The sequence below is a fragment of the Girardinichthys multiradiatus genome, chromosome 19 (assembly GCF_021462225.1).
Source record: "Girardinichthys multiradiatus isolate DD_20200921_A chromosome 19, DD_fGirMul_XY1, whole genome shotgun sequence".
NCBI lineage: Eukaryota > Metazoa > Chordata > Actinopteri > Cyprinodontiformes > Goodeidae > Girardinichthys > Girardinichthys multiradiatus.
The window spans coordinates 24,148,148-24,414,581 of NC_061811.1; the positions used below are offsets into that span (position 1 = coordinate 24,148,148).

Here is a 266,434-nt window from a genome sequence, read left to right on the forward strand (position 1 = left end):
CCAAGCCCGAACGAGAGACGCGAGACCATCCCCCAGTGGGCCCACCACCTGCAGGGGGAACCGTGAGGGACCGGTGCAAAGAGGATTGGGCGGCGGACGAAGGTGGAGACCTCAGCGGCCCGATCCCCAGATGCTTAGGCTGGCTCTAGGGACGTGGAATGTCACCTCGCTGGGGGGGAAGGAGCCTGAGCTTGTGCGGGAGGTCGAGAGATATCGACTAGAAATAGTCGGGCTCTCCTCCATGCACAGTGTGGGCTCTGGAACCCATCTCCTCGAGAGGGGTTGGACTCTCTTCTACTCTGGAGTGGCCCGCGGGGAGAGGCAGCAGGCTGGGGTGGGTTTGCTTGTCGCCCCCCAGCTCAGCCGTCTCGTGTTGGGGTTTACCCCAGTGGATGAGAGGGTCATATCCCTGCGCCTTCGGGTTGGGGAGAGGTCTCTGACTATCATTTCAGCCTACGGGCCGAGTGATAGTGCGGAGTACCCGTCCTTCTTGGCGTCCCTGTCGGGGGTTCTGGATAGTGCCCCTCCTGGGGACTCCATTATTCTGCTGGGGGACTTCAACGCCCACGTGGGAAACGACAGTGACACCTGGAGAGGCGTGATCGGGAGGAATGGCCTCCCCAATCTGAATCCGAGTGGGGTTTTGTTATTGGACTTCTGTGCTAGTCTCGGATTGTCCATAATGAACACCATGTTCAAACATAAGGGCGTCCATCAGTGCACTAGGCACCAGGATACCCTAGGCAGGAGGTCAATGATCGACTTTGTTGTCGTATCATCTGACCTTCGGCTGCATGTTTTGGACACTCTGGTGAAGAGAGGGGCTGAGCTGTCCACTGATCACCACCCTTTGGTGAGTTGGATCCACTGGGGGAGGAGAAAGCCGGACAGACTTGGCAGGCCCAAGCGCATAGTGAAGGTCTGCTGGGAACGTCTGGCGGAGCCCTTGGCCAGGGATGTATTCAACTCCCACCTCCGGGAGAGCTTTGACCAGATTCCGAGGGATGTTGGAGACATAGAGTCTGACTGGACCATGTTCTCCACATCTATTGTCAATGCTGCCGCCCGTAGCTGCGGCCATAAGGTCTGCGGTGCCTGTTGCGGCGGCAATCCCCGAACTAGGTGGTGGATGCCGGCAGCAAGGGATGCTGTCAAGCTGAAGAAGGAGTCCTATCGGCTGTGGTTGGCTTGTGGGACTCCTGAAGCGGCTGACGGGTACCGTGGGGCCAAGCATGCCGTGGCCCGGGCGGTGGCAGAGGCAAAAACTCGGACCTGGGAGGAGTTCGGTGAGGCCATGGAGAAGGACTACCGGTTGGCCCCGAAGCGATTCTGGCAAACCGTCCGGCGCCTCAGGAGGGGGAAGCAGTGCTTCGCTAACACTGTTTACAGTGGGGGCGGGAAGCTGCTGACCTCGACTGGGGACATTATCGGGCGGTGGAAGGAGTACTTCGAGGATCTCCTCAATCCTGCCAGCACGCATTCCCTGGTGGAACCAGAGGCTGGGGACTCGGAATTGGGCTCTTTCATCACCCAGGCTGAAGTCACCGAGGTGGTTAAAAAGCTCCGCGGTGGCAAGGCTTCGGGGTTGGATGAGATCCGCCCTGAGTACCTCAAGTCTTTGGATGTTGTGGGGCTGTCATGGTTGACACGCCTCATCAACATTGCGTGGCGGACGGGGACAGTGCCTTTGGATTGGCAGACTGGGGTGGTGGTCCCCCTACATAAGAAGGGTGACCGGAGGGTGTGTTCCAACTACAGGGGGATCACACTCCTCAGCCTCCCTGGTAAGGCCTATGCCAGTGTATTGGAGAGGAGAGTCCGGCCAATAGTCGAACCCCGCCTTCAGGAAGAGCAGTGTGGTTTTCGTCCCGGCTGTGGGACACTGGACCAGCTCTATACCCTTTACAGGGTACTCGAGGGTTCATGGGAGTTTGCCCAACCGGTCCACATGTGTTTTGTGGACCTGGAGAAAGCATTCGACTGTGTCCCTCGTGATGCCCTGTGGGGGGTGCTCCAGGAGTATGGAATCGGGGGCCCTTTACTAGGGGCTATCCGATCTCTGTACAAGCGGAGCAGGAGTTTGGTTCGCATTGCCGGCTCTAAGTCGGACCTGTTCCCGGTGCATGTTGGACTCCGGCAGGGCTGCCCTTTGTCACCGGTCCTGTTCATAACTTTTATGGACAGGATTTCTAGGCGCAGCCAAGGGCCGGAGGGGGTCTGGTTTGGGGACCAGAGGATTGCGTCTCTTCTTTTTGCAGATGACGTGGTCCTGCTGGCCCCCATCTAGCCAAGACCTACAGCATGCACTGGGGTGGTTTACAGCCGAGTGTGAAGCGGATGAAGATCAGCTCCTCCAAGTCCGAGGCCATGGTTCTCGACCGGAAAAGGGTGGCTTATCCTCTTCAAGTTGGAGGGGAGTTCCTGCCTCAAGTGGAGGAGTTTAAGTATCTCGGGGTCTTGTTCACGAGTGAGGGAAGAATGGAGCAGGAGATCGACAGACGGATCGGTGCGGCTGCCACAGTAATGGGGGCGTTGTGCTAGTCCGTTGTGGTGAAGAGAGAGCTGAGCCGAAAAGCGAAGCTCTCGATTTACCAGTCGGTGTATGTTTCTACCCTCACCTATGGCCATGGACTTTGGGTCATGACCGAAAGAACGAGATCCCGGATACAAGCGGCTGAAATGAGCTTCCTCCGTAGGGTGGCCGGGCACTCCCTTAGAGATAGGGTGAGGAGCTCGGCCATCTGGGGGGGGCTGGGAGTAGAGCCGCTGCTCCTCCACATCGAGAGGAGCCAGTTGAGGTGGCTCGGGCATCTATACCGGATGCCTCCTGGACGTCTTCCTCGGGAGGTGTTCCAGGCACGTCCCACCGGGAGGAGGCCCAGGGGACGGCCCAGGACACGCTGGAGGGACTATGTCTCTTGGCTGGCCTGGGAACGCCTTGGGCTCCCCCCGGAAGAGCTGGAGGAGGTGTCTGGGGAGAGGGACGTCTGGGCGTCTCTGCTGAGGCTGCTGCCCCCGCAACCCGGTCCTGGATAAAGCAGAAGATGACGAGTACGAGTACAAAATTGATATCATCATAGTAATATTCATTGGTATTGTATCACAATGCCACTCTTTCCAAATATCATGCTGCCTTATGCGAAAGCAAGGGGACAGCAAAGTAACCTTTCCTTTAGTAGGCTGAACTGCAGTGCACAGCAATAGGTCAGGGAGGGGAAGTGCTGCATTACTCTATGCTCCATAAAGATGGAGAAAACTTGTCACTCTAGCATGTTCTTTGATGCCACATTAAAAGAACTTTATACGTCAGTGACAGGAAAACTGTGACTGGTAACTAGCGCATGTCTACGGTATACACAGGTTCCAACTTTGTTTTTCTTTGGCTACATCGGTTTTAACAGCTGGGATTTAATAAATACGTTAACATATTACAGACTGTCTTAAACTGGTTTACCTAACTCAGAGAAAAGTAGTTTAGTTAAAATGCAATCTTGATACATAATAAAGATGTAACCCTATGAAAATTTTGCATCATATTTATATCTAACTTAACTTCAACATACATGTTCACATTATTATTATTTTTAATAGTAGTAGTAGTGGTTGTGATATGTTTCAGAAGTTCACTCTCTCACAAACACATTCAGAATATCTTATATATTGTGTATATCTGTCAGGCATAAATTACAGTGTTTAAAGCCAAATGCAATTAAACACAACACAATTAAATGTGTTATTTAAAGTTCAAAACACTGTTTACATTCTTAAGGCTCCTATTGTTAAGGTTTGTCAATCTGACCCTATAAAGTCAGATTGACTTTAACTTAGTATTAATGAGTTATGATTCAAGCGGTCTTGCCAAGCATAAGCAAGCTCTCTGATACAATGGCGTTAGTCCAATGAAATCAGACTAGCTGGTAAGAAGTTAAACAGCCATACCAGGCCATTCCGAAGGCCCAAACATCCAGCTAAAAGTTTACCTGCATTGCATTTGCCATTTAGCAGCTAATTGCTGCTGGAGGAGAGGCCTGCTCTTGTTTCTTTCTGCATAAAATGGGATTTAAAAAAAAAAAGCTTAAAAAAGCCTTCCTTGCACATTTATGAAGTCCGTAGTACAGCTACATTTAACAGTTTATGCTCTTTGGTTGTTGAAACTTTCCTAATTTCACTGCCTTCTAATTGCATCTGAGACGATGCATTCAATGGACAATCAGGAAACTGGAAGCTTTTAATAGCATGGCAACTGAATACGGTTTTAATGTTAATTTTATTTTGAAAACTTTAATATTAACTAAAATTGAAAGTAATTTTTACCAAGCTAATCACTAAAACCAGTAACCATTTTACTCCTGCAATATAGCAGTTGATTTATGAAGCTGAGGGTAAAGGAACAAAACAAAACAGATGTGTCTGAGCGAGAGCATAGAAGTACAATGCATAGAATGTGCCCTGTAGATGATCCCACAATTCTAATCCTTCACGGTCCAATATCGTCATGTAACCCACCTCTATTTGTTGTTTTTAATGTTCAGAATAAAAGCCATCCATCCATTCGAAACACATAACAAGCACATCTCTTTTATTTGATATTTGACATGAATCTCATGTTTCTTTATCTGTGTGTGCTTAATAGCTGATCAGGTTTTGTTTCACACTTGGTTGGAAGGTGTGTTTTACAGCTATTGGCAGGCTGCAGTGATCCATGGCTCTCATTCCCTTTATTTGTCTGTATATTTACAAAGATTCAAGAGAACTACAGAACCCAAATGTGAGACATTTCAGAGCTGGAAATTCTTTGATCGATCCATAAAAATGTTCAGTGAGTCCGTGTTCACATCCACTTTTAAATGTACCAGCCTCATAGAACAGGAGATTTCTCCCCAGCGAGGCACTGGGAGTTATACCTGACCACTCTGGGAAATTCAGCTGTCCTTGGCATACTTTCTTCCTGGATCTGTGACACTGTTGGATGGACATGGCATATTTAGGGCTGCCAGAGTCACTGATTTCTATTTTAGGATGAATTTGTTTAAAAAGAAGTGAGGTTAACAGTTTTATTGACCGTCTGCTCTTGTTAGATTGGTTTACATGAGTGTTTTTTTTTCTTTTTGGCAAATTTGATTTATATAGTATAGTACCTTTTACATTGTTTATTGATTATGTTTTTAAGTGTGTTTAAGTTTTGTTTTTATCGTTTAGCAAGAGTCACTGTTTTCTTTAGGACTTGTAACTAAGTTGACCTAATAATTTAGATGTTTTCAGCTCATTGACTAGTACTAACCAATGTTCAGGTTTTTCAGTTAAGGCTATAAACCTAATAAAGCATTATATTTCTTATGAGTAGCAATGATAAAGCAAAATGAACAAACCAGTTCCACACAACCTTTTGTTTAATAAGAAATCTACACACTTGAAATACACAAGCATCAAAAACTTTAACTGTATGATGTACATATTTCTTCCGATATTTAATTTTATTATCTGACATGTGCTGTACATGACAAAGTTAATTTTCTTTACTTTTTTTAAAGCTTAGACCAGTTTTTCCTGCTTTACAGCATTACACATAACACAAAAAAAATATTTTCTGTTAAGACATTTTCATAAAAGAACAAAAAGTGCTGTACATGTTCTGATAGAAGTAATAATTTTGAATCCAAAAGAAAATGAAGAGATTACAGAATCAAATGGGATCATCAAATAATATGTCCTTAACCTCTGCGGTTTTCACTAAAATCCCATAGATATGCTTTAAATAACATGCTGTATTCTGTTGCCTTTAGAAACCAAAGTGAGAGTTTTTAGCTTTGATGCATTAAGTGAACTGATAGAAAATCAGAATTTTCAGCACATTCAGTGTAGCTCAAGGAAAAACTGGCCTATTGATTGTTTCTTTGCTAAAAATAGTTTTATTTTAAGCCCACACAGCCTTTTACTTAGCACTGCACACAGACCGCTGTGGTTTATGAGAGTCACAAATCCTTGTCAACACTTTATTTCAGCTTTAGCCACTGGGTGATCTTATAAACCTAATCTCGTCTAAAAGTGCCAGTCTGCAGAGCGCCACCGCAAACAATGAAAGATCCAGTGATAAAACCCGAGCCGGCTGAGCATCTCAGCTTAACTGACTCTGTGCTGATGAGGTCTGGTAATGAGCCCAAATTCAGCTTCCTGTTGTGCTCTGGATTTGGGTCCAAAGACAATACAAAAACGATAATGTTGAGCATCATTTAATGTCTAGCCCTTGTAACACATTCCATTAGAAGACTAATCAGAGTCCAATGATGAGGAAGTTTAAGTAACTTTGTTTAAATAGGGTTCCTATCTGGGTGCAGATTAATATACACAGAAATGCATTCCCAAAATCTGTCTGTGCTACATTAATTTACCTCCTTTTTTTCCACTTGTTAAAAAACAATAAAGAATTTTAGCAAGCCTGGTGACTAAGATTTATTTTCCTTACAAGCTCAGCAATCCTTTCTTGGGCATTTTTTGGTGGGCGTCTGGCTGTAAGAGAACACAAAAATGGTTAGTTGTTACATAATTGCTTAGTTGTACATTTGTTCGTGACTGTTTTTGTTGTAAAGAAGGTTAGCAGAGGGTCGATTTTAAAAACATAATTTAGGATTGAGCAACATAAATAATGGCTTGGTGCATGGCTAAAATGCTGTGACTGATTATGCTTTTTAGGTTTCTGTTATATGCTGCCAAACCCTTCGGGGAAAAAACCCCCCCAAAAAAACCAGTAACATCACTAAAAAATATTTCAAATGAATAAAATTAGCTGTATTTTCTGCCCATCGACAAAATGAAACGGAAACAGTTTTTACATTTAAACAATCTCACTTTTAACATCACAACCTAATTCAGTTGCATCGTTTGCAGCTCTCACTTTTCGTTTCTATGTTCTATAAAGGGTCAGAAGGCCATAAATTAGGTTGATGTTCACAGTTGAGCTGCAAGCCGACAAAACCCACAGCATGGCTGAAGATGTTTGTTCCTCTCACAGCCTCAGCTCCATGTTTCTAAAGTATGGCTGAGACTCATCAGTTATAAGCTGCAGAATTGTTACACCCACAGTTTGTCTGCTTGCAAGGCAGGGTTCTGTGCTTCTGCTTGAAGTGTATTTTCTCATTTGGTGAAGTATGACTCCATTGTGGCCTCGTTCTCAAGAGGTTTCTGATGCTGCCTCTGCTGTTTCCTAAGAGCAGACACATAATAGAAGTTGTCAGTGTCTCTGACAGTTTTGTTCTGCCTCTGCAGTGCGGGGATGTCGTCCGGGGAAGATAGTCCAGATGACCGAGGCAGAGGTTCGTGGTCTTTGCATCAAATCCAGGGAGATCTTCCTCAGCCAGCCAATTCTGCTGGAGCTCGAGGCTCCTCTGAAGATTTGTGGTGAGTGGTTTCTGTTTCTCTTTTAATTTTTTAATCAAATTTCCTAGCCATCATGTTCTTAATGTTTCTTATTTGCTTGCTAGTTGATATTGGTCTTGTGCCTGTGTTTCTTTTGTATCCCCCAAGCATTTTCATAATTGTATTGCAACAAGAGCAGATATTTTTTCCATTTACAAGCATTATTCCATCAGTTTACCCATTCGCACAGCTATAACCAATTACCAACTCCTGTGAATTCAGTTATTTTTATCCATTATTGTGAATGTAAAATACCAATGTGACAAGTTCAAGAGATTTAAAGGTTTTTATTTGCAGCACCCTACAGTACCCTAAATGCCATTAACTGAATTTAGAAAACCCATTCTGACACTGATGTGGTGGATGCACTGCAATGGCAGAGTGCAATCCAGAAAGCCTGGTCTGCACAGCCTAGAGCAGCAATGTATTTCTTTGAAGCACCTCAGAATTTTCTTATGTAACCAGGCTACATAACAGTGCTACAGCGTGTATGTATGTATGCGTGTATGTATATATATATATATATATATATATATATAAAAAACACTGCTCAAAAAAATAAAGGGAACACTTAAACAACACAATATAGCTCCAAGTAAATCAAACGTCTGTGAAATCAAACTGTCCACTGCCAGAGCCCTGCAAAATGACCCCCAGCAGGCCACAAATGTGCATGTGTCTGCACAAACGGTTTGAAACCGACTCCATGAGGATGGTATGAGAGCCCGACGTCCACAAATGGGTGTCTCGCTCATGTCTCGCTCCATCCACCAACGTCACGTTGCACCACAGACTGTCCAGGAGTTGGTGGATGCTTTAGTCCAGGTCTGGGAGGAGATCCCTCAGAAGACCATCCACCGTCTCATCAGGAGCATGTCCAGGCATTGTAGGGAGGTCATACAGGCACGTGGAGGCCACACACAATACTGAGCCTCATTTTGACTTGTTTTAAGGACATTACATCAAAGTTGGATCAGCCTGTAGTGTGTTTTTCCACTTTAATTTTGTGTGTGACTCCAAATCCAGGCCTCCATTGGTTAATAAATTGGATTTCCATTGATGATTTTTGTGTGATTTTGTTGTCAGTACATTCAACTTTGTATAGAACAAAGTATTCAATGAGAATATTTCATTTATTCAGATCTAGGATGTGTTATTTGAGTTTCCCTTTATTTTTTTTGAGCAGTGTGTTTATATACAGGGGTTGGACAATGAAACTGAAACACCTGGTTTTAGACCACAATAATTTATTAGTATGGAGTAGGGCCTCCTTTTGCAGCCAATACAGCGTCAATTCGTCTTGGGAATGACATATACAAGTCCTGCACAGTGGTCAGAGGGATTTTAAGCCATTCTTCTTGGAGGATAGTGGCCAGGTCACTACGTGATACTGGTGGAGGAAAACGTTTCCTGACTCTCTCCTCCAAAACACCCAAAAGTGGCTCAATAATATTTAGATCTGGTGACTGTGCAGGCCATGGGAGATGTTCAACTTCACTTTCATGTTCATCAAACCAATCTTTCACCAGTCTTGCTGTGTGTATTGGTGCATTGTCATCCTGATACATGGCACCGCCTTCAGGATACAATGTTTGAACCATTGGATGCACATGGTCCTCAAGAATGGTTCGGTAGTCCTTGGCAGTGACGCGTCCATCTAGCACAAGTATTGGGCCGAGGGAATGCCATGATATGGCAGCCCAAACCATCACTGATCCACCCCCATGCTTCACTCTGGGCATGCAACAGTCTGGGCGGTACGCTTCTTTGGGGCTTCTCCACACCGTAACTCTCCCGGATGTGTGGAAAACAATAAAGGTGGACTCATCAGAGAACAATACATGTTTCACATTGTCCACAGTCCAAGATTTGCGCTCCTTGCACCATTGAAACCGACATTTGGCATTGGCATGAGTGACCAAAGGTTTGGCTATAGCATCCCGGCCGTGTATATTGACCCTGTGGAGCTCCCGACGGACAGTTCTGGTGGAAACAGGAGAGTTGAGGCGCACATTTAATTCTGCCGTGATTTGGGCAGCCGTGGTTTTATGTTTTTTGGATACAATCCGGGTTAGCACCCGAACATCCCTTTCAGACAGCTTCCTCTTGCATCCACAGTTAATCCTGTTGGATGTGGTTCGTCTTTCTTGGTGGTATGCTGACATTACCCTGGATACCGTGGCTCTTGATACATCACAAAGACTTGCTGTCTTGGTCACAGATGCGCCAGCAAGACGTGCACCAACAATTTGTCCTCTTTTGAACTCTGGTATGTCACCCATAATGTTGTGTGCATTTCAATATTTTGAGCAAAACTGTGCTCTTACCCTGCTAATTGAACCTTCACACTCTGCTCTTACTGGTGCAATGTGCAATCAATGAAGACTGGCTACCAGGCTGGTCCAATTTAGCCATGAAACCTCCCACACTAAAATGACAGGTGTTTCAGTTTCATTGTCCAACCCCTATAGATGCATGTATGTATATATGTATGTATATGTAAAGAGAGAGAGAGAGATTGATATATATATAGACATATAAATAGTGTATGTATTTAGATTTTGGAGGATATTCTCTCTGGTTAGTCTCCGTATTTCATGTGTTTCTCAGTATCATTGGCTGTTCAGATGTGTGTGAGTTAGTGTTGTGCTTCTTAGATAGAAATGAGGCATTTAATAATAGAAAAACGGCAAAGAAACAAGAGGCTTAGGTTGTGTTCACCTCCTAGGAAGCACAATAACATAGTGTGGCCATAAAACATCTGGTGCCAGCTGCTGCTTTGGTGCATAAAATACCAATGTGCACTTTGAAATCAAAAATAAATGTATGCCTACCAGTTTCATGAGCTGAAATAAAATACATGTTTCTGTTTCAGTTTCTTGTCTTTCATTTTAATTTATATTTGGTGTTATCTTGTAATGAAGCACTTCCACAAAAAGACTGGCACAGAAATTCAGTTTCCTTCTTTGTCACAGTAAAACCAGTTATTGTTGTCCTCTTGTGGTCTAGACCTTCAGTCATCTGTGTCTGTACCACTTAGCCAAAATTAGAGCGACTCTTAAGTTGGCGCAAGAGGATATAAACAGAAGCAGTTCTTGGCCGAGTGATTTAATGAGCGTCCCCTGCAGAGACTCGGTGCTTTGCTGGGAGCATCTACAGCTCATCTGGATTTCATGAAGGTCAAAGATGGGAGCCTTTAGTCCTAAATCCTGTGCGAACAGTTAAAATTAAAGCAAGTTTGTATGTAAGTGCATGTGAATTGTGTGCTTCATTTTTGTAAACAGCCTTAACTATGATGGATCTTTGTCTCGGTTGCCCCTTTCCCACAGGTGGATCTGGTGGTTGTTGTCATGTTTTTTTGTTGCTTGAATTTTGACCCTTCTTTTCTTTGCAGAATTGTTCTAATTAAGCCACCTTGGAGGGGGTTTCAAGCTTGACTGGCCTGTTTAGGCTACAGCATCTGAATTGTATTGAATTCTGAACTTTGACTTGGCCGTTCGAGAACCTTCTTTTGTGCCATTTAGAGATTGACTTGTTGGGGTGGTCAGATCATTGTCACGTCATCTAATAGAAAGCAGAATTCATGGTTTCATAAATTACAGCAAGTCGTCCACTTCCTGTAGCAGCAAAGGGTCCCCATACCATCATACCACCACCACTATGTATCGCTGCTGGTATGATGTTCTTCTTTCTGAAATGCTGTTAGTTTTACATCATAAAACTATTGGTCTCACAATGGAGAAATGACCTAGTTACAGCAGCTCTTGGTAACACACACGTAGGGTGCAGATTGTTTGGAAAATGTGAAATCAAAGAACAGGGTAAATGTACAAAACGAGTAGTAATAATGGAATAAAATAGAATAAAACAATATAAAATAACTTACTGTATGTAAAATAAATAAATTGTGGAGGTGATCATCAAGATTTTTATGGCAACGGTAGTTGAGCTTTTTTATTCTTTTAATCAGAAGTGTTTTTGTCTTGTAACTCCACTGTTGATGTCTTTTTCCCAGTCTTTTTCTTATTGTTGAATCATGAACATGGACCTTAAAATGTAAGCAAGACCTGCAGTGCTTTAGATGTTGTGGGTTCATTTGTGGCCTACAGGATGTCTCATTGATTCACTCTTTGGTGTAATTTTGTCAGGCTGGCCTTTCTTGGGAAGGTTTACCACCGTTCCATGTTTTTTCCATTTGTGGATATTTGTTCTCACTGGGGTTTGCTGGAATCCCAAAGTCTTAAAAATGTCTTTTTAACCCTTTTCACCCTGATACATATCGGTGACTTTTTTGTAACAGTGACTTTTGTAACTTTTCCATATTGGGTCAGGATGGTTGAAATAGCCTTTCTCCCCTTAAATAAAATCATCTGAAAACTGTGTTTTGTATTTACTCAAATGATCTTTCTCTGGTATAAAAATGTGTTTCATCTGAAACATCTAGGTGTGATAGAAAAGCCATAAACAAAACTCATACTTTTTCACAGCATTGTATGTGTATCTAGAAATATTTTAATTTTTAAAACGGCTCTGCTTAAAGAGAAACTGTTGCATGTGAGTCTATTGAACTTAGATTCAGTTTTAATAACTACTGTTTCTTTGTTACCTGTTACTTGTTTTTAGATCTTTACATTTTTTTTAAACAGTATTTCCTGTCCCTTAAATTAACCATATTCCAGTAATAAACATCACAGCTGAACACTTTGCATCTCACCTATTTAGGTGACATCCATGGGCAGTACACCGATCTGCTGAGGCTGTTTGAGTATGGTGGCTTCCCTCCAGAAGCAAACTATCTCTTCCTGGGTGATTATGTGGACAGAGGGAAGCAGTCCCTGGAAACCATCTGTCTTTTGCTGGCCTACAAGATCAAATACCCAGAGAACTTTTTCCTGCTCAGAGGAAACCACGAGTGTGCTTCCATTAATCGTATCTATGGGTTCTATGACGAATGTAAGTGATTGTATACTCGGGTACAAACAGCTCTGACGTGCAGAAAACATTTTGTTTCTAAAATGTGCGTCCATGCATTTGCAGGCAAGCGCAGGTTCAACATTAAGTTGTGGAAGACCTTCACAGACTGCTTTAACTGCCTCCCCATTGCTGCTATAATTGATGAGAAGATCTTCTGCTGCCATGGAGGTGAGGAGCTACAGTTGGCTCTTGTCCTGAAGCAAAAGTACAGATTCTGCAGACTTTAAAAATATTTATTGTCTCCAATCAAAAGCTGATATTTATTTTCTATCTCAGGGCTTTCACCTGATTTGCAGTCAATGGAGCAGATCCGTAGGATCATGAGGCCAACAGACGTGCCAGATACAGGTACTGGTTCTGTCTGCACAGACTTCATCCTTGGATCTATACCATCCACATTACCTCTGGATCTATGCTCAGAAAGTTTTGTTTGTGTTCAAATGTTTAAAAAGCAGCCTGTCTTTCCTAGAAGTAATGTCTTTTTATATGTCCTGTGTTCAATCAGCAAACTCCTCTGTTTCTCTTTCTCTTTCAGCCCTTTTCTGCTTTGTGTGTATTTACCTCTTTCGATCTTGATGTGCTTGTGTCAGGCCTTCTGTGCGACCTGTTGTGGTCGGATCCGGATAAGGACGTGCAAGGCTGGGGAGAAAATGATCGTGGAGTCTCCTTCACCTTCGGAGCTGATGTGGTCAGCAAGTTCCTGAACCGCCATGACCTGGACCTCATCTGCAGAGCCCACCAGGTAATTAGGGAGGGAATCTAAAAATAGCTTTGTGTCCCCTGGTTTCCTACGTCCATTTTTCCTCTTCTTCCCCATGCATCAAACACAGAAACACCCTGTAATGATTATCTTGTTGTGTTTGCTTGATTGATGTGCTACAGTGCTTTGCAAACTCATCCTCTAATTGTTTCCTAGCTGTGTCACATTCCGTCAGTTTTATTGGGATTGTATGCGATGGACCAATACAAAGTAGTACATAACTGAGAAGTGGAAGAAAAGGAATGAAGATTCTTTTTTTTTTTTTTACAAATAAAAGTCTGAAAAGTGTGGTGTACATTTATATTCAGTTGCCCGAAAAACAACTTTGTAGAACCATCTTTCACTGCAGCAAGTCTTTTGGGGACGTACCCCACTGAAATGTTTTCCCATAGTTCTCAAAATAGCTATAGCTCAGTCAGAAGCGTCTTTGAACATCAGTTTTAAAGTCTTGCTGCACATTCTCAACTGAATTTAGTTCTGGACTTTGACTGGGCCACTCTATCACATGGAATTGCTGGGATGTAAACCCTTCCCTTTTACCTCTGGCTGTATGTTTAGGGTCATTGTCCTGCTGGACCTCAACCACAGTTCCAAGTATTTACAGCCTCCAACAGGTTTTCTTCCAGGATTGTTCTGTATTCACCTCCATCCATCAAATCTGACCAGCTTCCCTGTCCAGGCTGAAGAAAAGCATCCCCACAGCATGATTCTGCCACCAGCATGTTTCACGGTTAGGATGTGTGAGTTCAGGGTGATGTGCGTTCTTAGTTTTCTGCCACACATAGCACTTTGCAAACAGTTGTCCATTCAATAGAATCTCCCACCTGAGTTGTGGATCTCTGAAGCTCCGGCAGAATTATCATGGGCCTCCTGGCTGCTACTCTGATTAATGCTCTTTTTCTCCAGCGTCTCAGATTAGGTGGACAGCCATATCTTTGAAGGTTTGAAGTTGAGCTGTTTTCTGCTGATGAATACAGTCGTACTCTGTGAGTTGTTGGGATGTTTAATAATCTAACCCTGCTTTAATCTTCTCCACAACTTCAACCCTGGACAGTCTGCTGTATTCCTTGTGCTTAATGATGCTGATTGTTTAAAAATGTTCTCTAGCAAACTTAAAACCTTCATGGAACAGCTGGATTTAAAGAGATTAAATTGCACACAGATTAACTATATATATTAGTTAAGTGACTTTTGAAGGTAATTGGTTTCTCTGTTTCCATCCACTTCATAATTATGCTCTGCTTTGTTTAGGTATCTAGTGAATTATGCATCTGTACCTTGACAAAATGTGAAAACAATACAAAATGCTACATTTTAAGCGCTATGCATAGTGTCGATGTTTAGAAGGTTTTATGTTTACCGATAAGGTTTAGTGTGCTCTACCCTGGTAGCACAGTTGGTTTCTGAGAGTAGCTGAAGATCTGTTTGTTGGTATTAATCACTGTGGGAGCTTGAATGACACCACGTGTCTTAAAACAGGTTGTGGAGGATGGCTACGAGTTCTTTGCCAAACGCCAACTGGTCACACTTTTCTCTGCTCCAAACTACTGCGGGGAGTTTGATAATGCAGGCGGCATGATGAGTGTGGATGAGTCCCTCATGTGCTCCTTCCAGGTAGTCAACAAGCAAACGGAGTTGTACTGTGTTTATCCCGTACTGATAACATTTTCACAGAAATAATCACTTAAATGTCTACTCTCTGTTTCCTAAAGATCCTAAAGCCTTCAGAGAAGAAGGCCAAGTACCAGTATGGTGGAGTAAATTCTGGTCGGCCTGTGACCCCACCCCGCACCACCCAAGCTCCCAAAAAGAGGTGAACACCCAACTGTAGCTTTCCCCATTCCTTGTCATTTTGTCCATTCCAGATCTGACGTTATGGCAACCCCACACCAACCCTTAAAGAGAGACGATCTGGGGCTTATCTGATAGTCCAAATCTTCCTCCTCCTCCTCCACTCAGCCAGCCTCTCGTCAGCACCACTGACAGCTCTTTTCTTAATGTGTGTATGTGTATATAAATTTGCTGTGATTTCTCTGTTGGGTTTATGCTTTAAGTTTGGATTTTTCTTTTGATATTTTTGAAAAATTTACCTTTTTGGTGGTTTTAATTCTAACACTGTTTGAGGTTTTCTGAGGTTCTCTGCTGTGTTAGGAAGTGCTTTGTTTTTCTGTCAAAGAACAATGTGACCAAGTTACAAGAAACCTTTTGGTCTTCATAGAAAACAAATGAAGATTTAACTTAATTTTGCTTTGACCTTAAGACCAGCAAAAAATATCCTCTTGCGTTTTAATTCGGACTGTTGATACACTGCAGCACCAAACCAACAGATGCAAGTCTTATTTCAACTTATCACAGCATGTGTAGTACTCTTAGTGGTTCTTGTGCACATGTACTTTTTATTTATTTATTTTTTTTACCATGAATAAAGAGCACCTTCATATTCGTTGAACAGACCAGCTTGAATGAACAAATTAGGCTCTTCTGATTATGGACATCCCCTACGCTAACAAAATGTCTTCTCGGCGTGGGTTTTGTCCACTCCGTTTTGTCTCCCTGTACCTCGACTCTACTCCTTCACAGAAAAAAACTGCTGCTTTCTCACACTAAGCTGGTATTGACCCTTTTCTGTCATTTTTTTCCTCATTTCCCCCTCTAATCTTCTCATTTTGTGGTGAGAGCAAGAGATCTGATGAGTCTCATCAGAACAAGTTATGAATGTCAGTGGGGTTGGCACGTATTGTTTTAAAGGTAATGATAAATAACAAAATCTCAGAAACCACTCATAATAGTTTGCTTAATACCAGCTTTCTTCTCCTCACCCATTCAGTTGAGGTACAAGGTGTGAAAACGAACAGAGCTGGGAGGGGGCTAGTAGTTTTAGCTTTGCTGTGTGATTGTGTTGCCACCTGGTGTGTAAATACGACACTACGGTGCAAAAACAGTGTAAGCCTCATGTATTACAGTAAGTCTCTAAATAGATGGGAAAGCGTTTTTCATGACATTGCCAGTATAAAATATGGTATTGCTTACTGTTCTGCACTACCACAGTTATACTAACCAGCTAAAGGTTGGTTGGAGTCTGCTCATAAGATGCTTTTGCATTTGAAAACGGAACAGTTGCTTCTCTTTTCATTTTCTTAATTAGTTTTGTTGTATTTTTATGTTTGTTTTTTCATTATTAATTACTTTCAGTTGGCTTAATTTATTTCCTTGGTGTTACCAAAAGCTGTTTTGCAGTTTGTAAAAGTTTATTTGAAAGTGAATACATTCAATAAAATTGATGAAAGGTAAAGTTACTTGTCTTTTTTTAAAAATCTTTTTTAAAAAGTGCCTCAACTAATAGAAGTTATCACTATCAACTGCACCATGACATTACACCTAGAAGTCTCTATGATAATTGTGCAAATTAAAAAAGAGATATATTTTAACCATTTCTAAAATTTAGCAAACTCTATGTAGGACTCCATGTGAGAGCTCATGTAGACCTAACTGATGCCTCTATAGGTTAATTCATGTCTGTAACCGCTTTAGCAGTGCAACATTATTTACACCCGTTCGCTACGGTCCGTTAGGCGTATTCAAGGTTTGCTCTGTTTACAGAAGGACTTATTTTCTTGTTTCCCTGAGGGCATTCCCTCTTTTGTTCGAAAAGCCATTTCAGTTCTGAACATGGACTTCCGTGTTGTGATATTTATAACTCAGGAAAACACAGTCATTGACAAACATTTCTGTGCACTCCGATCAATTTAAAAATAAAAGCAGAAACGGAACAAGATGCTGTAGTGACAATTCTTTTGCAGGATTTTTTTAGGTGTGTCAGTAAGTGTGGCACTAGTAATATTTGTCAAAAGCCGTTATATTTTTTGCTTGGATGTTTTGCAACCCTAGAATAAATATACTCAAACATTTTTTGCCATATTATATTACTGAATACGAGATTGCTTTATTTTAAGGTTTTTCACACATCTTTACAGAGGTAACTAATAGTTGTGGAGGGCACAACTATTAGTAATAGCAGGAAAGCAGTGATTACCATAAATGAAATCATTATATTAGTGTCCTCACGGTGGGAAACAAGGCATCTCTGAATCTGGTGGGTTTCATAAAGAATTTGCAAGGTTGGGTCAAAACTTTTGTCTGCTTTTTGCTCCAGTGATATATCCCTGTACCTTTAAAGAAAACTGGAATTTAAATACAGTATTACAGAGCAGACAGTGGTATCTAGTTTTAGTAGTAGTGACAATAATATGTAGTATAGTATAAATAGGACGTAGAGCATTTGCTAGTTAAATTCACAATTTACAGATTGATATGCAATCTGTTTGTAGACATTTTTTCATATGAAGCTGTCTATATATAGCAGTTATGAACTTCTTTTGAGGTTTCTACATTCTGAGTATGGTTTGTTGCTACGAATGTATTTAAATGTTACAGCAAAGCTCAGTTGCACGTTATTTATATATTTTTCCGTGACAGATTTGTGATGTGTTACAACTTCCAGCCTAAAGGGGGCGGTATATGCCTCTCCAGCAAGGATGACGCAGCCCCAGCCATTACAACATTCTATAAACATGGATGGGTCACAGTAAATGGTTACGGTGCTGGTGGAGCGTTTGTAGATCTGTAAAACTTCCCAGGACAAGTGCTGAACCAGAAGTGCTAGCTCCGTGCACCGTCCTCTGCATCATATTTGGCGGAAATAACTCATTAAGACTCGCACACTCTGACAGTAGGTTTGTTTGCATTCTAAACAATTGATTTTCTGTAGTTTATTGTGGGCTACAGCGAGTGTTTTAGTTGTTTTTGTTTAATAAAGCTAACATGCCTGCTATGTCATGTTTAGCTGCTGTTGACAAGTCTGAAGTTCAGTACAGTTTACATAGACTTTGGCCGAAAATATGTGATAGTAATAAAGGCCATTCTTTAGCTGCTAATTAAACTGCCAATTTACTCTGACATGTTAGACAGCTGGTAGTTTAATGTTTCGTATTTTATGTACCCTGCGGAGTTGATCCAAGTAGACACAGAAAACGGTTATTTCAGTCGATTTATTTTGTTTTGCAAAAATAACTGCATTGTCATCGCAGAGAGAATGATCCTGTCTATGTGTGTTGCTCATTTGTAGCGGAGTCGTTTCACAGAAAATGCGAAATCTGAGTCACAAAGCTGCTAAAATTAGAGAGGCACCGATCAGGAATATAAAATATGTTCAGGTTCTTTTCAAACTGACGTGCGATTTGCGAATATTCAGGTATGGTTAAAGAACTGAGGACATTTAGTACTGTCTTGAAAATAAAATATTTAAAATAAAATGAAATGGTAATTTTTCAAACGCAGCTCAAAGTTACAGTGCTGTCTCGGAATAACTAAAAATTATTATTAATAGACATAATAAACATAATGAACCCCTACTAAAGATATATAGAAGAAACCTATATAATTTAAAAATAAATAAAGTGGTGTCCTACTCTTTAATTGAGAGGAAAAAGCTCTGGTTTTCCTTTAAGCTTTCAAATATTGATTCACTTTTTGTGACTAAACATGAGCCGTAAGCAGCATTTAAATGATTATTTATATTTAGACCAGAGGCTGGTTCTGTGTCACAGAGAGCGGTCCGTGTTACACACCTTTGCAGCTAAACAGGATTTTACTATTACCTTTAAAACAAATATAAAATGATTACAGAGTTGACGTAAACTGAAAAACTGTACAGTAAATGCTAAAGACGGTAAACTGTCTTTAGCATCTTATTATAGATTTAATGTGGTTAGTCTGTTTAGCATCACCAGCAGCAGTCTTTCTATGAATTCTCTACAGAACATACACCATAGGTGTCCACAGTGTGGCCAAGGGGCCACTTTGTGGCCCTCGACCGCAGTTCCAGAATGGTACAAATTTGGCCCTCCTGATGCAGGTGGAAACTTTTTAGCATGAGATCTTCAGTGACATATTTGCATCTTCTTAAATGGGAATTGTTAGGTACAATCCAAAGTATTTCTCTATTATTAGTCGTGTTTTTTTTTTTTTTTTTGCTTTTATTTCAACATCATGAAAGCAGGGCGACAAACATCCAGCATTTTATTTCTACTGTAAAACAAACTTGGGTACACCCATGCATTAAACTGGGCTACATATAGCAAGGGTTTTCAAAGAAAGCGCTTGCTGGAACCTCAAAACATCTAGCCCAACAAAACAGCAAACATTTGATCTAAAGAGTTTTCTTTTACCAAGGCAAACGTCTGAGACTCTTTTACCACCCTACAATAATTTATTGTTTCCCACTTTTTTCTACTTTTCATTAAAATATTGCAAGTTTAATTTATTTCTGAGCAGGTAAACTGTAATTATTTAGAAATGTTTAATTAGGAAAACAATTATGGCCCCCTAAATATTTTTAATGTAATTTTCGCCCTTTAGTGCAAAAGGCTTGGAGACCACTGATGTAAACCCTTATTCTACCTGTGAGATTACCAAAAGCCTGCCAACATTTTCTTATCCAGCATGTACTATGTTGCAGATGAAATTTGACTTTTCTAAAAGGATAAAAGACACCCAGTTTGCTGTGAGACTTTCTCTTCTCAGTTGTCTGTGGAAGTTGCAGCCTTAATGGAAAACGGTCCTGCCTCTGTAGAAAATATAGTTTCCTTTTAAAAAGCTTCTTAGACCTTTTTGTTTTTCGTCTGATTTCACTTTTAAACACCTCACCAATTCTAAAACTTGCTGAGGCTTCTTTCCTCAGTGCCAGTGTCCACACTGAAGAGTGTCGTCAGTGAAACCTTGTTTGGTGTGTTCACCGATCAGGAAAAGACCAGACTTTCATTTTCCATCAAGTCAATCATAATTTATAGCCTGTCAAACATAAAAATCATCCGATTCTGGCAATCAACAAATTTCTCGGTGCATCTCAACCTAAAATGTTTTGATGAAACCCCAAAAATCACTTTAATCAATGTATAATTTATTTTACATAAAGAACTAATGAGGTATTTTTTGTCATTAATGCCTATGATCATGACCTATTATAGTAGAACTAGAAAGAAAAACATAACTTTTTTTTTATTCATGTTGAATCTCTCTACTTTTTCGTTAAAAGCTTCTAAAACCAGATTTTTAAAAAAATTAAAAGCTTTATAATTGATTCTAATATCTCATCTGTTTCATACATAAAATCTAAATAACCAAAATATGTTGAAGCAGTCATGTTTCTTGTTTCCCCAAACAACCAGGCTGAACAACAACCCTCCGTCTGACCTTCAGTGGCACCCTGTCCACCATCAGCCCCTCGCTGCCGTTTCAACAATGAACTATGGGAAGCTCCCAACAGTGAGTGAAGAATGGCCAGGTTTAGGCTCAAATCCTGCATCGGCTTTATCGCTTTGCCTTTGCTCGTACTCATCATAACGCTGGTATTAAAGGCTTTCTTCCCAGAGGACTCTCCTTCTCAACGTTCTGGGGAGGTTAAAGTAAATCTTAGACCGACTGCTTCTCAGAACCAGTGGGGCTACAACAAAAAATCTGAACAGACCAAAATGAATGACCATGCTCAGTCGGACACAGAAGCAGAGCTGGAAAGCATACTGAGGAAGTTTCCTCCTCCCAACTACTATCTCCATGCTTTCTACTATGTATGGTATGGAAACCCTAGGTTTGATGGGAAATACATCCACTGGGACCATCCACAGCTGCCACATTGGGATGCAAAGGTGGCTCAGGAATATCCACAAGGAAGGCACAAACCCCCTGACGACATTGGGGCCAACTATTACCCCTCCTTAGGGCCGTACAGTTCCAGGGACCCCTCTGTTTTAGAGGCACATATGCAGCAGCTGCGTACAGCAGCCATTGGTAAGACAAATGTGATTCTTAGCTTTCAGATCAAGGGTTATCTGTGATTAAAAGTCATATTTTTGCAATAAAACATTTTAGATTTGATGTAATAAACAGGGATGTCCCCAGTGACATTAGGTTAAACTAGACAATCTTTGAATTCTGCAGACTGTGCACTTGAGATTCTTTACATGTAACGGCTATTAGGTTAAGATAAAATGTTTAAAATAAAATATCTAAGAATATTTTAGTGCACTCTGGGTCAATGACATCTGCTTCCAACCAGAAAGATATTCCTTTGGTTGAATTTAAAAGGATTTCTCATTCAAATAGTAAACATGATTTAAAAAAAATGGTAGAATCTTTTTTTTAATGTACAGGTCCTTCTCAAAATATTAGCATATTGTGATAAAGTTAATTATTTTCCATAATGTCATGATGAAAATTTAACATTCATATATTTTAGATTCATTGCACACTAACTGAAATATTTCAGGTCTTTTATTGTCTTAATACGGATGATTTTGGCATACAGCTCATGAAAACCCAAAATTCCTATCTCACAAAATTAGCATATCATTAAAAGGGTCTCTAAACAAGCTATGAACCTAATCATCTGAATCAACGAGTTAACTCTAAACACCTGCAAAAGATTCCTGAGGCCTTTGAAACTCCCAGCCTGGTTCATCACTCAAAACCCCAATCATGGGTAAGACTGCCGACCTGACTGCTGTCCAGAAGGCCACTATTGACACCCTCAAGCAAGAGGGTAAGACACAGAAAGACATTTCTGAATGAATAGGCTGTTCCCAGAGTGCTGTATCAAGGCACCTCAGTGGGAAGTCTGTGGGAAGGAAAAAGTGTGGCAGAAAACGCTGCACAACGAGAAGAGGTGACCGGACCCTGAGGAAGATTGTGGAGAAGGGCCGATTCCAGACCTTGGGGGACCTGCGGAAGCAGTGGACTGAGTCTGGAGTAGAAACATCCAGAGCCACCGTGCACAGGCGTGTGCAGGAAATGGGCTACAGGTGCCGCATTCACCAGGTCAAGCCACTTTTGAACCAGAAACAGCGGCAGAAGCGCCTGACCTGGGCTACAGAGAAGCAGCACTGGACTGTTGCTCAGTGGTCTAAAGTACTTTTTTCGGATGAAAGCAAATTCTGCATGTCATTCGGAAATCAAGGTGACAGAGTCTGGAGGAAGACTGGGGAGAAGGAAATGCCAAAATGCCAGAAGTCCAGTGTCAAGTACCCACAGTCAGTGATGGTCTGGGGTGCCGTGTCAGCTGCTGGTGTTGGTCCACTGTGTTTTATCAAGGGCAGGGTCAATGCAGCTAGCTATCAGGAGATTTTGGAGCACTTCATGCTTCCATCTGCTGAAAAGCTTTATGGAGATGAAGATTTCATTTTTCAGCACGACCTGGCACCTGCTCACAGTGCCAAAACCACTGGTAAATGGATTACTGACCATGGTATCACTGTGCTCAATTGGCCTGCCAACTCTCCTGACCTGAACCCCATAGAGAATCTGTGGGATATTGTGAAGAGAACGTTGAGAGACTCAAGACCCAACACTCTGGATGAGCTAAAGGCCGCTATCGAAGCATCCTGGGCCTCCATAAGACCTCAGCAGTGCCACAGGCTGATTGCCTCCATGCCACGCCGCATTGAAGCAGTCATTTCTGCAAAAGGATTCCCGACCAAGTATTGAGCGCATAACTGTACATGATTATTTGAAGGTTGACGTTTTTTGTATTAAAAACACTTTTCTTTTATTGGTCGAATGAAATATTCTACTTTTGTGAGATAGGAATTTTAGGTTTTCATGAGCTGTATGCCAAAATCATCCGTATTAAAACAATAAAAGACCTGAAATATTTCAGTTAGTGTGCAATGAATCTAAAATATATGAATGTTAAATTTTCATCATGACATTATGGAAAATAATGAACTTCATCATAATATGCTAATATTTTGAGAAGGACCTGTATATCTAAATGCAGAAGTGGCAAAAACATTTTCTTGTGTGTTCTTCTGAAAGCTGAGACAGAAAGAAATGGAGTGAGAAATGAGATGGACACCATAATGCACAGACGAGACGTTGCGCCCAGTCGGACTAACCAAGCCTAAATTAAGCTGGTTAAAATTCAGTTGTGTTGTTTTTTTTCACCAAAATCATTTATGAGTCTTTCAGTAAGAACGTTTTTCAAATTCGGCCTGGAACGCCCAAGAGAGTAACTGCCGAACCTTCTAACACCAAGTGCCTGCCTGGAGAGAAAACCTACAACATCAGAACGGTCAGACCATGATGGCCTTTTTCTGGTGAATTTTTCACACATTTTTCCAGCTTTCCCCAAATTTATGTCAGATATTTATCACACCAGATTATGTGGGTTTGTGGAGATCTTTTGAAAGAGCTAAATCCCAACCAAGCTGCTGCTCTTTTACATTGAAAAGAGTGAATTGGGGTGGTTTGAGGAGCTGATCAGGATGCCTTTGATGTGGTTTTTTTATGTACACATCCCACTGAGAGGAGAACCCAGGAGAGACCCAGAACTCTCTGGCCTGGGAACATTTTTGGATCTCCTAGAATGAGCTGTTCAAATTTTGATCTCAGATAATCGGAAGTCGACAAAAAAAGGATCACTGAAAAACCGGACTAATGGGAAGTAAAATATAAAGGAATAAGCCAAGGCTTTTGCACAGTTCCTAACACTTCAATCTGTTTTAAGGGTTTATGAATAATAAAGGAAAGTTGCCTTTTGCCTCAGAGGTCATGAAACCTATTTGATGTGTCTTCATCATCAGGCGTCATCGCCGTTTCCTGGTATCCTCCTTCCACGAAGGATGACAATGGTGAGCAAATTGATGACATAATGCCTTCATTGTTGGCGGTGGCACATAAATACCACATTAAGGTGTGTATGACAACTCTTTGTGTTTTTGGGGACCTTATCTGATCTTGTTAATGTGGAAAATGGAAAAAATAATGTTGGTTTGCAGGTTGCTTTTCATATTGAGCCCTACAAAGGAAGAGATGAATTCAACATGTTTACCAATGTCAAATACATCATTGAGAAGTAAGTGCTACTGAAGAATAGCTGTTCTTACAGCCATCTCTTACTTTCAGTGATAAATGTCTCTATTTGCCATTGATTGGATATCTCTTCTCCTTAGATATGGAGAGCATCCGGCATTTTTCAGGTACCGGACAAACGCTGGCAAACTACTTCCACTCTTTTATGTTTATGACTCATACTTGATGAACTCAGAGCAATGGGCTAAGCTGCTGAAACACACAGACAGCAGCAGCATCAGGGACACCCCATATGACGGCATCTTTATCGCCCTGCTGGTTGAAGAGAAACATAAGAGAGAGATCCTGACTGCAGGGTTTGATGGCTTCTACACCTACTTCGCTACCAATGGTTTCACGTATGGCTCCACTCAGCGCAACTGGGTCTCTATCAAAGCTTTCTGTGATGATAATGACCTTATATTCATTCCAAGCGTTGGCCCAGGATACATTGACACAAGCGTGCGACCCTGGAATTTTAAGAACACTAGAAACCGCATCAATGGCAAATACTACGAAACCTCGCTGAGCGCCGCGTTGGAGTCCAGACCTGATTTTATCTCCATTACATCTTTTAATGAGTGGCACGAGGGGACTCAGATTGAGACAGCAGTTCCAAAAACGGGTCAAAGTGTGTACCTGGACTATCTGCCCAATAAGCCCACCATCTACCTGGAAATAACTCGTAAATGGGCAGCAATATTCGGTGGAGAACGACGAAGATGGCAGGACTGATTGTAGAAAATATGTATTAGTTATGATGTATTCTACTGAAAAACTAATTTCATTGTCAGAATGGGCAACATTTTGCAAATGACTAATTGTATGAGAAAGTTTTAAAATATTTTACAGCCATAGTGCAGATGACGGTTCCATCGTTATCTTAGTTTTGGCTCCAGTCATGTATGTTTTTATTTGTTGGCACTTGAAGGAACTGCATTATTTTCTGTTTACACTCTTTGACTCATAAATAGTCAAACCGAGATTATTTCTGTTCTCTCTTTTTTTCATCTTTCTCTGATTCTTGAATTTTATAGTTAATTATTAGGAATCAATTATGCCCAGATAATTAATTTAATACTTCAAAGACATCCCAGTTTACATGTTAAAATGAGCCTTACCGATGCAAACGGTAAGGAAACAGAGTGGCTCTTTAGGTCTGTAAACACACTATGAATGGAGAGAGAATGGTCAATATGTTTCTTTCACCTTATGTGTGGTGTCTCACTGTGCATGAATCACGTGAATAAACTGATCACATACTGATGTGTGGAATGTTGTCATCACCTACCAACATCTCGCATTCAGGCATATTACACATTTTTGTCAGTGTTAAATTTTTTTGTATGGGAATTACAGCCAGCTTTTATGTAATCATTCTGTTTGGAACAGGTTCAACACTAATTAAATGGCACACAATTTCACACTCCTGCGTGGTTTGTGACCCTTTTATCCGAGATGACAAGTTCAGTAGGTAAAAAAAAAAAAACAATCTGAAGGAGAATCTGGTTGTTTTATTTTGTACTTGGTTGGTGTTTTAAATATACCACTGGAATAGGTGCTGGTTAAAAAGGTCACAGCAGATCTGTCAAAAAGATAACAGGAGTCTTCCAATAAACAGGTTTTACTTTAAGCTAATGTCTCCTCACCTCAAGTTTTTCCTAGAATCTGCTGTAACCAATGTGGTGGCTATAGTCCCAAGTGCTGTAATGACCAATTGCACCACTTAGGCTTGATCTTCATCAGTGACTGTATTTCCTCTCTGGGTTCTTGTGTTTCTAACTTCCAATATTCCTTCTTTGCTGCTGCCCTCCTTTCAGCTTTGTTAGCCATCACTTGTTTGACGGTCTGGATCTGGAACCCCCATTCTCCACCAATCTTCATGGTCACCATATTTTAGGTTTTAAAGAATAATTTGAAAAAGAAAAATTACCCATGGAGTGACAGTTGTGTAGACAAAATGCCTTGTTGATGTCAGAGAAGACTAGGCAACAGTCTTTCAAATAACCACTTGTAACAAACAAGGTATGCAGAATACCATTTCTGAATGCCCAGCATGTTCCATCTTGAAGCACATGGATTACAGGAGCAGAAGATAACGCTCGTGTCAGCTAAGCACAGGAGACTGAGGCTACAATTCACAGAGGTTAACTAAATCTGGACAGTAACAGATTGCCATATCCAATGGTTCTTGACTTCAGCCCTGATGTCCAATCAAATAGTTAGAATGTGGCATAAATCAATATTTTTGGCAACTAAAGGTCTACTTTTACATGTACATGATCTTTGATGACCTCCTCTTCTTAATCTGTAAGGTCCAATTTGTTGATAGCAACTTTTAACTATTCTGTAAACATTTTCCACAACATTTAGGAGTGTGTTCATAGCTGGATAAGAAAGCCAGAATTGCAACCTCTGCTCTAATTTATCCCAGAGGTGTTCAAGAAGGTTGATGTCAGAACCCAAGTTTCTCCACACCAAACCTTATGCACCTGCAGCCATGGAAGTGATTGCAATACTGGAATTCATTAGTTTATGGCGTGACCCAATTCTTTAGGCAATATATTGTACTCCAATAACACTTTCAGCCCCTTGGTAGCAACGGAACATCGTTTAAACACCACGTTGTACCTCATGGTTGTAGCTGATGGCTATTTCTGTCAGAATAATGCAGCAAGTCACATAGCTCAAGTAATCTCAAACTGGTTTCTTGAACTTGACAGTTCCATGAACGCCAGTGACCTCCCGAGTCATTAGATCTCAGTCTAATAGTGCACAAGAAGGTCCAACCTTTTACAAACATAAACTGTGGATCAGTTTATGTAGTCCATTTCACGTTCTGTTACATTTTCAGACCATGGTTTTGTGTGTCGTTCAAAAATTGCCCACACTTTTTCCAAGTCATAAGAAAGGAATGCGTGATCCAGAAAGAATGTCTTTCATGAGATTCACAGCAGAGGTTTCTATGGGTTGTTCAGATGTAGCTCTTTTCAGTTTTACATTCTTAGTGGACTGCACAATTATTTTACCCACAATGGACTCTTTTGTAATGTGTTCTGTGCATGCATGGGTTTCATTTTCATCTTTAGGCCCATCCTCAACAGCACATAAGTTTTCATTTTTGTTTAAAAATGATTCTTCTTTTCAATGTTAAGGGATAGGGGATCTTTTGTGATTGTAGCCAAAGGGACTAATGTTAACCTATTCACACCAGAACAATTGCCTCTAGGTTATTTAGGGATAACTGGATTCCAACTGGAAATCACAGATTCATCCAAAGTTTCACCAATCTCCACTCACTCACCACAAAAGGAATGAAAGACCGATTTCTTACCCAGTGTCTAAAGGGAGGTTGGGACGAGCTAACACATTTGGAGCGTGATTCTGTTAAAGTGCTTTTTAAGCCTCTGCACTTTCAATTTGGATAATTTATTTTTTAACCAGTGTCTCACAAGCAGTACACTAATCTAATGAGAAAGGCTGTTGTAAATGATTATTTAACTAACTTTTCTAAGCTTTAACAGGAAAAAACAAGTTTGTTAGTATCTTTGTATTTTAATTTACCCTCTTTGGTTAGAGGTGCATTGGCCTTGTTTAATCTGTCAGGCATTAAATTATATATCTGGTTAAAATTGACAAGAATTTCACGATCAGTTAGGATAGTGGTTCAAGTTCATTAAACCTCACAGTATATTATTATTATGCACTACTTTGGATTGGTCTGCCATTCCAAAGTAGTGGAAGTGTGGAATAAATATGTGGTTTCAAAGAAAGTTTTACAAACAAGTCTGAAAGTATTGTTACCTTTGATTAGGCCATTATAACACATGCATATGCTTGATTTAAGCCTTGAGAGTATGGTTAACAGTGACCTGCTGGAAGGTGAAACTCCACCACAGCCAGAAACATTTGCATTCTCTTAACAGGTTTTCTTACTGTACTGATCCGTCTTCTCATCAACCTGACCAGATTAATCTCACCCTGCTTTGACGTTCTCCACAAATTTAACCCTGATCTGTCTGGTGCATGATGTTTATTCACTCATGTTCTCTAACAAAGCTCTAAGGCCTTCACAGAGCTATTATTTATAATGTGGTTAAACCACATGCAGGGGGACTGTTTATTATGCTCTACTTTGACCTAGTATATCAGTGTTATCAATTATATTCTGTGGATGTATCGGGAAAGATGTGAACACATTCAAATGGCATGAAAACATTTGCAAAATACTGTATATTAAACATTATATGCAGTGTTACTAACTAGACGACTTCTAAATGCAATTAGTTGCACGTCGTTTATGTATCAGCAGGATGGCTGAAATAATATTAAAAAAAAAACATGCCACACTTTCACATTTTTAAAATGTAAAGTTGTGCACCATTTGCACTACTTTGTGTTGGTATATTGCGTAAAATCCCAATGAAACACACAAAAAGTCGTGGAAGAAGTCAAAATGGGGGGGGGGTTGGGGAAACACGATTCAGTGTTTATAAAATGCAAATAATGAATAGTTTTTAAAATACACCACCGCTGCATGCCAACACAGCAGCGACAGCAGCACCATCTCCGCCTCAGCCTGCCGCTGCACTGACGGTAAACAGAGCAAGGTAGCGCATGGTTACGCCAGCAGGGAATTATTCCACATCCCTGAGCATATATGGCGTCCTCTCACACCGAGCCGTGAATTTAATGTGCAGCAAATCGGAGTAGCCCCCCCCCCCCCCGCGCTCTCCCCGGTTCTTGTTGAATTGAAGAATTTAACTCGCAGCCATCATCTCCTTTCGGTGTGCGGCAGAGGCGACGATGCGGGTACCAAGCATCGTTAGAGTAGCCTCATAGGTACGATCTTCGTTTTTTTTTTTTTTTTCCAAATCAAGAAGACGAATGCGGGTTCATCCCAAACCGCTGATGCAAACACCACAGCGGACTAGCTGCTTTTTTTTTATTCCAAGCGCATCCGCAGCTTCTCTGCGTGGTGCAAGGTGTCTTTGAAAGGGAGACGGACCTCTAGGAGAAATCAGAGGGAAGCTCTGCCTCACGCAAGTCGAAATGGTGAGTAGCATAGAAATCGTATGGGTGTTCTTGTCTGTTTTTTCTGGTATCCTATTATGTTTTAACGGCTAATTAGCAGTGATTTCTGCAGAAAATAATGACAGAGACATCAAAGAGATCGTCGCGTCTTATTCAATGCCTTCATTTTTTAATATTTAATTCACCAGACAATTCCGATCGTGTGCGTCCAACCCTCCTAATGAATGGGACTTCTGTTTTCTTGGCTGTGTTTTGCGGCTCCAGACATTTTCAGCCTCATTCACCATCACTCAGGCTTTTATTCTGGCGTTTGGGAGTCAATTAACGGCGCTGTCAGTCGGTGGATAGCACATCCCGGTGATTTTCCGCTATTTGTGAACTTTACACAGTCAACCATTTTAAACAGTGTCTCGAAAGCATCACGTTTTAAAATGACCTTCACTGCTCGGTGGCTGGATATTTATTCTCATCAGGGAGGGAATCTGCACGGTCAGGCTGTACATGAGGCATCCTGCAAGGATGCTCGTAAATCTGACACCAAGACCTGGCCTGTGTTTTGACGTACATGAAAGCATCTCTTTGGGTTTTTAGTTAACCTTTTATGAAGACTATATGTTGGATTTGAAGCACTTATGTAGCCATAATACGGAGGCAGTTGGAAAGAAGTGAAGGGGGTTGGGTTGATGTTTTGTCCAGAATGTGAAGGGAGACCTCAACAGTTTTTGGTGCAGGCATGTACTACAATACACTGAGTTCTTAAACAGTTTTAATATCAAGCATGCTGCACCTAAACATCATATCCAACATGACATAGAGGAAAATTATGCATTTAAATTGTTCTTTTTTTCAGGGATGACTCATAATAAAGCAAGAGTTAGGTGCACAAGTTTGAATTCATTGTGGATTTTCTGTAATCCTCCCAGCGTCACAATTATATACAAATGGCACAAAAACACCCCCAGTAATATTAGGATAAATTTTCCTTCGCACGTTGCAAAGAAACCAAGCACCTTTGGTCACAAGCAACAAGCTTCTGGTAAGATCTTGACTGTGTATTTGACCACTCTTTTCGGCATAGTTGGTAGAGATCATTTAAATTGTTTATATTTTATATGATATTATATCTTATAAGTATTTTTTATTATTTTGTTTAAAAATTTCCATGTTGAAAAGTAATTACACCGTTCTCAATATTCACAGAACTGTATTAGTTTTCCAGCTATCAAAGAGTCCTTATGATTGCTGACCAGTTCCTTGCATATTCCCACTGGTATTTTGATGATTTATTGTTGGTAATGAACTCCAAGTCTTGGTTGGAAGGCCTCCTTGCCATCACCCTAATTTTTAGTTCCGTTCAAAGATCCTCTGTCAGATTTAAGTACGGACTCTGGGCCACTTGAAAATGTAATATTAAATCCAGTAAGAAGAAACTAAAATTAAAAGATAACTTTAAACCTTATTCTGCCCACAGTTTTTGTACATCTCTGTCGTGCTACTTAGCATATACAATGCTAATGGTATTGTCATGATATGACATCCTTGGACTTGGTTTGTGTTTTGTGTTAACTTTTGTTTAGTTCTGTTTCCCTGTGTTGTTAATCAGTTCCACCTGTCCCCTCTGCCTCCCTGCCAGCTTGTCACACCTGTTCTTAGTTCCTGCGATTACCTGCCTTTGTTTTCTCCTTGTATATTAGTTGGTCTGTGTTCTTTGTTCCCCCGCTGGTTCCTCCGTCACTATTCTTCATTCACTTCCCCTGTTTATGTTCAGTTTTGCTACATTAGAGAACTATGTACTCATGTAAGTTTTTGGCTCAACTCATGTTTGTACTTGCTGGATTAGGTTACATTTTGGAGACCTTTAATTAAAGAGAAGTCTTCCTCTCATCATGCGGCTGCCAAGCTCTTATCTGCACTTTGGTCCGATCCAAACCAAGAACGTGATAAGTATCTTATTTGTGTGAACTAAAGTCATTAACAGGACCCACTGACATTAATAATATTATACAGCATCATTATACCATTTTACCATTTTTACTTTATCCTGTGAATGAGGTCCAGTGAAGTCTAATTGGGTTGTTGTATAGTTCAAAGTGGCGTTCTGTGAATATCAATGAGCCTACTTCTAGTCTTCTCTCCAACCCAAGAAACTGGGTTATAGTTACAGTTAGTTTAAACTACTCTGAATTTGAGTTAAAGAAGTTACTATTTTGGTTTTGTTTTTAAAAGTGATCATCAGTACAATGCCTGAACAAATCAACCCTGTCCTTGTCAGGGTTCTAAAGAAAGTATACAGAAGAGTTAGAATCAATGTGGAAACTGGTAGCACTTATAAACATATGAAACAGAGGAGATATTCATTGAAAACCAAAGACAAATTCTGAACTATAAAGACACGAAACTATACACTGTTCAGAACGTGCCAAATGCTGTAAAGCTGAAGAAGTAGGTCTGCATTTCATAGGAGAGCATAATGACCTAAAACACAATCTATTGACTTTTTATGGCAAAGAAACACTATTTTTTAAAGTATTGAAGATAGTTCTCCTTCCTGAGGGAAATCATGGAAACATAAATAAAAGATATATATTTTTTAACTTGCTTGAAAGAAAGCTAAAGGTGCACACTCTGGTTGCAACTTCATATTTTAATGACTGAAAATATGTACATTTTTCATAATCTTACACAAATATTTAGAAAAAAACCTGAAAAGCCAAAAAACCCATTTTGCACAACCACCCACTACAGGCAGGTAGAAAGGTACAGTTGAAACCAGGCACTATCATGCACTGTGTAAAAAGACACATACATTATTTTTTATCACTGTCTGACAATAATCAGATTAAACCATTCCTACTTTAGGTCAGTTAAAATCACCAAAATTATTTAAATTTAATATAAGTCAGAGTAATGAGAAGATTTTTTAGATTAGATATTAGATATCGGGAAGGAAATTTTGGACCTCCACAAGTCTGGTTCATCCTGGGGTACAAATTTCAGCTGCCTTAAGGTGCCACATTCCTCTCTTCAAACTGTTGAACAGAAAGATAAACAGCATGGGAATGTCCAACCATCATTCTGTTTAGAAGGGAACGGGTTCTGTTTACCAGAGACGTCTTGGTTCAAAATGTTCCTATTAACCCAAGTACAAAAAAAAATCTTAATGTTAATTGGTTGGGTGAAGCTGGTAAGACAGTCCTATTCTCCACACTTAAACAGGATGAGAATCAACAGGTTCTGAAAGGCGCCTCAACTAGGGAAAAGCCAAATGCATATGCATTTAGTGACAAAGACCTTCATTTTTGGAGCCATGCTCTATAGCCTGATGAAACTGAAATTGAAGTGCTTGGTAAAAACTACAATGGTTACATTTGGAAGAAAAAAAACATCATCTCAACTGTGACCAATGGTGATGGCAGCATCATCATGTGTGGGATTTTTTACTCTATGAGGGACTGGTGCACTTCAATAATTAGATTATTTTGAAAACAGAATATGATGTGGAAATATTAAAGCAACATGTCAAGGCGTCAGCCAGGAAGTTGAAGCTTGATCACAAATGGGTCTTCCAAATGGACACTGAACCCTGGCATACAATCAGATTAGTTACAAATTGCCAGTGTTTTGGAGTGGGCCCCGGGTGTGTTCACACCAGCCTTTTTGATCCGCTGTGTTTGGACTAGATTTCGCCCCCCCCATATTCGCAGGTGTGAATACACTCAAGCGACCCATGGTGCAGATTAATAAACCAGACCAAGACCTACTTTTCGAGGTGGTCTTGGCCTTGGCCTTCAAATGGACTCTGGTGCTATTTGCTTCTGGTGTGATTATGACCACGCCTCAATCCGACCCAACTACAGAAAACATACGTCTCTTTGAACTTAACAAGCCACCATGGCCAGTAGCAAAACTGAACATTGTACTGAAATCACACCTGATCAGCCTCCTGTTGCTTAGCAATGTAATTTTAGAGACATGTATGTGAACTCCTTATTTGCAAGAAAATAATAAGAAAATTGTTAATCCAATTCAATTCAAAAATACTTTATTAATCCCAAATGGAAATTAAATGTTGTAGCTCATTATGTAGGTTTCTACAAAGAGCCGTTGTAGATGCTGATGGCTGTGGGCAGGAAGGATCTCCTGTAGCGGTCTATCTTACAGCATATCTGAAGAAGCCTCTGACTGAAGACACTCTGTTGTTTTTCAGACAGTCTCATGAAGAGGATGCTCAGGGTACTCCATAATGTTCTTCATTTTATGAAGAATCCTTCTTTGCACATTGATCTCCAGAGGTTCCAGAGGAGTCCCCAGAACAGAGCCAGCCTTCTTTATCAGCTTGTTGAGCTTTTTTAAGTCCCTGGCTCTGATGCTGCTTCCCCAGCAGATAATGGCAGAAGAGATCACATTTTCCACAACAGACTTATAGAAGATATGCAGCATCTTGCTGCAAACACCAAAGGACCTAAGATTCCTCAAGAAGGACAGTGTGCTCTGTCCCTTCTTGTAGACAGCTTCACAGTTGCATCTCTACTTCAGTCTGTTGTCCAGGTGAACACCGAGATATTTATACTCCTCCACCACCTCCACCTCTTCTCCCATGATGCAAATAGTTTTTGACTTATTCCTGATTCTCTTAAAATTTACAATCGTCTCGTTTGTTTTAGTCACGTTCAAGATGAGGTGATTGTTTCCACACCATGCCACAAAGCGGTCCACCACCTTCCTGTACTCATCTTCTTGTCCATCTATGATCCACCCAACGACTGCAGAATCATGAGAGTATTTTTGCAGATGACAGGAGTCTGTCTTGTACTGGAAGTCTGAGGTGTACAGAGTGAAAAGGAATGGTGAGAGTACAGTCCCCTGTGGTGCTCCTGTGCTACTGACTACCTGGTTAGACTCACAACCCTTCAGTCTCACAAACTGTGGTCTGTTTGTCAGGTTGTCTTTAATCCAGGAGATTGTTGTGGCCTCCATCTGAGTCTTCTGAAGTTCCTGACAAAGCAAATCAGGTTGAATTGTAGTAAATGCACTGGAGAAATCAAAGAACATGATCCTCACAGTGCTTTGTCCAGATGACAGTGGATTTGTTAGAGCAGGTGTATGATGGCATCTTCAACTCCAACTCCACAGTGACAGGAGGTGCTACACAACACTGGAACCTTCTCCAGGGTCAGGCTAAGATTGAAGAGGTGCTGTAGAATCCCACAGAGCTGCTCTGCACAGGCCTTCAGGAATCTGGGGCTGAAACTATCTGGATGTTGGGACCCCAGCCATGGGTACAAAATGAAAGGCCAGTATGAACTTTTCTGGAACTTTCAAAAGTTTAATGGAACTTTCTGGTTTAATGAAGGTGATTTGGTAGTTACTAATTGCTGATTTTCTGGCATGGGGTCACAAGCTGTCGGTGTTCATGGTGCCGGTGTGTGAAACGAAAAATACACAAATTAAGAGAAACAAGATGACAATGTCCTTTCACCTATCTGTATTAATTACATAATCCACACAGTTTAAAAAGCAGAAACAAGTAAAAGTCTAATTATTAATATTATTATTAATGAAGTAATTTAACAAATGAGAAGGATTAGATTTCCATTTTTCCTTTCCACCACATTCCAGCGATGTGGGATGTGTGTTTGCTGCTTTCTGCAATGAGCTTTTTTAATTACAATTTGCTGGGCTTTTTCCCCATATGCCTTGCAATAATGTCATGATTTGTGGGTGTTTTTGGGTTCTTCGTCTTATTATTATTATTACTCTTGATAGGTTTTGAATCATGCTTCTGTTATTTTCCTGGTCATGCTTTAGTTTTTGTCTTCTAGTTCATGTTTTGTCAAGTTAAGTTTTTTGGATCTGGTTATGCTTTAGTTTCATGGTTTACTAGTTGTGTTTAAGTTTGTATTCAAGAGTCTCTGTTTTGCTCCAGCCACATTTTGTTCTCTCCTGTCTTCAATCATCTTCATTCGGTTTACCTGCACCTAGCATTTAGTCTCCTTGTTTCACCTGGTTCTTGCTCCATATATACACATCTGTTCTGTTCATTTCTCGTAGAAACATTTTGGATCATTCATCCCTATTCATGTCATGTCCTTTACTCATGCCAAGCCTGTCTTGCCAGCCTGCCCGTGTCTGTTTTGGCACTGAAGTAAGTTTTGTTTATTAAACCTTTACTTACCGTCATGCTGCCTGCTCGTCTGCATTCCGGGGTCCTTCGCTACACAAACCATGACAGATAAATGTTTTTCTTCCCCCAACCCTTCTTCATCTGGTTAATGGCATGCAAACTCTCCATCAATATTGGTAGACACCTTACAATGATTCGTTTAAACAGGATAAATTTAAGTGATTCATTCATAAAATTCTCTAGTGAAGAAAAACACAAAGAAAACAAAACATATTGTAGTTGCAATGGTAATACATACATACTGTTGTTCAAGGACATCAATGCATTGTTGAACAAAACGGTTTCTTTTTCTAGAAATCTTTGCTTTCCCCCGGTGATCTTTTTCGTTAAATTGTTTCTGTTAATAAATTCTTACATTTTAGGGAGAAGTTGTTGAGAACTGATTCTATATGTCTACAGAGTTTGCTCTTTTAAGAATGCCGGTGATCGATTCAGTGACGTGCGATGGGGTTCATGACCGGTGAGGCTCAGACTCCTCTGGAGTTGGATGTACAAATATATGAACCCAAAACAGTGGCTTATATTTCAATATTTTTCTTCTCCTCTCTGATATCTTCGGTTTTGACTATACATACAGTTTAGGAAAGTCCTTTTCCATTGTTGCAAAGTAATCTTCCATTTTGTCTTACCAAATTTAAAAAGATGTATGGTTATAGGTCTGGTCGATGAAAACACCCTCTGCATAGCTGAAGAGTACGTAGTGACGTGCTGTTCGCTGTCTGCGCCTATGGGCTCAGCACTGTCCCCTAACAGTGCAGCATCATACTTTTTGCCTCACCCTGTCCATTTTCACTGCACATTCATTATACAAGTCCTTCTCAAAATATTATCATATTGTGATAAAGTTCATTATTTTCCATAATGTAACGATGAAAATTTAACATTCATATATTTTAGATTCATTGCACACTAACTGAAATATTTCAGGTCTTTTATTGTCTTAATACGGATGATTTTGGCATACAGCTCATGAAAACCCAAAATTCCTATCTCACAAAATTAGCATATTTCATCCGACCAATAAAAGAAAAGTGTTTTTAATACAAAAAACGTCAACCTTCAAATAATCATGTACAGTTATGCACTCAATACTTGGTCGGGAATCCTTTGGCAGAAATGACTGCTTCAATGCGGTGTGGCATGGAGGCAATCAGCCTGTGGCACTGCTGAGGTCTTATGGAGGCCCAGGATGCTTCGATAGCGGCCTTTAGCTCATCCAGAGTGTTGGGTCTTGAGTCTCTCAACGTTCTCTTCACAATATCCCACAGATTCTCTATGGGGTTCAGGTCAGGAGAGTTGGCAGGCCAATTGAGCACAGTGATATCATGGTCAGTAAACCATTTACCAGTGGTTTTGGCACTGTGAGCAGGTGCCAGGTCGTGCTGAAAAATGAAATCTTCATCTCCATAAAGCTTTTCAGCAGATGGAAGCATGAAGTGCTCCAAAATCTCCTGATAGCTAGCTGCATTGACCCTGCCCTTGATAAAACACAGTGGACCAACACCAGCAGCTGACACGGCACCCCAGACCATCACTGACTGTGGGTACTTGACACTGGACTTCTGGCATTTTGGCATTTCCTTCTCCCCAGTCTTCCTCCAGACTCTGTCACCTTGATTTCCGAATGACATGCAGAATTTGCTTTCATCCGAAAAAAGTACTTTGGACCACTGAGCAACAGTCCAGTGCTGCTTCTCTGTAGCCCAGGTCAGGCGCTTCTGCCACTGTTTCTGGTTCAAAAGTGGCTTGACCTGGGGAATGCGGCACCTGTAGCCCATTTCCTGCACACGCCTGTGCACGGTGGCTCTGGATGTTTCTACTCCAGACTCAGTCCACTGCTTCCGCAAGTCCCCCAAGGTCTGGAATCGGCCCTTCTCCACAATCTTCCTCAGGGTCCTGTCACCTCTTCTCGTTGTGCAGCGTTTTCTGCCACACTTTTTCCTTCCCACAGACTTCCCACTGAGGTGCCTTGATACAGGACTCTGGGAACAGCCTATTCGTTCAGAAATGTCTTTCTGTGTCTTACCCTCTTGCTTGAGGGTGTCAATAGTGGCCTTCTGGACAGCAGTCAGGTCGGCAGTCTTACCCATGATTGGGGTTTTGAGTGATGAACCAGGCTGGGAGTTTCAAAGGCCTCAGGAAACTTTTGCAGGTGTTTAGAGTTAACTCGTTAATTCAGATGATTAGGTTCATAGCTCGTTTAGAGACCCTTTTAATGATATGCTAATTTTGTGAGATAGGAATTTTGGGTTTTCATGAGCTGTATGCCACAATCATCCGTATTAAGGCAATAAAAGACCTGAAATATTTCAGTTAGTGTGCAATGAATCTAAAATATATGAATGTTAAATTTTCATCATGACATTATGGAAAATAATTAACTTTATCACAATATGCTAATATTTTGAGAAGGACCTGTATATTAGACAGACTCTGAAACGTCAGCATATTTAGTACATGTGTAATCCAGCATGTATATTGGCGATATAAAGAAAGACAGCAGTGGGCCAACTGCCTACATAAGCCAGTGTGTGTGACAGTGCCATCGGTGGTAAGGCACAGCTATTCACTGCCTCACATTGATTTTCTCACATGTATTTGAATCGACAATGCATAAATGCAGCGATTTTGACCATAGAAATGTTGACATCATACAGAAAAAATGTATAGAACAGTCAAGTGGACAAATTGATTTTCTCTTATCATTCGTAGTATTTTATTTCACATGATGACAGGAGAGGCTGTGCTTTACCTGCCTCCCCTGACTGCACGTCACTGGCTCAAATACCACCGCCATATTGGGCGGTGGTATTTGGTAATATACAGGACAGTATTGTCCTGTATATTCACAGGACAAAACTGGAAAGACTGATATTTATTTAATTAAACATTAAATTCTTCAACTTTAAATATTGCACAGAATAAAATAAAATGTCTAATTTTCTTGGACATTTAAATTATAGTGCAATAAAACAATGAGAGACATTAGATGTCCTATTTTGTTGAAGTTTAGCAAGAACCAGCGTTGGTCCTCCTGAGAGTCCCATGTTCTGGGAAGGCCAATGGATGTCTGTGGCTCAGATCTCCTCCATGTCTGTTCCAGGTCCAGGGGGGCAAGTCTGTGGCTCTTCACACTTGCTATTGCATATTTTTATAGAGAAAACTTATATACACAAGCGTGCTTATGGGACATTCACAACATTTATTTATTTAATGATGATTTTATTGTATTAATTTTGTCCAGTTTGACCCTCCATTCTTGATGCCTGTATAGGAGGTCATGTCAGAATTTGAATCAGGTGTTCTGGAGCAGACACACATCTAAAACTTGTAGGGAAGGGGTCCCTGAGGACCAGGGCTGTGAACCATTGAGGTACAGTTTCTAAATTGTGAAGGTAATGCCTTTTTACACTTTTGTTCACCAAGTACAGTTCTCTTGCTAGGTGCATTTTTCTTTTTTTTAAGCAGCTTGAAACATAAAAGTAATGTCATTGTTCAAAGGAAACAGTCACTTAATAAATTAGTAAAATACAACTATGTACATTTTGTTTATTCAGCTAAGATAGGCATGGTCTGTTTCCTTGTTTGATATTTTATTATTTCTTCATTATTATTCTTTTTACTTTAACTGGCCTTTACTACAGCTAAAAACAGGGACCTAACCGGTCTTTCAAAGAAATTACCAAAAGACTAAATGAAGAAAACAAAAATGGGAGAGTCACAGGAGTGGGAGTCGTTCTAAATGGGAGCAGGATGGGAGTGGGAGTCAATTTACCAGGAGTGGGACGGGACAGGATTTTTTTCGTTATGCTGGCCTGGGATTGGGATGGGACAAGACATTTTTCTGTGGGAGCGGGATGGGACAGGAGAGAAAATCCACTCCCGTGTCACCCTCTATTCCGCACCCCGTGATCTGAGGCCCCGCCCCCCAAGCCAAAACAGGGCCAGAAGTTTGAAGCCGAAAAAGAAATCTGCAGGTTTGAAAAAAAAACTTGAATCTGAAAAGTAGTTTTGAACTTTTTTTTTTTCCAGTTTCACATCTTTTTTTTCAGTTGCAAAACTTTTTTTTCCAGTTTTCACATTTTTTGGTGAGGTTCAAAATAATTTTTCAGGTTAATTGTTTTTCTTTTGAACAAACTTATTTTTCAGGTTCAGATTTTTTTCATTTGAACAAACTTTATGGCCCCAATTTAGCTCCATAGTGGTGCTAAGATTGGTTTCAAACTTCGAAAATATCAACAATTATGTATGGCTACTCAGCTTTACTGAGAAACTGGAAATAAATTGACTTTGAGAAACAACCAACATGCCCTTGATTGATCTCTATGAAAGTAAAAGAGCTGCAAAACTTTATAGAGTGGAAACAATGAGTATACATCAGAAGAGAAAAAACACTTACAGTATCTGAGAACATTCATGTTTGATTACAGTCAAAGCACTTATTATAACTGGCCAATAATACAATACAGTTCTTTAGGACAACTTGTTTTTAAAGATCATTATTTTATTGGTGTTCTGGGTAAACCAAATACTTAATCTTGTACAAATTAAACTCTGTTTCTTATATTCTTCAGAGATATTCTTTACTTACTTATGAAAACAAACTTTATTTTAAAATGTAAGTTGTTCCTATCTGCCATTACATTACAACAAATATATTCTCCACTATTGTCTCAATTTCTGCCTCTCAAATAAACAAAACTACATATTCTCTTTTTCCACATTGATATTTTTACCAACATGTTACAACTGAAATAAAGGATGAAATTCATTTATACTGGATCAAATTAAGCTGTCCTTAAGTTTCAGTTTATGCTTTTTTGTATTTTGTTTCAAGATTTACAGACATTTTAGTGAGCATTATGACTATTTCATTTGCAGTCTAAGTTTATATAGTTTATATATTTCATCAAGGTATATATAAAATATATAAGGTATAGCTATAGACCAAACAGTTTTGTTTGGTCTATAGCTAGATGAAATACAGTATATAGATCTAAACCAGGGCCACAAATAGAAGTATCATTGCTTCATGTATAAATAGGATATGTGTAGAACACTGTTGTTACAATTATGTCTGTTTCTCACTAGATAAAATGTTTTTTCTGGTAAAATGTCTGCTCTGTGATGGACTGGTGACCTGTCCAGGGTGTACCCTGCCTATTGCCCCATGATAGACCCATGACCTTGCAAGGATAAGCGGGTACAGACAATGGATGGTGAAGTCTCCCCACCCTGACAGTGAGCTGAATTCAATGACCCATAATGATAGGAAATGTCTTTCTGTTTTTCTGTGTGGAGTTGAGATGTTGCTCCAAGCATCCATATGAAGCATTCTTCCTCTCACCTGTCAAAATAGGGTGAGATCTTTCCATGTAATTCATGCAACATTCATTAACTGCTCACAGTTAAATCAATAACAATTACAATAAATATCCTTTTGTGTAATCCATGCAACAATTCTTAAAATACACAGTTGAAGCAGTAGAGAGTGAAAACAAGCATATTCTCATATTTTGGGACTGAGAGACTGGAGAGGCCTGTGTGGAGTCATATTAACTGTCTTATCTTTTGCAAAAGTATGAACAACAAGTGTAACCGAGGAAATGATGTATGATGATTTTCCATTTTTTACAAGTAGTAAATTAAATGAGTAATCTTTGATTATCAAGTTATTGATTGAAATTTGATTGAAACATTAAGATTTAAAATTCTCAATCAGCTATATATCAGAATCAGCTTTATTGCCAAGTTCGTACATACAAACAAGGAATTTGACTCCGGTACACTTTGCTCTCTGGTTTTTGTTTTTTTGCATTAAAGAATATACATATATACAATATACAAATATACACATATACAGGTCCTTCTCAAAATATTAGCATATTGTGATAAAGTTAATTATTTTCCATAATGTAATGATGAAAATTTAACATTCATATATTTCAGATTCATTGCACTCTAACTGAAATATTTCAGGTCTTTTATTGTCTTAATACGGATGATTTTGGCATACAGCTCATGAAAACCCAAAATTCCTATCTCACAAAATTAGCATATCATTAAAAGGGTCTCTAAACGAGCTATGAACCTAATCATCTGAATCAGCGAGTTAACTCTAAACACCTGCAAAAGATTCCTGAGGCCTTTAAAACTCCCAGCCTGGTTCATCACTCAAAACTCCAATCATGGGTAAGACTGCCGACCTGACTGCTGTCCAGAAGGCCACTATTGACACCCTCAAGCAAGAGGGTAAGACACAGAAAGACATTTCTGAACAAATAGGCTGTTCCCAGAGTGCTGTATCAAGGCACCTCAGTGGGAAGTCTGTGGGAAGGAAAAAGTGTGGCAGAAAACGCTGCACAACGAGAAGAGGTGACCGGACCCTGAGGAAGATTGTGGAGAAGGGCCGATTCCAGACCTTGGGGGACCTGCGGAAGCAGTGGACTGAGTCTGGAGTAGAAACATCCAGAGCCACCGTGCACAGGCGTGTGCAGGAAATGGGCTACAGGTGCCGCATTCCCCAGGTCAAGCCACTTTTGAACCAGAAACAGCGGCAGAAGCGCCTGACCTGGGCTACATAGAAGCAGCACTGGACTGTTGCTCAGTGGTCCAAAGTACTTTTTTCGGATGAAAGCAAATTCTGCATGTCATTCGGAAATCAAGGTGACAGAGTCTGGAGGAAGACTGGGGAGAAGGAAATGCCAAAATGCCAGAAGTCCAGTGTCAAGTACCCACAGTCAGTGATGGTCTGGGGTGCCGTGTCAGCTGCTGGTGTTGGTCCACTGTGTTTTATCAAGGGCAGGGTCAATGCAGCTAGCTATCAGGAGATTTTGGAGCACTTCATGCTTCCATCTGCTGAAAAGCTTTATGGAGATGAAGATTTCATTTTTCAGCAAGACCTGGCACCTGCCCACAGACAATAAAAGACCTGAAATATTTCAGTTAGTGTGCAATGAATCTAAAATATATGAATGTTAAATTTTCATCATTACATTATGGAAAATAATGAACTTTATCACAATATGCTAATATTTTGAGAAGGACCTGTATAAATAAAAAGAGATATAATGTTGATCAGTTGTGATGTATGAATAAAAAGAATGAAGTGATGGTTTTATAGCTGTGTCTAAAAGTAAATGCACAAAGCTGAGAATGGAATGTGTAATGTGTAAAGTTTAAGACTGAGCAGATAGGGAGAGAACTGTAGGATGACTGGGAGTGACAAGAGCCGGCTGTGGGCTGAGGACGAATCTTTTGAAGACCAACAAGCAATGCAAGAAATGGAAAACGAGACTACAGCCAGCTGCGTGGCTACTACTGGTATCTTCAAACAGCACCAGAAAGTCACGGTGACCATGACTTAAGTATTGAGCAATAACGTATTGGGCAATAGCATGTTGCCCAATAACGGAGAAGCCTAACAAAGGGCTGCCCAGTAAGAGCCTCTGCACTATAAAAGCAAGGCCAAAAAAGGGAACTGTGACTGTTTCCTTGCAGAAGACCAGCAAACAAAATCAAATGGAGAAAGACGATGAAGCAGAGGACCAGAGACACAGCCCAGCTGTGTGAGGTTCAGGACGGAGGACCCAGAATTTCAGCCAGAAACAGAATAAAAGTTAAAAGATTTATTCAGGAGCAGCGCACAGATACTCAGGACTCCACCACCCGGGATCACTTAACAGAGTCCGTGTAGGGCGGAGGAATCAGAATAGGCTCCTTTGCGGGGTGCGGTCCTGGCGATCTCCGGACCAGGGGGGTCGGTGCAGAACACGCCGCAGACAGAAGTCGGATTGCCGATAGGGGGAAAGATCCAAGGCTCGGTGGTCAAGGGGGGGCAGTAACTGGGTGAAACCAGGGAGGCAGACTCAGGCAGACAAATCCAAGGGTGAGGCAGGAGGTTTTGGTCGAGAGGCAGAAACAAGGTCGTGATCCAGAGGCGAGAGACATCCAATGAGGGTCAGGCAAGACAGGGAAATCCAAGATGCAAAAAGTGGTCAAAAAACGTGGTCAGGCAGGAAGGAATGCTGGACATCTACTAACTGGTAGATTTTCGAAAATCTGGCACTGTCTGCCAGTCTGAGGGCTGAATATAACTGCAGAAAAACAGGTGCATGGCATGACTGATTGCACTCCAGCGCAACAGCAGACTGTGAAGCAGATTAGCCGATTACATGAAGACAGAGCAGGCAGACGGGCCAGAATCATAACAAGCTGATCGACTGCATTAAAAAGAGGATCAACTTGTGTGCCCTGGAAGGACTGTGCCTCGTAATTAAGAATCTGATTTCATCTACAGCCTTTTTATCCAGACAACAGAAGTGAACTTGATCGGTGAACAACTGGTTGCTCTAAGGTTCAGAATGTGGTAATTATGAATCTGAATATATTATTTAATATTTAATTATAATACTTTAATATTTTATTAAGTGATATTTCGGTCTGCTGTGAATACCAGCCGAATAAGGCGGTGGTATTAGGACAAAATTGAAAGGGATGAGCCAAGTTCTGACATTATTGAACAGCAAAACTCTGCACACATATGGAATGAATTCACACAATTTCTTAAAATACAAGAATTTATTTTTAAAAAGTTGGTCAACTCAAAGTCAAACATATTTCAATCAACAAACTCATTACCATGCTAAAAGTATCTGGAAACTGGAATTGAAGTAAAGTTAGTCTTGGAACTAACTTAGGCAATAATTGGCATACCTTTAGACAACCATTCACAATGCAAGATCAGATAAAATATTATTTTAATAAAATAATATTTTAAAGAATGATTTGCTGAATAAAACCAACCTTCTGGATGACCAATTCTCAATGGTGTTTAATTAGCTGCCATTATTTATTAAAGTAATATTTAAAGAAATATTATTTTGAATAAGAACCAAATCTTTGGGAAATTGGCTTACTTGTGTTACTTAGTTATCAAGTTTAGTAAAATAATATTTAGGAAAATATTATTTTACTGGATTGAAAACTAACAACCTTTTTGGGTAAATGATCTCAGCAGGCAAGCACGTGTTGTTAGCTGTTAGCGGTTGAAGCTAACAAAATAAGCTTATAGCTTATCATCAGAATCAAACACATACCATTAAAATACCATTAATAAAAGGGTTAAAATGCATAAGCGTGGACGGCGCTTTATGGCCGATCTTCTGTGTTTAAAATCACCCTTTAAATAAAGTTTGTCTTAACTTAAAAAAAAAAAAGAAACACAAACACGGAACACACAAACTGAGCACATGTGCTTACAGCTAATCTGCTAGCACTAAGATGGCTGAGTTTCAACACAAACAGAACCAAACGTCATAAAATGAAAAATGTTGAGATTATTTCATTCTAAATTCCTTCTCGCTGCCCAAACCTAACCTCTTACGTGGACCGTGCTGAGGAAAAGTTGTCCAGGGCGACGAATTTTGAAGAAAGCTTCCACAGTGAACAAAGGGTTTTAACTGCAGCTAACGTCCGTAGCTGTGGGGTGGGGCGGCTCGCTCTGCCGGCCGGCCAAACTGCACGTTACTGCTGTAACCACGGTGATGCGGTCCCGTTGTCCTTCCTTCAGACCGGGAAAACTGCTCCACTCGGCGTTGTAGAGACAGGGTCTCTGCTGGGAACTCTCTATAACACAGTTTGCTTCTGTAGACCTCAGAGAGAAAGTCAAGCAACCCTTGTACCTTAATTAATCCCGTTCATGAATGAATACCAGATACAGAAACAGCAGTTTATTCCTACTTAACTTAGTGCATATGATTGCAGGATTGTATAACACTCTTGGATCCAGTTTGAAGAGTTATGTCTGTTTGACAGCAAAGAGACTTTAGCGCGCTATGTCCCTCCGTCCAGTTCCTCTGGGGACCCGTGTGGATGAGGTCAGCTTGTTGCAAAAGCGGTGATTTTATTTGGACAGTGATGTCAGAGGAATTCCGCTGTTACCCCTTTCCTGGCTGTGCTGGAAGTAGGTTAATGCGGTTCATTTTGAAAGATCCAGAAAAGTTCATACTGGCCTTTCATTTTGTAACCATGACTAGGGTCCCAACAAGTAAACCTGCTTAGTAAGACCTTTCAGGTTTATGGAAGTCCAGACCCTTTGGATGGAGAGCTGGATTGAGGAATCCCCTCAGAAATAGGGAAGTAGGAGGGAGGGGTTTGCACATCGGACAATGAAACACCTTATAACTGTTTGGATAGGCATTGCCCAACTAGGTCCCCTTGCCCCTTCCCCTTTCAACCACCAGCAACTAATTCAAGAGCCAAAACAGTTACACTTTTTACATGCTGCAATTTTTGCAATCTAACCATTGCATTTGAGTCCTGGACATTAAAATCAACATTTGTGAGAAAAGATAGCTTTTCATACAGAACTGCATTTAGGAGTCTTGTTAGAGGATGTGTGAAAATGCTTTGAATGTCTTTCTGTTAAATTACAGATAAGGTGTGTTGAGCAAAACAACATTTTATAGAAGTGAATTATAGTAGAATAAAAAGTAATAAGTATAATGCCAAACCATACATCCAGTGTTTTTATACCTGATTATAGTTTTGTTATTTTAGGAAAAGACTAAGCAAATGAAAAAAATGTGCAAATTTTAAAACCCTTTTTAGATGTAGATGAAGTTTCTTTTGTACTGAAAAAACAACAACAAAAAAACATCCCCCCAGAAACTAAATGACTTTATATCTTACATGATCTCCTTTTGTTTTCTCTGTTTCAAGGTGGTGGACAAACATTGGCTGAAGCGTGGTCCCAATCAGGTAGTTCCTCTATTCCTATAGTGTCGGGTATGAACGGTGATGAGGATGTTCACAAATAGATTCAGACAGGCTGAGCATTGTCCTCCAAGCAGTCTCCAACAGACAGAACTTTACAGTAGCTGGAGAAAGATCTTTATTTCAGATGCGACTCTGAGAATCAGCCGTCATCTTCTTCTTCTGCCATCAAACGTAAGACAGAAGGTAAGACATTTACACAATCATCCTCTGCAGACCTGTACATTTATGTAGATCACAGCCAGACTGTGGAATGGATGCCTCTTCAATTCAGAGCTTTGCAGGAGTTGTCAGACTGACTGTCTCCACTATTTATGCAATTTATAGTTGCAAGTGTGAAGAAATTGCTTCTACAATTGGTTAACTAAAATAGGTTAAAATAATATCTTTGTCTTATAGGCTTTTTTATTGTGGTAACACTCAAAAGTAACTTGTTACATTTTAAGCAAGAAGTTCATTCAAAGTCAGTGTTTTACAACACTTACAGGTCCTTCTCAAAATATTAGCATATTATGATAAAGTTCATTATTTTCCATAATGTAATGATGAAAATTTAACATTCATATATTTTAGATTCATTGCACACTAACTGAAATGTTTCAGGTCTTTTATTGTCTTAATACAGATGATTTTGGCATACAGTTCATGAAAACCCAAAATTCCTATCTCACAAAATTAGCATATTTCATCCGACCAATAAAAGAAAAGTGTTTTTAATACAAAAAACGTCAACCTTCAAATAATCATGTATAGTTATGCACTCAATACTTGGTCGGGAATCCTTTTGCAGAAATGACTGCTTCAATGCGGTGTGGCATGGAGGCAATCAGCCTGTGGCACTGCTGAGGTCTTATGGAGGCCCAGGATGCTTCGATAGCGGCCTTTAGCTCATCCAGAGTGTTGGGTCTTGAGTCTCTCAACGTTCTCTTCACAATATCCCACAGATTCTCTATGGGGTTCAGGTCAGGAGAGTTGGCAGGCCAATTGAGCACAGTGATACCATGGTCAGTAAACCATTTACCAGTGGTTTTGGCACTGTGAGCAGGTGCCAGGTTGTGCTAAAAAATGAAATCTTCATCTCCATAAAGCTTTTCAGCAGATGGAAGCATGAAGTGCTCCAAAATCTCCTGATAGCTAGCTGCATTGACCCTGCGCTTGATAAAACACAGTGGACCAACACCAGCAGCTGACACGGCACCCCAGACCATCACTGACTGTGGGTACTTGACACTGGACGTCTGGCATTTTGGCATTTCCTTCTCCCCAGTCTTCCTCCAGACTCTGGCACCTTGATTTCTGAATGACATGCAGAATTTGCTTTCATCTGAAAAAAGTACTTTGGACCACTGAGTAACAGTCCAGTGCTGCTTCTCTGTAGCCCAGGTCAGGCGCTTCTGCCGCTGTTTCTGGTTCAAAAGTGGCTTGACCTGGGGAATGCGGCACTTGTAGCCCATTTCCTGCACACGCCTGTGCACAGTGGCTCTGGATGTTTCTACTCCAGACTCAGTCCACTGCTTCCGCAGGTCCCCCAGGTCTGGAATCGGCCCTTCTCCACAATCTTCCTCAGGGTCCGGTCACCTCTTCTCGTTGTGCAGCGTTTTCTGCCACACTTTTTCCTTCCCACAGACTTCCCACTGAGGTGCCTTGATACAGCACTCTGGGAACAGCCTATTCGTTCAGAAATGTCTTTCTGTGTCTTACCCTCTTGCTTGAGGGTGTCAATAGTGGCCTTCTGGACAGCAGTCAGGTCGGCAGTCTTACCCATGATTGGGGTTTTGAGTGATGAACCAGGCTGGGAGTTTTAAAGGCCTCAGGAATCTTTTGCAGGTGTTTAGAGTTAACTCGTTGATTCAGATGATTAGGTTCATAGCTCGTTTAGAGACCCTTTTAATGATATGCTAATTTTGTGAGATAGGAATTTTGGGTTTTCATGAGCTATATGCCAAAATCATCCGTATTAAGACAATAAAAGACCTGAAATATTTCAGTTAGTGTGCAATGAATCTAAAATATATGAATGTTACATTTCCATCATTACATTATGGAAAATAATGAACTTTATCACAATATGCTAATATTTTGAGAAGGACTTGTAGATGTACCAAAAGATAGTGAAAAGTAGGACCACAACATTGTTATGTTAAGTACTGTCAAAATAAGGTGAGATCGTTCCATGTAATCCATGGAACATTCATTAACTGCTACAGTTAAATCCATAAAAACTACAATAAATATCCTTTTGTGTAATCCATGCAATAATTATTAAAATACACAGTTGAAGCATTAGAGAGTGAAACAAGCATGTTCTCATATTCTAGAGCTGACAGCCTGGAGGCCTGTGTGGAGCCACATATTTCCTGCCATACAGGTCCTTCTCAAAATATTAGCATATTGTGATAAAGTTCCTTATTTTCCATAATGTAACGATGAAAATTTAACATTCATATATTTTAGATTCATTGCACACTAACTGAAATATTTCAGGTATTTTATTGCCTTAATACGGATGATTTTGGCATACAGCTCATGAAAACCCAAAATTCCTATTTCACAAAATTAGCATATCATTAAAAGGGTCTCTAAACGAGCTATGAACCTAATCATCTGAATCAACGAGTTAACTCTAAACACCTGCAAAAGATTCCTGAGGCCTTTAAAACTCCCAGCCTGGTTCATCACTCAAAACCCCAATCATGGGTAAGACTGCCGACCTGACTGCTGTCCAGAAGGCCACTATTGACACCCTCTTGCTTGAGGGTGTCACCTGCTCACAGTGCCAAAACCACTGGTAAATGGTTTACTGACCATGGTATCACTGTGCTCAATTGGCCTGCCAACTCTCCTGACCTGAACCCCATAGAGAATCTGTGGGATATTGTGAAGAGAACGTTGAGAGACTCAAGACCCAACACTCTGGATGAGCTAAAGGCTGCTATCGAAGCATCCTGGGCCTCCATAAGACCTCAGCAGTGCCACAGGCTGATTGCCTCCATGCCACGCTGCATTGAAGCAGTCATTTTTGCAAAAGGATTCCCGACCAAGTATTGAGTGCATAACTGTACATGATTATTTGAAGGTTGACGTTTTTTGTATTAAAAACACTTTTCTTTTATTGGTCGGATGAAATATGCTAATTTTGTGAGATAGGAATTTTGGGTTTTCATGAGCTGTATGCCAAAATTATCCGTTTTAAGACAATAAAAGACCTGAAGTATTTCAGTTAGTGTGCAATGAATCTAAAATATATGAATGTTAAATTTTCATCATTACATTATGGAAAATAATGAACTTTATCACAATATGCTAATATTTTGAGAAGGACCTGTATATTATCTGTCTTATGTTTTGCAAAAATATAAAGAAAGAAATAATGTTTTGTGGTGTATGAATAAAAAGGATGAAGTTTAAGTAATGATTTTAAACTGTAAATGAAGAAAACGCTGTAACCAAACGTTTGAGCAGCACCAATGTAACAATTAAAGCCTCTGTTTAAGAGGAAGTGAGAAAGGGATGTACAGGTCCTTCTCAAAATATTAGCATATTGTGATAAAGTTCATCATTTTCCATAATGTAATGATGAAAATTTAACATTCATATATTTTAGATTCATTGCACACTAACTGAAATATTTCAGGTCTTTTATTGTCTTAATACGGATGATTGTGGCATACAGCTCATGAAAACCCAAAATTCCTATCTCACAAAATTAGCATATTTCATCCGACCAAAAAAAGAAAAGTGTTTTTAATACAAAAAACGTCAACCTTCAAATAATCATGTATAGTTATGCACTCAATACTTGGTCGGGAATCCTTTTGCAGAAATGACTGCTTCAATGCAGCGTGGCATGGAGGCAATCAGCCTGTGGCACTGCTGAGGTCTTATGGAGGCCCAGGATGCTTCGATAGCGGCCTTTAGCTCATCCAGAGTGTTGGGTCTTGAGTCTCTCAACGTTCTCTTCACAATATCCCACAGATTCTCTATGGGGTTCAGGTCAGGAGAGTTGGCAGTCCAATTGAGCACAGTGATACCATGGTCAGTAAACCATTTACCAGTGGTTTTGGCACTGTGAGCAGGTGCCAGGTCGTGCTGAAAAATGAAATCTTCATTTTCATAAAGCTTTTCAGCAGATGGAAGCATGAAGTGCTCCAAAATCTCCTGATAGCTAGCTGCATTGACCCTGCCCTTGATAAAACACAGTGGACCAACACCAGCAGCTGACACGGCACCCCAGACCATCACTGACTGTGGGTACTTGACACTGGACTTCTGGCATTTTGGCATTTCCTTCTCCCCAGTCTTCCTCCAGACTCTGGCACCTTGATTTCCGAATGACATGCAGAATTTGCTTTCATCCGAAAAACAGTCCAGTGCTGCTTCTCTGTAGTCCAGGTCAGGCGCTTCTGCCGCTGTTTCTGGTTCAAAAGTGGCTTGACCTGGGGAATGCGGCACCTGTAGCCCATTTCCTGCACACGCCTGTGCACGGTGGCTCTGGATGTTTCTACTCCAGACTCAGTCCACTGCTTCCGCAGGTCCCCTAAGGTCTGGAATCGGCCCTTCTCCACAATCTTCCTCGGGGTCCGGTCACCTCTTCTCGTTGTGCAGCGTTTTCTGCCACACTTTTTCCTTCCCACAGACTTCCCACTGAGGTGCCTTGATACAGCACTCTGGGAACAGCCTATTCGTTCAGAAATATCTTTCTGTGTCTTACCCTCTTGCTTGAGGGTGTCAATAGTGGCCTTCTGGACAGCAGTCAGGTCGGCAGTCTTACCCATGATTGGGGTTTTGAGTGATGAACCAGGCTGGGAGGTTTAAAGGCCTCAGGAATCTTTTGCAGGTGTTTAGAGTTAACTCGTTGATTCAGATGATTAGGTTCATAGCTCGTTTAGAGACCCTTTTAATGATATGCTAATTTTGTGAGATAGGAATTTTGGGTTTTCATGAGCTGTATGCCAAAATCATCTGTATTAAGACAATAAAAGACCTGAAATATTTCAGTTAGTGTGCAATGAATCTAAAATATATGAATGTTAAATTTTCATCATGACATTATGGAAAATAATTAACTTTATCACAATATGCTAATATTTTGAGAAGGACCTGTAGGGTTGTTTGGTTTTTGGTTTCGGGTTTCTTATGTTTTTCACAATTAAGGTTTTGACTCGTTCTTTTGTTATTATTCTTCTTAGATTTTGAATCATGCTTCTGTTATTTTCCTGGTCATGCTTTAGTTTTGTCATCTTGTTCATGTTTTGTCAAGTTTGGTTTTTGGATCTGGTTATGCTTTAGCTTCATGTTTTTCTAGTTTGTTTATTAGAGTCTCTGTTTTTGCCGCAGCCACGTTTTGTTCTGTCTGTCAATTAAGTTTATTCGGCTCACCTGTCCAAGTTAATCTGTCCCCTTGCTCCACCTGGTTTTCACTGGATATATTCACACCTGCTCTGTTTGTCTTCGTGGAAACATCTCTCATGCTCATGTCTTGCTCTCATGCTCATGTCTAGTTCTCTAACCAAGTCTTGTCTTTTTTTTGATCATGCCATGCCTGTCTTGCCTGCCCGTTTGTTTTGTTCCTGCCTCCTGCTGAGTGTGAGTTTTTGTAATTAAACCTTTTCTTCACTTACCATCACGCTGCCTGCTCGTCTGCATTCTGGTGTCCAATTCCAAGTAAACCGTGACAGAACCGTGACAGTATCTGATGGAATAACAAGTATCTAGCTTTTTATCATTTGTTTTAGTATCAATATAGTTTGTCCTTATTGAATCTATTCATATTTTTATGTATACCAGATTCCAACATGATAAGGTATGAGAATGCTGTGTATATAAACTGTAAAATTTAAGTTGTGTAAATAAACCAAAGGGCTTATTGTAGCTGCTGAGAGAGAGCATGCTTAGCTTTATAAGAGGATTTGCCTGAATAGATATATATATTGCAACCAAAAGCCTTTAAAAGGAGTTACACTAATCAGAACCTGATCTATGCTGCATTTGGAAGACATTTATATATTAAAATTGCATTAAAAAGAATTGTGATGTATATGATAATGCATATAAAATGAGAATGAAAGCATTCATTTTAATTGTTGGTTTTGCACCTTTGTCTGCTCCTACTGCCACATTAGGGATCATGTTGGTTTGTTGAGGTTCTGTAACCTGGAAACCTGGAGTACTTCCTGCTTTCCTTAGCCTTAAAGCGGACTGTTAAAAATTTTTTAACTGGGGATTCTGTGAAGTTGTGAGCAGTCAGTTTATTACATGCAGTAAATATTTTTCCTATGTCTTCATTTGCATGACACTTAGATTCGGTTTTGAGCTTCATGGGTGGTCAAAGTACAGTCAAGACCAAAGTGGCTTTTACAACAAATAAAATAGCATAAAGGTCCTAGCACTCAATGGGAAGGCTATTTTAGAAACCTTCAAACTGCTGTCACGTTTGAATGAGAGAGTTAATTACATAGAGGTCTTTGGGTATCTACACTAAACACTGTTGTAGGCCAATGTGAGTAACAATGACATTACCAAATGATACTGCAAATGTTTACTACCAGAGAAACTGTTACACACTCTTTTGGCAGGTCAAGTTAATATTTACACACCCTTTGTATTTCATAAGACCATAGTGCTTAATTAGATGGCAACTGGACATTCTCTCTTGTTTGTTGAAGACCTTGTATCTCTTATCCAAAAGGCTTTTCAACTCTAAACATGGGTTGGAGGTGTCATAGCTTACAAGTTGTAGTCCGAGCAATACCCTAACCGCTGTTAAGGTCGCATGACACTCGCTCAAACATCCATTTGGTTACTCAGGTCAGATGCGCTTCATGCATGTATGAAGTTAGTAGTGTCTGTACAACTGACCTCTGTAAATAGCTGAGTAAGTAACATGGTAATGGTTTAAGCATTTAATAAATTGTGTTCATATAAAAAGCTATAAGATTTATGGTATTGGAGTTGTTTTAAAGGAAAAATAAATTAGCTTTTTCTTGTCCCAGGTCAGAAGCACCTGAGAAACCAAATGTTCTTTATGGACATAAAGAAGCTTCTGGCATAATTCTGGCTGGATATTACTTCATTTAAATTGGCTTTTAAGTGTTCTTGATACCAGTACTGAACCATGGCTGAGTGGCCAAGGCCATCTTACCTAGTCCTTAAGGTCTGAGGGCCAGAGCTATTAGATTTGCTCAGCTGCAATAGTTGAAAAAATATAAAATATTTAAATTTTTTTGATAAATCCTTAGACCGTTTAACAAACTATAACACTCAGGAGCTGTAATACAAAACAAATAACAATACCCAAACACATAAAATAAATACACAAAAAAGGCACAATGAAAAAAATAGCCAGAGAAAAACATATCTGCAGAAACATTGTGAGTTGTAAAGGTGTATTGATAACTCATTTGATGACAGATTAAACTGATAATCAAAATGTTGCCTGGGTTTTGTGTCGACAGGAAATATCCTGTCCTGTCAGTTTACCCTTGAACTGATGAAGGTTTTCCTTAGCCTCTCAGTGGTCCATCGGACTCACAGCTGTTCCCTCACAGAGTATGTAACAGAGACTGCTCTCTGTGATTACCAGGCAAAAAGCAACGTGTAGGTCCAGGATTTTTCATGGTGATAAGATGACTCGAATACACTTTTAAAATCAGTAGAACTTTCATCTTTCAAGGTCTACTCAATACTAAAAATCTCAAAATCAAAGCTTATCAGCTCAGGCTGAGCCCATCATCTAGCAGTGTCATGTAGAATAGCTAAAACAATGTCTCAAAAGACTATCATCTCCACTCCAAATTCAGCTCTGTGGTGGATATCCTTTAACCTAGATAATTCTCCCTTTGCACTAAGAGTTATTATTAAGAATAGCATGGTAAGATGACCAGCTAAAACATCCCCCTTACTGTAGCTATGGTCTCTGAACATGTCAGCTAAGATGTTCTTGGCTCCTTAAAGACTCAGTTAAAATAACATAGGCCCCCTTTCCAGTAGTACCATCCCTGGCATGGCTCGATATAGTTTTTAGCCTCACAGCATGATTCTGCCACCACCATGCCATACATCACAGCTTCAAATCCTCTAAACATTCTTCTTCAAGTTTTGTCTGCATGGGCTTATCCATTTAGACAGATGTAAGTTTCAGCCAAGCTTATTGTTGCTAATTTTGGAGCTGGGGCTTATTTCTCAGTTGGCACCCTCTCAGTCCATGTCAGTGTTAAACTTGCTTTACTGTGGACAGTGGCACTGGTGTTTCAGGATCTTCCAGTTTAGAACTGGTTTAGCTCTGTTGTTTCTGAACACCTTGACCATTTTTTATACCTTGGAGTGATATTGTGTTTCAGAGGGTTTAAAAAATTGGACAGATCCAGGTGTTCCAAAAACGCAGTGTTTCCAAACACACATTAAAACAGGCTTTGCAATGGATAAAGCAGGCTCTCTGTGTGTTGATTACATTCACTCTATAGACATGAGAGTTTTATCCCCTCTCATTGTTTAATCAATTTTTCTCATTGTTTTTTTACATGCTCACTCACAGGAGGCAGCAAGACGACCTGCTGATTCAAGATCAGCCAAACCTCATTATAGGACCTGTTTTATTCTCCCAAAGAGCATAAAAGCATCTCTAACTGCAGACCATCAGATTTGTTAAAAGAGCACATATTCATAAAGGACTTTGTGTGGATCTCAGCATGCTGCCAACAGGTTTGTAAAGCAAAGTGAAGCATCCCTGTTCAGTGTTAATCTAAAGTATTTACTATGTTGTTCTTATCAGGGTACACATTCATGTCAGTTTTCTTCCAGTAGAGACAGTGAGAATTAATGATCTTGAATGAACCAGACAAATAAAAAAAAATAACAATAATGTGAGACATCTTGATAATCCTGAAATCAGATTCTTTTGATTGTGTTTTTTTTTTGTTTTCTGTGCCCCTTCTCAGGACAGAGCATGTCATCTGGAACATTTCACAAAATCCTCCGACCGCTTCTGTTCAGCATTTTTATTCTTGGATGTTTTGTAACTGTCTTTTTGATGTATTTTAAGCCATCCACCAGCTGGTTAAATGGTCCATTAGAGTCATCTGATTCCACAAACCATATCAAGCATGTCTTTGCAAAGAGTGACAAAAACGTGACCACCGTTCTTGTCTGGCTGTGGCCCTTTGGACAAACCTATGAAATGAACATCTGCAGCTCCACCTTTAACATCGAGGGCTGCTTCATCACAGCGGACAAAAACTTCTACAACAAATCAGATGGGATTGTCATCCATCACAGAGACATTGCTGGGGACCTGTCCAACTTACCGACATCACAGCGGCCCCCGTTCCAGAAATGGATTTGGATGAACTTGGAGTCGCCTTCGCATTCAGCCCAGTTGGCTGGGATTAATAATTTGTTCAATCTGACTCTCAATTACCGTCAGGATTCTGACATCCAAGTGCCTTATGGGTCTATTGTAGCAGCAGAGACTGTGGAGGACTTTGTACCACCAAGCAAAAATAAACTGGTCTGCTGGATTGTCAGCAACTGGAATCCTGAGCACGTGAGGGTAAAATATTACAATGAGTTGTACAAACACATTGAGGTTCATGCATATGGACATGCATTTGGGGAGTATATTGCTGACAAAGATTACATCCCTACTATGGCCAGCTGTAAGTTCTATTTGTCCTTTGAGAACTCAATCCACAAGGACTACATCACTGAAAAACTGTACATCCCCCTCTCTATAGGTACGGTGCCAGTGGTTCTTGGCACAAGCAGGCAGAACTACGAGAACTTTGTTCAAGGAGACGCTTTTATCCATGTGGATGATTTCAACTCGCCCAAAGACCTGGCCGAGTACCTGCTTCTTCTGGACAAGAACCAAGAACTGTACCTCGAATATTTTAAGTGGAGACGGCACTTTAAAGTAAACAGAGCCCATTTCTGGGCAGAGCACACATGCCAGGCTTGTGATTACCTAAGACGGCACAAAGAATACAGGGCATTCAATAACCTTAACAAGTGGTACTGGGGGTGATAATGCTTAGATGGACTATGCAGCACTCATCACCCCTTAATAAGGTGGCAACCAGCACACAGACAAAGTAGTTACTTGTTGAGACAAACATTAAGGTGAACATTTAGATGTAATATTTAATTGAAGCATTGCAGAAAAGACATCTCATTTGTGATAGTGAAGAAGTCACCTATGCAGAGCACTGAAGTCAAATGTGAAGGTAGTTTAACACTGTCAAGCATCATTTTGAAAATCTGTAGCTGTCTTTAAACATATTTTTGTAAGTTTACATTTGCACTGCGAATCCAACAGGAGCTTCTCTACATTTTGTAAAGAAATATTGATGATCATTGTAATTATTACTGACTGAGGGCATATTAAAAAGAGCTGTGTCTCTTTAGTTGGTACCTAAAAAAACTGTATTTTCCAAGTCTTGACAAGTATGAATAAAGAAAATAGGAGCATGGAGTATCTTTCCTTCCTCTATTTTATCCCTTTTATTCTTTCTCTCTTAAATCCCTTGTTTCATTCCCTCCATTTCTCTCATTTGCTTCAGTCTTTTTTTTTCTACCTGTTTTTTTAGGTCCTATCCTTCCTTCCTCCCTCTTGCCCTTCCTTCTATCATTCCTACATTATGCCCTTTCTCCTTTCCTTCTGTTATTCCATTCTTTCATCCCTTGTGTCCTACCCTTCCTTCCATCCAGAGTAGCAAACCGTGGCTCATCTACCAAGGCCCTCTGACCATCTCCTCTTATATGTAATTCCAAATACTCAAAGGCAAAGAAAACTGAACATTAATGAAACCACTGCACTCAGGAATCATTTTGTCCCAAACAAAATAGTAAATAATTTCCCAAGAATGAATGGTAACGTTAATGAATGAGCATATTAATTACTTTCCAAAACAAATGTGACATAAACTCCTAGACAGCTTTGCAGAGGCCAGCTTATAAATGGCATGATGGCTGAGTTAATCATCGAACTGATGATGTCATGACATGTCTTCATTTTGTGTATTTAAAATATTTTTGTCACATCACTGTATTCCTGTACTTATGAGTATCTCCGTTAGCCTCTCTGTCATCCAGTTTTGTCACAGCTAGTGTAAATCCAGCTGTTCCCTGTAAGAACCAGGCCAACAGCAGCACATAACTCCAGGAATACTAATGCCGTTGACTTAAGCAAATTTTTTTAATAAGAAAAGAAAATCTTTAACCTGATCAGAACTCCTCCAAACCAATTAGTGTGTAATGCCAAAAGGCAAGCCTAATCTGTTGTCCAGCTTTACCGAATGATCTGAAAAAGCCTGCGAAAAGCCTAAAGTCTCTGAACCAAATTCAGTTAGAGGTTGGATCTTCTTTTTACTGATATAAACTAAGTTTTGAATTAAAAGTTGGTGTTAAAAATGGCACAGTAAGCTGATCAGCTGCAACATCCTCCTTACTGTAGCTACCAGTCACTCTGTCCCAAAGAGGTCTCCATTGACTCTATGATAAAAAACATAGGGACTCAGCTGTGATTGAAGGTCCCTAGACTGGGCAGAACTTGTTTTATCATTCATTATTGCAAAGCTCACCAACTTGGAAAAATTATATGATGGGTTGACTTTGCTGTGATTCGTGACAGCTCACAGATGACTAGTATTGGAATGGCCCTCTGAATTTGAAGAGGGTCCACCGATCACACAGCTGGTAAAGCCCTTTTTGCCTCTTTTCTATTCACGGTTCCAGCATGGCATGATTCCTCTTCGCCCGATCCCGCTCTGCAAAAAAGATTTTGTGTTTCCATTGACTCAATGACGGCGGGAGTTATGGCTTGAAGCTTGCACCTCCGCTGTCAATGTCGTGCGCTGTGCTGCTATTAACCCTTACTGTTTTATGGTACTGTGTGAGCCTACCAAACATAGATAAGTTTCAAGTTCAAACATGCAAAGTTATATAAACGCAGTTTGCACATCACAGTTGCACATCATCTGCTAACGGTGATTTCAAACCACCGCCACAGCTTTCAGTTTGACCTGCTCCAGCCATTGGGGTCCTTGATATTTTTGTAGTGGCTCTTCAGTTTTTTAAACTTTGCTGGGCATTGTAGTGTGCTGTAAAATCCATGGCTTGTCATTTTCTCTGCTACCTCTGCAAACACTTTCTCATGCCGCCTAAATAGACCACAGCCATGTCTAATCGGTGAACAGCAGTAAGTTCAAATCACATTTTGGACCCTGCTCTGCCCTGATGAGACCTGCTCATAAGCAGGTACCAAGAAAGCCAGTATTGGGCTGGAAAAGCCAATAATGGTTGCAAAACGAGCTGAGTGGCCAATGTAGATCCCATGGAAAAAGGGCCTTTTATCTACCTAGCAACAGAACTGGAGGAATTCTGAATTTTGGCTACTTTCAAATAAGCCTGCAAATAACAACACCTTACTAGCAGTTCCTTTCAGCTGCTGTTTCTTTTGAAAGTATTCAAATTACAAATACAGGTCCTTCTCAAAATATTAGCATATTGTGATAAAGTTCATTATTTTCCATAATATCATGATGAAAATTTAACATTCATATATTTTAGATTCATTGCACACTAATTGAAATATTTCAGGTCTTTTATTGTCTTAATACGGATGATTGTGGCATACAGCTCATGAAAACCCCAAATTCCTATCTCACAAAATTAGCATATCATTAAAAGGGTCTCTAAACGAGCTATGAACCTAATCATCTGAATCAACGAGTTAACTCTAAACACCTGCAAAAGATTCCTGAGGCCTTTAAAACTCCCAGCCTGGTTCATCACTCAAAACCCCAATCATGGGTAAGACTGCCGACCTGACTGCTGTCCAGAAGGCCACTATTGACACCCTCAAGCAAGAGGGTAAGACACAGAAAGAAATTTCTGAACGAATAGGCTGTTCCCAGAGTGCTGTATCAAGGCACCTCAGTGGGAAGTCTGTGGGAAGGAAAAAGTGTGGCAGAAAACGCTGCACAACGAGAAGAGGTGACCGGACCCTGAGGAAGATTGTGGAGAAGGGCCGATTCCAGACCTTGGGGGACCTACGGAAGCAGTGGACCGAGTCTGGAGTAGAAACATCCAGAGCCAGGTGCCGCATTCCCCAGGTCAAGCCACTTTTGAACCAGAAACAGCGGCAGAAGCGCCTGACCTGGGCTACATAGAAGCAGCACTGGACTGTTGCTCAGTGGTCCAAAGTACTTTTTTCGGATGAAAGCAAATTCTGCATGTCATTCGGAAATCAAGGTGCCAGAGTCTGGAGGAAGACTGGGGAGAAGGAAATGCCAAAATGCCAGAAGTCCAGTGTCAAGTACCCACAGTCAGTGGTGGTCTGGGGTGCCGTGTCAGCTGCTGGTGTTGGTCCACTGTGTTTTATCAAGGGCAGGGTCAATGCAGCTAGCTATCAGGAGATTTTGGAGCACTTCATGCTTCCATCTGCTGAAAAGCTTTATGGAGATGAAGATTTCATTTTTCAGCACGACCTGGCACCTGCTCACAGTGCCAAAACCACTGGTAAATGGTTTACTGACCATGGTATCACTGTGCTCAATTGGCCTGCCAACCCTCCTGACCTGAACCCCATAGAGAATCTGTGGGATATTGTGAAGAGAACGTTGAGAGACTCAAGACCCAACACTCTGGATGAGCTAAAGGCCGCTATCGAAGCATCCTGGGCCTCCATAAGACCTCAGTGCCACAGGCTGATTGCCTCCATGCCACGCCGCATTGAAGCAGTCATTTCTGCAAAAGGATTCCCGACCAAGTATTGAGTGCATAACTGTACATGATTATTTGAAGGTTGATGTTTTTTGTATTAAAAACACTTTTCTTTTATTGGTCGGATGAAATATGCTAATTTTGTGAGATAGGAATTTTGTGTTTTCATGAGCTGTATGCCAAAATCATCCGTATTAAGACAATAAAAGACCTGAAATATTTCAGTTAGTGTGCAATGAATCTAACATATATGAATGTTAAATTTTCATCATGACATTATGGAAAATAATTAACTTTATCACAATATGCTAATATTTTGAGAAGGACCTGTATATGAATGTACAATTTTGTTTCTCGTTATTATGTCCAATAAAATTATATTTGTTTATCATTTTATAATTTAAAAGGTCCTAATAGTTTGCCTCTTGAAATGGGATCTAGTGTGGATTATGATGCACCTGCTCTGCAATCATAGACCAGGTGCATTATAATGTGGTTCACAAACCACCTGAAATGGGTGGTTTGTGAACCATAAAAGCATAAAATCAAAACATGACTGAGTAATTGCATGATTATGTTTCTGGGCGCCTCAGTGATCTCAGAGTATTACCTCGAATATTTATTCAGAGATAAAGTTAAATAGAAGTTTCTGAGCAAAAGCAAAAGAGTGTGGAAATATGTCCGAATCCAATTTTTTTCTAATTGTTCTGAATTAAATATATTTATTAAATCATTCATATTTCTTTCCATGACTCATCAGGGTGTCAGCAGTTAAATACAGAAGGTTTTGTTATTTTTTCTTACCCCTGTTGTTTGCAGCACTATAAAACAATTAAGAACTTGCCATCACATTGATAAAATTGCATTACTTTTAAATCTCCTGCAAAACTGCTAATTGGATTTCAACAACACTCATTATATAAACATTGTGGGTTTTTTTAACCATGAACAAAATCATGTAAACATTTTATGCAAGATGAACCGGCAGCTTTTTTTGTGTCAAAGCCTAAAATATATTTTTGGTCAGAAATTAAGCTTCTTTACCGTCACTGGGGCCAGCATGTAAAGTGTGACGAGCTCAGTTTTCTACTACAATCTGGTCCCTAAAATCCACAATAAAACATGTGCATAAACGTAATAAACTGAGGCTTCAGCGTAATAAAACCAGGCTGTTAAATGAGAATATCAGTCTGATGAAGCTCTAATGGCTTTAAGGAAGGCATAACATAGTGTGTTGTATATATTTTTAAAGTTCAAATGTCTTTATAAGAGTGGTCTGAAGCTGAATGAAATTCTACTGTATCTTTGTGGGTGATGTTTTGAGAAATTACTAGACTTTAAATTTAAGTAAAACATGAGAAACACTTGAATTGAATACACAGATCAGATACAACGCTTGTGGTGTCAGGGGAATGGGGGCATGAGGTATTTCTACATTCAAATGTCTTTGTATCAGGTGGCAATCCTGCTGGCATGACCTTACTGAGAAAGGTGTGTCAAAATGCAGCACAAATATAGCACTTTTATTTATGTGAAGTTGTGGAACTCACTGTGCTTATGGGTTGTCTTAAATTGAGCTTTTTGAGTTTAGAAACAAGACCTTGGCCTGTCCAACAGAACTTTTGTTTACAGTTTGAAAATGTAGTTTTTTGCCCTTTATGAAAAAGGAGCTTTGTTGTCCACAATGGTCGGTAATTTTGAAGAAAAGGGGATTCTGTTGTGAATGTTGTCTGTCTTATTCTTTTCATCATTTCAGACACAATGAGCTAAAAGTTCTCTGTTCAGGATCAGAAGGTAAATCAAGATTTATCTGGTTAATTTGCAGATGCAGAGTTGGTGGGTCCAAAAACATCTTGTACAATGATTGGGATTAATTTTTTGTGTGGTTTCTCCTGAAAATATTACAATTCTGCTGTTTAACTGAGACATTCAGTTAGTCAGAACAAGTTTTTTGCCAAATTGTTGTATTTTGCCAAACTGTAGATGTCTAATAGTATAATGGAGAGAATAAAGATATGGGTAAATGAACAAACTTGAGTGGTGTGACCTAAGGTTATTTTGGAACAAGCACTTGTTTAAGCATGTATACTGTACCTGTCATGGTTTTTACTGCCGACTTAACCCACATGCAGAGACACTCAGAAAACAAGACCAGTTTAGTTGAAGTTTATTGAAAACACAGTCAGGCACTAATGAAAAGCGGTGAACCTAATCCCCATCACTGTGTGAGACAATAGGGGAAACGGTTAAAGACTGAACCTCAGAATGTGGCCTAAAGGTTAACGTTTCTTACTGGTGGGGGGGGGGAGCGTGGAACCCGCCAGGGAGAGGCACAGAGTCAGGAGAGGAGCACAGTCTGCCAGGTTCAGTCCTAGTCCAGGAAGGAGTCCACACAACAAACAGAGGTCTGGATCAGATCAGCCAGAGATCACACCTGGAACAGGTAACAGGAGGAAGTTAGTGTTTCAAGTTCAGAGAAAAGTCTTTCAATAATTTTTCACAAAAAAAAAACTTGCAAAAAACAGGTTTCAGAGCTGGCCGGAAGATTACCATGGAGGGCAAAGCACTCAGGCAGTGAAGTGCTGGCAATCCATCCTCTTTATGCTTCCCAGCTGATGAACCAACGAGTTACAGCTGTAGTCTCCGGCAATCTCCTGCTTGCGGCACCTAGTGTTGGAAAAGTGTTAATAGCAGGCAGCAGATGACTCCAGATCCTGACAGTACCTGATGATTTGAAGTATATTAAGCTAAAGCTGAGACCAAATATTTACATACACTATAAAATAAGACACATAAACTGCCTGACATTACACCAAACTAGACTTGTCCCGTTTTAGGACATTCAAAATTAATTATATTTAGTTAATGCCAAAAAAGTTTGAAATATTTTTAGTTTATTTAAAACAATTTCTTCAACTTCGGAAAAAACTACACATGCTTTTGTTTTTACTATTTGGTCAATTTATCTGTATAACTTTTGGGTCGAATGTTTTGGGTATCTTTCCACAAGCTTCTAGGTTTGTTAGAATTTTGGCCCATACCTGCAGACAGAACTATTGTAACCCTATTAGGTTTATAGGATGCCATGCTCACACAGGTTTTCAGCTCACAAATGTTCTATAGGACTGAGATCAGCGGTTTGTCCTGTTGTGACTATGAATCTGAATATATTATTTAATATTTAATATTGATACTTTAATATTTTATCAAATAATGTTTCGGCCTGTTAAGGGTTGTCCTGTGAATACCAGCCCAGTAAGGAGGTGGTATCAGGACAAAATTGAAAGGTGTGAGCCAAGCTCTGACATTATTGAGCAGCAGAATTCTGCTCACACATAGAATGAATTCACACAATTTCTTAAGATACAAGAATTTATTAACTGAAATAAGTCAACTCAAAGTCAAACATATTTCAATCAACAAACTCTTGACTATGCTAAAACAATTCAACTAACTACGAAGCAGAATTAAAGAATAAGGAAGCCTAATGGGCTATATACAATATAAACAAGTTGATTAAAGATGCAAGATGCAACATTATCGTGCAATGTTTATGTTTGAGAACCAAGGATTATCTTGAAGAACCTGGAAGTGAAGTTAAGTTAGTCTTAGAACTAACTTAATCAATAATCAGCATACCTTTAGACAACCATTCACAATGCAAGATCAGATAAAATATTATTTTTAATAAAATAATGTTTTAAATAATAATCTGCTGAATAAAACCAAACTTCTGGATGACTAATTCTCAACAGTGTCTCATTAGCTCCATTTATTTATTAAATTAATATTAAAAAAAAAATTGGTAAAATATTCAAGGAAGTATTTTGGAGAAGAGCCAAATCTTTCTGAAGAAATGGGGCTTAATTGTGTTAAATAAAGTTTGTCTTAACTTTAAAAACACACAAACACAGAACACAAAACTGAGCAGGTGTGCTGCAGATAGTCTGCTAGCACTAAGATAGCAAAGTCTCACAAACAAAACTAAACTTCATAAAATGAAAAATGTTTAGATCATTTCATTCTAAATCTCTCTGCCCAAACCCTAACCTCGTATGAACCGTTCTGAGGAGTTGTCCGGGCGACGACGAAGTTTGAAGAAAGCTCTGTGAACCTCCAGAGCTGTGGCTGAGCAGCTCGCTCTGTCCCTTGACCACACTGCACGTTAACTGCCGTAACCACAGTGATGCGGTTCCATTGTCCTCCTTTCAGATCGGGAACCTGCTCCACTCGGCGTCGTAGAGACGACGTCTCTGCAGGGAACTCTGGGAACAGTTTGCTGTCTCTAGATCTCAGAGAGAAAGTCAAGCGACGCTTGTACCTTAATCACCCGCTCATGAATGAATACCGGATACACAGACAGTAATTCATTCGTACTTAGCTTTGTGCATATGATCCCGTGATCTTATGACACCCTTGGATCCAGTTTGAAGAGTTTATGTCTGATTGCCAGAAACGCTGTTCTCTGTCCAGGCCCCAGGGTGACCCGCGTAGAAGAGGTCGCTTCTTTGGGAAGGTGGGTGTTTTATACGACCAGTGGCATCATGGGAAGTCCGCTGTTACCCCCAATTCCCAAGTTGTGCTGGAAGTAGGTTAAATGCAAATTATTTTGAAAGTTCCAGAAAAGTTTGTACTGCATCTTTCATGTTATAACCATGGCTGTGGGTCCCAACATCCCCCCTTTAGTTCCGAAGAATGAGATGAAGTCCACATTCTTTGGGGCTAACCATCAGTCCTCAGCCATGTGAAAAGAGTCACTGGTTTCTGTCACGGAGTGACATTTTGGACTTTGTTTTATGGTTTCTTGTGATGGTTTATTTTGTCTAGATGTTTCTATTAAGAGGGCTGCACGGTGGCGCAGTTGGTAGCACTGTTGCCTTGCAGCAAGAAGGTCCTGGGTTTGATTCCCAGCTAGGGGTCTTTCTGCATGGAGTTTGCATGTTCTCCCTGTGCATGCGTGGGTTCTCACCGGGTACTCCGGCTTCCTCCCACAGTCAAAAGACATGCCTGTTAGGTTAATTGGTCTCTCTAAATTGCCCTTAGGTGTATGAATGAGTGTGTGCATGGTTGTTTGTGTGTGTTGCCCTGCGATGGACTGGCGACCTGTCCAGGGTGTACCCCGCCTCTCGCCCATAGACTGCTGGAGATAGGCACCAGCTCCCCCACAACCCATTATGGAATAAGCGGTAGAAAATGACTGACTGACTGTTTCTATTAAGTTTGTTTTGCTCCCTCTACTGCCTCCTGGTGTTTTGTTGTTCTCCTCCCTCATTAAGTTATTTTATGGTTGTTTTCTTATTACTTGGTATGGTTTATTATTATTATTATTGTAATTATTATAGTTATTGGTCTATTTGTTCCTTTGCACTCTTTTTGTTTACTAGTTTATTTTCTGTTTCCTTTCCAGTTAATTCAGTCAGTGTGGCTAGGTGTGTTTACTTTTGTATTCAGGTTTTCTTTATGGGTTCTTTGTTTGTTCTTAGATTGTTATTGTTGTTCCTATGTTCCCTCTAGTTTCTCTGTTTACTTTAGTCATGATTATTCTAGTTTTCTTATTCCCCATTTGATTATTTATCTTTGTCTATAGGTTTGCTTGGTCTGTATTTCTGTTTATTATTTATTAGTTACTTTGCCCATCCTCAGCCTTTGTATTTATTTCACCTGTTCCTTCTGCTTCCCTGCCTCCTTGTGGCACCTGTTCCCTGTTCCGTTGATTATCTGCCTTTGTTATCTCACAGTATATAAGTTGGTTTTGTGTCTTTGTTCGTTGCTGGTTCCTTGTGTTTGTCATACTTCGTTCTCGCCCATGTTCCTGCTACGTCTTGCCTTGTTACCTGCAGTGATTTTGTGAGTTTTTTGTAATTGGACTCTGGTTCAGTCCTGCAGTGTTTTTTTGCTACGATTTTTGAATCTTGTAAATAAACCGATGAATCATAAAGATGATCCAGCCGAGCTCTTGTCTGCAATTTGGTCCGATCCAAAACCACACCGTGACAGTTTCCTGTAGGTAGGCAGAGTTCAACAGTTCATTTTTGGTTCAGAGGTTAGTGTTTGGTCAGGAGTGAGGCAGGTTTGGGCTGAGACTAACACTAATAAAATGTAAAAAAAAAAATATATATATAAAATCCTGTAAAAATGTTCACACCATAATAATACTGCTTTTAAAACCTTAATTTCTCAAGTTCAAAACCATAAGAAAGAAAAAGATTAAAACAGAATACACGGAAAAGATTACCATATTCATACCTTGTTTGATAGATTTACATTGTTGATTCTGGACTGCAACGGCTTGCTGTGTCTTTTAGGAACACCGTTACCTCAGTTATAACGCACCTGCAGATCTTCTCAAACTCATCCTTTGTGATGACATCTTTGGAGTGGCTCCACTCTTTACCACCAAACTTACAGTTTGATGTTGCACTGTGAAAAGGTGTTTGTCTTTTAACTGGCTGCTTGTCTTTTGGCTGACGCCAGTTATCACACCCCTGGTTCTGTTGCATCACTCAGGGACTGACTTTGTGCTTCTTCTTAGGCCTGCTCTCATTTTGAATGTTTAACACTCTAACTTTGCCTTTTCCTGCTCTGTCTGAACGGACACGTGTTTCCCACACACACTGTGCATATCTACGAGTCTCCTACATGGAGAGATTCTCTGTAATGCAATGCATGGTCACTTCAAGAGCCTGACAGAGAGCTGGATAGCTGTCACTAATTTTGGGAGCTGCTTAAAACGGACACCATGCTCCCAAGGTGGACCATGTCCATCTGAGAAGTCATGCTGGTTAGGTTCATGAAATGGTGGAAGATCATGATCTAACCTCTGGGGAAAGAAACAAGTTTTCTCATGATTTAAATGAGAGCGTTCTAATGAATGGACTCGTCCAAGTGGTGGTGGGTCAGGTTGGATTGAATCACCTGAGTACCATGTGCGTCTCTCCTGGCCCCTAGGGGTCGACACAGAGTCAGAAGGGAGAGGGTTGCCGATCAGGCTGGAAGGGTGCTCCTCCCACCCAATTGGACCACTTGTGCATGCTGAGTCCAGCACTCGGTCATCTTGGTGGTTGTTCACTGCAATGGGATTTGACAGGACACCACTGGAGACCATCTGACTTCCAACACTTCTGTTAAGGTCTGTGGAAGTAAGTTGAACACTTTGATAAAGTTTAGGAAGGGGAGACTCTGACCTAGGTGCTAGATGCCTGCTGTCTGAGTCTGCCCCCTGCTGTGGCTGCTGAGTGAAAATGCAAATCAAGTACCTGAGAGGTGGGGGTCTGCCCCCCTTTTTGGGATGAAGCTTTCTTGAAATCATCTGACTTTAGGTCCTTTAACTGTGCTTCAGCTTTCTTGGTCCTCTCCACAGCTTTTGAGAGCTCAAGCTTTGCAGCATTCTCTCTTTCAAGGGCCATCTGGTGGGCAGTCTGTAACTGAAAGTACCTTTTAACTTCCAGGTGTGATTTCTGCTGATACAACAAGGTAAGCTGACAAAGAACATCTGAAATCAGAATCTCTCTAGTTGGATTTTCAATTAGGTCAAGTAATTTTTGAATCTTTATATCACATGCAGCAAGGTCAAACTGATTTAAAGCATCTTGCTCATCTGTAGACAAACGGATGAGATCAGCAACAACAGTCTTCTGCATCTCCATGTTTGCTGAATTCATAATGGAGTTTGATTTCATCATTCTGGCAGACACTACAAAACAACAACAAAGTTATGAGAAATTGCTAAAAGCAACACATCTAACAAATGTATGTCCAGCTATATATGTATCTTTAACTATACAGATATTGGAAACATTTGTATGATTGTAAAATGGGTGCACCAGTTGATCATTCAACCTGTGACTTATGACAACACTATGCTCGAGGTGTTACAATGCTACTCCTTTCTCTAAGGATATTTTGTGATTTTAGTGTTAATTTTTTTTTCACCTTTCTTGGGAGAACTAATGATTAGACACTATTTTTAATCTTTAAGGGAATTTTGTTTAAAAATGCAAAGGAAAAAAGAAAATTGCTACACTTCCTAAGGGTAATAATTGCAATTTGGCTTCTGATACATTTTTATGGCAGGGTGGATTAGATTACATTTGGGATTTAATCTGGCAATAAATCCTTTCTTTCAAAGATAAAACAAATTGTAAAGTTCCTGAATGGATACATGCATCAAAATTAGGTCAGATACTATTTTGAAAGTTCCAGAAAAGCTTGTACTGCATCTTTCATGTTGTAACCATGGCTGTGGGTCCCAACAGTCCTTAATATTGCCTTGCATCTCATTAAGCCACTTTGTAACTAAGTTGGTTATTGCCCCTTTGGTGCACCCATTTGTCCCCAAGCCTTAACTTCCTGGATATATGTAAAGGTTATTTTCACATAATCCCCTTTGCTCAGGGTACCATCTATTTTGTGAAGTGCACCAGTTCCATCAGCAAGACACCTGCACAGCAGAATCCTGATCCCCCAACACTTGAGATGGTGTTTTGAGGTTTGCAAGCTTTTCTATGGATATGTGGGTGCAGACTAAGACCTTTCGCACATACAACAATAAATCATGGTTGTCTTCGTATTTGAGGAAGCTGCATCGGACTAAAATAAAGGGCTTTCAGCAGTGGGGACCGGGCCCTCTATAAGCAGACCAGAAACAAACTGACAAAGGAGATCAAGGCAGCTAAAACAAAGCTACAATGAGAAGCTAAAAAGCAGCCTTCAGCTAACGACCCAGCAGCAGTTTGGAGAAGTGTGAAGACTGTTCCTAGTTACAGAATCTGCCCCCCTCACACTGTGAACCCCCCCCCCCCCCACCCTATATTTGTGTACTGGCTGGAGGTGGCCCTGTGGTGGGGGCTGGGGGGCTCAAAGGGTTAAGATCAGAATCCTCTCAGAATTAGGAAGTAGGAGGGAGGAGTTTAGCTCATCGGATAACTGTATCTGATGTTTCTTGTCTGTAAAGGAATGGTTGGAGAGCAATCAAATTTAGAGGGGATAGGAAGGGCCTACTTATTGTCTCTCTTACATAGGGGGCTACATTTTCCAGAAAGAGCAACACATCATCAGCATATAAACATATTTTATGAATTCTCTTAGCATCTTCCAAAAGGTTTAGGAGTATGTTTATAGTAAATGAGAAAACCAGAAGTGGAACCTCTGTTCTAATTCATCATCAACAGTGATGGTTGAGGGGTTGAGAAGGTTGAGTTCAGGGCTATGTGCAGGACAGTCAAGCAACACCAAACTTTATACACCTACAGCCATGGAAGTAATTGTAACATCTGTTGTAACACCACAACATTCTGAAGGGAGGGAGTAATTTGGGTGACTTGAAGTTGGTCCCTCAATTTAATGAGGAGGATGAGATTTTGTTCTCTTCGTTTGAGCATTTAGCAGAAACTCGTGGTTGGTCAGATTCCACACGTATACTTTTGTTACAATGTGTTTTGACAGGTAAGGCACAACATGCCTTTTCTGCTTTGAATGCTGCTGATGGGGTGGTGTACGATACGGTTAGGTCTGCTGCCCTTAAAGCCTATGAACTTGTACCTGAGGCATATTGACAGTGTTTTGTGGTTGGAAGCATGGAGATAAGTCTCATTCGGAGTTTATGTGGGATCACCACACCCATATTGACAGCTAGTGCATCGCGGCTTACATTGGTGAGCGTAGCGTCAAGCCTATCGCTGATGATTACTATTTGACCCATTCATCTGGCAGTTGTTTTGTTTAATCTGATCCACGTGCAGCCTGTAAAAGACCACCAGAGTTTGAAGTGGTCTGTTTTCACATTAGTTTGACAAAATCTGTTAATACTGTCATAAACATGTGCATTGGAAAAACTGACTGTTATGCACTGAAATCTCGTCCTAAGCAGAGTACTGGTAGTGCTAAGTCTATTTTATGCCTGTGACTTTACCTTTGTTCCTGTGGAGAGGTCAGCCCTTTTGATTGGATCACTTTTAGTGTTGCTGGCTGTGTAGGATCAGTAACTTTGAGTATGGTATTGGACCATGCTGATGGTGATTATTTTGTGTTTATTTTCTGATCATACCCTAACATTCCTCATTAGCCTGAGGTCCCCCAACCAATGACTGATGCGCTGGGCACTCCTTCAAGACTATAGTTTTGAAATCTGACACATCAACAGCTGCAACAACGTAGTGATGGATGCGTTGTCCCGAGCTCACAAAATTTCAGGTGATGTACTGCTAGTTCAAGGAATTAAAAATTTATGTTAGCCTTAAAATGTACTTTTTTCGCTTACTCTTTGTAAATATTATTTGCAGTATTCTGTTTGGGTTTGTCGAAGTTCCCCTGTGGGACTCTTTTTTGTGAGAGGTGGGGTGTGTTATGGCCTTAGGCCTCATGGGCTGGGTAATGAGTGTTGTGGTGTGCCTTTTGTTCCTCCTCTAAGCAGTTACTGTGGATTCAGAGCACAGCTTATATAAGCTCTCTGTTTTCTCCTTCTGGGAGAGAGAGGAAGGGGTTTCTCTCTGGTCTTCTCCATGCTCCATGACGCAGGTGCGTGGGTTGCTTGGCTGCTGGGCCGCGTCTCATCCCCATTATGTACACTTAAGTTTGTCCTTATATTTAAATAAATGTTAATTTTGTGCACTTTTACCTGTGGCATGGTCTCTTGTTTTTGTTATGGCCCTGAGCCATATCAATTCATTGATTTGGTGGTGTGAACCAATTTGTTTAGCAATATAGTGTGTATAGTACACTGCTCAAAAAAATAAAGGGAACACTCAAATAACACATCCTAGATCTGAATGAATGAAATATTCTCATTGAATACTTTGTTCTGTAAAAAGTTGAATGTGCTGATAACAAAATCACACAAAAATCATCAATTGAAATCAAATTTATTAACCACTGGAGGCCTGGATTTGGAGTCACACACAAAATTAAAGTGGAAAAACACACTACAGGCTGATCCAACTTTGATGTAATGTCCTTAAAACAAGTCAAAATGAGGCTCAGTATTGTGTGTGGCCTCCACGTGCCCGTATGACCTCCCTACAACACCTGGGCATGCTCCTGATGAGACGGTGGATGGTCTCCTGAGGGATCTCCTCCCAGACCTGGACTAAAGCATATGAACAAAATGAATGAATGAATGAATGAATGAATGAATGAATGAATGAATGAATGAATGAATACTGATTTTTAATAGTCCCAGCCTGGTCAGGATGTATATTATGAGTTATCATTTCAAGCTTTGTGGCCAACATCTTGCAAATGATTTTAGAATCTGCATTTATAAGTGATATTGGATGGTAGCTGGATGGAAGCATTGGGCGTTTATCTGGCTTGAGGATACGATTTATGTTAGCCCAATTCATGTTTGGAGAGAGGATCGAAGCTCCTGAATTTGGAAGGTGGGTGCCAGAAGTGCTCAGAACTCTTTGTAGAGTACTGCATGTCCCGGAGCTTTGCAATTAGCCATACCTTTAACTGCTTCATGGAGTTCACTTGCTGGTAAATTAAAATCTTTTTCTGTTCCTCATTTTATTCATCGTCTATGTCAGAGTTGGAAGGATCGATATTATTTGATAGATATTTGTAAAAATGTCTAAACATTATGCTAATTTCATTCAGATCATTAGTTGGCATACCGTTACTGTCAGTTAATTTTGAAATTGTTACCTTTTTTCTATTCTTTTTCAATTGACTTGCAAGAAGTTTGCTGGATTTATTGCTATGATCCAAGTTCTACAGCTGCAATCTGTCTTTGGAATTTTATTCTTGCCTCTATTATTTTATTAAGTTCTAATTTTTGTTTTCTTATTTAATTTATACACATTTTCTTCTTGGGATGTAGCTTGTCAACTGTAAATACAGCGTGAGGTCCTTCAGCTATGTGCTTCTTACTCACAGGAAAAAGAACGTGCAGACGGTCCAGAATCTCCTTTCGAAACTGAAAAGCTGTAGTTTATACCATACAGTTCCCTACCGCAGCTTTTATCCTGTTTCTGTATGAAATGTTCGAACTTTGCTACAGTGGGTCTCGGCCGGCGGCTGTCGAACCGCCTTGCTCTCTGATGATGTATTTTGTGATTGTCTTTAGGCCGTCACTCAGGATCTTGAGCTGCCGATGGAGGAAATCATGCACAGTGGCCTCTGGATCTTCTTCTGTGCACTCAGTAATGCTATTATCCTACATGCTCCTTCCCTGGACACTCAGAAAGGTTTCCTTCACCTTCCTGTTGTCACTAGAGAGCTGGATTATCCCTTCGGTGAGTTACAGTACACTTTCCTTCGATGTCTGGTTGCCACCAGCTCCTGGCTGTACTCAAACGATTCCATCAGGGCCTGGAATTCCTTGTGCAGAACGTCTACCAGGGCCAGTCTGGCATCGAGGCTGGTAAACGTCTGGTCGATAGAGTCTAGAATATCTGTGAATCTTTTATCTGGTGAGGTGGTGGTACTGGTGGAAGATTCAGGCCGTCTCAGACACTTGGATGCAGAAGTGGCCGCCAGTGGCTTCTGAGGTTTTCCCATTATGACTCGTAATGTAGCTTTGCAGGCTGTCAAAAGTTTCCTGTAATAGATGGTGATGAAAAATACACAAAGGTTAATAATTTAAATTTCATTTGACATTTGGCTGGTTTTATAGGCTCGTTTTTACCTTAGCTGGAAAGGTGTTTCTCAGTGCATTGCCATATTGTATACTTAAGCGCCTGTCTCAAATGACCTCACCACATCCTGTCCTTCCTGTTTCTCATTCTCTCCTGATTGCCCTCACCTCATCTGTAATTAATGAACCAAATGTCAGAGTTGGAAAAAATACAGAAAAGACAACAGGTTGCATAACTCCCCTACAAGAGTTTAGGTTATCGAATAAAAAGTTGCACTGTACTGTGGATTACAGAAAGCTTCTCTGGTGGAGATCTGAACCTGTGTAAATCTTTCTGTGTGGAGTTTACATGTCCTGAAGCCTTCACATGAAGCATTCTTCCTCTCACCTAATGATTGCTTGGATAGGCTTTGCCCAACCAGTCCCCCCCGCTGCCCCTTTTCCTTTCAGCCCCAGGGAACAAACTGCAAAACAGTTGCAGTGTTTACAGGCTGAAATTTGTGCAATCTAACCATTGAGTTTTTGTCCTGGAGATCAAAACCAAATTTGAAAGAAGATAGTCATGAATGCAAAACTGAAGTTAGGTGTCTTGCTATAGAGGATGTGTGAGGATGCTGTGAATGCCTTTCTTTTTAATTGGAGGTAAAGTTTGTTGTTTTATATGTGAATTTTAATAGATTAAAAAGTAATAATGCCAAAAAAAAAAATGCAACGTTTTTATATCTACTAATAGTTATGTTCATGTTAGAACAAGCTAGTGATAAGGAAATGATTCATAAGCAAATGAAACAAATATGCAGACATCAAACCCTTTTAAGATGCCGTTTCATTTGTAATGAAAAAAAAAACAAAAAAAAAAACTTCCCTCCAGAAACTGCATGACTTTATACTGTATCTGATGTGATCTCATTTTGCATTCCGTTTCAAAGTGGTGGAGAAACACCCGCTGAAGGGTGGTTCCTATCAGGTAGCTCCGCCCCTCTATTCCAATAGTCTTGGGTGTGGACGATGATGAGGATGTTCTCAAAAAGATTCAGATAGACCGTACATCGTCCTCCACACTGTCTCCAACAGATGAAACTGTCCTGCAGCTAAAAAATAATCACTGTTTCAGACGTGACTCTGAGAAGCCACCCTTATCTTCCTCACCTGCTATTGAAAGTAAGACAGAAGGTGAGACATCTACGCAATCGTCCTTTGTAGACCTGTACTTTACTGTAAAACACAGCAAGACTGTAAGCGATGGTTTTTCCATTTCTGAGCTTTGCAGGAGTTGTCAGACTGACCGTTTCCACCATTTGAACTATTAATAATTGCAAAGATGCAGATGTTGCTTCTGAAATTATCTCTGTAGTTTGTTTTGCACATTAAAGCTACAGAGCTAATTTTAATTAAATAATTTTAGAAGCAACGTCTGCATCTTTGCAACTGGATGACAATATTTAGATCTGAATAGGCTTAAGTGGGTTTATCAGTGCTAGATTATTAGGATGCTTCAAATCAAATTGTTCATGTGAAAACTTTCAACCTAAATATGGCAATGAAGCCATATTTAAAACAATATCATTGTCTTACAGGTTGTTTGTTTTTATTGTGGTAACACTCAAAACTAATTTGCTTTACTTCATTTTAGGCAAGAAATCTATTGGAGTCAGTGTTTTACATAACTTAGATCTACCAAAGATAGGGAAAATTTGGACCACAGCATTTGCTCGGGGATTAAGATTGTATTTCACTGCAGTTGAACCAGTTGGGCAGTGCGTTTGTGTCATTTTACAATGAGGAAAAGGTTTTGGGTGAATACCATAGACGTACAAACTGTACAGACAGGAGACCATTTAATGAACACCCTATCATTTCTGGGAACTCAACCTGTGGGAAAGGGTAAGCACGGTGTCTTTGATTTCCCAGGTTGAACACATCAGAATAAAAAGTTCACATGGTCCTCCCAACATGAATGATCTCATCTTATTACTTTCATTAACCGTTAGATGCATGAGTGGGTCACAAATGACCCGGCGAGGTTGTTTTCCTTCAATATCTTTTTAACATAAAGTTGATATAATTTATAATTCAACTATTGATATAATGCTGTTTAAAATTTCAGCTTACCTCTCATTTTACTAAATATCACTACCCAGTGGCCTGCACAGACATTTTGGGGGGCAGGTGCTCAAGTGGAAAAAAAGGGCACCTTGTGCGGCACATGGAGCTGTCGGTTGCCTTTGTAGTGTGAGATTTATTACAGGCATAACATGAACATAATTTATATGTATATAGCTCTGCCCCTCTATTCCAATATTCTTGGGTGTGGACGATGATGAGGATGAATAAAGTTTTTGAATTTAATGGGACTGAGGAATGACAATGACTGTGATATTTCAGTTCCAATGCTGCCATGATCCAAAGCTCTCAAGAAAATTTTATGATATCCATAACCAAAATTCAACAACTGGAACCACTAAGATCTATTGAATAATTATCGGTTTTTGAGGGCAGCCCGTAGGCACTGAAGCAGCTGGTATTATTGCTGATCTACATATGCCCCTTTCTACTGGCTCGATTTAGCTGGCGTGGCTCTGCACCACTCGGTTTCGCTCTACTTGGTAACTGTTGTGTTTCCACTGACCCGCCAACGACTGGAGCTATAGTGGCTGAAGCCCCGCCTCCAGCCATGAGTGTAGAGCGCTGTGCTGCTATTAACGTTACTGTGTTACATTGTCACATTGAAGTAATCTGCATGTAATGATAAAAAAATAAATAGAAAATAAAAACATAAATAAACTAAATACTGATAACGTTTGTATTAATATACATGCAACAATGTCTTATGTGTTTTTTATGTCTAAAATGATCCACTAGGATAATTATTTGGACCACAGCCCAGCCAGAACTTAAAATAAGGCTCAGGGGTTCTGATGTGATGGGGGTGTGCCAGGAGAAGCAGAGAGGAGAAGGACTCTTGTGTGGACTTATAAAGCTCCAATGTTTGCCTGAAGAAGGTACAATTTTGGGCTTTATGAGGAGGTTTTTGTTTCAGCCATGGCAATAATGAGGACAAGGACTTAAAAGCGCAAAACGGCAGACTTATGACCTGTGAAGTTAGTTTAAGATTGGATATTACGTATTCGTGCTCCACAGATTCAGTGGGCTCATCCTCCTGTTTGGTCCATTGCAAGCAGTCTGATTACGGGCAGCTACTGCCTGCACCCTCCTCCTGCAGATGTTGGTTCATACATGAAGCAAATTGGCTGAAAAGGCATCAGGGAGGCGGGTTTTCACCACACAGACTAAACCAACAGCAAGAGAGAAACATGACGATGGAGGGAAGTTTTGTTAATTCAAAGAAAGTGTTCAAAAGTTGGAAGTATTGGCAATATTTCACGTTCGCTGAACTTAAGGGCAAAAATGTGCATGTGATTTGCAAGTTATGTCCAGGAACAAATAAATTATCCACATCCTGCAACTCCAACCTTATGAAGCACCTCACATCGTCTCACCCTTCCGCTAACAACCTGAGCCAGCGCGAACACGGACAATCCTACACTGTGCAAACAGAAAGGGGTTAATTTTTCTGGTCAGCAGCTTGTGACATAATTTTATATTCTGAAACCTAACCGAATAGTGGCGCCTCGCTGGTGGGTTTCAGTCCCAGACCTGGCAACCTTTACCAAATCTTTCTTCTCTCTCTGCCCTCTTTCCTGTTTGCCTACTGTTAAAAAGTTAAGGCCTCTAGTCCCAAAAAAATATCTTTAAAAAAGTAACTGAATAGTTACTTCACCTACTAACTAGTTACTTTGATAGTGCAGTAACTGAGTTACTAACTCAATTACTTTTTGGATGAAGTAACTATAACTAGTTACTTTTTTAAAGTAACATTCCCAACAGTGGTCATGAAAATAAAGGAAACTATTAAATGAAAAAGTGTGTCTAAAACTTTTGGCCGATAGTGTATTTTGTTAAGGTTTAGACCAAGCTTGGTTTAAAACAATTTAGATTTAGAATTCAAAATTTGTAACGTCTGCAAAAGTCTGTAAATCATGTAAAATGTCAGAAAACATAAACTGAAAGATTAATGAATTTCACTCATTTTTCAGTTCAGATACTGTGAAAATAATATCAATGTGCACAAGGAAAATTAAATTTTACTTTAAACGTCTAAATAAAAAAAAACAAGGATGGAAATAATGGACCTTTTTACATCCAATGATTTAGCATCTTCTGAAAACACCTTAAGAAGCAAATTACTCTTCTGAATTATGGGGTAAGAACGTTGTCAAAAACAATGTGTATGTAAAGACGGAAATGTGTGCATATTAGTCAATAGTTGTGCATAAGTAAAATCCAAAGGAGGTATTCTATATTTTCTCTATAAGAATACTAAATAAAATGTAACAGTTTCAAGAAATTACAAGCACAAAGTTCAAGTTTACAGTTGTGGTTTATTCTTTATGAATACAATATGCTATAACAGTTTGTGAATACGATTTCTTTTCTTTGAGAATACGAATTTACATCAGCGACTTGGTGTCACGTGATCTCAGGCTGGTTAGTGGAGCACAGAGTTAGTCGATTCGCATGCGCTGTCACAGTCCTCATCGCCAGTAGACGTAGTGCCGGGATTGGATGACGGAAAAAGGTAATGGGAGATAATTAAGTCTAAAAGGAATATTAGGAACAGAGGGGAATCACCTTTAAATTTCACTTCAGTAAGCTTTGAGGGACATTGATTTATTCCCTGCTCTCTCTGTGTGGGACTAAAGTTGATCATTACAATACCTGGGCTCTGGTTTTGGATTATTTTATGCTTAGCTGCTCTTGTACAATGTTAATAAATCAGCCAGAACAAGACACGTCTTTACAAGGTTTTTGTTAGCACTTGAGAGTTCCCAGAAAGCTTTGAGCATGCACAAAACCTTGTAAGGAGGTTTCTGGTCGTTTATTATCGTGACTGCAACATGTTGGGGTCCTCAGTTAGACATAGGTGAGTTTGGTGGCAGCAGAGACACTATATCTATTCATAGTAGGGCTGTTAAAGGAAAAAAAAAAAACATTTAGCTGTAGCAAACAAAGTACACTCTTGAAGTCAATAAATACACTCACTTGTCATAGTGCTCCCCACTGTGACAAGCACCCACACCTCCAAATTGCACCAAAGCTAAATCTTTACCTAATATGATTGCCTTATAGAGGTATGTCATGTACTGCCAAAAACAGGCTAGTTTGTAAAGAGCTGTGTGGGGGAAGTTGTTTTTCAATGATTTAGCTTCATTTTACTTTAACACACCTGATGATAAAAATCTCCAGTGCTGTTTTTGTTTTTATTTTACTTCTTTCCTTCTTCAGACTGCACATTAGGATCCACTGAGCAAAATACCCGATTTCACACCCCCTTATTTAGACAAGAGTCAGTTACCTCTATTTGCATCCATGATTTTGACCTATATATTTTGTCCAAGCCAAACTGCCTGGTCTTAAAGAGCTTAGACTTTAAGTAAAAAAAAGCCTGCAATTGTCCCAAAATCATGTGAAATGTCAGAATGAAATATAAACTAAAGAGAGCTTCATTTGATTCAGTTTGAATGAATTTCATGCATTTTTAGTTCTAATACTTTGGAAATAATAAAATTTTTATTTAAGAAAAAATAAATTGAGAAAATATGGGCGATATACAACATCATACTTAAAAACTAGTGTTGTTCTAGTGGATGTATTGTTAACATCTGAGGTGTACAGAACAACAGACTGTCTCCATATTACCAGAGATGAAATACAGTTTGTTTCCAATGACAAAAGCACCAGCAACACCTCTGTGCCTCATGTTGTGCAATCAGGATGCTTAAATTATTTCAGTTCAATTCAATTCAAAAATACTTTATTAATCCCAAAGGGAAATTAAATACTGTAGCTAATTTTATGCAGGTTTCTTCAAAGAGCTGTTGTAGATGCTGATGGCTGTGGGCAGGAAGGGCCTCCTATAGTGGTCTGTCTTACAGCAGATCTGAAGAAGCCTCTGACTGAAGACACTAATTTTCTGAAGAATCCCTTTTTGCAGAATGATCTCCTAAGGTTCCAGAGCAGTGTCTAGAACAAAGCCAGCCTTCTATATTAGCTTGTTGAGCTTCTTTAAGTCCCTGGCTCTAATGCTGCTACCCCAACAGATGATTGCAGAAGAGATTAAACTTTCCACAGCAGACTTATAGAAGATATGCAGCATCTTGCTGGAAGCACTGAAGGATCTAAGCTTTCTCAAGAAGTACAGTCTGCTCTGTCCCTTCTTGTAGACAGCTTCAGATGTATCTCCACTTCAGTCTGTTGTCCAGGTGATACTCCTCCACCACCTCCATTTCTTCTCCCATGATGGAAATCGTGTTTAACTTATTCCTGTTTCTCTGAAAATCTACAATCATCTTTTTGTTTTATTCACGTTTAAGATGAGATGAATGTTTCCACACCATGCCACAAAGCGGTCCACCAGCTCCCTGTACTCAGCTTCTTGTCCATCTCTGATCCACCCCACGACTGCAGAATCATCCAGTATTTCTGCTGATGACAGGAGTCTGTCTTGTACTGAACGTCTGAGGTGTACAGAGTGAAAAGGAATGGTGAGAGTTCAGTCTCCCTGTGGTGCTCCTGTGCTGCTGTCTACCTGGTTAGACTCACAACCCTTCAGTCTCACAAACTGTGGTCTGTTTGTCAAGTAGTCTTTGATCCAGGAGATTGTTGAGGCATCCACTTGAGTCTTCTGAAGTTCCTGACAAAGTAAATCAGGTTGAATTGTGTTAAATGTTCTGAAGAAATCAAAGAACATGATCCTCAGTGCTGCTGGTCTATAGTCATTGAGGACTGATGGGCAGGGACGTGCACAGATAGACACGAGGTGGTGTATATCTGTGAAACGTATGTTTCAAATTTGACTCAGGAAGTTCAGGTTAAAGGCTGGTTGTGAATCAGTAATCTAACTTTAAATCAATCTATGATAATTTTGTTGCCTTATTAATCTTAAACAAATTTCACAGGCAATAAGTCTGCAGTTTTGCGCTTTTAAGTCCTTGTCCTCATTATTGCCATGGCTGAAACAAAAACCTCCTCATAAAGCCCAAAATTGTACCTTCTTCAGGCAAACATTGGCGCTTTATAAGTCCACACAAGAGTCCTTCTCCTCTCTGCTTCTCCTGGCACACCCCCATCACATCAGAACCCCTGAGCCTTATTTTAAGTTCTGGCTGGGCTGTGGTCCAGATAATTATCCTAGTGGATCATTTTAGACATAAAAAACACATAAGACATTGTTGCATGTATATTAATACAAACGTTATCAGTATTTAGTTTATTTATGTTTTTATTTTCTATTTATTTTTATATCATTACATGCAGTTTACTTCAATGTGACAATGTAACACAGTAACGTTAATAGCAGCACAGCGCTCTACACTCATGGCTGGAGGCGGGGCTTCAGCCACTATAGCTTCAGCCGTTGGCGGGTCAGTGGAAACACAACAGTTACCAACTAGAGCGAAACCGAGTGGTGCAGAGCCACGCCAGCTAAATCGAGCCAGTAGAAAGGGGCATATGTAGATCAGCAATAATACCAGCTGCTTCAGTGCCTACGGGCTGCCCTCAAAAACCGATAATTATTCAATAGATCTTAGTGGTTCCAGTTGTTGAATTTTGGTTATGGATATCATAAAATTTTCTTGAGAGCTTTGGATCATGGCAGCATTGGAACTGAAATATCACAGTCATTGTCATTCCTCAGTCCCATTAAATTCAAAAACTTTATTCATCCTCATCATCGTCCACACCCAAGACTATTGGAATAGAGGGGCAGAGCTATATACATATAAATTATGTTCATGTTATGCCTGTAATAAATCTCACACTACAAAGGCAACCGACAGCTCCATGTGCCGCACAAGGTGCCCTTTTTTTCCATTTGAGCACCTGCCCCCCAAAATGTCTGTGCACGCCACTGCTGATGGGTGAGTTTTCGTTGGTACTGGAACAAGACAGGAGGTCTTCCACAACACTGGAACCTTCTTCTGGGCCAGGCTAAGGTTGAAGAGGTGCTGTAGAATTCCACAGAGATGCTCTGCACCTGCCTTCAGGCCTCCAGTTGTCTCTTGACCTGACTTCTTGAGACACATACAGGTCCTTCTCAAAATATTAGCATATTGTGATAAAGTTCATTACTTTCCATAATGTCATGATGAAAATTTAACATTCATATATTTTAGATTCATTGCACACTAATTGAAATATTTTAGGTCTTTTATTGTCTTAATACGGATGATTGTGGCATACAGCTCATGAAAACCCAAAATTCCTATCTCACAAAATTAGCATATTTCATCCGACCAATAAAAGAAAAGTGTTTTTAATACAAAAAACGTCAACCTTCAAATAATCATGTACAGTTATGCACTCAATACTTGGTTGGGAATCCTTTTGCAGAAATGACTGCTTCAATGCGGCGTGGCATGGAGGCAATCAGCCTGTGGCACTGCTGAGGTCTTATGGAGGCCCAGGATGCTTCGATAGCGGCCTTTAGCTCATCCAGAGTGTTGGGTCTTGAGTCTCTCAACGTTCTCTTCACAATATCCCACAGATTCTCTATGGAGTTCAGGTCAGGAGAGTTGGCAGGCCAATTGAGCACAGTGATACCATGGTCAGTAAACCATTTACCAGTGGTTTTGGCACTGTGAGCAGGTGCCAGGTCGTGCTGAAAAATGAAATCTTCATCTCCATAAAGCTTTTCAGCAGATGGAAGCATGAAGTGCTCCAAAATCTCCTGATAGCTAGCTGCATTGACCCTGCCCTTGATAAAACACAGTGGACCAACACCAGCAGCTGACACGGCACCCCAAACCATCACTGACTGTGGGTACTTGACACTGGACTTCTGGCATTTTGGCATTTCCTTCTCCCCAGTCTTCCTCCAGACTCTGGCACCTTGATTTCCGAATGACATGCAGAATTTGCTTTCATCCGAAAAAAGTACTTTGGACCACTGAGCAACAGTCCAGTGCTTCTTCTCTGTAGCCCAGGTCAGGCGCTTCTGCCGCTGTTTCTGGTTCAAAAGTGGCTTGAGCTGGGGAATGCGGCACATTTCCTGCACACGCCTGTGCATGGTGGCTCTGGATGTTTCTACTCCAGACTCAGTCCACTGCTTCCGCAGGTCCCCCAAAGTCTGGAATCGGCCCTTCTCCACAATCTTCCTCAGGGTCCGGTCACCTCTTCTCGTTGTGCAGCGTTTTCTGCCACACTTTTTCCTTCCCACAGACTTCCCACTGAGGTGCCTTGATACAGCACTCTGGGAACAGCCTATTCGTTCAGAAATGTCTTTCTGTGTCTTACCCTCTTGCTTGAGGGTGTCAATAGTGGCCTTCTGGACAGCAGTCAGGTCGGCAGTCTTACCCATGATTGGAGTTTTGAGTGATGAACCAGGCTGGGAGTTTTAAAGGCCTCAGGAATCTTTTGCAGGTGTTTAGAGTTAACTCGTTGATTCAGATGATTAGGTTCATAGCTCGTTTAGAGACCCTTTTAATGATATGCTAATTTTGTGAGATAGGAATTTTGGGTTTTCATGAGCTGTATCCCAAAATCATCCGTATTAAGACAATAAAAGACCTGAAATATTTCAGTTAGTGTGCAATGAATCTAAAATATATGAATGTTAAATTTTCATCATGACATTATGGAAAATAATTAACTTTATCACAATATGCAAATGTTTTGAGAAGGACCTGTAGGTGGAAGGGGGAAGCAAAGAGAGCATCAGCATCTTCTGATTTGGTTGAAGGCAAACATGTGGAAGCAGAAGGGTCTGTGTCTGAGGTGGCAGATAATACATTTGCGGTGTGACAGGAACGATGTGGGTCAGCATCTTCTGATATGGTTGAATGTAAACATGTAGAAGCAGAAGGGTCCATGGCTGAGGTGGAAGACAAAACATTTGAGATGTTACTAGACATCTTTGTGTCCTGTGGGTCAAAGGAGGGTGGAATGTCTGTTTGGCTGTGAGCACGAGAGGAGGATGCTGAGCTTGTTTCTGAACTGAACTTATTGAAGAATGTGTTTAGTTCATAGGCTCTGTCAAGACATCCATCGGTCTGATCGTCCTTCTGCCTGAACTTTGTGATCTTTATCCCTGACCACACATCTCTGATATTGTTTTGCTGGAGCTTGCTCTCCAGTGTCTTGTTGTACACCTCCTTGCTGTATTTTAAAGGTATGTGTTTGTTTCTGGTGCTAAGCTATCCGCTTCTTTGTTAGCTCAACTGCTAACCGGTAAGAACACGTGCTTGCTACTAACATCATTTACTAGATTTGATAAGTAAACAAAATTAAGCCCCATTTCTCCAGAAAGATTTGGCTCTTTTCCAAAATACTCCCTTAATAATATTTCTTTAAATATTATTTAAATAAATAAAAGCAGCTAATTAAATTTATTAAAATAATATTTTATCTGATCTTGCATTGTGAATGGTTGTCTAAACGTTTGCTGATTATTGCTTAAGTTGGGTCCAAGACTAACTTAACTTCACTTCCAGATTCTTCAAGATAATCCTTGGTTCTCAAACATAAACATTGCATGGTAATGTTGCATCACTCCTTTGGTCATGGTTTTCAATCATCTTTAATCAACTTGTTTATATTGTACATAGCCCATTAGTCTTCCTTATTCTTTCATTCTGCTTGGTAGTTTAGTTGGATTATTTTAGCATAGTAAAGAGTTTGTTGATTGAAATATGTTTGACTTTGAGTTGACTTATTTTTGTTAATAAATTCTTGTATTTTAAGAAATTGTGTGAATTCATTCCATATATGTGCAGAGTTTATGCTGTTCAATAATGTCAGAGCTCGTCTCACACCTTTCTATTTTGTCCTAATATCATCGCCTTACTGGGCTGGTATTCACGGGACAACCCTTAACAGACCGAAATATTATTTGATAAAATATTAATATAAAATAATATTCTCAGATTCATAATTCTAACAGCTACAACACACACAGTAATATTACCGCCCCGGTCATAGAGGGCGCTACAGCCCCACCGGTTTCTCAGCAACTTCCACACTCACGTGATGTAACTTCCCCGAACCCAGAAAAATATTCTGGGGAGACGGGAGATTGCAGGGATCGCTTGAAAACAAGTGCACATTTCAGGAGGAAATCCTTGCAGTCTTTCCCACATGACGATGTTAGGATTTGCTATATTTTGGGGTTATTAACGGGTAAATCTTTCAGATGGGCTGAAGCACGCTTTAATGACTGCAGGAATTTCGGTTGCACATTTTCTGAGTTTGAGAAGGAATTTAGGCAGGTTTTCTCTGGTGAAGTAGACCAGACTGCTACAGCCCGTAAATTATGGTCTTTAAAACAAAGGAATCAGCCTGTTTCTGAGTTTTCTATTGATTTCCGAACCCCAGCAGCAGCTTTAGGATGGGAAGATTGCGCTCTCAGAGCTGCCTTTTTTTCAGGCTTTAGATGAACCTCTAAAGGACAAATTAGCTTTAAAAGATGAACCCAAGACTCTGAATGAGTTGATCAACTTAGCAACTAGGCTAGATAATTGGTTAAGAGAGAGAAAGAGATCCCGACTAGATCGTAGCATTGCCAGGACTCAACCCCCCAGCCAGGTTTCTTTAGCTGTTCGTCCCTCCTCCGTAGCACAGACCTCTGAGCCTGAACCCATGCAGGTTGGGCGAACTCGTAGACAGACGCTGTCAGACCAACTGGTGCTTTTACTGTGGCTCCCCCGAGCATTTCCTAGCCGACTGCCCTATATGCTCCACAGGACCAAAAGATTGGGTCCGTCACTAATAGAGGGGGAACTGGCGGACCATTTAAATGACTCTTTTGCCCCCAGACTTAGTTTGCCAGCCTCTTTAATATTCAACCGTCATGTACAGAACCTCTCCGCCCTAATCAATTTGGGGAGTGAACAGAACCTTATTGATCAAAGACTGGTAAATGAGGCGCAGATTGAGACTGAGCTTCTTCCCTCACCACAGTTAGTTTCAGCCTTGGATGGGCAAAGATTACAACGTCTTACCCATTGAACCAAACCACTGACTTTAGTATTGTCTGGTAATCATAGGGAGGAAATATTTTTTTTGTGTTTCCTATTGCTTTGAACTCCATAGTTTTAGGCTTCCCATGGCTTCAGAAACACAACCCCCATATTAAGTCGAGTCGAGTCATGGTCCACTAGATGCCTTTCCTCATGCCTTCAGTCAGCCGTTGCCCCACTCCCTACTGACATTGCCTCTGCTGAGAGTGAAGATACCGATCTTTTGTGCGTCCCCACTGATTACCATGACCTAAAGCTAGTCTTTAGTAATGTTAAGGTTGTAACACTGCCCCTGCATAGACCTTATGACTGCACCATAGATTTACTTCCTGGCGCTCCCCTACCAGCCAGTAGGCTGTACAACATATCTGGACCCGAACGGAAAGCTATGGAGAACTATATTAATGAATCTTTGGTTGCCGGCATAATTCACCCCTCATCATCTCCACTCGGAGCAGGGTTTTTCTTTGTAGGTAAAAAGGATGGATCCCTCCGCCCATGTATAGACTACAGAGGACTAAATCTGATTACAGTTAAGAATAAATACCCACTCCCATTCCTTACTTCGGCCTTTGAGCCTGTTCACGGTGCTACAATCTTTTCTAAATTAGATCTGAGAAACGCCTCTCATTTAGTCATGATCCGCCAGGGGGACCAGTGGAAGACTGCATTTAAGACTCCATTGGAACATTTTGAATACCTGGTAATGCCTTTTGGCATCACCGGATGCACCGGCAGTTTTTCAGTTGCTCGTCAGTGACGTTCTCAGGGACTTTTTGAATGTCTTTGTTTTTGTTTATCTTGATGATATTTTGATTTATTGAAAGGACATTGAGGGGCACTGCCGTCATGTTCGCTTAGTCCTTCAAAGACTGTTAGAGAACCGGCTGTTTGTGAAGGCTGAGAAGTGTGACTTTCATAAGACATCAGTCACATTTTTGGGTTTTATTCTAGAGGGTGGACAGGTTCACTCGGACCCAGAGAAGATCAAGGCAGTCCTCGAGTGGCCTGTTCCGGACTCCCGCAAGCAGCTACAGCGTTTTTTAGGTTTTGCAAACTTTTATCGCAGGTTCATCAAGAACTTTAGTCAGACTGCCGCCCCGCTCACTGCCTTGACCTCCATGAACACTGTGTTCTCCTGGACACCAGAGGCAGATAAGGCTTTCCTTGCTCTGAAGGAAAGGTTCTCACAGACTCCCATTTTGATTCACCCAGATTCCTCCCAGCAGTTCATTTTGGAAGTTGACGCCTCTGAAACAGGTGTAGGAGCGGTTCTTTCTCAGCAGTCCCCTGTGGATGTGAGACTTCATCCATGTGCCTTTTCCTCTCGACGACTTAGTAACACTGAACAGAACTATGATGTGGGGGACAGAGAGTTGTTAGCCATTAAACTGGCCTTAGAAGAATGGCGACATTGGCTTGAGGGTGCTAAACACCCCGTTTTAGTGTGGAAAGACCACAAGAATTTGGCCTGTTTGCAGTCAGCTAAGAGACTGAACCCGCGCCAATCACGTTGGTCACTTTTTTTTTCCCATTTCAATCTTTCAATTTCCTATAGGCCTGGTTCGAAGAATATCAAGCCTGATGCTCTGTGCCAACTGTACTCCCCAGATAACTCTGAGAAAGAAGCTGTACCAATCATTCCCCCTCATTGGACTTTTGGGGCTTTGGTTAGGGAGATCGAAGGCCTTGTTAATCAGGCCAAGCGGCTCGAACCAGACCCAGGCACGGGTCCCCCCAATAGGGCTTTTGTTCCTACATCTGTCAGGTTTCGGCTAATCCGTTGGTTTCACACAGCCAGGTTTTCTGGCCACCCAGGTTTTCTGGCCACCCAGATGGCCACCAGAATCTAGAAGATTCTGGTGGCCATCTATTCATAAAGATGGGAATACGTACAAGCATGCTCAGTCTGTGCTAGGCAGAAACTAGGCAACCAGCCACCTTCTGGCCTACTCCAACCACTCAGCATTCCCAAGCGCCCCTGGTCACATATCGCCTTTGATTTTGTAACTGGTTTGCCCATTTCTAAAGGGATGACGACCATCCTTACTATTGTAGACCGCTTTTCTAAGTCCTGTCACCTCATTCCCTTAAAGAAGCTCCCATCAGCGTTTCAGACAGCTCAGCTGCTAGTACAGCATGTTTTTTGCCTTCATGACATTCCTCAGGACATATTGTCAGATCGAGGGCCTCAGTTTGTATCTCGTGTATGGAAACAGTTTTGTTTGGCTCTTGGTGCCAAGACCTCCCTGACCTCTGGTTACCACACCCAATCTAATGGACAGACTGAACACCTGAACCAGCAAATTGAGTCCATTCTCAGGTGCTTGACTGCTACAAATCCTCTGGACTGGAGCATTTACCTTCCTTGGGTAGAATATGCCATAAATTCACATGTTTCATCAGCTACGGGCCTCTCAACATTTGAGGCCTCTATCGGCTACCAACTACCATTATTCCCAGCAGACGAAAAGGACATAGCAATTACCTCCATTCGCCACCACTTTCGCCATTGTAAACGGGTCTGATGTACTGCTTCCCAAGCTCTCCTCTGCACTGCTGACCAGAACAAGAAGTATGTGGACCGCAGAAGGCGGCCGGCTCCTGTGTACTGTCCTGGCCAGAAGGTCTGGTTGTCCTCTTGGGACATACCCCTAAAGGCTATGTCTAAGAAACTGTCTCCCTGTTTCATTGGCTCCTATGTAATTGAGTCCATCATCAGTCCTTCTGACCTTCATTTCCGTTTGCATCTAGTCTACGTGTTCACCCCATATTTCATGTTTCTCAGGTAAAGGCCCTTCATTTTTGTGCTTCTTGCCCTCCTGCCGAGACCCCTACACCCACCCTGGACCGACTGAGGCACCCTGTCTGGACGGTCCGACGGATCGTGAACTCCCGTCGGCGGGGTCGCAGATGGCAGTACCTCGTTGACTGGGAGGGATATGGCCTGGAGGACCGTTCCTGGGTGCCCCGGTCTTTTATTTGTGATCCTTCTTTGATCACGGACTATGTCTCCTCCCGTCCTTCCACGTCGGGTGGCGGCCATTGAGGTGGGGATGATGTCAGGAGCTGAGTACTATGTTTGCTTTCTGTGCTGTTCACTGTGCTTAGCCCCTAGATGGCACTGGAGACCATGAGGAGAGGTGACAGGTGTTCCTTATTTCCCTGATCATCCCTGGGGGTATTTGAGAAGGAGGCTGCCAGCAACTCACTGCCACAGTGTTGCCCTCAGTGGTATAAGCTCAAGCCACACGAATCTTTTGCTTTGTGCTAAGCTCTAAGTAACCTTCCTCTGTGCTCCTTGGAGGTTGTTTTACCTGAACCTGGCTTCGCCCTCAGCATTGTTTGCTGTTTTTGGATTTCCGACTTCTGGAGAAAGGTCTCCAACTTTGTGGACTAAGATCTAAGTTTCCTGTTTACTTCGGCTGACAACAACTGGCTGGCAGCTTCCTGACTCGACCATTCCTCGGACCTCCTCAAGCAAACCCTGTCCACCCTCCACCAACTGCAGTACCACCACCATAACCACAGTGCCAAACCCTTTGTGTCAAGGACCTACCTGCTCCGGTCTCACCTGTGCGCAGCGTCGTTGTCTCTCCCCCCCTCCTGGCAGATCATTCCTCATTCCTAGTAAGATAGATTTATTATTTAGAAATGTGCACTTAAAGATTCATTCTCTTACTTACCTGCTTTACTTCCTTTACAGTTGACACCCCGGTTCCGGTTTTCTCGCTCTTCCTCGTTTCCTGTAAATAAATCTTTGCCATAACTTCTCTGTCTCCTGAATGCTTAAAGCATGTGGGTCAAACCAGCTGGTTAAATGGTCAGAGACTAAAATACACCCTTCAATCAAACTTTTTGACAGGTGACCTTTGACCTTAAGGGGGGTCATGGGGGATTGAGAACAGGTGGTGTGAGGGTGTGTCCGAGTGGCGTAACCGTGGATGCTGATTGGTTGTTGTCATTAGAGGCGAAACCTTAAATGAACCAATAATAATACAGGGGTGTGTTTAAGGGTGTTACGGGGAAGTCCTTAAATGAACCAATTACAACCCAGGGGTGTGTATGTTATAAATAGAACAAGACAAATATGGTATTATCAGAAACTGTATGGCATCAGCACCAATTAAAAATAGAGGGGTGTGTTTGTAAGCCTCGTTAAACCTTGAATAACCCAATGAAAACAATGGGGCATGCTTTAGTGTTTACTTTAAATACAGGGATAAAACTCTGCACTTTACATGCAGCATTTGTTGGAAAAGAACACCCGTTCAGCAATGGCTAGAGTTAAGAGAGTTAATTGTCAAGCGGAGGAGAAACACAACGCGTGCCAAGATGATGATGAACAAGCAACTGCATCATCTATATTATCTACTTCCTCATCTGAGATACCTATCGGAATTCCCGTCATAACATACTCTACCGATGATGAGGAACCAACATCAACTTCAACAACCACGGTTGAAAATCAGACCTCGGGTCGGCCAAGAGGTCTGTCAGTTCTGTGCGAAACCCCAGTCACCGTCTACCAGCATTCATCCCGTGAATTGAATGCTCCTAAGAAATCAACATACTACATCTGCAGGGTACAAAGACCCCCGTTCAACACTCTGCAGAAAGAATGGTCTTTGGAGCCATATGGCCTGATTGGACGCTGGGGTTATATTTTCATGTATGAAATAGGAGAGCTTTGCCTGTATCAATTGGATCAAGATGAGGTATTTAATGGATCACTGGCTCTGTGTACTCTCACCCACAGCGACTGGGCTGTGTTAAGGCTTGCAATCCCGCACCTTAATGATAGCCCTGAAACAGTCTCAAAGCAGGAGAGGGAGGAAGAAGAAGAAGAAAATGAACTGTCTCCTCAACCTTCAAAACGGGCGAGAATGTTTCATATACCATCCAATGTTGAAATAGCTGAGAGAGAACCTCTCTTTAGCACAGTGTGGGGGTCAAAAACCACAGCAAATGGTCGCTGGTCTTTTCGGGCAAGCAGACGCAGGGACAACCGGACGAACCCCTCAGATCTGTTTGTGTTGGAGGCTTTCAATCAGGACTGTGGCATATTCAAGACAATGCTGGCTCTGCCGTTTGAAGCTTGGGCAGAGAAGATGAGTGAAATTGGACAGCGTCTTTCCGACCTTTTCCACAACTCAAGCAGTTGGACCGATGTCATGTCAGTGAAAAAAACGCTGACGTTTCCTGTTTTACGTCTAGAACAAACCCTCTTCTGAGGACCCGCCCCCTTCCTATGATATATATACGGGGGGATAACAGCGAGCTCACAGACACTGAGAATTGAATCCTGAGAATGAGTGAGCCAACACCATACAGGGATCTCTACAACCACCGAGCAGAGATCCACTTCTCTCCTGAGCATGATGAAAGCTTCAACATTGGACCATATCATCCGCCTTTCCCGGACCTCTTCTCACCATCCACCTCAACGTCCTCATTCTCAGAGACCCACTTCAGTCCTGCATCACCTACAGGATACAACATGAAAATGTATCAACCGCTTTCTCCAGACCTCTACTCACCATCGCCGCTATTCATGGCTGAGTCTGTAGACGCGAATGTCCTGCCTGAAGACATGAAGGTGGTCGTGGAGGATGAGGTAGCTACCAGCTACTTACCCTCTACCGAAGCCCCTACACAAACCCTGGAACCGATGGAGGACCCTCAGCCTTCAGCAGAGGATGAGAGTAACCAGGGGGACGAAATTGATGGTTGGTGCTCAACCACCCTCATCAATACGGTGAAAACAGCGATACTTCATTTATTCAACATAACCTCTTTGAACTATCTCAGAGAAACCTGCTATGGGTGCATAACGAACCACCCGAGCCAGCGTCAGCACCAATGCCTGGAGGTATTGGGGGAGGATTATTACCAAGTCAACTTTCAACGCATCGTACGACGACTCGTAACCCCCAAACTTGTTCCTGCTATTCAGAATCTTCTGGTACTTCGAAGCATACAAGCGGATGACTTCAGAGTGAAAACGATTGCAGAGATGGTTTTATATGAACTGAAATCGGTACAAGGCATCCACAGTGCAATAGCGCACGTTTATGATCGCATGGTCGAAGAGAAAAACCTCAAACGGATCTCACATGTTTGATGACTTGTTGTATCATTTTTAGTATTCCAGTACTTTAATTAATTTGCATTATATGATTTTTTCTTCTTTTTTTCTTTTTACTATTAAATACAATTAAAGTAGGAACATATTAACCTTTTCCAAAAGTGTTGTTTAAAAGCTAGTAGTGTTTGAATTCATCTGCATTATCTGATTCTTCTTCTTTTTTTTTTACTATTAAATAAAAAAATAAAAAAAGGGATAAATCTACCCTCCGGTGTGTTTTTTTCCTCATTATTTAACAAGTAATCGTCAGAGTGAGCATAAGGCAGAGATGGCAGGAAGACGGTTGATGAAGAAAGTTTATTATAGCCCTTCAAATCCGGGAAGTTTTGGGGGTGTAGATAGGCTGAGGAGGGTTATGCAAGATGAAACGGGAAAGAAGGTTGCGGTTGAAAAAGCTAGATTTTTTATCAGGAGAAGATACCTATACTCTACATAAACTTGCAAGAATAAAGTTCCTGAGAAACAGAGTTTTTGTCACCAGACCTTTGAGGCAGTTCCAGGCTGATCTCTGTGACATGCAAGCTCTGGCCAAGGAAAATGATGGTTATAATTATTTATTAACCGTCATTGACATCTTTTCAAAAATGGCGTATGTACAAGTTTTGAAGAGGAAAACAGCCGCTGAGGTGGTAAAGGCATTTGAATCAGTTTTTAAAGAAAGTCAGATCCCCAAAAAACTTCAGACTGATGCCGGTAAAGAATTTTTTAACAAGAAATTTAAGGTTTTAATGGAGAAACACGGTATTGAACATTTCGCGACAGCGAGTGAAGCAAAAGCTTCAGTGGTCGAGAGATTTAACCGCACATTAAAAACAAGGATGTGGAGATATTTTACAGCTAACAACACCCGGCGGTACGTCGATGTACTGCAAAACCTAGCTAGAAGCTACAACCATACCTACCTCTCCAGCATTAAAATGAGCCCTATGGAAGTGACCCCAGAAAATGCCTTTCAAGTGTTTCAGAATCTGTATGATGTCAAGTCCAACAGATATTGCAAGGACTCAGTGACAACGTTTAAACAAGGGGATCTTGTCAGAATATCCAAGGTCCGTGGAGTGTTTGACAAAAAATACGAACAGAGTTTTACGGATGAAGTGTTTACAGTGTATGAGCGGATACCCCGATCTCCTCCTGTATACAAACTCAAAGATTTGGATGAAGAACCTATCAAGGGTTCCTTTTACACAGAGGAACTTCAAAAAGTAAAAATATTTAACGACAAGATCTATCAAGTGGAAAAAATATTAAAACGACGTACGGTCAAGGGTGTCAAACAGGTTTTTGTAAGCTGGAAAAACTGGCCTGAGAAATTCAACAGTTGGATCAGGTTTGATGAACTTGGAAACGTATAAAAAGGTTTGCACTAAACCTCACAGTTGACACAGCATCATGAACCGCCAGGTAGAGGATGATGGCTTTTACGTTACTCTTCCATCTAATGCTAGCATGGAAGTGTTTAAAAATAATACCAGTTCGAGTTTCCGTGTAAATTCAGCTCAACATATTGATTTAGAAGGCCAATGGATGGTGGCTTTAGCAGAGATTTCATATCCTCATACATGGCATAATTTACCGGATTATGATGCCTACTTTGAATGGAGGAAGGTTGGTGATGTGGAGATCAATACGCAAAGGATCAGAAGTGGCTACTATAACAGCGTTATTCAACTCGAGACAGAGATGGAAATGTTTTTCAAAAAAATGAACTCGGGTATCCGCATTAAATTCAGCAAAGTTCAAAAGAGATTTGCATTTCAAGCAAGCAGTCCGTATGAAATACGCTTCTTCAGTACTCTAGCTTATATGCTGGGTGTGAAACCAGGGGAATGGATTCATGTATCTGAACCAAAACTGGCTCCTTTTCTGGCGGATATAAAGGCTGATTTCTATCACCTATACTGCTACAGCGACGTGGTCAGCCCGCAAATAGTAGGCATATTATTACATAACAAATCATCAGAGTGCATGCTGGCAGAGCTGGACTTATTTTCTGCCCCAATGACGCAGCTATCGATCGAAGATAAAATTTACACCGAGATCCAGCCTTTATCAGCAATCACCGATGGAGGCCCGATCAAGTTTTTCATTCCGGGAGATGGAGAAAAGTATCTGGATCTCAACGATACAATGTTGCATCTCAGAGTGAAAATTACTAATGAGGATGGAACAAACCTGCCGGATGATGCACCTGTAGGGCTCATCAACTACCCGTTAAACACCATCTGCAGTCAGTGTGACGTCACTCTCGGAGATCGATTGATTTCACAATCCAGCACTACACATTCCATATAGAGCCATGATTGAGACATTGTTAAACTTTGCTGAGGATTCTTTAAAAAGCCAGTTTAGTTCTGGTCTTTTTTATAAAGACACTGCAGGGGCTCTGAACTCTATTGTTACAACTAACGGCCCTAACCAAGGTCTTAACAACAGAGCAGGCTTTACGGAAAATTCCAGGGAGGTACATCTCCTAGGCCCCTGCATGCAGACATATTTTTCTGTGAAAGACTTCTTTTAAACTCTGTTGACCTCAAAATTAAACTTACAAGAGCCAACGATGCCTTTTGTCTCTTGGCCGCAAGAAACTCTACTTTCAAACTCAGGATATTAGGAGCATCTCTTTTCATCAAAAAAGTTACTGTCTCTCCAGCTGTACGACTGGGTCACACTACAGCTTTAATGAAAGCAAATGCTCTCTATCCACTTTCATGTGTGAATGTAAAAACATATTCCATCCCTGAAAATTCAAGGGTGTGCAACCAAGATAATCTTTTCTTAGGTATCTTTCCCAAGTATGTGGTGATTGCATTACTGGATCATGACGCTTTTACAGGAACACACAATCTCAATCCGTTTGACTTTAATAATTTTGATATGGAATATTTGTGTAAGGATGGCAGACAAATTCCAGCTAAAGCCTTCCAGCCCAATTTTAACCAAGGTAATTCAGTGAGAGAGTATTACAACTTGTTTACGGCTACAGGACGACATCTAAAAGATCTTCCGCTGAGTAAAACACGTCAGGAATTTAATCAAGGATACTCTCTATTCGCATTTAATCTTAACCCGGGCGAGGACACAGATGCTCTATCTCCAGTTTCCAGTGGGAATTTAAGATTGGAAATGCGTTTCAGAAACCCGTTGCCTCATACCACCACGCTGATCATCTACGCTTGTTATGACTCTATTTTAGAGATTGATTCAAAAAGGCGTGTGCTGGTGGATTATTATTAATCTAATCAGACATGAACAATCATGAAATTGAGGATCTACTACATCATCTGCTGGGAGATTTATTTTGCGGTGCGTGGCCGTGCGACCAGCTGCCGCTGCTAGCTGACAAATTCCCAGGGCCGGCCTACTTTATTGTGAACACACATCCTTCACACATGCTGGGAGAACACTGGTTAGCTCTGACTTTGGATGAGAATGGTCAATCCAGCTTTTTTGAATCTTATGGATTCTCTCCGGATTTCGAGTTCTACCCGTCAAGCATCGTAACATTTTTAGAAGACAGATCCTCAAAAATATTGTATCATAATAATCAGCTTCAAAACACTCTGTCCACTGTGTGCGGTCACCATTGCATTTTTTATCTATGTCATAGAGCGTGCGGATTATCACTGCAGCAAGTGTTGTCAAAATACACCGGAGATGTGATTAAGAATGATTTAATGGTATCTAACTTTGTGAATAAATATCAGAAATGTGTCGTTAATCAAAGTTGTACATTTTATACTCACGGAACATGCTCTTTGGAGATGTTTCTGGATTGTTATGGAATTTAAATTGTAATTTTTTTTTCATTGTTTGTTTTTTCTTATGATTTAATATTTGTGTAATGACATCATATGTTGTGGACTGCACGGTGGCACAGTTGGTAGCACTGTTGCCTTGCAGCAAGAAGGTCCTGGGTTCAATTCCTGGCCAGGGGTCTTTCTGCATGGAGTTTGCATGTTCTCCCCGTGCATGTGTGGGTTCTCACCGGGTACTCCGGCTTCCTCTCACAGTCCAAAGACATGCCTGTTAGGTTACTTGGTTTCTCTAAATTGCCCTTAGGTGTATGAATGAGTGTGTGCATGGTTGTTTGTGTGCTGCCCTGCTATGGACTGGCGACCTGTCCAGGGTGTACCCCGCCTCTTGCCCATAGACTGCTGGAGATAGGCACCAGCTCCCCCGTGACCCATTATGGAATAAGCGGTAGAAAATGACTGACTGACATCATATGTTAGTGTGTGAAGTAGAGAATGAAGCTAGACTTGAAAATATAATCAATAAATATTTTATTGAATAAAAGAAATAGGCTACATGTTTCATTTTCTTATAACGGTTTATGGTGAAAATGTAATCCATCGGGGTGGTAGTGTCGTCTTACGATGAGACTTTTTTTTACCTCCCATCAGCATTTTTATCTTCCAGCTTGGATCTCGACCAATGGGGAGAATGAGTTATCTGCCTTCTTCTTCTTGTTCTTCTCTGCTTAACGCTGGGTGGTGTACCCCCATTTTCAATAGATGTACCCTCTGTTTTGAACCGTCTATATTCATCACGAGCATAAGGGTTAATGACTGAAGATATGGGGATGTTTACCTCTGACAAGGTATGTAGAAAGTCAGACCATCCTCTGGGTAGCGGTGCTCCAGATTTTTTAAACGGTAGCATGAGATTTTTCAACAAGTAATCATATGGGAACCCTTTACAACATTTCCTTTAAATACAAATTCACCTCGCGAAGTCCAACTCTCACTTCTTTCGGATAATTTCATCAAAATGTACTCAGCATTTTTACGGTTATGCTTCGGTAGGCTTTTCAGTACTTCCGTAACAACCTGATCCTTAGGGACCTCGTCCTGCCCCGGGCCTTGTTTTTCTTGGGACCGCTCATGTTTAGGAACCTCTGTGTCACGCTGCAGCGTCAAACTCACCCGCTGTTCTTCTTTCACACCTTGCTTGAGTAGAGTCGGATACCTCTGCAAAAGCGCATCATATTTCTTGATTTTTTCATAAGAAGTCAAACCGGGCTCGTTTATTATCGCTCTCATTTCTGCATCCAAATTCTCCTCCGCCGTCTGTCTGATGGACGTGTCTGATTGGGTCAGACGCCTGAACTGATGAGGGGAAATGAGAAGCATCTTCTGCGATGTTCTGAGAGACATTATCTCCTGATTATACCACCCACTAGATCACCGATCAAGGGAGCAAGAGCCGTTAAGATGGGGAGAATAAAACCACCTCCTTGACTCTTGAGTGCTAACTACTTCCGCTTGAGACCGGTGTTTTTATCACCCAACAATCTGATGATTTTTCTTTGTTTCTTCAATTGTCGGTGTTGAGAGTGCGATAGTTTAATGTTACCTTTTAAAATATTCAGAGCAATCTCACACAGAGCCTGAAGAAAGTCGGGTGAGCAGTGTGCGAGAATATCCTTGCGTTTCTGTGGACTGGCTTGGTACTAAGCTCTGAATAATGGGGCATTCCTTTTTATATGTGCAGACATGATGACTTACTTTGTTTTGGGTACGTACACAGCAGGCCACTGGTAAGGAAGTATGCCCATTCTCAGTCTGAAATGTTCTGGGCAGGTAGGCGTAAAATCGATGATTAAATATCCATGAGCTTCTCTCGTCGCATCTTCAAAACTCTCCAAGAAGAGACCCTTTTGAGATGGAAACATTTGGTGGGCCAGTATATTCAACTGCAGTTTATCTCTCGGGTTTTTAAACAACACCATATAATTAGTGTTCTGGCTGATGGTGCGACTGTACTTTCCCCGATTAAATACATTCTGAGTCAACATCATGACGCTCATATTACGATGGTGACGAAACTGGGTAAAGACCTTCATCACATTTTCATCATCTGAGGCTTGAGCAATAACATCGTCTAGAATAATCAGATGATTCTGATCAGGAGGAAACAGGTTTTCATCTTCAAAAGAATGAGGCAATCCTTCCACAAAGGTAATATTTTTATTCATCTTCTGCAATTCAGCATACATGGGTTGAAAAGAAGTGTAATTCCATACAATATTTTCAGGTGCAACATCCATGATATGATTACAATTTTGCAAAATACTTTTTACAATGAAAGTTTTCCTGCAGCCGCTGGGTCCAACAATCAAACATGAGAAAGGTGCTCGAAATCTAGGATCAAAATCAATCTCCTGTAAATCCATGGAACTTTTTTTTTTTTTATTATTATTATTATTTTCCTTCTTCTTCTTAAGCTCTAATAACCAAACGACATCTCTTATCATACACCAACCGAAACCTTTTAACAAATGTAGCATTTCTTAAGAGGAATCTCTTTTTATCCCTCCTGATCGTGTGTTGAGGAATTTCAATGACACCCTCACTTGACCCCTGTAAGTAGCCCTCGACCAGCCCTTTGATGCTGTCCAAATTGACCCTCTCGCTGCATTCATGCGTCTGAGTGATACCTTTAGCACGTATCACTACTTTTTTACGGTATGCATAACTCTTGGGTTCTGTTGATGCAAACTCCGAAATGCTGTCACCATCTAACTCGTCAGTAAGATCACCCAGATAATTTCCAAGCTCCAAAGGAGTTTCTCCACTTTTTGTCACATAAATCAAACTGTCCCTGTCAATATAAATCAATCTGTCCTGTAACTTCTCCATGCTGCTGAGAAGTTTTAAACGCGCATAAGCGGTGGTGAATGCTGCAATAAACACATTGTTTGCCTTGCTTGGAGGAGAGATGACACGTTTGCTGAAATTCCACTGCACTACGCACATTTCAGGGTTGAAAAAATGAGAGTAGTTAACTCTATATTTACCCGAGAACATGAAGCTGAAAAATTCATCAGGGTTAGTGATGACTGTGGTTTGAGACAGATCACTTCTTTGTGCAAATTTCCCCCAAAAACTGTTTAAACACAGTTTTGCCACCTGCCTTTTGGCAGGGTTCACCTCAATTTTCTCAGGGTTTAATTGGATACCCGGATGGAGTTTGTAGTCTCTTACATACTTTGACCTGCTCTCCTGATCCACTGCTTCAGATGGGTAGCCTGAAGCCTCCTGCTTACCTTTCAGGAAGGTGTTGATATACCCTTTGAAGATTGTGTCACTGCTCTTTTCAAAATGCCACACCTCTGTGATTTTAGCAAGGCGATAACCACACTGCAACGCTTTACAAAACTCTACACTAACCCACACACCTGTCAGAGCTCTGTCCTCATCATTATGCATGCAGGGACCTGACTGATTATTTATTTCAGCGCATGTGTGGCAGAGAGTGAACACAAGTTTACCTTGGGAAGTTCTGTAAGGTAAAACAGGGAACAAGAGGCCACGTGGGGGGTAGACCACAGCTTTGATTATCCCGAAGTAGCTGCTGGGGTCATCAAAATCTTTGCATATGATGGTGGGGTGTCCGAGGGGAAAAACGCAGTTGGCGTTTACATAAGGGTACAGAGATGTGTAATCCACATAGTGTACAGTTTCACCTGGCCCCGCTGTGTACCTTAACCTCATAGGGCAGGTGCGTCCACCATACAGAGCATCCCAGGGTGATAACGGTTCGGGTGCGTTAACTTTCTCAAGAAAGCTGATCACCCCCGGGTGGGCTTTTTTCATTTCAGTCCACTCATACTCCCAGATGACCTCGAGATGAAGGCAATACACAGTTTGGAGTACCTTGCTTCTCTCAACAGTGGCTGCATAAAACTGTTCAAATGCTACCCCTCTCAAAGGACACTTGTCATGAGGCATGTAACACTTTTTACAGCCGTGGAAAAAACATCCGTAAAATTCAAACACAACTTTGACACCGTTAATCTCTGCATACCCATCCACAGAATATAGATCAATTTTCTTTTCACCCCTAAAGCATGCTCGATAAATATGGTTCTGCTGTCTGCAATCCTGCCGAGCCATTGAATGGATACGCTGGAGAACGTTTTGCTGCTACGTCTGTAATCCAGAGGTGATGGAATGGCCAAGGTTTTTGGAGGAAGGAAATTGGTTACAAAAACCTTCATGCACACAGATGCTATCGTGATGCATTTAAACGGATCCACACTTGTCTCCTTAAAGAACTCGTCTCTGAATTTTAAGCAGCCTTGAGAAAGAATTTCAACATCATTTTTACAATAACGAATAGCTTCTTTCTCAAAGTCAAAGACCTCTTTGCTCGCTTCTCTGTACCAGCTGTTAAACACCTGTTGTTCTTGAAGACTCATGCGTTCTACAGCGTAGCAGGATGGAGCAGGGTATGACCCCACGTACCGGAGGCGCTCTTCGCTCTTTGAGTGCATCTCAAGGGTATTGTGAAAGTGCCACCAAATTTCCCACAGCTATTCAAAACTGTTTAGTTAATTTTGACCCTCCAAATGGAATCCAATTATTTGTGTATGTAGATGACATGTTGCTCGCTTCCACAATTGAAGATCTATGTAGAACCGATACTTTAACACTACTGGCTTTTCTTGCAGGACAAGGTCATAAGGTAAATAAAAATAAACTACAGTTGTGGAAAGGACAAGTGAAATACCTAGGTCATCAATTCTGAGGTGAGGGCAGAATTGTAACTGCTGATATAAATAATCATAATATGAGCTATAACAACATTTAATTTCCCTTTGGGATTAATAAAGTATTTTTGAATTGAATTGAATTGAATTGAAAACAAGCTATTCTGCAAGCTCCTAAACCTGTAACTAAAAAACAAATGATATCCTTTTTAGGACTGTGTAATTACCGCTGTTCTTGGGTACCAATGACGAAATAGTTGAGCCGTTTACAAAAATGATCTATTCTGAACCCATGACAGCCTCTGATAAAATGAGCTGGACAGATGAGGGGGGAATAGCAATCTGCAAAAATAAAACAAACATTACGTTCAACATCTATTCCAGCACACCCAAACTATAAAACCATTTATTCAAACAGTAGATTGTAGGACTGGTTACATGACGTCTTTGTTGCTACAAAAACATGGTGACAAAAACAGACCAGTAGCTTAAATCCATATTTCAATGGGCTGAAAATGTGGGCTATGGGCACAGCAATGTCTCAACAGGAGGAATGTTTGGCCTAGTAAACAAACAATTCTCTACATATGGATTTAATACTTATTAAACATTTTTTTGTGCATCTTGTCTGAAACATAACCCCCAAGGAAATCCGCGTCCCAGAGCAGGAAAGTTTCCCCACTCGCCTTATCCATTCCATACCATCCACGTGGACTTTACTGAACTAAATAGGGTTGGACAGTATAAATACTGCCTAGTAATAATAGATGCATTTTCAAAATGGGTGGAAATCTTCCCCTGCAAGGGACCAGAAGCTATAACGGTGACAAAATTGCTATATAAATACATAATACCCACATTTGGAATTCCAAGAAGGATTTATAGTGATAATGGAACACATTTTGTTTAAAAAGTGATAAAAGAAATTTGGGTTGAATGTTTAGACATAGTAAAACTTAATATAGGAATAACCCCATCAGCTCAGCGTGGACTAACACCTTTTGAAATAATACATGGCAGACCTTATGTTTCTGACGCCCTATAGGTTCCTGGTGACGTGAAAGAAGGTGACTGGGTGCTGATTAATACCATTAAGAAGAAAATGTGGTCTGATCCAAAGTGGGAGGGTCCATTCCAAGTGTTATTGACAACTCCCATTGCTGTGAAAATCCAAGAAAGGGCTACCTGGATACACAAAGCACACTGTAAAAAGGTGAACCTGTCAGTCTTTCCACCCACTGGCTAGGAGGTGATCAAGTCTGACAACAAGGGGGTTGACGCCATCTAGAGGAGGCTTCATCTCAACGCCAGTGAAGAAACCAACGATCCTTTCTAGCCCTTAGAGGAGAGAGAGAGACTGACAGGTGAATCTAAAGGAAAGATGTTGAAACATTTAGTGTTGTGTGTGCCTAATTGTGTAAATAATATGCCAGACATTTCCACAATCTCATGATCTTCAGAAATTAAAGAGGTGGATAAAATCACGATTTCCATGGAATGTTTACACAAGAGATAAGTTACTTACATGAGACTAACAGCTATGCAAAATTGTGACCAAGTCCAGGAACATCTCTGGTTGTTATGTATGCACTGAATTTCCAATTTCTTCCAGCCAACCCAGATCAACAGCTAGACCAGTGCCAACACAGGAGGACGAGTGTTTCTTAAGTCAGAATGGTGGTGAGAATGGTGGCCTACAAACCTAGCCCAGTTATACCAGCTCTGTCAGGAAGAATGGGCAGAGATTACAGCAACTAATGGGAGGAACTTGCTCCAGGATACCCAAAACATCATCAAGTCAGTTTGAAAGGTAATTTTACGAAATACTGGGGAAATTTGCTTAAATGTCTGACTTTTAAGAAAGTTTAAAAAGATCTAAACCATCTCTCACTTTTGTTGAAATGGTATTTCGCAAACAAATAATTTAGGTAATTCTAACTAACCTACAACAAGAAATGTTTAGTATGATTTGATGTCAAGCAGTGGATAAAAAGGTCAAGTATCTTTTTTTACTATATATGTAGATATCTGGTTTCAGTTTTAGGTTAACAAATCATCAGGTGTACATGCTTCAGCCTGTTTTTGATCTAAAAGATCCATGAGCCTCACTCATTTATGTTTGTTCATTTACCCACATCTTTATTTTGTCTATTATACTATCAGGCATCAACAGTTAGAACACGGTGGCAAAATACAATGATTTGGAAAAAACATGTTCTAACTGAACACTAACTGAATGTCTCAGTAAAACGGCAGAATTTTAACATTTTCAGGAGAAACCACATACCATACCCACTTTGTTTGTAGAGGGCTTTGAAACAGCCACTGCTGAAACAAAGTGCTGCATATAACTACAATAAAAATACATTAAAAGAAAAGGCATATATTAATGTAACCTTACGATAATGAAAGATTAAACACAATAAAACCAATTAAAACAAAGTCATCCTAACAGTCAAAACTAAGTCTCGCTAAAGTTGAAAGCCAAATATAAATGGGTTAGGACGAGTTTTAAAGGTAGACAGTAAAGGAGCCATTCTAATGCGTAGGGGTAGGTTATTCCACATATGAGGAGCAGCAATAGAGAAGACTGTCCCCTCTGATCTTCCTTCTAGACCTTGGTATCAGCAAGAGCTGCTGTTCAGCCGACCTGAGGGACGAAGAAGGTAAGTAGGGATGAAGAATCTCAGAGAGGAACATGGTAGCAAACTTATTCAAATATTTAAAGAGTAGCTTAACTCAAAATCAGCTTTTTTACAGATAAACTGTATAAATTTGACTTCAATGGTTCTCTCATTATGTTCTGTGCAAATTTTGACATTGTCATGTAAACGTGTTTAATTCTGCAATTTTTGATGAGGGAGGAGCTGGAATTGCAAACATTGATCAACAGCGTTTTTCAAGTTAGCATTTTATTACCTATTAGTTAGCCTAGCATTGTAATTTAGGTACCTCGGTTATTTAGTTATGTCATATTCCATAGTAATCAGATTTTGTGCTGTTGTTTTGTAAATGTATAGATTAGGTGGGATCGCTGAGTCAACACCTTGAGCCAGCAGTTCAAACTAATAAGGCAGAGGCCGGCTGGGCTCCATAAAGCCTTTCTTTACCTCAGGTGACAAGGGGTGAAAAATTCTCCACCTCAAAAAAATTGACTGTGGCGAAATGACCAGCGTCGGTCTAGTCACTCACAAAAAAAAAGAGACAAACAACATTCCCCAAAAATAATTTTTCTTCATCAAGTTATCTAACACACTGAACAACAAAGCTTTGTTTCGTACAGCAGAAAAACTGTAAACAGACGTTTCTAACTGAGGCCTGTGCTTCATTCTGTCACAGCTCTCTCAGTAAGGTTATGCCAGCAGGAATGTAATCTGATACAAAAACATTTAAATCTAAAAATACCACACACAACCATCCCCTGGAACTACAAGCATTTCTCAGTTTTACTTCAATTTACATTTCTCATAGCATCACCCACAAAAATAAATTAGAATTGCATTTACCTTCACACCATTATTATAAAGTGGGCTGGTAATCTCTGTTAACAGGCTTGTTGTATCCATACATTTATGCACGTTTCATTATGAATATCAGGGAACAGACTCTGGTAGAAAACTGACCACATTACACTTTGCACGTTGGCTTCAGAAATAGTAAAGAAGTATAACTTCTGACCAAAAATAACACCTGCCCATTTATCTTGCACACATTTACATTGTTTTCCTCAGAATTTCCATAAAAAAATAATAATTATATAAAAAGCTTTAGCTTTAATTTTTTCGCAAACCAACCAAAACACTTCTGCACTTCCTAATGAGTCACATAGAGAAAAAAAAACCACTTACTTCTATTCACATTTGATTTTGCTTAAAATGTTTTTTTTTTTTAATTGTCTGGCTAAATATTTGAGGTAATATTCTTAGAATATAGGGGAGCACAGATACATATAAAAATATAATTACTCAGATCAGATGTCCTTTTTTTGCACTCTGTCATCTTTCTTTAAAAGAAGGTCACCTATTTTAGATGGTTTATTGCACAATGAGGTACACCTGCTCTGTAAATGCACAGAAGATGTGTCACATTACATCGTCCTTCATTTTGCATCTAATTCCCCGGTGTGAACCATGAGGGGCTTCAAGACTTTCTATAAGCACCTAATAAATTTATGGAAGTAGGGAATGGCACAAAGAAAGACATGTCAACTCCTCAACTGGAAGAGTAGTTATCTTGCAGTCAGAAAATGCTGGGTTTGATTCCACTTTCCTCCTATCACAGTTTGATGTACCCCTGGGCTAGGCACCCAACCCTAATTGCCTACTGATCTGCTTATTGGTGTTTGAATGTGTGTTGAATGTGTCCCTGCCTTTGTGAGAGAAAGTCGTTGAATGTGGCTTTGTTGTAAAGAGCTTTGAGTGATCCGTATGAATACAAAAGTGCTATATAAATTCAGTCCAATTACTAGTCACCAGCTACAGGAAGGAATCCTACAACAGGGTGGAAGGAGGGGAAACAGGTAGAACACAAGGAAAAAATGAAACCACAAGGAGGCAAAGAAGTGAGGATACAAGAAAAAAAGGAAGGACATGACAGGAAGGAAGCGAGGACTTTATGAAGGAAATAATTAATGAAGGAAGGACATATTAAAGTGAAAAGGAAAAAAAGGACAGAAAAAGTAGGGGCACTTGGAAGAAGGCAATGGCCTGAAGGAGGAAGAACGGAAAGACCATGCAGGAAGGAAATTTAGGACATAAGATAGAAATAAAGGACATAATGACAGAAGGGAAGAAAGGAAGGAATGAAGGATGGAAGGACAAATGACCAGGAGTAAAGTCTGGAAACGCATTTTTTATGGCCTACTCCTGTTTCCATACGTGTCCAAACCTGGATGATACAGAAATCACATGTCTCCCTCTCCTTACACTGTAGGGCCCTTGTAAATAATCCAATTCACAACATTGTTAGATGGGACCTGCCTCCCCAGAGACGACTGTTTCTCAGAAGGAAGAGTAGTCGTCTTGCAATCAGAAGGTTGTGGGTTTAATTCCAGGTTTCTCCTGCCATGTGTCAATGCCCTGAGTAGCCGACCTATTGGTGTATGAATGTGTGAGCGTTAGTGAGTGTGATTGGGTGAATGTGACTGAAGTGTAAATTGCTTTCTGTGGTCTGTATGACTGGAACATACAGTTTGGTTAAACTACCTTCACATTTGACTTCAGTGGGTTACTTCTTCACTATCACAAATAAGATGTTTTATCTTCAACCCTTCAATTAAATATTACATACAAATTTTCATCTTATTGATTGTCTTAACGAGTAACAGGTAAATAAGTTTTCTATGTGTCCTGAGTACCACTTTATTTAGAGGTGATTAGTGCTAATAGCCCGTCTGGGGACTATCAGCCCCAGTACCACTTGTTAAGGTTATTGAATGCCCTGTATTCTTTGTGCCGGTTCAGATAATCACAAGCCTGGCATGTGTGCTGTGCCCAGAAATGGGCTGTGTTTACTTTAAAGTTCTGTTTCCATTTAAAATATTGGAGGTACAATTCTTCATTCTTATCCAGAAGAAGTAGGTACTCAGCCAGCTCTTTGGGCGAGTTGAAATCATCCACATGGATAAAAGCGTCTCCTTGAAGAAAGTTCTCATAGTTCTGCCTGCTTGTGCCAAGAACCACTGGCACCGTGCCTACAGAGAGGGGGATGTACAGTTTTTCAGTGATGTAGTCCTTGTGGACTGAGTTCTCAAAGGATAAATAGAACTTACAGCTGGCCATAGTAGGGATGTAATCTTTGTCAGCAATGTACTTCCCAAATGCACGTCCATATGCATGAACTTCAATTTGCTTTTGCAACTCATTGTAATATTTGGACCGCACGTGCTCAGGATTCCAGTTGCTGACAATCCAGCAGACCACTTTATTTTTGCTTGGTGGTACAAAGTCCTCCACAGTCTCTGCTGCTACAATAGACCCATAAGGCACTTGGATGTCAGAATCCTGACGGTAATTGAGAGTCAGGTTGAACAAATTATTAATCCCAGCCAACTGGGCTGAATGCGAAGGCGACTCCAAGTTCATCCAAATCCATTTCTGGAATGGGGGCCGCTGCGATTTTGGCAAGTTGGACAGGTCCCCAGCAATGTCTCTGTGATGGATGACGACCCCATCCGATTTGTTGTAGAACTTTCTGTCCCCTGTGATGAAGCAGCCCTCGATGTTAAAGGTGGAGCTGCAGATGTTAGCTTCATAGGTTTGTCCAAAGGGCCACAGCCAGACAAGAACAGTGATCAAGTTTTTGTCCCTTTTTGTGGTAAAGACATTTTTGGTATGGTTTGTGGAATCAGATGACTCTAATGGACCATTTAACCAGCTGGTGGATGGCTTAAAATACATGAAAAAGACAGTTACAAAACATCCGATAATAAAAATACTGAACAGAAGCGGTCGGAGGATTTTGTGAAAAGTTCCAGATGACATGCTCTGTCCTGAGAAGGGGCACAGAAAACAAAAAAAAACACAATCAAAAGAAAGACATTTCAACATTTTTCACCTAATCGTGCTTACTATAGCAGATTGTTGAAGGTCATTTATGCCAACTGAAAAACAGCTCTCTTGAATGTGTACCCAGCTAAGCACAACAACAGAAATACTGGGAAACAATTCTGAACAGTGGTGCTTTCTCAATCACTTTGCTTTACAGACCTGTTGGCTGCATGCTGACATCCACACAAAGCCCTTTATTAATCTGTCCTACAAGAACAAATCTGCTGGTCAGCTCTTGTAGATGCTTCCTTGCTATTAAATGCAGTATAACAGGTACTTGATGATCCAATGAGGTATGGTTTGGTTGATCTTGAATTAACAGGACTTCCTAAGAATGGCTCCTTCCATTTGATCATGGAACAAAGACAAGAAAAAATAAGTTAAGGAATGAGAGGAAACACATTAAAGACTAAGCATTTCTGAAGATTTTATATAAAAAGATGCAGAGATACAGTTCTGGTCAGAACTTCACATACACTCATCATGGACTTGAAGGTAATGTAAATCTGAGCTGTTAATTTTGAATTTAATTATCTTTTTTCATGCTTGAACATAAAATTAAACTTATATAAAAGACTGAACTGGCAAAGTCTGAAATTATTTAGGATTTTCTGTAGTCTACACAATGTCAACATTAGACATAAAGGCTCGGCTATGATACACTAATATTTGGATTAATGTCCCCTAACAAGTTGCAGAAAAACTATGTACTTCTTGTAGTTGTCAGTTAGGTTCTTTAATATTTCTTGCTGGAGATTTGAGCACTTTTCCCACCAGAAATGGTAGACTTCATTTAAAACAGTTAGTTTTCTTACATGGACTGTTTTTTTTAACATAGTACACCAGTTTTTAATTGATAGGAAAGTTCCAGCTGGCAAGCACAGTTTGTGTCTCCTCCTATTTGAAAATAGCCTTAGACCACATCAGAAGGTATAGGTCTGAGTTTCCTCAGGAGCCGCAGTGAATATTTAAACATTTAAATGAACAAGGTTTTAGTTGTTAACTGGGACTTTGTCTGTACTTATCAAGTAACTACTCCACATTGCCGCTGTTGAGGTTAAAATAAGGTAAACATATTTTTAAAAATTATGTCATGATTCGTATGTGTTTGAGCTTTGGATTTTTGTCGAAATCTGTGTCTTACCTTGTTTATATTTTCAGTGTTACTATTTTACTTCATTCCATTGTTCACTTTTTCCTTAGTTTATTCTGTACCTAAAATATTCTGTGTTAGATTTCCTTCCTGTGTTTTCCTCTGTCTAATCCTGCTCATTGCTCTTCTCTCCCTCAGTTCCCTTAGCTGTTACTTATTCTCACCTGATTGCCCTAACCTACAGTGCCTTGCGAAAGTATTCGGCCCCCTTGAAATTTTCAACGTTTTGCCACATTTCAGGCTTCAAACATAAAGATATAAAATTCAAATTTTTTGTGAAGAATCTACAACAAGTGGGACACAATCGTGAAGTGGAATGAAATTTATTGGATGTATCAAACTTTTTTAACAAATAAAAAACTGAAAAGTGGGGCATGCAATATTTGGCCCCCTTGCGATAATACTTTGTAGCGCCACCCTTTGCTGCAATTACAGCTGCAAGTCGCTTGGGGTATGTCTCTATCAGTTTTGCACATCGAGAGACTGAAATTCTTGCCCATTCTTCCTTGCAAAACAGCTCAAGCTCAGTGAGGTTGGATGGAGAGCGTTCATGAACAGCAGTTTTCAGCTCTTTCCACAGATTCTCGATTGGATTCAGCTCTGGACTTTGACTTGGCCATTCCAACACCTGGATACGTTTATTTGTGAACCATTCCATTGTAGATTTGGCTTTATGTTTTAGATCATTGTCTTGTTGGAAGATAAATCTCCGTCCCAGTCTCAGGTCTCTTGCAGACTCCGACAGGTTTTCTTCCAGAATGGTCCTGTATTTGGGCCCATCCATCTTCCCATCAATTTTGACCATCTTCCTTGTCCCTGCTGATGAAAAGCAGACCCAAACCATGATGGTGCCACCACCATGTTTGACAGTGGGGATGGTGTGTTCAGGGTGATGAGCTGTGTTGCTTTTATGCCAAACATATCGTTTTGCATTGTGGCCAAACAGTTAGATTTTGGTTTCATCTGACCAGAGCACTTTCTTCCACATGTTTGGTGTGTCTCCCAGGTGGCTTGTGGCAAACTTTAAACAAGACTTTTTATGGGTAAATGGCTTTCTTCTTGCCACTCTTCCATAAAGGCCAGATTTGTGCAGTGTACGACTGATTGTTGTCCTATGGACAGACTCTCCCACCTCAGCTGTAGATCTCTGCAGTTCATCCAGAGTGATCATGGACCTCTTGGCTGCATCTCTGATCAATCTTCTCCTTGTTTGAGATGAAAGTTTAGAGGGAAGGCCAGGTCTTTGTAGATTTGCAGTGGTCTGATACTCCTTCCATTTCAATATGATTGCTTGCACAGTGCTCCTTGGGCTGTTTAAAGCTTGGGAAATCTTTTTGTATCCAAATCCGACTTTAAATGTCTCCACAACAGTATCTCGGACCTGCCTGGTGTGTTCCTTGGTCTTCATGATGCTCTCTGCGCTTTGAACAGAACCATTAGACTATCACAGAGCAGGTGCATTTACATGGAGACTTGATTGACACACAGGTGGATTCTATTTATCATCATCAGTCATTTGGGACAACATTGGATCATTCAGAGATCCTCACTGAACCTCTGGAGTGACTTTGCTGCACTGAAAGTAAAGTGACCGAATAATATTGCACGCCCCACTTTTCAGTTTTTTATTTGTTAAAAAAGTTTGACACATCCGATAAATTTCATTCCACTTCACGATTGTGTCCCACTTGTTGATTCTTCAAAAAAAAATTATTTTATATCTTTATGTTTGAAGCCTGAAATGTGGCAAAAGGTTGAAAAGTTCAAGGGGGCTGAATACTTTCGCAAGGCACTGTACGTGTCAGGTTAGACTGGAGTTTGATAGGACCAAAGTGCAAGAGAGCTAGAGCCGCATGATGAGTAGTAGAGCTTCTTTAATAATGATAATGAACTGAAAAACTTACAAAAACAGCAGGGCATGGAACTAATACAGTAAAGAGAAACAACCCTACGCAAAACTAAAGACAAAGATAAAATAACCCAAAGAAGCATAAGAAATCTAGAATAGCCAAGAACTAAAGGTATCTGAGAAAACTAGAGAAAACCCTGATTACAAAGTAAACAAACCTAAACCAACCCTAAAAGGAACAAACTGAGAATGGAACAGAGGAAACGAGGACTGGAATAAAAGTAAACAATAATAAGGCTAACCTATAAAAGGAGGGACTAGAAAATAACGATAAACAAAGCTAAGAGGGATAAAGAATGTCAGAGGAACACACACTGGGAGGGAGAAGGAAACCAGAACAGTCAGGAAAGCAAAAACAATAACCAAACATGAATACAAACCAAAAACGAGAAATATCTAGCTAAGGTAAACAAAACACAAAACCACAAACAAAGACCAAAATGTCACACCACAACAGCAGGTGTGAGAAAGAGAAAAATGGCAACTGAAGGAGGGTGGCTTATAGACTCTAATGAGCAGTGGGTCCAGGGAGGTAATATGAAATATCTAAGTAGAAATATATACTAACTCATTTAACACAGGAATTCAAGAAAGTAATCTAAACTCTGGGAGCCTTGGAACCACGGTGAAGCTCGGGAATCTTGCAACAACAGTGGAGCTTGGGAGTCTTGGAACCATAGAGAAGCTTTAGGGAGCACTGGAAGGATCCTTGGCGAAGACCTAAAGAGCAGTGCAGGAAGCTCTGGAACTCTCAGCAAGGATCTGAAGAGCGGTGCAGGAACCGCTGCAAAACTCGGCGAGGAAGAGTGGTGCAGGACCTCTCGGAGAAAGCGCCAGCTAAACCCTTGACATGGCTCTAAGACTGGGAACCTTGGAGGAGGCATGGGGAGCGCTGGAGGAGCCCATGATGGAGCCCAGAAAATCTGCCTTGGAACTCACAGAACTTAGAAACAGGAGGTGGTTCGGCCTCAAAGCCATCACGGAACTAAGGAACAGGCCAAAGGTGGCCAAAGGTGTGGCCTGGAATCTGATTTGCCACCCCAGCCAGAGCTGTCAATCATTTTATATATAATTTGCAGAGGTTGCAGCGTTGCCAAATTAGCACTTTTGCCATTAGATTTAGACCTTTTTCAAAGCCCCTAATTGACTTTTATTCAAATAAAGCTGATGCCCCCACAGACAAACAACATCCCCCACATTTTTGAAAAGCTTGCAACACCACTGTGAGTGGTTCTCACAGCACAGTGTCACAACTGGCAATGTTTTTGTTCATTCTGATGGTATTATAACTTTTTAAAAAGTTTTTTTAGTAACAAAAACATTACAGAACAAATCATATACTGTATACAGAAAAAAATAATAATTTGGCGCAATAATCAAAAACAACTACTGAGTCAAAATTAAATTGGTGCTGTAGGGTTGAAGCTTTTTAATGGGAGATATAATTTTGGCAGCTTTTAGATGATCTATTTTTTTAACCTTTTATTAAAAAATAGAAACATAACATAACAAACAAAGAATGAAAATAGTGTTAATATATAACGGCTTACACTTTAGCTCTTAGACTACAGTTTCAGGGTGCCACCCTAAAAATGCCACCCTAAAATCTGTGCTCCTACTTGCCCCCCCAAGAAAAAAATGTAGACACACCCCTGGAGCTAAGGAGTCGGTAAGACCCTCAGAGGCAGGAGCTAAGGTGTTGAGAAGACCGTCAGTAGAAGAATCTGAGGCATCGAGCTGACCCTCAGTGGAAGGACCTGAAGCGTCAAGCTGACCCTTAGTGGAAGGAGCAGAAATGAATGATGGTAGAAGTGATGATGATGATGACTGGACCAGGAGTATAGATGGCAGAGCTGAGGATGATGGAGTCAGATGTGTAGGTGGCAATAAAGAGGATGACAGTGGTGCCAGAGCTGTATTTAGAGAACATGCAAACTCCATGCAGAAAGACCCCCGGCTGGGAGTCAAACCCAGGACCTACTTGCTGCAAGCGCACAGTTGAACTTGTGCAGTTCAACAGACATCGCAGCTCTAATGTCACCCGGGATTATAAAACCCGTGGCAAAAAAACTTTCGTTGCCATTTCCAGAGTGTCTCACGGTACGACGCAATTGAGGCGCATATCTAGAGAGATAAAAGCTCGCAGGCAAACTTTTTCTCCACAGGGCCATTCCTGGAAGAGCTTGAAAGCTGGAATCTGTCTGATACAATAAGGTCAGAAGATTCATATACCAATCGAAGACCACGCCAACACCCGGCACAGGTGAAAAACCCACAGAGGTTTTATTTCCAAGGAGATGAGTTTTGTCCTTGTTGATTCAGTCGACTAAATGGTCCTTCACATTTCCCCTCCTGGAAGGATGAGAAGTTTACCGTTTTCTTTTGTCTTGAGTTGATCACTGTTAGGGTTTGTTTATCACTCTTGTCTGCTCTAAGTGCCTTTCCCTCCTTGCATGTCACAGGAAGGGAGACGGGGACAAGAGTGAGTTATGCTTTTATGCTTTTATTAGCAGCATCTGGGGGCTATTCGTACCAGGTCCCCACTTCCCACTTCCTCTGTTTGTTTATAATCAAGACAAATGAACCCTAACCTTTCTGACCCCACACACACACACACACACATACACACACACAAACACACACACACACACACACACATACACATACCCTGAATGTTTGTTGAACTGTGTGTGAACCAGCATGTATAAATAAAGAGAGAGGGTTGCTAAAACTTTGTAGTCTGTACTGCAGAGCTACCCTTGCCGCAAGTAAAAACTGACTCTGTGTCGTTCCTTGCATCTGAGTTGACTAAATAATACCTAACATTAACGGACGCGGTTGTTGGTGCCACACGGGCTGGTCTGAGTATTTCATAAACTGCTGATCTACTGGGATATTCACGCACTACCATCTCTAGGGTTTACAGAGAATGGTCTGAAAAAGAGAAAATATCCAGTGAGCGGCAGTTCTGTGGGCGCAAATGCCTTGTTGATGCCAGAGGTCAGAGGAGAATGGCCAGACTGGTTCAAGCTGATAGAAAGGCAACAGTAACTCAAATAACCACTTGTTACAACCAAGGCATGCGGAAGAGCATCTCTGAAAGCACAATACATCGAACCTTGAGGTGGATGGGCTACAGCAGCAGAAGACCACACTGGGTGCCAATCCTGTCAGCTAAGAACAGGAAACTGAGTTTACAATTCGCAGAGATTCACCAAAATTTGTACAATAGAAGACTCGAAAAACATTGCCTGGTCTGATGAGTCTCAATTTCTGCTGCGACATTCAGATGGTAGGGTCAGAATTTGGTATCAACAACATGAAAGCATGGATCCATCCTGCCTTGTATCAATGGTTCAGGCTGGTGGTGGTGGTGTAACGGTGTGGGGAATATTTTCTTGACACACTTTGGGCCCCTTTAGTACCAATTGAACATTGTGTCAACGCCACACCCTACCTGAGTATTGTTGGTGACCATGTCCATCCCTTTATGACCACAGTGTACCCACCATCTGATGGTTACTTCCAGCAGGATAACGCGTCATGTTATAAAACACGAATCATCTAAGACTGGTTTCCTGAACATGACAATGAGTTCACTGGACTCCAATGGCCACCACAGTCACATGATCTCCATCCAATAGAGCCCCTTTGGGATGTTGTGGAATGGGAAATTCGCATCTTGGATGTGCAGCCGACAAATCTGTGGCATCTTTGTGATGCTATCATGTCAATATGGACCAAACACTCTGAGGAATGTGTTGGAGTCACCCATTTTGGTCGCACATTTTGACATGCGCACATGCGACATCACAGCTCTGATGTCACCGGGATTATAAATCCGTCGAAACAGAGTTTCGGGGCCATTTCACGCTTGTCTCACAGGACGACGGGAGGCGCATATCTGGAGGCGCATATCTGGAGAGACAAAAGCTCGCAGGCGAACCTTTGCTCCACAAGGCCATTCCTGGAAGAGCTTGAAAGCTGGAAATCTGTCTGATACATGAAGGTCAGCAGATTCATACACTGATCGAAGACCACACCGACACCTGGCGCAGGTGAAAAGCCCACAGAGGTTTTATTTCCAAGGAGATGAGTTTCCTTCTTGTTGATTCAGTCGACTAACGGTTCTTCATATTTTCCCCTCCTACACTGATGAGAAGTTTACAGTTTTATTTTTTTTTCTTGAGGTGATCACGGACGTGTGATCACCCTTTCATTTCAGACCTGATCCATCCTCAACCAGAGAAGAAAAGGAATCAACGTCAAAGTAATTTAGTTATTTTTATATTAAACCAGATAGGTGCATTTAGAGGTCTGGGCAGGATGAGGCATAGTGAAGGTGATTTAGATTCACCAGTAGTTAATCTAAGGTATTAACGTTTTGCATGCAATACTGATTGAAGTGTTTTATGCTGAGTGGCATTTTGATTTGCTGTGCAAGCGCTGCTGAATCGTGCATGTTCATGTTTTGTCCGGCTGATCCCGAATCAGCCAGGAGTTAGAAGTTGGACTTTTAAAAGTTTTTCATTCAAAGCAACTGCGGTGTGTACTTTGTGGTCTGACCATTATTTTTTTTCCAGTTTTATTGCTGGAGTTCCCACCTCAGAGTTTTATGACTCTTTGTTCAAGATTTGGGGCGTTTAGCTGCTAGTGGCTAAGCTGATTGCTGCAATCTTGACATCAGCACACCAGTGGGACTTCTCTTTCCAGTCAGTCAGTCATTTTCTACCACTTATTCCATAGTGGGTCGCAGGGGAGCTGGTGCCTATCTCCAGCAGTCTATGGGCAAGAGGCAGGGTACACCCTGGACAGGTTGCCAGTCCATCACAGGGCAACACACAAACAACCATACACACACTCATACACCTAAGGGCAATTTAGAGGGACCAATTAACCTAACAGGCATGTCTTTGGACTGTGGGAGGAAGCCAGAGTACCCAGTGAGAACCCACACATGCACAGGGAGAACATGCAAACTCCATGCAGAAAGACCCCTGGCCAGGAATCGAACCCAGGACCTTCTTGCTGCAAGGCAACAGTGCTACCAACTGCGCCACCATGCAGCCACTTCTCTTTCCATTTAACCCAAATTGCACATTTTGTCCATAAAACTGCTGGTTTGATCTTCATAGACACTAAATGCACATATATTTTTATTTTATTATTATTGTTAGGTAGTCATTTTTATTCCCTTTGTGTAGAATAGTGTTAGTTAGGTGAAGGTTTTTGAACCAGAATAATGGTATATCAGAATCAGTGGCTGATGCTGGTCTTTCAAGGAGGGGAAGCTCAATTTTAAGATCACTGATTTGCTCATTTCGCTGTCAATCAAAAAGGATTACGCCTCAGACAGATCATCCAATTATCATGCAGAAGCTGAGTGTCCGGGCCAGCCGAGGCCAGCCCACTGCCCCATAGACCCCCAGAGACGCTGAGCATCTGATGGGCGGGCCAAAGCCCAGCATTTATCTAATGACTTGTCTCACTTTCCTGCAGCCGAGGCAGCCCCATAGACTTCAAGAGACGCTGAGCGTCCAATGGGCGGGACAAAGCCCAGCATTTTTGCTTCGCTATTGAACTCACTGTTTAAAGCATTGTGGAGCTGCAGGAATGAGTGAGAGGAAAGCCACATTGTTTCCAGTGATAAGAAGCTGATTCTGAACAAAAGTGGAGCACGTTGTAGCGCATATTTAGTCAATGACATGTACACACAACAGTATACAGGGGTTGGACAATGAAACTGAAACACCTGGTTTTAGACCACAATAATTTATTAGTATGGTGTAGGGCCTCCTTTTGCGGCCAATACAGCATCAGTTCAAGTCTTGGGAATGACATATACACGTCCTGCACAGTGGTCAGAGGGATTTTAAGCCATTCTTCTTGCAGGATAGTGGCCAGGTCACTACGTGATACTGGTGGAGGAAAACGTTTCCTGACTCGCTCCTCCAAAACACCCCAAAGTGGCTCAATAATAATTAGATCTGCCTGTTTTATGTTTTTGGATACAATCCGGGTTAGCACCCGAACATCCCTTTCAGACAGCTTCTTCTTGCGTCCACAGTTAATCCTGTTGGATGTGTTTCGTCCTTCTTGGTGGTATGCTGACATTAACCTGGATACCGTGGCTCTTGATACATCACTTGCTGTCTTGGTCACAGATGCGCCAGCAAGACGTGCACCAACAATTTGTCCTCTTTTGAACTCTGGTATATCACCCATAATGTTATGTGCATTTCAATATTTTGAGCAAAACTGTGCTCTTACCCTGCTAATTGAACCTTCACACTCTGCTTTTACTAGTGCAATGAAGACTGGCTACCAGGCTGGTCCAATTTAGCCATGAAACCTCCCACACTAAAATGACAGGTGTTTCAGTTTCATTGTCCAACCCCTGTATATTTGATCACTTATTTTTTGACATTTTAGGGGAAGCTGAGCTTCCCTTGCAGTCTTAGTGCAATCGCCACTGATCAGAATTATTTAGCTTCAATAAATCTTCATATATATTGTTAGGATTATGATTATTGATTAATTAATATTCATCAAGAATTATAATTAAAAATCATAATTTGAGAAAATCAATTTCTTAACCAAAAATCCTCATTTATGAATCGAATCCAGAGATGTCTTCTGGTGTTGTAATTGTTGCTCAACGCCTTTGACAATTACAACCGTTAACTACTCAGTAATAATTAATAACTGTTACTAGATGTCACTGTTTAATCAACCGTTTCGAAACGTGGGGAACTTTAACCTTATTTTGACTGACAAATCACTCTTGCACAAAATAAACACAAACGACTTCTCTTTATCTACGTGGATATTTATTAAATCAACAGCCTGATCCACCTCGCTATTCTGATTCAATAATCTTCACCTAATCAAACATGCAAAGTTCTACACAGAAGGGTAAAATATCTAACCAAACAAAATGAAACAAAACAGCAGTGGGTGTGTATGGAATCAACCAGCAGTTATGGCAAAAGTGATAATCTGACAAAGGAATATGGTGTTGAACTGAGTTTTGGGAGCGTAGCCTCCCCCGATGTGTAGCTTAGTTACGGTGAGTCATAAAACCTTCCCCACTGCTGGGGATGTTCAAGAACACAAAGGGTTATAAAACGTTTGGCGGCAACTCATAAAACCCGAAATTGGAGACAAAGATAATGGTGAATTTCACTATGAGGTTATTATAGCAGTCAGTCTTACGGCGCACCTACGCTCAGGTGTTCGCACGGTAAAAACACAACTTGAGAAGCGTGGCGGCTTCAGAGTCCAACCGCAAGTTTCAAAACTATGGCATGCACATACAATTCAGAACACATCAGATTATAAGTGGCAAATCTAATCGCACTAAAATCCTATCTCTACCCTGCCCAGACTACTTTACTAGAAATAAAATAATAAACAGAACGGAGTTACTTGGTGGAGTCTTCCTTCTGGGGCAGCGAGTGAGGAAAAGGGGGAGGGAATTACTGTGCGTCTGCACTTAAACTCCAAGAAGAGCGTTAATCTCCGTCCTCTGGCCTCCTTTGGCAAAAGGGGAAAATATGATCTGACCGTCAGCAGTTGACTGGACGGATCGGTGCGACTGCCACAGAATGGGGGCACTGTGCCAGTCCGTTGTGGTGAAGAGAGAGCTGAGCCAAAAAGAGAAGCTCTCGATTTACCGGTCGGTCTACGTTCCTACCCTCACCTATGGCCACAAACCTTGGGTCATGACCGAAAGAACGAGATCCCGGATACAAGCGGCTGAAATGAGCTTCCACCGTAGGGTGGCCGGGCACTCCCTTAGAGATAGGGTGAGGAGCTCGGCCATCCGGGAGGGCTCGGAGTAGAGCCGCTGCTCCTCGACATCGAGAGGAGCCGGTTGAGGTGGCTCGGGCATCTATACCGGATGCCTCCTGGACGCCTTCCTAGGGAGGTGTTCCAGGAACGTCCCACCGGGAGGTGGCCCAGGGGATGGCCCAGGACACGCTGGAGGGACTATGTCTCTCGGCTGGCCTGGGAACTGTAATGGAAAGTCTTTTATTAAGTGTTCCAAAGTGTATGACCTTTAGGTTACCTCACACCTCAGAACATCTGTGTTAGAAGAGGAAGCTGTAAAAGCCATTATCAGAAGTTTAGTGGTTAAGACCCATCATTTAGGGTGATGCCTTTAAAAGAGCAGTTAGGTCTGTTCCTAGATAACTTTGTCACCTCTGAACCCAAGGAGGGTCTGGGCCATAAAACACAGACTCTTTGAAGTTGAGATAACACTGTTATGTTTGGTATAAATACCGTGTGTAACTGTTGATCGGGGCTCTGCTTAACTGACTTGCTCAGTGACAGAGTCATTCAAACGCTGAATGCCTTTGAATAAAACTTATAAAGACAAAGTCCGGATTTTCTCTTCTTGTGAGTCATCTTCTCTCCACTTGTTAAGAAAATTCCACAACCATTTTGGCGTCACGAACAGGATTTAACATGCCAGAGGAGACTACAGGATGGGACACGGACACCTGGCCAGCCTGAGAGTTGTTCTCAGTCCACTTCCATATTACGGAGGGGAGTCCGGGTGCCCGCCTGCGGCTTCTGGCCGATTGGATCCGAACTATTTGTCTTCAAATATATCTGGGTGAGAAGTTGCTCTGTATGATATAATGTATATTATTATTTTTATTACACATTAACCATCATCTCCTAACTAATTAATTAGGTTCTGGAGTTGCGAGAGGGAGGACATCAGCTGAAGGCGAGGTCACCCTGTAAGGATACAGGGAGGTTCTTACTGGTAACAAAAGGATAAAGCAAAACACAGGGTTTTGCGGGTGGTTTTTAGCAATTTTCAGACGGCAGACGTGCTGCTGAATGGGTAAAAAGGAAAAAAAAAATGGTTCTGGAACCTTGAGGCATCAGGGGTCTCTCCTTCTTCATACTCTGTGATTTATAAAATAATGAACGGAAAAAGTGGGGATGATTGTGTTAAATGTGCTTTAATTTGGAAGATAACATTGGTTTTTCACAGTGTGGAAGTTTGAGTGTAAATAAGTTAAAAAAAAAGTTAAAACTTTCCTGAAGGAAGTTTTGTTTGTCTTAAATATTGCGATCAGTCGGAAAAGAAGATAAAAGTGAAAAGGGACATTAGAGAGTCGAAAATAAAGTTGTTTTAGAAAGGAGTATAATGCATGTTATGGTGGACAACTGACTGACTGACTGATAATATTTATTTGTGCAAAATCTGAACCTACACTAAAATTTTTCTTCTGACTCTCTCACACACATATACACACATATATGGGATTTGAGTTCAACATCTGCGTTTTTGAGTCTGGATTTTAGAAACCTGCCCTTCTCCATGGCTACTACACCAGAGACGCTTCTTCAGCACGGCCTGAAAGAGAGAGATCTGCCTTCCTGCCTGCCTGCTTGTTGCAAATCGCTGTGTGAGTTTCCACCAAAACGAAACTCAGAAGAAGTCTGGCCCCACTGAGATGGACATCGATCCATGCTGTTTGCCAGAGCCAGAAGAGCGATACACTGGATTTATATTGAAAGCATCTTATGCGGGCAGAAGAGAAACAAGCCAGAGCAAAGTTTCTTCTTTCTCCCTCCTGGAGAAGTTAAAGTGGACAAAGAATGATTGAATGTCTCACCAACAAACCTGGGAAGAGCCTGGTTTTTTTTTTTGACTGATAGACAGCTCTGTGCCATGACAGTCTGACTCGATTTAGAAACTGATGGGGGTAACATACAAACACACACATATTTGCATAAATCTTTTCCTATTTTCTGCAACGAAGAACGCTTATTAACCGCTGCTCATGTGACGCTTGCTTGACGTTGACAGATATGGCGGGTTAAAATATTATTTTAGGGTTAGAAAAGTATCTTCAAAAGGGTGATAACTTAGCTCATTTGATACTTCCCAGTTAATTCTTTTAGAAAAACAAGTTATCTTTTGTCGTGCAATATTCAGGGTCAATTATTCTAGTTATTAAAAGTTATTAAAAGCAGAGGAAGTTACAACATCTCCAAAACTCAGCAGTAACAATGTGTTTCTATGTTATTCTCAGGACAGATCTGATGAAGGAGTATTTTTAAAACCCATTGCAAGCGTAACACCTGATGGGTCTCCTTCAGGCATTATTTTCTGTTGTCAGAGTTTGTATCCCATAAATCTAATGGTTAGAGACCTCATTAAAACAGGCTTAGTTTTACTGCAGATGGTCTTCATACAGTCCCTGACACAGTACTTACAGTTTGGTGCAGTTTTCGTCCGCAAGTGCTAACTGACGCTTATGGAAAGTACAAATTCATTGATTTTCACAGCAGCTGCTGGGAAGAGGTTATATTAGGTTTTTTTCTTCCCTCTTCTGATTCATGCAGCGTGTTTATTTACACTGTACCTTATTTCAGATCCTGACAAAAACTATGAAAGGCTTGGTTCTGCAGGTTCTCTTTTCTCCCTTTGAAGAAGGAAAGAGAAACCTGATCAGTTCTGTGTTGCATAGGAATCTTAAAACACTTGTTGTTTTCTAAGATATCACCAGCTAAAACTTTTGAGAGTAATTGGTTTTGTTAAACACATTTTCCTTGGTAAAACAAACCTTTAAAATGAGAATGGGAAAAATTGGGTTATTTTTGTAGGTAAGAAAGATTCTGATTGGACAGTGGTACCACACAAAAATTAAACTAATCTCATGTTTCCTAAAAGACTGCATAGAAAAGGCCTTCAGAACCGTGGAGTTATTTTCCATCACAGTACCAAGTTTTTTAAGCATGCTTTTTCTTTATTTTAAAACAGATTACTGTATTTTTGTTTGTTTTGTTTTGTTTTTGGCTTTTTAGCATAATGTTAACACTGTTTAAGAGACAATAGAATCAAAATGCTTGTAGTGATTGTTGCCTTAAAAACATGTTTTTTTGTATAATAATTAAGGATGTAGCATGACTTTTAGATTTATGTGTTTTACTATTAAAAGGTTAATGAAATAGTTTAAACTAGTTTGAAGAATTAGTTTTGCATGCAGAATCATTGGGGATTTATTAGATTGAAAGTTTCCCTGGTGCCATTAAACTAGCTGACAGTTCAAGACATGCCAAAAGTAAGGAATATATTTTTGATAAAGAATCTGAGTCACGACTTTATACTTGGTGAGAATTATTTATTAGATTCGAATTTGTAGGGTTTATGCATCTGAATTACATTAGATGTCCATTAATCTAATACTCATATTTGTACAAGAAAAATTAGGATGATATGTGACTAATTTCTAAGTGAGACATTGATGAACTGAATAACTAAAGTTTGTGTTTTGTTGTTAATGGAACTGAATTGCAGTTAAAAACATCTGGATTTTCTTTATGTTGCTTTCGTTAAATTCATAGAGACACATAGTTATGTCAGAATTCATCTCTTTGGTTCTAGGTTATGTGATCTTGGTTACTAGAACATTTGTGTTCAAACTTTTTGCTGGATTGTCACATGGGTTCGACCCTGCGCCAGAAGAGGGGAATGTCTGAATAAAGTAACATGGGGTTCCAAAAGTTTTAGCACTCATGGAAAAAAAAAGGGTAGCTCATACCTCCAGTGAGGACTTAGTGACAATGCGAAAGAGACGTACTTTGTTTATATAAATGGTGCATAGCTCCCTAAGACCACATTCTGAAAATCTCTTTGAAAGTATGCTGTTGATTCTTTTGTGAAATTTTACATCTCCACCGATTAGACCATTTTTGAACTTCTCTTTGGGTATTCTGAAACTATGAAATATTGACCTGTAATCAGGCCTTCCTCAAACATCATGTCACATTTTTTATATTCAGAATATTTAGCTGATGGTCACTGCTAGTATATCAGGTGAAGTCAGAAGATCAATTCTTTTGATTTTGTTGGATGTTTTGATGAAGTTCATGTAATTAAGCACTTAGGTTTGAGAATGGGACTTTGAATTGAAAATTAGCCAAGTGTTGTGAATGCCCTGTTCTCACTTATATAAGATTGAGACAAAGAACACAGGCAAATCTCAGTCCTTTTGAAGTGCTGTGTGGCAGGTCTCCTAATTTGGACATGGGGATATTGCCAAGATAATTTTCTTCCACATCTTTGGGTGAAGATAGGATGTTGTTTTACTGTCAAAACCTGTCCACTGTGTTTTCTCAAGTTTCACAGACGGTGAAGGCTGCATTACCAGAAACAGCCACTTCCACCCTCCAGTCCTTTATTCCTGGCGACTGGATTCTGCTCAGAGAATTTAGGAGAGAACACAGGAAGTCCATGCGCTGGAATGGCCCATATCAGATCCTACTAGACACCCAGGAAAGCTGCAGGAAAGCTCCAGCTCCTCCAGCTTCATCTGGCTTCCAGGACACAAGTCATCTTCCAACTGGATCATCCACGACCTGAAAGGTGTGAGGACAGCGGACCACCACAAGACAAAGAACTGTAAGCTGATCACTGGCAAGTGATTGAAGAGGTGGTTGAAGAACACTGTTCTTACAAGACTATGGAAGCCTAACTTCCAGCAGGTTAGAGTTCCTGTTTCTAAACATATTTCTAGAGGAGCTTCCTACGACCGCCCACCTGTACCAGACTGGTAACAGGGCAGCTTGAAGCCTCTCAGAAGAGGCAGCAGGATTTTTGTTTTTTTGTTTTTTAAGTTGTGTTTATCATTTATTTTCTTTGGAAAAAACTGTTTGCTTTCAGTACCAAAAGAAAGGACATTCCACTTCAAGGTCACGATGCAGCTATATGGAAGATGGTCTGTTCTGATGCTAATGATTGGTATTGCAAGTCTTTTATTACTCTTGTGTTTATTTTGGAAAAGGTACAGCAAAGATAATGTAAGGCTAAGGAATTATGCTAATAATACTCATCAGCGGATTCGAAGAGAGATTCATCACTTTTCTGACTACTATGATCATACTGATAATGTCTGGTGGCAACGGATGCATCAAACTGTGAGGAAGATAAAAAATGACAGTTGCTATGTTTGTTGTTTGATTCCACGTGCTATTAATGATCAACCATGTTTAGTACCTGTTCCTATTGATACTACTTCCTTTCCAGATAGGCAACATAACCAGCTGGTGGAGGTCATTTTTCCTTGGTGAGGAATTACAGGTCCTTCTCAAAATATTAGCATATTGTGATTAAGTTCATTATTTTCCATTATGTAATGATGAAAATTTAACATTCATATATTTTAGATTCATTGCACACTAACTGAAATATTTCAGGTCTTTTATTGTCTTAATACGGATGATTGTGGCATACAGCTCATGAAAACCCAAAATTCCTATCTCACAAAATTAGCATATTTCATCCGACCAATAAAAGAAAAGTGTTTTTAATACAAAAAACGTCAACCTTCAAATAATCATGTACAGTTATGCACTCAATACTTGGTCGGGAATCCTTTGGAAGAAATGACTGCTTCAATGCAGCGTGGCATGGAGGCAATCAGCCTGTGGCACTGCTGAGGTCTTATGGAGGCCCAGGATGCTTCGATAGCGGCCTTTAGCTCATCCAGAGTGTTGGGTCTTGAGTCTCTCAATGTTCTCTTCACAATATCCCACAGATTCTCTATGGGGTTCAGGTCAGGAGAGTTGGCAGGCCAATTGAGCACAGTGATACCATGGTCAGTAAACCTGACACTGGACTTCTGGCATTTTGGCATTTCCTTCTCCCCAGTCTTCTTCCAGACTCTGGCACCTTGATTTCCGAATGACATGCAGAATTTGCTTTCATCTGAAAAAAGTACTTCGGCCCACTGAGCAACAGTCCAGTGCTGCTTCTCTGTAGCCCAGGTCAGGCGCTTCTGCCGCTGTTTCTGGTTCAAAAGTGGCTTGACCTGGGGAATGCGGCACTTGTAGCCCATTTCCTGCACACGCCTGTGCACGGTGGCTCTGGATGTTTCTACTCCAGAATCAGTCCACTGCTTCCGCAGGTCCCCCAAGGTCTGGAAACGGCCCTTCTCCACAATCTTCCTCAGGGTCCGGTCACCTCTTCTCGTTGTGCAGCGTTTTCTGCCACACTTTTTCCTTCCCACAGACTTCCCACTGAGGTGCCTTGATACAGCACTCTGGGAACAGCCTATTCGTTCAGAAATTTCTTTCTGTGTCTTACCCTCTTGCTTGAGGGTGTCAATAGTGGCCTTCTGGACAGCAGTCAGGTCGGCAGTCTTACCCATGATTGGGGTTTTGAGTGATGAACCAGGCTGGGAGTTTTAAAGGCCTCAGGAATCTTTTGCAGGTGTTTAGAGTTAACTCGTTGATTCAGATGATTAGGTTCATAGCTCGTTTAGAGACCCTTTTAATGATATGCTAATTTTGTGAGATAGGAATTTTGGGTTTTCATGAGCTGTATGCCAAAATCATCTGTATTAAGACAATAAAAGACCTGAAATATTTCAGTTAGTGTGCAATGAATCTAAAATATATGAATGTTACATTTTCATCATTACATTATGGAAAATAATGAACTTTATCACAATATGCTAATATTTTGAGAAGGACCTGTATATTGTAAGGCAAAGCAGAAATGTTAGTAGATTTTCTGGTGAGCCTAATTTAATATGTGCTACAACAGGAATTCTTTATAGAATTATAGTTATGAGTCAACTTCTATCCACTTTGATAAGAAAATTCCACTACACCATTTAACTACTTCCGTATGCTTTCAGGTAGAAACACCATTCAACTTTTAAAATGCTTTCACAGCCTTCTGCTATTATTGTATAATTCAACTTTTTGATATCTTTTACAGTTTTTTTGCAATTTTGATTCAAACTTTATTACAATTTTTTCAGATTTTCAGTTTTATAATGTAATCCAATGACGGAATGTTCGTGTCGCTAGACGGTATACTGTAGATAGTTAAAACACTACAACACCTAGACACTTCAAACCTGGAGTAGATTATTCTAAACTGATGGCAGAATAATTAAAACCGAGTTTGTGATTTGGGAAACCTTTCTCTGATTTGTGAAATGTCAATAAAGGGCGATTTCAGCATTATTCCAGTACCTATATCACACTAGAACTGGTCCAGCTCCAAAACTAGAACACCTAGACACTTCAAACCTGGACTAGATTATTCTATTGTACTGGCTAAATAATTAGAGCAGAATGAAAAGAGAAGTCAAAATAGGCAAATGTGTGTTGTAGTTTTTGAGCTGGACCAGTTCTAGTGTGATCTAAATGCCAAAAAAGTGCTGAAATCACCCTTTATTGGAGTTTCACAAATCAGAGGTTTCACAAATATCATATACCATTTGAATATCCAAAGTACCTTAAACGTGAAAAGAAGTTTCAAAAGTTTGGTTAAAATCACCCTGGAAGCTGGGTTGTAACAAAAGCTGTTAATTTGAACAACTTGGTATAGCCGACCTCCCCTAACAATGTTTGTCAACAGAAGCTTCAACTGACTTTAACAGACTTGTCATTGAATTCTATGTAAAGGTAATTTACAGCACTGCATTAGAATCTTTCCACACCAAATTTGACAGTACCAACAAATATTTCACTGTTAGTCGCTTTAGTTGGGCGACTATTATAATTTGTGTTGCTGATATTGAGTAGAAGACATTGACAGTTCCAGCTGCCTAGACTTGTTGTTATTATTTAAATTTATTTATTTACCAGGACAGTGCATATTTACAGCAGTACACCTATAACATGCCAGAATTTGCTGTAGTCCTGTAGGCCAGTTGTACAGTGGCACCCTAGAAAAGGAATAGCATTGTCCCGCTTTCCCCTCACTCTCTGTGGAGACATACTGCCCTGCTGTCATGCCATCTGCACCCACAGTGGCCAGTGATATACACTCACCTGCCACTTTATTAGGTACATCTTGCTAGTACCGTGTTGGACCCCCTTTTGCCCTCAGAACTGCATTGATCCTTCATGGCATAGATTCAACAAAGTACTGGAAACATTCCTCAGAGAGTTTGGTCCATATTGACATGATAGCATCACACAGATGCTGCAGATTTGTCGGCTGCGGATCCATGATGCGAATCTCCCGTTCACAACATCCCAAAGGTGCTCTATTGGATGGAGATCTGGTGATTGTGGAGGCCATTTGAGTACAGTGAACTCATTGTCATGTTCGAGAAACCAGTCTGTGATGATTCAGGCTTTATGACATGGCGCGTTATCATGCTGGAAGTAACCATCAGAAGGTGGGTACACTGTGGTCATAAAGGGATGGACATGGTCAGCAACAATATTCAGGAAGGCTGTGGCGCTGACACGATGCTCAATTGGTACTAAGGGGCCCAAAGTGTCCCAAGAAAATATCCCCCACACCATTTCACCACCACCACCAGCCTGAACCGTTGATACAAGGCAGGATGGATCCATGCTTTCATGTTGTTGACGCCAAATTCTGACCCTACCATCTGAATGTCGCAGCAGAAATCGAGACTCATCAGACCAGGCAATGTTTTTCCAATCTTCTATTGTCCAATTTTGGTGAGCCTGTGCGAATTGTAGCCTCAGTTTCCTGTTCTTAGCTGACAGGAGTGGCACCCGGTGTGGTCTTCTGCTGCTGTAGCCCATCCGCCTCAGGGTTTGATGTGTTGTGTGTTCAGAGATGCTCTCCTGCATGCCTTGGTTGTAACAAGTGGTTATTTGAGTTACTGTTGCCTTTCTATCAGCTCGAACCAGTCTGGCCATTCTCCTCTGACCTCTGGCATCAACAAGGCATTTGCGTCCACAGAACCGACGCTCACTGGATATTTTCTCTTTTTCACACCATTCTCTGTAAACCCTAGAAATGGTTGTGCGTGAAAATCCCAGTTTCTGAAATACTCAGACCAGCCCGTCTGGCACCAACAACCATGCCACGTTCACAGTCACTTAAATCACCTTTCTTCCCCATTCTGATGCTCGGTTTGAACTGCAGCAGATCGTCTTTATCATGTCTACATGCCTAAATGCATTGAGTTGCTGCCATGTGATTGGCTGATTAGAAATTTGCATTTACGAGCAGTTGGACAGGTGTACCTAATAAAGTGGCCGGCGAGTGTAGAGCTAAATCAGTTACAGCTTATATTGACATTGAAAAAGATAATGAAAAAAATACCCTAGAGGAAATCAGTAAAACCTGAAGAAGCCTTCGGTTTACCCCGCCCCTGACACCAAAACAGTGCCAGCTTGCAGTGACATCGTAGCTTAAAGAACTCTGCAGCTACACTGAAAACTTCTCCCATTGAAGAAAATAAATCTGCAGCATAAAAAGAGAGAATCAGCTTAAGATTATCAGTGTCACTGTTTCTTTAATAGTAACATTTTATTTCAATGACTGTTTGCTTTTTAAATGTCTGATTTTACAATGCCAAATCTCTTTTTCAGTGTCAATGTAAGCTGTCACTGATTTAGCTCCATACTCTGAGTGGCTACAAGCCAGCCTAATTTACCTTTCCTTCTGCCTCTCATCCCGGTTGCAGAGAGACTGCCGTTGCTTCTCTTGGCCTGGGACTCAAACGTATAACCCCCAGCCCCAAAGTCATAAAAACTAATGACCCTCGAGCTGAAAGCTGCATGGTCAGCTCTCTGCCTGATATGAGAAATGTAATGTATATGTATGTTTTTGTTGTGAAGCTAATGGCTAGCCTTAAATTTAAAATTAATACAGCGTCCAGATTTGAAAAAGCAGCATGAAACTGAATAATACATCCATCTTTAGTAACAAATTTGTTTAACTTGTGTGTTGTTTTTTGTTACTAGCCATTAGCTCTGACATAAAATTCTTGCCTTATAGAACACAGATGTTTCTTCCACTCGGTGTCAATATAGATTTAAATTGAATCTTTACCCATCAAAATGTTTTTGACGGGTAAAATCTCTCAGCCCTAATATATTATCTGCTGTTTAATTGAACAGTAAGATATTCTAATTACAGGCTTATTTGAGTCATATTTAGTCTTGAGACATCAATCTTTTGTGTTTTGTTTCACTACAAGACAAATTAGCTGTTTTTTTTTTTTTTTGAGTGATGACAGATGGTCCAATATAATGTACACCTGTCGCCCACACAATCATCAGATAATATATTATTTTCAAATGTGGCCCTACATTTTTACTTAAAATATGAATGATTCATTTCAAATTATTTGAAATTAAATTTAACTTTAAAAAGTCTTTATTTTCTCATTCCTCAGAAGCTGCCCATCAGTTTGACCGGAAATTGTCAGACTTCACCTATGGGGATGTTGTGAAGAGATGGCTCCGGTATGCACCAGAATGAAAAGATGGCATAAAAAGGAAAGTGAGAAATGAAAATTAATAACTGACAGCCTCTTACTTGAATCTTTGCATCCATTTGCATCATAAACTCAATGTGAAATTTCTTTACAGCGGATATTCTGCTGTCAACCTTAGCCGCTTTCTGCCAGCTTTCAACAGGAGTTTAGCATTTCTGATTTCTTCTAATTCATTAAATTTCAGAGATTTTCTGCAGTCAATTTCAGCTTGTTTCTGCCAGCTTTCAGCTAAAAAATTCAGCTGACAGCATTCACACTGCATTTTCGCAGGAAATGCAAATTTTTCTAGTTCCTTGTTTAAAGCCAGAGCAGTGACCGGACAGGATACACATTGCAGCCAAATGTTCAAACGTCTTACAATGATTTACTTCGAGCCTTGCCACTCTGTGGCACCCTGGCGAATAGCCCCCAGATGCTGCTCATAAAATAATAAAAGCATAAAAGCATAACTCATTCTTGTGACCATCTCCCTTCCTGTAACATGTAAGGAAGGAAAAGCACTTACATGAGTGATAAACAATACAAAAGATATAAAAACCCTAACAACAGGTGTGAAGGGAACCTAAAACTTTATTCGAATTCGGTCACACAAGATATTAATCCCAAACACAGGAGCCAAACAGATGCTGTAATGATCAAGTTCAACCACAGACAGTGAGAACAGTGGAGACAGACCAACCCTTGCAGACCTCACTGCCCTAAAGATATAAGCTGAAACATAAGATGTTTAATTTGCTTTCATGAGCTACTGAATAATAAGATGTAGCTGTTTTTTAACAACTACTTTTACATTTTGTGTTAGTTTTGGTCATATCTCAACACAGTGTAAAATGTAATTTGTTTTTGTTCATCTGAATACATAAGTTTAAGGCTTGGTGAGGAACAGCAAAAAATTCAAAGGCAGTGTACTTATGTTTTTCCCAGAAATACATTTTGTGTGCTTTGTACACATTGTTCTCTTCTGGCATTTATCCAAAACACATTAAATTAACACAAGACCCACAGTTTCTGTCCAACTGGTTTAACTGAACTTCTGTAGCATTTGATCTAAATTACTGAAGAAATGCTGTGCATCAGGTTTTTATTAACCTTGGTACACATCAGTTTTGTAATTTACTGACTTCTGATTTAGACACCTATATGCTGAGATATATATATATATATTTTTCTTTTTTTTTTTTTGCCAAAATGAAGTAAACCCAACTACTTGTTAGTGTTATAACAACAAAAGGCAGAATTATGTGCAATGTTAGATTGCTTAACTGATTAACTGATAAACACACCTAAGACAGTTCACACCTAGATATTGACATCAATCAAGTAATTTCAGTTAATAGTAAAATTATTACAGAAAAACATGATCATCTACAGCACAGTTTTGCAATGTTTTAGTAAGAAAGGAATCAAGATATTGGTTTGCAGAAGAGGTTTGTGGAGCTGCCTCTTTTAGTCTTACCTTCAATGGCAGATTTGGAAAATGAAGGCAGCTTCTAAGACGGCCGCCTGAAAATATGATAATTCTTCAGCTGGTGTAAAGCTTCGTCTATTGGACACTACATGAAGGAACAATGCTCTTTCTGTTTGTTTGTTTGTTTTTAGGAACATTCACATCACTGTCCACGCCCAAGACTAAAGGTACGAAGGGGTGGAGCTGCCTGATAGGAAGCTACCTCCAACGAATAATATTATACACCAGTAAACAGAGAATACGTAACTGAACAATGCCACATTCAAAAGTCCTGTGGCCATAACTCACTACTATAAAAAGTTTGGGTTTTTTTCAACAAATAACTTTGTTCTCTCTCTTTCCTCCTCTCAGTTGAGGTAAAGTTCAGCTTGCATCTAATGCATGTTGAAACAAGACACCTATTCCCAGTGTTCCATGAATGACTATCTTTCCTCACAGATATTGGTTTTGCCCTTTAGGGCAAAAACAGGTTTGACTGTACAAACCTGCAGCGTTTGAGTTTTTCTTTGGCTGGGAGAAAAAGGCACCCATAACCCATAAATGTACAAATACATCAGAGAAGAGATTTGTTAATGAATTGAAACTTGGCTTAAATACAAGCCACTTCTCAAGTCACAAAAGTCAGTCTACAGTTCAAGCCTGTGTTAAACAGCTGAAAGACAGATGTGTATTCGACACAATTGTGTGTCTTCGGTTATTTGGGTTTCACTGTTTCATGACAGTATCTGTGAAGTGATTGAAACATTCAATACATTTTCTGTAAACATTTGCCGTTTTTTTTTTATGATTTCCAAATTTAGAGCATGGGTCAAATTATTTGTAAAGGCAAGGGAGAGTAAGACCGGCCTAATTAAGACCATTAAACGTTATTTCTAAATGAATAATCTGAAACCAATTCTGATCATTGAGAATCTCCGTGTATCTGTTATCTTCGTATGATTAAATGAAATATCACCTTCAATTTTTCATGTAAATAAAGTATTAGATTTGGTTAAATTGTTGGCTCATTTCTAGGGAATAGAGGAAATATTTATTATTATCACTTCCTAATTATAATGTGGTTTTTGTTAATTAAAAATCAGGAATTATGTATTAGCACTTCTTGCTTTGTCCTTTTTTATTGTGCTTTTTGAAGGTGGAGGACTGGGTTGGTCTGTTATTTTTTATGTTGAGCTTTTGTTTTGCTTTATAATTGCTCCATGTACTAATGATTCTTTAAAACACCTTAACGACTTTAAAGAAGCTCCAGGCTTTGGTTGAGGAACTTCTTTACTCGAGCTTGGGTTGAACATCAACAGCAAAAGTCAAACAGGTTTTTTCTAATCTGAGCTCCCTTATATGCTAACCTTATTATCTAGCTAAATATTTGAAGTAATATTTTAGGATTACAGAGAATCACACATATATATGGATATAATTACTCAGTTGTCCTTATTTTGCACTCTGTCATCTTTCTTTAGAACAAGGTCACACATTCTAAATGGTTAATAGACAACAATGAGTGACACTTGCTTTGTAAGTGCACAGAAGGTGCGCCATATTACATCATCCTTTACATTGCATCTAATTCCCAGGTAAGCAATGAGGGGCTTCTAGACCCTCGATAAGGGCCTAATAAATTTACAGTAATTATTAGAAATAAAATTTTAAAAACATTTCAATAAATCTAATATTTATCCAAAATAAACTCTTCTATTATATAAGAGAAATATTTGCTTTATACATATATTCAGAAGAAACACTAGCCCAAACGAGTTGCACGGTATGTGTTAATTTACAGTTTTATTTAAAAGCAGCCAGAATTCAGAATTTATCCAGCTCTGTTGCTAGGTAGACAAAGACTATGGGTGTGTCCCAATTCAGGGGCTGGATCCTTCGAAGGCCGTATTTGTAGGCCGATTGCGTCACAGCGCGGCGACGAAGACTGTCCCAATTCATAAATCCTTCCAAGACTCCTTCAAATACGGCCGACAATTGTGTCCTTCTTTTGCCCGATTTGAAGGATGGGTCGTGAGTATCCTTTGCGGTCCATCATTTCCCATCATTCATTGCGGGTCGAAGCTGATTGGTCAAGCAGGGTCAGCCATGGCGGACCACAGCGGCAAAAGCTGTGAGTAAAGTTTGAAAAATTAGACTTTTTGTGACACAAATTAACTTCTACAATGTTTTTAGTGTGGGAATATAACTATGTAGACGTGAAATATCTGCTTGATTTATCAAGACATCGCTTAATTTCAAACGTGGTCTGACGTGTTCGGAGTTTTCCGCTCCCGCCATAGTAACTGCCGGCTTGCCTCGCCAGCCTTCCCGGCGGTGAGGCTAGACCATCCCAATCCGCAGCTGCTCATTTCCGGCCTCCGTGGTTTTGGAGGTCGACGAAGGACCCAGCCCACGTAGACCGGGTCCTTCGAAGGATCCAGCCCCTGAATTGGGACGCACCCTCTGTCAGCTCTGTGATTAGTGGTCCCCTGGAAGTTCCGCCCAGTGTACGGACCTCTAATAACAGCTGAGCCCGTGCATTTAAACATAGTTAATGGATTTCACCCGGGGACTAGTAGCTGGTCGCTACCATGTGCTGAGACTTCCGCTACAGTGAAGATGTTGTAAGTCATCAGATAACCGTGTAATATTAACTTTCAAAATTTGATTATAAACCTGAAGGACGACCCACCTCAAAACTGAATTTAGAGCAGAAAAATCTGGTTTCTTCACATAGCACTGAACAAAGGATTGACCTTAAATCATCAATATTTCTCCACCAAACGTAAAGAAAGATTCACAGTCCAAATGTAAACATAAAAGAATATGTTTAAACATAGCTACAGATTTCCATACTTATGCTTGACAGTGTTAAACAACCTTCACATTTGACTTCAGTGCTGTGCATAGGTGACTTCTTCACTATCACAAATGAGACGTTTTTTTTTTCAATTCTTCAATTAAATATTACATAAAGATTTTCACCTTAATGTTTACCTCAACAGGTAACTAAGTTGTATATGTGTCCTTAGTACCACTTTATGTTGAGGTAATTAGTGCTGAATAGCCTGTATGGGGACCATCAGCCCCAGTACCACTTGTTAAGGTTATTGAATGCCCTGTATTCTTTGTGCCGGTTCAGGTAATCACAAGCCTGGCATGTGTGCTGTGCCCAGGAATTCACTACTTTTACTTTAAAGTGCTGCCGCCATTTAAAGTAGCCGAGGTACAGTTCATCATTCTTATCAAGAAGAAGTAGGTACTCAGCCAGCTCTTTGGGTGAGTTGAAATCATCCACATGGATAAAAGCGTCTCCTTGAACAAAGTTCTCGTAGTTCTGCCTGGGTGGGCCGAGAACCACCGGCACCGTGCCCACAGAGAGCGGGTTGTACAGTTTCTCCGTGATGTAGTCCTTGTGGATCGAGTTCTCGAAGGACAAATAGAACTTACAGCTGGCCATAGTAGGGATGTAATCGTTTTTAGCGATGTACTTCCCAAATGCATGTCCATATGCATGAACCTCAATGTGTTTGTACAACTCATTGTAATATTTTACCCTCACGTGCTCAGGATTCCAGTTGCTGACAATCCAGCAGACCACTTTATTTTTGCTTGGTGGTACAAAGTCCTCCACAGTCTCTGCTGCTACAATAGACCCATAAGGCACTTGGATGTCAGAATCCTGACGGTAATTGAGAGTCAGATTGAACAAATTATTAATCCCAGCCAACTGGGCTGAATGCGAAGGCGACTCCAAGTTCATCCAAATCCATTTCTGGAATGGGGGCCGCTGCGATTTCGGCAAGTTGGACAGGTCCCCAGCAATGTCTCTGTGATGGATGACGACCCCGTCCGATTTGTTGTAGAACTTTCTGTCCCCTGTGATGAAGCAGCCCTCGATGTTAAAGTTGGAGCTGCAGATGTTAGCTTCATAGGTTTGTCCAAAGGGCCACAGCCAGACAAGAACGGTGGTCAAGTTTTTGTCCCTTTTTGTGGTAAAGACATTTTTGATATGGTTTGTGGAATCAGATGACTCTAATTGACCATTTAACCAGCTGGTGGATGGCTTAAAATACATGAAAAAGACAGTTACAAAACATCCGATAATAAAAATACTGAACAGAAGCGGTCGGAGGATTTTGTGAAAAGTTCCAGATGACATGCTCTGTCCTGAGAAGGGGCACAGAAAACAAAAAAAACACATTCAAAAGAAATACATTTAAACATTTTTCACCTATTTGTGCTTACAATAGCAGATTGTTGAAGGTCATTTATGCCAACTGAAAAACAGCTCTCTTGAATGTGTACCCAGCTAAGCACAACAACAGAAATACTGGGAAACAATTCTGAACAGTGGTGCTTTCTCAATCACTTTGCTTTACAGACCTGTTGGCTGCATGCTGACATCCACACAAAGCCCTTTATTAATCTGTCCTACAAGAACAAATCTGCTGGTCAGCTCTTGTAGATGCTTCCTTGCTATTAAATGCAGTATAACAGGTCCTTGATGATCCAATGAGGTATGGTTTGGTTGATCTCGAATTAACAGGACTTCCTAAGAATGGCTCCTTCCATTTGATCATGGAATAAAGACAAGAAAAAATAAGTTAAGGAATGAGAGGAAACACATTAAAGACTAAGCATTTCTGAAGATTTTATATAAAAAGATGCAGAGATACAGTTCTGGACAGAACTTTACATACACTCATCATGGACTTGAAGGTGATGTAAATCTGAGCTGTTGATGCATTTAACCATAGTTTTTCATGCTTGAATATGCATAATAATAAACGGATATATTATAAAATAATGAAGTGGTACAGTTTGAAATTATTTTGGATTTTCTATAGTCTACAAAATGCCAACAGTAGAGAAAGGCTCAGATATGATACACTAATATTTGGATTAATGTCCCTTAAGAAATTGCAGAAAAATTACATACTTATTGTAGTTGTCAGTTAGGTTCTTTAATATTTCTTGCAGGAGATTTGAACACCTTTCCCACCAGAAATGGTAGACTTCATTTAAAACAGTTGGTTTTCTTACATGGACACTGTTTTAAGCATAGTCCACCAGTTTTGAATAAAGAGTGAAATGGAAGTTTCAGTTTGTGTCGCCTCCTATCCGAAAACAGCCACACCACATCAGAAGGTGTAGGTCTGTGTTTCCTCAGGAGCTGCAATAAAGTTTAAACATTTAAATGAACAAAGCTTTAGTTGTTAACTGGGACTTCTTCTGCATTTATCAATACCCGGTGTACCTGGTGGGATGTGGGGTAGTCGCTTTATCTCTAAACTACATAAAAAAAAAGACACAACCCAATTAGTATTTTAGGCTAACATTTAGGTAAGACGGTTCACATGGTTTAATATGGAGTTGAAGACGAAAATTCAATCTGGGGGACTCACCCCTCCTCCAGCTTTACCCAATGGCTTCTCCGTGTGTCTCCGCACCAACCAATCAGCTTCAAGTCTGCAATAATCCTCAGCCAATGATCCTTCAAGGCTCTACATTTAAAGACTCCCATCCATGGATCTTTCAGCTGTCAGACAAGCTTCGATTCTCCTTCTAAACATCTACGAGATACTCCTGCCTGCAACCCAGCTCCTTCTACCACTTCACCCGGTCGTCCCCGCCAACAGCTTCTCTTTCGAGCAGTCATCCGGCACCAGCAGCTCGTTAGCCATCAGAGGGTTCTTTGTTCTCGTCTTCCTTTCTTCCAGCACTCCTCCTGCCCAGCAACTCTCGCTGCTGGCTTTCCACCCCAGTTTCCTCTCGATCCAGATGGTATTTCTTTCTTTACGTGATGTCATTCTCCCGGCTGACTCGCTCCAGTTTTCGGTCTCAAGTCCTGGTCCAAAACCAGCCTCTTGAACAGATGATTCACAATCATTTGTTGTCAAAACTTGCACGAGAACTCATCATTATAGCTAAGAATATACAGAACTTATTACCTACGTATTTCTAACTATATCCTGCTTTAACTTTTGCCTTTTTCCTTTGAGTTCTCTTACCCTATTTACCACGCATATTAAACTTGTAATTTCTTCGCCCGGCAAACCTTTGTAAATTTTGCTCTCCCTTTACTCACCATTTTACCCGCTTCTCATTTTAGTCAGTTCTAGCTTTTATTATCTCAGTCTTTTGACCTTGTCGTTTCAAGCTCCCCTACACTTGCAGCCTATTAACAGGCATCAATTTTATCAAGATCATGTTCTGAGCCCACACCAAGCTTTTCTCTCTTCATGCCATTTAACTTATTCTCAAGACATTTCAAATCATTGCATTACACAGCCTGACTCCAGGCTGTGGGAGTCTCCTTACGATCCTTTGCTCCGATCGTTTTGTTTTTTAACTTATTCTGAAGCTTTGGCATAAATAAGTGACGGTTGGCTTTTTTAGTTTTAACTTATCCGTGCTTTCTCCTACTTGTTCATCAGGCACGACCAAGTCCTTCTCTCTCCTCGCATAGTCAGGTTTACCAAATTTCCATCCTTCTGCTCGTCAGCTATCACTTATTTTCCCTTTGCCTGTTAGGCTCGCCCACATTTGCATCCGCCAGGCTTAGTTAGGTTGATCCTAATACACGCCTCATCAGGCGCGTTTCAGCCTTAGCAATTTATTTCATTCCCTCTCCAGCCAGTCTGCTTCTTCTTTCGCTTTCACTCGTTAGGCTCAATTTAGTTCTTGCTCAACAATTTGTTATGTTTCCTTTCCCTTGACTTTGGTCAGATTCATGTCCTTCCCCTTCTCTGCCTGCTAGGCTTCTGATCTTCCATCATATGCATCATATGTTCAGACTTCCTTTCGTTTTGAACTAAACAGCCTCTCAAATCCTAAGTAGGATTTCATGCAATTACTGGTGATGGATGGCCTTTTAAATTGTTTTATCATCTCAGGTTTGATTCATCTCATTCATTTTCTGTTTCCCAAAGTTCTTGTCAGCATCTTGAATACCTTTCATTCATTCTCTTACCTCCTCGTCAGCTTTCATTCTCCTCCCAGCAGGTTCAACCTCTGGGGTAAAGTCTTATTCATTTCAAGCAGCTCACTCATCTTTTGCACGTTCCACACGCTCACGCACCTCTGCATGCTTGAAGCTCTCACTACACGCAAGCTTCGCAAGAGAAAGCCTACGAAGGGGCACTCTCCAGCATTCATTCATCGTTTTTGTTTCTTTTATTTATTTTGGGGCTCTCTCCTACCCCACCTACGGGCCTCATGTTCCATTCCTATGCCTAACGTGGGCTCACCACGTTCATCCATTCATCATTTTCATGCCGTCGAGGCCCATTACATACATACCTACGCTGCTCTTTCTATATCTAACTCGTTTCTCTCACCCATCATTCTATATCTACTTCATAGCCCGGTATTTCCGGCATTTTACTTTTCTTTTCCTGCTGTCATTCTATTACATTTCAGCCTAGGTTTGGCCTCGGTCTTTTGGGGGAAGACAATTCTAATTCTAATCCTAAGACGTTCATGAATTATCAGCATTCATGTCTTCCTCTGGGGTCTGAGCGCCAAACAAATATCCATCGTGTAACTTCTCTAATCGCATTTTGTGTTTCTTATTGTGAGTTTCTACAGGATTGAAATACTAGATGTAAACAATTGCTATGTTGAAAAAGTCATTCTGACACACAAAAAAAGCTTTTAAAGGCAATAATTATTATTTTAAGACAAAACAATCTGAGTATGCTACTATTACTTTGTGCTCATCACAGCAAATGATAAATAAGGGTTGCATCCAAAACAAGTTAGTACATGGAAAGTACAGTATCTAACATTGCTTAGTGGGTAAGATTACCCACTCGTTTAATGTGCCTTTCTATACATCAAAGAATATGCCAAGCTGCACAGTAATTTTAGTTTTTCATGCACTGTTTGAGGATACCTTAGCAAATGGAGTCTGAACTTATAATGGCCACACGTTTTTTAACTAATTTGTTATTTTCCTGATCAAGGTGTCAATCACATCCAGGCCTTTAAAACTCCCAGCCACCAACACAGCTGAGCTTGGGCACAATTGGGAGTGTGTGTGTGCCTCATCCAACTTGGAGGTCCTGTGAGTTGTGCTGGATTTATTGGTATGGAAAAAGGCATTTTTTAACAAGTACTTTTTTAGTTTGTGTTGAGAATTGATCAAAACTGTGTAATATGTCATTTGTCTTGATGATTTTCCCAGAAATACATTCTGTGTGTTTTGTACACGTTTTTCTCATCTGGCATTTATCCAAAACACATTCTTGAATTAAATTAACACAAGACCTACAGTTTCTGTCCAACTGGTTTAACTGATATTGGTATGGAAAAAGGCGTTCTTTACAGTGGCATTATTCCTTGTTTAAAGCCAGAGCAGTGACCGGACAGGATACACATTGCAGCCAAATGTGCATAAGTCTTACAATAATTTACTTGGAGCTTTGCCACTTGAGCGTTTAAAATTCTTTTTCACAACCTAAATAGGTGTGGTGGCAGCATAGATACACGGTCTCTGCTGCCACCACACCTGCTTATGCCTCGCCCAGGACCCCAATTTGCTGCCACCAAGATAATAAACCACCACAACCTTCTCACAAAAGTTTAGTACATGCTCAAACAAGTCAGGAAACTATTACGTGGTAGAATGTTAATGTGCATCAGAAGATGTGCGGGTCGAAGTAGATTGTTCAAACGGAAGTAGCAAAGGCCGGAGGAGAGAGAAAAGTTGTGAATAAAATTATATTGCGCATTCTGTGAAACAACTGAACTTCAACAGTGTTTTTAGACGAGAATGTAGTTGTGTAAACCTAAAATATCTGATCAGTTTATCAAGATATCGCTTAATTGCACAAATGCACCGATGTGTTTGTACGCTGCCCCATAGTTCGCCAGCAGAGGGAGTTCCTCCCAGAAAAGGTAGTTGCTGGGAGCTCAGAGCAGAGCAGAGCCTGCCCGCGGACAGACCGCATCTAACGTGTCGTCAGATGTTGATATGGTTAAGAGATGGTTAATATGTTAAGAGTTGTTCAGTAATTGGTTTAGAGGAGCAGGTAAATCATAGAACTGAATGTGATGCATTTATATTTCGTATTCTTAAATTGTAGGTTATAAGAGTGAAAGAAACGCTCCAATCTTAAGTAAAAGTAAACTCTAAATGGAACCATAGTAATTTCTGTATACAAAAATGAACCAAGAAGTAACTTGGAATTTTGGAAAATGTTCAGAAGTATTAAGTATTGTGAAACTGAAGTAAGATTAAGGTGTATTGTTTATTATTGTGATTTTTCTGGTAATAAATCCGAGCAGAGCCTGCCTGTCGACAGACCGCATCTAACGTGTTGTCTGTGCTTTTTCCTGCAAAATACAGGGTATTAGCATGGCTAAAAACACAGATCTCTTTTTTGAGGCCTGTAACATAAGCCATTTAGCAATATGTAAAAGGGTAATTAAAAACCGTGTAGTAATTTACAGTAGAGACAGCATTATTAACCTTCAGGCTCCATTTATTCGGCTTCACAGCTCTGTGCTTCACGCCAACACGGTTGCTAGGCAACAGAAGTTACGCTGAGGTAAGAGCAAGAGAAACGCAGACCGACGTAACACCGGCGGCACACTATGCTGATCTGGCATGTTTAGCTAATAGCTACAAGTAGCATAAGTGTTGCTGTTTGACCATCATTTGTTTACATGACTTCTTATAGATGTTCATTTAACTTGGTGATTGACATCCGCCAAGCTCATGTAGCTGCACTGCACCAGCTCAACATGCCGTAAAGGAAGTTTAATCTGATGTGAAACGTACATCAATGAATCTGTGTTTGATTAATCTGTGGCTATCCTCAAGGACCCGGATGTGTGACACAAAAAACTGAATTTTGGACCTGAAATTGAATTTCAGACCTGGAAGTGAAAGTAGTCAAATACAACAAAATACATTTTAAAAGCAAAGGAATTCAGTTTCAAACCATAAAATTCAGTTTCAGTTTAGTGAATGTTTCAAACCAATGCATTTAATTTCAAATTACACAAATACAAATTATGTCAGAGCAACTCAAATTCAGTTTCTGATGGCAGAAGTTTCTTCCCATAATTATAAGATGTAGTTGTTTTTTTAACAACTACTTTTACATTTTTAGTTAGTTTTGGTCATATCTTAACACAGTGTAATATGTAATATGTCTTTGTTAATCTGAATACTTGTAAATTTTAGGTTTGGTGAGGAACACAGCAATTTTCTATGTCTAGATACATAAAAGTTGAAAATTCAAAGGCAGTGTACTTATGTTTTTCCCAGAAATACATTTTGTTTGTTTTTGTACACATTGTTCTCTTCTGGCATTTATCCAAAACACATTAAATTAACACAAGACCCACAGTTTCTGTCCAACTGGTTTAACTGAACTTCTGTAGCATTTGATCTAAATTACTGAAGAAATGCTGTGCATCAGGTTTTTATTAACCTTGGTACACATCAGCTTTGTAATTTACTGACTTCTGATTTAGACACCTATATGCTGATATATATATATAGATATATATATATATCTATATATATATATATTTATTTTTTTTTTGCCAAAACGAAGTGAACCCAACTACTTGTTAGTGTTATAACAACAAAAGGCAGAATTATGTGCAATGTTAGATTGCTTAACTGATTAACTGATAAACACACCTAAGACAGTTCACACCTAGATATTGACATCTATCAAGTAATCTCAGTTAATAGTAAAATTATTACAGAAAAACATGATCATCTACAGCACAGTTTTGCAGTGTTTTAGTAAGAAAGGAATCAAGATATTGGTTTGCAGAAGGGGTTTGTGGAGCTGCTTCTTTTAGTCTTACCTTCAATGGCAGACATGGAAAATGAAGGCAGCTTCTAAGACGGCCGCCTGAAAATATGATAATTCTTCAGCTGGTGTAAAGCTTCGTCTATTGGACACTACATGAAGGAACAATGCTCTTTCTGTTTGTTTGGTTTTTTTTTTAGGAACATTCACATCACTGTCCACGCCCAAGACTAAAGGTACGAAGGGGTGGAGCTGCCTGATAGGAAGCTACCTCCAACGAATAATATTATACACCAGTAAACAGAGAATACGTAACTGAACAATGCCACATTCAAAAGTCCTGTGGCCATAACTCACTACTATAAAAAGTTTGGGTTTTTTTCAACAAATAACTTTGTTCTCTCTCTTTCCTCCTCTCAGTTGAGGTAAAGTTCAGCTTGCATCTAATGCATGTTGAAACAAGACACCTATTCCCAGTGTTCCATGAATGACTATCTTTCCTCACAGATATTGGTTTTGCCCTTTAGGGCAAAAACAGGTTTGACTGTACAAACCTGCAGCGTTTGAGTTTTTCTTTGGCTGGGAGAAAAAGGCACCCATAACCCATAACTGTACAAATACATCAGAGAAGAGATGTGTTAATGAATTGAAACTTGGCTTAAATACAAGCCACTTCTCAAGTCACAAAAGTCAGTCTACAGTTCAAGCCTGTGTTAAACAGCTGAAAGACAGATGTGTATTCGACACAGTTGTGTGTCTTCGGTTATTTGGGTTTCACTGTTTCATGACTGTATCTGTGAAGTGATTGAAACATTCAATACATTTTCTGTAAACATTTGCCGTTTTTTTTAATGATTTCCAAATTTAGAGCATGGGTCAAATTATTTGTAAAGGCAAGGGAGAGTAAGACCGGCCTAATTAAGACCATTAAACGTTATTTCTGAGTGAATAATCTGAAACCAATTCTGATCATTGAGAATCTCCGTGTATCTGTTATCTTTGTATGATTAAATGAAATACCACTTTCAATTTTTCATGTATATAAAATATTAGATTTGGTTAAATTGTTGGCTCATTTCTAGGGAATAGAGGAAATATTTATTATTATGAATTCATAATTATAATGTGGTTTTTGTTAATTAAAAATCAGGAATTATGTATTAGCACTTCTTGCTTTGTCCTTTTTTATTGTGCTTTTTGAAGGTGGAGGACTGGGTTGGTCTGCTATTTTTTATGTTAAGGGTTTTTTTTCTCTATAATTGCTCCATGTAATAATGATTCTTTAAAACAAATTAACGGCTTTAAAGAAGCACCAGGCTTTGGTTGAGTAACTTCTTTACTCGAGCTTGGGTTGAACATCAACAGCAAAAGTCAAACAGGTTTTTTCTAATCTGATCTCCCTTATATGCTAACCTTATTATCTAGCTAAATATTTGAAGTAATATTCTAGGATTACAGAGAATCACAGATATTTTCGTTGTCCGATGAGCTAACCCCTCCCTTCCTACTTCCCTATGTCTAAAGGTATTGCTCAATCCAGCTCTCCATCCAACGGGTCCGGACTTCCCTAAACCTGAAAGATCTTACTAAGCAGGTTTACTGAAAGTTCTGTTTAAGCTGGTGTTGAGAAATGACTCGCCTAGCCTCTGACAGCCTGCATCCAGATGTTTCGCCCTTCTTCAACTGGAGGTTTGGGCGACTGAGTAGCCTCTCACAGTCATCCACACCTTCGACAGTCACTTTTGTTCACAGCTGGTGATTCCCTAATTTTACAACTGGCTCTTGGTATATGGGCTAGGTTAATTTTAGTAGCTCGGCACGAGGGCGCTGTTTTAACAAACTTGGCTAAGGCAACCTATAAAAACCTCCTAAAATATCTTAGAACCAGGCAACAAGACGTTTTACCACCAATAAAAAACCAACAATACGGTGACTCAAATAATTGAATGTCCACGATTTAACTAGAATTTTATATGCTTTCTTTAATTAGTAACGATTTGCAGGGGTCAGTAACACCTTAAATTCGGCAACACAAAATAATTTCAATAATAGAAATGAATCAATCAACTCAACCTGTCTTTCCCTGATGCTGAAACTAGTGGGTTTGGACAGGCTTTGAAGACGGAGGCTCATCCATGCACCTGATGGAGATGTTTCTTCTGGTAACAACGAGTGGTTTCTTGAAGGGAATACGACTTAATCTTCAGTTTTCTTCCTTTAAGTGGCAGGCACTGATGCTCCAGGCTTCGATGGTTAAACAGAAACTTTGTTGTCATATCTCTCAGAAGACAGTAATTTCCAGAGGCTAAAGAGTTGAAGGAAACCCGGAGACATAAATGAGGTTGATTCAGGACTTCCAGAAGCCTGAAACTTAGAGCGATCAGCTGTTCACCGATCAAGTTCACGTCTGTTGTCTGGATAAAAAGGCTTTAGATGAAATCAGATTCTTAATTTTGAGGCACAGTCCTTTCTGGGCACACGAGTTGATCCTCTTTTTTAATGCAGTCGATCAGTTGGGCTGTGTCTCTGGTGCTTTTCCATCTGAACTTCTTTTCTCCATCTGATCTTGTTCGCTGGTCTTCTGCGAGGAAACAACCAACTAGTTCCTCTATTCTTGCCCATTTTATAGAGCATTTCCACCAAACTCTTTGTGCTCATTGGCCAGTGGTTTTGCCATGGCTGTCCCATTGGTCACCTGTGACATAAGGTGATCTTTTTTTCTGGAATTTCCCGAGTCGTGTCCATATCAGACATGCCATCACCACCTCAGTCCTGAGCTGTCTGCTGGCCTCTTCTTTGACCTGCACCCCCGCCTCAATCATCAGCCTTGTGCTGTAAGCTACAGCTCTCACTTCCCCAATTCCTGAACATTTGCTCTATTCCTGTCTCACTCATGTTGGCATTATGAATCTGAGAATATTATTTAATATTAATATTTTAATATTTTATCAAATAATATTTGTTAAGGGTTGTCCTGTGAATACCAGCCCATTAAGGCGATGGTATTAGGACAGAATAGAAAGGTGTGAGACAAGCTCTGACATTATTGAACAGCAAAACTCTGCACACATATGGAATGAATTCACACAATTTCTTAAAATACAAGAATTTATTAACAAAAATAAATTAACTCAAAGTTTCATATATTTCAATCAACAAACTCTTTACTATGCTAAAACAATCCAACTAAACTACCAAGCAGAATTAAAGAATAATGAAGACTAATGGGCTATGTACAATATAAACAAGTTGATTAAAGATGATTGAAAATTATGACCAAAAGAGTGATGCAACATTACCATGTAATGTTTATGTTTGAGAACCAAGGATTATCTTGAAGAATCTGGAAGTGAAGTTAAATTAGTCTTGGAACCAACTTAGGCAACCATTCACAATGCAAGATCAGATAAAATATTATTTTAATAAAATAATGTTTTAAATAATGATTTGCTGAATAAAACCAACCTTCTGGATGACTAATTCTCAACGGTGTCTAATTAACTGCCTTTATTTATTAAAATAATATTTAAATAAATATTATTAAGGGAGTATTTTGGAAAAGAGCCAAATCTTTCTGGAGAAATGGGGCTTAATGGTGTTTACTTAGTTATCAAATTTAGTAAATTGATGTTTAGGGACTATTATTCACTAGCTTGAAAACTAACAACCTTTTTGTTAAATACTCTTTAGTAGCAGCACATGTTCTCGCCGGTTAGCCGTTGAGCTAACAAAAGAAGCTGATAGCTTAGCACCAAAATCAACCACATACCTTTTAAAATACCAGGGTTAATAAAAGGGTTAAAATGCACAAGCGCGGACGGCGCTTTATGGGCGATCTTCTGTGTGTAAAATCACCCTTTAAATAAAGTTTGTCTTAACTTTAAAAACACAGACAAAGAACACAAAACTGAACATGTGCGCTGCAGATATTCTGCTAGCACCAAGACAGCTGAGTTCAACACAAACAAAACCAAACTTCATAAAATGAAAAACGTTTAGTGTTAGGTATTATTTAATCAACTCAGAGGTAAGGAACAACACAGTCAGTTTTACTTGCGGCAAGGGTAGCTGTGCAATACAAACTACAAAGTATTAACACTCCTCCCTCTTTATTTATACATGCTTGGTCACACACAGTTCAAACAACATTCATGGTTGGTGTGTGTGTGGGTGTGTGTGTGTGTGTGGGGTCAGAAAGGTTAAGGTTCATTTGTCTTGATTATGAACAAACAGAGGAAGTGAGAAGTGGGGACCCGGTGAATAGCCCCCAGATGCTGCTAATAAAAGCATAAAAGAATAAAAGCATAACTCATTTTTGTTACCATCTCCCTTCCTGTAACATGTAAAGAGGGAAAAGCACTTAGAGCAGACATGAGTGATAAACAATACAAAAGTTTTAAAACCCTAACATTTAGATAATTTCAATCTAAATCACTTCTATATTATTCTGCTCTGCCCAAACATTTAACCTCATGAAATGTGGAGAGGAATGTTGTCCAAGGCCGTGAAGTTTGAAGAAACCTCCACAGTCAACAAACTGTTAGCTACAGCTAACCTCCTTAGCTGTGGTGAGTGGCGGCCGTTCTGTCGGCCAGCCAAAACTGCACGTTACCGTAACCACAGTGATGCGGCTCCTGTTATCCTTCTCTCAGACAGGGAAAACCGCTCCGCTCGGCTTCGTAGTGACCGCGTCTCTGTAGGGAACTTCTCTGGGACAGTTTGCTTCTGCAGGCCTCAGAGAGAAAGTAGGCAATGCTTACACCTTAATTTCCCCGTTCATGAATGAAAATACCAGATACACATACAGTATTTCATTCGTACTTAACTTTGCATATGATCAATGATCGTATGACATCCTTGGATCCAGTTTGAAGAGTCTCGCTGCCTCTCCGATCCTGGTCCCGCAAAAAGGAACAGTGGAAGAGGTCAGCTTGTTGGAGAGGGGGTGCTTTTATTCAGACAGTGGCATCATGGGAAGTCTGCTGCTACCCCCCTTTCCTCAGTTGCTGGAAGACAGTTAAATGCAATTTATTTTGAAAGTTCCAGAAAAGTGTGTACCGGAGTTTTAATGTTGAAATCCATGGCTGGGTCCCAACACTCAACATTACACTTCCTCTTAAACAGAGGCTTTAATTCTTACATCGGTGCTGCTCAAACTTTTAGTTACAGCGTTTACTTCATTTACAGTTTAAAACCATTACTTAAACTTCATCCTTTTTATTCATACACCACACAACATTATCTCTTTCATATATAGCTGATTGAGGATTTCTAAACCTTAATGTTTTTTATTTTAATTATCAGTTCTCAATCATATTTCAATCATATGTGTTTTAACTTGATAATCAAAGATTACTCATTTCATTTAATACTTGTTGAAAATGTAAAATCATTATACATCATTTTCTTGGTTACACTTCTTGTTTATATTTCTGCAAAAGATAAGATCGTTAATATGTGATGGTACACGGGCCTTTCCAGTCTCTCAGTTCTAGAATATGAGAATATGCTTGTTTCACTCTCTACTGCTTCAACTGTGTATTTTAATAATTATTGCATGGATTACACAAAAGGATATTTATTGTAGTTTTTATGGATTTAACTGTAGCAGTTAATGAATGTTGCATGGATTACATGGAAAGATCTCACCTTATTTTGACAATATATATGGATATAATTACTCAGTTGTCCTTATTTTGCACTCTGTCATCTTTCTTTAGAACAAGGTCACACATTCTAAATGGTTAATAGACCACAATGAGGGACACTTGCTTTGTAAGTGCACAGAAGGTGCGCCATATTACATCATCCTTTACATTGCATCTAAGTCCCAGGTAAGCAATGAGGGGCTTCTAGACCCTCGATAAGGGCCTAATAAATTTACAGTAATTATTAGAAATAAAATTTTAAAAACATTTCAATAAATCTAATATTAATCCAAAATAAACTCTTCTATTATATAAGAGAAATATTTGTTTTATACATATATTCAAAAGAAACACTAGCCCAAACGAGTTGCACGGTATGTGTTAATTTACAGTTTTATTTAAAAGCAGCCAGAATTCAGAATTTATCCAGCTCTGTTGCTAGGTAAGGTAAGTTTATTTATATAGCGCTTTTCAGCAACAAGACACTCAAAGCGCTGTACATACAATTACAATACAATCACAAAGCAAATAAATACAGACACAGACACAGAAAAACAAATCAAATGATAAAATCAAACAACAGAGGTAATTTAAAAAAGTAAAATAAAATAAAGAGAATAGAATGATGGACAAGAAACTGAAAGGAAAATTGGACTGAAAACGCAACTAATCATGCCTAGATGGCACAGTCAAAGGCCACTCTAAACAAATAAGTTTTTAATCTTGATTTAAAGCAACTATGTTTTCAGCGCTTTTACAGTTTTCTGGCAGTTTATTCCAGATTAGTGGAGCATAAGAACTAAAAGCTGCTTCTCCATGTTTGGTTCTGGTTTTGGGTACTGTTAGGGTGTGAATACTTTTGTATTGTTTATCACTCATGTTTGCTCTAAGTGCTTTTCCCTCCTACATGCCATAGAAAGGGATATATGGGAGGCAGTGAGTTATGACTACCAAGTCCTCACTCCCTCTCTCCGTTTAAGATCAAGACACATGAACCCTAACCTTTTTGACCCCCCCCCCACACACACACACACACACACCCTGAATGTTTGTTGAACTGTGTGTGAACCAGCATGTATAAATAAAGAGACAGGGGTGCCAACACTTTGTAGGCTGCACTGCAGAGCTACCCTTGCAAGTAAATTGACTGTATCGTTCTTGCCTCTGAGTTGACTAAATAATACCTAACATTAATTTGGTCCTTCGAAGCCGGATATTATAAGAACTAAACTGATCTTATTTTTCTTTGCAGTGACTGGCGGATCTCCGGGAACAGCCTGACGTCGAGTTAAGCGCTGCCGTACAGCCGCACCTAGGCCTGGTGGCTGAAAGTCCCGGTGTGTGACATTCGCATCTGGCCGGTGGGTTATCGTCTTGCTCGACGCCGGGTGACCCTGGGGGGTCTGACAGAATCACCTAGAAGTCAACTCCGAGGTGAGATAGCTTTAAAATACAGTACATGAGATAAGAGTAAGTGCTATATAAATAAAAAAAGAAAAGTACTTAAAAGTCGTTGGTAGTGTGTTGCCGGTAAGGACACTGCATTGGATAGGTTTTATTTCGCCGCAAGGAAATAGCGATAAATTTAGGTAGGATCTCGCCACAAAGAGATCAGAAACGACTAGGTAATTTCGCCGTAAGGGAACTGGATAATTTGGTTGATAACATTTCGCCGCAAGGAAATGAAATTAAATGTTGCATAATAAGGGAGCTCATAAACTAAGCGAGATCGACCATACATATTGCTGAAGGGACATAAATATGTCAAAATACTAACTGTGTGAGTGCTGCTGTGTGTGTTTGGAGGACTAAGCATTTTTGGAAGAATCATAGCAAGATTCTGTTGGTTGGTTTTCTTTTGCCCAGATCAAAAATACCTTTTATCTGGGACATTCATACTATAATTGATCTACCGTGCCAGAGGAACCGCAGGAGGGGACACGGACGCCTGGCCAGCCTGAGACGTTCTCAGTCCACCTCCATTTTACGGAGGGGAGTCCTATAGTGCCTGCCTGCGGCTTCTGGCCGATTGGATCCGAACTATTTGTCTACAAATATATCTGGGTGAGAAGTTGCTCTGTATTATTATTATTATTATTATTTCTTTTTTTTTTTTATTACACATTAACCATCATCTCCCAAAAAATGAAAGGAAAAGGTGGTGATGAGTGTGTTAAATGTGCTTTAACTTGGGAAGATAAGTTTGGTTTTTTAGAGTGGAAGTTTGAGTGTAAATAAGTTAAATAGTTTAAATAGTTTCAAGAAAAACAGTTGATGGATGGAGATGAGAAAAATAAAAAACATAAGAAAAAGATTAAAAAGCACAGAGTGCATCAATTAAGGTGTTAAAGAGTTAAAACTTTCCTGCAGGAAGTTTCGTTTGTCTTAAATATTGTAATCAGTCGGAAAAGAAAGGAGTATAGTGCATGTTATGGTGGACAACTGACTGACTGACTGATAATATTTCTGTGTGCAAAATCTGAACCTATACTAAACTTTTTCATCTGCCTCTCACACACACACACATACACACATGTATGGGATTTGAGTGCAACATCTGCGTTTTTGAGTCTGGACTTTAGAAACCTGCCCTTCTCATGGCTACTCCGCCAGAGACGCTTCTCCAGCATGGCCTGAAAGAGAAGGATCCTGCCTGCCTGTCTGCCTGCTGCTGCAAATCACAGTGTGAGTTTCCACCAGAACGAAAGTCTGGCCCAAACCCACTGAGATGGACAACGATCCATGCTGCTGCAGAGCCAGAAGAGCGATACACTGGATTTATATTGAAAGCACATCTTAGGCGGGCAGAAGAGAAACAGGCCAGAGCAAAGTTCTTTCTCCCTCCTGGAGAAGTTAAAGTGGACAAGGAGTTAATGTCCCTCCAACAGACCTGAAATGCTTGGATTGTTTTTGGACTGATAGAGGATTGTGTGCCATGACAGTCTGACTGTGGAGCGATTAAGAAACTGATGGGGGTAATGTACTGTTGGGACCACACAGCCATGGGTGTTCAACACTAAAACTCCGGTACATACTTTCCTGGAACCTTTCAAAATAAAGTGCATTAACCTTCTTCCAGCACAGCCAGGAAATGGGGTAACTGCGGACTTCCTGTGGCGCCAATACCCAAATAAAAGCCCCACCTTTCCACAAGTCTTTCTCATCCACACCGATGACCATCGGGTCAGGAGGGAACACAGCGCGCTGAATGTCTTTTGCTGGCAAAAGGACATAAATTCAACTGGATCCAAGGACCAATCATTTGCAAAAGTTAAGTAGAATGAAATACTGTCTGTGTATCCGGTATTTTCATTCATGAACGGAGAAATTAAGGTGTAAGAGTTGCTTACATTTTCTCTTCGAGGCCCCACAGAAGCAAACGGTGTTCCGAGAGAAGCTGTTTCGACAAGCCGAGTCTGGAGGAAAGACGACGTGTTTACGGTAACGAACAGCTGGTCACCTTCTGATCGGGAGAAACTGAGGAAGTTAGCGGGAAGCTAACTCTTTGTTCACGACGGATATCTTCTTCAAACTTCGCCTTGGGACGACATTCCCTCAACAGCTTCAGAGGTTGGGGTTTGGGCAGATTAACAGATTGGTTTAGGATGAAATGATCTAAACGTTTTCATGTTATGAAGTTTGTTTTGTGGAACTCGGCTATCTTGGTGCTAGCATGCTACCTGTAGCACCGAGGCCGGTTCGGGTTCTTTGTATGTATGTAAAGAGGGAAAAGCACTTAGAGCAGACATGAGTGATAAACAATACAAAAGTTTTAAAACCCTAACATTTAGATAATTTCAATCTAAATCACTTCTATATTATTCTGCTCTGCCCAAACATTTAACCTCATGAAATGTGGAGAGGAATGTTGTCCAAGGCCGTGAAGTTTGAAGAAACCTCCACAGTCAACAAACTGTTAGCTACAGCTAACCTCCTTAGCTGTGGTGAGTGGCGGCCGTTCTGTCGGCCAGCCAAAACTGCACGTTACCGTAACCACAGTGATGCGGCTCCTGTTATCCTTCTCTCAGACAGGGAAAACCGCTCCGCTCGGCTTCGTAGTGACCGCGTCTCTGTAGGGAACTTCTCTGGGACAGTTTGCTTCTGCAGGCCTCAGAGAGAAAGTAGGCAATGCTTACACCTTAATTTCCCCGTTCATGAATGAAAATACCAGATACACATACAGTATTTCATTCGTACTTAACTTTGCATATGATCAATGATCGTATGACATCCTTGGATCCAGTTTGAAGAGTCTCGCTGCCTCTCCGATCCTGGTCCCGCAAAAAGGAACAGTGGAAGAGGTCAGCTTGTTGGAGAGGGGGTGCTTTTATTCAGACAGTGGCATCATGGGAAGTCTGCTGCTACCCCCCTTTCCTCAGTTGCTGGAAGACAGTTAAATGCAATTTATTTTGAAAGTTCCAGAAAAGTGTGTACCGGAGTTTTAATGTTGAAATCCATGGCTGGGTCCCAACACTCAACATTACACTTCCTCTTAAACAGAGGCTTTAATTCTTACATCGGTGCTGCTCAAACTTTTAGTTACAGCGTTTACTTCATTTACAGTTTAAAACCATTACTTAAACTTCATCCTTTTTATTCATACACCACACAACATTATCTCTTTCATATATAGCTGATTGAGGATTTCTAAACCTTAATGTTTTTTATTTTAATTATCAGTTCTCAATCATATTTCAATCATATGTGTTTTAACTTGATAATCAAAGATTACTCATTTCATTTAATACTTGTTGAAAATGTAAAATCATTATACATCATTTTCTTGGTTACACTTCTTGTTTATATTTCTGCAAAAGATAAGATCGTTAATATGTGATGGTACACGGGCCTTTCCAGTCTCTCAGTTCTAGAATATGAGAATATGCTTGTTTCACTCTCTACTGCTTCAACTGTGTATTTTAATAATTATTGCATGGATTACACAAAAGGATATTTATTGTAGTTTTTATGGATTTAACTGTAGCAGTTAATGAATGTTGCATGGATTACATGGAAAGATCTCACCTTATTTTGACAATATATATGGATATAATTACTCAGTTGTCCTTATTTTGCACTCTGTCATCTTTCTTTAGAACAAGGTCACACATTCTAAATGGTTAATAGACCACAATGAGGGACACTTGCTTTGTAAGTGCCCAGAAGGTGCGCCATATTACATCATCCTTTACATTGCATCTAAGTCCCAGGTAAGCAATGAGGGGCTTCTAGACCCTCGATAAGGGCCTAATAAATTTACAGTAATAAAATAAAAGTAATAAAATAAAGAGAATAGAATGATGGACAAGAAAATGAAAGGAAAATTGGACTGAAAACGCAACTAATCATGCCTAGATGGCACAGTCAAAGGCCACTCTAAACAAATAAGTTTTTAATCTTGATTTAAAGCAACTATGTTTTCAGCGCTTTTACAGTTTTCTGGCAGTTTATTCCAGATTAGTGGAGCATAAGAACTAAAAGCTGCTTCTCCATGTTTGGTTCTGGTTTTGGGTACTGTTAGGGTTTGAATACTTTTGTATTGTTTATCACTCATGTTTGCTCTAAGTGCTTTTCCCTCCTACATGCCATAGAAAGGGATATATGGGAGGCAGTGAGTTATGACTACCAAGTCCTCACTCCCTCTCTCCGTTTAAGATCAAGACACATGAACCGTAACCTTTTTGACCCCACACACACACACACACACACACACACCCTGAATGTTTGTTGAACTGTGTGTGAACCAGCATGTATAAACAAAGAGACAGGGGTGCCAACACTTTGTAGTCTGCACTGCAGAGCTACCCTTGCAAGTAAATTGACTGTATCGTTCTTGCCTCTGAGTTGACTAAATAATACCTAACATTAATTTGGTCCTTCGAAGCCGGATATTATAAGAACTAAACTGATCTTATTTTTCTTTGCAGTGACTGGCGGATCTCCGGGAACAGCCTGACGTCGAGTTAAGCGCTGCCGTACAGCCGCACCTAGGCCTGGTGGCTGAAAGTCCCGGTGTGTGACATTCGCATCTGGCCGGTGGGTTATCGTCTTGCTCGACGCCGGGTGACCCTGGGGGGTACGACAGAATCACCTAGAAGTCAACTCCGAGGTGAGATAGCTTTAAAATACAGTACATGAGATAAGAGTAAGTGCTATATAAATAAAAAAAGAAAAGTACTTAAAAGTCGTTGGTAGTGTGTTGCCGGTAAGGACACTGCATTGGATAGGTTTTATTTCGCCGCAAGGAAATAGCGATAAATTTAGGTAGGATCTCGCCGCAAAGAGATCAGAAACGACTAGGTAATTTCGCCATAAGGGAACTGGATAATTTGGTTGATAACATTTCGCCGCAAGGAAATGAAATTAAATGTTGCATAATAAGGGAGCTCATAAACTAAGCGAGATCGACCATACATATTGCTGAAGGGACATAAATATGTCAAAATACTAACTGTGTGAGTGCTGCTGTGTGTGTTTGGAGGACTAAGCATTTTTGGAAGAATCATAGCAAGATTCTGTTGGTTGGTTTTCTTTTGCCCAGATTAAAAATACCTTTTATCTGGGACATTCATACTATAATTGATCTACCGTGCCAGAGGAACCGCAGGAGGGGACACGGACGCCTGGCCAGCCTGAGACGTTGTTTTCAGTCCACCTCCATTTTACGAAGGGGAGTCCTATAGTGCCTGCCTGCGGCTTCTGGCCGATTGGATCCGAACTATTTGTCTACAAATATATCTGGGTGAGAAGTTGCTCTGTATTATTATTATTATTATTATTTCTTTTTTTTTTTTATTACACATTAACCATCATCTCCTAAAAAATGAAAGGAAAAGGTGGTGATGAGTGTGTTAAATGTGCTTTAACTTGGGAAGATAAGTTTGGTTTTTCACAGAGTGGAAGTTTGAGTGTAAATAAGTTAAATAGTTTAAATGGTTTCAAGAAAAACAGTTGATGGATGGAGATGAGAAAAATAAAAAACATAAGAAAAAGATTAAAAAGCACAGAGTGCATCAATTAAGGTGTTAAAGAGTTAAAACTTTCCTGCAGGAAGTTTCGTTTGTCTTAAATATTGCAATCAGTCGGAAAAGAAAGGAGTATAGTGCATGTTATGGTGGACAACTGACTGACTGACTGATAATATTTCTGTGTGCAAAATCTGAACCTATACTAAACTTTTTCATCTGCCTCTCACACACACACACATACACACATGTATGGGATTTGAGTGCAACATCTGCGTTTTTGAGTCTGGACTTTAGAAACCTGCCCTTCTCATGGCTACTCCGCCAGAGACGCTTCTCCAGCATGGCCTGAAAGAGAAGGATCCTGCCTGCCTGTCTGCCTGCTGCTGCAAATCACAGTGTGAGTTTCCACCAGAACGAAAGTCTGGCCCAAACCTACTGAGATGGACAACGATCCATGCTGCTGCAGAGCCAGAAGAGCGATACACTGGATTTATATTGAAAGCACATCTTAGGCGGGCAGAAGAGAAACAAGCCGGAGCAAAGTTCTTTCTCCCTCCTGGAGAAGTTAAAGTGGACAAGGAGTTAATGTCCCTCCAACAGACCTGAAATGCTTGGATTGTTTTTGGACTGATAGAGGATTGTGTGCCATGACAGTCTGACTGTGGAGCGATTAAGAAACTGATGGGGGTAATGTACAAACACACATTTGCATAAATCTTTTCCTATTTTCTGCAATGAAGAACGCTTATTAACCGCTGCTCATGTGACGCTTGCTTGACGTTGACAGATATAGCGGTTTAAAATAATATTTTAGGGTTAGAAAAGTATCTTTAAAAGGGTGATAACTTAGCTCATTTGATACTTTCCAGTTAATTCTTTTAGAGAAGCAAGTTCTCTTTCATTGTGGAATATTCAGGGTCAATTATTCTAGTTATTAAAAGTTATTAAAAGCAGAGGAAGTTACAACATCTCCGAAACTCAGCAGTAACCATGTGTTTCTATGTTATTCTCAGGACAGATCTCATGAAGGAGCATTTTTAAAACCCATTGCATGCGTAACACCTGATGGGTTTCTCCTTCAGGCATTATTTTCTGTTGTCAGAGTTTGTATCCCATAAATCTAATGGTTAGAGACCTCATTAAAACAGGCTTAGTTCTACTGCAGATGGTCTTCATACAATTTCTGTCACAGTACTTACAGTTTGGTGCAGTTTTTGTCCGCAAGTGTTAACTGACGCTTATGGAAAGTACAAATTCATTGTTTTTCACAGCAGCTGCTGGGAAGAGGTTATATTAGGTTTTTCTTCCCTCTTCTGATTCATGCAGCGTGTTGATTTACACTGTACCTTATACAGGTCCTTCTCAAAATATTAGCATATTGTGATAAAGTTCATTATTTTCTATAATGTAATGATGAAAATTTAACATTCATATATTTTAGATTCATTGCACACTAACTGAAATATTTCAGGTCTTTTATTGTTTTAATACGGATGATTTTGGCATACAGCTTATGAAAACCCAAAATTCCTATCACACAAAATTAGCATATTTCATCCGACCAATAAAAGAAAAGTGTTTTTAATACAAAAAACATCAACCTTCAAATAATCATGTACAGTTATGCACTCAATACTTGGTCGGGAATCCTTTTGCAGAAATGACTGCTTCAATGCGGCGTGGCATGGAGGCAATCAGCCTGTGGCACTGCTGAGGTCTTATGGAGGCCCAGGATGCTTCGATAGCAGCCTTTAGCTCATCCAGAGTGTTGGGTCTTGAGTCTCTCAACGTTCTCTTCACAATATCCCACAGATTCTCTATGGGGTTCAGGTCAGGAGAGTTGGCAGGCCAATTGAGCACAGTGATACCATGGTCAGTAAACCATTTACCAGTGGTTTTGGCACTGTGAGCAGGTGCCAGGTCATGCTGAAAAATGAAATCTTCATCTCCATAAAGCTTTTCAGCAGATGGAAGCATGAAGTGCTCCAAAATCTCCTGATAGCTAGCTGCATTGACCCAGCCCTTGATAAAACACAGTGGACCAACACCAGCAGCTGACATGGCACCCCAGACCATCACTGACTGTGGGTACTTGACACTGGACTTCTGGCATTTTGGCATTTCCTTCTCCCCAGTCTTCCTCCAGACTCTGGCACCTTGATTTCCGAATGACATGCAGAATTTGCTTTCATCCGAAAAAGGTAGTTTGGACCACTGAGCAACAGTCCAGTGCTGCATCTCTGTAGCCCAGGTCAGGTGCTTCTGCCGCTGTTTCTGGTTCAAAAGTGGCTTGACCTGGGGAATGCGGCACCTGTAGTCCATTTCCTGCACACGCCTGTGCACGGTGGCTCTGGATGTTTCTACTCCAGACTCAGTCCACTGCTTCCGCAGGTTCCCCAAGGTCTGGAATCGGCCCTTCTCCACAATCTTCCTCAGGGTCCGGTCACCTCTTCTCGTTGTGCAGCGTTTTCTGCCACACTTTTTCCTTTCCACAGACTTCCCACTGAGGGAATCAAGATACAGCACTCTGGGAACAGCCTATTCGTTCAGAAATTTCTTTCTGTGTCTTACCCTCTTGCTTGAGGGTGTGAATAGTGGCCTTCTGGACAGCAGTCAGGTCGGCAGTCTTACCCATGATTGAGGTTTTGAGTGATGAACCAGGCTGGGAGTTTTAAAGGCCTCAGGAATCTTTTGCAGGTGTTTAGAGTTAACTCGTTGATTCAGATGATTAGGTTCATAGCTCGTTTAGAGACCCTTTTAATGATATGCTAATTTTGTGAGATAGGAATTTTGGGTTTTCATGAGCTGTATGCCAAAATCATCCGTATTAAGACAATGAAAGACCTGAAATATTTCAGTTAGTGTGCAATGAATCTAAAATATATGAATGTTAAATTTTCATCATGACATTATGGAAAATAATGAACTTCATCACAATATGCTAATATTTTGAGAAGGACCTGTATTAGGTCCTGACAAAAACTATGAAAGGCTTGGTTCTGCAGGTCTTTTTTCTCCCTTTGGGGAAGGAATGGAAACCTAATCAGTTCTGTGCTGCACAGAAATATTAAAACACTTGTTGTTTTCTAAGATATCACTGGCTAAAACTTTTAAAACTTTTGAGAGTTTATGGGTGTTGTTAAACACATTTTCCTTGGCAAAACAAACCTTTAATGAGAAAAATTGGGTGATTTTTGAAGGTAAGAAAGATTCTGATCGGACAGTGATACCACACAAAATTAAACTAATCTCATGTTCCCTAAAAGACTCTGCATGAAAAGGCCTTCAGAACTGTGGAATTATTTCCCACCACAGTACCAAATTTTTTAAGCATGCTTTTTCTTTATTTTAAAACAGATCTGTGTTTTTGTTTTGTTCTTGTTTTCTTTTTAGCATAATGTTAGTCTGAAGTTTCTTATGAACTGGGTTAGGAGCAAATATGATCTGAGGTAAATTAGGAGGTGTGAACTAGTGATTTATAAATCTGATTATTGTCCAAGCAGAAATAATACACTAACAGGTCTGGGGATATTTAGCCAATCCTTCAATCTCTGCAGAAAGTTAGCATCATTGTTCAATGCAGTAGTACTCAACCTGTGGTTCCTGGACTCCATAAAATTATAATACTTAATTAAAAGTAGACCGATTACCTATTAAAACAGATCTAAGCTAATGATGGGTTCCAGTCATTTGGTGGCTTTGAAATGCAATAATACTCGAAATTTCTACTCTGGGGAACACAGATTGGGGTTGAAGAGTTTTGTTTTGGAACCAAGGTTAGGATTTTTATAACGGAATAAAGACAAGTAAAATCCTTTATTTTAGGGAAAAAAAAAAAGACAAAAGAAATAAAGGCCCTCTTAACAGTAAGAGGATGGTCGGCTCAAACTCCAGTCTCCTTGTTTGATTTCTAAAGGTTTAAAGATTAAAAGAATACCTAGGAGTACAAAGGTACACAAGGTAATTTCAGATTACTAATAGATAAAATATTGGACCATTTATCAGCATTTAGATTATTAGAGAGGGGTTCTAGTAATAATTTTCTCCCCAACTTTCAAAATTTAAATAGCCAAATTAAGGAAAATTATGTGTGTCTTCCCTTTGAAACACTATGTGGAAAAAAGTCCAGTTTGGAGTCAAGTTTCTAATCTTAATTTCTGATTAAGTCAAACACTGCAGTTTTTGTTTTGTTTGGGTAGACCATAAAAATGTCAATGCCGGCTTAAAATACTTCTTTGCATTTAACCTGAGCAGAGAAATTCTTGAATACAGCAGCGATCAAATTGAGCCAAACAAAAAGAGAATCATAACAATAACTCTCAGGATTGTAGTTATTATTATTACAGAGTTACAGTATAAAAAATTGGTAAATTTAGATTCATGTTAATGAAAACTGTTGCTGTGCTTCTAAATAGCTTGAGATCTCTGTGGACTATGTGCACTCATCTTAAAAAGGATCCTGAAGATTGTCATAACAACATTGATCAATTACAGCATTAAAAGATGGCTCAGAAAACATATTCTGAAAAGAGATTGTTAAAAATTTCTTTGAATTCTTGAAGCTTCAAATTTGGCCATTTGTTTGTCTTTGTTTTGTTGGACTGAATGTTTGATTATATGTTGCGTGAAACAATAATCCATGTTTAGAATAATGTTTCTAAATCCCAGATTGATTAAAACTTTGAGTTTTCAGGATAGTTAAGAAGCAGCTTGTTTCTGAGGTAGGTGCATGTTAACAGTTTTGCAATTTAAGGTTCACTTAGATGGGTTGGAATGAAGAAACTGTGGGTCCCGCCCATAGGCTGTCAATCATAGGTTAGTTCTGCCTGACTCCGCCCACCTACCAGGTTGGTTCATGCCTTTGTTGTCATGGTAACGCTCAGCACCTCCCTTCCTGAGTTTTAACGTTGTTTAAGAGACGATAGAATCAAAATGCTTGTAGTGATTGTTGCCTTAAAAATATGGTTTTTTGTATAATAATTAAGGATATAGCATGACTTTTAGATTTATGTGTTTTACTATTAAAAGATTAATGAAATAGTTTACACTAGTTTGAAGAATTAGTTTTGCATGCAGAATCATTGGTGATTTATTAGATTGAAAGTTTCCCTGGTGCCATTAAGCTAGCTGACAGTTCAAGATATGCCAAAAGTAAGGAATATATTTTTGATAAAGAATCTGAGTCATGACTTTATACTTGGTGGGAATTATTTATTAGATTCAATTTGTAGAGTGTATGCGTCAAGATTACATTAGATTTCCATTAATCTAATACTTATCTTCATACAAGACAAATCAGGATGATATGTGACTAATTTCTAAGTGAGATATTGATGAACTGAATAACTAAAGTTGTGTTTTGTTGTTAATGGAACTGAGTTCCAGTTATAAACATCTGGATTTTATTTCTGTTGTTTTCGTTGAATTCATAGAGACACATAGTTATGTCAGAATTCATTTCTTTGGTTCTATGTAATGTGATCCTGGTTACTAGAACATTTTTGTTCAAACTTTTTGCTGGATTGTCACATGGGTTGGACCCGGCACCAGAAGAGGGGAATGTCAGAATAAAGTAACATGGGGTTCCAAAAGTTTTAGCACAGTGAGGACTTAGTGACAATGCGAGAGAGACGTTGTACAGAATAAAGTAACATGGGGATATTGCCAAGATCAATTTTTTCCACATCTTTGTGTGAAGATAGGATGTTGCTTTACTGTCAAAACCTGTCCACTGTGTTTTCTCAAGTTTCACAGACGGTGAAGGCTGCATTACCAGAAACAGCCACTTCCACCCTCCGGTCCTTTATTCCTGGCGACTGGATTCTGGTCAGAGAATCTAGGAGAAAACACTGGAAGTCCAGGGCTGGAATGGCCCATATCAGATCCTACTAGACACCCAGGAAAGCTGCAGGAAAGCTCCAGCTCCTCCAGCTTCATCTGGCTTCCAGGACACAAGTCATCTTCCAACTGGATCATCCACGGCTTGAAAGGTGTGAGGACAGCGGACCACCACAAGACAAAGAACTGCAAGCTGATCACTGGCGAGTGATTGAAGAGGTGGTTGAAGAACATTGTTCTTACAAGGGCACAATCTCTTGGGCAGTGCAACGTTATTTCAGAATCTACTTAAGGCCATCGCATTGCCTGAAAGTTGGAAATCATAAGGTCATTTGCCTCACTGCATACACACCACAGTGAGAGACACATAGGAAACATACAGGGAATACCTCTACACATTACACGTAACCTTTCTCTGGATGATGGACTGGTGACGTCTGCAACAGAGAGACAGTCAAATATGCGCCATGATGCTTATTCTCCTTAATTTCTTAATATTTGGTGGCTGCTAGGGGCTCCTTTGCCTGGACAGTGAGGGTCAGCCAAATTATTTTCTCCCACTTTGACAGCGAAACTGACTCTGAGGAGGAAATCTCAGATGTTTTTATCTAACTTTTATGTTTATTGCTTGATATCTATCATTATGGTACACATTTGAGATGTGTTCATTTCCACTGTTGTTTAGTTGGACTATGGAAGCCTAACTTCCAGCAGGTTAGAGTTCCTGTTTCTAAACATATTTCTAGAGGAGCTTCCTACGACCGCTCAGCTGTACCGGACTGGTAACAGGGCAGCTTGAAGCGCAGAAGCCACTCAGGAGAGGCAGCAGGATTTTTGAGTTTTGTTTATAATTTGTTTTCAGTACCAGAAGAAAGGACATTCCACTTCAAGGTCACGATGCAGTTAAATGGACGATGTTCTGTTCTGATGCTAATGATTGGTATTGCAAGTATTTTTATTATCCCTGACCCGAGGACGGTTTAGGGCTGTAAAGCACAAACTCTTTTAAGTTGAGATAACACCCACATACTCTTTAAATACTGTGTGAATGTTGATACTACACTGAACCCAAAGCAGATGACTATGCTGACACAGAAAAGGTTTATTTTACTGAGCTACAAAATAAAGACCACTACTCCTATGACATGTTGTAAATGAAAATATCATTGACGCCTGAGTGTACTCATAATTGTACCTCATAAAATGACTTTATAGCAGAAAATCGAAAGACGTTGCTATTTAAGTGAAATGAGACAAAGTACACTGATGACATGAACAAGGCTTGTTTTAATTCTTTTACTTTTATTACATTTTGTTTTGTTTTATTATTGTTGTACTCTACCATGCCCCTTAGGGGGAGGGACCGTGTGAGTATTTTCCCCACAATATAATCTGCTTTCCGTCCGTGGGTTTTTTGCTCACACAGAGTGTTTTCTTTTATATGTATCTGAGCATGACTTTCTTCATGATAAAAAAGGGGTGACTGTTAGGGTTTGAAAACTTTTGTATTGTTTATCACTCATGTTTGCTCTAAGTGCTTTTCCCTCCTACATGCCATAGAAAGGGATATATGGGAGGCAGTGAGTTATGACTACCAAGTCCTCACTCCCTCTCTCTGTTTAAGATCAAGACACATGAACCCTAACCTTTTTGACCCCGCACACACACACCCTGAATGTTTGTTGAACTGTGTGTGAACCAGCATGTATAAATAAAGAGACAGGGGTGCCAACACTTTGTAGTCTGTACTGCAGAGCTACCCTTGCAAGTAAATTGACTGTATCGTTCTTGCCTCTGAGTTGACTAATTAATACCTAACAGGTATGCAGAGTAGATTTGAGCCAGAAGACCTGAGAGGTCTGGCTGGTTGATACACTGACAACAAGTCTGTAATGTATTTTGGTGCTAAGCCATTCAGTGATTTATAGACTAACAGAAGTATTTTAAACTCTATTCTCTGAGCTACAGGGAGCCAGTGTAGGGACTTCAGAACCAGGGTGATGTGCTCCACTTTCTTAGTTCTATTGAGGACGCGGGCAGCAGCATTCTGGATCAACTGCAGCTGTCTGATCGACTTTTTAGGCAGACCTGTGTAGACACCGTTGCAGTAATCAATTCTAAAGATGAATGCATGAATTAGTTTTTCAAGGTCCTGCTGAGACATTAGTCCTTTAATCCTGGAAATGTTCTTTAGGTGATAGAAGGCCGACCTTGTTACTGTCTTTATGTGCCTCTGAAGGTTCAGGTCTGAGTCCGTCACTACACCCAGGTTTCGAGCCTGACTGGTGGTTTCTAGCTGTATTAACTGAAGCTGTGTGCTAACTTTTAAACGCTCTTCCTTTGGTCCAAAGATTATTACTTCAGTTTTGTTTTGATTTATCTGAAGAAAATGTAGGCCCATCCATGCATTGATTTCTACTAAGCATTTACCCAGCGCTTGAATGGGTTCATGGTCACCTTCTATTGCAGTTACAGCGGAGGCATGCCTCAAATGCAGCTCTTTTATTGGATGTGAGCTGGTGAGAGTAGGAGTTTGATTGGTTGATCATGTATAGAAATTCAAAGTAATTAAGTGAAGTTTGAAGTGACCTATAAATTGTGTATGTGTATACCTGATATGTTTGCTTTATATTTCATTACTTATAAATAATAGTTAATATTGTAATTATTTATGTGAAAGTTAATCGTATTTGTTTTTCTTTTCCCTCTCTGGAAGGATGATATAATAGGCCAGTTTGAACTGAGAAGACGGGACCTTAGTATATACACTGGATGTAACTGAGAGAGATGGGTGGATTGCCATTTTGGAAGCTGCTGCTTTCTGTAATGACTGGAGGATAATAAACTGATTTAGAGTGATGTCTTCTCTTTTCCACACTACAACACTCTGCATAACAGAAAGCTAAATCAAAGAAACAATTTTTAATAGTACTTTAATGTACTTTGTTACCAGCAGCCTGCATGTCACAAAAACAGTGAAACTATTAAATCTACTAAAACTTGGACATTTTGAGATGAGATGATTGTAGATTTTAGGAGAAACAAGAATCGTAACGTACAGCTGTGTGTCGTCTGCATAGTTACGATAACTTACGTTGTTGTTTATTAAAATCTGAGTTAGGGGGAGCATGTAGATATTGAATAGGAGGGGCCCTAAGATGGACCCTTGGGGAACGCCACATGTGATTTTTGTGGTCTCTGATGTAAAGTTACCTACTGACACAAAAAAGTCCCTGTCCTTCAAGTAGGATTTAAACCAGTTGAGTGCTGTACCAGAAAGGCCGACCCAGTTTTCCAGGTGCTCTAATAAAGTGGAGTGATCAACAGTGTCGAATGCTGCACTAAGGTCCAATAATACCAGCACTGTGGTTCTTCCACAGTCTGCATTTATACGGATGTCATTGAACACCTTGACAAGAGCAGTCTCTGTACTGTGGTGAGCACAGAAGCCTGACTGGAAGACATCGAACCGGTTGGTTGTTGTTAGGAAGTTGTTTAACTGCTGAAACACAGCTTTTTCAATAATCTTGCTGATGAAGGGGATGTTTGATAAAGGCCTGTAGTTCTGTAGTAGCAGCTTGTCCAAGTTGCTCTTTTTCAATAGAGGTTTGATAATTGCTGTTTTTTAGGGCCTGCGGGAAAACACCTGACAAAAGGGACGTGTTTATTAATTGTGTTAAATCAGATGTTATTACAGGCAAAGCTTTCTTAAGGAAAGCTGTGGGTAAAACATCGAGACAGCAGGAAGAAGAGTTTAGTTGCTGTACGATTTCTTCTAAGATTTTGCAGTTTATTTGGTGAAATTGGGAAATTTTGTCCAAATCAGTTCTAGTTGGAGACAACATTGGTACTGGAGTTGATGTGGATGTGCTGACTGCCTCTCTGATCTTTTGGGTTTTTTCAGTAAAGAAGTTAGCAAATTCATTGCAGACCCTGGTCGAGTGGAGTTCAGATGCTACAGTTACAGAAGGGTTTGTTAACCTGTCGACCGTGGCAAATAATGCACGAGCATTGTTAATGTTTTTGCTGATGATCTCAGAAAAGAAGGATTCCCTTGCATTTTTCAGTTGTAGGTTATATCTGTATAGTCTCTCTTTATAGAGAATATAGTGAACCTGGAGTCCAGTCTTTCGCCACCTGTGTTCAGCTTTTAGACACTCCTTTTTTTCACTGCTGACTGGTGGAGCACTTCTCCATGGAGACATTTTCTTCCCAGAAACAACTTTCACTTTAATTGGAGCAACTGAATCAATGATATCTGAGATTTTAGAATGAAAGTTATCTACCAGCTCATCTACAGTGTTACAGGGCAAAGTGGAGGTAGAAGAGTAAATCTGGTTAAAGGTTTCAGCAGCACTGTCCTTAAAGATGCGTTTTCTTATCATGTCTCTTTGGCAAACTGAGACATTGCAGATGATGCTTTCAAAAATAACAGAAAAGTGGTCAGATAGAGCAACATCAGTTACAGACACCTTGGAAATGTTTAGACCCTTAGTGATGATCATGTCCAAAATATGTCCCTGTTTGTGGGTTTGCTGTTTAACATGTTGAGTCAAACCAAAATTTCTAAGAGTGTCACATAGATCTATTGCACTTCTGTCTTCAGGATTGTCCATGTGAATGTTGAAGTCTCCTACAATAATTAAACAGTCATAGTCAACACATATCACAGATAAAAGCTAATTAAAATCAATGATAAAGTATGTTTTGGACTTAGGAGGCCTGTAAATATTCAAGAACATGGTTTGGATCGGGCTCTTTACCTGGAGAGCCAAATATTCAAAAGAGTCATATTTGCCCAGAAATAGTTTTTTACACTCTAATAAATCTTTAAACAAAGTGGCCACACCTCCACCTTTTCTTTGCTGTCTGCTCTCACAAAAAAATTGTAGTTCAGAGGCGTCGACTCTATCAGAATGGGAGCTTCATTAAATTCATGTAACCATGTTTCTGTTAAAAACATAACATCAAGATCGTGGTCAGTAATGAAGTCATTGATTAAAAAGGATTTTCCTGACAGAGATCTAATGTTCAGTAAAGCCAGTTTATATGACTTAGTTACATAAACTCTGTGTGTGTGGTTGCACCCGACAGTTTATGACTTTCGTTGATTGTTTATTACTGTCTCTTATCCTTTTGGCTTAGTTCTCTGTCACGTATAAGAACAGAGATTTTACAACTATCTCCTATTAGGGGCCCAGGTTTTTCCTGGACATGCTCATTTCTGATAGAGTTACCACTGGGGCCCAGACTGTATCACAGAGAAGTGATTTGAAGGTCCTGATTAGGAGGAGATAGATTAGGAGGTGGTGGAGGTCTGCGGCATTTGGAAGATGTTGGTTTAGTAGCAGGGCCTCGGCCACGGAGGGGTGTTGAATGGAGAAGATATCAGAGCTATTTGGGTCCTGATTTTAAGAGCTCCTTTCATGTTATCAGAATCCAGTAAAGCAAAAAGTGAGCTCAGTGGGGAGATGGGAAAGTTCTGTGCGGTCTGGGTCGGGGTCTGGGGTGAGGAGGGTTTACCGGGGGTGTCGGTCTGGGTCTGGGTTTGGGGGGTATAACGGGGGGGTCCACTTCACCTGTGGATTTCGACGGGGAGACCTTTTGTGATAACCTCTCATCAGCCAACTGGCTGATTGTTTCTGCTGGAGCTGTTGGAGGCAGCGTTATCATTGTTGTTGATACTCCATGTTCTCTGCTGAAGGTCGAAGCTGCTGGCGGATTATTTACTGAATAGAAGAGATTAGATGTGAGACATCTGGCTCCTGGCTTGTTCAAACAGAAACCATCTTGCTTGAAGAGTTGTCTTTTTTTCCCAAAAAATATTAAAGTTGTCGAAGTTCACAGGTGTGGTGACACATGTTTTTTTCAACCACTTATTAATCATCAGAAGTCTGGAAAATATCTAATCTCCACAGAAAATCGGTGCAAAGGGTCCGCTGAGAAACACCTTGATATTGAGACCTCCAACAATATTCAGAAGACGAGTGAAATCCTCCTTCAGTCATTCTGATTTTTTCTTAGCCACGTCATCCATGGCTCCACAGTGTATAATAGTGGATAAGGAAGAGGCCTTCAGGAGTGGGGACAAAGACATATACAGAGAGGCAAAGTACAAGTTTGGCAAGGCAGTGAAAGAGGCCAAACAACTGTACTCTGAGAAGCTCCAAAACCAGTTCTCAGCCAACGACTCTGCGTCTGTCTGGAAAGGGCTCAAGCAAATCACCAACTACAAGCCGAAAGCCCCCCACTCCATCAACGACCGACGCCTCGCCAACAACCTGAACGAGTTCTACTGCCGCTTTGAAAGACAAAGGGACAGTCCTGCAACCATCCCCCACGACGCCCCCCAACAGCTGCAGCCACAATCCACCACCCCCACCTCCCCAACCTCAAGAGGGGCCTTGGCACCTCCAACCCCCACCCTGAAGTTCCCCCCCACCAGCCCCCTACCCACGCCGAGGACGGCTCTTTCCATCCAGGAGAGGGACGTAAACAAACTCTTCAGGAGACAGAACCCCCGGAAAGCTGCTGGACCGGATTCTGTCTCACCAGCCAGCCTGAAGCACTGCGCTGATCAGCTGTCTCCAGTCTTCACAGACATTTTTAACACCTCACTGGAGACATGTCATGTGCCAGCCTGCTTCAAGTCCTCCACCATCGTCCCTGTTCCCAAGAAGCCAAAGACCACAGGGCTTAATGACTTCAGACCCGTCGCCCTGACCCCTCCTGGACCCCCTGCAGTTTGCCTACAGAGCCAACAGGTCTGTAGATGATGCAGTCAACCTAGCCCTTCACTTCATCCTCCGGCACCTGGACTCCACAGGAACCTACGCCAGGATCCTGTTTGTGGATTTCAGCTCTGCCTTCAACACCATTGTCCCAGCTCTGCTCCAGGAGAAACTCTCCCAGCTGAGTGTGCCCGACTCCACCTGTAGGTGGATAACTGACTTCCTGTCTGACAGGAAGCAGCGCGTGAGGCTGGGGAAGCACGTCTCTGACTCCCTGACCATCAGCACCGGTTCCCCCCAAGGCTGTGTTCTCTCTCCTCTGCTCTTCTCCCTGTACACCAACAGCTGCACCTCCAGTCACCAGTCTGTCAAGCTTCTGAAGTTTGCGGACGACACCACCCTGATCGGACTCTTCTCTGATGGTGACGAGTCCGCGTACAGATGGGAGGTGGACCATCTGTTGGACTGGTGCAGCCAGAACAACCTTGAGCTCAACGCTCTAAAGACAGTGGAGATGGTTGTGGACTTCAGGCAGAACCCAGCCCCACCTGCCCCCATCACCCTCTGTGACTCCACAATTGACACTGTGGAATCTTTCCGCTTCCTGGGAACCATCATCTCCCAGGATCTCAAGTGGGAGCCAAACATCAGCTCCCTCATCAAGAAAGCCCAGCAGAGGATGTTCTTCCTGCGGCAGCTGAAGAAATTCAACCTGCCAAAGACTATGATGGTGCACTTCTACACAGCCATCATTGAGTCCATCCTCACCTCCTCCATCACCATCTGATACGCCGCTGCTACAGCCAAGGATAAGGGCAGGCTGCAGCGTGTCATTCGGTCTGCTGAGAAGGTGATTGGCTGCAGTCTACTGTCGCTCCAGGAACTGTACACCTCCAGGACCCTGAAGCGGGCAGGGAAGATTCTGGCTGATCCCTCCCACCCCGGTCACAGACTCTTTGAAACTCTCCCCTCTGGCAGGAGGCTGCGGTCCATCCGGACCAAAACCTCACGCCACAAGAACAGTTTTTTCTCCCATCTGCCTGGTTAACAAAGCCCAGAAACCACACTGACACTCCCCCCCCCTTTTTTTTCCTCTTTTTTTTTTGTGCTGACAGGACACCTGTAACCTGTAACTCTATGCGTTACATTAACACTCAGCTTGGACTCCTGCTTTACTTGCACTGCCATACTTGCACACTGATCATCTGCACTGTTGTATTGCTCTTGCATCTTATACTGCTCTATATTTACTCTCACTCACTTAAAACTGTGCACATATATTTATATTATATTGTAGATATGTTTATACTGTTTAATTTGTATTGTATTGCACCGACTACGCCAAAACAAATTCCTTGTATGTCCAAAAACGTACTTGGCAATAAAGCTTTTCTGATTCTGATAATAAGGTTTTCTAGAGACCGGTGCTTTTCTGTGATTGCAAGAATATTCTCTGAGATATCAGACACAACGTTACTGGTACCAATCATAACTTCTGTGTTTTTAATCCTTCTTCTACCCGATTTGAAGGATGGGTCGTGAGTATCCTTTGCGGTCCATCATTTCCCATCATTCATTGCGGGTCGAAGCTGATTGGGCAAGCAGGGTCAACCATGGCAGACCACAGCGGCAAAAGCTGTGATTAAATTGTGAAAAACTAGACTTTCTGTGACACAAATGAACTTCTACAATGTTTTTAGTGTGGGAATATAACTATGTAGACGTGAAATATCTGCTTGATTTATCAAGACATCGCTTAATTTCAAACGTGCTCCGACATGTTCGGAGTTTTCCGCTCCCGCCATAGCAACTGCCGGCTTGCCTCGCCAGCCTTCCCGGCGGTGAGGCTAGACCATCCCAATCCGCAGCTGCTCACTTCCGGCCTCTGTGGTTTTAGAGGTCGACGAAGGAACCAGCCCACGTAGACCGGGTCCTTCGAAGGATCCAGCCCCTGAATTAGGACACACCCTCTGTCAGCTCTGTGATTAGTGGTCCCCTGGAAGTTCCGCCCAGTGTACGGACCTCTAATAACAGCTGAGCCCGTGCATTTAAACATAGTTAATGGATTTCACCCGGGGACTAGTAGCTGGTCGCTACCATGTGCTGAAACTTCCGCTACAGTGAAGATGTTGTAAGTGATCAGATAACCGTGTAATATTAACTTTAAAGTTTGATTATAAACCTGAAGGACGACCCACCTCAAAACTGAATTTAGAGCAGAAAAATCTGGTTTCTTCACATAGCACTGAACAAAGGATTGACCTTAAATCATCAATATTTCTCCACCAAAAGTAAAGAAAGATTCACAGTCCAAATGTAAACATAAAATAATATGTTTCAACATAGCTACAGATTTCCATACTTATGCTTGACAGTGTTAAACAACCTTCACATTTGACTTCAGTGCTGTGCATAGGTGACTTCTTCACTATCACAAATGAGACGTTTTTTTTTTCAATTCTTCAATTAAATATTACATAAAGATTTTCACCTTAATGTTTGCCTCAACAGGTAACTAAGTTGTATATGTGTCCTTAGTACCACTTTATGTTGAGGTGATTAGTGCTGAATAGCCGGTCTGGGGACCATCAGCCCCAGTACCACTTGTTAAGGTTATTGAATGCCCTGTATTCTTTGTGCCGGTTCAGGTAATCACAAGCCTTGCATGTGCGCTGTGCCCAGGAATTCACTAGATTTACTTTAAAGTGCTGCCGCCATTTAAAGTAGCCGAGGTACAGTTCTTCGTTCTTATGCAGAAGAAGTAGGTACTCAGCCAGCTCTTTGGGCGAGTTGAAATCATCCACATGGATAAAAGCGTCTCCTTGAACAAAGTTCTCGTAGTTCTGCCTGCTTGTGCCAAGAACCACTGGCACCGTGCCCACAAAGAGGGGGATGTACAGTTTTTCAGTGATGTAGTCCTTGTGGATTGAGTTCTCAAAGGACAAATAGAACTTACAGCTGGCCATAGTAGGGATGTAATCGTTTTTAGCGATGTACTTCCCAAATGCATGTCCATATGCATGAACCTCAATGTGCTTTTGCAACTCATTGTAATATTTTACCCTCACGTGCTCAGGATTCCAGTTGCTGACAATCCAGCAGACCAGTTTATTTTTGCTTGGTGGTACAAAGTCCTCCACAGTCTCTGCTGCTACAATAGACCCATAAGGCACTTGGATGTCAGAATCCTGACGGTAATTGAGAGTCAGATTGAACAAATTATTAATCCCAGCCAACTGGGCTGAATGCGAAGGCGACTCCAAGTTCGTCCAAATCCATTTCTGGAACGGGGGCCGCTGAGATTTCGGCAAGTTGGACAGGTCCCCAGCAATGTCTCTGTGATGGATGACGACCCCATCCGATTTGTTGTAGAACTTTCTGTCCCCTGTGATGAAGCAGCCCTCGATGTTAAAGTTGGAGCTGCAGATGTTAGCTTCATAGGTTTGTCCAAAGGGCCACAGCCAGACAAGAACGGTGGTCAAGTTTTTGTCCCTTTTTGTGGTAAATACATTTTTGATATGGTTTGTGGAATCAGATGACTCTAATTGACCATTTATCCAGCTGGTGGATGGCTTAAAATACATGAAAAAGACAGTTACAAAACATCCGATAATAAAAATACTGAACAGAAGCGGTCGGAGGATTTTGTGAAAAGTTCCAGATGACATGCTCTGTCCTGAGAAGGGGCACAGAAAACAAAAAAAACACAATCAAAAGAAATACATTTAAACATTTTTCACCTATTTGTGCTTACAATAGCAGATTGTTGAAGGTCATTTATGCCAACTGAAAAACAGCTCTCTTGAATGTGTACCCAGCTAAGCACAACAACAGAAATACTGGGAAACAATTCTGAACAGTGGTGCTTTCTCAATCACTTTGCTTTACAGACCTGTTGGCTGCATGCTGACATCCACACAAAGCCCTTTATTAATCTGTCCTACAAGAACAAATCTGCTGGTCAGCTCTTGTAGATGCTTCCTTGCTATTAAATGCAGTATAACAGGTCCTTGATGATCCAATGAGGTATGGTTTGGTTGATCTCGAATTAACAGGACTTCCTAAGAATGGCTCCTTCCATTTGATCATGGAATAAAGACAAGAAAAAATAAGTTAAGGAATGAGAGGAAACACATTAAAGACTAAGCATTTCTGAAGATTTTATATAAAAAGATGCAGAGATACAGTTCTGGACAGAACTTTACATACACTCATCATGGACTTGAAGGTAATGTAAATCTGAGCTGTTGATGCATTTAACCATAGTTTCTCATGCTTGAATATGCATAATAATAAACGGATATATTATAAAATAATGAAGTGGTACAGTTTGAAATTATTTTGGATTTTCTATAGTCTACAAAATGCCAACAGTAGACAAAGGCTCAGATATGATACACTAATATTTGGATTAATGTCCCTTAAGAAATTGCAGAAAAACGACATACTTATTGTAGTTGTCAGTTAGGTTCTTTAATATTTCTTGCAGGAGATTTGAACACCTTTCCCACCAGAAATGGTAGACTTCATTTAAAACAGTTGGTTTTCTTACATGGACACTGTTTTAAGCATAGTCCACCAGTTTTGAATAAAGAGTGAAATGGAAGTTTCAGTTTGTGTCGCCTCCTATCCGAAAACAGCCACACCACATCAGAAGGTGTAGGTCTGTGTTTCCTCAGGAGCTGCAATGAAGTTTAAACATTTAAATGAACAAAGCTTTAGTTGTTAACTGGGACTTCTTCTGCATTTATCAATACCCGGTGTACCTGGTGGGATGTGGGGTAGTCGCTTTATCTCTAAACTACATTAAAAAAAAGACACAACCCAATTAGTATTTTAGGCTAACATTTAGGTAAGACGGTTCACATGGTTTAATATACTAGATGTAAACAATTGCTATGTTGAAAAAGTCATTCTGTCACAAAAATAAAATCTTTTATAGACAATAATTATTATTTTAAGACAAAACAATCTGAGCATGCTATTACTTTGTGCTCATCACAGCAAATGATAAATAAGGGTTGCGTCCAAAACAAGTTAGTTCATGGAAAGTACAGTATCTAACATTGCTTAGTGGGTAAGATTACCCACTCGTTTAATGTGCCTTTCTATACATCAAAGAATATGCACTGTTTGAGGATACCTTAGCAAATGGAGTCTGAACTAATAATGGCCACACGTTTTTTAACTAATTTATTATTTTCCTGATCAAGGTGTCAATCACATCCAGGCCTTTAAAACTCCCAGCCACCAACACAGCTGAGCTTGGGCACAATTGGGGGTGTGTGTGTGCCTCATCCAACTTGGAGGTCCTGTGAGTTGTACTGGATTTATTGGTATGGAAAAAGGCATTTTTTTAACAAGTACTTTTTTAGTTTGTGTTGAGAATTTATCAAAACTGTGTAATATGTCATTTGTCTTGATGATTTTCCCAGAAATACATTTTATGTGTTTTGTACACGTTTTTCTCCTCTGGCATTTATCCAAAACACATTCTTGAATTAAATTAACACAAGACCTACAGTTTCTGTCCAACTGGTTTAACTGAACTTATGTAGCATTTGATCTAAATCTCCGAAGAACTGCTGTGCATCAGGTTTTTATTAACCTTGGTACACATAAGTTTTTTTTATTTACTGACTCCTAAGTGCAAATTTTTTATTTAATTTGTTTGCCAAAATGAAGTCAACCCAATTACTTGTTAGTGTTATAACAACAAAAGGCAGAACTATATACAACGTTAGATTGCTTTAATTTATTTTATACCGCATGGCCCAATGATCAAGATAGTACATCCATTCATGTACAGCCATTTTGTCTAAAACTGATAAACAGACCTAAGACAGTTCACACTTATATATTGAAATCTATGATGTAATCTCAGTTATTAGTAAGATTTTTACAGAAAAAACTTGAGCATCTACAGCACAGTTTTACTTGGTTTTAGGAAGGAAGGAATGAAGATACTGGTCTGTAGAGGAGGATTATGGAGCCGTCTCACTTTTAGTCTTACCTTCAATGGCAGATATGGAAAATGAAGGCAGCTTTTAAGAGGGCCGCCTGAAAATATGATAATTCTTCAGCCGGTGGAAATTTTGCCTTCTGGAGACTACATGACGGAATAATGCTCTTTCTGTTTGATTTTTATTAGGAACATCCAGATCACTGTCCACGCCCAAGACTAAATAAATAGCGGGGTGGAGCTGCCTGATGGGAAGCTACCTGAATCAATAATATTCATCAAACACCTTGAATACATAACTTTCTAATGTAACATGAAAATTCCTGTGGTTTTGGGGGCTGCTTTCCATGCAGATTATGTATTTACGTTATTCATTTACATACATTTACAAAACAAATAGCATAATAGCAATTCATAGACAATCAATGTTACATGGAGCAAATTATTATGGGGAAAAACCAGATGCTTGGCATAAAACAAGAGCAGACCAACACAATTCTCCACCTTTCAAAAAGCACAACAGGCTTTGACTGAGGAACTGTGTTACTCAAGCTGAACAACAACTGCAGAAGTAAAACTAGTTTTTCTAGTTCAGCCTCCTTATTCATTACAAGAGGAACAACTGTGCAACAACTGGCAGAATACAGATTACTATGAATGCAGCAATGCAGAGACAAAGAGAGATGTACTGAAAGGTGAGACTCTGGTGTATAGGCCATAAGAAAAGATGGGAAAACAGAAAGTGGAAAACTCAATGAAAATGACCAGATTTTATGGAATTGGTCAATACCTGAAAAACGAATTGTTTTTCACACTTAACAAACATCCACAAAACAAGACAAACTGGTAAGAGTTTCTTCCATAGTTCAGCTACATCACAAACAGTCCTCTCTGTGCAATATGTGGGGCTTGGCTCCAGGTCATTTGGCCCCTCTGTCATTTCCTACTTTTAGTTTGCCATGGGATGTTTTGTACCCTCACTGACTGTGATAGAAATCAGTGGCAGTTTTTGATATGGGCAACATAGGCAGCAATAGAGGTGGGGAAAGGGGGTGCATTAGCACTAATTTAAAAAAGGAGTCTTTTTTTTTCCATCAGTTGCGTAGGTAGTTTAGTAGGCACACCCTGTTTCCTGCTGCATGTCACATGACTAGGCTGCACAGTATTTCCACCTACTATACGTGTAAGAAGATTTTCTGAATTGGATTGGTTTTCAGGAGGCGTAGCTGTTGGTGATGTTAATCAAACTGAGCCCCTGTGGGATTCATTATATCATCTCTGCTTTTAGCCAAAGGAGATGCTCAGCCAGGGCAGCATTCATGAAAGAACCACCATTGTACGGTGCACATTTAAGGACATCCTCAGGTCCCAGGACAAAAGGCATCAGCTCTCATGTCTCAGGCAAAACGTTATCAGGTATCGGGTCTCAAGCATCAGGTGTCAGGCATCAGGTGTCAGAGAAACGTTGTCGGGTCTCAGGCATCAGACTAAATAGTGTCAGACATGTGCCTCAGAGAGAAAAGCTTGCTGCAGGTGATGCAAATACATCATCAACATGCTGTGTTCAAGTTGCTCTCTCTACCTTTGCTACAGTTGTGTTATATTAGGTTGCATTCAGTTTGTGAGATTTACATAACTGGAAATTATAGAAGCAAAGCTAATTGTGTATGATAAACCCGTACACGTGTTGGAATTATGAATCTGACAATATTATTTAATATTAATATTTGAATATTTTATCAAATAATATTTTGGTTTGTTAAGGGTTGTCCTGTGAATACCAGCCCAGTAAGGCGATGGTATTAGGACAAAATAGAAAGGTGTGAGCCAATCTCTGACATTATTGAACAGCATAAACTCTGCACATATATGGAATGAATTCACACAATTTCTTACAATACAAGAATTTATTAACAGAAATAAGTCAACTCAAAGTCAAACATATTTCAATCAACAAACTCTTTACTATGCTAAAACAATCCAACTAAACTACCAAGCAGAATTAAAGAATAGGGAAGACTAATGGGCTATGTACAATATAAACAAGTTGATTAAAGATGATTGATAATCATGACCAAAAAGTGTGATGCAACATTACCATGCAATGTTTATGTTTGAGAACCAAGGATTATCTTGAAGAACCTGGAAATGAAGTTAAGTTAGTCTTGGAACTAACTTAGGTAATAATCAGCAAATGTTTAGACAACCCTTCACAATGCAAGATCAGATAAAATATTATTTTAATAAAATAATGTTTTAAATAATGATCTGCTGAATAAAACCATCCTTCTGGATGATCATTTCTATACTGTGTCTCTGCTTCTCTGTAGGGAACTTGTCTGGGACAATTTGCTTCTGCAGGCCTCAGAGAAAAAGTAAGCAACTCTTGCACCTTAATTCGTTCATGAATGAAAATACCGGATACACAGACAATATTTCATTCGTACTTATCTTTGCATATGATCGATGATCGTATGACATCCTTTGATCCCGTTGAAGAGTTTATGTCTGTTTTAATGCCAGCAGAGACATCAGCGCGCTTTGTCTCCCCTATCCCGATGATCATCGGTGAAAGAGGTCGGCTTGTTGGAGAGGGGTGCTCTTATTCAGACAGTGGCATCATGGGAAGTCTGCTGCTACCCCCCTTTCCTCAGTTGCTTGAAGTCAGTTAAATGCAATTTATTTTGAAAGTTCCAGAAGAGGCTCCGGAGGCATGGAACCAGGCGCCTCATAGACAGGCGTGGAGCCAGGCGAACCCTCAGAGGCTGAAGCAGAGCTTGGGGAACCCTCGGTTACCAGAAAGAGGAAAAGCTGCTCCTTGAACCCCCCAGAGACAGGATCCGGCGGTGCTTCCTCCTCGAAACCCTCATCTATGGGTTCTGAGGCCAGAACGATGACAAGCTGCTCCTTGAAGCCCTCAATGACGTGATCAGGGTCTGGGGGTGGTTCGTCCTCGAACCCTTCATCAGGGAATTGAGGAACCAAGACAAGGATCAGACTCTCAAAGAACCCCTGCAGACAAGGAGCAGAAGCTGAGGCATCGGCGAGACCCTCAGTGACTTGAGCAGGAGCTGAGGCGTCGGCAGGACCCTCAGTGGCGTGAGCAGGAGCTGAGGCTTCGCCGAGACCCTCAATGGCGTGAGCAGGAGCTGAGGTGTCAGCGGGACCCTCAGTGACGTGAGCAAAAGTGGTTCTTCGAAAGGGGACCTTACAATTTCCATCTGAAGCCGCTGTGGTAGATCTGCTATTGCCCTGCAGTCTCTGTATGCAATCGCTTAATGGTGTAGGTGCATATCCATGTAAACACTTAAAAATCCATTTTAAAAGATTATAATTTATAAAATTAGTAAAGTCTAAAATGCCAAATTTGGCCAAAATGTGACAATGATGGAATCTGATTGGCTTTTGATATAAAACCTTTAAAGCCCGATTATAGAGACTTGCTTATGGTTTGAATATAGTTTGACCAGTCTGAGACCAGACAGTGAAAAATGTGAGAGAATCATTGAGTTCAAAAACATCTCTGCACAGTGAAGTGTTAAACTATTTCTAATAATTTTATAACAATTTATATTTGATCTAACAGTTTTGCTCATTTTATCAACATGGCTCCTAAAATTTAGCTGAGCATCCAGAATTATTCTTAAATATTTTTCTTGTGATACTTGCTCGATAGGATCCCCATTGATCTAGATATTCAAGGACTGTAATGACGTTTTCTTGATTGAAAAGCAAATACACTTTGTTTTCTTTGTATTGAGAGTTAAACAAGAGTCATTTAGCCATGATGATAATCTCCGCAGGATGTCCTGAAGTTTTGTGTAAACAATGGTGTCATCAGCATACATTTGCAGGTTAACTTCAGGACAAATTTCAGGAAGACTGTTAACATACAGACTAAAAAGGACCGGTCCTAGTATAGTTCCTTGTGGAATCCCCGTTACTATTTTACAAAAGACAGATTTACTATTATTAATGACAACACATTGTTCACGATCTTTCAAATATGATTGAAACGAAGACAATGAGCGTTCTGAGAAATTAAATAATGAAAGCCTTGAGATCAGTAAATTATGATTCACCGTATCAAAAGCCTTTTTCAGGTCAAGGAAAACTGCACCAGTAATTTGTCCCGTCAAGTGATTGTTTACCCTTTTCAAGCAGTAGACTTATAGCCGTCTCTGTTGAATGATTATGTCTGAAGCCAAACTGAAGAGGATGCAAAAGATTGTTACTTTCTAAATACAATAATAGTTGTTCTAGAATAATTTTCTCCAGCACTTTTGACATGACCGGAACAAGACTTATTGGCCTGTAGTTGCTGATTTCCTGGGGACTTCCTGATTTAAAAATCGGTTTCACCAAAGCTTTTTTCCATGCAATGGGGAATTGCCCTGTTCTGATGGAAATATTAATTATGTGAGTTAAATGTTCTACTAGAATATTACTGTATTTTTTTAAGAACATAGCGTCTAAATTATACATTTCATTTGCGTAAGAATTGCTTAAGCTATTGATAGCTTTGTGAACGTCAGAATAATGAATTTCCTTTATTTCAAACAAATCAGAACACTTTTTCGTCTGTTTTGTACCATGTATATCCATTGGAGCTGGTAAGAACTTTGATGCCAAGTCTTTAACTGAAGAGAGGAAAAAATCATTAAACATTGTTGCTAGCTGAGCAGGATCAGTTATGATTTTTCCTGCTACCTCAAGTTCATATTTGTGCTTAGTGCATGCATTGGGATTCAGTAAACTGTTTAATTGTTTCCAGATCATCTTACCATTCCCTCCTGCTTCTAACAAAACATTTATGCAATATTTAGCTTTAGATTTGAACATTTCTTTAACTACTCTGTTCCTCAGACTTTTAAAAAGCAGCCAATCTGTGGTCCTTTTGTTTTTAAGAAAAGATTTTAGGGCATAGTCTCTCTTTTTCATTAACTTCCGAATGTCATCCGATACCCAAGGTAGCTGTATTTTTCTTCGTCCCTTCTTTTGAGTTTTAAGAAACTTATTCATAGAATTACAAACTTTGAGAATATATGTATTGCAGCAATCATTTACCTGATTCTGGTTTAAGACGTCATCCCACTTAACCCTGGCCAATTCGGCCTCAAATTTGGGTACATCCTTTCTTGGAATTTGTATTACAATCTGTTTCTGTGTATTATAACGACTGACAAAACGATTTCGGGGTAATTTTCTTCCAATGAGAGTGATATTATGGTCGGATAAGCCGCACACTAAGTTATAGGCTTTTATGATTCAACCAGGTTTATTTGAAAAAATTAAATCTATTAATGTTTGACTGTTTTTGGTGATACGGGAGGGACTATTGATTAATTGATGACAATCTAATTTTGCTGTCAGTTCTTTAAGTGGTTTTTTCAATTTATTGTCCATCCAGTTAATGTTAAAATCTCCCAAAATGATTACTTCCCTGTTGTGTTTAAATCCTGTTAACAATTATTTTAAGTTATTATAAAAGGTTGAGCTGCAACATGATGGAGGATTGTACACTACCATATTAAAATTCATACGAGGTGAAAGGCAAACATTTATACATACACATTCTATTAATACATGCTCATCTATTAATATCTCATTGACGTTAAATAAGTATTTTATATAAATTAATACTCCCCCTCCTCGGCCTACAACTCTATCCTTTCTGAAACATGTATATCCCTACATTAGTAGGAATGTTATCAGTTAGCCAGGTTTCACTTAGACATAAAAAATCCAAGTTAGATCCGGTTAGCAATGTTCTTATTTCCTCGCATTTGGGTATGAGACTTCTTATATTTACATGTCCTCCATAGATACCTTTAGGTTTAAGTGCAGGGTCCCACACCACTCCAGCAAAAAATAGATAATTTATTTGTTTGTTTATTGCTTCAGTTTGTAATGTCTTTAACTTACGTCTGTCCGGTCTATGTCTCTTCGTCTTGTTGAAATAGCTAGCTTTCACATGACGTCACATAGCAATGCCGCGAGAGCGCGGAAAGCTGATGGAGGGCAGGAAGTGAAGTAGCCGAGGATTTGCCATCTGTAAACACGCACATGTTTTGTGCCGTTTACGGCTGCTCCAATCGCTCCAGCAGAAAAAAGGAAAAGCATTATTATCGAGTGCCAAAGGTTGTCATTCATAAAGGTGAAAGATGTAAAAAAGTAACCGAAAAACGACTTAAAAAGTGGATTACAAATCTACATCTGCGGTCGGGAGGAGCAGAGTCTGCTAATGCGAGTGTCTGTAGCGACCACTTCGTCAGCGGTAAGTAGCAGTCCAACTTCTTTTTTTTGTGGTTCTGTTTACCATTAGTTTGTCGTGAAATGCCTATTTATGTAGTAATGATTGTTAAGTTAATGTAGACGTAGAGAGGCGTTGTATGTTTGTTTTAGCCACTTCTGCTAACCGCTAACATCTCCACTAATATATGAACTAACACTCACCTTGGCAAAGACCAAACGATAATTATCACGGAGCCGTTTGGTTCCAAGGTTCTAGACCCACCCGCTGACAAAAAAGTTTTATGCCTCCAGACTTTTGTAGGCTTTCATCTGCTGTTTAGTGTAGTAAGACGTTTGAAGTGCCAGATAGTTCGTGATATCAACAGCCTCGATTAAAGGCAAATCTTGAGGTTCTCTCGAAAACTCACTCATCTTGATGAGATAAGGGTCACATCCAACATATTTGTGAATTAACTGTTTGTATCTTCGCCTGGAAACTGGATCTAAATCCCTACAATACGGACTCTCTGCAACGGTTGCCTCCTTTGACATTTAACTTTGACATTTTACTTCCTGCACTCCATCTGAAATCGCGCCCTCTTCGCGCGTCATCAAAATCACGTGGCTGAAACCCGGCTATTGGCCATCAAGTTCTCACTTTCACTTTGTAACAGTTCGTTGGTGATAATCCCAAAAGTAGTATTCAGTGTAACAGGGGGGGCGATCCCAAGATCTCCAAGATGAAAATGGTCAGTACAAACATTTGTTGACAGTGTTCTGGCACCATCGATCTTCTGAGTTGATACATCAGACGCCGTAGCAAGGTAGCAAGCCGCAGCCACTAGTCACGCCGCGCTCGCCACACAAAATAGTCTGATTAAACTGCTGTCCAACATGTTCCTGGATGTAAAACACGCTCTCCAACACATCACCGCCAACACCACCGGAGCACTGGTCTCCAGCAACCAGCCCCGGCTCATTGGTGAGTAGCCCTTCGATACCGGCATCAGCAGATGTATTTGGTCCTGGATTAAGCTGTACATCACCCGCTAACAAGAGCAGGAGGGCCATATGTACTGATGTCAATATCTCGTTTGAGCGGCTTGATTTCTTAAGCGTTGTAGTTCGCCTCGAAGTTAGTCTGTAGATAGCATAATATACTGCAAAATGACCATGTCCAAAATAGTCCAAATGAACGGTGATTTCACTTTGAGAGTCCTGTCTTTGTTCAGTTTGAAAAAGGCGACGTGCTGCAGCGAGCCTGGGAGACAGTGCTGTAGCAGACGAAGATTCAGCATTACTTGCTGCAACCCTCCTGCCAGCTGGCAGAGAAACCACTGCTCCGGACGTCTCAGCAGCGGCCGTGGGAGACTCCTCCTTGCCGGCTGAAACACAGGAAGGAGCTCCACGCTGGCGTTTCCTGCGACGGCAGGAGGATGACGGCTTAGCTGCTGGCACGGAAGCAGGAGGGGAACGTCGGAGCTGAGGCGAGGGACAGAGCAGCCCTCCCGAACTCTCTGGCGCTGGGCCACCTCACGCTCCATCTATTCCAGCAGCAGTGGAGACGGCAGAACCTTCAAATCCTTGGGCAGATGCCTCATTGCCTCCTCCATCTGCCGCTGGACCCAGCAATCCTGGGCGATTTTCTTCTGCTTGTCCGCGGGGTCCGAGGTTGGCGGAAACATTCTGTTAAGGCTTGCAAAATAGGACCACAGAAGGCAGCGTGATGGTGAGTGAAAAAGGATTTAATAACTGTAGTGGAATTTTCTTATCAAAGTGTGAGAGAAGTTGACTCACAACAAGAGAAAATCCGGACTTTGTCTTTATAAGTTTTATTCAAAGGCATTCAGCGTTTGAAGACCCTGTCATTGAGGTTAGTCAGTGAAGCAGAGCCACGAACAACATTTACACACAGTATTTATACCAAACATGACAGTGTTATCTCAACTTCAAAGAGTCTGTGTTTTATGGCCTAGACCCTCCTCGGGTTCAGAGGTGACAAAGTTATCTTGGAACAGACCATGGCTCTTCCTGAGGCATCACCCTAAATGATGGGTTTTAACCGTTAAACTTCTGATAATGGCTTTACAGCTTCCTCCTCTAACACAGATGTTCTGAGGAGTGAGGTAACCTAAAGGTAATACACTTTGGAACACTTAATAAAAGAATTTTCATCACACTCCTTTCTTCTGATTACAAGATAATCACAACTAAAGGAAAATTCTTCAAAACCATCACCCCTCTCAGCTAACAGATAATCCAAAGCCATTCTAGTTTGCAAACTCATCGTTCTAAGAGCTTGCTGCTCCTTGGCTAGAACAGTGAAACCTTCCTCTCTAATAACGGGCTGATTGAATTATAAGTTGTGACTGTAGGTAATAAGTGAGCTAGATAACATACTCCAGACCAATTAGCAGGCAGATACAGATATGATCAATTTCCACACATCCAAACCATGTTCTTAGGACACGAGTACCCATCTCTACTAGGAAAAGTAACAAGAACCCTGGTTAATTTACCTGCCTGGTCATACAACTTTACTTCCATTCGGTAAGGCTGTAAGATTAAGAGTTAACACATAGGCTCCGGGACCGAAGATCCTGAAATGGTATAAGCAGCAGTTCTGATAGGACATGACTCAAATTTATGTCTGTTGATTAAAGCACATAAAACAGATATAATAGTTTTGCAACCTTCTGTCTTCCCAAGGAAATAAGGTGTGTTTTCCTCCTGTGCAATACAAATATCTGTACCTATATCTGAATATCTTACTGATTCCTATTACCCCAAAATCTATAAAGAATTCCTGTAGTAGCACATATTAAATTAGTCTCACTAGAAAATCTACTAACATTTCTTGCTTTGCCTTACAATATAATTCCTCACCAAAGGAAAAATAACCTCCACCAGCTGGTTATGTTGCCTATCTGGAAAGGAAGTAGTATCAATAGGAACAGGTACTAAAAATGGTTGATCATTAATAGCACGTGGAATCAAACAACAAACATAGCAACTATCATTTCTTATCTTCCTCACGGTTTGATGCATCAGTTGCCACCAGACATTATCAGCATGATCACGGTAGTCAGAAAAGTAATGAATCTCTCTTCGAATCCGCTGATGAGTATTATTAGCATAATTCCTCAGATTAGCCATACATTGTCTTTGCTGTGCCTTTTTCCAAATGAACACAAGAGTTATAAAATACTTGCAATACAAATCATTAGCATCAGAATAAACCATCTTCCATATAGCTGCATCGTGACCTTGAAGTGGAATGTCCTTTCTTTTGGTACTGAAAGCAAACAGTTTTTTTTCTCAAAGAAAACAAATCATAAACAAAACTCAAAAATCCTGCTGCCTCTCCTGAGTGGTTACTGCACTTCAAGCTGCCCTGTTACCAGTCTGGTACAGCTGAGCGGTCGTAGGAAGCTCCTCTAGAAATATGTTTAGAAACAGGAACTCTAACCTGCTGGAAGTTAGGCTTCCATAGTCCAACTAAACAACAGTGGAAATGAACACATTTCAAATTTGTACCATAATGATAGATATCAAGCAATAAACATAAAAGTTAGATAAAAGCATCCAAGATTTCCTCCTCAGAGTCAGTTTCGCTGTCAAAGTGGGAGAAAAGAATTTGGCTGACACTTGCCGTCCAGGCAAAGGAGCCCCTAGTAGCCACCAAATATTAAGAAATTAAGGAGAATAAGCATCATGGCGCATGTTTGACTGTCTCTCTGTTGCAGACGTTGCCAGTCCATCATCCAGGGAAAGTTTATGTGCAAATGTGTAGAGGTCTTCCCTGTATGTTTCCTATGTGTCTCTCACTGTGGTGTGTATGCAGTGAGGCAAATGACCTTATGATTTCCAACTTTCAGGCAATGCGATGGCCTTAAGTAGATTCTGAAATAACGTTGCACTGCTCAAGAGATTGTGCCCTTGTAAGAACAATGTTCTTCAACCACCTCTTCAATCACTCGCCAGTGATGAGCTTACAGTTCTTTGTCTTGTGGTGGTCCGCTGTCCTCACACCTTTCAAGCCGTGGATGATCCAGTTGGAAGATGACTTGTGTCCTGGAAGCCAGATGAAGCTGGAGGAGCTGGAGCTTTCCTGCAGCTTTCCTGGGTGACTAGTAGGATCTGATATGGGCCATTCCAGCGCCTGGACTTCCAGTGTTTTCTAGATTCTCTGAGCAGAATCCAGTCGCCAGGAATAAAGGACTGGAGGGTGGAAGTGGCTGTTTCTGGTAATGCAGCCTTCACCGTCTGTGAAACTTGAGAATAGACAGTGGACAGATTTTGACAGTAAAACAACATCCTATCTTCACACAAAGATGTGGAAGAAAATTATCTTGGCAATATCCCCATGTCCAAATTAGGAGACCTGCCACACAGCACTTCAAAAGGACTGAGATTTGAATGTGTTCTTTGTCTCAATCTCATATAAGTGAGAACAATAGGCAGGGCCTTCACAACACTTGGCTAATTTTCAATTCAAAGTCCCATTTTCAAGCCTAGGTGCTTAATTACATGAACTTCATCAAAACATCCAGCAAAACCAAAGAGAATTAATCTTCTGACTTCACCTGATATACTAGCAGTGACCATCAGCTAAATATTCTGAATATCAAAAATGTGACATGATGATTGAGGACGGCCTGATTACAGATCATTATTTCCGTAGTTTCAGAATACCCAAAGAGAAGTTCAAAAATGGCCTAATCTGTGGAGATGTAAAATTTCACAAAAGAATCAACACCATATTTTCAGACAGGTTTTCAGAATGTGGTCTTAAGGAGCTATGCACCATTTATATAAACAAAGCACAACGTCTCTCTCGCATTGTCACTAAGTCCTCACTGTGCTAAAACTTTTGGAACCCCATGTTACTTTATTCTGACATTCCCCTCTTCTGGTGCCAGGTCCAACCCATGTGACAATCCAGCAAAAAGTTTGAACAAAAATGTTCTAGTAACCAAGATCACATTACATAGAACCAAAGAAATGAATTCTGACATAACTATGTGTCACTATGAATATAACGAAAGCAACATGAAGAAAATCCAGATGTTTTTAACTGCAATTCAGTTCCATTAACAACAAAACACAAACTTTAGTTATTCGGTTCATCAATGTCTCACTTAGAAATTAGTCACATATCATCCTGATTTGTCTTGTATGAATATTAGTATTACATTAATGGACATGTAATGTAATTCGGATGCATAAACCCTACAAATTGAATCTAATAAATAATTCCCACCATGTATGAACTCTTGACTCAGATTCTTTATCAAAAATATATTCCTTACTTTTGGCATATCTTGAACTGTCAGCTAGCTTAATGGCACCAGGGAAAACTTTCAATCTAATAAATCACCAATGATTCTGTATGCAAAACTAAGTCTTCAAACGACTTTAAACTACAGGTCCTTCTCAAAATATTAGCATATTGTGATAAAGTTAATTATTCTCCATAATGTCATGATGAAAATTTAACATTCATATATTTTAGATTCATTGCACACTAACTGAAATATTTCAGGTCTTTTATTGTCTTAATACGGATGATTTTGGCATACAGCTCATGAAAACCCAAAATTCCTATCTCACATAATTAGCATATCATTAAAAGGGTCTCTAAACGAGCTATGAACCTAATCATCTGAATCAGCGAGTTAACTCTAAACACCTGCAAAAGATTCCCGAGGCCTTTAAAACTCCCACCCTGGTTCATCACTCAAAACCCCAATCATGGGTAAGACTGCCGACCTGACTGCTGTCCAGAAGGCCACTATTGACACCCTCAAGCAAGAGGGTAAGACACAGAAATAAATTTCTGAACGAATAGGCTGTTCCCAGAGTGCTGTATCAAGGCACCTCAGTGGGAAGTCTGTGGGAAGGAAAAAGTGTGGCAGAAAACGCTGCACAACGAGAAGAGGTGACCGGACCCTGAGGAAGATTGTGGAGAAGGGCCGATTCCAGACCTTGGGGGACATGCGGAAGCAGTGGACTGAGTCTGGAGTAGAAACATCCAGAGCCACCGTGCACAGGCGTGTGCAGGAAAGGGGCTACAGGTTCCGCATTCCCCAGGTCAAGCCACTTTTGAACCAGAAACAGCGGCAGAAGCGCCTGACCTGGGCTACAGAGAAGCAGCACTGGACTGTTGCTCAGTGGTCCAAAGTACGTTTTTCGGATGAAAGCAAATTCTGCATGTCATTCGGAAATCAAGGTGCCAGAGTCTGGAGGAAGACTGGGGAGAAGGAAATGCCAAAATGCCAGAAGTCCAGTGTCAAGTACCCACAGTCAGTGATGGTCTAGGGTGTCGTGTCAGCTGCTGGTGTTGGTCCACTGTGTTTTATCAAGGGCAGGGTCAATGCAGCTAGCTATCAGGAGATTTTGGAGCACTTCATGCTTCCATCTGCTGAAAAGCTTTATGGAGATGAAGATTTCATTTTTCAGCACGACCTGGCACCTGCTCACAGTGCCAAAACCACTGGTAAATGGTTTACTGACCATGGTATCACTGTGCTCAATTGGCCTGCCAACTCTCCTGACCTGAACCCCATAGAGAATCTGTGGGATATTGTGAAGAGAACGTTGAGAGACTCAAGACCCAACACTCTGGATGAGCTAAAGGTCGCTATCGAAGCATCCTGGGCCTCCATAAGACCTCAGCAGTGCCACAGGCTGATTGCCTCCATGCCACGCCGCATTGAAGCAGTCATTTCTGCAAAAGGATTCCCGACCAAGTATTGAGTGCATAACTGTACATAATTATTTGAAGGTTGACGTTTTTTGTATTAAAAACACTTTTCTTTTATTGGTCGGATGAAATATGCTAATTTTGTGAGATAGGAATTTTGGGTTTTCATGAGCTGTATGCCAAAATCATCCGTATTAAGACAATAAAAGACCTGAAATATTTCAGTTAGTGTGCAATGAATCTAAAATATATGAATGTTAAATTTTCATCATGACATTATGGAAAATAATGAACTTTATCACAATATGCTAATATTTTGAGAAGGATCTGTATTTCATTAACCTTTTAATAGTAAAACACATAAATCTAAAAGTCATGCTATATCCAAAAAAAATACATGTTTTTAAGGCAACAATCACTACAAGCATTTTGATTCTATTGTCTCTTAAACAATGTTAAAACTCAGGAAGGGAGGTGCTGAGCATTTCCATGAAAGTAAAGGCATGAACCAACCTGGTAGGTGTGCGGAGTCAGGCAGAACTAACCTATGATTGACAGTCTATGGGCGGGACCCACAGTTTCTTCATTCCAACCCATCTTATTGAACCTTAAATTGCAAAGCTAACATGCACCTACCTCAGAAACAAGCTGCTTCTTAACTCTCCTGAAAACTCAAAGTTTTAATCAATCTGGGATTTGGAAACATTATTCTAAACATGGATTATTGTTTCATGCAACATATAAACAAACATTCATTCCAACAAAACAAAGACAAAATGTCAAAGACAGACAAATGACCAAGTTTGAAGCTTCAAGAATTCAAATAAATTTTTAACAATCTCTTTTCAGAATATGTTTTCTCAGCCATATCTTTTAATGCTGTAATTGATCAATCTTGTTATGACAATCGTCAGGATCCTTTTTAAGATGAGTGCACATAGTCCACAGAGATCTCAAACTATTTAGAAGCACAGCAACAGTTTTCATTAACATGAATCTAAATTTACTGATGCTGAAACCTTTTGCCAATTCTTTGTACTGTAACTCTGTAATAATAATAACTACAATCCTGAGAGTTATTGTTATGATTCTCTTTTTGTTTGGCTCAATTTGATCGCTGCTGTATTCAAGAATTTCTCTGCTCAGGTTAAATGCAAAGAAGTATTTTAAGCCGGCATTGACATTTTTATGGTCTACCTAAACAAAACAAAAACTGCAGTGTTTGACTTAATCAGAAATCAAGATAAGACGCTTGACTCCAAACTGGACTTTTTCCCACATAGTGTTTCAAAAGGAGAACAAACATCATTTTCTTTAATTTGGGCTATTTAAATTTTGAGAGTTGGGGAGAAAATTATTACTAGAACCCCTCTTTAATAATCTAAATGCTGATAAATGGTCCAATATTTTATCTATTAGTAATCTGAAATTACCATGTGTACCTTTGTACTCCTAGGTATTCTTTTAATCTTTAAACCTTTAGAAATCAAACAAGGAGACTGGAGTTTGAGCCGACCATCCTCTTACTGTTAAGAGGGCCTTTATTTCTTTTGTCTTTTTTTTTTTTTTTCTAAAATAAAGGATTTTACTTGTCTTTATTCCGTTATAAAAATCCTAACCTTGGTTCCAAAACAAAACTCTTCAACCCCAATCTGTGTTCCCCAGAGTAGAAAGTTTGAGTATTATTGCATTTCAAAGCCACCAAAATGACTGGAACCCATCATTGGCTTAGATCTGTTTTAATAGGTAATCGGTCTACTTTTAATTAAGTATTATAATTTTATGGAGTCCAGGAACCACAGGTTGAGTACTACTGCATTGAACAATGATGCTAACTTTCTGCAGAGATTGAAGGATTGGCTAAATATCCCCAGACCTGTTAGTGTATTATTTCTGCTTGGACAATAATCAGATTTAAAAATCACTAGTTCACACCTCCTAATTTACCTCAGATCATATTTGCTCCTAACCCAGTTCATAAGAAGCTTCAGACTAACATTATGCTAAAAAGAAAACAAGAACAAAACAAAAACACAGATCTGTTTTAAAATAAAGAAAAAGCATGCTTAAAAAAATTGGTACTGTGGTGGGAAATAATTCCACAGTTCTGAAGGCCTTTTCATGCAGAGTCTTTTAGGGAACATGAGATTAGTTTAATTTTGTGTGGTATCACTGTCCGATCAGAATCTTTCTTACCTTCAAAAATCACCCAATTTTTCTCATTAAAGGTTTGTTTTGCCAAGGAAAATGTGTTTAACAACACCCATAAACTCTCAAATGTTTTAAAAGTTTTAGCCAGTGATATCTTAGAAAACAACAAGTGTTTTAATATTTCTGTGCAGCACAGAACTGATTAGGTTTCCATTCCTTCCCCAAAGGGAGAAAAAAGGACCTGCAGAACCAAGCCTTTCATAGTTTTTGTCAGGACCTAATACAGATCCTTCTCAAAATATTAGCATATTGTGATAAAGTTAATTATTTTCCATAATGTCATGATGAAAATTTAACATTCATATATTTTAGATTCATTGCACACTAACTGAAATATTTCAGGTCTTTCCTTGTCTTAATACGGATGATTTTGGCATCCCAATTTTTCTCATTAAAGGTTTGTTTTGCCAAGGAAAATGTGTTTAACAACCCCCATAAACTCTCAAAAGTTTTAAAAGTTTTAGCCAGTGATATCTTAGAAAACAACAAGTGTTTTAATATTTCTGTGCAGCACAGAACTGATTAGGTTTCCTTTCCTTCCCCAAAGGGAGAAAAAAGATCCTGCAGAACCAACCTTTCATAGTTTTGTCAGGACCTGATATAAGGTACAGTGTAAATCAACACGCTGCATGAATCAGAAGAGGGAAGAAAAAAACCTAATATAACCGCTTCCCAGCAGCTGCTGTGAAAACAAGTAATTTGTACTTTCCACAAGCGTCAGTTAACACTTGTGGACAAAAACTGCACCCCACTGTAAGTACTGTCAGAGACTGTATGAAGACCATCTGCAGTAAAACTAAGCTTGTTTTAATGAGGTCTCTACCCATTAGTGCAACACTTTAGAGGAACAGAAAAACTTTCCCTAACTGTTTCACCCGAAGCAGAGACAGAATGAACATATCGACCACTCAGTTTTGGCTGCTCTTTGATACATTTAGCTGATAAAACAGAGTGTGTCGCTCCTGAATCTACAACAAAGACATTTCTTTACCCATCACCATCATAGAAAACATAGGCATTCTTTTAAAAGCAGGGTTCTGTGTATGGAGATACGTGCCTGGTAAAACTACGGAGGCACCTTCTAAGTGTAATATGGCTTCTGTAAGCAACCTATGTGAATCAGTATCATCATGCAACTGTGTGTGTGTTTGTGAAACCTCACGCTCCTTAAGAGACCCCTCCTCAATGCGAGTTGCAGCCTGATCCAGGATCCCATCCTCCCCCCGTCAGTTACCGCTGTCAGGCCGCTGCAGTTTCTCTGGACAGTCATTCCTCCAGTGTCCCAACTTTCCACACTTATGGCAAGCATTGGAGCGGGACCACAGTCCTCTTCCACGACCTCTGCCCCGGCGTCCCCGGCCTCGTCCTCGAGGAAAAAAACCACGTTGATTTGTACTGCAGTACAGGGTCAAGGCAGCGTTATGCAAATCAGTCTCTCTTTTGTCCACTTTTTTCTTCTTCCTGTTGTTGATGACATCGCTGTGTAAAGCATGTCTTTTCAGCTCCTCAAAACGCACCCCGTGTCTCCAACCAACATAAAGAGTCTTAGTTTGTGCTGCGATCTCAGGGAGAAGTCCTTCCATAATATATCCACACAGCATCTTTGCCCAAAACAGTAAAGTTAGCAGGGCGTTCCATACCTGAATGTTTATTGAACGCTTCTTTCCATCTGGTAAAGAAAATCAGCAACAGTCTCATCAGGACGTTGTTTAACTTACTCTTCTTCCTCTTTTTTATCTTCTCCTCGTTGTCTTCCACTTTGTAGCCATGTAAACTCATGAAGCTAACAGGAGAGGAGAGGAAAGGTATTTTCTGGTCCTTTGATGATCCCGGTCGCTGCTCATCTGTAGGCTGGTGCATGATCACACCTTCCGCTCCGCTGGGGCCGCTGTGTTCGGTGAGGTCAGCCTGCACTGCAGGTGGATGTGTGGGTTGACTCACGGGCTGATGCTGAAGCGGACTGGCGAGTTGTCTTGGTTGACTTGCGGGCAGATTTGCTGGTTGGCCTGCTGCTGGAGGAGGACGGGAGTCTAGATCGAGGTCTGCCATCTGGAGGGCCCGGAACTCCGTCTGTAAAGATGGATATAGACCGGAGGGTGAAGCATCACTAGGTCTATATGGGGGTGGAAACGTGGGGTCATCAACGGCACGACCCCGGACAAATCTTTTCCCCTTGCCATCTGTTTCAATTCGGACTTTCTTTTCCCTACGCATAGCCTCCATAATCCATTCATTCCAACACATATTTCTCTCTGATCTTGTTTTTTAATCCTTTTTTAATTTGTTTTATTTTTTCCCAATCACCATCCATCAACTGTTTTATTTTATTCAACTGATTTACCCTCCAACTTCCACCTTGTGGAAAACCAAACTTATCCTCCCAAATTAAAGCACATTTAACACAATCATCCCCACCTTTTTTCTTTCATTATCTTATAAATCGCAGAGTCTGGAGAAGGAGACACCCCTGACGCCTTTGAGGTTCCGGAACCCTTTTTGTTTTTTCCTTTACCCGTTCAGTGGCACGTCTGCCGTCTGGCTTTTCTCTTTTATGAGGTGTAGAAAATTGCAAAAAACCACCCGCAAAACCCTGTGTTTTGCTTTATCTTATTGTTAACAATAAGAACCTCCCTGTATCCTTACAGGGTGACCTGGCCCTCAGCTGATGTCCTCCCTCTCGCAACTCCGGAACCTAATTAATTAGTTAGGAGATGATGGTTAATGTGTAATAAAAAAAATATATATATATACATTATATCATACAGAGCAACTTCTCACCCAAATATATTTGTAGACAAATAGTTCGGATCCAATCGGCCAGAAGCCGCAGGCGGGCACCCGGACTCCCCTCCGTAAAATGGAGGTGGACTGAGGACAACTTAGTCTCCAGGCTGGCCAGGCATCCGTGTCCCCTCCTGCGGTTTCCTCTGGCACGTTGGATCCTGTTCGTAACGCTAAAAGTGTAGTGGAATTTTCTTATCAAAGTCTGAGAGAAGTTGACTCACAACAAGAGAAAATCCGGACTTTGTCTTTATAAGTTTTATTCAAAGGCATTAAGCGTTTGAAGACCCTGTCACTCTTTCATCACCCAGGCTGAAGTCACCGAGGTGGTTAAAAAACTCCGCGGTGGCAGGGCTTCGGGGGTGGTTGAGATCCGCCCTGAGTACCTCAAGTCTCTGGATGTTGTGGGGCTGTCATGGTTGACGTGCCTCTTCAACATTTCGTGGCGGTCGGGGACAGTGCCTCTGAACTGGCAGACTGGGGTGATAGTCCCTCTTCATAAGAAGGGTGACTGGAGTGTGTGTTGCAACTACAGGGGGATCGCACTCCTCAGCCTCCCTTGTAAGGCTTACACCAGGGTATTGGAGAGGAGAGTCCGGCCAGTAATCGAACCTTGGCTTCAGGAGGAGTAGTGTGGTTTTCGTCCCGGCCGTGGAACACTGGACCAGCTCTATACCCTCTACAGGGTACTCGAGGGTTCATGGGAGTTTGCCCAACCGGTCCATATGTGTTTTGTGGACCTGGAGAAAGCATTTGACTGTGTCCCTCGTGATGCCCTGTTGGCGTGCTCCAGGAGTATGGAATCGGGGGCCCTTTACTAGGGGCCATCCGGTCTCTGTACAAGCGGAGCAGGAGTTTGGTCCGCATTGCCGGCACTAAGTCGGACCTGTTCCTGGTTGTTAAGTGGAGTGAGTGATCAGCTCAAACCAACAGTTGGACCACAGAGAATGAGACAGAGACTCAGTGTTCTTCGCGAAGAGGTAACCCACACGTGCAGTGTAGAGCTACAAAAATGTGGGCCCTCTGCAGGCTTTATTTATACAGTATCAGATTACAAAAAGGGTGCAAGACACATCAGGTTTCAATTATACAATAGAGTGAAGGTTACAAAGAGGGGTGTGAGACCAGCTGCACATTTTTTCAAAATAACAATTTGAGTACAGAATGTTCCAAGACACTGAATCATATCTGCATGTGACTATTCAGAAAATAGCAGAAATAAGTATAAGTGATAATAGCGATCATTGATATATATACATACAACCTAACAGTCCTCCCTGTTTATCATGAACGATGATTTAAAACATAAAAAGGATAAAAATGATTATTAATAGGAAACCACAAACATAATGAAAAGATATAAAATGTAATATTGGCTTATCTCAAAGGAATAACCTTCCTCTGTGTGAGCAAAAAACCTGTCAGACGGAAAACCAAAACACATTGCTCTATTGTGACAGACTATCATGCAGGAAAATACTCACACGATTCCCCCGCCAAAGGCAGTCACTAGAACGGTAGAGGGAAAACAAAATAACTGAAAACGGATAAAATGTAATTTTGTAATATAGAAAAAATGATATTCATAAACTCATAATGTAAAAGAAAAATGCTTCTTTAACCTTGTTTATTTCACAATTGCTCATATTCTCACATCACTTAACAGTTTCTTCTATGTGATTTTCAACTGCAAGATCATTTTTCAGAGCACAATTGCAATTGCAAGGCTCAGTTCTGTAATGACTGTCCATACCTTACAAGGAGCCATGATAAATGGGCCCAGGTCAGCTGTTTTCTTCACTGGGTTTGAGACGCTGGGCCCTATGGGTCACCAGCCCCTTTGTAGCCAAACTTCCCCTGCTACCCCGGTGTTTTTGGTCTCTCTGCGATCTTTATTGCTATAGGCGTTGTCAGTAGAACCTGGTATGGTCCTTCCCAGCGAGGGGTGCTCCAATCCTTCCTTTGGAGTGTTTTGATCAGGTCCAGGTCTCAGGTTATTCTGTGGAATAGGAGCAGAGCTTACCGGCAGACTACTGGACAATTGTGTTTCCTTTGTCTGTAACATCTTGTTCATCTATTCAGCTAGTGAGGTTTCTCTTTGCACTTTTTCAGTGTCATTCATTTCTGATGGTAGTGGAAACGGTCTTTCATGCACTATTTCAAATGGGGTAAGACACGTGTGACTGAGAGTTATTCTCATCCATAGCTTTACTAAAGAAAGGCAATCTGGCCAGGGCCTCCCTGTGTCTTCTACTGTTTTCCTCAGTCTATTTTTTATTGTTCCATTTGTTCTTTCCACCAGGCCTGCACTCTGGGGGTGGTAAGTGTCAGGTTTAAACAACCTACAATACTTATAACATCACAAAAAGAAGAGAAAGACAAAGAATTTGTTATTTACTTGCTGCGAGGAGAACGGATAGAGATGTTTTCAGTTACAAACCTCCACCGCTCTGAAAACCATCTGTCCGACCCTCTCTTTTTCTTATCTTTTCGGGGGTCCCTATTTACAAAGAACGTTATTCCCTAAGGATGGGAAAAACAGCTGCATCGTATACAGGTCATAAACACCATTATCTTTTAACAACACACTTCCACAGTCTCCTCCAATCTTAGGATCAGTGTGTTGTCCGTTCAGCACAATCAGCCTTCATCTTTTATGACCTCCTCAACTGCGGACTGCTTCCTTCTCAGCTCCATTTATGACCTTTGCCTGCAGACAAACTCATCACATCCTTTACTCACACAAACATCATGAAAGGTTATAAAAATCAAATAGTCAAGTTAAAGAATAGAAGAAAATATAAGATAAATCTATATTAAATTATTCTAACATTTCCTCCCTGTTTATAGAAGTATTTGCTCATATTCTTATATCACTTAACAGCCACTTCTTTCAGATTTTTGACTATAAGATTATTTTCATGAGTACAAAGACAATTATACCCAGAGGTACTTACTGACATTTAAATCACAGATCCATATAGAGATGGATCTGGGTACAAATCAGAAAAGTGGTCAGTCGCATCCTCATCATCTTCATCATCCTGCTGTTTAAATAACGGATAGAGTTGGGTAACTCTGTCTTCCATTGGAGAAATAGCTGTGGTGATGAAATGGTTAAGCAGAGAACGAAGGCAGGGAATCCAACAACATCCACACAATGTCAAAATTGCAGCAAACACTGCAAAGGAAATTATTACTGATGATACTAAAATGTTATACTTCCCAAACACATCCAGCCAGGAGTCCCACATCGAGGTGTCTACTCCAGAATGCTCCTTCATTTTGCCATTTAGAGATCTTAAACCTTCTATGGCTTTAGTGAGGCCACCATCAGCCGCAGTGTTGTTAGATATAAATGTGTAACATTTTCTCCAAAAATGGCACAAACTCCTCCTTTTTCAGCTAACAACATGTCCAAAGCAATTCTATTCTGGAATGCCATCAGGGAAGTTGAAGCCAATTGGTCATGGACAGTTTCAAACCCGCTTTGTCCAATTTCCTAGTTTTTGCACATTGTAGTGAATATAATTGATCCTGTCCACGTTTTTGTTCATCGTACACCATTTACAGATACTTGATTCAAATCTTGCAGCTACTTGATCAGTTAATTTATCTTCATCTATAGCATATATGTATGTAGAGTCTCCCTCAGTCTGCCAAGCTACTGCTCCTTTTACTAAACCCACATCAGTAGGGTCTTTTGACCATAACTTATCAGGGACTTCACTCAAGAACTGTTCCTCCTGTTCAGTAAGAAATATTTCTCATTGTTGCTTTGTATGCAAATGTATCCCTTTTTACACTGTCACTGTCCAAAATAATAATGGCTTCCTAGTTAATCCTGTGGATGCACTAGTTTCTGTATTCATTGTTGTTGCAAACCAGTCTGTGGCATCTTTTCCCCTCTGCACTATTCTTTCCATATCATGCCACTTGAGTTCTTTATCCTTGAATAAAGATATGTGTGGAGGTGTCCACATTTTGCAGAGCTTCCTAGTGTCTTCCACTAACACTACTTCAGCAACTGAAGTACTGAGTTCTGCTTTTCTCTTTACTACAATATGTCCTTCTGAGGTCGGAATTAATGCTAACCCCAAATGTAGTAATCCATCTCGTCCCAATAGATTCACCGGACACTCAAGGAACATTAGAATAGATAGTTGGCATGACTGTCCATTGGGATCTCTTATCCAAACTGGTTCAGACTCACAGATTTGTGTCAATTTCCCACTAGCTGACTGTTAGGTATTATTTAGTCAACTCAGAGGTAAGAACAATACAGTCAGAGTTACTTGTGACAAGGGTAGCCCACTTTGCAGTGAAACTACCAAGTTTTGACACCCTATCTCTTTATTTATATACACAGTTCAACAGACAGTTCAGACAGGGTGTATGTGTGTGAGACGGAAAGGAGGCTGGTTCACACAGAGATAACAATGATCTCACACACACAGGGAGGAAGGCATAGTGCAGGTGCCTTGCAACCCAAGGTTTTTACATGAGTGATAACAAGTCCTCACACCCATCCAACAGTCCCTCCTTTTATCACAAGTAAAAACATTTAATATAAAAACGAGTAAGAAAAATACTTTGTATGAGCGAAAACCCACGGACGGTAAACAGATTATATTTTGTGGGAAATACTCATACGGCCCCGCCGCCCTCGGCGACCATTAAAAGTTAAATGTTGATTAATACTTGAAATCATAAAAATAAAATAATGATACTTGAAATCATAAAAATAAAATAATGATACTTGAAATCATAAAAATAAAAGAATGATACTTGAAATCATAAAAATAAAAGAATAATACTTGAAATCATAAAAATAAAAGAATAATACTTGAAATCATAAAAATAAAGAATAATACTTGAAATCATAAAAATAAAAGAATAATACTTGAAATCATAAAAATAAAAGAATTAAAAAATCTGCCCTGTTTATGTCATCATTGTACTTTTTCTCATTTCACTTAAGCAACAACTTCTTCCGATTTTCTGCTGTAAGGTTATTTTATGAAATACAATGTATGAGTACACTCAGGCTTTTGATGTGATTTATTTACAACATGTCATCATAATCGTCCCCTTCATTTTCGTGCATTTCTACCTGGTTCAGTGTTGCATATGCCACCATGAACAATACCAGAAATTCTGTAGGAATGGATGTGCGTCATGTTCTTCCGTCAGTGTTCTGAGATGGGTCCCGTCTGATGTCCATCTCTTCTGGTTCGGTATCACCTCCTGTGGATCCTGCTTTAGATAGAGAAAGAGTCCTGCTACCAGAATTAAGCTCAGGCTTATCAGTCCTGTCCACAAGTTACAGAGAGCCATTTTATAATTGGGCGCAGATCAGCTGTTTTCTTCACCGGTTTGAGACGCTGGGCCATCTTTGAACCCGGACTTCCTCTGCTACCCCGTCGGTTGGTTTGGCTCCTGTAACGGCAAAACTGGCTTACAGTGGCTTTTATGGATCCAGGAAGGCCTCTCTGCTATTTTCAGAACTGTGGGCGTTGTCAGGAGTATTTGAAACGGCCCTTTCCACCAAGGAGTGCTCCAATCCTTCCGGTGGAGTGTCTTAATCAGGACCAGGTCTCCAGGCCTCATTCTGTGGGATAGGAGCAGAGATTATCGGCAGACCACTGGACATTTGTTCTTCTTTTGTCTGCAACATTTTATTCATCCACTCAGCTAATGAAGGTTCCTGTTGTGCTTTCTCTATTTCATTCATGTCAGAGGGCAGAGAAAACGGTCTGCCATGTACTATTTCTTTGAGAATACAAATTCACATCAGCAACTTGGTGTCACGTGATCTCAGGCTCAGAACACAGTGGGTGGAGTTATACAATGATGTACAGTAGGTGGCAAATGGAGTAAGACCAGTTTGATTTGGAGTTATTCTCATCCATAATTTAACCAGGGATAGGCATTCGGGCCATGGCCTCCCTGTTTCTTCCATTGTTTTCCTTAATCTTTAACTGAAACCCTAATGCTTTAGAACTTAGTTCTATTAATTTATTTACAAAATGAGTTCCATTATCTGACCTTATAATCTGTGGGATACCATATGTGGGGAAGAAATGTGTCACTAGGTTCATCTATTACAACTAGGCAATATTTCTTCCCCTGTGTTTGCAACAAATTATGCATGATCTGCAAAAATGATTTGCATAGTCAGAAATATTTATAGTGTAGCATTAATGCTTTACCAGATGTGACATATTCCCCCCTTGACACGTGGATCTTCCCAATGTGTCACTGTAGCCGCTGTGTTGTATAAATATTTTTTGGGAGGATTGGTTTATCTTCTATCTGATAGATGTCATCTTTTTTCTGTGCTCCTCTCTTTAGCCAGGCCTTTATTTCTGTCTTGGGTGCTGACTGTTGGGCGTCTTTCAGCACGTCTGTGTCTATAAATAGCAGATCTGACATTTTCTCTTTAATAGGTTGAAATGAGTTAGTTCTGTCCCTGATGATGTTTTAAAACCTCTATTTTGCCAAATCTTAGCATGGTGATGTACTGATCCCAAAACGTATTGGCTGTCTGTGTATATAGTAAGTATTTGTCCCTCATGTAATTCACATGCTCTTACGACAGCATATAATTCTGCTGTTTGGGCTGAGCATGTATTGGGTAGAGATTTAGCTTCTATTATCCTATCGATGGTTGTTACTGCATAACCAACTCTATTCTTTCCATATTCATCTTTAGATGCTGAGCCATCTACAAACACAACACATGAATCTGGTATAAGGATTTGAGAAATGTCTTGTCTGGGTTTGGTGTCTTCTTCAACTTTTGCTTTATAAGAATGTGGTTTTCCATCTTCTGCAGTAGGTATTAGAATACTTGGATTTAAAGGGCACATCTTTTTAGAGTTATGTTTGGCTGTGATAATAATAGCGATGTCAGTGTGATATGCCTTGCATGTAGCGTCAGGTGCTTCTCTTAATATTCCTGACTTCAACATATCTTGTATTACTGGCTTAGTATCTTCTACAGCTTCTGGCTTTAAGGGGTATTGACGGACTGATGGCCTTTTTTCAGATATTAGTTTAACCTTGTATGGTGGGAACCCCTTTATAAGCCCTACATCAGTTGATGATTGGGACCACAGTTCAGGTGGGACAGCAGCTAGGGCAGGATGCATGTTGCTCTCAGCTAAGCCCTGTATTTGTCCCTCTGCCTCATCTAAATGTATCCTTGGATGGACTTTGACTGTCCATGCCAGAATGAGCTTCCAGATTCCTGTATTAGGATCCACCTTTTGACAGTGTCAGTGCTGTTCCTGCAGAGGTTTAAAGTCTCTGTTTTTCCAAATTCTTATTATTCTTTTTTATCATATTTTATAAAGTAAGTCCTTATTACATTTAAAAATGAGATCAATATTTTTGGTAGTTGCTATTATTATAAATAATGCTTGGTTTAGTTCTTATTAAAAATAAAAATAAAAACTCACTCACTGATGAACACAAAAAATGAAGGGCATATTATATCTTATAATCTTAGTTTATCTTACCCAGTTTTATAGATACAACATACAGTTTCAGTCAGCTTTGTATTTAATTCAAGTAACTAAAGTTTGTTTCAATTAACTAAAGTTTTCTCTATTTCAGTCCAGTTCAGTAATTCTGTTAAGGTTCATTTCATCTTATGTTAAGTTTGAGTCTAATTCAATCATTTTGAACCTGACTGGAAAAAGTCGAAACATCTGTTAAAATCTTTTTGTTTTACCATAGAGAACTGACCTAATATTATTATGGTACTGTTGAGGACTCTAATTTTTTACATAACATGAAACAGACATTTATTTCACAAAAACAGAAAGTCAAACACAGACATTTGGCCACATGAAAGTTTAAATAACCTGTTTGTACAAGAATTGTGAAAAATTGAAGACGGGTCTATGAGCTTTCTTATGGTTATCAGTATTTTCAGTAGAGGTAGAACCTTTGCCATCTTTAAATGATTTTTTGAAAAAGATTCTGGAAACCTTATTAAGATATAAATTTGGCAAAGATCATCAGAACATCAGACCTTTATTAGCGCTTTTAATGTCCCTCAAAGATGCATTACAATGAAATCAGTCATTCCCATTCACACACATTCACACACTACTTACTTATTTCTCTGTCAGAGTAATTTTTATTTGCAAAGATTTGAACATAATTTGACTTCTATTATTCTTAAAATGCACATTGTTTCCTCATAACCCCTTTTGTTTCCACAAGGTCTGTTTTGAACGCTTCAATTCTTTTTTTTTTTATTCACCAAGAATCAATAAGGTGGTCTTAGTGGGGTCCACCTTAAAGGTGTTGTCTGTTGGGTGTCATGTTATCATTGTCAGGTCAGTGAGGTTCATAAGTCAGTCAGAACCTTGGTCATTTGTTCTGTGCACATAATGTTTCATAGATCCAGCCTATGATTAGTCAGCAAAACGTCCACCTATAGGAGAAAAATTGATTGTTAATGAATGAGCTGCATTTCCTAGGAACACTGTCTTCCTCCTGGATGAGCATCACCTGTTGAAAAACTTTCATCATTGTTTGTTTCACATATTCAATCAGATCTTTATATTATACCAGTAGGTGAAGTTGTTAGTATCTCATGTAGACTGACATATACTGTTGCATTTGGAGAGGATCTCAGATTAAATAAACTTAGTTAGAGCTTCAATCCAGGTTCATTTTGTGTCTGCAGACTTTAGCCAATTTTTCTTTTCTTTTTTTTTTTTTATACATAAAGAGCAAGATTCAAAACATTTTCAAAAGGCAGATTGTGGCAGAATGTAGACAAAACTGCTTATTGATTGACAAAATAACATTCAAGCACACAATCACCATATTAAAAGGCTCTACTTCTAGAGAATCACTAAACTTCTGAGGTCCGGTTTTGGCCCGCGGACCTTGAGTTTGACACATGCAGGGTAGAGTTACAATTTTTTTTTTTTCAGACCTTTCAGCAGAGACAGGCTTCTGCTGTTTGCAGAAGTTTTATCTTTGTTTTCAGGCAGCTGCATCTCTTTGTCAAGGTCGTTTCACAGAGCTGAAATTTAACTTCTCTCAAAGAGGAAAAATGAAGAATGCACACAATCTGAGCCAAATATGGAATTATTTCCCTGTAAAATGAATCTTTTGCATTTTATCATGATATTGTTAGTAGTATAACACCATAGAATGATTTTTAAAGCACCTGTTTCTCACTAATGCTTGCCTACAAAATCTTTTACTCTCAGATTACTTCTTTAACAACATTCTGTTCTCCCTTCTCTAGTCATTGTTCACTGGGTTGTCCAGTTGGACAGTTTCCATGTTGTCCACATTGTCACCTCCTCTTTTAACTTCTTTTACCACGTCCTCTAAAACCACCTCTTAGTCTTTATAATTTGGGGCTACCTTGGTATTCTAACCTGGGATGGGTGGCAGTCCGCCCCCCCCTTTATTTGTTTTCAGTTAAGCTGAAAGTTTTTTTTCTGTGCTTTTCTGGGCCTCAGTATTATGGCTATGTCAGTTAAAAGCTGCTCTTATTGTTGTTTTTTTAATTCATCTTTTTGTTTTAATCTGTTTATCAACTGTGAGCACTCAGGGACTGAAAAGTCCCCTTTGAAATTATAATCTGGCAAGGTTTTTTATTGTCTCTTGAATCTTTTGAATGCATAATCTCCAGTTTAAGATCCCCGTGTAGTTTTAGGATTTCAGTGATAATTAAGTTACCTGAAAATCCGTATTTTTATGCCATCGTGTACATATTTCTGTTAAATCAGAGCTTTTTCTCTGTTCTTTCCCCATTGTTCTTTGTTATTTTTCTCTTTTTAGTTTTCATTATTGCTAATTTTAGATCCCCTTGTAATTTTAAGACATCCTTTGTATCTAATTTGCCCAAAAACCCATGTTTTTTATTTTTTTTATTCCATCTATGACAGATCATACCTGCTCCTTTTACATAGTTCTCCATAAACTTTACCTCCCCTTCTAAGTCAATTAGTTTACTTTGTTTCTTCTCCATTATGTTTTATGTTAGTTTAATTATAGTATAAATGTCCCAGATAAAAGGTCACTGGCATGAGACTTTAAGGAGAGGACATTAACACGCCCTTCTACTGCGACTAATTCGCAGCGGTGTTAATTTTCTGGAATGAAATCCGACCTGAATCTCCAAAGTCACCAGTACGTAGTTTTAATCTGGGCAAAAGAAAACACAGGACTAGCAGAATCCTGCTGATTCTATTAAAATGCTTAGTCCTCCAAACACACACAACACAGTCACACAGTTAGTTTCAGGTACCTTGTAATTTTTCTAAGTTAACTTGGTGTTATTTTATGAGCTCAATTTACTCCGTTCTTTTTACTTTTATAGCGCTTATTCTATTCCCTCGCAGGGGAATAACCCTTAGTCGTTTTATTTGGCCCCCTTCTTGGCGGGGCCCTACCTTAATTTGTCACTATTCCTTTCACGGTGGAATAAAACCATCCCAATGCAGCGTCCTTACCGGCGACGCACTACCAACGACTTTTAAGTACTTTTCTTCTTTTATTTATATAGCGCTTACTCTATTCCCTCTCAGGAGAATAATCCTCAGTCGTTTTCTTTAATCCCCTTCACGGCGGAATTGTACCAAATTTGTCACTATTCCTTTCACGGTGGAATAAAACCATCCTAATGCAGCGTCCTTACCGGCGACGCACTACCAACGACTGTTAAGTACTTTTCCTATGAACTGTATTTTAAAACTGTCTCACCTCGGAGTTGACTTCTTGGTGACTCTTTGGACCCTGTGAGAGTCACCCCGCGCAGAGGAAGGCAATAACCCACTGGCCAGGTGTGAATTCACACACACCGGGACTTTCAGCCACTCCGGCTAAAGGAGGCTGTGCAGCGGTGCTTCGCTCGACGTCAGGCTTCCCCCACGGATCCCAGAGTCACTGTTAAAGCAAAGAGAAATAAGGTTATTGAATTAATCCGGCTTCGAAGGACCAATAAATGTTAGGTATTATTTAGTCAACTCAGAGGTAAGAACAATACAGTCAGAGTTACTTGTGACAAGGGTAGCCCACTTTGCAGTGAAACTACCAAGTTTTGACACCCTATCTCTTTATTTATATACACAGTTCAACAGACAGTTCAGACAGGGTGTATGTGTGTGAGACGGAAAGGAGGCTGGTTCACACAGAGATAACAATGATCTCACACACACAGGGAGGAAGGCATAGTGCAGGTGCCTTGCAACCCAAGGTTTTTACATGAGTGATAACAAGTCCTCACACCCATCCAACACTGACCTTACTGTTATTTGCTGATCACTAAGTCTGGAATTTGGGATTGTTTCTCTACAGGTGGTCCTACATGCTCCGGTATCACAAAGAAAAGCAATTGATTTTCCATTCAACAGTAAGGTAACTTCAGGTTTAATGCTATCTAGGGAGAGAAGGTTCTAGAAATTTAGGAGGACATCCTGCCCCTGTGTTTTTGTTTTTTATCGGTGTCTGAGATACTAGGAACAATTTCACTTGTTTTCTGTCCTAGTCATGCTGAATCATTATTTCTCCTCCCAGACGAGAGACATTAAGGACATCCTTCAATCAAACGAGGTGTGAAACGTTTGACAGGTGGGCGGGACTTCCGGTGGCTGGGACATCCTAGGGCGGGACTTCCGGTGGCTGTGCCTTCCTGTGACGTAACCGGATATCATCATTAATCGGATGTTGTCATTAGCCGGATATCATCATTAATCGGATGTTGTCATTAACCGGAAGTTGTCATTACAAGGAAGCGAATCTTTCTAATTGTATGTTTTTAGATGTTTTTTACATCTAAAAACAAAACATGTAGTTTCTCCACTTTAAAGGAACAGTCAATTTAATGCAGGCACATCACACAAAATTCTGATAAAAAGAGAGAACCTGACAAAATTGTAAATTCGTTTTGTTTTAACACGGGTTATTTAGATGGATGTTTTTACATCTAAAAAACAAGGAGACAAAAAGTAGATACAGAACCTTTCTTCCTCTGCTCAAATGTTTGAGCAATCTAATCTGCACCAGTAACTTGTAGAGATGATCTAAAACAGAGAAACCAATGAACTGAAAAAATAAAAAATAAAGGTTATAAAATCCTCAGAAATGTCACTGTTTATTGAATTAAAGCAGACAACTTGTGTATTGTCTCAGACAGTCTTCACACCAACTGTAGTCAAAAAGTAATTAAGAGGAAAATAGCACTTTCCTGGCTATAAGTCTGGAGCATTGTCTGACAATACACATCCACTGTTTAATGAATTAACGCGTCTGCGCTGTTGCTGAGGTGTCTCGGGGGGGGTATGGCCAAGGGGTGTAACTAAGCTCGCTAATAGGATTTCGTCATTAGGGGGCGAATCTAGAATCAACAAATTAAAAAACAGAGGGGCGTTCTTCATTGTTTGTTTTAAATACTAGCGGAAAACGCAACAATTTACCTGCAGCATTCGCTGGAAAAGAACGCTTGTTGAACAATGGTTAGAGTTAAGAGAGTTTTTCATCAAACCGGGGAGAAAAGCAAGATGTGCCAAGATGATGAACAACCATCTACATCATCTATTTCCTCGTCTGAGATACCTATCGGAATTCGTATCGTAACATACTCTGCAGATGATGATTCAACTTCACCAACAACAATGGATGAAAAACAGGCCTCAGGTCAGCTAAGACGTACGTCTCTTCTGTGTGAAACCCCAGTAACCGTCTACAGGCATACGCGCCGTGAAATGGATGCCCCGAAGAAATCAACATATTACCTATGCAAGGTACAAAGGCCTCCGTTCGACACTCTGCAGGAAGAGTGGTCTTTGGAACCATATGGACTGAGCGGTAGCTGGGGGTATATTTTCATGTACGAAATAGGAGAGCTCTGCCTGTATCAATTGGATCAAAACGAGGTATTTAATGGATCATTGGCTCTGTGTACTCTCACCCACAACGACTGGGCTGTGTTACGGCTAGCAATCCCACACCTTAACGATGACCCTGAATCAGTCTCAGTGTACGAAAGGGAGGATGAAGATGAAAGCTCTCCTCGACCAGCAAAAAGGATGAGAATGTGTCCTTCCGATGTTGAAATAGCTGCGAGAGAACCTCTCTTTAGTGCAGTGTGGGGGTCAAAAACCACAGCAAATGGCCGCTGGTCTTTTCAGGCAAGCAAACACAAGAATAACCAGACGACCCCCTCAGATCTGTTTGTGTTGGAGGCATTCAATCAGAACTGCGGTGTATTCAAGACTGTGCTGGCTCTACCGTATGATGCTTGGGTTGAGAAGATGAATGAAATTGGACAGCGTCTTTCCAACCTTTTCGAAAACTCACGCTGCTGGATTGATGTTATGTCAGTGAAAAGAATCCTGACGTTCCCTGTTGTGGATCTAAAGCCCACCCTCTTTTAAGGACCCACTCCCCTTCTTGAGGACCCTCCCACCTTCCTGCGCTATATATCAGGGTCTAACTGCGAGCTCACAGACTCTTCTTCTTCATAACGGCGGGCGGCAGACCTTGAGAATGTATGGAGCGTACGGGAAAACACCATACTGGGACCTCTACAGCCAGCAAGAAGAGACCGTCTTCTCTCCTGATCATGATGATAAAAGCTTCAACACCGGGCCGTATCATCCACCTTCTCCAGACCTCTACTCACCAGCCACCTCATCGTCGCAGTTCTTTGAGTCCCTATTCAGTTCAGGGACACCGACAGGATACAACCTCAGATCGTATCATCCGCCTTCTCCCGACCTCTATTCACCGCTATGCGTGGCTGAGTCTGTACACACAGATATCCAACCTGAAGACAAGAGGGTGATTGTGGAACCATCAGCTACTCACCCTCCCCACAAACTCCAGACCCGATACCTGCCCCTCAGCCTTCACCAGAGGAGGAGGAGAGTAATCAGGGTGATGAAATTGACGGCTGGATCTCAAGCGCTCTCATCAATACGGTGAAAACCGCAATACTTCATTTATTCAACATAACCTGTTTGAACTATGTCAAAGAAACCTGTTATGGGTGCATTACGAACCACCCGAGCCAACGGATTGGAGGAGTATTACCAAGTCAACTTTCAACGCATCGTGCGACGACTCGTAAACCCCTAGCTCCTTCCTGCTATTCGGAAACTTCTGACACTTCGACGCATACAAGCAGATGACTTCAGAGTGAAAACGATTGCTGAGACGGTTTTATGTGAACTGAAATCGGTACAAGGCTTCCATAGTGCAATCACTGATATGTACGATAAGATGAGCGGTAATGATTGTCTCAAGCAGCTTAACTCTGTCTCAGAGTGCTACGATCCGATCTCAGATGATTGATGACTTGTTTTGTCTTTTCTGTATTCTCTCTCGGCTTTCTACTGGTATACATATATAAGTTTTGTTTTTTTTAAAGATTGCAATGTTTGAATTGATCTTTATTATCTGAATGTGTTTTTTTTTCTGTTTCTCTATTAAATACGGGTACAAAATAAAAAAAGAAGTATAAATATACCCTCAGGTGTTTGTTTTATTCATTATTTAACAAGTAGTCATCAGAGTGAGCATAAAACTGGGATGTCTGAAAGAAGGGTCATGAAAAATGTATATTACAACCCATCAAATCCTGGAAGTTTAGGGGGTTTAGAAAGGTTGAGGAGGGTTATACAAGATGAAACGGGGAAGAAGGTAGCGGTTGAAAAAGTTAAAGATTTTTTATCGGGAGAAGATACCTATACTCTACATAAACCTGCAAGAATAAAGTTCCCGAGACACAGAGTTTTTGTCACCAGACCATTGAGACAGTTCCAAGCCGATCTCTGTGACATGCAAGCTCTGGCCAAGGAAAATGACGGTTACAATTATTTATTAACAGTCATTGACATCTTTTCAAAGGGGGCGTATGTACGTGTTTTGAAGAGGAAAACTGCTGCAGAGGTGCTAAAGGCTTTTGAATCAGTTTTTAAAGAAAGTCAGGTCCCAAAAAAACTTCAGACTGATGCAGGGAAATAATTTTTTAACAAGAAATTTAAGCTTCTAATGGAGAAACACGGTATTGAACATTTTGCCACAGCAAGTGAAGCAAAAGCCTCTGTGGTTGAGAGGTTTAACCGTACGTTAAAAACAAGGATGTGGAGGTATTTTACTGCTAACAACACCCGGCGGTACATTGACGTCCTGCAAAATTTAACTAGAAGCTACAACCACAGCTACCACACCAGCATTAAGATGAGCCCAATGGAAGTGACCTCAGAAAATGCCTTTCAAGTGTTTCAGAATCTGTACGATGTTACCTCCAACAGATATTGCAGGGCCTCAGTGACAATGTTTAAACAGGGGGATCTTGTCAGCATATCCAAGGTACGTGGAGTGTGTGACAAAAAATACAAACAGAGTTTTACGGATGAAGTGTTTACAGTGTATGAGCGGATACCCCGATCTCCTCCTGTATACAAACTCAAAGATTTGGATGGAGAACCTATTGAGGGTTCTTTTTACGCTGAGGAACTTTAAAAAGTAAAAATGTTTAAGGACAAGATGTATCAAGTGGATAAAATATTAAATCAACGCACCGTCAAGGGTGTCAAACAGGTTTTTGTATGCTGGAAAAATTGGCCTGAGAAATTCAACAGTTGGATCAAGTTTGATGAACTACGAAACGTATAAAATAGGTGTGTACTAAAACCTGATGATTCATACAGCATCATGGAACGCAAGGCAGAGGATGACGGTTTTTACATTACCCTTCCCTCTAACGCTAGCATGGAAGTGTTTAAAAATAATACCAGTTCGGGTTTCCGTGTAAATTTAGCTCAACATATTGATTTAGAAGGCCAATGGATGGTTGCATTAGCAGAGATTTCATACCCTCATACATGGCATAATTTACCGGATTATGATGCCTACTTTGAATGGAGGAAGGTTGGCGATGTGGAGATCAATACGCAAAGGATCAGAAGTGGCTACTATAACAGCGTTATTCAAATCGAGACAGAGATGGAACTGTTTTTAAAAAAAATGAACTCGGGTATCTGCATTAAATTCAGCAAAGTTCAAAAGAGATTTGCATTTCAAGCAAGCAGTCCGTATGAAATACGCTTCTTCAACACTCTGGCTTATATGATGGGCGTGAAACCAGGGGAATGGATTCATGTATCTGAACCAAAACTGGCTCCTTTTCCGGCAGATATAAAGGCTGGTTTCTATCACCTATACTGTTACAGCGACGTGGTCAGCCCGCAAATAGTAGGCGACACTTTTGCGCCTTTACTGCGGACCGTCAAAGTACAAGGTGACTTCAGTGATATGGTTACTCTGACGTTTAACCCTGCCCACTACCTTCCAGTTTCCAGAAGACATATTGAAAATATCCATATAGAAATTAAATCGGACCAAAATGTTCCTGTAAATTTCGTCTATGGTAAGACCATCGTAAGACTACACTTCAAACTGGTGATATCACAACGTAGCCTGAGATAAATTTTATTTGTATAAACAGAGATATATATATAACCTCTAAGACTGATTGATTATCATTCATATTACCCTGGTCCTTCAACACTGCATCAAGCAGGCAAGAGAGAACATGGCACATCTAAGTCTGAGACGTGATCCAAATCGCTTTGTAAATTACTATGTAAGTCAATCAGGCGGTAATCTGCCAGGGTTTTATGGGGCCCCGGTCATGTAAGGACGCGGAATTGGATCATTATTTTCAAAATTATTCCGCTTCGTATCCCCTCTGGTTAAAAAAGGATTTGCTATTGCAAAACCCCATCTTAAAACGGCTGCATCAAATATCGCTTCGGATGTCATCGGTAGAGTCGTGAGTAAAATGAGTGGTTCTACACGCACCGAAGGTCAAGAAGGTTCAGGAATTATGGTTTTATCCAAAAGACCCAGAACAAGACCCCCTGGTGATCGTTTAAGGACAGTTAAAAAACAACGACAAATGCGAAAAAGGAGATCAGTTGGAGCTGACAAACGAAGAGGAAAGAAGTCATCCGCATGTTTTGATATATTTGGCTCTTTTACATAACAAATCATCAGAGTGCACGTTGGCAGAGTTGGACTTATTTTCTGCCCCGATGACGCAGCTATCGATTGAAGATAAAATTTACACCGAGATCCAGCCTTTATCAGCAATCACCGATGGAGGCCCGATCGAGTTTTTCATTCCGGGAGACGGAGAAAAGTATCTAGATCTCAACGATACGCTGTTGCATCTCAGAGTGAAAATTACTAACGAGGATGGAACAAACCTGCCGGATGATGCACCTGTAGGGCTCATCAACTACCCGTTAAACACCATCTTCAGTCAGTGTGACGTCACTCTCGGAGATCGATTGATTTCACAATCCAGCGCTACACATCCATACAGAGCCATGATTGAGACATTGTTAAACTTTTCTGAGGATTCTTTAAAAAGCCAGTTTAGCTCTGGTCTTTTTTTATAAAGACACTGCAGGGGCTCTGAACTCTATTGTTACAACTAACGGCCCTAACCAAGGTCTTAACAACAGAGCAGGCTTTACGGAAAATTCCAGGGAGGTACATCTCCTAGGCCCCCTGCATGCAGACATATATTTCTGTGAAAGACTTCTTTTAAACTCTGTTGACCTCAAAATTAAACTTACAAGAGCCAACGATGCCTTTTGTCTCTTGGCCGCAAGAAACTCTACTTTCAAACTCAGGATATTAGGAGCATCTCTTTTCATCAAAAAAGTTACCGTCTCTCCAGCTGTACGACTGGGTCACACTACAGCTTTAATGAAAGCAAATGCTCTCTATCCACTTTCACGTGTGAATGTAAAAACATATTCCATCCCTGAAAATTCAAGGGTGTGCAACCAAGAGAATCTTTTCTTAGGCGTCTTTCCCAAGTATGTGGTGATTGCATTACTGGATCATGACGCTTTTACAGGAACACGCAATCTCAATCCGTTTGACTTTAATCATTTTGATATGGAATATTTAGCTTTGTGTAAGGATGGCAGACAAATTCCAGCTAAGGCCTTCCAGCCCAATGTTAACCAAGGTCATTCAGTGAGAGAGTATTACAACTTGTTTACGGCTACAGGACGACATCTAAAAGATCTTCCGCTGAGTATAACACGTCAGGAATTTAATCAAGGATACTCTCTATTCGCATTTAATCTTAACCCGGGTGAGGACACAGATGCTCTATCTCCAGTTTCCAGTGGGAATTTAAGACTGGAAATGCGTTTCAGAAACCCGTTGCCTAATACCACCACGCTGATCATCTACGCTTGTAATGACTCTATTTTAGAGATTGATTCAAAGAGGCGTGTGCTGGTGGATTATTATTAATCTAATCAGACATGAATAATCATGAAATTGAGAACATACTGCATCATCTGCTGGGAGATTTGTTTTGCGGTGTGTGGCCGTGCGACCAGCTCCCGCTGCTAGCTGACAAATTCCCAGGGCCGGCCTACTTTATTGTGAACACACATCCTTCACACATGCCTGGAGAACACTGGTTAGCTCTGACTTTGGATGAGAATGGTCAATCCAGCTTTTTTGACTCTTATGGATTCTCTCCGGATTTCGAGTTCTACCCGTCAAGCATCGTAACATTTTTAGAAGACAGATCCTCAAAAATATTGTATCATAATAATCAGCTTCAAAACACTATGTCCACTGTGTGCGGTCACCATTGCATTTTTTATCTATGTCATAGAGTGTGCGGATTATCACTGCAGCAAGTGTTGTCAAAATACACCGGAGATGTGATTAAGAATGATTTAATGGTATCTAACTTTGTGAAAAAATATTTGTTAGATAAATGTACATACATTATTCAGTTTTCATTCTACATTACTTATTTACTATCTAGATGTGCTGTTTATATTACTGATTGAGAATGGTTGTTATCTCCTTATATGCATAGAGGAATATGATGTTGAAACATGAGCACAGGATGTGAGAACAGTCTGTTTTCACATAAAGATAAACTCCCTCAGCAGTTGAAATCTCATGTAACTAGGGCGTTCCTTTTCTAATAAAAGCATGAAGAGCGGAGACTGTCTTCAGTGTGTTTGGAGGATTGTAACTGAGACAGTCTCCGGGACACTCTCCTTGCAAGTTAAAACAAACTAACTTCTCTGTGTCTTTCTTTGTGCAGATGTTGTAATGAGTGTTGGGGTTTAAACCTAACAATATCAGAAACGTGTCATTAATCAAAGTTATAAATTTTATACTCACGGAACATGCTCTTTGGAGATGTTTCTGGATTGTTATGGAATTTAAATTCTTATTTTTTTTTTCATTGTTTGTTTTTTCTTATGATATAATATTTGTGTAATGACATCATGTGTTAGTGTGTGAAGTAGAGAACGAAGCTAGACTTGAAAATATAATCAATCAATATTTTATTGAATAAAAGAAATAGGCTACATGTTTCATTTTCGTATAACGGTTTATGGTGAAAATGTAATCCATCGGGGTGGTAGTGTCGTCTTACGAAGATACTTTTTTGACTTCCCATCAGCATTTTTTGGATCTTCCAGCTCGGATCTCGACCAATGGTGAGAATGAGTTATCTGCCTTCTTCTTCTTGTTCTTCTCTGCTTAATGCTGGGTGGTGTACCCCCATTTTCAATAGATGTACCCCCTGTTTTGAACTGTCTATATTCTTCACGAGCATAAGGGTTAATGACTGAAGATATGGGGATGTTTACCTCTGACAAGGTATGTAAAAAGTCTGACCACCCTTGGGGTAGCCATGCTCCAGATTTTTTAAACGGAAGGATGAGATTTTTCAACAAGTCAATCATGTGGGACCCCTTTACAACATTCCCTTTATATACAAATTCACCTAGCGAAGTCCAACTCTCACTTCTTTCGGATAATTTCATCAAAATGTACTCAGCATTTTTACGGTTATGCTTCGGTAGGCTTTTCAGTACATTCGTAACAACCTGATCCTTAGGGGCCTTGTCCTGCCCTGGGCCTTGTTTTTCTTGGGACCGCTCATGTTCAGGAACCTCTGTGTCACGCTGCAGCGTTAAACTTACCCGCTGTTCTTCTTTCACACCTTTCTTGAGTAGTCAGATACCTCTGGAAAATTGCATCATATTTCTTGATTTTTTCATAAGAAGTCAAACTGGGCTCGTTTATTATCGCTCTCATTTCAGCATCCAAATTCTCCTCCGCCGTCTGTCTGATGGACGTGTCTGACTGGGTCAGACGCCTGAACTGATGAGGGGAAATGAGAAGCATCTTCTGCGATGTTCTGAGAGACATTATCTCCTGATTATACCACCCACTAGATCACCGATCAAGGGAGCAAGAGCCGTTAAGATGGGGAGAATAAAACCACCTCGTTGCCTTTTGAGAACCAACTGTTTAGTTTTTATTCCGTTTTTTTTATCACCCAACAATCTGATGATTTTTCTTTGCTTCTTCAATTTCCGGTGTTGAGATGGAGATAGAGCAATCTCTACTGCACTACACACATTTCAGGGTTGAAAAAATGGAAGTAGTTAACCCTGGATTTACTCGAGAACATGAAGCTGAAAAACTCATCAGGGTTAGTGATGACTGTGGTCTGAGACAGATCACTTCGCTGCGCAAACTTTCCCCAAAAGCTGTTTAAGCACAGTTTCGCTACCTGTCTTTTGGCAGGATTCACCTCGATTTTGTCTGCGTCTAATTGGATACCCTGGTGAAGTTTGTAGTCTGCGACATACTTTGACCTGCTCTCCTCATCCACCGCTTCAGATGGGTAGCCGGAAGCCTCCTGCTTACCCTTTAAAAAGCAGTGAATGTAACCTTTAAAGATTGTGTCGCTGGTCTTCTCAAAATGCCAAACTTCAGTGATTTTAACTAGGCGATAACCACACTGCAGCGCTTTACAAAACTCTACACTCACCCACACACCTGTCAGAGATCTGTCCTCATCATTATGCATGCAGGGACCTGACTGGTTATTTATTTCAGCACATGTGCGGCAGAGAGTAAACACCAGTTTACCTTGGGATGTTCTGTAAGGCAAAACAGGGAAAAAGAGACCTCGTGGGGGGTAGACCACAGCTCTGATGAGGCCAAAGTAGCTGCTGGGGTCATCAAAATGTTTGTAAATGATGGTGGGGTGCCCGAGGGGAAAGACGCAGCTAGCATTTACATAAGGGTACAGAGATGTGTAATCCACATAGTGTACAGTTTCACCGGGCCCCGCTGTGTACCTCAACCTCATAGGACAGGTGCGTCCACCATACAGAGCATCTCGGGGGGATAGCGGTTCGGGTGCATTAACTTTCTCAAGAAATCTGATCACCCCTGGGTCTGATTTTTTCATTTCAGTCCACTCATACTCCCAGATGACCTCGAGATGAAGGCGATACACAGTTTGGAGCACCTTGCTTCTCTCAACAGTGGCTGCATAAAACTGTTCAAATGCTGCCCCTCTCAAAGGACACTTGTCATGAGGCATGTAACACTTTTTACAGCCGTGGAAAAAACAGCCGTAAAATTCAAACGCAACTTTGACACCGTTAATCTCTGCATACCCATCCACAGAATATGGACCAATTTTCCTTTCCCCCATGTTTAATGCATGTTCGATGTCAATTTTTCTGCTGTCTGAAATCCAGCCAAGCCATTGAATGGACGTGCTAGAAAACGTCTTACTACTACGCCTGTAGTCCAGAGGTGAGGGGATGGCCAAGGTTTTAGGAGGAAGGAAATTGGTTACAAAAACCTTCATGCAGGCTGAGGCTATCGTGACGCATTTAAGCGGATCCACACTTGTCTCTTTAAAGAACTCATCCCTGAATTTAACACAACCTTGAAATAGAATGTCCACATCATTTTTACAATAACGAAGAGCTTCCTTCTCAAAGTCAAAGACCCCTTTGCTCGCTTCTCTGTACCAGCTGCTAAACACCTGTTGTTCTTGAAGGCTCATGCGTTCTACAGCGTAGGAGGATGGAGGAGGAAAAGACCCCACATACTGGAGATGTTGCTCAGACGAGAATAGGTGGGGGAAAAAACCTTTGGTCTTATCACTAAAACCTAATGCTTTCGGCATCGCACTAAGCTTCATACACATGAAGGACAGGCTATCAATGTATTTTAACCTGTAATCAGGGTCGGTTAAACAGAGAACTTTACTTCCCTGCATGATGAGATGAGGTTTAATGCCTAACTGCAGCATAGCTGTGAGAATCAGGTAGCTATCATACCCACGTGCGTTATGAGCTATTAAGGTGAAGCCTCTGTACATTGGTATCCTGAAATGGAGAAGTAATTTTTGGGTGCAATTCAATCCATAAGCATGCCATTCCTCACCTTTCAGCGTTTTAACACAGACCAGATAGGGGATGTGCACACCGTTCTCATCAATGAAGCATTCAAAATCATAAAAAACCAGTTTATCATCTAACTGATTACAGGCTTGGGCGGTTTGAATGTAACACAGATGACCATCGCACGTCACATCTAAATCAGGAGGTATATTCTCACCGCAAATACGGCATTTTACATTACACACGTGTGGTTTATCCTGCTTGCTGATTGGAATAACGTATATCCTTTTGCACACCTTGCACAGTTTTACCAACTCACAGTCACTCATGGGCCTGTCAGCACTAGGTCTTTTGCGAGGTTCCCTGTGTCTACTGAAACAAGAAGAGTTACGACAGATTCTGTGACAACCTGCACAGGCGACAGGTTCGTTAATTTCACGCATACACTGGTATGAGTGACACACCGGACAATAGCCTTCACAATGGTGTGTGTTTGGCTTTTCATAGCTCCCGTAACAATATGCACAGATGTATCTCAATCCTATAAAACCCTTGAGATTTTTTATCCCATAGTAGTGACCTTGAAATAACAGCAGAAAGAGAGGGTTTGATCGATCAGGGAAACTGGTCTCAAATTTACACAGAGCTGCAGAGTCTGTAACGGTTCTGTGAAACACTACAATTTTTCTCTTTAGAATGTTTTCAAATTTACCAATGTCGCTGAAAGTTACTGCTGTCTGATCATCTAAACCAGCCCTGTGTTGCCACTCCCTCCCCAGCTCTAAAGCCTGATTATTAGTAAGGTTAGAGTCAGAGACGTGTGCAAGACTTATGGCAAAGCATAACTGATTACCGGTATTATCTACAATATACAGGTGACGCTTTTTCTTATTAATCAGTTCACAGTCTAACGTTCCTTTAACCTTACGTTTCGACCCTCCTGCAGGGTCATTAACTACCTGTAGAACAAATTCCAGGTTATTATCTGCAGGCATTTCAGCGTTGGACTGTACTAACTCATCCAGAAAATCCTCAAAAGCAGGCAGAATCATATTCCCATCATCGTTAATGGTAAACGTGACGTTACGGTTCAGATTTTCCCCGACTAATTCTAGCTGCACAACATCGTTACGTCTGGCTAACGATCTTGCAGTATCGGCTAATTCAGTGAGAATATGCATGATGTTTATATAGATTGTAGCAAGATCAGGGACATTCCCAGGGCATGGAGGCGGGATGGTAAAAGGTCTCCTTATTTCAATGTTATTAAAACCTTCACGTTCAACAGTCACAGGAGGATCTCCCTCAATCTGATCAGGGTTGACTGCAACCTCTGGATTGAAATTGCCGCCATGCTGCCCAGTATGATCAGCGGCGTGTGACGTTGAAGGAATTTGTAAGTCAGCTGATTCATTTTGCTGAATGCTGGATGGAGACGGTGTTCTATTTAAATCTTCAACAGCCTGTTCTAATGAGCTAAAAAAGTCACCGTACAGATTTTGATTTATTACATTTTCATTGTTAGCAGGAGATGCATTTAACCCGATGTTATCTGCTACTTCAGCATTAACAGGAATTTCATTAAGATGAGCAACAACATTCCTTATCTCATTCAGCGCATGTGTGATCTGGCTTTCCATATTAACATGAGTATCAGAAGAATAAGAAGACCCAGGGATCAGTTTAAATTACCTTGATATCAGCGCAATGTTTCACTAACAATGTCTGACATGCAGCCAGAAGCGTTAAACATGATGCTTTATTACAACGGTCACGTAAGGATAGGATGAAATCTGCTCCACCATCAACGTTGCCTCTGGAAAGATAAAGAAAAAAATAAATTAATGAAATATGCGAATTAATTCAGTAGGTAAATGAGTATAAGAAGAATTAAACTTACCATTCAATAAACCTTTAACAAGCTTCGCCCTGTTATACAGAGCACAGAGTCTTTTCCTCAATTTAAGATATTCTGTGAAACAAAATAAAATTACCTTACAATGCAGGTCTTTTGAAAAAAAAAAATCTTGTTTCTGTGAAGATTTGAATATAACTATAACTTACTCCGTACACGGGGTATTTGAACGGTTCCGGGCGGTTCCAACTCTTCCTGCACTGAACTGCTACAGTTCTGCTGAATGTTATCCAGGTTTGGGTTCTGGATTAAATCATTCGATATATCTGTAAAATATTTTATCAGGGGTTAAAACAAGTCTGCAATATCACATAGACCTGTGAAAACATATGCTTAGAAATATATATATATATTTATTTTTTTACTTACTCTCCTCTTCCGGAGCTGTTAATTTTTCCGGCGCACAGTCAGGGGACTGTGGCGCATGAATGGCTTCACCCTCTATTTCATGTTGAGCTGGGATCGGATTGTCTTTTTTAAAGACAAGTTTCCGTCTCAACTTTGATTTTTTTGGAGGCAGATGGTTACAAACGCTGACCTCTCCAACGTTCAGGAATACGTCTCTTGTTAAATCTGTAAGTAGAATTTATCTCATTTATTTTTTAAATCACAAAATAGCATTCATCAGTTGACTAAACTAGATGTTGTTGCAGTTAATAATTACCATAGTCAGACTGTGTAAAACGATACCATCCAGCTCGTCACTCGTGGGTTCTAAAGAATATAAGTTAAACATTATTATTATCCAACGAGCATTCACAAGCACTTAAGGAATTCTTAAAGATGAATACTTACTACTGAAGATTGCGTTGTATTTCTCGATAGAAGCAGAATGTTCACCTTCTTCGTTTCCTGAAATATTTTCCGACATTTTTTTTTCAGCTTCTCTTTACAAGTGTTCTAAAAATATTTCAGTGTAATTGGTTAAAAATAAACTTTTAGCTACCAGATTTGAAGCCGATCTCCCAGTAAAGATTGCGCTGTATCTCTCGATAGAACCAGGGATGACTGACTACACTACCTTCAGCGCGCTTAGTTACGCCCCTTGGCCATACCCCCCGAGACACCTCAGCAACAGCGCAGACGCGTTAATTCATTAAACAGTGGATGTGTATTGTCAGACAATGCTCCAGACTTATAGCCAGGAAAGTGCTATTTTCCTCTTAATTACTTTTGACTACAGTTGGTGTGAAGACTGTCTGAGACAATACACAAGTTGTCTGCTTTAATTCAATAAACAGTGACATGTCTGAGGATTTTATAACCTTTATTTTTTATTTTTTCAGTTCATTGGTTTCTCTGTTTTAGATAATCTCTACAAGTTACTGGTGCAGATTAGATTGCTCAAATATTTGTGCAGAGGAAGAAAGGTTCTGTATCTACTTTTTGTCTCCTTGTTTTTTAGATGTAAAAACATCCATCTAAATAACCCGTGTTAAAACAAAATGAATTTACAATTTTGTCAGGTTCTCTCTTTTTATCAGAATTTTGTGTGATGTGCCTGCATTAAATTGACTGTTCCTTTAAAGTGGAGAAACTACATGTTTTGTTTTTAGATGTAAAAAACATCTAAAAACATACAATTAGAAAGATTCGCTTCCTTGTAATGACAACTTCCGGTTAATGACAACATCCGATTAATGATGATATCCGGTTACGTCACAGGAAGCCCCAGCCACCGGAGGTCCCGCCCTAGGATGTCCCAGCCACCGGAAGTCCCGTCCACCTGTCAACATTTTCACACCTCGTTTGATTGAAGGATGTCCTTAATGTCTCTCAGACGGTCTCTGGCCAGATGTCCTTCTGTCCCACAACACCAACACCCTGAGGTGTGTTGTCTGTAATTTCCTCTGCTCATTCCTCCTCTCTGACACCTGCGGTTTTGTCCTCGGCCTCTAAATCTTCCTCTTCCTCTGTTGTTTTAATAATAAATCTGTTCTTCTTTTTCTTCTTCTTGCTGAAAAAAGGTGTTGACTATCTTTTTTTGTTTTTGTTTGTTTTTTATCCTTCATTACTCTTTCTGCATGGAGGGCATCATTAACATAGTCTTCTAGATTTGCTGTGGGGAACCCTATAAAATGTCTCCTTACCCAGGTATTAATTGCATCCCTGGAACCAGCATGTAGTGCATTTTTAACTGCTGTCGATAAGCTCCTTGCTCGTTTTCATCTTCTTGTAGACCACTATGTATTTTAAACACTTTTGTCAGTCTATTCCTATATTCTTCAAAAGGTTCTTCCTCTTTTTGTTTCACTCTGGCTATTTCTGCATAGTCAGCTCTGCGTCTGTACCTGACTGTAAGCCTATCGATTAATCCCCTCACTCTTTGTTCTGCTGTTTAAAAAGAGTAAAATATTTTCTAAGGTTACACAAAAAAAACCATGTCACGCCATGAACCTCTGTGACAAGTTGTATCAACAGCCTCCAGCGTCTCAAAACAATAACAAAACAAAAAAATAAACACAAATAAAACATACATGAGGTACAGCCATGGTGGGGATGGATTTATTCACCAAAGTATTTCTCGATAGAAGCCGAATGTTCACCACCTTCTTTGTTTCCTGAAATATGTTCCGACATTTTTTGTTTCTCTTTACAAGTGTTCTAAAAATATTTCAGTGTAACTGGTTAAAAATAAACTTTTAGCTACCAGATTTGAAGCCGATTTCCCAGTAAAGATTGCGCTGTATCTCTCAATAGAACCAGGATGACTGACTACGCCACCTTCTCTGTTTCCAATGACGAAATCCTATCAGCGCGCATAGTTACGCCCCTTGGCATATTTAAACACCTCATCTTTATCAACCTGATTTTGTAGAGAAGACATCTGAGCTCTGCTCCAACTGCAGGCTGACACAACTGTTTCATCTTTTACCAGTTTCACACTTCTCCAACTTACTCTTAATTATCTGACTGACCACAATACTGAGACGCCGTGAAACTAAACAGCATGTATTCACTGGTGTTGCGGTGCTCAAATGACATGGGTCTTTAACACTTAAGGCAGTCTATTGTTTCAGGGTTTGTGATGGACACTGATCATATGAAATACAGACAAAATGCTTGTGTTTTATGTAAACAAGAAATTGCGAGGTTATTTTAGGGGCAGAATGCATTAGTTTCATCTGTATGCTTTTATACATTTCTTACATCAGGCTTTAATACGCAGCTGGGATTGAAGAATGAAACAGTTTATGTGTCACAGGTGGGTTAAAGTACATTATTTAAAAATTTTATTCACAAATCTTATATTTGCATTTACAAACTCAAAAAACTAACATTGTCCATAGAGATGACCAGTCTTGTCACCCATTCAGATGCACAGCCCTCTATGCTGAGGACTGCTGGGAATTGGGATGAGTTAGTGAAGGCACACACAAGGTCTCACTGAAGGGGTTTTAGGTTTTGTGAGACTGCAGACTGAGATGATTGTACGTCCTTGCCTCCTGCAACCCCCTGTGTGACTATCCTGTTCAGCTGAAAACACTGTGTTGAAAGCAAGCTTTCCTCATGGCAGCAGAGCACAGAGGTCTTCAGAAGGACAGGTTTATGTGACTCCTCTCATTAACTACTAAAGCTGCCCTTCATTCTAGTCTAATGGGAGCCACTCATGTTATCATCACCATGCCAACCGGCTGTCAGCTTTGGTGCAGCAAAGCTTTTGCGCTTCACACAGATGCATCTGTGTCATGTTGATCTCTATCCCCATCGCAAAGGAATCACCACAGTAAATGCTTTTCGTCTCTGAGATGGCCTGATTGAGGGGAAAAAGGAGCAGCTGACACCTTATTGTAAAGCTTGAATAAATTAAGGGGACATCTGAGTCCAGGTCAAATAAAGGTCTATTTACTGGACCTAGACAGTCTGAATACAAAATCTGTTGGCAGCTGCATACCGAGTGACTTCAGAGAATTGACAGACAAAAAGAAACATGCAAAATCAGCTACTTTTTTGCTCAGTAGAGCTGGCACCACAAGCTTTGGAGGTTAATATTACAAGAGACATACAACAGAATTGTTTGTACTGTAGAGGTAAATCACAAAACACCAGAGTACCCATGTAGGTTAAACTGTTAGAGTTATCGCATGATAATCTGCTTTGTTGACATGCCATTTATTTCACATGACTTTCACTTGCAAATCCATGATGATTTTGTTTGATGGGAAATATAGGTCACCCCCTCTTTGCTTAGATGTCGCATAATGACAGATGTGCGACAGTGCAACAACAAAGATTAGAAGGCACAAGGTCGCAATTGTAATGTAGTTGCTTCAGGGTTTATTTAATGTCTGCATGGCTCTTATGATCATCAGTCATTCATCTAGACCCCAGAAGAGAAGGATTTCATATGCTGGTAATTTAAACCAGATCATTGTGTAGCCCCTGTGTAATCCTGAGAATATATCCATTTAGGAATTAAAAAAAATCTCAAGTAGGGATGACTTCAGATCTGATATAGTTATTGTGCTGAAGGTCTTACATAACATGCTCGATGTGGGTCAAAAATAACTTAGCCTTGTCCCTTGGAGATTGGTAGATGCAACCCACATACACTGCAGAACCATGTTCTAGCATTACTGGCTGATCCAAAAATGGGTTACGCTCATTACCAGTGGGTAAGTCCAGATACATCTCTTTACAAGGGGTTGTGCTGAAGCAAATGTCAAATAAAGACACAGGGGAAGAGAGTTCATCCTCAAAGAATCGCATGCCTCTCAGCCTCATCAGTCTATTTGACCTTCCTGTGTGCATCTGTGAGGGATTAGACTGGTGGTCTTCCCAAGCTATTTCTGATGCTGGAAAACTGATACAGATGCATGTATCAAGTTTCAACAGAAATAAGTTGTTCATTATCTTTGACGCTGATGAATCTTTACATTTCCTGAGCCTTGCCAAAGTTATTTTATTTTATTGGTATTTTATGCAATATACCAGGGGTCAGCAACCCCAAGCCCTGTAGCTGCAAGTGGCTTTTTAGAACTTCCACAATAGCTCTTAATAACTTTATCTAAAAATTAGCGAAAAATGCTTTTAAATGTAGATATCATGACAAATGTCAGTTTTAACTTTAAAGGACCAGGTTTATTTTTTGATCTATTTTTCTTGTAATTAGATTGGAGACTAGGTGCTTTTTTTTACATAATTTTTTCACAAATATAAAAATCCCTTTTAGCAAAAGTTTTGCATTTTTCTTTATTTTAAACATTACAAATTGCAATAAAATGCTGTATTTAATATAAGTTTTTTTTTTTTTTTTCAAACGTTCATGTAACATTTTGACTTCTAATGAGTTTTATTCAGCTGGACAGAGGGCAAAAGTGGCTCTTTGGACCGTAAAGGTTGCAGACCCTTACAACAGACCAACAATTAATGGCAGATAATTATAAAGTGGAAGAAGAGGGACAAAACAAATCTGACCATAACACTGATAATTTTAATAATTATAGGCCAATTCCCAAATTAGTGGTAGTGGTTTATACTCAGCTATTCACCTTTTTAAATGAAAACTAATTTTTTAAGAAATTTCAGTCTGGGTTCTGTAAACACCACAGTTGTGAAACTCAGATGTTGATTGCTGTTCTGTTCTGGTGTTGCAAGACCTTTCTGCTGCATTTGATGGTGTTGATCACACCATTTTATTAAATAGTCTCCAGTATTGTGTAGGTGTGACTAAGACCCCTCTGGACTGGTTCACATCTCATCTAATTGAAAGATCTTCCTCTGTATATGTTGGTAATAAATCCTCCAGTTTTGTAAAACTTACCTGTGGTGTTCTTCAAGGATGAATACGTGGTCCATTATTATTCTCTACTGACATGTTACTATTTGGTCAGGTCATCTGCAACCACAACATCTCTTTCACTTTTATACAGATGACTCTCAAGTTTCTTTATCCATAAATCCTTCTGACATCTCTGTAATATATGATTTCATCTCCTGTCACTGAGACATCTCAAAACATCTTGTTATTAAATGATGATAAATCTGAGGTGATGGTTTTTGGACCCAGTGCCCTCAGAGATCCTGTCATACAGACTCTTCTTTCTTTTGGTTTCTGTTGTATCCCTGAGGCCAGGAACCTGTGAGTAGTCCTGGAGACTACACTGGTTACCTGTGCAGTTCAGGTTTTTAAACAAGCAAAATCTTATTTTTTTGTTTTTAAATCTCTGAACATTATCATAGACAGGGTTGCTTCCTCTTCACAGGGCAAGGCTTGCAATAGAAGGTTGTAGGGTTTTTGTGGTAAGGAGTCCTCTTTTGTGGCATACTCCTCCACTTAAAACCAGACATTTTAGTGTGGGAGGTTTCATGGCTAAATTGGACCAGCCTGGTAGCCAGTCTTCATTGATTGCACATTGCACCAGTAAGAGCAGAGTGTGAAGGTTCAATTAGCAGGGTAAGAGCACAGTTTTGCTCAAAATATTGAAATGCACACAACATTATGGGTGACCTACCAGAGTTCAAATGAGGACAAATTGTTGGTGCACGTCTTGCTGGCGCATCTGTGACCAAGACAGCAAGTCTTTGTGATGTATCAAGAGCCACGGTATCCAGGGTAATGTCAGCATACCACCAAGAAGGACTAACCACATCCAACAGGATTAACTGTGGACGCAAGAGGAAGCTGTCTGAAAGGGATGTTCGGGTGCTAACCCGGATTGTATCCAAAAAACATAAAACCATGGCTGCCCAAATCACGGCAGAATTAAATGTGCACCTCAACTCTCCTGTTTCCACCAGAACTGTCCGTCGGGAGCTCCACAGGGTCAATATACACGGCCGGGCTGCTATAGTCAAACCTTTGGTCAATCATGCCAATGCTAAATGTCGGTTTCAATGGTGCAAGGAACGCAAATCTTGGGCTGTGGACAATGTGAAACATGTATTGTTCTCTGATGAGTCCACCTTTACTGTTTTCCCCACATCCGGGAGAGTTACGGTGTGGAGAAGCCCCAAAGAAGCGTACCACCCAGACTGTTGCATGTCCAGAGTGAAGCATGGTGGTGGATCAGTGATGGTTTGGGCTGCCATATCATGGCATTCCCTAGGCCCAATACTTGTGCTAGATGGGCGCGTCACTGCCAAGGACTACCGAACCATTCTTGAGGACCATGTGCATCCAATGGTTCAAACATTGTATCCTGAAGGCGGTGCCGTGTATCAGGATGACAATGCACCAATACACACAGCAAGACTGGTGAAAAATTGGTTTGATGAACATGAAAGTGAAGTTGAACATTTCCCATGGCCTGCACAGTCATCAGATCTAAATATTATTGAGCCACTTTGGGGTGTTTTGGAGGAGCGAGTCAGGAAACGTTTTCCTCCACCAGTATCACGTAGTGACCTGGCCACTATCCTGCAAGAAGAATGGCTTAAAATCCCTCTGTCCACTGTGCAGGACTTGTATATGACATTCCCAAGATGAATTGATGCTGTATTGGCTGCAAAAGGAGGCCCTACACCATACTAATAAATTATTGTGGTCTAAAACCAGGTGTTTCAGTTTCATTGTCCAACCCCTGTATGAATACGTTTGCAAGGTACTGTAAACAGTAATATTTGTCTTCTGGATGATATTTGTCTTCCTAGATCTTGGTTTAGTTGATTAAACCAAACCTGAACTGCAACTAAAGGAGCACCGTGATTAGCAAGATAGTTGACATTTAAACTGCCTGTTCTACTCCTCCTCGTCTTTATTTTACTGTGGATAGATTAAGTATACACTAAGCCACAGCTTTCACTTTGTGAAGTGCTGCCAAGATGCTCCCAGCAAACAGTGAGAGCTCCTGGCAGTAGTCCAGTACCTGGCATCCACAAACCTGCTGCTGGCACTTACCTTTCATCAGCCATCTGCAATCGCCTGTGTCTTTGACAACTTCCAGAAGTGTGTCCTCACCAGTGACAGCATTCAAATGGCCAGCCGTCTCTACTGTTGGACCACTATGTGACAGTAACTGATCACATAATCATTCACTGTCAGCTCGTGAGCTGACATTTTTCCCCAACAGTATTTGGATCTAGAGTGAAATTTTTCCTAGCGTTTTTTTTATTTTTATGCTTTATGGGTATTTATCAGCAAAGATTAAACCAGTTCAATGGCTTTCATGATGTGTTCTCTGTGAGCTCCCTTAAAAGGTAGAGAGTGAGTCAGTGCAGTATGCACATTCTCTCCAGAGGTTAGCACTAATATGAGGGGGTCTGTATTTATAGAAGAGCCCCACAGTAGATACCCCATAATCCTCCCTGACCCCTGTTCAATCCCCGCCTCATCCCTGTGTCTGGACCAGTGGACCACCGTGGTCCCTGACTTCAGCCTCACTCTCGCCTCATATCAGCTGAGCTACACACATTTTGAGAACAGCACTGCTTTTTGTGAAGAAGAGGGAACATTTTCTCTGCCTCTTTTCTTGTTTGATAAGAGTGAGTAATAGTCCAGGGACTATTACATTTGTACAATATTTTCTACTCACCCTTGTTTATTATTTTTCATCCTGCTTCTCTGTTTGATCCACAGTTAAAGGAAAACAAACAAAAATGTCCTCCAGTGAACGATTCGACTGCCATTACTGCAAAGACTCCCTGCTGGGGAAGAAGTACACCATGAAAGAGGACACACAGTACTGTACAAAGTGTCATGAGAACCTATTTGCTAACTGCTGTGAAGCATGCTCTTTACCTATTGGCTGTAACTTTAAGGTAAGAAAGAACAATGACAACCTGAGAGAAATGGTTTCATCCTCAGAATAGAGCTGCAATATTAATATGAAATGTTTAGTGTGAAAAATAATGACCTGAATGTGTGACAGACTAATAATTTTAAAGTATTGTGTGTAAAATACTTGTAGGACCTGTCCTATAAAGATCAGCACTGGCATGAGCAGTGCTTCAAGTGTGCAAAGTGCAGCCGCTCTCTGGTAGAGAAGGCCTTTGCAGCTAAGGAGGATTTACTGCTCTGCACTGAATGCTATGCACATGATTACTCGTCCAAGTGCAACACCTGCAAGAAAACCATCATGCCAGGTACAGGGAGCCATGAACGCATCTTTGCAGGATTACGTATACAGTATAAAGTGTTTAACAATGTATTACATTTCATATATTGGATGAAAGTTTTCACTTTAAGTAATTACTGACATTGAAAGTTCAGTCCTGAGCTTAGCAACATCTAGCAGTTGCAAACAATCTATCCTAACATAATGCCTATTAATAGCCATTCTGCAGTTGTTCCAACATCTACCATTTGCCAGGCAATGAATGAGCTTTTAATCTCTGGTTTTAATAAGCCCATATCATGTTTATATGGGGATTTGTTGTATGGTTTTGGAGCTGAAATGCTTTAAAGGCCAAACAAAACATTCTTTTTCTGATTCGTTTTCTGACTTTTTCTTAAAAGTCTAGAAAACTATTATAGGAGTTGGTATTTATAGGCAAAGGAGGCTTCAGAAGTTTTTTAAAGGGTGGACTGACAGGAACCCCTGATAGTCTAGAGCAGGGGTTTGCAACCTACAGCACCGGAACCACAAGTGGCTCTTTGGACATTACACAATGGCTGTCAATAACAATGGCTAAAAATGATAAAGAAAAATAATGCTTTTGTATAATAATAAAAAATGCAGATATTAGCAATTTTTCCAGTTTTTTTTCATGACACTAAATGTACCAGTATGATTTCAGATCTATTTTTCTTGTCATTAGATTTGAAACTATGTCCTTTTCCCACAAATATCAGTATCCCATAGCAGAAAATTTATCTTTTTAATGTAACTTTTAAAAACCTTTACATCTAAACTAATCCTTTAAATGTAATTCCCACACGGTTTCTGAATGAGAAGCTAGATATGCCCCGTTCACACACCTAGAAACTGCACTTAAAGACTAGATTTTTTTATTTCCTACTGTTAATACAGCTTGAGTTAGGATGTTGATGTTTCAAGGATCTTTGGTGAGCAGCAGCAGCCATTGTTTGTGTAAGGCAGGCCAGAGTTAACGTTTGGAAGATTTTATGTTTATGCCAGTTGATGTAGGCAGTATTAACTGCAGGTTTCAGCCAGTTCAAGGGCAACTTCCTCTGGACAAGCAGAAAAGGAAGGTGTTTTCTTTTTAATGTTTAATTTTTAAATGCAAAAAAATAACTCCAAAGAAAAAGCTGTATTTTGTAGTTTTAACAGAAGTATTTCATATCTCAAAAAAATAAAATAAATTGTCTTGCCTTTGCAATTTGGAGCTTTCCTCCTAACATTTTGTAATTGCTGGCCCAAACAGAAAAAAAATAAAGCTAATCTATTTAATACCAAGAAAAGCAGTACATCAGAAGCTATTTATAACTGATAATTTGGATATTTTGTGACATGTAGTTTCCAAGAATCAGTTTTGCATATACAACCTAACGTGGCTGGATCAGAAAAAATATTTAGTCCAGTAATTGTAAGCATTCTTAACATTTTCTTTTATAAATTAATAACAGTACTCCTATAATGTTACCTAACCTTTGGAAACAATTAACATTTTATGCAGATATGTCTATAACACATGACCCTAGATTGCATTGTCCCTACTGACCAACTAAGTCTATTTTAGGAAGGGTATATTTTGTCATTGAGGTACCATATGCTGGCTCAGCAGCTCTCGCCGCATTTGCCAGGTTCCCGAAAAATGGAGTACAAGGGGAACAGCTGGCATGAGACCTGCTTCCTGTGCCATCGCTGCCAGCAGCCAATAGGAACCAAGTCCTTCATCCCCAAAGACACCGGCTACTTCTGCGTGCCCTGCTTCGAGAAGCAGTTTGCATACCAGTGCTGTGCCTGTAAGAAGGTAGGCATACAATTGATGTGTTTTTTTATGTACTGACTACTTCAAAAAAATCCTCTTCACTCTATTACTGACTGCGGCTCAGTGTGGGAAAGAAATACTATTTGGTTTCCATTTTCCTGCATGTGTGACTTTTATCTTTAGGCCATCACAACGGGTGGTGTGACCTATCAAGACAACCCTTGGCACCGTGAGTGCTTCCTCTGCATCGGCTGCAGAAAACAGCTATCAGGGCAGCGCTTCACCTCCAGGGAGAACTACCCCTACTGTCTGGAGTGCTTCAGCAACCTGTATGCAAAGAAGTGTGTGGGCTGCACCAAATCCATTTCTAGTGAGTCAGTCTTCATATATTATCCCTGTTTATTTTGAATAAAGGCATTTATGTGGCCCTTCAATTATTTCTATACACTCCTTGTGGGCATAATTGTCATAATAATCTGGGGTCATGAGTGATCCATTTGAACTGTTCCTTTTCAGGCCAGAGAGGCTCAACAAATTCAATGACTTTCAATAAGAAGAAAGGGTCACACGTTTTGAATAATTGCAGATTTTTTCCATGCCAGACTATGAAATATACAAAACTAGTAAAAAAAAAAACTCCTTCAGCAATTTGCATAGAAGTTACACACTTTTTGATCTCAGTTGGTGGACAATGACCTGGGTGTCCAAGAGAATAAAAATTTAATGCATGCATGATCCTTGCTGGTAACTGGGAGGTGCCCTTTTTTAACATCTTAACCAATTTTCTTTCATCATTAGGGGACCTGTTGTGTCAAGTGGTTGATACTTAGATTCAACACAACAATGATCCGTAACACACATCAAACCTGCTTTTAGAATGAAGAAATGAATGGTCTTCTAAAAGCCCCAACCTCAACCTACTGAAAATATATGATCTATGACTAAAAATCAGATCTATGGAAGGAAACAAATCATCCATCCATAATCTATACTCACTTCTTCCCTGCAGGTTAAAAGGGGAGCTGGTGATTATCTCCAGCGGTCTACGGGGGAGAGGCGGGTTCACCCTTGCTGTAAGACAACAGTGCTACCAACTGCACCACCAAGAACGGACAACTATCCAGACCCAATAATGCCAGAAACCAGAACAGTATGGTCAAGTTGCAGCTGCATGGGACGTTTAACAAAGCATTGTAGGGGTTGTATGTATATATTTTAGTCTGTATGTGTAGTTTTGAACCTGTCAATTAGAGAAAAAAGTTGTTCATGTGATTCAGGGTTTTTTTCTTTATTGTGCTGTGTCACTTTATCAGTCCACACTAAATAAAGAAAGGTCCGAGTGCATCATTAAAAGTCCAAAATTATTACGACATTAATGCCCAAGATGAATGTATGCAAACTTTTAACCATGAAAATCTCAGCCTTTGAATTGAAAAAGTGCTTTCTATTGTGTGAAAACTGGTTGAAAGCACAAGCAGACACTTATTTTTTTATTTTTATTTTTTTCAGGTTTGGCAGGTGCCAAATATATCTCATTTGAGGAGCGTCAGTGGCACAGTGAGTGCTTTTCCTGTATGCAGTGCTCTGTGTCACTGGTCGGACGCGGCTTCCTCACCCAGCGGGACGACATTTTGTGCACCGACTGCGGCAGAGAGAAATGACCTTTGCATGACTGGATATCAAGTTCACCCACGATGCAACAACTTACGTTCTCTTTTATAGGTCAATATGTCTTGTAAAAATGCTTGGTACATATACCAGTATTTGCATGGGTCATAATGTTAGCAGTAACATTATGACCATTGGATGGTGAACTGGCTGACATTTCTCATTTTGCATCAACTCAGTGTTCTTCTTTAAAAGTCTTCATATGCCACCTACACAAACCTCTCAGCCTTCATGACTTAGTTCAGAAAAACCGTTTCCTGAATATGTAAAACTGTGATGTTTTAAGAGAAAACACTTATTGATTTTGACAAGAGAGAAATAGTGTTTGTTTTTCAGACTATAGCCTCATAAAATGTGTGAGAAATAACCAAATCACTTGATGCTAAGAATAACATTATCTGCGGCCTTGCAAGACCTTCGCACATTGATACATGCAAATATTTTCACAAAGAAGCACAAGCAAAAAATTATACATGATTTTGCTTAATAAATATGAGGTCGCTCTAATTTTCTAATGCTTTTTCCTTTGCTCATCTTGATGTCTTATTCTTGAAATTTCAAGAACAGACTCTAAAACTTTCATTTAGATGCATACACTGACAAAAGGGACAGGCATTTTGAATTAGCAATGTTAAAGTGTTTGAGATTGTATAATAAACACTTGTTCCTATTCAATTAAACTAATAAATAAGATATTTGTTTGAATACAACTTTTCTAAAGTTTCATGGTGGATTTGGCCTACTTTTTGTTTTCGTCTTGTCCAACAGCAATCATTTTTACAATTGGTGCATCTAGAACAGCACAAGTCAATGTAAATCAACCCAACTCAGCAGGAAAGGTAAATCTGCCTCTCATTTTTTTAGTGAAGTGACCAAAATTTATATTTAGGGACCCAAAAAGTGCAAATAGAAACCTGTGTCCATGCCAAAGCAAAGATACCAGGGACTAGGTCAATAAAATTCTGAGCACTTCTGTGGACCATCCTATGTGTGCAAGTCGTCCCCTGATCCTCATGATTCTTTTAATAAGATGAGGAATTCTTTTAGGTGCAGGGAAACGATTTGGGGCCCAGATGGGAGATGTGAAGATCCATTTAGTTCAGGATCCCGTATTTATGGCTGTTAGTGGTCTAAGACTGGGTGTACCAGAATTAGCAGGTAATGGTTGGGTCAGTCATTCACATAGACTTATGTCATGTTTTATTTTTGCTATATTTTGAATGATTTCAAGAACTAAGTGAAGGTTTTTTCTTTGGATTTTCTTGATTCTGCACAGGGTCTTAATTATACATGCAGGCTCAAATATATACATACATCCAATTATATTTGGATAAATGTACCAATAAGTAAAAGTTCTGGTATAATTCTGGCTGGAGATTTAACAAAAGCCTCTTCTCAGAAATGGTACAGAATTAAAAAAATGGTTGGTTGTTCGTCATGGTCCTTGTCTTTAAGTAGAGTCCACAAATCTAAATAAATCTTTTATAGAGTGGAGATTGAGCCCATTCAGATGTGTTGCAGCACTTTATTAGCAGGTAGGAGTGTAAAGGTATACTAAAATCAAAGTTCAGAACTTACCTCAGTTTTAAAGTTGTGGTTCAGTTCGTTTTCGGTACATTTCAATCAAGTAAAACTGTTGTTTTTTTGTTTTTTTTACTTTATAATGCTGTGCACAAAGAATTCCTTGCATCTGTGAAAATAGTTTGATTTTATCATGTTTTAAAACTTCAATGAGTGTCTAGTAAATAACTGATTGGAGAGTTGGATTGATTATTTTCAGTTAATTAAGAATAATCAGGTGCAAACAATGCCTGGACAAATTATACAAAACAAAAATTACTTGAAAAGCATCAAGGAGGGCGCGCGCTGGTGGTGTAGGGGTTGGACGCGCGACCATATGCGGAGGCTGCGGTCCTCGAGGCGGCCGTCGCGAGTCCTGGACCCGGTGGCATTAGCCGGCTGTCTCCCCCTCTCTCTGCCCCTCTTTCCTGTCTGCCTACTGTCAAAAAATAAAGGCCACTAGTGCTGAAAAATATATATATATATCTTTAAAAAATAAAATAATAAAAAAGAAAAGCATCAAGGATCCTTTTTAGGAATTTTATTGTTAGGAATTTTTAAAAAAGATGCCACTTTTGGCATACTTTATCTTTTCCAAAACCAGTTTTAATGTGATTGGAATCATTGTCCTGTCTAAACATCTGTTTGTGTCCAAGTTGCAAAGCTGTAGCTGTTAATTTGAGGTAAAGCTGAAGATTTTAATGTTTTCCTCCATCTTCATTATGCCGTTCCTGTTGTGAAAGCTTCACTCCCATTGGCAGTGAAATATACCCTATGCATGATGCCACCACTGCCATGCTCGACAGTATTCTGAGGTTTGAAAGCTTCACCTTGACTGCTCTAAACATTCTTCATGTGATTATAGCAAAATAATACAATCTTGTCTCATCTGACAATAAAACCTTTCTCCAGATGACATTTGGTTTGGATATATGACCTGTACCATGCCATACATGCAGAAATATGATTTGACATTGACGTGAAAATATCTTCATAAAAAGCTGACTATTTAATGAAATATTCACATGATTGTAGACATTATTTTAGGTGAAGCTAAAAAAAATTTCATATTTCTCAATCTTGAATTTTCTTCTTTTGGGTATGCTTCAGTACAACTGGGATCAGAAATGACCCTCAGCATGATGGCATTGTCACCATGCTTGACAGCTGGCACAATATTCTAATGTTTGAAAGTCTCTCCTTCTGTCCTCCGCCTATTTTCTTCTGTTATTGGGGTCAAATGTCTACATTTTTGTGTCGTCTGACTAGAAAACTGCTCTCTAGAAAGCATTTGTTGTCCATGTAGGATACTTGCAAATTGAAGTTGATTTTGAGGATGTCAGTTTTGAAGACAGTCCTGCTTTCTTGGTTGACACCCTTTCAGTCCATGTTGAAATGTTTTGAATGTAAAATGTTCTTCCCTGTGGACAGCGACACGTGTTCAAGAGTCTTCCAGTTTATGATAGGCTTGAGCCTTGAAATGGTTCCCAGTTTGTAACTGAACATTATAACCAATTTCCGTCCCTCTGACAGTGACAGTTTGGGTTGAAAGGTTCAAACCTAGTAGCACTGGTCGTTCTAAAAGAACAAAGATCTCAAAGGAGGAGATGTTAAGGGCTTTTATACCTAAATCACACAAGGCAGCATGCTGTTGTTATCTAGTTGAGTTTTTTTATTTGGGTCAGAGGTGCCACTTTGTAAACAGTCTGATTCAATCATTTCACAGCACCCTAAACCCAAACATACGTCCCGCCAGGGGATATTTGGTTCTCAGGAAAATCCTTCCTTTATCCTCATCCCTCAGGTGTGCTTGTGATAAAAACATAGAGATGCCTGCATCCTCTCCTGCAGTGGCTACGGGAAGAGCTGACAGCAGGAGTATGTTTCCCTTACATCCAAACCCCGCAGGCCCAAATGCTGAATGTCTACAGCATGTTGGATCAGTCGTGCTAACAGACTGCAAGTCTCAGTGGAGACCTCCTGAATCAGGTGAATTAACCAACATCAAATCAACTCCTAATACAAGCAAACAGTGGAATGGGTGCCTGCCAAGGTTTTTTCTTTTTTTACTTGTTCATTAGGTTTGCTACTGATTTAGTTAGTTCTTCCTTCACCTACTGGTCATACACAGTAAATGTTATTAACAACTAACATCTAGTTTCAGGCTGACAGAGATAAATATTTTCAGCCTTAGCCATTCAAATAACAGATCTGAGTGCTTGTGGAAAACGAGATTCATGAAGGGTTTTGCTTCTTAACTTTCTCAAAGTTTGTAGTTATTTCCCATTTTACTTATACAGAACAAGAATGACGATCTGTGGACAGACTTGAAAATCCTCCTACACAGACGCTCTCTATGAAATCTAAATGAGTTTGCGCTCATTTGCAAACATGAAAATATTTCAGTTTTTACAAGTGTAAAGCTGGTAGAAACATACTGCAAAAGACTTGCAGCTGTAATTTCACCAAAAGTGGGCTCTACAAAGTCTTGAACTGGAAGGTGTAATTACAAAGCATGGCACATATTTCAGATTCATATTTGTTAAAGTTTTTCAATTCAATTATACTTTACCAAATGTGCACAACTTTGCACTGGTCTGTCACATAAAATTACAGCAAAATCCATTAAGGTTTGTAGTCGTGACTAAATGAGCAAAGTTTTAATTGGGTATTGATATTTTTGTGAAGCACTGTCCTTGTCCAATAAGATTTTCAATAATTCACAGATCCTTAATTGAGTGTAGATAAGGATGAGGTATTACAAACCAGTTTTTCAGTTTTTGTCAAGACTTTTTGTAGACTTATCAATTCATGTGACTTCATTCTGTCTTCCAGTTGGATGAAACCAACAGAGGACAGCAGATGGTGTCTGACATTTGCTATTATTTCTGCTAACTCTCAGGTTAAGGGTTACAGATGATGACGTTATAGTTAACATGTCAATGATTAATTTTTCATCCTTTATGTGGCTGTAAGCTGTTAACTTTTCCGATATCCAGATTGTCACAGTTTACCTCAGTTATTTCACTGTTAGTGCTTTATTTTTCACTGACAGGAGCTGCAGAAGACCATCTCTTGCCTGGCTGCATTTGTTAATTTTAACCAACAGGGTTCTTCAGATGCCAGGAATCTATTCATGTGGCAGTAAAATGCCTCCAAAGCTCAGAATGTAATGAATAAATCTAAAAGAAATTAGCCTTCTATGATAAAGCCCTAACAAGCAATCATTTCTTCTCTTCTGTAAAAGTGAGTTGGTCCCTATGGGAAATTATTATGACTCAGCAGAGCCATAGCTAACTTTTTCTTTTTTCCTCTTTTTATGAAGTAAAAAAAAAGACACAGATCTCTGGCCACTCTGACAGGAGGTAAAAAAAAAAACCTCCTTATTACTTGGCCTGCTTATGAGCAATCTGGCGGACAAAGCAGGGCTTGATATGCAGCAGAGAGGCTGCTGGCGCCCTCCTGAGGCTGTATGTGGATGTGAAATTTACTGCAGTAACTTGTATCAGCTCTCCATACAGTGTAACCAAGGCCACTGTGTTTTTGTAGCAACACGGCCGATGATTGCACACCTATATTGTAGGCATGGCATATCTTTAGTATTATTATTATTGTTTGCAACATATCTTTAAAAGTTTTGAACGGATATGGATGAAATTTTCAGACAAGGTGCGTATTAGGACAAAGAACAGCATCTGGATCTAGAATATTTTTTTAGGATTCTTTATCATTGCCAGACCATGGTGTAAACAACTTGGTATTCCCACATGGTTCGTCCCCCTGACAACATCTGACATACAGTGGCCAGACGTTATCCAGAGTGTAGCTCATCAGTATAGAAAACAGCTGACATGCAACATTGAGGCTATTTCCTTGGCCGAGGTCTGCGCTCTATGAGAGCTTTTGCGGTTATTATTATACATTTTTTATTTTATTTTTTTTTTTTTCATTTCTTGGGTTTATTTAGGGCTCGGTGTTCCTTTTAGCAGTTTGCAATGCATGCAAACCTGTACTTATATTTTGACAAATGACAGATGTAACAAATTGTATATATCAGAATCAAAATCAGAATCAAATAATTATTTATTTGCCAAGTTTGTGCCCTGACTTCAGTTCCACTTTTGCTCTCTGTAAAGACATTTTAAATTGAGAGCATAGTGAGACCAAAGTCAAATTCCATGTTTGTGTGCACAAACTTGGGAAATATAGATTACATATCATTAGCATAATTGTCTAAGTCAAATAAGCCAAAATATGACTTTGGCAATTATGCTATAAGGCTAATGATAAATGTAAAGAATGTTACTTGTTTTGCTTTTTTTTTTGTCTTTTAGACTTGGGTAAAGATTGCAGGAAGGCTGCAAAACAGACTTTATACCTTTGCTGACTCAGTTGTAGAAAGACAAACATGTGATGTCTAATAGTGTCTAATAATTTGTCTTTAGTCATAAGTAAAATAGAAAGGGATGACATTTTGTATTTGGACTTCTGCAGATCTGGCTGTGTTGAAGTGGCATCTTGTAGTTCATAAGTCCAACTGCAGAGAGCAGAATTACTCAGTGTAACTATTTTCACATATCTAAACAACCTTTAATGCCTCTCATCATGTTGTTCTAATTGCACCATTTTGGTTTAAACTTTTGATTTAAACAATTTTACTATTATTTTCAGCAAAAATAGGTGTGCAGATTTTCACAATGTCCACATAATGATTTTTTTATGACCCTAGATGTCATTACATTAGAATTATTTCCTATTTTTCTGTCCATTTGCCATTGTTTTTTTGAGTAATGTATCCACAATTTGAACAATTATTTGGGGATAGCACCATCTACTTGATTTAATCTAACCCTAGAAACATAACCCTGTTCTCAGTTGGGTAGCAATATCACAGATGTCTCAAGACTAGGTTACTTAAATCTTGCAGATACAAGAACAAACAAGCAAAATGTGAAAGTGACCAGGATGTTGTATTAGCTAACATGGAAATCCAGCTTTTCTGTGTGCTATCACTGCAAGACATCAGAAAAACACAAGTCCCACTGATTGCCTTAATAGAAGATAGAAGAGTCAACACACTGTCACCCAAGGACAGAGCCTGCTTCTACAGGGCTGGTGATCACTATCATGCACAGCAGTTTCTTGCTTCAGTAAGAAGGCTTCAGTCTGCAGGGACCTAGATTGGCAGGTGAGGCAGAACCATCCCCAAAACAACTTTACCTTTATTGATATCACAAATACTTTCAGAAGCATCATCAGGTGTATTTCCAAGTAAAAAGGGTACTACCATTCTACTCCTGAATTCTGGTTTACCCTTGTTGAGTATGAGAGTCTCACGGTTTTCCTCTGGGATGACTTTGGTTCAGGCACATCTTGCAATATACAATGTCATTGGGTTAATTAGAATAAACTTTTATTTCATTTGTCAGTGAGTAGAAAGGCTGTCATTGCTTTGATACATGTGCAGTAAATGAAGAGTTGACGATCCTGTGTGTTGAGTAAGTGTCGCCAGCCTGCTGCTGAGAATAGTTTGCTGCTTTGTGTGGGACTACACTGCATTTATCCCACTCTAGAATCTCAAATGATTTCCTCCATTTTAATTGTTTGTGGAGTGGCAGAAGGAGAAGCTCGCCCAGGGAAGGGCCACTGTTCCTTGATGTTGGTATTTTCACTAGTGTTAGGTCATGCTACCTGTGTTTTCCTGCATTTAATTAGTACAATTAGTAATTTTCCATCAGTTCCACCTGGTAATGCTCCCCACACAGCTTCACTCATTCTGGTAATTAAGATTCACCTGTTTCTTGCTCCACCAATCAATGCTCCTCAATATTTCATTATCCGATTGTTATTTACTCTTCACTGGTTTCTGATGTGCGTCATGGCTTCTGGTCACACTTGTGTTCTCCTTTGAGTATGTTGTCTCCTTGTTTACTTATTAAATAAAATTTTCAGCATGATTCTGCCTCCTTCCTGCCTGTGTTTCGGTCCTTCCAATCCACAAGACATGACAGTATGTATTTTAATCTAAATGTGACTGTAATATCATGGATAACATTAATTTAAACTGAACCTGGACCTATAACCTGTTTGTCTTGTAAATTGCCTTGATATGAGATTTGAAGCTAAATAAAACTAAAATGAGCTGAGAAAGTCTGCAAAATGCTACTCCACTGTGTCTAAATGGTAAAGAAACAGAGACACCAATGTGTTGTCTTTTTTCTCTGTCTGAGTATCCTCAAATTTTCTTACTCTTGACCGGATATTTATTTTAAAGCTTAATTCTTATTTAAGAGGAAATTATTAATCTACACAGAAAAGTCTTTTTAAAAGCATTCATTTCACTGACCTAGGGACAGAAATGTTCTCAAATTAGTTGAAAAAATACTGTATATAACTGGGTGCGAAATATAAAAATAATATCAAAGCAGTTTCCTTTTCCATGGCGACAGGTCGGAGCCACATCCTAAAAAGACACTATAGCCATAAAATGGATGGTGGAAGACATCCTTGGAAATATGTTGACTTATCAGAAAGTGGTATTTTACATGGAAACCAGTGGTGGTCAGTGTGACCAGAGGGAATTTCACTATTCTCCACCATTTTATACATACCTCCATGCTTTTATGGTTTCCATGTGTTTATGTTTGTTTGCAATGAGCTGAAAATGGATAGTCAACAAGTGAGTGGTTGCAGATGAGAGACTTTTTCTTACCCATATGCATTAAAATAAATTTATAAACCCCTACAATAAAAATGCAGTTGGGCCTAAACAGAAAAGAAAACTGTATGAGGAAATTTAAAGTTTTAGGTCACTTGGATGTACAGGTCCTTCTCAAAATATTAGCATATTGTGATAAAGTTCATTATTTTCCATAATGTTATGATGAAAATTTAACATTCATATATTTTAGATTCATTGCACACTAACTGAAATATTTCAGGTCTTTTATTGTCTTAATACGGATTATTTTGGCATACAGCTCATGAAAACCCAAAATTCCTATCTCACAAAATTAGCATATCATTAAAAGGGTCTCTAAACGAGCTATGAACCTAATCATCTGAATCAACGAGTTAACTCTAAACACCTGCAAAAGATTCCTGAGGCCTTTAAAACTCCCAGCCTGGTTCATCACTCAAAACCCCAATCATGGGTAAGACTGCCGACCTGACTGCTGTCCAGAAGGCCACTATTGACACCCTCAAGCAAGAGGGTAAAACACAGAAAGAAATTTCTGAATGAATAGGCTGTTCCCAGAGTGCTGTATCAAGGCACCTCAGTGGGAAGTCTGTGGGAAGGAAAAAGTGTGGCAGAAAACGCTGCACAACGAGAAGAGGTGACCGGACCCTGAGGAAGATTTTGGAGAAGGGCCGATTCCAGACCTTGGGGGACCTGCGGAAGCAGTGGACTGAGTCTGGGGTAGAAACATCCAGAGCCACCGTGCACAGGCGTGTGCAGGAAATGGGCTACAGGTGCCGCATTCCCCAGATCAAGCCACTTTTGAACCAGAAACAGCGGCAGAAGCGTCTGACCTGGACTACAGAGAAGCAGCACTGGACTGTTGCTCAGTGGTCCAAAGTACGTTTTTCGGATGAAAGCAAATTCTGCATGTCATTCGGAAATCAAGGTGCCAGAGTCTGGAGGAAGACTGGGGAGAAGGAAATGCCAAAATGCCAGAAGTCCAGTGTCAAGTACCCACAGTCAGTGATGGTCTGGGGTGCCGTGTCAGCTGCTGGTGTTGGTCCACTGTGTTTTATCAAGGGCAGGGTCAATGCAGCTAGCTATCAGGAGATTTTGGAGCACTTCATGCTTCCATCTGCTGAAAAGCTTTATGGAGATGAAGATTTCATTTTTCAGCACGACCTGGCACCTGCTCACAGTGCCAAAACCACTGGTAAATGGTTTACTGACCATGGTATCACTGTGCTCAATTGGCCTGCCAACTCTCCTGACCTGAACCCCATAGAGAATCTGTGGGATATTGTGAAGAGAACGTTGAGAGACTCAAGACCCAACACTCTGGATGAGCTAAAGGCCGCTATCGAAGCATCCTGGGCCTCCATAAGACCTCAGCAGTGCCACAGGCTGATTGCCTCCATGCCACGCCGCATTGAAGCAGTCATTTCTGCAAAAGGATTCCCGACCAAGTATTGAGTGCATAACTGTACATGATTATTTGAAGGTTGACGTTTTTTGTATTAAAAACACTTTTCTTTTATTGGTCGGATGAAATATGCTAATTTTGTGAGATAGGAATTTTGGGTTTTCATGAGCTGTATGTCAAAATCATCCGTATTAAGACAATAAAAGACCTGAAATATTTCAGTTAGTGTGCAATGAATCTAAAATATATGAATGTTAAATTTTCATCATGACATTATGGAAAATAATTAACTTTATCACAATATGCTAATATTTTGAGAAGGACCTGTATATATTGTGCATAAAATATAAAAACCAAAGCTACATTCCACTTAGCCCAAGCTCCATGTTAACCAGTGTCAAACTCTACCAAACCAACACAAATCAGTACAGCTATGTAGTTTTTTTTATGATAAAATTTTAAGAAAAGACTTCAAATATGTAAGTAAAGGTTGAATGCAGAGACAGCCTGAGGATTTAGCAAACTTTGTGACTGCTGAGAGAACTGTGCTGAGAAAAACTGAATTATCACAGGAGATGTTGAGTTAAATACCATATTAAATCACCCAATTTTCCTCTTAATAACTGTTAATAATACTTGTTTTCTCCATGTTACTGCATTATACGCTCACTTGTTCGTCCTCCTAGATAGAGGACAAAGATACGATTTGTGACATCTTGGCAACCACTCTAGGTCTCAAAGATAATAATTTTTTCCATGTGATTTATTGTAAATTTTAAAAACATGCTAAAACAGTGGGAGGGGTTTAGAGAACTATCCATCCATCCGTAGTCTATACCACTTATCTGGGCAGGGTCAAATGAGGGGTGGGGGGATTGGAGGTTCCTATCTCCAGCAGTCACTGGACGAGAGGTCAGAGGCAGGGTACATCCTAGAATGTTGGCCAGTTCTAGAGTGTTAGGGAAATTACCACTGACAATAACTTCACAGAAAGTAATTTTTAAAATCTGAACCTTCCTTTTAAGGAGCCAGTTCTTGGTCGGCCCACAAAAACGGTTGCTCTGTTAGTGGCTGTTCTTTGGGCTATGGCTGATGACCAGTGACTACTTTGTCGAACACAAGCTACATTATGTCCCTGTCCTCTGTTGTATAGCATTCAGCACTTGGAGGTTATGCTGTAACATTCGCTTAACTTGTTAGTAAACCATGCATAACCAACAAATCAAAGTACACTGAGATAGGAACAAAAAAAGACTCCTTAAAAACTAGTTTCTGTTTTTAAACTGTTTTAAATTATAAAGTGACGGTTTATGAGAATATTAATGGGAGCAGATGGCCATTCTATTATATTTAGAGATCTGTCAAGTCCAAAGATCTGCTGTTATGGAAGAAAATACAGTAAGTATCCAGACACTGGTCACACATTATAAATATACATGTTACCACAGAGTGAGCACTAGGAAGGAAAACAAGAACATTCTCTTCTTCTGCTTTTCTAAATAAAAAAATGTTTGCTGTCTGGAAGGTAGGATATAATTTTGTTCATGTTAGGATGGTTTTGGCTCCAAAATAACAGTTATAGAGAGGGAGTGATGTTCTGTTTAGATGAACGTGATTACAACTCAAATTTTGAAAATCTTTCTAAAATCCCTTAAATGTGATTCTTTACAGAGCTGTTTATTTTATGAGTTTGATGCTGATGTGGACCTCACCAAAACCAGTCAGTCAGTCATTTTCTACCGCTTATTCCATAGTGGGTCGCGGGGGAGCTGGTGCCCATCTCCAGCAGTCTATGGGCGAGAGGCGGGGTTCACCCTGGACAGGTCGCCAGTCCATCACAGGGCAACACACAAACAACCATGCACACACTCATTCATACACCTAAGGACAATTTAGAGTTACCAATTAACCTAACAGGCATGTCTTTGGACTGTGGGAGGAAGCCGGAGTACCCGGTGAGAACCCACGCATGCACGGGGAGAACATGCAAACTCCATGCAGAAAGACCCCCGGTCAGGAATCGAACCCAGGACCTTCTTGCTGCAAAGCAACAGTGCTACCAACTGCACCACCATGCAGCCCTCTCACCAAAACCATTAAAAAGACAAATTGTCATTGCCTTTAAAGCCCCTTGCAAAAATGTTCACACCTCTTGAACTTTTCAGCTATTGTTACAGTACATCTACAACCTTCAGTCTGTATTATTATGATTTTATGTGATAAACAAATACACAATAGTGAATGATTGTGAAGTGAAAGAGAACATGTCTGTTTGAGTGTGTAAAACATGCATTGTATTGAGCAGTTTTTACTCCGATACCTGTAAATAAAACACATTAAAACCAACTGCCTTTGGAAATCACGCGCTTAAGTAAATAAAGCCACCTGTGGGCATTTTAATTTCAGTACTAACGCCGCAGTAACACTGAAGGAGCTGCAGAGATCCACAGCTCAAGGGGAGGAATCTGTTGACTGGACAGCTATTAGCTGTGCACTCCTCAAATTCGACCTTTTATAAGAATGTCAAGAAGAAAGCCTTTGCTAAAAGAAAGCCAAAAGTTCTGTTTGCTGTTGGAAGTTATAGCATAAACACTATGTGAAAAAGCTCCGGGTAAGAAGACTTTTGCCATGAATTGTAGAAGACAAAAATGTATAAAATAAAAAAAGTCCTCATTTTTGTAACCAAAGCAGAAGCTCTGAGATAAGCAGAGAGCAACCTGATGTCACTTAAAGTTATAGCAGGTATTCATCACTAAACCAAGCCTAAGAGGGAACGCAAATTTATAGTACTTCTCTGTGCATCATGCATCATATTTATAGTCAAAGCCACAAAATACCACATCATGCCCCTTATAATGCATTTTTCAGTCTTAGCGGTTGAAGGGAGACAAGCAGAATCTTAATTTGCAGCCCTTTTGGTAGCAATAATAGTAAGGTAGCAGAAAACCTAAATGATTGAACTTTAATTTCCCTCTCCTACCCAGCAGAACTAATTCTGTAGATACAGTCAAGTTAGCATGGGAATAAATAGCCAAAGGGGATGATCAAAACATATCTTTTTTTAACTGCTAAGCAAACATTCACAATCACGGATTGCTACCTCTGGCTTTGGCAGAATGCCACCGGGAGAAATGTGTACAGTGTCCCACTGGAGACATAAAGGGCAGAGACAGTGACCACAGACACCCACCCTGCTCCACCGCTCTGAGGCGAAGGGTTATATACATCCTACCTTGTCTGAGAACTAATATTGTCTCTTTTAATGCTGAAAAAGTGTTTTCTTTACTAGATCATTTGAAAATATACGATGCCTCAATTTTGCTCATTATTGCTACTTTGAGACTGGTTAGTTTTGCTGCAAAAATACTATTTATTTGCACTAAAGAAAATTAGATGGGCCAGGTACATAATTTATATAATTACAAATACTGCTGACGTGCTTAGACACAGTAGATGAGTTATGAGGCAGAAAAGGCGTTTCTTTAATTTGCATTACAGTTGTTTACAGTTTAGTTATTTTCTAATCGCCTCAGCAGACATGTGGGTAATTTGGATTCATACTGTTCACTTTTCTTCCACTTAATCGCAACATCTAAACTCATTAGATTTAGCTAATTCTGTATTTCCATTTTTGCATCCAGCAGCTGCAGAGAAACAGTTAGTTTATCTGGAGTTTTCCCATGCTAATTTTCTTATTTTGTTCTTCATTTTAATCTTTATCAATTCAGAATGAATCAGTCCGTGTTCCCTTCTTAAGTTGAATTCGAAATAGACTAAAGCATTTTAAATTATTTCTGACAAAATCATTTCCTTACCGTATCAAAATCAGAATAAAAACATACATTCATGTTTAAGGTTTTAATTAGATTAACGTGAAAGTTTTGACTGTATGTTTGTGTGAAATGTTTTATACATTACCCCAGGTAATAATGTATAAAAATCCTCACAATAAAAGCATAACATTGCACTCAAAAATAAATAAAACAAATCAAGCTTTAGTTTGAGTAAATTTATTCAGTCGTGCAAAAACCCAACTTTCCCCTAATCATTGGAGCCTCAAATATTAGCATCCCTAAAAACTCATTTAAAGTAAATGTAACTGAACCATATTTTTAATTTGCATTTTACTTTTTGAAGTTGATCAGTGTGTGTAGGAGCTTTTAATTAGTAATCAATGATTGTTTCCTAGGGGCATACATGGGCAATGACACATAAGCCCATTTCTCAAAATTGTAAAGACAAATAGTACATACTATTCAGGAAGACTTTATGTGACTTTATCAGTCAGAAAATGGGACAGGAAAATAGCTACTAACCTAAACGTGCCCCTATCTACAGTCTGAGCAATACTTTAAAAGCTAAAAACAACTGGAACCATGACAAACATGGCTGGATAAAGATCAATGTTTATCTTGACTGAGGCATAGTAAGCAGGATGGCAAAAGAGGTCAAAATAAATCTCTATTGTTATTTAACTGCAGCATAGAGTGGCTTCTTGGGGTCACCATATTACCATAAAAACAATAGTCCCTATCCACATTTTCAACCAGTTGTTTGAGAGACATGGCAGGAAAAAGCTTTTTCTGCGCTGCAATCACAAATGTAAACATTTGAAGTTTGCTAAATGCTAATAGGACTTTAACTGGACCAATGTGCATTGGTCAGATTAGACTTAAGCCCTTTCAAGATAATCTTTTAATTGTGTGACCTACTCATGTTTATCAACTAAAGGTCCTGATACTGTGCAGGGGGCTTGAGATCGGGCCACTGATATTATGACCCTGATCCACCTTGGGATGTAGTAAAAAGCCTGAAACCACTATGAACAGTAAGGGGTAATAGTATGGCGTAGCACAAAAAAGACAACTGGTATCCACTTGATGTGGAAAAGTTTCATCAATAGAATCTGTTGAAGATAATGACTTGCTAAAGATGATGTACAATAACTTTGGTTTTATTTAAAGCACCAGATGTTATTAGACACAGGGTATGAGGATCACCATACAGAGCTCAGGACTGAGCAAATCTTCAAAGTGGATCTCCCACATGTAAAAGCTAGGAGTTGTCAGTCGTGCCTCTTTGATTTTTCAATCGCTGCTACACAGTCGTGTGCCGGTTCCAGGGACCCTCCGAGGGTTCAACCGGCTCCAGCACTACTCTCCAGAGATCTTTCGAGATTTTCAGACGTCCCACAACTCTCTCCGGTGCTCTTTTTAGGGTTCCAGTGGCACCAGCGCCATTGTCCAGAGTTCCTTCATTGGTTCCAGTGCCACTGTCCAGAGGTCCACCATGGGTTCCAGCATCCCATGGACCAGTTTCCAGAACTTCTCTGTAAGTTCCAGTGGGTTCTCCATGCCTCCTGGCCACCCAAGGGGTCTCCATGGATTCCTCATGGTCTGCTTTTTGACAAGGGTCTCAGAGGGTTCTCCACACCTTCTGGCCGGCCTCCAGACAACGTTTTTGGTTGATTCTCCCAGACCCAAGATCAGCCTCCAGAAAAAGGTTCTCCATGGGTTCTCCTTGTGTCTCAGTCAACCTCAAGACCTCCACCACTAGCTTCCAGAGCTTCATGTCTGCTGCCACCAGCCTCCAAGTTTCCTACACCACCGACTTCCAACGTTCTCGCTCTGCTGGCCTTTTACTTATTTTTTAAGAAGTGCAGATATTACTGTATGTTCTAAAGAAAACAAACAAGTTGTGTGCCAATGACTTTCTCGTTCAATTATCTATCAGGTGCTCTTATAGTTAAAAAAATTGTTATATAAAATAATATATATCCTTACCATAGCATTTTTACTTGAATGTGAAAGGGACATAATTAAAGCCCTGGCAGTGGAGGGAGCGAGGGGAGAATTATCAGTGAAACTCTCTGCCTCATGCGGTGCGTGACATCACTGATTACAGAGCATGTGCCGGATTAAGTTACTGTTACTGTATCCTGGGAAAGTCGGAGAGTGGGACGGTGCATAATTAGACATTTAGCGCCAATCCTCCCCACAAATGAACACACCCATCACCACAATAGAAAGGCCAAGGAGTTAAAAATGTCCTAACACCCACCAAGCATGGAGTCTGAGACACCCTGTGACTCCTCAAATTCTGAACTTACTGTAACCCACACAATAAAGGTGCAAGGGGGCATTTAATCCAGCACTAACCCAAAAGGACCTCATTCATGCTGGCGCACTTGGTGCACAGTGACTCCCATGAGCTTTCATAAACTTAGATGTAGCAACCAAAGTTCCAATTAGAGCACAGACAAATTAAAGGTACATTGTGTTGAAGCATAGAATTTCAGCATTAACATTAAAGAATGAAGGCATCAAAGAAAGATATTATTGGGATTTAGTGAACTTTAATTTCCGAGGAAACACAGAAGAATGCGACGATTTCTAACTGACATGAAGCTTCACAACATCAAGAAGTCTGCCCTGCACTTTGTGGTCTGACACTCCAACACATATATATATATATTTTAGAGGATTTAAGCAGCCAAAAGTCAAATTTTGAAGGTTGTAAAATGCTCTCTGATTACAGTACAAACATGAAAACAAACCATGGAGTAAATTTCAAGAAATTGTTTTATAATCTGCATTTATTTTTGCACCTTGAGATTTTATCTCATGACAAATTACAGCCCCTAATGACAAATGCTATACTCTAAGGGGAAATGTATAGATATAAAACAGAAATGTTTAAGTAAATGCTTTTTTATATTATTACAACTCTGATCACTAAAGCTTCCACAATTTTCCAAACCACAAAATGTCCAACCGGGCAAATCTTCAGAGTAAATATTATCTCAGAATGCCTTTGATATCATTCGGTTTAACTATAATCAAACTCGGCACTATTTTATTGGGATATTATATGACAGACCATTACGAAGAGTTATTTTTTTGTAAAATGGAAGGAAAAACAACGTGGTTTTCCACATTTTCCTAAAAGTGTACATTTGGAAAGAGCTTTTAAGTTAATTTAAAAGTAGACATGACCGCTCCACTTTCACTGAAGGTGATTTAAAACTAAAACATTTGATGCACATAATGAAATGTTTTTATTGCTGGAGAGGTAACTTGGTACTTAAGTATAAGAGCTAAGAATTTCCTCCACTGCTCCTTAGTCTGGGCTGCCACTGTGATGCTAACTTTATCCGTGATGGATAATTTGCTGACTGATGTGTTCACTAAGCTTTCAGCATGTGCTCCAACCCAGCAGGTCCAGATATAGTCTTAAATCAGAGAGCGGTCATCACTGCGGTGACGTAGATCAGACCATCCTAAATAAAGCTCTTTAGCTTTCCATTGTCTAAACACGGGAAACCACTATGGGCTCTATAACATAACTTTGTGTACGCTAAACATATTGCTGAACAAAGCAACAAGACCATGGCAACAGCTGCTATTACATGAGCCACATAGGGCATTTTCCTGGAGCTGATATACTCTGGGGGGAAGTACATCTGAATGCGGTGTTTAGTGACAAGAAACAGCAAAATACTGCACAGCAAAAATTAAGCAAATGACTGAGCAAAAGAACACATATATAAATGAAATACTGTTTCAACAACATTTACTAAATTTAGCAGAATGGCTTGGCTTTTCTAACAAATATGCAGCCTATATTTAAACACAACAATTTTTGGGGGTTTATGCAAAGTAAAAATGTTTGCAACAACTAGAGATAAGAAGGTGAATGAAGATTACTTTGTTTTAAAATGACCAAGGATAGTCAAAAAAGAAATTGTTCATATTTAAAACAAAGGCCTTAGTTATTCAAATAATAAAGTGTTAAATAATTTGCAATGCTTCAAGATGAAACAATTAAAAATTGCCTTGTAGATAAGGTCTGCTTTAAAATGGCTTTGTGAACCTCTGCATGAGTGCAAAAAGCAGTTTTATTTTTTCTCCCACCCATGGAAATTATAAACAAGAACATTTTATTGCTGCATTGCTACTTTGAAATGCAAGTAATTTACCTTTGAACATTTCTGAACCCATTCTCCATGCTCCTTGTATAGTCTGGCGCAGACTGGTGAGACCAGGCTTTTAACAGTTTAAAAAGTCCCTCCCCAGTTTATAATGTCAGGCTTTGGCACGTTTCCGACCTTTAATTTGGAGAGGGTGTTTCACAGTCGTGAAACTTACATAGATAACAGTGGATGAAAGTATAACTTCCAGGGCATGTGTTTGTGCAGGCATGGAATATAATTAGCTTAATTTCAATGAAGTAAACCACTAGTCTGTGACGTAAATGAGGAATAAAACTAAGGGTACTTCACACCGAAAGTACAAAGTGAAAGTGAAGTGATTAAAATAAATGGCCCAACGTGGAACTGCTTTATGATATAGATCTTATTGAGGGAAAAATAATGTGTGCAGCACTGGATGGGCAGCAGTCAACTGTGGGTTGAGTTTTAAAAATGCTTATTCTTCATTATCCTTTTCTGTGTTGCCGCACTTTATGAGCAGGTGGGGTTGTAAAGGTACACTAAAATCACAGTTCAGAACTTACCTCAGTTTTAAAGTCAAGGTTCGGTATGTTTTCGGTACGTTTTGATCAAGAAAAGTAATTTTTTTTGTGCTTTATTCAGCTGTAGATAAAGAATTTTTTTTTTCAATTTGTTAAAAATTTTTATATTTTGTTATGTTTAAGAACTTTTAAAGAGTGTCTAGTAAAGAACTGACTGGAGATTTGGTGTGATTATTTTCAATTAATTAAGGATAATCAGGTACAGCCAATGCCAACAAACTATACAATTATAAAACCACCTGGAAAATGTCAAGGTTGTTGTTTATGAATTTTATTGTTAGGAATGTTTTAAAAAGACTGCACTGATATTTAAGAATAAGCAATGTTTGCATCACTTGGAGTTGTTTTGGTACATAGACAATCCAATGTACTAGTTGTCCCTGAATGCATCTTAAACGTCTAGCTGTTGGGATATACCCTTACCTCAGAGGAAGTCCTGGTGGCATCTCTGCTCTGCAGCATTTTACTGGTTTACTCCTACTGCAAGCAGCAGAATTTGGACCTTAGCTAGGTTTTCTCCAGTACCTGTGAGATTTACATTTGGCTTAAAGTTGTTTCAGGAGAGTAAATAAGTGTTGAAAAATGCTGACAGACTTTTGGTCCACTCATTCTTTCTTTCTCTATTTCCACTCTAGCTGAAGAAGAAAGATTAACTCTCCTGAAATAGCATACTGTAGTGATAGCTGGGAATCCATGCCTTTTTGTTTTAATGTCGCGTTTTTTAGGTTGCACAATGGGCTGTAGCTCTGTGCAACAACGCTGGATTTCTTCAATACACATGCATGCCGCACTTTAAGGGCTGTACTGAAAATCTCCAGGTTATACACCATTACACCTCAATTAGAAGGTGTATACAGTAGTTTTACGCCTAGAGAGCCCCAACATCACCACACCCCACTGGCCTTCTACATTTAGAGACATGCAATGCTTAACTCCACTATGGGCTGCTCAAACCAGATCAAGCTGCTTTCATTTTCTTCACTTAATGTACGTGTGCAGGAGCTTTGGGCTTATTTAAGCATTCAAGTAAACAGAGTGAGGATTTAGCAAGACATAAAGGTTGGGTTAGAAATCCAGAAAAATAGAAGGAGTCTATGACTAAGATTGAAAAGCTGTTTCTCTGTCTGAGACTGGCTAGCTGGTAGATTTTGGGACTCTGCTAGATCTGGGTTTATAAGGATCCTACGAGTATAGTATAATTGTTCTTATTCAATCTTCTGCATGCAAGTCCAATTATAAGTTTTCAGATACACATCATCTACATTATTTTGTTACTTTTAATGTATAGTTTCTAATCAACTTTTCTTCCAGGGTGGAATGATTATACAACACATGGCCTAAATGTTTCTGAAACACAATAACTGCACAGTTTCATGGAGTTTGTAGCCAACTGCAAGATCCTGGGATAATTCTGGCTGGCTATTTCAACTCTCTTCTTATGAGAGATTACTGTGTTATTGGAACTAGTAATTTACCTGTCTAGCTGTTCTCTGACTTTATTAAACCAGCAGCTTTGTTGAATGGACCAGCACAGGCAGCTGACATTCCCAGAGCATGATGCTGCCACCACCATGTTTGACTGCTACTCTAATGTTATTAGATGGGAAAGTCTCCCCTTGTCATCTGTGGCTGTAGAGGACCAAAATGCAGACAAGCACTGGGCAGCATGATGAGAAAAAGCTTCTTTCTTTAATCAAAGGTCTTCAAAAAAGCTTTACATGGGTAGTTCCCAAAAAACTTACAAGAGTTATCCAAAACTTACATGAATCATGAAACAGATCTAAGAAAACTATAACAACCTAAGATATAAAAAATCTGGAAAATAAGAACTAACAAAGTAACCTGAAGACATAGAGGAAAACCTAACTGAAAAGTAAACAAATACAAACAACTAATGATGCTGAAATAAAGCACACACCAGAACGCAATAATTCAGGGATAAATAAGAAAAATTAACTATCAAAACCCCACAGAACTAAAACACAAACCAGAACCCAAAATGGCAGAACCTGACACACCTTCACTACTCCAAACACACTTCTTTTCACTGTTGCGAGATAGCTTAATGTTTGTCTCCTATGACCATAAAACTTTACTCTGAAATGCTCATCCATGTAGGTAGCTGTACGTTTCAGTTGAGCTTGAAGGTATTGATTTTTGAGCACAGTATTCCTTCTTGATTGCCCCTCTGGACAGGATGTTGCTGAACATCCCATTCAATTTCCCTTTATCCCAGGGTGACAGTTTGGGTCAGAGGGTTGAAATGTAGACACAGTTGGTTTTGTTTTGTTTTTTTAACAGTTTGAAAGGGTTGCATTAAGCTTCTCCCATTTCTGGACCTCAGTCCTACAAAACATGTGTAGACCATGCTTGCAAGCAGGATTTGTGGCAAGAATCAATTTGAATTAACTATAAAATTTCTGCCAAAAAAGTGGTTAAACATCCAGCCACAATTATGCTAGACGTTTGTTGATGGCTACAAAAACGTAATGTTTCTTTGCAATTTGCTAAAGGAACACTTTGTAAATGGCAGCGGGAGTATATGCATTTATTAAAACCTGTATGCATAATTTTGGCCGTGTAAGAATTACAGGAAACCCCAAATACATTCTAATTTATCTACCCAAATCTTGTTTAAAATAGTTAAAGTTGATAAATTTTCATTTTACTCTGGAACAAGAAGCATTCACATTTATTGCATGTATGGCCATGAGGACTGCATGTAAACTGTTAGTAATCAAAATGTTAAAATGTAAAAGAATTAAATTAATGTTGAGTAAACTTATAATATAAATCACCATTGTGTGCAGACAGCAAAACAAGAAGCTCTGAATACATATGCAACCATGCTATTGCCTGGAAATAGGTGGCTTGGTGCACCAAATTAGATGCAGACAGTCTGTTTGGAAAGAGGGTTTCTATCTTTGAGAAAACATGTTTGATCAAACGTCTTGTACCTTTTTACAGAGCCATTTAAATCCCTATGCCAAAATTTCCAGACACTGTTCACCTGTCAGCCTCGGATATGATGGGATTTATGCAGCAGCTGGAACCACAGCTCCATCCAACTGTATGTTGTCGCAATCTGACTAGAAAGGGACTAGACCAATGTAAACACAGTAGTGGCAAAGAGGGCACCGGTATTAGGACTGTAACTCTCTCTTCCTCTACCACATAACCTCAAACACCCATATTTGGAGAATTCATTTGAAATATAGATCTCCAAATAGCTAGGAAAGCCAGTTGGAAAGTCTTTAAAGCCTTGTATGTGCCATTCATCCAAGTCAGCAGTCCACCTTGAGTCATACAATCTCAAATGTCCAGCTTTAGCTTGGAACTACAGAGTAAGATATATACTTAAAGGTTTTAGTTGCATTTCAGATGCTTATAACCTTTGAAAATGGTATTTACAGTAGCTGCAGCAGAGAGGAGAAAAAATGGAAACTTGCATCAAGAGATTAACAGAGACTCACTGCTGGGAAATAGGGTCAGAGACCAAAAATATACATCAGGCCTCTCCTCAAACATATTCGTACTTGCTGTCAATGCAGTTAAACCTATCATGCTGCAAATGAAGGAGAGAGCTCTGGGAGAAGTATAATAATTATTACATTAAGGGGAAGGGAAAGTTTTACATGTGGATCAGGCCTGTTAACAGGTCTGCAGCTGTGGTCAGCAAGGACAGATGCAGTGTGCCGAAATTACAGAGTACAATGACATACTTTATTTCTGTGTTTGAGACCAATCAGCCATGCTGGGGTTTGGATGAGCTCCCCAGGGAAAAACAGACTTTCCTCGGAAAAAACTGTTTGCTCATCAAAAAAACAAACTCTTTGTTCTGCTTAGCAACGTGGGCAGACCACCTTGAAGTCTTCATTATTGTGTTTAAAATAAGGGCCTTGACAGTGAATAGCACCAAAGAAATCTTAGAAATATACGCTGGGGAAAATATGTATTGAACACGTTATTTTTCTATCAATGTTCTTTCTAAATATATTTCTAATAAGAGACATGAAATCCACACCAAATATCGGTGACAACCCAAGGAATCCACATACACAAAGAAACCAAAATAAATTAGTTCATAAATTAAGTTATTTGTCACAAGATGGAATGCCATTGGCCATAGATATTAATCATGATGGCTAAAATGTATTATATACTTAATAGTTTAAAAAATAAACCTTTATTGCTAATTACAGCTTCAAGACACATCCTGTACGCATTGATCAGGTGTGATTTTTAGTCATTCTTCCACACAAATAGTTTTCAAATCCCTGAAGTTCTCCCAGCCTTCTTTATGATGTTCAGCTTTTCCACAGATTTTCAAATACTTTTAAGTCAGGTAATTTCCTTTTTCTCTGAAACAAACAGAGATTTTCCTTGGCTTTGTTTTTGGGATCATTGTCTTGCTGAAAAGTCCATCCTTGATTCATCTTCAAGAATGTCATGTTCCTTCCATTTATCTATTCATTCTTCCCTTGTTTGTTTAGTTTGCTAGTACTGTGGTTGCGGTAATTTTCAGGTAGAGTGCAGTGTCATTTCTTCTCCAAACACACTGTATGCAATCACAATCAAAAGAGTAAAATGTTAGTATCATATGAACAAGCTACATTGTTCCAGAATTTTATCGGTTTGTCCAAATGTTTTGGAGCAAACTTTAAATGAGCTTCGACTTCTTTTTTTCCAACAGTGGAATCTGGGGCAATCTGCATAGAAACCACAGAGGTTGAGAGTCGCTTTAGCTAAATCAGGGTCTTTTAAAAGTTTTTATGAATGGTATTTGTCTTTGATAACTCTTCTAATTATTTTTTCACTCCACTTTCAGAAACTTTGTGAGGAGCACCTGGTAATGACTGGTTAATGGTGAAATAATTTCATTTCATCTTTCAGTTTATGGCCCTAATGGTGCTCTCTTGAACATCAAGGAAACATCAAGGAAACATCTGTATGTTTTACAACATTAAGGTTGCAAATGTCTTGAGAGAACTTGTTGCTTTTACCCAGTATAATGTGCATCTTGAATGATGGATTAGTAATAAGAAACCTCTTTATATTCCATAAATTAGGGCTAAACAAGTCAATGTTATTTTATACTGATATGGGCAGGATTGTATTCTCAGTACTGAGAAATTACAGCTATTTTCTAGGCTACGCTGTTTTAAGCTTTCTTGGTGTGTGTAATACTTATTCCCTGTGCCGTTCCACTTTATTACACATACTTTAATTTTTATACTTACAGTGGCTCTCAAAATTGTGCACCGCTTGTCATGATCCTCCTGTGTTAGATTTTGAATTTAAGTTCCTTTTTGGTTTCTCTGCACTTCCCTGTTTATATTCTTCAGTTGCGGTTATTTTCTGTGTTAATTAGCCTCCCTTCTTCAGGTGCCTGCATTTTCTCTCTCACCAGCTACTCCTGATTTCCCCTGATTAGCTCCCATTGTTTATTGATCCATTCTCAACCCGACCTCAGTATTTATACTTTCTGGTTTTTATTGATCTTCACTTGTTCCTCCTGTTTCCTACCTGTTCCATGTTTGTCATCCTGCCTGAGTTCAGAGTCCTGCATCATCCTTGTAAATCTGTTAATTATTATCATTATCGACGATCTTACTCACCATTTGCCTTTTTCGCCCTTGTCTGTATATTGGCCCAACAAGCGTTTTATGACACCCCTGTTAAAAAAAAAGTTTTTGTAACTTAATAAAAGACAAAATGATGAGTAATTTTAAATATTTTCTAGTTTTATAGGGACAAGCATCATTTACTATTCAACTGTATAAACAAACAAATCTGTTTGTTAAAAAAATAAAAATGCATTAACCCGGTTACATTAATTGTACAGATCCTCAAACTAAAACTTAGTTGAAGCACCATTTTATTTGTTTTTTACCATTCAATCATTTTAGGTACACACCAACCATTAATTGTAGAAAATCTGACTTATTTGCAATGAAGTTAAGTTTCCCAGTAGAATTTGTTCTACATTTGCTCATTTACATCCTTTACCTAAAGCAGTGGTCTGGTAAGAGATTATAAAGGCTCAAAAATGATCAAAATGTGCAAAGAAGATTGCTACAAAATATTTCACAGCAATGAGTATCATGGAGTGAAGATAGTCATCAAGATCTGAAGAAAGTATGGGAAAACAGTAGTATTAAAGAAACCTTTTTTTTTTCAAAATTAGTGAAAAGAAAAATTGGAAACCAGTCAGGAAGAATGCTATGTGTCGCAATATTTTTCTATTATTTCCATATGTCTGGATTAAGGAGTAGGCTCGCAAAACATAATAATATTCTAGCAGATATCCTGGCCTGACTAAAAACTTCGAAACAGTGTAAGAAAATGTCTTATTTTTTGATGAAACCAAACTTAAATTTCAAGGCCAATTCCAAATTCCAGGTATCAAAACAGCCTCAAAGAAACACTATACTCACAATAAAACATGGCAGTGTCAGCGTCATGCTTTGGTTTTTTTTTTCTTCAGATGGAACATATGTTTTTGTCAAGGTGAATGAAGTTATTAACAGTTCCAAATACCAGGCAGTTCTGACCCAGAACCCTCATGTGCCTGCTAGAAAGCTGACAATCAAGATGAATTTTATTTTTCAGCATCACTGTGACTCCAAGCATACATCGATATAAAGGGAAAAATGGTTTCACTATAATAAAAAATGTTTTTCTAAATTGACAAGCCAAAGTTCTGATTAAATTTTTACAGAAACTCTGCTCATCTGAACAGGTCTGTGGACAAAAGATGTCCTCACAGTCTGAGAAATTTGCAAAACATTTGCAAGGCGTATTGGGATATATTGTCAAGATGTGAGATGCTGGTTTCCAATCCAAGAAGACTGAAAGTTGAAATCAAATCAAAGGATGCATAATTGCAGTATCAATGTCAATAGTCTTATTAGAAATAAACCTACGGAGAGAATCGCTAACATGTCTAACACTTATTTCAATCTGAAAAGACTCACAAGGAAATGGACGGCAATTAAAAGGTTTTAATGATACGTGATTACATGGCTATTTCTTTGGCGCTCAGACCTGGGAGGAAGACATGAATGCTGAGAATGACATGAGCTAAGATGTACATTTTCTTTTAAGGTTTAGATTTAGAGATGTCTTCCCCCTGATCCGACACTGGTGGTGGATTGGCAGCCAGGTAGCGAAGAAGCCGAGAGGAGATGGGAAGGAAGATGGTGGAGGTGGGGTGGAGGAGGGATGAGCTCAGCTGACAAGCGAGGATGTACATGGCTGAAGGGAGGTGTCGGAAGGTGATTGGATGAAGAGTCATGCAGACAGGATGCTGATTGGATGGCAGGGAGACACACAGAAGAGTCATTGGAAGGAGCAGGCAGTGAAGGTGAATCTTTCATTCTGAATTTTTGTCAAAACTCCATTTTCCCTGTGTTTTCGTACAAGAGTTTTAGTGACTTAACAAAATAAATCTATGCATTTGTGAACAAGAGCATGAAATTGTTACAGGTAAAAAGATTCCAAAGGTTTACATTTCCTGAACGCCAGGATGGTGAAATGAAGTTTTAACACTTCATTTCATATAAACGCAGATCTAAAAGCTCCTTTAAAGATAAGCTAAACCATAACCTTCAAAACAAAACAAAGTTTAAATTACCCATAATTTCATGGAATTATTCAGACTTGCAAACACAAAAGTTCAGTCAGTGTTTCCAAAACCTTTCTGAATAAATGCTTTTTAAAAGCAACACAGTTAAATTTAGTATTCCAGGTTTGTTGCAGTTGAGATTTGTTTTGTATAAATGTCAGGTACGGTCCCAAACTTGTGGTGAGGGACGTTTAATGTTCAATGGTTTTCCTTGTGGTGGGTGATCAAAAGATACACTGATGGCAAGAAATACCCTAAACCCTTACCTTTCCATTTCCACAATCATGGGCCATGTAAGGCTCTGGACAAACTCGCAAAACACAAATGTGTTTGGACTCTGTATCTAACGTCGGCAGTTCTCCTCAAAATATCCTACAAAAATTAAGCCTGGCCATGTCAAGGCCTTGAGCAAATATGATGGGAAGCCAGCTACCAACATGCAAACTATGCGGAACGAAACTCCAGTTTGTTTGTCGTCTTTTTGATTTATTCTTGGATGAGCTTGCGAATGTGTTTTACTAGTAACAAAATCCAAAACATGTGCTGTATAAATGAATGTTGTAAAACAGCAGATGTTGCTTTCCTGGCATAACTTCTGATTTAAGTTCCACATCTGAAATCTACTGGCAAAATAACAACTTATATGTCATATTTGTAAAATTCCATTTTCAGTTTCAGGGTTATAGCAGTTAATTAAGTCAGGGGTTTATGCACTCTCATCATGGGGATGAATGTCATGTTACTTTTAGGTCTTCAACCATTTAACTGTAGCTATTGACAAGTTCCTTGCATAATTCTGGCTGGATGTTTGATAAGATGCATTGTTATGAAAAATGGTAGAGCTCATTTTAATTGATTGGTTTCCTGGTATGGACCTGGCCTTTAAGCGTAGTTCACAAAAGTTCTCTAGGACTGAGGTTGAGGCCATTCCAGAAGGTTAATGTTAGCCTGTGTGGAAGCAGATCTTGACAGACAATAGCAGACAACAGTCTTATATTATGCTCATAGCACATCATAGAATTAGGAAAAAAGGTTGTATATTGAATCCCACGTCGTCCTCCAAAGGTGCATCTAGACAAGTTCCATCCTTTTATGAGAAAGTTGGATCTACAAGGAAGACAGGAAGTGAATTGCGCTGTGTGAAAAAAATAGTCTTACTGACATCACCACCTCTGTATTATTAGTAGTGCAGGAGTGGACAGGATGATATTGTTTATGTATATTATATAATGTAGGAGGATTCTCATTCAGTCACAGTTGGTCCTACTGTTCCAACCAGCTGTCAGAGCATCAACCCACACATTGTCCATCAGCCAGCAAAATAAACCTCCAGACCACACCGGACTGAGCCTACCCCAACATTGTCTCGGACACACCGTGTATTAAACTCCATCTGACTACCTCTAGCCATGTCTTTATATACAAACATCACACTCTGAGATATGTGAATTGTGTGGGCCTTAACTAATAGTTTGTCTACTGCACTTATTTTGAGACAGACATGGCTTACACCAAATATAGTGCACAGAAGCAAGACTTGTCTTGCCTCTCCACAGGTCATTATGGTTCAGGGCTGGCTGTGCTCACCAGCGACTGAGGTGGGATCATGTTGTGGAAACAGTGTTTCTAGGTTGTCACTTTGCATTTCAGACATGGAAACTGTTTGTTACATATCATTCCACCTCCAGTCTGCACTCCAATCAGAGGTAAGGGCAAACTTTCTACTGAAAAGTCCAAAAAAACTATTCATGCAGCTTGAAAACCTATTCACTTTGAACATCTCATGGGGCACTCTACCATCTACCATCTGAAAACAGAAAGAGTATGACACAACTACAAACCTACAATAGCATACCTGTCCACGTAAACTGATGGATGGGACAAGAACCAGTCACAATGTTCATGTAAACTTTGAAGAAGCTGCAGAGTTGCAGAGCTCCACAGCTCCGCTGACAGAACTGATAGGACAGTTATTGTTTGTAAACCAACATGACCTTTATGAATGAGTTGCAAAAATAAAGCCATTGTTGAATTAAAGTCATGAGAATTTATGGTGGCAGGTTGTCACATGCAATGTAGTAGACACAGTAAAAGTGTAGAAACAAAGTGTTCTGGTCTGATGAGACCAAAATTTTTGTGTTGTCCAGTCAGAAGCCAGAAAAAACTTAGGACAAGGATGGGGTTTCTGCTTCCAGCAGATAAATTGCCTTAGACATATGGCCAGAGCTAGAATAGAATGGTTTAGATCAAAATATATGCGTTATGCGTAATGGCCAATTTAAAGTTCAGACCTAACTCTAACTTAGAATCTGTGGCAAGACTTGTGAATTTATGTTCACAGATGCCATCCATCCAACCTGAGTTTGAGCTATATTGTAAAGAAAAATTGTCAAAAATGTCTTTGTCTAGGGCACGGCGCTGATGGTGTAGGGGTTAAGTGCGCAACCATATACGGACGCTACAGTCCTCGAAGCGGCCCTTCCGGGTTCGAGTCTTGGACCCGGCGACATCTGCCGAATGTCTCAGCCTCTCTCTACCTGTCTGCCTACTGTCAAAAAAATAAAGGCCACTAGTGCTGAAAAAATATCTTAAAGAAAAAAAAAATGTCTGTGTCTAAATTTTCAACGCTGGTAGAGATATACACTACCGGTCAAATGTTTTAGAAATACTTTCTCATTTAATGGTTTTCTTTATGTTTATGACTTTTAACATTGTACTTAGATTCCCAGTGAAGGCATTGAAACAGAGAATGAACTGTTTTTATATACTGGTATTATATAACAAACGAAGAAATTGTAAAATAACTTTAAATATATTTTATAGTCTTGAATCCTTAAAGTAGTCGCCTTTTGCTGTGATGACTGAAATAATAACCTTTGGCCGTCTCTCTATGAACCTCTGGGAAGTTCTTTCAAGACGTGGAAAACCATTTCAGGTGACCTCCTCGTAAAGCTCATGGAGAGAATGCCAAGAGAGCAAAGCAGTCATCAAAACAAAGGGTGGCTATTTTGAAGAATCTAAAAAATTTAATGTTTAGAGTTATTTTTTGCTTACTATATAATTCCATGTTTGTTTATTCATAGTTTTGTTGCTTTTGGTGAGAATCTACACTATAAATAGTCATGAAAATAAAGAGACCCATTAAGTGAGAAAGTGTATCTAAATCTTTTGACCGGTAATGTAACTCAAAAGACCTGCAACTGTAAGTGCAGCGGAAGTTAGTCCTACAAAGTATTGAGTCAGGGTGGCAGAATATAAAAGCATGCCACACTTATCATTTCCGTACTACTGTTGGTCTATTACATAAAATCCCAATAAAATACATTGAAGTTTGGGGCACTAGTGGCTCAGTTGGTAGAGGGCACACACCATTTGACAAGGCTATAGTCCTTGACATGGTTGTCCTGGGTTCAGTTCCTGGTCTCAGGCCATTTGCTGCGTGTCTTTCCCGTCTCTCTCCAACCCTCTTTCCTATCTGATTATGTACAATAAAGGCCACTAGTGCCATAAAAATTGTTAAAAGAAATACACTGAACATTCAGTACACACTGAATGTTTTGTTATTGTTTTTTTTTTTTGCATATTTTTATTTTGAAGGATAAAGAAAAATAAACATATTTTCCTACGCTTAGTTTGGCTATTTGGTTATTATTCTTAAAAATGGGACTGCCACCCATGCTTAAGAATAAAATACTGAGGGGTTTTGTTGATTTGATATTTCTACATTTTCCTACTGTGACCTAACATTGATGTGTGTTTGTGTACAGCTTGACAGTATCCATATTTAATCATTCTTCCTTTAAACAACTTCAAATGAACTGAAAAATAAGGCAAAATGAAAAATAATGTATGATCAGTTTGCAAGCATGGACAAAAGGTCTATTTATACACATCTGACTTTTTTACCTTTTAAATACATGAGCCAAAATTGGTGTGGGTTTTGGGGTACTGTAATTAAGGTCCGGTGACCAATTTTATTAGTTTCGGACCACTGCAGATCTTAAAGTCTGATATTCACCAAAGCAGCTCTAAGAACACTCCCTCCAGCCAACAGCTGAGTCAGATGTTTCCAGAAATAAATGCACAGCACTCTATGGAAACACAAACAATCAAACTAAGGAAAACAGTGGCACTTGTCTTGGTTGTCTGGCAGTCGGTAGGTGTTGACTTTCCAAAGTGTGTGGAGCAGCTTCTTGCACCAGGACACTTCTGATAGTATCTCAGCTGTGTATAACAGTAATCTGATAATTATATATCTATATTATGTTTAATTTTATGTTTAAATAATATCTATACCTACAAGCTGCTAAGGATCAGCAAGCTGTCTTTAACCATCCCTTTATTTTCTTGTCATTTTGGCTTTCAAACTGTTGACCTCCCAGACACCATCCTAGATTTCTAGTTACTTTTACACTTCCGGCTCCATTTAGGCCTATGTTTGTTTCAAGACCCTGTAATTTTCCCACTGATCACTCAAAAGGGCCCCCGTCATGTCTACCATTCATAAAGTTTAAAGTAGCTCTTAGTGGTTCCAGGAGTTTATTGAAACATTAAATTTGTATCCGTCCAGTGATGGTGTATCTTTAGATACTGCTAAAACTCACGTGCTTCGTTGGGTCTCTTTACATCAACCGCCAATTATGTTCTTCTCTTGGGTGTGGGTTGAGCCTTGGTCAGCATGGCGAAGAAACCAGAAACATCAATTCCTGGGCAGTGGAGTGAACAAAAACAGACAAAATGTAAAAACCTTACTTCCAAACACTGTTATCATTGCAGAACGTAAGCACAAACATGTGCCAGTAACGCCGTCCAGAAGTGCTCTCTGGGGAATTTCGAGAAATCCACAGGCTGTTGTTTGATAAACACAAGGCCAGAAAGACAGAAAGGACAGAGTCAAAGAATGTTTGCCCTCTCATGGCTTCCCATGCTTGTTTTTCAGTTTCCATTCATGTATTTCACAATTACAGCCAGCTGAAGCAGAAAGCAGAAAGCCTTTTGGGATATGTCTTTACAGCTTTTGCACATCTAGAAAAAGAATTTTTGCTCATTCTTCTTTGTAAAACAGTGTAAGCTCAGTTCAAAGCTCAGATCAAAGCATGAATATGCTTTGATCTTAGCCCTTCTCTGGCTGTATTTTTAGGGTCATTTTCCTACTGGAAGGTGAACATACACCCCAGTCTTAGGTTTGTTGCAGCCATTAATAGCCTGCCTCATCTCGATTCATCTTCTCATTATCTCTACCAGCTTCCATATTCTAATTGATGACATGATGCTGCCATCACTATGTTTCACTGTGATAGTGGCGTGTTCAGTCTGCAGTGTTAGTTTTTTCACCACCACCAAAAGTTCAGATTATGCTGCCTCCCAGCTTGGATGGTAGCTGATCCTGACATTCAGGTGGTGGACCCACAAACAGGGGGCTTCCTGTAGTTTCTTTGGGCTGAGTCTGACCAAACCCCAGGAGCCAAAATCCTGGCCATCAGGTGTAGTTTGCCTTTTTATGTGGTCAGCCACAAAGGCCAGTATCCAATGTGAGACCCTCCCATGAGCTGAACCCCCTGACAACATAGCCCTCATAATCATAGGGGTACACAAACCCTCCACCACGTTCAATGGAGGAGGAGCAATGTGGCTCTGAAACAGTGGGCCAGATCTTTACCCTTTTGGAATTGCTAAGGAGGGTCATTGGAGAATGCATCTCCAGCTTGTTTTATGGATCTGGAGAAGGGTTACGACTGTGTTCCACAAGGTATTTTGTGAAGGGTGTTTCGGGACTCTGGGGTATGTGGGTGGCTATTAAAGGCTATCCAATCCTTGTATGCCCAAAGCAAGACCTGAGTCCGCATTCTCGGTACAAAGTTGAGCCTGCTCTGAGTGCGTGTTGGACTCCACCAGGACTGCCTCTTGTCACCAATCCTGTGTGTGGTATTGATGGACAGAATCCCAAGGTTTAGTCATGGAGACATAGGCGTCTGGTTTGGGAACCTCAAGATCTCATCTTTCATTTTTGTAGATGATGTGATTCAGTTGGCTTCTTCACACCCGATCTTTAGCACTGGAGCAGTTCAAAGCTGAGTGTGAAGCGGCTGGGATGAAAGTCATCTCCTCAATGTCTGAGGCTATAGTTCTTGGCCAAAAACTGGTGGACTGCCCCTCTGGGTTGGGGGAGAGTCTCGAGTTTAAGTACCTTGGTGTCTTGTCCGAGAACGATGGTAGAATGGAATGGGAGATGGACAGATCCCCCCCCCAGAATGTGCTGGAGGATATTGCTGGAGAGAAGGCTGTCTGAATTTCCCAAAGGACCTGTTACCCCTGTGACCTGATCTCAAATAAGCGGAAGGCAACAGATGGATGGACAGTAAATGAGTTTAGATTTTGTCTCATCTGACCAGTCTTTTATTCCACATGCTTGCTGTTTCCCTTACATGGCTTATGGGAAATCGTAAATTATGCGTCAATGGATTTTTTCTTGCCACTCTTCCATTAAGGCCAGTCCAGTGGAGTGTGCGACTAAGAGTTGTCTGCCACCCGAGCTGTGGATCTCTGCAGCTCCTCCAGAGCTACCATGGGCCTCTTAGCTGCTTCTCTGATTATTACTCTCCTTTGGTTTGTAGTTTTTGGATGATGAATTTAACAACACACCATGAGATATTCAAAGCTTAGGATTTTGTTCTTTGAGCTGACCCTGCTTTAAATTTCTCCACAACTTTATCCCTGACCTGTTTGCTGTGTTCCTTGGTCTTCTTGATGCTGTTTGTTCGCAAACATTCAAACAAACCTCTGAAGCCTTCACAGAAAAGCCCCACATATACTCAAATTTGGTGACTTCCAACTGCAAGTGCTTGCAATGGATTTTATTTAGAGGTATCAGAGTAAAGGGGGCTGGATTCAGATGCATGCCACAATTTTTACATTTTATTTCTGAGAAATTTAGAAAACAATGTATTCATTCCCTTCGACTTTACAGTTATGCACAACTTTGAGAGTCTCTATCAGGTAAAATCCCAATAAATACATTGTTCTAACCTCACAAAATGTTAAAGACTGTGAATAGTTTTGCAAGGAAGTCTACATTACACTGATGAGGAATGTTGCATAACCCCCATGCAAAAACAGAAGGCTCCCAAGCATTTGGTTGCACTCACTGACTTTGGGTGTGCTCCTAATTGGCTGTTAACTTACTTTACTAAATTCAGTAAACCCTTTTATGTCATGTGTCAACTCTATGACATAAAACCAAAAGCAAGTGTGTTTGAGTTTTACAGGCAGGGACAAATGATAATATAGAAGCAAGTGACGTCACCACGCTCAGTTTATAAGACTAACTCCTAATGGTTATTACAATGAACGCAGCAAACCACATGGAACTCATGTAGGGATGCCATGACCACGGCAGAGACAGTTTTTAATGCTCTTTCATAGATTTTAGATCAGAACAATAAAGAAGTTCTTCATTTAGAAGTGCAGTGGTATGTTTAGAAAAAATATATGTATGCTCGGGTACGCTGCTAAGTAAAGTCCTGAGCAGATTCCCTTGCAGATGCATGTCATAAAGAGATGAACCATTGTTCAAAAATGAAGAGGATCTTTCACAGTGGTTCTTACATGTTTGGGAAACAGAAATAGACTCCACTTATCTGAACCAATAAACATATAAAATCCTAACCCCACCCTTCCTCGCTTTGTCATTTAATCTAAAGCGGACCACAGCTGGAATGGCAGGGCCTGTCCCCAAAGCGCACAAGCACTGAGAGGCTTTAATGTCATACAGCTTGATGACAAAATATCAAAACAACAATTTATACAACAAAGGAAAGCTACTGGATAAACATAATTTTGTATAGTTGATAAAGCAGGACCAGGCAATAAAAAACCTTACCAGATAATATAAAAAGGTGTTTCTGCACCAGCTTGGAGTTGCAAGTGGCAAATTTAATTTAACATACACTTGGACCACCTGTTTATATACACTGTATGAAAAGACACAGTCTCTGACATTAAATCAGACTGGGTTTTCCTGCTTAAGATTTTCTTTTATTTGCTAAATCCAGAATAATGAGGGAGAGCATTTCTTTACTTCTTCATTGTTCATGTTCTTTAAATTTAGAAGTTTACATACATTTCCTTAGTGTTTGGTAGCACAGCATTTAAACAGCATGAATTCGGTCAAACTTTTTGAGTATTCACTAAGTATTTTGCTTGACTTTTGGCCCATTCCTCCTGACAGAACTGGTATAACTGAGTCAAGTTTGTGGGCTTCCTTGCCTGCACAAACCTTTTCAGCTCTGCCAAAAACTGTCTAGGGGAATGAAGTCAGGGTTTTTTGATGACCACTCCAAAAGACTGACTTTGTTGTCTTTAAGCAGCTTTGTTACTAATTTGGCGATATGGTTTGGGTGATTGATCTAAGTTAAAAATCCTGGTCCTCCCAAGTTTTAAGTTCTTGGCTGATGTTTTGCAAAGTCACTTATACAATGTTCTTTCCTCAGGGTGCCATCTGTTTTGTGAACTGCACCACTCCCTCCTGCAACAAAACACCTATACATGATCCTGCTTCTCCCATGTGTCAGATTTGGGATGGTGTCCTCAGGCCTGCAAGCTTCCCTCTTTTTCCTCCAAATGTAACAATAATCATTATGGTGAAACACTTGAATTTGAGTTGAATCAGACCACTGCCACATGAATCCAGACCACATGTCTCCAAAAGTTAAGATCCTTAAGTGCATTCACCCACAAGCACAGTTGTACCACTGTTACCTTGTAGCAAGAGGTTCCTGAATTGGAATCTTGGCAAGTTTGCCCCATGTATGCTGTGTGTATTGGGTTTAGGTTACGTTTAGGATCAGTTATGTATTAATGATGGTTGGGTTTCAGTTTGCTTTAGTGTCAGGGTCAGGCCATAGAAATTAATCTAAAATGAATGGAAGCGCGTTTGCATGGTTCTTTGTCATGTGTGTCTTTGTGTTGCCCTGATGCCCTGGATTGGACTGACAACTTGTCCAGGATATAACCTCTCACGCATTGACTGCTGGAGATAATCACCATGTGTGACCCTGTACAGCAGGTATAGGAAATTGATGTATGCATGGCTTCTTCTTGGCTGAGTGGCTCTGCAGCCTAAGTCAGTACAGGACTTGCTTGATTGTGAACAATGAAACTCTTTTAGCAGCTGCAGTGATACACTTGAACTAATTGTTTAGTGATGCCACACCAGAAAGTAGCGCGTTTAAAGTATTGCTTTAAAGACATCCATTTCAGATGGGGTAAATGAACAGGGACCTACAAAGCCATGATATCATCATTTGGGCCTTCCCTCATTATTCTGGCATTTATAAAACAAAAATTTGTGTCTTTTTATATGATGTATGTAAATATCTGGTTTCAGCTGTATACCAGCACAAAGTTTCAACTCGGTCTGCACCTTTCCTGCATGCCGTCTCCCTTGTCTTTGAACATGTGCAAATGAAGATCACAAATCACATTATTTTTATGTGACAGGTTGAGTGAACTTAAACAATACTTGCCAAACATGATCAAGTGCTTAGAGCTAGAGAAGGTAGTACTTTGGAAAATTGCAGATAATTTAGGTCTAATTTACACACAAAAAAAAGAGAGAGGGGGATTCAAACGAGCCCTGTTGGAAGAATCTTTAATTAAACTTGTGGTGTAAGACGTCTGTCACAGTCAAGTGCGCTATAGATGCCTCATATAGAAACCTGGCGAAGGCCTCAATCACACAGCTCATCATCATTTTGTCAAATGTACACATGATGCCTGCATGATGTGCGCACACAAGAAGAACACGTGCTATAAATGGATGCGCAATGGTCAGGGAGATTTGGGAATGGGGCATGGGACTACCCTACACATCGTTTATGGCTGCTGGTGTGTTAGATAACATGTGATTATTTGGGTGTATGCATTTCCTATGTGGCGGGGCCTGAAGCTGAGAAATTACAGTTGGACGATCTCAAAGTAAGCAAGGTGGAGGGTGAGGGAGGACAACTCAGGGGCTGACTGAGGAAACACAACATCACAGCATGACAGGAACCAGATTTAATGGAACGAATGCGCCTGAAGCCCTGGGTAATGGATATGCACTGAGAGGACCAAAAATATAGCAAGACCACAAAACCTGTGAAAACCTGTTGTACATAAGTAAAAATATGCCCCCTGGTGGCTAAACAAATGCACTGCATGTACTTTAACACTAGCAAAGACACAAAAATGAACAAAAGGTTAAATGAAAATCTAATTTATCCAATATTTTCCTCCTAACTATACCAATCTGTCTAAATAATTTTAAATAACACGTTAATCCCTTTAAATATAGTTTTATATAAGTTCTAAAACATTTTTGACTCATTCAAAAAGTCCAAAAAGCTATCCTCCCAATACCACCCCACAACTTACACTCTTTACACTGAAGATGCATTTCATTAAATCCTTAGAGCAAGCATTGTGTCCGTACAAATCCTTTTCCATTATTTAGAAAATCTCATGTCTGAACTTTGTTCCCTGAAAAAATACATTTTACATAACCTTTTTTTCAAATGAATTATTGCACAAAGTGGTGGTATTTTCATTTTTGTGGGGGAGAAAATACAAGACAAACTGAGCTGGGAGGAAAAAAGAATAAACAAAAGACAGGAACCACTGTTATCACATATAAATATGCCTGTATCATTACATATATGTATATTGCTATGCAGAAAGTGTACATAAAAAGGTAACAAAAACTATACATAATAACCAAAATATTTGGTGATAATAGAAAACAAACTGAAAAATTAACTAAATAAATAAATAAAGCAATCTAAACAATAACAATAGTCATAATAATAAACAATAAATAAATTAGTAATCACATTCATTTCTTGAGTAATCGTTATAATATTTGGGGGAGGCAGTTCCATCACTTTGAGACTAAAACATTAATAAAACTAAGGAATACAGATATATCGACTTAAGTCCACCAGCAATCAGGTCAATTGATAACTATAGACACTAAATGTCATCATTTTATTCTTCATATTCCTCGTTATCATTTTCGCTTATCTAGGTTTTATTTCAAGAATGATAATTTTCATGTTAGAGAGAAGACAGAAGAAAATGTGATAATCATGAGTCTGGATATTCAAGACATGGAAGCACCCTGACGTGACATGCCCGCTTTGGGAAGATCTGTCTGCTAATTACACCCTAGCTCTAAGAAGGGAGGTGCTTTTTTGGTGAGTTTTTTTAATGATGTGAGGGGCAGATATGGTATAAATACCCACCATCATTATACTGGCGGGCAGCATATCCTCAGTTGTGCTCCTACCCTAAGGATATATAGTGGCACCAGGAGCTCTCCGGTGCACAAGAGATTTGGGTTTCTTCTCCTTTTGGATGCCGGTATGTGTAATTTTTCTCTTCCTCTCTGTGTTTCTTTCTGTGGAGGAGTGTAGCAGAAATCTAGACTTTTTCAGGCCTTGGTTCATTGGAGAATCAAGTATAACTTTTGGATAATTGATTGACAATATTAAGATCCAACAAAAAGACTTCTCATGTGCATTCTACTGAGTTTTATGTGCTGATTTGCAGCTTGAAAACTACAATAAGCAAGGACAACCTCTATAAAGTGTTATGCTTTCAGGAAAATTTACCTGTGGCATGCTTGTACTGATAATATCCTTCTTTTCCCTGCAGGTTTGAGCTTGCAAGATGGACATAAGAGTGGCGAGCATCTTCCTTCTCATCGTGGCCTCTGCAGCAGCCACTGGAAAGGGCTATGTAGTGAAGAAAGTGGTGCCCATGAATGTTAAGAGCCACAGTAAGCAAAATCCATTCTTTTACACAAGCTGTGGGGTCTTCAGTTTAAAAAAAAGAAAAAGGAAACAAGAGAAACAACTTTTCTTCAAATATAAATGTCATTTTTACCTCAGCTACTGTTCATAACATCTTGAGGAAATGGGCCATTTTGTTATGGCAGATGGAGGCACCACATGCAGGCAGGCAAATGCTGATCACAGCTGTGCAGGATTTTTGAAAACTGAACTCCACTTTGCTGAGCGACAGTGCTGCGCTCTGATTGGCTGCAGCACTAAATCTGCCTCTCTCCACTCAGCGTCTCTGTTTACGTCTGATGCAGAGTAACAAACTTGTTCAGTTGGTGCAGAGTCAGGGTGTTTTCTGCTCCCAAAAGTTGCAAAACCTGGTGATTTCTGATCTGATTTTTAATGTTTTTTAAAACACAAAATGCAACATTTTATGTTCTTTAGAGATTGATGTACACAGGTTTACAGTAGCATGTAAACATGATGTTTTGACAAGTGCAAAGTTTTAGAACTGCGTTTGTATTTATTATATTTAGTGTCATAAATATGCTACGCATTTTTATATTTGGATAATTTTAGTTAGATAGCTGCTCTTTAAATCAAGGATAGTATTTAGTTTCTTATGAATGATTGTAATCCCCCCCAAAAAGAACTAGGTCTGATGAGTTTTGCAGATTTGTCAGAAAAAAATACAAAACAAGAAGTACCATCTTAAAATATAAATGTTAATATTGTTTTGGTTTTCCCAAAAATGCAATATAAATATTCCATGTTGGATTTCTGCAAGTAAACATTTGTATTTTTAGTTTGAGAAAGGAGCTGTTAGTAGATTATTTTTGGTTTTGACACTGACAATTAGAGCCTAGAGACCCAGCAGTATGGTTTGTGCCTAGGTGTGCCTACTAAACACAAAACTAAAAACATCTGTTTTATCCAAACTGGGCCAGAATTAGCCAGAGTCCCACAGAGAGAGAGAGAGAGAAAGAGATGTTTTTATACTCAGGCACATGTGACCATAATGAGAAGCAAATAAAAAAATCCCTCTCATTTAGGCAGAACCAGATACAAGACCAATAGTGTCTTTTAAAGTGTTTTATTTGTACTTTATTTTGTGAAAGTTGATACAACAGGTTAAAAAAGTCTTGTAATATATTAATTACTATTTTAAATTGGAATCATATGGATACAAATACAAACATATTACATAAAAATCTGTGTCACTGAATGGTACCAACAGACCAATGGGACCAAAACATAGCTTTTTGAGCAAACAGTATGATGAGTCCTGGCCCCACAACCAAAGTGCACTTTTAACTTGTTTTTGTTTGTTTGTTGTTTTTGTTTGGTATTGATGATTATCCTTTTTTCACTCTTACAGTGGTATCAGTGGCAGGTGAGCCTGGTCCTCCAGGTGAGCCTGGCCCAGAGGGACCTCAAGGCCCACCTGGGCCCCCAGGTCAGGATGGAGTAGGTCTGCCTGGACCTCAAGGACCCAGTGGACCTCCCGGACACCCTGGCCGCTCCATTGCTGGCAAACCTGGAACTCCAGGTGGACCTGGAAAACCTGGTATCCCTGGAGCACCTGGTGAGAGAGGAGACACTGGAGCCACTGGCACTCAGGGACCAAGGGGAGTTCCTGGCTCTCCTGGATCCCCAGGACCTACTGGTCTGTCTGCAACTGGCAAACCGGGACCTGCTGGTCTTCCTGGAGCAATGGGACCCAGAGGAGAGCCCGGTCTGAAAGGACATCCAGGTGTGCCTGGACTTCCTGGGTCCAAGGGTGATAGAGGGATTGGAGCTCCAGGACCTCAAGGCGAGACAGGACCTCAGGGACATATGGGTCCAACTGGAGCCCCAGGTGCACCTGGAATTGGAAGACCAGGCAAACCAGGTGCTAATGGTGAGCCAGGAAAGTCAGGTAGCCCAGGTAGAGATGGTGAATCTGGTCCCATGGGACCTCAGGGACCTAAGGGACATACTGGTGCCCCAGGTGTTGGTCTTCCAGGTAAACCAGGTGAGAATGGTGCCCCAGGTTTGCCTGGTCCTGCTGGCCAAAAAGGTCATCAGGGACCTAGTGGAGCCCCTGGTGCCCCAGGAGTCCCAGGATATGGAAAGCCAGGTGTAAATGGGGAGAAAGGAGAGAGAGGAGCCCCAGGAAGTCCAGGTGCCACAGGTGCAAAGGGAGAGCAAGGCCCAACAGGTTATACTGGTGCTCCTGGTGCAACTGGCTCAATGGGTTCAGTTGGACCTCAAGGTGAAAGAGGTTTCCCTGGATCCACTGGCCCTGTTGGCCCTAAAGGTGACATAGGTGCAACTGGACCTCAGGGACTTAAGGGACACAAGGGCGATCAGGGAGCACAGGGTTTCCAAGGTAAGCAGGGTTATCCAGGGGCAGCTGGTCCTCCTGGTCCCAGGGGGGGCACTGGACCTTCAGGTGACAAAGGTGAACTTGGTGCCCCAGGTATCCCAGGTGCTCCAGGTATTCCAGGGCCTGCTGGACCCAAAGGACACACTGGTTGTCCTGGTGAGCCAGGTACCTCTGGATCTGATGGAGCTCCCGGTCCCAGAGGACCTTCTGGACCACAAGGACCTGCTGGTAACCCTGGGCTTAAGGGACACCCAGGTCTCCCTGGACCTCCTGGCCCTGCTGGTGTGACTGCAAAGGGTGTTTCTGGACCTCAGGGTCCCCCTGGTCAACCTGGTGAGCCCGGAGCTGATGGTGAACCTGGTCCAGCTGGCCCCCCTGGTGCCCCTGGACCTCCTGGTGAGGTTGTCTTTGAGAAAGGCATGGGAGTGGGTGAGATCATGGTCAAGGCCCCCATGTCGGCTTTCACTGCAGCTCTGGCCACTCCCTACCCTGCTGTTGGCAGCCCCATCAAGTTTGACCAGATTGTTTACAATGCAGAGAATCACTATGACGCTGAGTCAGGGATCTTCACCTGCCAAGTTCCTGGAGTTTACTACTTCTCCTACAGCATCCATGTTAATGGAGCTCATGCCCTTGTGGCTCTGTACAAGAATGGTCAGCCAATTATGTTTACCTATGATGAGTATAACAAGGGTTTCCTGGACCAAATGTCTGGTAGCGCTGTCCTCTTGCTTGATGAGCAGGACACTGTCTACGTCCAGATCCCCGACGAGGAGGCCAACGGTGTCTTTGCTGCCGAGAATGTCCACTGCTCTTTCTCTGGATTCCTCATTGCTTCGACGTGATACGTCGGTGCAGAAGTTTCCAAAAGCCTACCAACTAATTTTGCAACCTATTTCTCAAAGTAAAACTCCCTGTTCATTTTACACAACCCAACCGACAGGCAGTTCAACCTTCTTGAGGAATAGTAGCATCTTAACTTGAAAACTACAAGAAATGGGTGCTTAAAAGAAGGAAAACTAATTTATGAAAACGGTTGATTTAAGGAGGGAGAAAGCAATCCACAATGTTCCAGTGATGTTTTGTAATGTAAACAGCATGTGAAATCGAGGTGTTATAACTGTGTTGTGTCTGAACGTTTTCTTTTACACACTGCTCCTTTTATACTGACCTAAACTGGTGTCTTTAAACTTAGTGTCTGTCTTTTTTGTTTTTGTACAATCTTGATTTTTTTTTTTTTCTTTTTCTTGGGTGTGGAAGGGAACAACGATCTTATAAAAGTACATTAATTCTTCTCTGTGCAACATGTTTGCGACTAAATGTGACTTGAATATATTGTGAAAGATAGTGATCAAATTGACTTTTTTCTTTCAAAACACAAATTGTTTTAACAGCAACATTGTTATAACCCTTGGCATGCATTGTGTCATGTAAAACATAGAGACCAAAATAAATAACATCTTAATGAATTTTTTGCCTCAGACTATTTTTTTATGGAAACATTTTACTTAATAAACATTTTTAATCCCATTAAAACATACAATCAACCTGTATTTATATGACAAATATA

General features: G+C 40.2%; 8 protein-coding genes and 1 long non-coding RNA gene across 22 annotated transcripts in view; 5 read left to right on the forward strand and 4 right to left on the reverse strand.

The window, feature by feature from the left end:
- Positions 1 to 16,439, forward strand: part of LOC124855846 (serine/threonine-protein phosphatase PP1-beta catalytic subunit-like) — a 17,869-nt gene extending 1,430 nt beyond the window's left edge. The window contains exons 2-8 of the mRNA XM_047345966.1: positions 7,264 to 7,395; positions 12,136 to 12,366; positions 12,451 to 12,555; positions 12,664 to 12,735; positions 12,978 to 13,129; positions 14,627 to 14,761; positions 14,860 to 16,439. Of these exons, the coding sequence (XP_047201922.1) occupies positions 7,264 to 7,395; positions 12,136 to 12,366; positions 12,451 to 12,555; positions 12,664 to 12,735; positions 12,978 to 13,129; positions 14,627 to 14,761; positions 14,860 to 14,964 (932 nt within the window). The 3' untranslated portion in view covers positions 14,965 to 16,439. The remainder of the gene's footprint in view (positions 1 to 7,263; positions 7,396 to 12,135; positions 12,367 to 12,450; positions 12,556 to 12,663; positions 12,736 to 12,977; positions 13,130 to 14,626; positions 14,762 to 14,859) is intronic.
- A 1,276-nt stretch (positions 16,440 to 17,715) lies between these two features.
- On the forward strand, positions 17,716 to 25,473 carry manea (mannosidase, endo-alpha). Of its 2 annotated transcripts, none has more exons than XM_047392975.1 (5): positions 17,716 to 17,880; positions 20,374 to 20,992; positions 23,782 to 23,891; positions 23,977 to 24,053; positions 24,151 to 25,473. In XM_047392975.1, exons 2-5 carry the CDS (start codon positions 20,482 to 20,484, stop codon positions 24,782 to 24,784), a joined length of 1,332 nt encoding a protein of 443 aa, XP_047248931.1. In that variant the 5' UTR covers positions 17,716 to 17,880; positions 20,374 to 20,481; the 3' UTR covers positions 24,785 to 25,473. The 2 variants fall into 2 exon arrangements, with proteins under 2 accessions (XP_047248931.1, XP_047248930.1); XM_047392974.1 differs by having other exon boundaries at positions 17,716 to 17,876.
- A 3,308-nt stretch (positions 25,474 to 28,781) lies between these two features.
- Positions 28,782 to 57,792, forward strand: LOC124855957 (4-galactosyl-N-acetylglucosaminide 3-alpha-L-fucosyltransferase 9-like). 2 transcript variants are annotated; one of them, XM_047346112.1, is made up of 4 exons: positions 28,782 to 29,104; positions 45,990 to 46,229; positions 54,577 to 54,743; positions 54,980 to 57,792. In XM_047346112.1, exons 3-4 carry the CDS (start codon positions 54,731 to 54,733, stop codon positions 56,062 to 56,064), a joined length of 1,098 nt encoding a protein of 365 aa, XP_047202068.1. In that variant the 5' UTR covers positions 28,782 to 29,104; positions 45,990 to 46,229; positions 54,577 to 54,730; the 3' UTR covers positions 56,065 to 57,792. The 2 variants fall into 2 exon arrangements, with proteins under 2 accessions (XP_047202068.1, XP_047202069.1); XM_047346113.1 differs by having other exon boundaries at positions 45,990 to 46,028.
- Positions 57,793 to 61,927: 4,135 nt separating this feature from the next.
- LOC124855124 lies at positions 61,928 to 63,917 on the reverse strand. The gene is made up of 3 exons (XR_007035015.1): positions 63,813 to 63,917; positions 62,313 to 62,429; positions 61,928 to 62,196 (listed from the first exon to the last, which is right to left on the reverse strand). It is a non-coding gene; the product is annotated as an uncharacterized LOC124855124 (long non-coding RNA).
- A 37,259-nt stretch (positions 63,918 to 101,176) lies between these two features.
- LOC124855799 (4-galactosyl-N-acetylglucosaminide 3-alpha-L-fucosyltransferase 9-like) lies at positions 101,177 to 130,007 on the reverse strand. The gene is made up of 3 exons (XM_047345895.1): positions 128,382 to 130,007; positions 105,766 to 105,947; positions 101,177 to 105,548 (listed from the first exon to the last, which is right to left on the reverse strand). The coding sequence occupies exons 2-3, from the start codon at positions 105,776 to 105,778 to the stop codon at positions 104,461 to 104,463; spliced, it is 1,101 nt and encodes a 366-aa protein (XP_047201851.1). The 5' UTR covers positions 105,779 to 105,947; positions 128,382 to 130,007; the 3' UTR covers positions 101,177 to 104,460.
- A 141-nt stretch (positions 130,008 to 130,148) lies between these two features.
- Positions 130,149 to 139,337, reverse strand: LOC124855798 (4-galactosyl-N-acetylglucosaminide 3-alpha-L-fucosyltransferase 9-like). Of its 6 annotated transcripts, XM_047345891.1 has the most exons (4): positions 133,781 to 136,254; positions 133,633 to 133,667; positions 132,759 to 133,548; positions 130,149 to 132,542 (listed from the first exon to the last, which is right to left on the reverse strand). In XM_047345891.1, exons 3-4 carry the CDS (start codon positions 132,769 to 132,771, stop codon positions 131,455 to 131,457), a joined length of 1,101 nt encoding a protein of 366 aa, XP_047201847.1. In that variant the 5' UTR covers positions 132,772 to 133,548; positions 133,633 to 133,667; positions 133,781 to 136,254; the 3' UTR covers positions 130,149 to 131,454. The 6 variants fall into 6 exon arrangements, with proteins under 6 accessions (XP_047201847.1, XP_047201845.1, XP_047201850.1 ...); XM_047345889.1 differs by adding an exon at positions 139,209 to 139,337 and having other exon boundaries at positions 132,759 to 134,241; XM_047345894.1 differs by lacking the exons at positions 133,633 to 133,667; positions 133,781 to 136,254 and adding an exon at positions 139,209 to 139,321 and having other exon boundaries at positions 132,759 to 132,940.
- Positions 139,338 to 166,348: 27,011 nt separating this feature from the next.
- On the reverse strand, positions 166,349 to 176,342 carry LOC124856049 (4-galactosyl-N-acetylglucosaminide 3-alpha-L-fucosyltransferase 9-like). 3 transcript variants are annotated; one of them, XM_047346244.1, is made up of 3 exons: positions 176,226 to 176,342; positions 168,231 to 168,412; positions 166,349 to 168,014 (listed from the first exon to the last, which is right to left on the reverse strand). In XM_047346244.1, the coding sequence occupies exons 2-3, from the start codon at positions 168,241 to 168,243 to the stop codon at positions 166,927 to 166,929; spliced, it is 1,101 nt and encodes a 366-aa protein (XP_047202200.1). In that variant the 5' UTR covers positions 168,244 to 168,412; positions 176,226 to 176,342; the 3' UTR covers positions 166,349 to 166,926. The 3 variants fall into 3 exon arrangements, with proteins under 3 accessions (XP_047202200.1, XP_047202201.1, XP_047202199.1); XM_047346245.1 differs by lacking the exon at positions 176,226 to 176,342 and adding an exon at positions 168,891 to 169,189; XM_047346243.1 differs by lacking the exon at positions 176,226 to 176,342 and adding an exon at positions 168,787 to 169,189.
- Positions 176,343 to 176,439: 97 nt separating this feature from the next.
- Positions 176,440 to 225,563, forward strand: LOC124856050 (four and a half LIM domains protein 2-like). Of its 5 annotated transcripts, none has more exons than XM_047346247.1 (7): positions 176,440 to 176,577; positions 177,767 to 178,263; positions 220,931 to 221,112; positions 221,262 to 221,436; positions 223,058 to 223,227; positions 223,369 to 223,555; positions 224,695 to 225,563. In XM_047346247.1, the coding sequence occupies exons 3-7, from the start codon at positions 220,951 to 220,953 to the stop codon at positions 224,844 to 224,846; spliced, it is 846 nt and encodes a 281-aa protein (XP_047202203.1). In that variant the 5' UTR covers positions 176,440 to 176,577; positions 177,767 to 178,263; positions 220,931 to 220,950; the 3' UTR covers positions 224,847 to 225,563. The 5 variants fall into 5 exon arrangements, 3 of the variants coding, with proteins under 3 accessions (XP_047202203.1, XP_047202204.1, XP_047202202.1); XR_007035231.1 differs by lacking the exons at positions 176,440 to 176,577; positions 177,767 to 178,263 and adding exons at positions 220,654 to 220,836; positions 224,195 to 224,335 and having other exon boundaries at positions 224,695 to 224,836; XR_007035230.1 differs by lacking the exons at positions 176,440 to 176,577; positions 177,767 to 178,263 and adding exons at positions 220,654 to 220,836; positions 224,195 to 224,378 and having other exon boundaries at positions 224,695 to 224,829.
- A 36,396-nt stretch (positions 225,564 to 261,959) lies between these two features.
- col10a1a (collagen, type X, alpha 1a) lies at positions 261,960 to 266,333 on the forward strand. The gene is made up of 3 exons (XM_047392955.1): positions 261,960 to 262,074; positions 262,369 to 262,492; positions 263,875 to 266,333. The coding sequence occupies exons 2-3, from the start codon at positions 262,384 to 262,386 to the stop codon at positions 265,707 to 265,709; spliced, it is 1,944 nt and encodes a 647-aa protein (XP_047248911.1). The 5' UTR covers positions 261,960 to 262,074; positions 262,369 to 262,383; the 3' UTR covers positions 265,710 to 266,333.
- The last annotated feature ends 101 nt before the right edge of the window (positions 266,334 to 266,434 follow it).

Coding starts and splice junctions, on each gene's coding strand:
- manea (XM_047392975.1), top strand. CDS start 20,482: ATGGCCAGGTTTAGGCTCAAATCCTGCATCGGCTTTATCGCTTTGCCT. Junction 23,892..23,976: donor CACATAAATACCACATTAAG/GTGTGTATGACA, acceptor GTTGGTTTGCAG/GTTGCTTTTCATATTGAGCC. Junction 24,054..24,150: donor GTCAAATACATCATTGAGAA/GTAAGTGCTACT, acceptor TCTTCTCCTTAG/ATATGGAGAGCATCCGGCAT.
- LOC124856050 (XM_047346247.1), top strand. CDS start 220,951: ATGTCCTCCAGTGAACGATTCGACTGCCATTACTGCAAAGACTCCCTG. Junction 221,437..223,057: donor CAAGAAAACCATCATGCCAG/GTACAGGGAGCC, acceptor CGCATTTGCCAG/GTTCCCGAAAAATGGAGTAC. Junction 223,556..224,694: donor CTGCACCAAATCCATTTCTA/GTGAGTCAGTCT, acceptor TATTTTTTTCAG/GTTTGGCAGGTGCCAAATAT.
- col10a1a (XM_047392955.1), top strand. CDS start 262,384: ATGGACATAAGAGTGGCGAGCATCTTCCTTCTCATCGTGGCCTCTGCA. Junction 262,493..263,874: donor CATGAATGTTAAGAGCCACA/GTAAGCAAAATC, acceptor TCACTCTTACAG/TGGTATCAGTGGCAGGTGAG.